This window comes from Symphalangus syndactylus, chromosome 9 (genome assembly GCF_028878055.3).
Source record: "Symphalangus syndactylus isolate Jambi chromosome 9, NHGRI_mSymSyn1-v2.1_pri, whole genome shotgun sequence".
Classification (NCBI taxonomy): domain Eukaryota; kingdom Metazoa; phylum Chordata; class Mammalia; order Primates; family Hylobatidae; genus Symphalangus; species Symphalangus syndactylus.
The window spans coordinates 112,390,013-112,678,370 of NC_072431.2; the positions used below are offsets into that span (position 1 = coordinate 112,390,013).

At 39.6% G+C, this 288,358-nt stretch overlaps 3 protein-coding genes and 1 long non-coding RNA gene across 11 annotated transcripts; 2 read left to right on the forward strand and 2 right to left on the reverse strand.

Moving 5' to 3' along the window:
- Positions 1-1,281: 1,281 nt before the first annotated feature.
- On the reverse strand, positions 1,282-127,368 carry TEK (TEK receptor tyrosine kinase). Of its 5 annotated transcripts, none has more exons than XM_055294009.2 (23): positions 126,888-127,368; positions 76,867-77,178; positions 66,527-66,637; positions 65,550-65,702; positions 62,426-62,557; positions 58,777-58,917; positions 52,828-52,956; positions 49,586-49,737; positions 47,556-47,700; positions 42,502-42,663; positions 40,565-40,699; positions 35,623-35,907; positions 30,132-30,431; positions 28,175-28,326; positions 26,453-26,663; positions 24,046-24,156; positions 18,509-18,699; positions 17,810-17,923; positions 13,685-13,755; positions 12,626-12,666; positions 11,316-11,412; positions 3,139-3,238; positions 1,282-2,298 (listed from the first exon to the last, which is right to left on the reverse strand). In XM_055294009.2, exons 1-23 carry the CDS (start codon positions 126,937-126,939, stop codon positions 2,224-2,226), a joined length of 3,372 nt encoding a protein of 1,123 aa, XP_055149984.1. In that variant the 5' UTR covers positions 126,940-127,368; the 3' UTR covers positions 1,282-2,223. The 5 variants fall into 5 exon arrangements, with proteins under 5 accessions (XP_055149984.1, XP_055149983.1, XP_055149986.1 ...); XM_055294008.2 differs by having other exon boundaries at positions 28,172-28,326; XM_055294011.2 differs by lacking the exon at positions 52,828-52,956.
- On the forward strand, positions 69,235-82,497 carry LOC129490300 (uncharacterized). Of its 2 annotated transcripts, none has more exons than XR_008660212.2 (4): positions 69,235-74,258; positions 76,984-77,102; positions 78,044-78,293; positions 82,391-82,497. It is a non-coding gene; the product is annotated as an uncharacterized lncRNA (long non-coding RNA). The 2 variants fall into 2 exon arrangements; XR_008660213.2 differs by having other exon boundaries at positions 69,235-73,774.
- A 53,967-nt stretch (positions 127,369-181,335) lies between the features above and the next one.
- IFT74 (intraflagellar transport 74) lies at positions 181,336-284,908 on the reverse strand. 3 transcript variants are annotated; one of them, XM_055294037.2, is made up of 20 exons: positions 284,639-284,908; positions 278,717-278,854; positions 268,405-268,540; positions 265,820-265,868; positions 262,142-262,240; positions 261,949-262,009; positions 257,806-257,865; positions 256,339-256,400; positions 235,826-235,964; positions 232,817-232,879; positions 227,722-227,865; positions 226,088-226,128; positions 215,647-215,726; positions 199,771-199,824; positions 196,922-197,019; positions 196,023-196,149; positions 188,515-188,678; positions 187,832-187,957; positions 183,632-183,692; positions 181,336-181,650 (listed from the first exon to the last, which is right to left on the reverse strand). In XM_055294037.2, the coding sequence occupies exons 2-20, from the start codon at positions 278,834-278,836 to the stop codon at positions 181,532-181,534; spliced, it is 1,803 nt and encodes a 600-aa protein (XP_055150012.1). In that variant the 5' UTR covers positions 278,837-278,854; positions 284,639-284,908; the 3' UTR covers positions 181,336-181,531. The 3 variants fall into 3 exon arrangements, with proteins under 3 accessions (XP_055150012.1, XP_055150013.1, XP_063465894.1); XM_055294038.2 differs by having other exon boundaries at positions 278,717-278,841; positions 284,625-284,767; XM_063609824.1 differs by lacking the exons at positions 235,826-235,964; positions 256,339-256,400 and having other exon boundaries at positions 284,639-284,796.
- Positions 246,005-250,686, forward strand: LOC129490499 (leucine-rich repeat-containing protein 19-like). The gene is made up of 4 exons (XM_055294416.1): positions 246,005-246,061; positions 247,969-248,482; positions 249,705-249,893; positions 250,358-250,686. The coding sequence occupies exons 1-4, from the start codon at positions 246,005-246,007 to the stop codon at positions 250,684-250,686; spliced, it is 1,089 nt and encodes a 362-aa protein (XP_055150391.1).
- Positions 284,909-288,358: the final 3,450 nt, after the last annotated feature.

Sequence of the window (288,358 nt, forward strand, 5' to 3'; positions counted from 1 at the left end):
TCCAGCATCTGTTGTTTCCTGACCTTTTAATGATCACCATTCTAACTGGCATGAGATGGTATCTCATTGTGGTTTTGATTTGCATTTCTCTCATGACCAGTGATGATGTGCTTTTTTTTTCATGTTTGTTGGCTGTATAAATGTCTTCTTTTGAGAAGTGTCTGTTCATATCCTTTGCCCACTTTTTGATGGGGTTGTTTTTTTCTTGTAAATTTGTTTGAGTTCTTTGTAGATTCTGGATGTTAGCCCTTCGTCAGATGGATGGATTGCAGAAATTTTCTCCCATTCTGTAGGTTGCCTGTTCACTCTGATGATAGTTTATTTTGCTGTGCAGAAGCTCTTTAGTTTGTTTGATTAGATGCCATTTGTCAATTTTGGCTTTTGTTGCCATTGCTTTTGGTGTTTGTTTTAGTCATGAAGTCTTTGCCCATGCCTATGTCCTGAATGGTATTGCCCAGGTTTTCTTCTAGGGTTTTTATGGTTTTAGATCTTATGTTTAAGTCTTTAATCCATCTTGAGTTAATTTTTGTATAAGGTGTAAGGAAGGGATCCAGTTTTCTGCATACGGCTAGCCAGTTTTCCTAACAAACACCATTTGTTAAATAGGGAATCCTTTCCCCATTGCTTTTGTCAGGTTTGTCAAAGATCAGATGGTTGTAGATGTGTAGTGTTATTCCTGAGGCCTCTGTTCTGTTCCACTGGTCTATAAATCTGTTTTGGTACCAGTACCATGCTGTTTTGTCACTGTAGCCTTGTAGTATAGTTTGAAGTCAGGTAGCATGATACATCCAATTTTGTTCTTTTTGCTTAGGATTGTCTTGGCTATGCAGGCTCTTTTTTGGTTCCATATGAAATTTAAAGCAGTTTTTTCCAATTCTATGAAAATAGTCAATAGTAGCTTGATGGGGATAGCATCTTGTTTCTATCAGTTACCCTATGGTGAAATTGGTTTCATTATATAGTACTGCAGTTTCCACGAACCTGTCAGTGACATTAAGTGAGGACTTACTCTATTTAACATTGTAACACAATTAAAAGGAATTCCAATTCTAAGCCCTTGGTTCACACTGGAACACTCCCAAAGGTATACTGCCTGTTGCAAGAAAAAGAAATAGGCAGTAGAACACTTCTAGGAGACCTTTTCAATCTGATGAGCTTCAGATTCTGTATCTGGTGGAGTATACTCTCATTATTCTATGTGCTAGGGATGGATAATTTAAAGCATTTCTCTTTAAAGTATAATAAGGACATGTGGCAATAGCTATGAGACACACTCCTGGATGAGACGTGAGTAGGCAAGACATTTATTCACTCATGATATATCAGTGCAAAGTGTGCCTACAGTATACAAGGTAAGCTCACAACTCATCAAAACTAAAACTTTTTACAATGTGCAATACATGTAGGGATATTAATGCAATATATAAATGTCACATGTCTCCTGAATGTCACCCAGGCTTTCTGTTATTTCTTAAAATATACAAGTCAATGTTACCAGAGAAAAGAAAAGAAAATCCCATTATTTTATCTTAAACTTATGTATACTTCTCTAAAGATTCTTAGGCTTGTAAGCAATGAGATTTAAGTCTATTTTTAGATGTTAGCATTCTGGACTGACTTGCAGGCTGTGGAAACACAAGACAGAGTTGTCACATGACTAAATGAAATGGGACTGGCTGCTACAGGTGAGGGATAAAATTGAGAGAGAAGACTCTGATTTATATCACTTAGATTTTTCAGCTTCTTAAATATTAACCTATGTCTTGTTAGAATTCATATATTTCTCTCACTTAACCTGTACTATCAGGGTCATTGTTAGGTTTATTAACAATATTTTACTTTGACACAGCAAAACATTTAATAGCATTCAATATAAAGGTAAATATCAAAATATCTAGGAGAATAATGAGTTATGCATTATACTAATTGTACTCACGCCTTCCTATGAAGTCAACATTTTTAAAAAAATATATTATTGCATATGAAACCACAAACAGGCATTCTGATTTCAGCCCATTCTTGAAACAGTATATACAGTCCTATTAGAGTCAGAGCATACTATATAGACCCACGCACGGGATCTATAGTGGTGAAGGTCCCAGGTGTACAGCACATATGTACACTTCTGTATCACATCTCTTGGCAGAGGCATGTTTTCTCAGCAGGTGTCAAGGGTCTCCCATGCCAGTGAAAGGGAAACAGAGGATATACAGATGTTCTGTCCTAGGCCGCTTCTTCAGCAGAACAGTCAATTCCTGCATAAGTAAACTTCTCATAAAGCGTGGTATTCACGTAGGTCTGGAAGAATGAGAATGGTTCAGAGACATAGGCTGCTTTGATTCCACCTCTGCCTGTGGCAGTTACAGCAATACCTTGGTTTTCTTAGTTTGTTTCAACTCAAATACTAAGCACTTGGGGGATACTTTTCTGTCCTCAGTCCCTCTGTTGTATTTGATGACTTTCTTCCTAAAATGCATCCCCTTGCCTTTTGCAAGTAAGATTTCCTACTGTATCCCCAGTTTCTGAGCTTGCCTTTCTCGCAGTGTCTTATTGGTTCCTCCTAATGTGCTCAGCTTCTCTAGGGTTCCTTCCTCTGTCTGAATCTCATTTTCACATCTCTGTGTGATCTCACCTGCATCTCAAGTTGAATTACCACTTGGGTTTTGATGACTATTTCTTTAAACTATATTTACTTTTCTTTTGACTCCCAGATGGGTACAGCCAACTTACTTCTAGAAATTTTTATGGAGTTCCTGACCCTCCTCATAGTAACCTGCAGGTCAGGCTCTGTTGTCTACTTGCTGTGTGTCCTTGGTCAAGTCACCCACTTCTGAGTCTGTTTCTTCATCTATAAAATTAAAGGGTCAGGCTATATGACTAAAATTCCTTCAAGCTCTAATAGGCTAATTATGTATGTTATTCTAGTGTGTACGTGACTATATCTTGTATAGAAATCTTATTTCCCCCCAAAATTGTAACTTCTTCAAAGTTGCGGGGGTGGGGGGACATCCTTTATTTCTATAATACTTAGGGCCATGCCAAGAAGAACTTCTTCGATTGTTTCAATGTTTTTTATGATCCACCCTGGGCACATCAGGAATTCCAATTAAAGATCTCCTGCCTGATTTTAATACTCACCTTTCGTTCCTCTAACATTCTGTTTAAGGACACCAATATCTGGGCAAATGATGGCCTCTCGTAAGGCTTCTCCCGCCAGCACTGTCTCATTAGATCATACCTTTGAAAGCAAAGAATTAAAGGGTTAATTCTATAACTGCTTCAGTCCTGGGCACGGCAGGAAAAGAGAGGAGAGAATGAAGCCGCCCAATGCATGGTTATGAAGCTTAACCAAAGTACAGCAGCTAGGCAGTTTCTACTAGGCCTCCCACCTCCCTAGGGCAGTCCCATTTCAACTCCCCATAGATTCAGTTCCTGCCCTCAGTACTGTTTCCACAGGATCTTGGTCTCAGCTATTACAATCATCTAGAAAGAACTGGGTATGTGTCTACAGCATCATTTGCCTTGGAGTGCTACATATTTCAAAATGTTAGTGTCTCTTAAAGGGCCCATGCTCAAACTTGTAAAATGCCACCCGTCGTATCCCCCTTTAAGAGGCAGGACTTTTAGAAGCACGGTCATTAAAAACAAAACAAAAAAACGCCTGTTTAACCAGGTGCTATGGACTGAATGTTCATGCCACCCAAAAATCATGTGTTGAAACCATGTGATGGTGTTTGAAGGTAGGTCCTTTGGGAGGTGATTAGGTCATGACGGTAGAACCCTCATGAATGGGATTCGTGCCCTTACAGAAAAGGCCTCAAAGAGCTCTTTTGCCCCTAGTGCCACGTGAGGACACAGCAGAAAGATGGCCATCTATGAGCCAGGAAAGGGCTCATGGCCACCAGATCTGCCAGCACTTTGATCTTGGATTTCCCAGCCTTCAGAACTGTGAGAAATACATCTCTCTTGCTTATAAGCCACCAAGTTTATGGTATGTTGTTACAGCGGCCGGAAATGACTAAGACAACAGGTTTAACACAAAGTTTCCAACTTAAGTGACCACAGAACTCCTTTCCCCTCATATCATGTATTTATATCTTGCACAACACGTGAACATAGTTTGGGAAACACTGACCTAAGACAGTGCTTTCTCAGTTGTGCTCAGAACTACTCGTGTTATTAAAATGCGGAATTCTGGAACCTGCCCTAAATTTATAGAATCAATGACTGACAGTGGGGACCAAGAGCCCACATGCTGAGCAAATGACTCTGGGGAACCTATGTGCATGGAAGGCTATCGACCATTGGTTTAGGGTGTCACAGATCCCAGAACAGCTTATACTTTAACATACGTTTCTTAAAGACTAAAAAATCTTCTCACCCCTTATGAAGTGATCTCAAAAGGTGGAATTTTAGGGACTATGTCTAGTGATGGTCCAACTATGTCCAGGTTTTTCCAGGATGGTATGTATGCTTCTTGCTCCAGTGAGATGAACACCCTCCTTCACTCTTAGAAGTAGCCCCATTTAGACAATAAATTATTTGCTCAACCTAGAGCCTTGCAGTCTTCAAACATGCCAGTTAGCTTCTACCGTGGATAGTTCTGGGAATGCTGGTATCACTACAGTTCATTATTCTTGCCCTTGGAATAAATCTTACTTTTGAAAGTAATCTTAGCAGAAGCAAGGTTCTAGGCAAGAAAATGTATCTTTATTTTTTTATTATTATACTTTAAGTTCTGGGATACATGTGGAGAATGTGCAGGTTTGTTACATATGTATACAAGTGCCATGGTGGTTTGCTGCACCCATCAACCTGTTATCTACATTAGGTATTTCTCCTAATGCTATCCCTCCCCTAGCTCCCACCCCCCAACAGGTGTGTGATGTTCCCCTCCCTGTGTCCATGTGTTCTCATCCTTAAACTCCAACGTATGAGTGAGAACATGCAATGTTTGGTCTTCTGTTCTTGTGCTAGTTTCCTGAGAATGATGGTTTCCAGCTTCATCCATGTCCGTCCAAAGGACAAGAACTTATCCTTTCTTATGGCTGCATAGTATTCCATGGTGTATATGTGCCACATTTTCTTTATCCAGTCTATCATTGATGGGCATTCGGGTTGGTTCCAAGTCTTTGCTATTGTGAACAGTGCTGCAGTAAACATACGTGTGCATGTGTCTTTATAGTAGAATGATTTATAATCCTTTGGGTATATTCCCAGTAATGGGATTGCTGGGTCAAATGGTATTTCTAATTCTAGATCCCTGAGGAATCGCCACACTGTCTTCCACAATGGTTGAACTAATTTACACTCCCACCAACAGTGTAAAAGTGTTCCTATTTCTCCATATTCTCTCCAGCAGCTGTTGTTTCCTGACTTTTTAATGATTGCTATTCTAACTGGTGTGAAATGGCATCTCATTGTGGTTTTGATTTGCATTTCTCTAATGTCCTGTGATGATGAGCTTTTTTCATGTTTGTTGGCTGCATAAATGTCTTCTTTTGAGAAGTGTCTGTCCATATCCTTTGCCCACTTTTTGATGGGGTTGTTTTATTATTGTAAATTTGTTGAAGTGCTTTGTAGATTCTGGATATTAGCCCCTTGTCAGATGGATAGATTGCAAAAATTTTCTCCCATTCTATAGGTTGCCTGGTCACTCTGATGATAGTTTATTCTGCTGTGCAGAAACTCTTTAGTTTGATTAGATCCCATTTGTCAATTTGTTGCCATTGCTTTTGGTGTTTTAGTCATGAAGTCTTTGCCCATGCCTGTGTCCTGAATGGTATTGCCCAGGTTTTCTTCTAGGGTTTTTATGGTTTTAGATCTTATGTTTAAGTCTTTAATCCATCTCGAGTTAATTTTTGTATAAGGTGTAAGGAAGGAGTCCAATTTCAGTTTTCTGCGTATGGCTAGCCAGTTTTCCCAACACCATTTATTAAATAGGGAATCCTTTCCCCATTGCTTCTGTCAGGTTTGTCAAAGATCAGATGGTCGTAAATGTGTGGTGTTATTCCTGAGGCATCTGTCCTGTTCCTTTGGTCTATATATCTGTTTTGGTACCAGTACCATCCTGTTTTGGTTATTGTAGCCTTGTAGTATAGTTTGAAGTCAGGTAGCTTGATGCCTCCAGTTTTGTTCTTTTTGCTTAGGGTTGTCTTGGCTATGCAGGCTCTTTTTTGGTTCCATATGAAATTTAAAGCAGTTTTATCTAATTCTGTGAAGAAAGTCAATGGTAGCTTGATGGAGATAACATTGAATCTATAAATGACTTTGGGCAGCCATTTTCACAATGTTGATTCTTCCTATCCATGAGCAGGGAATGTTTTTCCATTTATTTGTGTCCTCTCTTATTTCCTTGAGCAGTAGTTTGTAGTTCTCCTTGAAGAGGTCCTTCACGTCCCTTGTAAGTTGGATTCCTAGATATGTTATTGTCTTTGTAGCAGTTGTGAATGAGCATTCACTCATGGTTTGGATCTCTGTCTGCTATTGGTGTATAGGAATGCTTGTGATTTTTGCACATTGATTTTGTATCCTGAGACTTTGCTGAAGTTGCTTATCAGCTTAAAGAGATTTTGGGCTGAGACGATGAGGTTTTCTAGATATACAATCATGTCATCTGCAAACAGAGACAGTTTGACTTCCTGTCTTCCTATTTGAATGCCCTTTCTTTCTTTCTCTTGCCTGATTGCCCTGGCCAGAACTTTCAATCCTATGTTGAATAGGAGGGGCGAGAGAGGGCATCCTTGTCTTATGCCGGTTTTCAAAGGGAATGCTTCCAGCTTTTGTCCATTCAGTGTGATACTGGCTGTGGGTTTGTCATAAATAGCTCTTAATATTTTGAGATACATTCCATCAATACCTAGTTTACTGAGAATGTTTAGCCTGAGGGGGTGTTGAATTTCCTTGAAGGCTTTTCTGCATCTATTGAGATAATCATGTGGCTTTTTTCATTGGTTCTGTTTAGATGATGGATTACGTTTATTGATTTGCGTACGTTGAACCAGCCTTGCATCCCAAGGATGAAGCCCACTCGATCATGGTGGATAAGCTTTTTGATGTGCTGCTGGATTCTGTTTCCCAGTATTTTATTGAGAATTTTCACATCAATGTTCATCAGGGATATTGGCCTGAAGTTTTCTTTTTTGTTGTGTCTTTGCCAGGTTTGGGTATCAGGATGATGCTGACCTCATAAAATAAGTTAGGAAAGATCCCTCTTTTTCTACTGTTTGAAATAGTTGCAGAAGGAATGGGACCAGCTCTTCTTTGTATCTCTGGTAGAATTCGGCTGTGGATCCGTCTGGTCCTGGACTTTTTTTGCTTGGTAAGCTATTAATTACTGCCTCAATTTCAGAACTTGTTATTGGTCTATTCAGGGATTCGACTTTTTCCTGGTTTAGACATAGGAGGATGTATGTGTCCAGGAATTTATCCCTTTCTTCTAGATTTTCTAGTTTATTTTCATAGGGGTGTTTATAGTATTCTCTGATGGTAGTTTGTATTTCTGTGGGATCGGTGGTGATATCCCCTTTATCATTTTTTGTTGCATCTATTTGATTCTTCTCTCTTTTCTTCATTAGTCTGGCTAGCGGTCTATTTTGTTGATCTTTTCAAAAAACCAGCTCCTGGATTCATTGATTTTTTGAAGGGTTTTTCGTGTCTCTGTCTCCTTCAGTGCTGCTCTGATCTTAGTTATTTCTTGCCTTCTGCTAGTTTTTGAATTTGTTTGCTGTTGCTTCTGTAGTTCTTTTAATTGTGATGTTTGAGTGTCAATTTTAGATCTTTCCTGCTTTCTCTTGTGGGCATTTAGAGCTATAAATTTCCCTCTGCACACTGCTTTAAATGTGTCCCAGAGATTCTGGTATGTTGTGTCTTTGTTCTCACTGGTTTCAGGGAACATCTTTATTTCTGCCTTCATTTCGTTATTTACCCAGTAGTCATTCAGGAGCAGGTTGTTCAGCTTCCATGTAGTTGTGTGGTTTTGAGTGAGTTTCTTAATCCTGAGTTCTAATTTGGTTGCACTGTGGTCTAAGAAACTGTTTGTTATGATTTCCATTCTTTAGCATTTGCTTCGGAATGTTTTACTTCCAGTTATGTGGTCAACTTTTTAAGTGTGATGAGGTGCTGAGAAGAATGTATATTCTATTGATTGATTTGGGGTGGAGAGTTCTGTAGATGTCTATTAGGTCTACTTGGTCCAGAGCTGAATTCAAGTCCTGAATATCTTTGTTAATCTTCTGTCTAACATTGACAGTGGGGTGTTAGACTCCCACACAATAATAGTGGGAGACTTAAAGTCTCTTTGTAGGTCTCTAAGAACTTGCTTTAAGAATCTGGGTGCTCCTGTATTGGGTGCATATATATTTAAGATAGTTAGTTAACTGTTCTTGGTGCATTGATCCCTTTACCATTATGTAATGCCCTTCTTTGTCTCTTTTGATCTTTGTTGGTTTAAAGTCTGTTTTATCAGAGACTAGGATTGCAACCCCTGCTTTTTTTTATTGCTTTCCATTTGCTTGGTAAATATGCCTCTGTCCCTTTATTTTGAGCCTATGTGTCTTTGCACGTTAGATGGGTCTCCTGAATACAGCACACCAATGCGTCTTAATATTATAATGTATGAATTTGATCCTGTCATTATGATGCACTAGCTGGTTATTTTTCCCATTAGTTGATGGAGTTTTCTTTGTAGTGTCTATGGTCTTTAGATTTTGGTATGTTCTTGCTGTGGCTGGTTCCGGGTTTTCCTTTCCATGTTTAGTGCTTCCTTCAGGAGCTCTTGTAAGGTACACCTGGTGGTGACAAAATATGTCAGCATTTGCTTGTCTGTAAAGGATTTATTTCTCCTTCACTTACGTAGCTTACTTTGGTTGGATATGAAATTCTCGGTCGAAAATTCTTCTCTTAAGAATGTTGAACACTGGCTCCCACTCTCTTCTGGCTCGTAGGGTTTCTACAGAGAGGTCCACTGTTAGTCTGTTTGACTTCTCTTTATGGGTAACCTGACCTTTCTCTCTGGCTGCCCTTAACATTTTTTCTTTCATTTCAACCTTGGTGAATCTGATGATTGTGTGTCTTGGGGTTGCTCTTCTCAAGGAGTATCTTTGTGGTGGTCTCTATTTCCTGAATTTGAATGTTGGCCTGTCTTGCTAGGTTGGGGAAGTTCTCTTGGGTAATATCCTGAAGAGTGTTTTCCAGCTTGGTTCCATTCTCCCCGTCACTTTCAGGTTTGGTCTTTTCACATAGTCTCATATTTCTTGGAGGCTTTGTTCATTCCTTTTCACTCTTTTTTCTCTAATCTTGTCTTCATGCTTTAAGTTTATCTTCAATATCTGATATCCTTTCTTCCACTTGATCCATTCAGCTATTGATACTTGTGTATGCTTCATGAAGTATTTGTGCTGTGATTTTTAGCTCCATCAGGTCATTTATGTTCTTCTCTAAACTGGTTATTCTAGTTGCAATTCGTCTAACCTTTTTTCAAGGTCCTTAGCTTCCTTGCATTGGGTTAGAACATGCTCCTTTAGCTTGAAGGAGTTTGTTATTACCTACCTTCTGAAGACTACTTCTGTCAGTTTGTCAAACTCATTCGTCCAGTTTTGTTCCCTTGCTGGCAAGGAGTTGTGATCCTTTGGAGGAGGAGAGGCATTCTGGTTTTTGGAATTTTCAGCGTTTTTGCACTGGTTTCTCTCCATCTTCGTGGATTTATCTACCTTCAGATGGGGTTTTGGTGTGGAGGTCCTTTTTGTTGATGTTGATACTATTCCTTTCTGTTTGTTACTTTTCCTTCTAATAGTCAGGCCCCTGTGCTGAAGGTCTGCTGGAGTTGGCTGGAGGTCCACTCCAGACCCTGTCTGCCTGGATATCACTAGCAGAGGCTGCAGAACAGCAAAGATTGCTGCCTGGGTTCGTCCCAGAGGGGCACCTGCCAGATGCCAGCCAGAGCTGTCCTGTATGAAGTGTCTTGTCGACCCCTACTGGGAGATGTCTCCCAGCCAGGGAGCACAGGGGTCGGGTCCGGGACCCACTTGAGGAGGCAATCTGTCCCTTAGCAGAGCTCAAGTGCTGTGCTGGGAGATCCACTGCTCTCTTCAGAGCTGGCAGGCAGGAACGTTTAAGTCTGCTGAAGCTACACCAACAGCCACAGCCACCCCTACCACTAGGTGCTTTGTCCCACGGAGATGGGAGCTTTATCTATAAGCCCCTGACTGGGGCTGCTGCCTTTCTTTCAGAGATGCCCTGCCCAGATAGGAAGAATCTAGAGAGGCAGTCTGGCTACAGTGGCTTTGAGGAGCGGTGGTGGGCTCCATCCAGTTCGAACTTCCCTGTGGCTTTGTTTACATTGTGAGGGGAAAACCGCCTACTCAAGCCTCAGTAATGGCAGATGCCTCTCCCCTCACCAAGCTGGAGCATCCCAGGTCAACTTCATACTGCTGTGCTTGCAGCGAGAATTTCAAGCCAGTGGATCTTAGCTTGATGGGCTCCACTGAGCTAGACCACTTGGCTCCCTGGCTTCAGCCCCTTTTCAGGGGAGTGTTCCAGGTGCCACTGGGGTATGAAAAGAAACTCCTGCAGCTAGCTTGGTGTCTGCCCAAATGGCCACCCAGTTTGGTGCTTGCAACCCACGGCCCTGTTGGCATAGGCACCAGAGGGAATCTCCTGGTCTGCGGGTTGCAAACACTGTGGGGAAAGCTTAGTATCTGGGCTGGAATGCACCATTCCTCACGGCACAGTCCCTCCTTCGCTAGGAAGGGAGTTCCTCGACCCCGTGCGCTTCCCAGGTGAGGCTTCAGCTAACCCTCCATGGGCTGCACCCACTGTCTAACCAGTCCCTATGAGATAAGCCAGGTACCTCAGTTGGAAATGCAGAAATCACTTGCCTTCTGCGTTGATCTCGCTGAGAGTTGCACACTGGAGCTGTTCCTATTCAGCCATCTTGCCAGCCCGAAAATGTATCTTTCTTAATGAATAGCTTTGAAATCTTTATCCCCAAGAATAGTGTTGTATGTTTAATGAAAAACTTCACGAATTTGTTTCAGAGCTTTTCTGCGTTTGTTGCCCTTCCTCATTTCAACCTTCCCAAGAGTCATTAAATTCCTCCTAAATTTCTATGCCTGTAAAGCTAATACTCCTTGTGGATTACATAACAGTATTAGTATGAGGAACCCCTCCCCTTTTATTCACCTATTTGGGATCTCTGTGTGTAGGTGTTTGTGTATATATGTATACCACCAGCTGACTTTGCTAGAGTCAGCTGGCCCCAGAAACACACAGGGGGAAGGTAAGACAAAATAGCCCCAGGATGAGGCCTGACTTACACCTCATCATCACAGTTCAGGGGCTTCTCCAGTCTGTAGCCCTGGGGCAGCTTCTCGTAGAGTTCTGCACAAGTCATCCCGCAGTAGGGTGTGCCTCCTGGAAGACAAACAGTGCCACTCTAAGTCCTCTCTGGCATGAAAAGCAATGCTTCCTGTCCAGGGGTTCTAAATCTAAGGGGCCAGGAGGAAGACATGGTATGTCAAGGGAGGGTGAGCATCCTGCATGCCTCCCTTGGCAAACTCACCGCACATCACAGCTGGGCTTACACCATAGACTACGCGAAAGTATGATCATTGCTTCAGGGGAAGGAACCACCACAGGCTTCCTTAGTGCCTGTTCTCTTCCCTAAGTCTCCCCACACAGAGCACATCTATTATACCAATAAGATTAACCTTTTTTTCTGATTGGCAGTCCATAGTTTTATAACTCATATTTTATCAGTTATAGTTATGGCCAGTTTTAATTATAAAAGCAATGCATGTTTATTGTAGAACAGATTTTTTAATTTTAAGTTCTGAGATACATGCGCCATGGTGGTTTGCTGCACCTATCGACCCATCATCTAGGTTTTAAGCCCCACATACATTAGGTATTTGTCCTAATGCTCTCCCTCCCCTTGTCCCCTACCGTCTGACAGGCCCCAGTGTGTGATGTTATCCTCCCTGTGCCCATGTGTTCCCATTGTTCAACCCCCACTTATGAGTGACAGCATGTGGTGTTTGTTTTTCTATTCCTGTGTTAGTTTGCTGAGGATGATGGTTTCTAGCTTCATCCATGGTCCTGCAAAGGACATGAAGTCATTCTTTTTTATGGCTGCATAGTATTCCATGGTGTATATGTGCCATATTAAAAAGCATGAAGAATAAATGTTATTACCTTTCTGTGTAGTACCTTCCAGTTTTTTAAAATATGCAATATTGATAAAACTAGGATCAGCGTATACATGAAATTGTTACATATTTTCTGGCATGTATATTTTCACATGCTATTAAATGGCTTTCAAAAATGTGACTTTTAATAGCTGCATAATCGAAGAGTTTTAGAGAAGTTAACTTGGCAACTTGTACAAGCAGAGCCAATATATAATGAAGTTCATGGCCTCCAGGTCATTAGTGTTAAATATGACATTAGGTATAGGGCTTTTAAAAAGAAAAATGTGGGAATAAATACACTATGTTTCCATTTCCAAGTCACATCTGGTAGAACCACATACAAATGGTGTCCTGTGGAATTATGCAGCAAGGGAGTGCTAGAGGGGTCCACTCCCTTTGCCTAGAGTCTCACCTGGTAGGTACACATAGATACTTACCTAAGCTAACAATCTCCCATAGTAACACACCATAGGACCATCTGCAGGAGGGACAAGTGTGAAACCAACAATCAGCAGAGTCACCACTCATTTTCCTGCCCCAAAAGCCAGGGAGACCCACCCTTTCTGAGAAAAGGAGATGTTAAATGTCTACATCCTAGGATAGGCCCTTGCACACAGTGTAGGTTTCTCTCCTCGTAGCTCAATGGAAGGGTTACAACAAAGAAACAGTGTTCACTTTGCCAAAGCCCCCAAATCACTTTAACTAGAGACTACAAGGTGGTACTGTCCAAAACAGATGAAATTTGTTTTGGAGCTTGACAGATCTGAGTTAAATCCAACTGAGTTAAATCCAATCTGCCACCCAATACTTATGTGACCTGGAAAAAGTTGCAGAACCTCTTGGGACCTCTTAGTGTATTGTTCCAAAAGTGGGGACAATAATCCTTGCCTCAAAATTATGCAGAGAAACATAAAAAGCACCTTGCACACAGTGAGGACACAGCAATTGCCCGCCCCTTCCTCAGCCCCAGACATCAGCAAAACCCCTTGGACAAGTCACCACCAGCCTCGAGGCCTTGGTTTTTCCTCCTGGAAATGGGGTACAAGGCAAGATGACCTAAATCTCAAGCCAATCCTTCCTTCCACCGCCAGCCTCTGATGCATCACTGCAGGCTGCAAGCAGAGACGACCCCCACTGGCTGGCCTTATTTTGTCCCCAGCAGCTATTCTGGGTTGCTTCCTATGATCTAGGTCTGGGAGAGGAGCCACAGGAAGGCCGGTATGTCCCTTCTTCCCGTTGAGTCCGAGAATTCGCAACTTGAAGCACATGCAGAATACACAGCTTCAGCATGCAGAGGGAAACCCAAAACCTGCCACCAGTGATTCTGCACTCTGGAAACTGTCTACTCTGCGGCTTTATTCTGTCATTTCCTGAGCTTTTTGGTTACCTTTGTTCCCGAGAGGTACAGGACATTTCTGTTTCTTTTTAAAACCTCTGTCAAACGTATATGTTTCTGGGAGGGAAAAAAATCCCTTGGCAATAAGAAGCTTACTCACACATCACTGTTGGTTGTATACACACTGTAATTCAGTGACTCGATGGCCATCCAGCGCACTGGGAGCCTTCCCTGGAGAGAACAAAGTGAGATGTCACTTAAGTGGGACAGGGTCTGTATGCGGCTCTCAGCCTGCCTGAGCTGTGGCTCCACAAAGCCCACGGGGAACCTCATAGGCAGGGCAGTCTCAGAAATCATTGCTTTGTGTATGTCCCAGCTACATGTGTGTTTTCAAATTTCAAAACATGCAAATAGCGTAAGTCCTATTTATCTTTGGGGTCCAGCAGTTTTATATGAATTGAAGTGTGAGTATGCACGCATGATAGTCGGTCATTCCTTATTCACCTTATAGCCCTCAGAGGCACTCTGAGGTTTGAAAAGGGAGACAGGCATAGACACTGAGTGAGAATTTAACTGTATTAATAATGTGGAAAAGGGAAATGGAGGCACTGGGGTAGGGTGAAGAGAATAGCTGTGCCTGGAGATGATGGAGGGAGATTCTCCAGAGGACAGGACATCCCAGCATGGTTCTGTACGATGTTTAGGTGTCATTAGGTGGATGGGAGAGGAAAGAGCATCTCTGGACAAGGGGAACAGTGTGCATGTATAACAGTAGAGATTGAGATGATTTGTAACTAGTGTAGTTTATGTTGGGTTTGGAGACATACTGATCCTTTGGATGCCCGGTCCTGACTGCCTCCAGGCTGTCCCCGTATCTTGGTTTATTGATCCCAGGCTAGGCAAAATGAGATGTGCCTGGACATTGTAAAGCTTGACTTTAAAGTTTATTCCTAGTTTCCTCGAAGTCTCTACGATTTGGGGCTCCCTTCCTATCTACTCATTCAAGAATCATAGGGTTGGTCATCGAGAGGTTGATCCCTCCCTCCCAGAGATTTGTCCAAACTTTCGCAGTGGCATTTCCACCTACATTAGCCAGTGGGAGGAACAAAACCAGGAGTACTTGAGGGACCTTTCTCAGCTCTCCAGAGCAGGTGTTCTCCTAGGTCATGCATTTATGAGACCAGCCCTGCCCTAGATCCCAAGGACGATTCCTGAATGTGCAATTGTCTCCCAGTTCTTTGTGGAGTGGCAATATTCTGATGCATACATTTCTAAGCATAAATTCCTAATGGTAATTTTATACTTTTAGGTTCAAGTATGGAAGTATTTTTTCTCACATCTACGTATTTATTGTTCTCCTCCACATCCACACCTCCTCCCTTCACTCTGTCCACACCACCCCATCTCCCAGCTGTTATTCTAACTTTCTCTACAGTGTTATCTGCTTTCTTTTTGCCCTCATTCACTCCCAGCCTGCTGGCTTCCACCCTCACACCTCCTAATTGCTAAGTTCCTTGTGCACTTTTTCATTTATTTTTTTATTTGACTTCTTTTGGATCTTCTAACTTCTGTCTACTATATCACCTCGGTTCAGTCCGCCATCATACCACACCTGATGACAACAATCTCTCCTGGTCTCTCTGCCTAACTGATCTCCCTCCCTAATTATCTGTTCTCCACACTGTAGTCAGGATGATCATGCTAAATGGCAAATTTGACCATGTAGTTCTATTCCTTAAAATTCTTTAATGTCCCTATGGTTCCAAGATCCCAAATCCTTAGCTGGAATTCAAGGCCCTTCAGGACTTTATCCTTGCTTCCTCTTCCAACCCTGAATTTTAACTCTCCCTTCCTCTCTGCAGTACACCCCAGCCATAGTGAATTACTTAAAGATCTCCTAAAGGTTTCATGCTTTCCTTTTCCTCTAGGGGTTCTGTATGTACTATGTCCTCCAGCTCATCCAACTTATTCTCACACCGCCACTGCCTATCTAACATTTACTGTGAAACTCAGGATTTGACCTCCTCCAGGAAGCCCTCCTTAACTTCCTTTCAGCTTGGTTCAGTGCACCTTCTTTGTGTTCCCGTAGCACCATCAACTGTTACAATCCTGAGTCATATGTCTACGAGCTCTTTGAAGGTGGAGACTGTGTCTGACTTATGTTACCCCAAGCTCTAGCACAAGCATGAAACATTGTACTAACAAATCCATGATGAGGGGATGGATATATTAATCTATGATAGTAAAACCCCAAATTGCTTAGTATAGTAGTTTGCAGTAATACTTCCAGTATTAAAATCACCCCGGGTAACTTAAAAAAAACAAAAAAAAAAACAAAACCTAATGCAGGGTTCTCACCCTAGACCAGTTGAATCAGAATATCCACAGGATAGGACTCAATCATCTGGGGATCTTTTAAAAATGCAGATGCTTTGAGGTACAATGAGAATTGAAAATCTGATTTAAAAATTGGCTGCCAGAGAAGGTAGCCACTGTGCTCTTTAGGAGTGTCTTGCTACACTGCACCTTTCTTGCAGGGAACTTGCTCCTCTCCAATCCTTCTTTCTTCCCCCTTCCCTCAACCTGGCCCTTTCCTCCCCAGCCCCAAGGTGCTAAAGAAAACCTTTACCCTTTTTAGTCTATTGTAAGATAGAGTTGAGCCCTGATGGGTGCTCTCCCCCTGTAAATAACCCCAATATTGCAGAAATCACTGCCCTTTATGAAGTACCAAGCAAACCAGTGCTAGTCCTGGGGAGCTGAGGAGAGCATCCAAATAGAATGGGTAGACTGTGGGGTTATCGTGTGTTATCCCTCCACCTTCTCACCCAGGGTACCCACATCCCCCCCCCCCCCGCCCAAGTGCTGGAGTAAAGCAGGGAAAAGGATTTCAGGAAGGAGATTTGAGGACACCAGGTGGTCAGGGAGGAGTTGGGAGAGCTGGAGTAGGTAGGTGAGTGATGGATTCTGCTTCTTTAGGAAAACAAGCCCACCCCTGCTCCAGAGAAGCATCTGCTTTGAGTGTGTCTGAAAAGCTTAGGGAGAAAAGCATCTCCTGGAAGCCAGCCCTCAGGGAGGCACACATGGCTTCTGAAAGTGTTGATGTTAATAAGCATGCAGGGCCTTCAAGAGCCAAAGGGACCCCACTTCACACCCTCATCAGAAAGGAGCGTGGAAAGATCCAAAATGCTTATGTTCACTGTGGTTGTAGCTATGTGAAAGGATGTATGCTGTGGAAGGCAATAAGCCAAAATGAAAAAAATATATATGCCAAGATGGTGAATTATGGGTGATTTCCTTTCAAAATGTTCTTGAGTATTGTTTTATCTTCTCAGTAACTAAAATAAGTATGATGGGAAAAAAAGGAAGCCTGGAATTGAGAATAAATGCAGGAACCTGAGCCTTGCTAAGAGACAATTTGGTGTGCCAACGAAAACAAAAAGATTGTCTATATCTCACGACAACTGGAGCCATCCCAGGAAAGCTGGGACCAAGTAATGTTCATCAGACCTAAAAAAGGGAGAGCCATCCACCAGACACATGGAAAGGCTGCAGGGCTTGTCATCCCTAAGGCCCTGCATTCTGCCCACCCAAGGAAAAGAGAGGATGGTGACATTTCATCCACACAGCTGTAACAGGCAGGGATGTGGTACTTCTAGGACTATGTGATTCTAGACTGGACACCAAAAGCAGAATGAGTATCTCTCCTCTTCCTCTAACACTGTATGGTTAGGTTCTCCTGCAATCTTGTACTTAAAATATTACTGTTTGGGAGAGCGGATTTTATTTGGGTTTGAATAGTGACCATTGAGGTTTCAGTGAAGAGAGAAATCTTAGATGAGTCTGTAGAAGTTATGAATTTCTCTATAGAGCCTCCTGGTGATTTAGAAACCATTTAGTTTGTTTTCTTGACTTTTGGAAACTATGTTAATTGTTTTCCTTGTTGTGTCAGCTGTGCATGAAAGAGGATTGTGCAAGCTCCTCAGAGGTTTCTGAGTGAGATGCCTTGGGGTCTGGACCGGATAGAACCAAGACCCCAAACCGCTAGGTTTGAATGTTCAATCACTTGGTCACACATGACAGTGCCTTCTTCATTATTAATGCAGATGCTGCAATCATGTTAGGAACCAACATTTAGAAAGAATGTTTCCCAGGGCACACAGTATCTACTGGGACACACAGTCAGATGCTTCAGTCACCACAGAGCACTGACAGTCTCAGAAGCAACATCAGGAGATGGGGGAGTACCTCGGAAAGGATGCGATCAGTGTCCGTGTCCTGCACTTACCATTGTCTTTTTCACATACACCTCTTGACCTCGGGACAATCCAAAATCTGCTATTTTTGCCACATAGTTTTCACCAACTAAAATGTTTCTGGCAGCCAGATCCCTGTGGATAAACTGAAATTTTTGAAAACATTATGTATTTTCAGCCTAATGAAAGCCCCAGGGCTGAAAACTTTGGGGAATAGGAAAGAAAACAATAGTATAAAAAAGGATTTTAAAAAGTCACAATCCAGTTCCCTTAAAGTTCCCCTCCAAAATTCCCTGGTAATGGATTCTGCCAAATGACACACCACACCTTGGCAGAAGAATTTCAGAAAACGAACAAGTGAAAAACACAGGTTGTTAAATCCTCCAGCTGTAATGTAGTGTGTCTCTGTTATCACAAGTTATTTAGAGGCAAACCAGGCTAAGAGAGCTTAAGGTACCTCGCTACATATTATGAAAATTATAAAATTTTCGTAATATGAAATCAGATAGAAGAAAATTATAAAATTTTCATAATTATGAAAATTGCTAGATAAACATATTGTCAGTATTAATTTTTATTTAAATAGATGGACTATTCACAGAGATTAAAATGAGGGAGATTTTAAGAAGGAGTTAAAGAAGAGAGGTTGACAGACCCTACAAACATATTGAAACTGACTTTAGCGGGAACTCCACAGGAAAGATATCTAAAGCAAAGTCCTCCAAACAAACCTGTTTTTGGCTCAAGTAGTCCATGCCCCGGGCCACGTCAGCAGCGAAGTGGAGGAGCTGCTGGGAGGACAGTGTGGACGCAGTGCTATTGGCAATAGCGAATGCTGGGTCCGTCTCCAGCACACGGCTCTTGCGCAGGAAGTCCAGAAGGTTTCCATGGGGCGCGTACTCAATGGCCAGGTACAAGTAGCCTGTGGGGAAGGAAGAGAGCATCGACTCATCAGTGGCCCTGAACAGCTGTGACACCTAAGAGATGTGCTGTGGGAATTGCCTATAAACTCCATTTTGTCTAAAAATCACATCTAGTAACACTACCCAGGGAGCACTGGGGGACAGGAGGAAGACAGGTGACACCCTCCTGCAATACTCAAAGGAGGCCAGGCTGGAACGCTTGGTTTTGCTCCTTCCCACCCCCTCTCCATTCCTACCAAACATGCACTCACACAGAGGGCTTCCTGAAATGCTTTTACCCACTCAGTAACAACAGTAGAGTGAATCAAAGCACACTCTGGCAGATCTCAGACACGTTCTTCACATCACCTTTTCATTTGCATTCCATTTTGATCAAGGAGCTTAGTAATATGAGCCAGGCATGTTATTCTAGTCTGCCTCTAGCTATTCCTGAGGTTGTTATTATTTTTCAACAATTAAATATCCATGTGGAAGGCGCCACAACGGGTAACTTTCTCTCCTGCCTTCTACTCCTCCTCAAAACCCATATTAAGTCACCATATTACTGATTGGGTCTCTCCGGCCACCAGCGGTTAGTTTCAAAGATTGCATTTTGCTTCAAGATACCAGAAAACTCAAGCTTTTAGGAAAAAATAAAACAATAGTTCCTAGAAAAACTTATGGTTCGTTGTCACTTTTTTGTTCCAAATCATTTCTCTCTCTTTTTAAATAAAACGTTATTTGCCCAGTTTTGTTACTTTTGTTTTCTTGGAATTTTTAAAAAATAAATTATCCCCTTGCAAAAATTTTTTTAAAGGGAATCTACTTGCTAAAAGCATTGACATTTATACCTAGTAAAATGTAAAGTTATTTTACTGTTTTTTTTTTAAAGAAGAATTTTTTGGGCAAACCATGTTTTTAAAATGATGTATGAATTAGAACTTGAAGCCCAGTGCAGTGGCTCACACTTGTAATCCCGGCACTCCGGGAGGCCAAGGGAGACGGATTGCTTGAGCCCAGGAGTTTGAGACCAGCTTGAGTAGTATACTGAGACCTAATCTCTACAAAAAATAAAAATAAAATAAAAATTAGCCAAGCATGGCGGTGCATCCCTGTAGTCCCAGCTACTTGGGAGTACTTAGGCTGAAGTGGGAAGACTGCTTGAGCCCAGGGAAGGGGAGGTTGCAGTGGGCTGACATCGTGCTACTGTACTCCAGACTGGGCAACAGTGTGAGACCCTGTCTCAAAAAAAAAAAAAAGAAGAAAAAAAAAAAGGAAGCTTGAAAGATCTTCTAAGAAATTGAAATTCTAGCAAAAAAAGAAATCTAATATTGAAACCTGTTACACTATAATGAAAGTTAGACCTAAATTATGGTATACATGTGCTTCCTCACATCTTTACTGAATTATTTTAAAATAATTTAAATATGTATTTATTAATAAAAATTAAGGTAAATAATTTACCTTAGATATATATACACATATATTCATATATACACATATAGTCATATGTATACACATATATATTCATATATATACACATACATATATTCATATATATATATATATATATATTTTTAAACCGAGCCTCTGTCGCCCAGGCTGAAGTGCAGTGGCGCGATCTCGGCTCACTGCAACCTCCGCCTCCCAGGTTCAAGCGATTCTCCTGCCTCAGCCTCCCAAGTAGCTGGGACTACAGGCGTGCGCCACTATGCCCAGTTAATTTTTGTATTTTTAGTAGAGACAGGGTTTCACCGTGTTGGTTTGGCCAGGATGGTCTCAACATCTTGACCTTGTGATCTGCCTGCCTCGGCCTCCCAAAGTGCTGGGATTATAGGCGTGAGCCACCACGCCCGGCCTATCTTAAAATTTTAAGAGCCAACTATGTGCTAATGTGATGACAAAGCAAAATTTTAAGGGATATATTTTTGTTGTTGTGGTTTTTTTTCCCACCAAGGAAGCTGCATTAATATCGTGGTTTATTCTCTCCCGAAAGACCAACCGCAACCAAATGAAGTAAACGTAACCTCAAGATTTTATTGTCCTCAGAATAAAACAAAAGATGAAACTTAGAACTGGATCAATTGGCCATTTCTCTTCTTATCTCCTCCTAGTGCAAAGTGTCTGGATACTTTAAGAGCCAGCATTCTCTTAGATCTGCAGTGGGGTCAACACTAAAGCCTCAGCACAGTCGTCTTTGTTTCCAGAAAACTGGTTTAGTCTGTCCATCACGGCCACTTGGCTTCCTGTCACAACACCACTTTCCCTGGGCATCCAGGGAATCCTTGCCCTTTTGTACTGTGTCATTTGTAGGGTTCGTACAGAAAGTCAGGCGGGTTTAAGAACACTCACCATGTTTGTGGGAGTGCTATCAGCAAGGACAGCAGGGTGCGTGTGTGTGTGGGGTGCGTGTGTGTGTGTGGTGCGTGTGTGTGTGTGGGGTGCGTGTGTGTGTGTGTGGGGTGCGTGTGTGTGTGTGGGGTGCGTGTGTGTGTGTGTGGGGTGCGTGTGTGTGTGTGTGTGGTGCGTGTGTGTGTGTGGGGTGCGTGTGTGTGTGTGGGGGGTGCGTGTGTGTGTGTGGGGTGCGTGTGTGTGTGTGTGGTGCGTGTGTGTGTGTGGGGTGCGTGTGTGTGTGTGGGGGGTGCGTGTGTGTGTGTGGGGTGCGTGTGTGTGTGTGTGGGGTGCGTGTGTGTGTGTGGGGTGCGTGTGTGTGTGGGGTGTGTGTGTGGTGTGTGTGTGTGGGGTGCGTGTGTGTGTGTGGTGTGTGTGTGTGGGGTGTGTGTGTGTGTGGTGTGTGTGTGGGGTGTGTGTGTGTGGGGTGTGTGTGTGTGTGTGGTGCGTGTGTGTGTGTGGGGTGCGTGTGTGTGTGTGGGGGGTGCGTGTGTGTGTGTGGGGTGCGTGTGTGTGTGTGTGGGGTGCGTGTGTGTGTGTGGGGTGTGTGTGTGTGGGGTGTGTGTGTGTGGTGTGTGTGTGGGGTGCGTGTGTGTGTGGGGTGCGTGTGTGTGGTGTGTGTGTGGTGTGTGTGTGAGTGTGGTGTGTGTGTGGTGTGTGTGTGTGTGTGGTGTGTGTGAGTGTGGTGTGTGTGTGGTGTGCGTGTGTGTGGGGTGTGTGTGTGGGGTGTGTGTGTGGGGTGTGTGTGTGTGTGTGGGGTGCGTGTGTGTGTGGGGGGTGCGTGTGTGTGGGGTGTGTGTGTGGGGGGTGTGTGTGTGGGGGGGGTGTGTGTGTGGTGTGTGTGTGTGTGTGGGGTGTGTGTGTGTGTGGGGTGCGTGTGTGTGTGGTGTGTGTGGGGGGTGCGTGTGTGTGTGGTGCGTGTGTGTGTGGTGTGTGTGGTGTGTGTGTGTGTGGTGTGTGTGTGTGGTGTGCGTGTGAGTGGTGTGCGTGTGTGTGGTGTGTGGGGTGTGTGTGTGGTGTGTGGTGTGTGTGTGGTGTGTGTGTGTGGTGTGTGTGTGTGGTGCGTGTGTGTGTGGTGTGTGTGTGTGTGTGTGGTGTGTGTGTGGTGTGTGTGTGTGGTGTGTGTGTGGTGTGTGTGTGTGGTGTGTGTGTGTGGTGTGTGTGTGTGTGTGTGGTGTGTGTGTGGTGTGTGTGTGTGGTGTGTGTGTGGTGTGTGTGTGTGGTGTGTGTGTGGGGTGTGTGTGTGGTGTGTGTGTGTGGGGTGTGCGTGTGTGTGGTGCGTGTGTGTGGTGCGTGTGTGTGTGTGGTGTGTGTGTGTGTGGTGCGTGTGTGTGTGTGGTGTGTGTGTGTGTGGTGCGTGTGTGTGTGTGGTGTGTGTGTGTGTGGGGTGTGTGTGTGGGGTGTGTGTGTGGTGCGTGTGTGTGGGGTGTGTGTGTGTGTGGTGTGTGTGTGGTGTGTGTGGTGTGTGTGTGTGGTGTGTGGTGTGTGTGTGATGTGTGTGTGTGTGGTGTGTGTGTGGTGTGTGTGGTGTGGGGTGTGTGTGTGTGGGGTGTGTGTGTGTGGTGTGTGGTGTGGGTGTGTGTGTGGTGTGTGTGGTGTGTGTGTGGTGTGTGTGTGTGGTGTGTGTGTGGTGTGTGTGGTGTGTGTGGGGTGCGTGTGTGTGTGTGGGGTGTGTGTGTGGGGGGGGTGTGTGTGGGGTGTGTGTGTGTGTGGTGTGTGTGTGGTGTGTGTGGTGTGTGTGTGGTGTGTGTGTGTGTGTGTGGTGTGTGTGGTGTGTGTGTGGTGTGTGTGTGGTGTGTGTGGGGTGCGTGTGTGTGTGTGGGGTGCGTGTGTGTGTGTGGGGTGTGTGTGTGGGGTGTGTGTGTGTGGTGTGTGGTGTGTGTGTGGTGTGTGTGTGGTGTGTGTGTGTGTGTGTGGTGTGTGTGTGTGGTGTGTGTGTGTGTGGTGTGTGTGTGTGTGTAACTTTCATTTATACTCCTGTGCCATGCTGATTACTGTTTTCAGGAAGTAGCTCAAAAAATAAATGTCATTACTTCATTATTCAACCTAAGGGACATGATCTGACTTTCAGAATCACACCCTTATTGGATCATAGAATGATAAATTGTTTGAAGCACCAGTATTTTTAGTTTAATAAATTGAGGAAATGGAAGTAGTCTCTTTTCTGTTGTTGGTGTTTGTGCTGCAAAGTCAACAAGAGGCTGTCAAGTTTGTAAATAATTACTGCATGGAGCTTTTTGTGGGAGCAAACTTTTCCATGAGAAATGAAGTTTAAGCAGAGATTCAGAACTACAAGGCCATGCAGCATGCAGAGGTAAACCCATAGAAGATTTTTGTTGTTACCTACTCACTCACCAGTAATTACATGCATTACAATAGAAAGTACTCAATAAACATTTGAATTAATAACATAAATTTAACTTTAAATGCATGTGCAACACAGGATAGTTGTATTATACATTAAAGCATTCTGGATGAAAACAAAGCACTATCGCATGAAAGCTTCTTATAATTATTTTTAAAATCCAACCATCCTTAGTTTTCATATTACAGTAGATTGCTGGCATTCATGGCTTTTAACATTCAGAATACCAATTTCCTGGGTTTCCAGGAAAAATGTAAAGGTAGGCAATTAAGAAGCTGATGGTGGGGGCACCCCTACTATAATAGTAGTGGTAGTGGAGAAAACCTCTGCATGGCCAAGGATGAGGCAGGTAGGAGCCATGAATACCTTTGGGCAGTAATGGCTGAACCACATCAGAGGCTAAATAGTCCAGCCTCGGCACCTCCCTCCAAAAACGAGGCAAACCACAGCACAATCTGTAAATGGGACTAGACAGACATTCAGATAGAAGATGCAACTTTTAAAAAAAAATAGGCAACATTCTTAAGATCATTATCTTTCCTTATATCAATATGGAATTTGTCTGTTTTATAAAAACTCTGGCAGTAAAGACAGGAAAAGAGCATCTTACCTCGATGTTCACATGCTCCTAAGAGATTGATGATGTTTGGATGGTGTCCAAGTTTACAAAGAACTTCCAGTTCTCCTGCAAAGTCCCTGTGATCATCTTTGGAGGCATATTCTGGGAAGAAAGTCAAGGGTTGTGATTCTTCTTTGTTACACCTTTTCAGAATCAGCTGTACCGTCCTGCCCCCTAAGAACCTTCAGGTACCCTCAGTCCTCAGGTACCATCAACTGTATACAACCAAAGAGATTAAAGTATAGTTTCTCGGCCTTGGCACTGTTGACACTGGGCTGATAATTCCTTTGCAGGAGCCTGTCCTGTGCCTGGTAAGATGTTTTGCAGCCATCCTGGCCTCTACCAACTAGATGCCAATAGCCAATCAAAAATGTATCCAGATATTGCCAAATGCCCCCAGGGGCAAAATCACCCCTGGATAAGAACCACTACTCTAAAGTTTTCTTGTTTAAGCTCCCAGATCCTCAGGTAAATGACTTGGTAGAGGCGGAGCTGTATCATCTTTTAGATTTTAGCTCTTCCAGCTAAATCTACCAACCAGAGACAACTGAGGCATAGAACCAAAGTTTCCATGAGACATCACCAATAATGCATGCATCTTTATTCATTAATTGTAACTTACTTTTTACAAACCAGTCTCAATCTGGTTAATTGAGCTAAACAAATCAAATCCAAATGGTATCTTATGGAAGTTGCATGGGAATCAGGAAACTGAGCCTCATCTGCTTCTATTCTTTTTGCCTTGTCTCTCCACTAGCACTTTAACCAGATGGAGAACCCACCAGGCACCAGAATGAAGAGAAGGCTATTGGTTAGTGCATAAACTGGTCAGTCTTGAGTCCAGGACAATGAGCTATTACTGTTTTTTTTTTTTAAAAAAAAAAAAAACACATTGGGTGGCAAGGGTAGGAGTGATAATCGTCTCATGAGGGGCTAATGGTACTCATAAGTCAAGTGCTCTGTTCATACTACAGAAGCCTCATTGAGAGTCAATATGTTGGGAATATTTTTTTTAAAGAAGTTCTTTCTAGTGAGGTTGTCTGCTTACTTCAGTAACTGCCCTTCTTTGGATGTACTGCTTTGCCTGCAGGATGTATCTGCCCTGGTGCCTTATTAAGCTATTTTCCCTTTTCACATGGGCACAAGACAGAAAATCAGGCTCACAATAGATCCCAATAAAAACTGACTTCGTAAGATTCTACACCCCTCTCCTCTCTCACTATCCTCACTGCTCCCCAAAACTCCCTGTGACTAAAGTAGCAAAACAGAAAAGGGATTTCTGGCTGTTTTGCAAGTAGTTTGTATTGTTTTTAAAGAAACATATTGCTGTTTCTAAGCATAGATAATATTTTGTTTTGTTAGTCTTAACAATGCAGAAAGCAGAGATGATTTAATAAGATTTAGAGGTAATTCATAGATTCAATATTGTGGTCCAAAAAAAAAATCTGCCAGCATCCTTAGAGAGCTCTTAAGATGGAGCTCCACAATGATAATAGTTCGTCACATTCTCTGCCTTAATGCACCACATTCCAAGCCTGTATTTTGTAAAATCAATAGTGCAGCCTCACAGTCAAGTCTTAACACAAACTGCTCTTTCACACAGAAGAGAAGACAGCTAGCTAATTTGCCAGTGAACTAGTCATTCTGCTTTCTCTGAAGATATTTATTATCAAGTATTATTAGATGGGTAGGTACCAAACAGTCTTGAAGCTGGAAAAGATTTAGTTCTTATGACCTTAAATCAGTGGTTTTCTCTGAAACTTGAGTGTACAGAGGAACCATTGAGAAAGCCACTTAAGAACACAGATTTTCATATGCTACCCAAGAAACTCAGATGCAGTCAAACAAGGGGTAGAAGAAACCCACGTAAATGCATTTCTAACAGTGTCCCCAGGAACTTATATACAGTTAACCTATGAAGCCTGTGGTTTGCAAAATGTGGTCCCCAAACCCGCAAGATAGCATCACTGGAAAACTAATGAAAAATGCAGATTCTCTGGCCCTGCCCTAGACTTACTGAGTCAGAAATTGTGGGGTAGGGCCCAACAGCCTGTTTTTAAACAAGCCTTCCAGGTGATTCTGATGCACACTCAATTTTGAGAAGCACTGCTTTAAGAGAAACAATGATGCTCCCCAAAAGTTAGCCGTATATGACCAAGAATCTATAGTATCACATCCCAATGAATCAAGACAGTGGTGTTTAAATGGCTCCTGCCTTTGTATTGATATCCTGATTATCACAGGCTCAACTTCAAAGGAAGCATAATCTTCAGTTGCAAATAACAGCCATGTCTGATACCATGCCAATTTTTTGTAAGACCATAGAGGAAAGAATCAGCAGGAAATCAGGTTTTCTCCACACCCTCATGCAATGCTGACTATCTGGTCAACGACTGACCTTTCATTCTTTTGATGGCAGCATCCATCCGTAACCCATCCTTCTTGATGCGCGCCTTAAGAACTTGGCCAAAATTGCCCTCCCCAATCACATCTTGAAATTTGATGTCATTCCAGTCAAGCACTGGATAAATTGTAGGATCTGGGTTGTTTTTGACCTTCCTGTTTAGGGCCAGAGTTCCTGAGTTGAACTGCACAGCTGGTTCTTCCCTCTGGAAAAAATAATTATTTCATCGTTTTGTGTCAGGATTTTTCATAATTCTAAGGGGCATAATGTCTTCTGGTTGGCATCCACACCAGATGAAAAAATAGTATATTTAATTATAGACTGGAAAGGGAAATAGGTTTTCATCACACAGGCCTGCCCTGATAAACCAGCTGCCCACAGGGCTGCACGGGCACAATTCTGGGCCTCCCCAGAAAAGCTTGTTGATTAGCAATATCTGTAAAGGGTGACGGAGGAAGGAGTAACAGTACGTATGCCATGTGTTTGCCATCCTTGTGTTAGTTGTACATGAGTTCCCTAAAGTGCTGTGAAATGAGCAAGTGTTCAGTTCTGGTTTGGAAACTAACTTGGAGAGCCTATATGGGGCAGCCACAGGATGTGCCTCAGTGAGAGCTTTCTTAGCATTATCTTGATCCTACTCTATTTTTAGTGCACACTCTTTCTCTCTCGTAGTAAGGCTTAGAATCCCTAAGTCCACTCTGGCCACAGGATGACTGAAGCTTAGAGCCAAACCCAACACAGTATCTCTTTCTCCTGAATTCAAATAGCTGCTGGTGCTACCATGAAAAAGCACTGGTATTTTGACAGGCTCCAGCACTTCCAACCCCCTTGCTGGCCCTTCTTCTCCAGCGACAGCCTGAGTTGAGCCAGCTCTGGCATGGAGTCAGATAGTGAAGTTCCTCTTGTCCTCCACAGAAGGAAAGCTTGGGGACTCATGCACATGGGGTACACCTCATTTGAATCATTGCACTCAATGCATTATATACAGAATTGATAAAGTCTGGTTCAAATTAATTTTACAGGGCCTGAACCCACAAACTAGATACATTTTCAGGCTTTAGTATACCAAAAGAACTCAAATAAGATGCCTCTTGGTAAAGTGTGATTTTAAAGGCCTTTGCTACTGGTTAGAATTGCTAGATGAAAAAAAAAAAAATGAGGCAGTACCGAGTGCCAGGAACTCTGACTTCAGACGAGGGTACACAGGAATGGAAGACACACACAGGTATATATAATTCTTATACATATGAGGGGTGATAAGATTGAGGGACTTATTAGAAAGAAATGGGAACTGGAAATAGGCAAATGTGAGGAAAACCTGTCTAACATAATACATCATTACCTATCTCACTGAGGTCTGGTTATCCTCTGTCCTTCCTTACCAAAAATGTTCAATTTATGCTATTGCAAGATATCATCTCTGGGGACTTATTACTAGGATGACCATACATCTCATTTCAGCAGGCAGGGGCAGACCTAGTTTCCTGCATAATTTACTAAGAGCACCCTTTTCACTCTTAAAATTGTTCTGGTTTGGATAAGAAATTAAAAAGTCATACTTTTTTTCTCCCATTTCATCATGAAAGCCAAAGAGAAGATGAGGCTTGCCTAAGGCAAATATATAAGTAAATTTCCTGGTCCATATCTTTAAAGTGAAGGTTCTGCCTGTACTTGGACTTGCCCTTATTAGCTAGTAGGAAGATGAGACACTACCACGTTTTGGAAGGCTTGGGCCATTCTCCTTTGCACATTTGCCCTCTTCAATTGCAATATGATCAGAAAGGCCAACAGCACAGTCAGGCAGGTCATTCCAGCAGAGCCAAGGATGGCTATAAGCAGCATCTTCCCCCCTCCGAGGTCCGCTGGTGCTGTGCAGGAAGACAGAGGTGAAGCGAGTAGTTTAGTTTACATAGAGAAACAGACCCACACCGCAAGTGGGAGAAGACGCAGTGTAATGGGAACTTAACAGCAGCCCTAACCCTGCCACCTAACCACTACACGACCTCAGGCTACTCATTTATATTCCAAACTCAGTGGAGATGAGTCTGACTCACAGGGTTGTAATAAGATTTAAAAAAAAAAAAAAACAAAACATGCAAAAGTGCTGTTACAATTAGCAATATGCTAATCATTAGTTGTCCTTTGTTCAACTTTTATTTCCAAGTAGAATCCCAAGCAGATGAACAATGTTGAATAACAGGGAGAATTACTAGAGGTATAACTTTGAGAGAGTGACTAAACCTCCCTAAACCTCAATTTCCCCACCTAGAAATGCTTTAAAGTTCAATGATGCGAAAAGCTTAGAGTCTATCAGATATTTTGTTTTGTTTTTCTTGTTTTAAAGGGTTAATGAAGAAAACCTAATGATACCCAATAGAAGAAGAGAGAGAGGGAGGGAGGAAGACAGGAAAAGACAGAGGAAAAATTAAATTTAGGGCTCAGGTCAAAATAAACTATTAAAGGCTATGGTCAAATCTATTTCTTTTCCTTATTTAAATTTAAATAAAATTAAACTCAATATATTTTTATTAGCAATAGCACACAGAACATGATCCCGTCTTCTTAAAAGAATCCCTCTCTTCTCATTTATCTTTTCTTCTATCTCTATATATGTACAGATACAGAGATGTCTAAAATAGTGAGAAACTTTTGGTTTTGTCTTGTTTTAAAATTTTTCTCTGGTATTTTATGTATAGCTTGAATTTAGGAAGTTACATTTCGCCAAAACACAAGTAATTACAAAAATGGGGCATTCACTAAGAGTGTGACCTGAAAACCATGATTTTCTATATTTGTCAGACTCTTCATTCCTTGAACATTTCAAAAATGTTCCAAAGAATCAGCACTGTTAAAGCAACTTGTTTGATTTTGTTTCTTAAGGCCTAGGTAATCCTCCAAGAGAACCAAGAAGTTTTCGGATTTAGTTATAGTATTTTCTTTAAAAACAGACTGTAATCCAAATCATAAATTTTCAAAACTTGCCTCTAACGTGCCTCCATCTACATTCTCTGGCACACATTGTACACAACACAGAGAGCCGGGAGGTGCCTCTGCACAGACTTGAAGTCAGTCCTCTCGCTGCAGCTCCACCCACATGGGACCCTTGTTCACTTAATTACACTCAACAGACTTTATCAGTCACAAATGGTGGGCACCAGTATGGCATCCTGAGAGGATCTCTATCTAGCTCAAAGCACGTACTCTTTCTGGGGTTGGGGTTAGTGGTGGACATGGAGACCTAATAACCTGCATCAGTAAAGTAGAAGAAGACTCAGAATTGCACAGTGTCATCCAAGCTAAAAAAGGAGTGTTTGAGGAAGAATGGAGCATGGTTCTTGGAGCCTCCTACTGGAGCTCTTGCATAGCCTGCCTTCTATAAGCAGCTCCCACATTCTTCTTTCTCCTAGGAGTTAAAATTCATATTTCTCAGAGCTTTCTTCTTAGATTGCTGGATGGGGTATGCCGATAGACTGATCTATTCTAAGGTTTAACAATAGAAAACGGACCAACAGGGATCCTTCTCAGAGGCATTTTGATATTAAGGACCTCTCTGTATATGTCCATTCAACCACCGACCTTTCATAGGCTTTCATCTCACAGGCCTGTCCTGATAAACCAGCTGCCTACAGGGCTACACAGTAATCCTATGTAAATACCTGTCCATTCAACCAACCTTGAGATTCTGGGAGGGTCACCAGTTCATGAGAAAAGGCTGGGTTGCTTGACCCTATGTTGTTCTCTGCAAAAATGTCCACCTGGTATGCTGTTTCAGGCTCTAGGCCCTTGAGCTGATACTGAGTGATGGTGGCATTCTTTATCTTCACATCAATGTGCTGGTCTTCATTCTTGCCTTGAACCTTGTAACGGATAGTAATAGAAGAAATAGAATAGCCATCCAATATTGTCCAAGAAATCACAGCCGAGGAGTGTGTGATGTTGGAAATCTTGATGTTTTCTGGTTGAGGAGGAAGAACTAGAAATTAAAAAGAAAAAAGACTCACTTAAGATATACTACCATGTCTTACATCATTATGCTTTTGAGATAGAGTTCACGTCAGCTCATAAACCATGAAAGGCAAACAGATGTTTTCTCAGATGGTATCCCAATCAATTGGTAGTGGCTACAGGACTCCATGCAGACTTGAAAGGGTGGCACAGACAGAGAAATGGCAACACATCATCTATTTGTCATCTTGACAGTAAATGAAGGCCTTAGAAATTCTGTTATTCCACAAACCTGTACTTACTATTCTTGATGCTGGGAAGAATGGAAAGCTTCTGAGGGCTGGCATTTATATAGTGCTTACAATATGGCGGGCATTGACCTAGGCTCTTGTATATATTAACTCACTTCCTCTTCATAGCAATCTTTCTGTAAGTGCTGAGCTCTGGAGAGATTAAGTGACTTAGCCATGGTGACACTACTGTTAAGTAGAAGAAACAAGATTCAACTCCTGGCAGTCTGGCTGTGTAGTCCATATAGTCTTAGTGTCACGTGGTCTGTCCTTGCCTTAAATTTATGGAGCAGCAGGCAGGTCAGTGTATACATGAGAAAATGTGCTAATAACTTTTAGTAGACAAAGTACTATAGGGATTTGGGGAAAAGTGGAATCACATTCCATTCAGGGACACAGGCAGGATGAGAAAGAGATGCCTTGAGGTTTTCCACATGTGAAGATGACAGGCACCGCATCATCACTACATTCTCACTCAAACTCTAAAGGGCACTGGCTAGAAGGGAAGTTCGCGACCCGATAAAAGCTAAGCCTATTTGATCCAGGAAAAGAATGGATTTGAGCTCTTGTCCTTAATAGTAACTGTACCTTACATCTATGAGGCTATTTACAATGTGCTTCCATATGCAGACGCTCTCTTGACTTGTATAACCACACAGTACTGAGATTTTTATGATCCACATTTTAGAGATGAGAAAACTGAGACTTCAAAAGTTTAAGGGGTTTGTACTCGTCCCAGTAGGCGAATAGTAGACATAGGCTGTTTCATTCCATACACCATTGTTTTTCCACATGAAAGTTACTGCTTATAAACAAATTAGAACCTTTGAGAAGTATCTCAAGGTACATCCTTTCTATTTTAAATTTCTTCTTTTCATTATGTTGACTCGCCCTTGTTACTCTTTAGGGGACTATGGCAATTTATGAGAATTAGGTATTGGATTTAAAACCTTCCAAATCTGATTGTTATGTTCTATGTCTAGCAGATGGTACAGTATCCAAAAATCACAATTAATCAACAGTATGTCTTAACTTTCTTTACATCCAGTACCAAGTCTTTTGTATATTTTTATAAAAATATCCAATAGCCTTTCTTCCCACAGGAGATTGAAGGGGTAATAGAAATACCAACATTTTCAGATTACTATGATCGCATAGTTAATATTTGTATAGCTGTGGCTCAAAAAATTCACCTTCATAAACCAGTGGTCTTCTAAGCCTGTCACAAAAAGCAGCAGTGTCTTTTAGATGCTTGTTAGAAACATAATGAATATAATTTTTGTGCCAACTAAAAATCATAAATTTGCATCTACCAACTTATCCATTTTATGCCTGAAAGGAGTCACTCTTAGGGATAGCTCAACAAACCTTTGATTTAAATTCAGTGGGTCTGGACCCAGCAATCTACATTTTAGCAGGTTCTCTGGGTGACTCTAAAATAGATTCTAAAATGCTTTAGGAAACACTAATCAGACCTTAAACAATTTAGAAATGGGATATCACTACTTAAAGAACCTCTAGAAGCATAGTTGCTTTGAAGCAGTGGGTTGCCCATCCAAAGAGACAAGTGGAAGACATTTGTAGCATGGTTGGGGGAAGAATAGAACTAAAATGTGGATTAGAATCCTAATCCCCATGCCATACTAGTTCCATAATTTTGGGCAAGTCACTTACCCTCCTCTGTGCCTCAGGTTCCTCATCTGTTAACTGTGATAATCATTCTTACTCTGCCTTCCTCAAAAAGTCATTGTAAGGGTCAGATACTCCCCATGTAAATGTTTTCCAACAGGAAAACATAACACACATATATCATTTTTAACATATGATTGGGGTGATACACCAAATCTAATTCAGTCCACTTCTTACCCCTGGACCAGATGGAATTGCTAGGCTGGAAACCAACACAAACTTTATAACTGGCAGTATTAATTTTACTTATGAACATACATGATCAGTCAATGACAACACAGCATATTAACAAATAGTTTCAGGTAAAAATGAGATGTTCTCATTCACATCCTCCTTCCTCGGATTTCCTGACCCTATAGGGATCAACTCCTACCCTGCCAATCTCACGTCCCTACTACCACCACCAGCATTGACCTTCCATCAAACTTCATACAATCATCCAAGGCAAGTCGACTCCCAGTGACTATTAACTAGTTTTTGTTTAATCCTATAAATATGATACTGATAGTGTGATTTTGAGAGTGTATCATTCTAATGAGGATGAAACTTACGTAGAATAGTGAGTGAGCACCTAAGATAATTTTGAAATAGGAAATAATGATTCATCCCACAGTTACTGACATTTCACAAGTCTATAGTTAATATACTGGAAATGGTACAGGAACAAACAGATCAATGGAAGAGAACAGAACATCCAGAAATAGATGCAAAATGAATATGAGAACCTGGCATATGATACAGAAAGCATCACAACTCACCATGGGGACTACTCAATACGTGGCACTGGGACCACTGACATGCCATATGTGAATAAAAATACTAAAATATACTGTACCCCAAAATAACATTCTTATATCTTAAAGACCTAAATACACAAAACAACACTAGGACTACTAGGAAAAACACAGAGAGAATATGTTTATGACCTTGCGATAGGGAATAATTCCAAAATGCAAAAAGTATAAATCACACAGGCAAATACTGACAGGTCCAACTGCATCAAAATGTCAAGTGTCTGTGGGTTAAAAGCCACCACAAACAAGGTTACAATAAAGGGATTAGGAGAATATATTTGCAATACACATAACAAAGTATTTAGATTACACAAATAATTTTTACAAATCAGTAAGAAAGACAACCTATTCCAAATGAGCAAAGGGTATCAATAAGTATATCAAAAAAGAGGACATCCAGATGAACAATTAACATAAAAAGATGCTCACCTTTGCTAGCTATCAAGGAAATCAAAATTGAAATGAACAATGAGGCACCATATTTTGCTTTTGAGATATGCAAAGTAAAAAGGTGTGACACTATCGAGTGATATAGGGAAAGGATATAGACATAGAGATGGGTATAAGGAAAATGGCACTGTCATACACGCCTGAACATAGTACACACTGACTGACCACTTCAGAGGGAAACAACCCATGTGTTCCACCACCGGACTTGTTCCTAGAAAAACTCTCACACCTGTCTATGCACATGGAGACATGCGTAAGAATGGGCATTGCATTTTGTTCATGATAGTAAAAAATGAAAAAAACCTACATCTCCCTCTAAAAGGGAGTGGATGAATGACAAGATTCATAAGATAGAATATTATACAGAAGTTAAAATTACATGCATCAAAGCTAAGTAAACATGGATAAAATTCATAAATGTTCATTCAAAAAATGAAGAATGATATGTATGCATGTGTATACTTTCAGAGATATTAAAATTATAGAACACTGGGCTTGGCACAGTGGCTCATGCCTGTAATTCCAGCACTTTGGGAGGCGAAGGCGGGAGGATTGCTTGAGCCCGGGAGTTCCAGACCAGCCTAGGCAACATAGGGAGATCCCATCTCTACAAAAAATTTTAAAAAAAAATAGTCAGATGTGGTGGCGTGTGCCTGTGGTCCCAGCTACTCAGGAGGCTGAGGTGGGAGGATTGCTTGGGCCCAGGAAGCCAAGGCTGCAGAAGCCATAATGGCACCACTGCTCACCAGCCTGGGCAACAGAGCAAGACCTTGTCTCAAAAATATATATATACAACATTAAATGAAAATATACCTAACAAACTCATAATTTTGGTTGTCTCTTGGGAGAGGGGAATAGAAATGGAATAGGGATAACAGTTGCAGAAGATATTGATACACCTGTAGTGGTTTATTACGTAAGTCAACAACAAATGCTGAAAGCAAATATGACAAAAGACAAAATGTTAACAGTTGTTAATTCTGGATGATCGGAATGTGATTGTTCGTTGTGTTACGCTTAGCATGATTTTGCACCTTGGAAATTTCACAGAATTAAACATTATACATGAAGAATCCCTAAACACTGACAAACAATTCAGACTTTCATAAGTCACTGATGCAATAAAAGAGTGGCCAAAGAAGCACTGAGCCAGCTTCCACACCTGTTCCTGAGGAAGTGGAGAACCAGCTGCAAAGATAGCCTCAGACTTTGGGAGCTGGCAAGGGACCACATAATCTCCCATCCAGGCCTGACCCTGCTTAGCTTCCAGGATCAATGAGATCCAGAGTGTTCAGGTTGGTAAGGCCATAGACCACATGATCCTGACTTCAGTGGTAGTTGTGTGTGGCCAAGAAATAGTTTACCTTTCCAAGGGTTCCAAATGCACACAGTGCTAATTTCAGTGAATCAAAATAAAACTCTCTGCTTAGTAATGAATAGACTTTCAATACTACAAAGAAACCCAAGAAATTCCCATTAATTTTAAATGACCAATCTGAAATAGAGAAAAGCCTGAAATGCAAAATACTTTGGGAAAAAAAGTGATTTTATTACTCCTAGATAAATCTTTTAACTTTTAAAATTACCTGTTTTCAAGGGGTTTCAAGCAAAGTTATTTGGTTTTTATGATTAGGAAAGACCCATCTGGAATTAACTGACATCTGTGTACATGTAGATATATGATAATTCTTCAAAACTACCCCATAAATGGTTCAACAAGCCCTAGAAAACCTTCTTCTTGTTACTAATTTACTAAATAAACAAATGCACACCAAGGGAAGGTAAATTTTAGCACAGACCTGCCTGAATTATTGCAAATCCAAATATATGTTATATATTGCAAGTTATTAAAATGATTAGGTGGGGGGGCACTAATTAGCCTTCTCTCACAACTTTCTTCCATAATTTCCAATAGTCTTGAAGCGATGTTAGCTAAGTCTGCATGGCGGTAGCCCCTAATTGCTCAGATGAGGCTGGAGCAGCATGAATTACTTACTGTCACTAAGGGTCCAAGCAGTGAGATCTTCACTCCATTCCCCCTGGGCCTTGGTGTTGACTCTAGCTCGGACCACGTACTGCTCCCTGGGATGTAAGTTGTTAAGTAGCACCGAAGTCAAGTTGCCTGGAACTTTAATATTCTGCTGATCACTTTTTTGCACAGACCTTCTCTCCACTTCAACATAAAAGTCATCTTCCGAGCTTGGAAATATTGGTTGCCAGGTCAAATTTAGAGTGGTCTGACTTTTAGGCAGGAGATTTAGACCTCTTGGAGGAGGGAGTCCTAGGAGAATCCAGAAAAATCATTCTTTTTATACATGGCTCACATAGTTTGGATTCGTGTCCCCACCCAAATCTCATATTGAAATGTAATCCCCAGTGTTGGAGGTGGGGCCTGGTGGGAGGTGATTGGTTGATGACCGTTGACTTCCCATGAATGGTTTAGCACCATCCCCCTTGGTGCTGTCCTCCTAACACCGAGTGAGTTCTGATGAAATCTGGTCATTTGAAAGTATATAACAGGCCCCAGTGTGTGATGTTCCCCTTCCTGTTTCTATGTGTTCTCATTGTTCAATTGTCGGGGGTAGGGGGAGGGATAGCATTAGGAGATATACCTAAAGTTGAATGATGAGTTAATGGGTGCAGCACACCAACATGGCACATGTATACATATGTAACTAACCTGCACGTTGTGCACATGTACCCTAAAACTTAAAGTATAATAAAAATAAAAAACAGCTTTGTCAGAAAATGTTAAATAATTTCCATGGAAAAATAATAAATTATGAAACAGTAAAAAAAAAAAAAAAGTGTATAGCACTGCCCCCCTCACTCTTCTGCTCCTGCTTTCACCATGCAAAGTGCCTGCTCCCACTTTGCCTTCTGCCATGAGTAAAAGCTCCCTCAGGCCTCCCCAAAAGCAGATGCTTCCTATACAGCATGCAGAACCATGAGCCAATGGTTACTGTTTTTACTGTTTGGTTTGGTAAAAAGCCAAACCTCTTTTCTTCTAAATTACCCAGTCTCAGGTATTTCTTTATAGCAATGCAAGTACAGACTAATACAAGGGTGGAGGCAATGACAGCGCTAAAGGGCACCTTTTAAGAGTAACCTTGGCTTCTAGAATAAGATACAACTTCATAAGCTATCAAAGAAACACAAGCAAGTGGCCATATGATACTTTCTTTCTACCAAAATGACTCATTACATTATTTATAATAGCAAACAATTGGAAGAAACCTAAACACTCAAAATAGGAAACTGCTTTAATAAATTATGATATAGCCATTCAGTGGAAAAATAGATCACTAGGAAAAGTATGAAAGCCCAATAAAAAGACTTCCAGTACATGTAGGCATGGTAAAAGTTATGTCTACAATGGTGAAGGATAGGAAGGAAACTGATAAAAATCAAAACAGTAGATTTGCCAAGGTTATGGGATTATGGGCGAGTATTTACCGTTTGTTACCATTTTGAGCAATACGTTGTAAAGCAATTTAGGGGTTCCTTCCCCTTAGCAAGAATTTCACAAATCATACAGCTGTAGTGGCAGGGCCAGGCCTATTCCTGCTCTGATCGCATCAAGGTATCCGCTATGACTACGTGATGCCTGGCCATAATCACCCACAGGAGCCTGGGCTACCAAGACATCACTGAATAGAAGCACTATGGGTTTTAAAATCAGAGAGACAGGAACATGCCACTTTACTTTTGCAACCCTGGGCAAAGTCATAATCTCTCCAAGTTCACCTGTAAAATAAAATTCAAATATCCATATTCCAGACTCAGGAGTAATAAGGGAGACAATGGATGTGAAAATGCTTGGAAGGTGTTAGGGGCTCTATTAACACTGGTTTCCTCCCTCCCTTCCTTCTTTCAAGATGTCTTACGTCACTGGACAAAGGAGGAAATAGTGCGTTTTCAGTTTATAACAGTAAATTGATTTTTAAATTCCAGATATGAAGTCCTTCCAAAATGTAGGCTAGAGATTCTCTAATTCATGCATTCTCAGTAGGGACACAATCACTCCTACGGGGCAAAAAAATTTGTTCTTCGTGTATGAGAAAATTTCAGATTACCACAATTGTTTCCAAAGGACCGTAATACAGAAACAGATATGGAGCATATCTGTGGTATTAAAATTTCATGGGAGGCAGGATCTACTAGGACAAACGTATCTGAAACAGCTCACTGGGGATGAGCAATACATTTTTTTTTAAAGGTTGAGAAACACTGCTCTTACTCTTGGTTCGAGGTGAGAGGAAGGGTCTGTTTCCATCTACTGGGAATCAAGTCCCACCAGCCTGGTTCTGACTACCCTCAGACTAGTGAGAACCAGCAGCTAGGCATGCATTTTCTTGGCATTATGCAAAAGGTCTGATGGCCCTTTCTCTGTAACCTTTGCAAATGGAGAAAGGTGATGCCATCTCCTCTTGTTAACCTCTGAAGTTTAACCTCCAAAATAGCCACCCAGAGTGGTTTAGGCAGGTTTGCAATGACAAAGGAGAATGGGGAGTTGATATTTTGGAGAATACATTTACACCTCCTAATCCTGTGCCTGGTACAGAAGAGTAACTCAATAAATAGTCATTTCCCCTTTTCCTTCCTTTTGGGAACATGATGACCCCACACGCCTCCCCGTCTGCCCCTTTCTGCAATATGTTCAGAAAGTGTTCTCTTCCTTCCCCTCCCGGACTCCCTGGCCTTCACCATCTCAATCAACACACATAAACAGTGCAATTGCCAGATGAAATGAAAAGCAAACATCAGCAAAATTCAAATGATGGGAAAAGAAGAATCTTCAATAATTCCCTTCCCGCCTACCCCTGAGAACTACTTTGAAATATTCTGAGAGACCTCCTGGCTGGAACATCTTCTGAGGGCTGAAGACAGTACAGTGTAGGGCTGTGAAGTGTTTTATGTCCTGTTCCATAAATACTTTCCATCTGAGTCAGTTTATGACCTTCCCCTTTTGACTCACCAACAGTGACTTGAGAGAGAATTAACTACCATTTGCCTTTTAGCAGTAACATGATGACATATCAGGGATCCCTTGGGTCACGGTTGTAGAGGTCTCTTTTTCCTCTCTATATAGTTTCTGGGTTTATTTTTTATATTCACAACCAGGAGGGTCCCCAAGAAGCCATTTCTTACTTGTGTGTAATGCTTCTATAAGCCTCAGAGTAGCTTTTGAGTCTCATTTGGTTCTTTAAGGATGCTGCTAGTAACATAAAAACTAGGTGGGTGGTGTGAAGGAAGGATATTTCTGTGAAGGGTGCACAATCTCTGCAGAAGAGAAGTGGATGTTCTTCCTAGTTTTTTCACTCAATCATAACATATCCTTCTACTTTTAGTAAATAGAGTAAAACACAGGCAAATTTGTGAACTGGGATAATAAGCTGGTGCCTTTGGGATTCTAGGTAGAAATAATAATTGGAGAAACAAAAGGATATGGAGCCTGGACTGGGAGTGGTGGCTCATCCCTGTAATCCTAACACTTTGAGAGGCCGAGGCTGGGGGACTGCTTGAGGCAGGAGTTTAAGACCAGCCTGGGCAACAAAGCAAGACCCCATCTCTACAGAAAAATTTTTAAAAGTAGCCAGATGTGGTGGTGTGCCTGCAGTCCCAGCGACTCAGGAAGCTGAGGTGGGAGGATGACTTGAGCCCACGAGATAGAGGCTGTAATGAGTGTTGATCAAACCACTGCACTCCAGCCTGAGTGACAGAGCAAGATCCTGACTCTAAAAGACAAAGATACGAAGCCTGAAGATTTAGTATGGTGATGCATCTTACTGTTATTAAGTACTCTGAGTCTCTATTTTTCAATCTATAAAATAGGGAAGATGATAATTCTTACTTTCCTAGGTGATATAAATCAAATATATATGAAGTTGAAAGTATAAAGCACTGACCAAGAGATAGTAACAGAATGGTTATACACAGTGAACAATTCAAAGAACCAGGAATGGAACCTTACAAAAGATCACTCCAGTATTTCAATGGAGGGTACCTGGGTAACAGAAAGCTGGAGGTCAGGTTAGCATCAAGGAGGTTTCACAAAGTTAATTAATGCAATAGAAGGCCAGTCAATACCAAACACCACTGATAAATCAAGAAATAATTTTACACATGTTATCTAGAACATGTGGACCCAGGACCAGCAGCATCACTTGGGAACCTACTAGAAATGCAAATTATTGAACCCCGGCCCCATCCTCACCTCAAAACCATTGAATCAGAAACTCTGGGGATGAGGCCCAGAAATATCTTTTAACAAACTCTCTGAGTGATTCTGATGGACACTTAGGTTTGAGAACCACTGATTTAGAAAAGGGAGGTAAATATAAGAAATAGCTTAAGGAGATGAAAGTGGCTACCTATAGGAAGCAGGACTGGGAGGTGGAGGGTGGAGCAGGGGAATGCTGTTCTTTAGATAAAAGCTTCTTATTCTATTTGATGTCATGACTCTGCACATGAATTACTTTGAAAAATTGGAAATTATTTTTGAAAATAAATAAACTGGGACTTCTGAAATATGCCTGTGGCAAGAGCCTGGTCTGGGCCCTTAAGATGGAAACAGGAAGCCAGTGGTAAAATGCAGGAGCCGAAGCTCAGCAGAGTTGCTGCTGTGTAAATCCCAGCTCCTAGGGGAGGCCCTGCCTTCCTGAAGGCTCATCTGCTTCCTTCTCTGTCCCTGCAGAATGCTGCAGACCTCCTCTCCCAGGGAGACAGACCAGGAGTCCAACCCAAATAAAGGAACAGTTTGGCTTGAAGTTGCTAGCCTTCCTGTCACTTTCCCACCCATTCAAAAGCAAACTCCTGCCACCTCCATCCCCACCCACCCACTCACCCACCACCACCCTTCCTGGTCTTCCTTCCTCTTTCCCCTTCCTCCCCCTCCCACCCAGCTCATGAATAAATGCCTGTTGGCTTCCACTGACCGATAGAAGCTGTTGTGAAGCGTCTCACAGGTCCAGGATGCCCTTCCCCACCCTCTCCACGACGGACCAGTTGCACACAGAGTTCATATTCTGTTCGAGGTTCCAAATAGTTGAGTGTAACAATCTCATTTGTCACTGAGAAGAGAAAACGTCCAGGAAACTTAAGTTGGCATTCTCTTACATTCCTTAAGCCGGGGTTGTTGTTATTGTGATGTGAACTAATTTTCGGTTTTCAAAACTATGTCTTAGTGAAACAGAGAGGCAATTCCATCTTCAAGGCCTCATCCTTCCTAATATGAGGAAAATTAGGCTTTTGAAATGTTTCCAGGTTACACTGTACACATTAAAGTGTGTATTTCTGTGCCACTTACACATTTCTGCTCTGGTGCTTTTGTCTTTTCATTTTTAGACTAAAACCTCACAAATCTTCTATATGGAATACCAGATTGGGGAATACTCGATTAGAATAAAATAATTTAATTGCTACTGTTTTCAAGTATGTACACTGATTGCAATCAAGCTATCAAGAGAAAAAGATGCTTAGGGGGTTTGCTCAAAATGACCAGAAAACTGATTTGTAATGGTCAGACTATTACAATGAAGCATTCTGAAGTCCTTGAAAATAGTACCCATAAACAAATGGCATCTGTCTCTTTTCTCCTTACCGACTTGCTTTAGTCAGCCTCTGTTTCTCCGTGGATATTGCCAAGATAAATTTCTGCCTTATCATATGATAAACTCCTACTTGGTACGAAAAAAACTGGGATGTGTTTAACAGTTCTTAGAAGACCACTTTGTGGATGTCCACTTGTAGAAAAAGGTGATGGATTATTACCACCATATGACAGCAAAAGACCTTCCATTGATGTTGGAAACAGCAATTCAGCAAATCAGCCTGACATCCCTGGAATTCTGAATTTTGATAGAATCTACAATAGTATGTGAAGGACTCGGTAATAATACCATTTTATCCGGTCTACCCAGGTCAGCCAGTGTTATTCAGCCCAAAACCCTCCTCCTCTTCTCTTTTTTTCCATAGTTTTCTTAATTATCTCCATATAGTAAATAGAGGGTCATTTTAAGGAAATCATAGGCATAGTAAGACAAAAGTATGGGCGGAGGAGGACATGCTGTCTAGAAGCATGTTAGTGGCAGGTCTTTTTACAGCATGGTCCAATTGAAGAAGCATGGTCACTGATAATGCTGTCTTTGCTTTTTAAAATTGTGATTTTACATTGTCATACAACAAATATTAATTGTAATTTGTGTTTCAAAATAAATTCAACTGTTTTCATGAACTTTTGGCATTTTGTCACATTTTGTTCAATTATTCTTTTCTTTCAGGAAGTTAGGGGAGGGACCCGTGGCTGTCTTTGCTGGTCCTTGTCCTCCCCCGAGCCCATTCCAGTCTGCCACAGCCCAAACTTGGCAGGTTCAAATTCCTTTAAAAATCTCTCTGTGTTAACAGTCTGCAGGACAGGGCAAGACATGAAATGAGAAAAAGAATAAACAACTCAATACAGCAGCAACAATCACCCCCAGGATTTAGGGAGATTAAGCCTTTCTGCCCTTCCAGCAGGCTCTGGACTTTCCTGCTACCATATTCATGGCGTAAACAAGTGTCTTTCCCCATGACCAGCCAAGATAGAATAATTAAAAACAGGACTGGAGATCCGGAAAGAAATATTGATATAGATAGTAACTCATGGTGTGAGCTGGTTCTGTGTTCCAGAGCACACAGTGACTTCAGAAAGTTAGCCCCAGAGCTCAGAGGCCCCCTGCACTCTCTCTTGAATACTCTGAAATGGAAACCTCTACAACAGCCACCACCTTGGTGTAGAGGATTGAGGCAGAGAGAAGGGAATTTCTAGATTTGGAGAAAAATAATTCTCCTGGTGCCACATCCCCAGCTGGCATCTATCCTGTCCAAAGCTTACCTTGAATATGTTGCCAAGCCTCATAGTGATTAACGGGTTTGTATAGAAGCTTCTTGGATTTGATTGGTCCATCCCCAAAGTAAGGCTCAGAGGTGATGTTGATGACAGCAAAGTTATGTCCAGTGTCAATCACGTTTGGGGCATTCAGGGGCTTTGGAAGAACTAAATACAATTTCAGAAGGCAGATTAGTCCTTCGGCTTTGAGGTTTTATGATTGTTCTTAGGTAGAGGTAGAAGATGTGTTTTACATGTCCAACAAAGTCCTCTTAAAGTTTTCTGCTCAGACTCAGTGAGATCACCCGCTCTCTAAGCTCTCTGCTTTGCTTTTGCTTCCCCAATCCATTATCCTCAAAGTGCTTCCTTAAAATAAATGTGCCCCTTTGCTCAAGACGCTTCAGTGGATTCTCATCACATGTAGGATAAAATCAAAAATTCATGCCATGACCAGCCAGGCCTTGAGTGATTAAGCCCCTGCCCACTCTCCAGCTTCCTCTTCCCCTCACCTAGTACCCTCCAGTCCCACTGACCTTTCACTTCATGCAACTAACAAAGCACGAACCTCCTTTCTTTAGATTGATTGGGGATGTCTCTCTTCTGCAAGGAATGCTCCACCTCCCATTATTCTCCCAGTTAATTCTTAGCTCTGATGTGAATATTTCACAGGCGGCTATCGTAGAAACTGAATTAAGGTATTGTATACTTTCACAGAACCTCTACTTTTCCTTCATGGTGATTTTTAGAGTTTATTACTCTTTGTAGTATGATTATTTGATATTGGTCTTTCTGCTAGATCATAATTCATTTTCTCTCTATATATATATCTATCTCTCTCTTTCAGCCAAACAACACAAATTCATTATAGTTCTAGAAGTCAGAAGTCAGACACAGGTCTCACTGTGCTAAAATTAAGGCATTAGCGAGGCTGTATTCCTTTCTGGAGGCTTAGGAGATAATCTGTTTCCTTGCTCTTTCTAGCTTCTAGAGACCGCCTGCATTCCTTGGCTCGAGGCTCCTTCCTATCCCTTCAAAGTCCACAACATCAGGCCTCTCTGATCCTTCTTTGACCACCACATCTCTGACTATTGTCAGGAAAGTTTCTCTACTTTTAATGACTCAAGGGATTGGAGTGGGTCCACTCAGATAATCTAAAACAATCTCCCCATCTCAAAGACCACGTATTCTCAATGGGGATGACAATGCCCCAAAAACAATGAAAACTGGTTCTTGGAGGATGCAAAAATTTTAGATATTACAATGGGTTGCAGCCCGCCGAAGAGCCATAGTACATAAAGAGATATGAAGTCCATCTGTGATAATAAAATTTTATGGTGATGAGGGAGAGTTCTGGAATAAAATTTCTAAAAGAAAGAGCTCCTTAGTGGGATGATAATAAAAAGGTTGTGAAACACCACACTACACTCTAAATTCCATTAGGGCAAAGACCGTGTAGTTTGTTCACCAGCACCGACTAGGTGCTGAATTATTGTTTGTGAAGTGAATTTCCAATGAACTCTATAGTTCCCTTGGCCCAGCCTTCTTAGAAATGCATAACTCGTTTTGTTTTTCCTCCCCAAGAGTGTGTATTATACAATGCAGAACCTTTCCGGTTTCAGAGGACATTGCAATGTTCAGTAATTTTTCTTTTTCTTTCTGTCTCAATGCTTTGGCTCACCTTCCTTAGAAATGACCTTCAAGTCTTCGCTCAAATATCTTCTCAAAAAGGCTTGACTACCCTATTTAAAATTACAGTCATCACTCCAGCCCTGCCCCAGCATTCTCTACCCCCATTTCTGCTTTAATTTTCTCCAAGACACTCAGCATTTTAGTGAACTGTACATTTTACTTATTTATTTGCTCACTGTTTATCTCCCTGTGGGAATGTAAGCTCCACGATGAGTTTTTTTCCTCCTGTATTATTCACTGCTCTATTCCCAGTGCCTAGAACAGGGGCTGAAACATAATAGGCCTAAAGTAAATTGTATTGACTAAGTGACGACTTAGGAAGTTGTCCAAGGTCAGGATAATAAAGCCAGTAAGAAGCAGTATCCCCTAACTGGAGGCAGATCGTGCCAATATTAAGTTAGATAAGTCTGAGTACACATTTCACTTATGCTAGAAAGGAGGGCAGTGCTGTAAGTAAATTTGTTCAAGTAATGCTTTCCTTGTATGATAAAATAAGGCCACCCCTTTAAACCAGCAGATGCACATTTTATTACAGCCATTAATGTCAGTCTGTGATACTTTTATGAGGGCTTAAAAATTGCTACAAAGGCTTCCTCTTAGTAATCTACCATTTTATTTTTTGCCTTTTAATCATTTTTACTGAGATGGAACATACATAGTGTAAAGTGCAAATATCTTAAGTGTATTTAGCTCAAGGGACTTTACCTATGTGTACACCCATGTAACCACCACCCAGATTAAGATAGAGAATATTCCCAGCCCTCCAGAAGGCACCTGTGTGCCCTTTTCCAGTCAATATCCTCTACCCAGAGGTAGCTACTATTCTGACTTCTGTGACTAAAGATTAGTATTGCCTGTTCTTTAGCTTTATATAAATGGAATCATAAAGCATGTACTTTCTTTCACTGGTTATCGTGTTTGCAAGATTCATCCATACTGTTGCAGAAATTAATTCTTTTTTATTACTGTTTAATATTCCTCTGCATGATTTTATGGGCTAAATTGTATTCCCCCCAAATCACACATTAAAGTCTTAACCCCTAGTACCTCAGGATGTAACCGTATCTTGACATAAGGCCTTTAAAGAAGTAATTAATTTAGAATAAGTTTATTAGGGTGTGCCATAATCCAATATGACTGCTGTCCTTATAAGAAGATTAAATTAGGACACAGGTACAAAGGGAAGACCCTGTACCTGTGTCCTAATTTAATCTCCCTGTGAAGATACAGGGAGACAATGGCCATCTACAAGCCAAGGAGAGAAGCTGCAGAAGAAATAAACTCTGTTGATGCCTTGATCTTGGACTTGTAGCCTCCAGAATTATAAGAAAATAAATTCCTGTTGCTTAAGCCACTCAGCCTGCAGTATTTTCTTATGGCAGCCCTAGCAAACTAATACATATGAATATACTATAATTTGTGATTTGTGTATCCTTTCTAATGTTGATGGACATTTGAGTTAATTTCGGTTTGGAGCTACTATGAATACAACTGCTCTGAACATTCTTGAAGATGTCTTTTTTGAACATAATACAGCCATTCTTTTGAGCATATACCTAGGGATGGAATTGCTGGTTCACAGGATAAGTAAATGTTTAGGTTTAGTACATGTTGCCAGTTTTCCAAAGTGACTGTACCAATATGTACACTGGTGTTAAAGCCTAGTATCTGTTTTTGTAAATACTATAATAAAAGATGCTGATTAAATTGATTAAATTCCCTAATGGCTATTTACATTTTATGGCTGCCAGTCAATGTGACAGCAAAGAGACGGCAGTGACTTAGGACTGGAGACGCTTCTACACATTGATGTTGTGTGCTGTGTCTTTCACTACACACTAAAAACTAGACCCAGTGACTTCTGTGTATTCACCACATGGTTTGTTTTGGACGTATGTCCATGGGTAGCCAACATTCCCAGAAGCTTAAAAGTAGGGTGATTTTTCTTGTCTGCATATCATTTCCTTTCTTCCAAGAACATGCAAGATGCAAGAAATTATCTTGAACATGTGAATGTTCTACCAAATAAAACAGATTTGGGCTGTTTCCTATAACCAAAAGTAATAAGAAGAAGGAGGATTCTGAGGTGGTTCATATGGATTCTCAGGGCACAGAATCCAAATCTGTGGGGTTGCATTTATGCTACTGTTGTTATTGGCCTTTAAAAAATAGATTGTGTTCTGAGTATTTACAGCATTTCATTTATAGAAGTTACCTCTGGGATCTCTCAAGAGATTACTAATGAAGTAACGCAAGGGGGCCAAATACAAATCAACTTCGGTCACTTCACAGTCTCCTCCTCTGTAACACATGAGACTCAGAAAGCAAAATGGTCCAGAAGAGACAGTGCTGGGTTTGGAGTCAGGAGATCCAGGTTTAATACTAAGATTTGTGCTTACAATCTGCACTACTGTATAAAGTTGACCCTTTGTATCTGTGGGTTCACATCTGTGGATCAGCCAACTGTGGATCAAAAATATTCAGAAAACAAATTGTGTCTGAACATGTACAGACTTTCTTTCTTGTCATTATTCTCTAAACAATACAGGATAGCAACTATTTACAGAGCATTTACAATGTATCAGAAATTACAAGTAATCTAGGCCGAGTGCCTTTCCTAGAATATATGCCAGAGAGCTGTTAGGTATTCTTGTCTAAACAGGTGCATAAGTAACTTGCGGGTTTAAAATTCCTTGCTGTAGCTATGCACACCAGCCAAGTTAACGTGGACTTACCTCCATTTTAGTTCTTCAACTCAAGCCACAAATCTACACACAAACACTCAGATTAATTTGAATTTTGAAATACTAATTTATAGCAGGAAAAATGCCCACAGCCCTGAATGTGAAAAGACATTCATGTTAATTATATAGCATAGCCTGGGCTTCTTATTAAGTGAGTAATCCTCAAAATAGTGATTCTCCAAATAATTCTCTACAATAATGAATAGGAAGTCACAACGGCAATGCTAACCTTCTTTTGAAATATAATCACTACCAGATATGTTGTGCCAGACACAACTCCAAGTATTTTATGTGTTTAACAAGGCTTCACAATAACCCTAAGAGGTACCTAAATTATGCTTTATTTACAAATAGAGAGAGACTCAAAAAGGTAACTTCATTTGGTCAAGGCCACCCAGAAGATTATGAGCTGTTAGGGACAAAATCAAACCTGGGACTGTGTGACTCCACAGTTCATACTCTTAATTTCTTCACTCTAGTTTCATGCATATAATTTTTTAAAGGCTTAGTACCCTGGAAGTTACCCCAAAGGTATTTTAGTGGTCACATACATTTCTGTCTAGAAGCAGCAATACAAAAACATAGTGCATCAAGGACACAATCCCTTTTTCTGGAAAGTGAACTTACCTTTAACAGAAATGTTGAAGGGCTTTTCCACCATCCCAGCCACTGTGTTCACACTGCAGACCCAGACTCCTGAGTCAGGGGGGAGGATCCGGTGGATGGTGAATATGGCTACTGAGAAATGATCCGTATGGTTAAAGTCTTTTGGCTGAAAAGGTCAAATACAAAAAAATAAAAACTTCTAGGGAGGCATAAACACAAAGGTCCATAACACTGACCCCATCTCATCGTTTAATAAGAAGTTTCCTAGGAGAGATCAAGAAGCTAAATGTAATGCTAATATAATTATTGGCTTATTTCCAAAGCTATTGTAGTAGCCCTGAAAGTTTATTTTGGATTGATGCCCTGTCAGATCCTGCTGTTGTATTTGTGTGTTTGGGAGTACGGGGTAAACACTTACAAGCAAGACACCTGAAGCATGATTTCTTTTAAACTACTCCTCGTAAGATTTGTTCGTTTCCTATCTAACACAGAGATGGCTGCGTGGGAGGACAAAGTGACTTCCTAAGTGTCTGAGAGGCTGTCAAGTGTGGAGTACTGGAAAAATCCAGGGTTCCGAATATAGACGGACCTCTGCCATTTTTTTTTTGAGAGACAACAAAGTCTTGTTCCGTGGCTCAGGCTGGAGTGCAGTTGAGTGATCATAGTTCACTGCAGCCTCAAACTCCTGGCCTTAAGTGATCCCCCCACCTCACCCAAATGCTGGGACTACAGATATATGCCACCATGTCTAGCTAATTCTTTTTTTTATTTTGTAAGAGATGGGGTCTTGCTGTGTTGCCCAGGTTGGTCTCGAATTTCTGGCCTAAAGTGATCCTCCCACCTCAGGCTTCCAAAGCACTGGGATTGCAGGCATGAGTCACCATATCTGGCCTCTTTGCCATTTTTGACCAATTCCTTAGTTACTTAACTTCATCCAGCCAGTTCCCACTTCCGCAAAAAAAAAAAAAAAAAAAAAGAGAGAGAGACTAGGCAATGTTAAGTAAGAAGTTACATATAGTTATGGTCAACCTTACTACATAGTAGCCATTACTTTCATTAACTCATGAAAAAGCCAACAAGATTTTGGAAGCCATCAATTGGCTTCTTCTACCTGATGGGTTGTTTGAGTGGAATCAGGGACACTGAAACGTGGACCCTAGTAATGGTACATTCTACATATTCTTCCCTCAGAAGGTCACTCATACCTGCCTCTGGTCAAGCTAATTTTGGTCATCTTTGATAGAAAAATAGGATAATAAGTATTTCTAAATTTTTAGATTAAAAAATACATCAATACCCTAAGGATCACTTTCAACACAAGAGAAATTTGGGGTGGCTCCTGTCTCTGCTGCATTTGGTATAGTTGGGAGAGAGAAGGAAAGCATGTTCGAAAAGTAGCTTGATCCTTTTAAACTAAAAAGAACTGCTGTGATATTACCTAACCATGGGTGAGCATCAGCAATGAGGGCAAAGGGAAGAGGCGGGGAGAAACCCGAGGAATGCATGCAGACCTAAGGGATCCCGTGGATTGTAGTTTCAGAACTGGGGAATTCTCCTCTTCTATGCTCCCCTAACTGCTGCTCCAAAGAGCATAATAGGAGTGGACGGGTCATCAAAACTCCATGTCCTGGTTGCATCTGGTAGCACGTAAATCTGCTGATTCATGGGTTGCAATACCACCTTACTCTCCTGATATGAGTGGTTAGAGATATGGGGACACTGTGAGAGCAAAGCTTTGCACAGATTGACACATACTTTCCCCATACCAGCTGGACAGTCCTGCAGGATGTGTGCCATCCTTGGCACTCAGCTCTGTCACTTCCACGGGGGGCACATTCCCAACCTTGCACTGCAGTACTGGCCAACAGAGGAAATCAGTGAGGCTGCAGTGAGTCAGTTCTGCCTCTCCGGGAACAGGGCATTTTATCAAAGCCAACAACACACTAGCCTAGGAGGATAAAAGCACTGAATGGTATCTATCATTTAGTGGGGTGATTACTACACTGAAGCATCTCATGGTTTAAGAAGGGCAGATTAAGAATGGCTCTTACATGGAGCACTGTCCCATCCGGCTTCACCAGGGTCATTTCTTCATTAGTAGGTAGCGGCCAGCCAGAAGCTTTGCAAATGGGATTGAATTTACCACTGTTTACTTCTATATGATCTGGCAAATCCACTATCTTTGGGGTCATCCTTGGTATGCCTGAAGGAAGAAAACAGCACTGTGAAATCTAATATTTAACAGAGCCAGCAGCAGTAGTAATAATAAAAATAGTTACTTTAGTAAGTCATGCATTGGGAAAGAACTTTGCAAATATTTTATTATTTTGTCATCACGTAAGACACCTGTGATGTGGATGATATTGTGGTCTCCCATTTTATGGATGAGGAGACAGAGGCTCACAGCCCAGATTCAGACTCAGATCTTTATAAACCCAGAGTCCACGCTCTTCGCCATGAGGCTGTGCTCCTTTCATGGACCAGGGAGGAACAGTCTCAATATTAAAATGATTATCATGGCCATATCTCCCCTAGACTTTGCTGTTCAATCCCCCTCTTTTTACATGAATGATTACAAAAATACAACAACAAAAAAAAACTAGTTCTTCCTCCACTCATCAAATAACCCCATGGTATTGCTGTTCAACAGCATTGTCCTCAGTTGAGATATGTGAGAGATGTCTCATTCATTGGGAAGTCTGCAAATAGCAAATAACTAAGAGGAAAAGGTGAAGAAAGTTGCTCACCAAAGAAGTACATCAAAGAAGTGGAATATAACTTCCCTAAATCAATATCTACTCAACAGCCAAATCAAAAATGTTGCTGCCAATATTGAAAGAAGGAAAAATGTCTGTGGTGTCAATAAAGGTAATGGTGTCAGGTTTTCTTGCCTAATATCTACATAGTAGAGAATGAATAACCCTGAAATATACCAATTTTATTCTGAACCACAGGGACTCAGGGAACTGTGGACTATTTGTAATTGAATGTGAGACATGTTTGAAAATTGTCCAACACTCAGTAAACAATGTAGGCGATAGAGGTGCCCTCAGAGCAGCAGTAACTACAGACTGTTTCTTATTGGTGGTGGGAAGAGGCGGGGTCAATAATGATATTTTGTACTGATATCCTACTTCTCAAACCTAGAATGAAATGGATAAAGGTGTGGAGGAGAAGGGAAAGAGGTCGAATACTTACAAGGTTATTCCTTGATATATCTGTAAACTTGGAAAGATTATGGAAAACGTGCCAAATTTTTCAGCCTAAGTAGCTATTTGAATAGGAATTGGAAAACATGTTTTGACACTTTTAAAGCATTTCTTTCCTTCATCATCCCCTTGTATTTTCTGAAGTTGGGTGGGGGTGAAGGTGGATGTGCTGGGCTAAAGTGGAATCTGGGAAGGGAGCTACTCTCTGAAAGCCCTAGTTGCACCCTGGTTAACCTGTCTTAGATTCTCCCATCAGAATGCGCTCCTTTTGCAGCATCAGCAGTAGGGAACAGACAGGAAGGAACAAAGCACAAAATTCAAATCCTTAAACTTGTTAGCTGCCCACGTTCAATACAATCCCCTAGTAGCCCCGTGGCATTTCCTTCCCTTTCTAACCACTCCCTGATTCCTGCCCCGCAGTAAAGTCCAGGCTTGGCAAAAGAATAAAAAATATAAAGTTTAAGGACTTTGAGAAAACACTTACTGGCATCCCACCCCCACTCCCAATATTTGTTCTGATTTCCAAAAGTAACAGAAAAAAAGGCCATAGCTGTATTATTATGAGTGTAGATTTCACTGGATATGTATTTATTTCAATGGCATTTATATTTATATGATTGAAAAAGCAACACATATTTATTATTTAAGTTTGAAAATACGTATGTCTGCTTCTTTTAATTTTAAAAAGTATATTCTAGGGCAGTGGATAGCAAACATTTTCTGCAAAGAGAGCAAATATAGTCAGCTTTGCAAGCCATGTTTTCTGCCCTTGTAGTACAAAAGCAGCCACAGATGACATACTATAAGTGAATGGAGGTGGCTGTGATCCAAACTTTTTTTCTTTATAATAACAGATGGTGAGAAATAAAAAAGAATGAAGTACTGATACGTGCCACAACATAGATAAACCTCAAAAAAGGTGTGGCAAATGAAGCTAGTCACAAATGACGACACATTATACGATCTTGTTTACAGCATATAAAATGTCAAGAACAGGCAATCTACAGAGACAGAAGATATGGTTGACCCTTGAACAATAAAGGCTTGAACTGCATGGGTCCACTGACGTGGATTTTTTTCAATAAATATATTGGAAAATTTTTTCGAGATTTAGGATAATTTGAAAAAACTCACAGACAAACTGTGTAGCCTAGAAATACCAAAAAATTAAGAAAAAGATATGTCATGAAGGCATAAAATATATATAGATACTAGTCTATGTGTTAATTGACTATGTTATTGGTAAGGCTTCTTGTCAACAGAAGGCTATTAGTAGTTAAGTCTTTGGGGAGTCAAAAGTTATATGTAGATTTTCTACTGTGAGGAGGGTCAGTACCCCCAGCCCCCATGTTATTTAAGGTCAACTGCAAATTAATGGTTGTCAGAAACTAGGATGATTGGAGAATGGAAGTTTCTGCTAATGGGTACAAGGTTTCTTTTGGTATAATGAATATGTTGTAAAATTAGATTATGGCAATGATTGCACAGCTCTGTAAATATACTAAAAATCATTGAATTTACATTTTAAAAAGTTGAACATTATAATATAAAAAATGTATCTCTATAAAGCTGTTTGAAAAAAGATAGTGGGCTGGATGTAGTCTGTGGGTTAAAGTTTGCTGACTCCTGCTGGAGAGTAATTTCCAAACTAGAATTACATAAAATTTCATTTTGAGCATAATCTTTTCTATTTGTTTTATTCTTTCTATTGCTTTAAAAATATCCCCTGTCTAAATCCATCCCAAATTGCTCTTTCTCTGTTACGCATATCCAGGGAAAAGGCTGGTCCTAGAGAAGGGAGCAGAAAAGGTAGGAGAGCTCTCAGCTGGCCAGTCATCACTTAAGCTGCTACAAAGAGCACATGGTTTATGCCTAGTGCAAAGAAAAATAAAGCCTACTATTAGGGTTAGTAGAGCAGAATTAAAATGCTGTGCTTTAGGATTTAGGATAAATTATTCCCAACTTCTGGATGGAAACAAAAGAGGCTTGAGGATCTTAGGATGCCGGCACAAGAATTACACACTACCAAAGCTCAGTTCAGACATACTGAACATGGCCCTGACTACAGTGTTACCTTGCTTTACCTTCTCTCTCACACTGGAGCCCCTGCCATCCTGGAGAGCAGAGACATCCTTGGAAGCGATCACACATCTCCCCATTGTTGCAGCTGCACCTAAGCTTACAATCTGGCCCATAAAAACCAGGGTGGCATGCTGTAAACAAAGACATCAAAAAACCAGTATTAATCCAGGGGAAGAGAGGAAACTAAGGCTGCAGGTGCTTAGTTTTATTTTTCTCTCTAAGCCATCAACTTTGCTGATTTGTGTACGGTAAGGGGTACTTTATCTGAATTACCAGGAACTTAAAAAGCTGGGGAGTTATGCCTCCAAAAAAAGTTGAATGAGCTCCTATCTTGCCAACTTTCTTGTAGATACAACTACATTTAGAAAATAACTTCCTGAAAGCACTTAAGAGTGGGATAGGAAGAAAAAAGACCTGGAAGATTCTGGAGGGGAACTGAAATTTGGAAGATGGGACTGATGTGTTTCCCAATTTTCAGCTTTCAGCCCAACTGTTAGGTACAGTGGACACCACGTATGGAAGCTAAAACTCCAAAGAAATCCTGCAGTCTACTGGCCTGATGAATCAGAGACAGAGTCAGGAAAACCACAGCCACTGTAAAGAGAGGGAAAACCCATAAAGAGTCAGAGAAAATCCCAGATCTTTGGCTGATCCTTGATCCATGCATGCTCAGTACAGACTCAAAGCAGCCCAGCTAAAGATAAAAGAACTAAACTGAGTTTGACCTGATTCCTAACAGTGAGAGTTTGAGGTTTGAATCCTACCAAGTTAATTGCCTGCTAAAACAAAACAAAATCAACATTCCTGAAAGGAATATATCATATTCCAGAGTCTCCACAATGTAACATTTTCAATGTTCAAGATACAATCCCAAGAAGAAATGGAGAATTAAGGCCCGTTTTTTAAGGGAAAAGAAAATAAACAGAGACCAACTGTGAGGACTCAGATGTTGGAATAGACAAGAATTTTAAAACAACTATAATAACTATGCTCAGTGAGGTAAAAGAAGATATGTTCATAACAAATGAAACAATGAGAAACTTCAGCAGGGAAATAGAAGCTATTTTTGAAAAGCAAAAGGAATTCTAAAACTGAAAAACACAATATTTGAAATCAAATAATCACTGTATGGACTTAGCAACAGAATGGAGATGACAAAAGAAAGAGTCAATAAACTTGAAGCAACATCAATAGATAGCCCATCTGAAGAAGAAAAGTAGGGAAAAGTTTGGAAAAAAAATGATTATTAATCCTTAGGGACTCATGAGACAAAACATCTAACACACATGTAATTGAAGGTCCAAGAAAGATCAGAGAGAAAGGGTTAGACAAAATGTTTGAAGAAATAATGGTTTAAATTATCCCAATTTGTTGAATTTTACACATTCAAAAATTTGTTAAGCCCTCAGCAGAATAAATATAAAGTAAATTATGCATAGGCACATCATGGTTAAACTGCTAAAAACTAAAAATCAAGATAATTTAAAATGTTAGCTTTTTAAGACTGTTTCTTTGTAGTAGAATATTTAAGCCATTCAAATTATGTTTTGGTACTTGTAATAAGCTCCTGGGAGGACAGGGTAGAAGCATTATTTTCCCTTGGAGCTCACTAAACCTTCCAGGACAATTCTTAGAATTTGGTACATGGCAAATGGATTCTGTTAACTGGGTGTCCTTATTTTGATCAACTGTAACATTACTAGAAGGCTTCTAACCAAAAATTAATGCAAAAGCTTGTCTTTTGGGGCTCTGATGATTTGTTTTGATCTTGTATTTTATTCACCCAGCTAAAATGCACTCTTTATTTTTAGTATCAATCACAACTAAGTTACCTACAAATTCAATACAAGCACTATCAAAATTGCCATGGTATTTTTCACAGAAATAGAAAAAATAATTCTAAAATTTATATTGAACCACAGAAGGCCTAGAATAGCCAAAGCAATATTGAGCAAGAAGAACAAAGCTAGAGATATCACATTACCTGATTTCAAAATATATTACAAAGCTATAGTAATAAAAACAGTACAGTACTGGCATAAAAACAGACATATAGACCAACAGAACAGAATTGACAGCCCAGAAATAAATTTACACATTTACAGTTAACAGATTCAACAAAAGTATGAAGAACACACAACAGAGAAAGGATAATCTCTTCAATAAATGGTCCTGGGAAAACTAGATTACCACAAGCAGAAGAATAAAATTAGAACCTCATCTCATTATATTCAAAACTCAAAATTGACTAAAGACACAACATAAGACCTGAAATTGTAAAACTACTAGAAGAAAACAGAGAGGAAAAGCTTCTTGATATTGATCTGGGCAATGATTTTTTTGGATATGACCTCAAAAGCACAGACAACAAAAGCACAAATAGACAAAAATGTGATTGCATCAAACTAACAAGCTTCTGCACAGCAAAGGAAACAATCAACAGAGTGAAGAAACAATGTATGGAACAAGAGAATGTATTTCCAAAGTATACACCTGATAAGAGGTTAATATCCAGAATATATAAGGAACTCAAACAACTTAATAGCAAGAAAACAACCTGATTTAAAAATGGACAAAGGACCTGAATAGACATCTCCTTTTTTTTTTTTCCTTTTTTGAGATGGAGTTCCACTCTTGTTGCCCAGGCTGGAATGCAATGGCATGACCTCAGCTCACTGCAACCTCCACCTCCCAGGTTCAAACGGTTCTCCTGCCTCAGCCTCCCGAGTAGCTGGGATTAAAGGCATGCACCACCACGCCCGGCTAATTTTGTATTTTTAGTAGAGACGGGGTTTCTCACTGTTGGTCAGGCTGGTCTCAAACTCCCAACCTCAGGTGATCCACCCACCTTGGCCTCCCAAAGTGCTGGGATTACAGGCGTGAGCCACCGTGCCCAGCCAACATCTCTTAAAAGACAACATACAAATGGACAAAAGGTCTATGAAAAATCCTCAATCTCACTGATCATCAGGGAAATGAAAATCAAAACCACAGTGAGATATCACATCACACCTGCTAGAATGGCAAGGATGTAGATAATAGGGAACCCTTGTATGCTGTTGGTGGGAATGTAAATTGGTACAGTCATTATGGAAAACAATACGGAAGTTCTTCAAAACACTCAAAATGTAACTGCCATATAATCCAGCAATCCCATTTCTGGTATATATCCAAGAGAAATAAAATCACTATCTCAAAGAGACATCTGTATTCTCATGTTCATTGCAGCATTGCTTACAGTAGCCAAAATATGGACTTGACCAAGCGTCTATCCATGGATGAATGGATAAATAAAATGTGGTGTGTACACATATATAATGGCATATTATTCAGCCTTTGAAAAGAAGGAAATCCTGTCATTTGCAACGACATGGATGAACCTGGAGGGCACCATGCTAAGTGAAATAAGCCAGGCATATAAAGACCAATACTGTAAGATCTCTTCTATAAGTGGAATCTAAAAAAAGTCAAACTTATAGAAGCAGAGTAGCATAGTGGTTCCCAGGGAATACAGGGTGGAGGAAATGGGGAGATGTTGGTCAAAGGGCAAAAACTTTTAATTACACAGTAGGATAAGTAAGTTCTGGAGTTCTAATACACAGTGTGGTGGCTAAACTTAGTATTACTATATTGTATACTTGAAATTTGCTGAGCGATTTTAAATGCTCTCACCACACCCACAGATAACTGTGTGAGGTGATGGATATGTTAATTAGCTTAACAGCAGTAATCACTTCACAATGTATACATATATCAAAATATCACATTTTGCACCTTAACTACATACAATTTTTATTTAGCAATTAGACCTTGATAAAGCTGGAAAAAAACTTAATCACAACTTCTTACTCAAAGCAGATGGTAGAAAGGTTGAGAATTAATTAATAAGCATAAAGGAAATCTGACTACTGAAATCAAGTTTCTGTTGGGATGGCAGAAGACCTCAAAATATCATGAAGCCTTGATTTTTTTAGTTTCTAAAATACACTGGAACTTTCTTCCTGGCAAAGGGTTCTGAATGACTTTGAATGATCACGTATTTGCACAGTGGAATTCCCCTGTTCTCTTTATTGTCCCCACTATTTGCTTCAAAAATTTCTATTATTGCTTATTTCCTCAGACAGAAACCAGCCCTGAGACATAAAACTTGCCAATGTACAATCTGTTATTGACTATTCTAAATCCTGGACTATTAAAGGAGACCATGTCCTTAAGTAGTTACTGTTAGAAATGTCTCCTTGCTTTCCTACTGCTTTTTGGATGGATTGAACAGGATAGTAATTGTTGAAAGGAGCCTGGAAGAATATTAGAACAGTTCTATTCATAAAATCTTGGTGATTTCTTGAGCCAGGAATGGGCTGAGTTCATGAAATGTACTCTTATAAACCTGGGCCCAGAGACACATTCACTATGAAGCTGATGAAGTTTATGTTCTAGAGACCGCCTGCATGCACCCCTCCTGGGTCCTAGCAAAGTGCTTATAGTTTGCGTAATATTTTAATTTTTTTTTTAACAAGAGGGATCTGCCCCCTTCCTGGAGTCACCTTTTACCTTAAGATGCACACTTCAGAGGCCAGATGGGATTCCTCCACTGCTGTGGCTCACTGCATGTTCCAGGGGGGCAGACATAGCATTTAGAGGGAACCGAATGAGGTATTGCAGGTTGCTGAAGGTAACTTTTGTGTAACTCTCCCCTTTGTCCTCCTCCTCCAAGCCCCTGGAGCTATGCTGTCCAGTACAGTTAGCCACGTGTGGCTATGGAACCCTTAAAATATAGCTAGTCCAAATTGAAATTTCAAAGACTATGAACAAGGGAGTGTAAAATATCTCATTAATACTTTTTGCTATTGATTACATGTTGAACTGATAATATTTTTAAAATATTGGATTAATAGATCAAAATTATTTCACCTATTTCTCCTCACTTTTTTAATGTGGACACTAGAACATTTTAAATTCTATATGTGGATGGCTTCTATTTCTACTCAACTACTCTGCTCTGGAGCATTGTTATCAAGTTGCTGGGACCCCATCGTAGCCACCTTTTGTGCCAGATATGGGAAAAGCTGACTTTGTGAGATAAACACTGAAAAGCCTTTGAGCTCTGGCTAATTCACAGTATTAATATACATTAGGGAGGTTCTGTCACGTTTGTCTGCAGGTTCATGTTGAGCTACTGTGCGATAGTAGATGTGAAACGCATACTGAAAAGTGGATGTCAGATGCACTCCACAGAACCTGGTCAAACGGGAAAGCTTATTTTAGAAAGGGCAGAGGGACTCTGAGTAGGTGATGTTAGTACTGCTTGCATAAGGTCCACGGCAGGTAAGATTTTAACTTCTTCAATTTTTGAGCCCCAAATCCTGTCTGGATCTAACAAAAAAGCTCTGATTTTTTTTTTTTTTAAACGAAGTTTCACTCTGTTGCCCAGGCTGGAGTGCAGTGGTGCAATCATAGCTCACTGCAGCTTCAAACTCCTGGGCTCAAGGGATCCTCCTGCCTCAGCCTCCTGAATAACTGGGACAACAGGCATGTGCTACCATGCCCGGCTAAAGCTGTGATTTTATGATTCACTGAAAAAAAAAAAAAAACAAGTCTTCTATGGTCTTCCTACTCAAAGCGTGGTCGAAAACCAGTAACATCGGAACTACTTGGGAGCCTGTTAGAAATGCAGAACCTCGGGCCCCAGTCCATGCCTACCAAATCAGAATCCGTGCTTTAGTAAAGATCCCCAGATGATAGTTATGAGAAGTACTTTCTATGCGGTCTAGATTCTTATTGTGAAAGTATAATTAACATTGGATGTAATCATCCATGATTCAAAATCCTGTCGTCCAGTAGTGGGTAGCTAAGCAGTCCAGGTATATCCTATGTTGTGATTTCCAGCAAACTGGATCTCCTTTATATACCTGCTAGAACATTTTCTGTCCAAGGGTGTAATTGGTGCATACCTTCATTGCACTGCAGACCCTTCCAGCCTGTGGCACAGGAACACCCATAGGGGTCAGGGAGACAGAACACATAAGACTTGCATCCCTCTTGTCCACTGCACCTTTCTTTACAAGTTCTGCCAAATGTGTGCAGTTCACAAGCTTTGGGGGGAAAAGAAAAGATGATTCAGAGTCAAATATGCAACCCTTTGAAATACATAATTCTTTGGATTCATTTCTCCTAGTCTAGTGAATATGGGAAACAGTCAAATCTCAGCCGTGGCATGGTAGGATGAACACACCCTTATGGCCCATTTTACTGATAATGAAACTGCCCCACAGAGCAGACATCAGGGACATCACTCACAATCATGCAGGTTTGTGCAGTGCACAAACCTAGAGGACAACATTCACACCATAAACATCACAGATCTGTATATTTATTATAACTTTCCAGTGGCTGGCATTAAAGAACCTTTAGGAAAAGGCACGTTTTTCTCATTCACACACAGTTACCATCTGACCTAACGGAGGCCATTTAGCTTCCATTCCCATCTGTGTCCAGATCTAAAATTCTAGATCCAGCAACGATGGCTTTTTTTTTTTTTTCAAGTTTTACAGACATTTATTTAAATTAATGCTGGTAAACTGGAAAGACTGTTGACCAGGTATTTACATTTAGATGACTTTAGATGATAATCTTCCCCTTGTTATGAAATAAGTAGAGAAAAATGCATGATGACTTAATTTCCAAATATTTTCCATCCAAGATGTCGAGTGAGAATGATACATTGGAAAATTTATCACATGAGTTAACAATTTGCATCACGTTAGACAGCATTTAAGAAGCAGAACAATTGGCTTTAAGACAAAAAATTTCAAATTATTTTCATATATCCTCAAAGATTAGGGGAGAATTACTAAGGGTTTACAGACGGGGCATTTCCAGCCAACATTTTCTCACTCAGCCATGCTTCTAACCTGCTCTCTCTGTTCTAGAGTCTTCTCTGACTCCAGGCATTAAGTCAGTTCTTTCAATGTGATGTCCCAAGCCATTTCCCCAGAGTTTTGTCACCATCCTCACCACCTCTTCAATTGTGACTTCCACCCAGCCACCTGTCACTCTGAGTTTTGAACTTGACTTTGTCATTGGTTCTGTTTATGTGATGGATTACGTTTTTTTTTTTGTTTTTTTTTTTATACTTTAGGGTTTTAGGGTACATGTGCACAATGTGCAGGTTTGTTACATATGTATCCATGTGCCATGTTGATTTCCTGCACCCATTAACTCGTCATTTAGCATTAGGTGTATCTCCTAATGCTGTCCCTCCCCCCTCCCCCCACCCCACAACAGTCCCCGGAGCGTGATGTTCCCCTTCCTGTGTCCATGAGTTCTCATTGTTGAACTTGACTTTGAATGCTAAATTTGGAATAAGAGGTCGTCCCAAAATACTTTTGAAGGATCACAATTTTAGGTGGCTACTCTTCAAAAATTAAACTCTGTTAATTTCAAGTACAGTTCAAGTAACACCAATTACTGAGAAACAGATCAATTCTAATAAATTTTAAGTTGCTATTTTGTACAGCTAAATTGATAGCTACATAAATTCTTGCAAGGCTTATAATTAGTCGTCAGAATCAAAGTTTGCCCTAAAGCAATTCAAAATGAGTTCCGATTCTAATACATTATTGGCGTTTCTGTGATCTTGCCTGAGCAAGGTGAATTATACCACCTTCAGGAGTATCTCTCTCTTCTTTAAAGCACAGTGACATGGTAATTCATGTAATCTGTCTAGGTATCTTCCTTAGGTCCTGGCTTTGGATGTGTCATTAAACCTAATGGTTTGGATGCATGGGAAAACTAGAATGGATCTTCAGACTCTAAGGTGTGAAGATAAAAGTTGTTACAAGCTTATTGAAAAAGCTAGTGAGTCAAGTTTAACTTGTTTTGGTTTAATATCTCTTAAAGGAAAGTAAAACGTTCACCTCTATTCAATCTTTTGGCTATACAGTAATCTAAATAATTTAGCTTTCATTATCTTGGAATTTAAAGTAAACCATTTTCTGACTTGAATTTTCTGTGTTTTGGGATACATAGGCTAAGTCAGCCCTTGTCAAAAATGGACTGCAGAGAGAGAAGACTGAAAGTAAAGGTAACAGGAGACAATGGTGGGGATTTAGAGTAGAAGGAGGAGGGCTCGAATTCAGTGAAGGGTACTGGAAACATAATTTTTGGATAACAATTTGGGCTAATGCAACATTGTACACCTTTTTTAAGATCTTCATTGCTGAGGTTAAAAATTAATGTTAGTCTCAAATAACTCAGAAAGAATGAGAAAGTTACAAGATGTGAGTTTGATTCAAAGAAAATATGCAACTCATCTTTCAGTCTATTTCAGAAATGTTTGCCTTTCAAAATTATTTTTTATCTTCTTGTACCTTTTGGATATCCTCTGGACATAGTGTGCTTTCTAGCAATTACCCAGAAAATATCTTCCAACTCATATCCTTTTCTTACAACGTGACTTTTTCATTTCCTAGCAGGAGGTAGTGCCTGTGTCGTTTCTTCTTAAAAACCTATTGAATCCATGTGCCTATCACTATCCCGTGTAGATGCGTTGCTATGTGAGTTCTAAGACTAGACAATAAAAGGAGAAATAGCTTCCTTCTAGCTCTTTTTCTTGGGGCACTTGCTCTTGGAACCCAAACCTCATGCTGTGAGGAAGTCCAGGCTACATGTGGAGGCCTTGTATACATGGCTCTGGCTGATAGGCCCTGCTGAGATCCTAACTGGGAGACAGGTTAACCACTGAGGTGATGTGAGGAAGGAAGGTCTTGCAATGACAACAGTTCGGGACATCATCTGGTTGTAACTTCAGGGACATCTATGGAGTAAGAATTACTTAGCTCTGCCCAGTCAACTCCTAGAACTGGAAGAGATGGGAAATGATTGCTGCTGTTTTATGTTTCTAGGTTTGCAGTGGTTTGTTATGCAGGATGTCAGAATCAGACTCACCCAGATGAAAGCCTTTCAAATAAAGGCAAATGCACTAGTTGTAATAAACAGAATGCATTATTGAAATTAAAATTTAAGAATACTACATTTCATGTTTAAATAGAGGGAGGTTAGAGGGCATAAGAAAAATAGTGGATGCATTTGTTCTGTCTTCCCACTTAGTTTTTTCCTTTTCAGTAAATGACTAGGACTGATAAACATCGTCAACATCATGGCTCCATCAGCAGCCATTCTTGTCTGCTATTGCAGCAGGGCTTGGGCTCAAAATAGGGCAGCCAGTTTTTCTGGGATAGTCTTGGTCTATATCTGCATGGTCTCAAGGTTATTACTGAAGACATTCCCCAGTCCCTCCCTTTTATTCTCAAAAGGGTCCTTGCTTGGACAGTAGATTAGATAGTTATTGTGGTCTAAGGGGACTGGCCAAATATACAGCCACATAGCTCATTATTCTCTGCATTTTTCTCACCCAAATTGAAGTGATGATAAGTGTGTGAAAACTACTTTGTGTTGATTAACCTAGTAAGACCATATCCACGGATCATGTCTCTATGGAGGGCACAATAGCTAGGCTTTCCCACATCCTGGTCAGGGAACCCATGAACATTTGGGTTTTTTAAATCCACAGCTTACTTTTTATCAAGTCTCTTGACTTACCCTTCTCACATGTCCTTCCCATAAACCCAGGAGGGCAAATGCATTCTCCAGTATCTTCATGGCAGACACCATTGTTCATACAAGCAGTACAGAGATGGTTGCATTCAGGTCCCCACTTCTGAGCTTCACATCCTTTTGTTAAGGAAAACAAGGCTGTGGTGAGTAGAGCACATTCGCTCAACAAATCTTTGTTGAGCACCTACTGTGTGTGTTGGTCATTCAGTGCACAATGGTGAATGAAGATAAAATACAGGCTCTGCTCTCTAAAAGCTAATTGTCTAACATGGGAGACAGACATGTAAACAGGAAACCGTGACAGAAACAAAGACAAGGGGTACCTAACTCTGTCTGGTGGATAGAAGAGGGCAAAAAGGAAGGCTTCCCAGAGGATATGGTAAGCAAGCTGAATCTGCAGGACCAACTAAGTAGCAAAGAAGATAAGGCTGGAGAGTGTCTTCCAGGCAAAGACAAGGAATGGGAAGACAGCACGGCATGTCCAGGGAGCTGCAGGTATGGTTATAGGCTGGAGCTGTGGTTTTCAAAGTGTGGTTTCTGACCAGTAGCATCCCCATCATCTGGGAATCTGTTAGAAATGCAAACCCGAGACCCCACCCAACCACCCAACCATGACCTACTGAATGAGAAGTTCTAGAAGTGGCCTAGTAATCTGTGCACATTGGTGTCAGAATTGTTGTGTTCATTGAGAGCAGAGATTAGGAAAAACACTTTGGTTTTCCTATCTCAAACAACTATATATCAACATGTATAGGTATGTCTGACCTTCCTAGAAGATGTACCCCATTTACCCTCTGGGTACACCTAGTACATGGTGTTATATCAGACTCCAGAGAAACTAGCTAAATGAAATAAAGGCAAATTGCTTCCTTGACATTCAGACTCTCCTGAGTAGTGGAATAAAAGGGGATGTCACTTGCTTCTTCCAAGTCCACAGAAACTTCACGTAAAGGTAGCTGCGAGGCAAGCTACTAGAAGCTGAATATTGCAGTTTTGCTATCATCATAATTATATTTTTTAAGATTCATATTACAAAAAGGCTGCTCTGACATTTAATAGAAGTCAAGCACAGTAGTCATCCAGGAGGAAACAGGTCCTGGGTACGTGGAAAGATTCCTCTCGACTCAAGCCCAAATAGTCCTGCCAGTAAAACACCTTGCTATATTTTATGTCCATAGAGGTGGCTAAGCATGGAGCATGAACTAGATGAACCACACTTCTCATACTTCTATTGTCATTTTCAATATTTATTTAGCTAATTATACATGTCCCTACTCTGACTGGGAATGACCCAAAGGACAGGGATTTATCTTATGATCCTGTATTCTCAACACCAACACAATTCTTGGCACAGAGTTATGACCAACACATTTTGGTAAATGAATGAGGGAACATAATGCAAAGCAAATGAATTGGAGATGGCAATCATTAGAGGAATGACAGAGAAGACCAGGCATTTAGACCTGAAGACTTCAATATTTAATATTACGAAAACCTGACATAGCAGGGGAAAATTCAGGTCAAATCATTTTTTTTCTATTTATGAAGTTCCTGTAAAAATTATAGGAAAATGTAATGGTGATATTCATGCCCCACTTCAATAGTTATAATGGAGAGAAAAAGTTTTTACTAGTTCTAACTCTTAGATGTTTCAAAACTGAAAATAAAAATCACACATGAGTTAAATGACCTGGGAAGTGTGGGATTTACAGGAGGCAATGTTTAAGTAGATGTTAGTCTAACCCAAGAGGTCCAACTCATCCCCCTAGAGCAGACACCTTTCAGTGACACTGCTTTACTCATTGTGATCCCCCTTTTTATATGGATGATTATGCTGTACAAATGTGAGCTTCTAGTGCCTATAACTTGTAGTATGTGGCTCCACCGTTGTCTATAGCTCACTGATCTAGGCTGATGGACATCTAATGTATGTTAGGCCAATCTGATTATTTATCCTGGAAATTCGCAATTTGGAAGTGAAAGAAACATTGCTGAAGCTGAGACATGGTAAAAGCAGCATCTTAGAGAGAAAGCCCACTCCCCTACCTCCCCAGACCCACCACAACTGAACCTCAGCTCTTCCTTGAAGCTTATCTTTTCTGGAACTTGCTTTATAGTTTTTTGTTTTTTTTTTTGAGACAAGGTCTTGCTCTTTCAACCAGCCTGGCCCACTGCAGCCTCGACCTCCTGAGCTTGAACTATCCTCCCACCTCAACCTGTCAAATAGCTAGAACTACAGGCATGCATCACCATGCCTGGCTAATTTTTGTATTTTTTGTAGAGACGGGGTTTTGCCATGTTGCCCAGGCTGGTCTCAAACTCTTGAGCTCAAAGGGCCTCTCAAAGTGCTGAGATTACAGGCACGAGCCACCGTACCTGGCCACTTTTCAGCTTTCCCATCAATTTATTAAGAGTCCTTAGTGTCCCCCTGTGGTATGGTTTGGCTGTGTCCCTACCCAAATCTCATCTTGAATTGTAGTTCCCATAATCCCCACCTGTTGTGGGAGGAATGCAGTAGGAGGTAAGAGGTAATTTAATCATGGAGGCAGTTGCCCTCATGCTGTTCACATGATAGTGAGTGAGTTCTCTTGAGATTTGATGGTTTTATATGATGCTTCCCCCTCTCCTTCACTCTCATTCTTCTCTCTCCTGCCGCCACGTGAAGAAGGATGTGTCTGCTTCCTCTTTTGCCATGATTGTAAGTTTCCTGATGTCTCCCTAGCCATATTGAACTGTGAGTCAATTAAACCTCTTCCCTTAATAAATTACCCAGTCTCAGGTATGTCTTAATAAAGAGCATGTGAAATTAGAGATGATTTGCCCTGAGAAAATAAAATGATTTGCCCTGAATTTTCCCCAGCTGTATAAAGTATTTGTAATATTAAATATTTAAGTCTTCAGGTCTAAATACCTAGGTTTCTCTGTCATTCCTCTAATGATTGCTATCTCTTATTCATTTGCTTTGCAGCATAAGAACAGACTAATACAACCTCCAACCAATCCCTGGTTTTTGCTTAAGAAGCCATGGTTAGTTTCTGTTATTTTCAACTAAAAATCCTAACAACCTAACAACTACACCATCACAAGTGGTGGCCTCTCCATCACTTACTCCGGACTATCAGCCTGGTGAAGGCCGAGGTGAAGAGGTTTCCTCCTATATACCTGGCCGAGTACACTCCAGCATCCTGGGGCTGAGCATGAGGCAGGTGTACTTCTAGAATATCAGGTACTTCATGCCGGGGCACTGAATGGATGAAGGAACCTAGTAAGAGGGAAGAGTGAAGAACCATAGGTCACACTGAAACATACCTGCTTCCTTGCCTGGTTTCTCCTCTTAATCAGCTTTCCCTGACATGGTCAAGAAAATGTACGTACTCTCTCAATAGTCAAGAAAGTCATAGTGATAGAACAGATAGGTTAGTCTGTGGGATCTACCACCAAACACATGAAGATGGGGGTAGTCTAAGTTCTTACATTCTACAGGGAGAGGTGAACATAGTTGGCAGGCAAAGTTAGGTGAAAAATGATAGGTAACCCTATCAACTAACCAATTAACCAGGAGATATCTATGATCGCTACTCCAATCTGGAAGTCCTATCCACTCACAGACTTCAGAATGATCCCCATCAATATTCCAGCTGGATCAGGCAACTGACACTGGGTGGTACCAAACCATAGCTAGGACCTAGACACATTTGGATTACACCGTTGGACTGCCAGAACTGCTAACAATTGGCTTCCCATGTTTACTGTGGTAATTTCCTAAACCTTGCAATCAAAAATGTCACAATCAAAGAAACTCACATTTTATATGGCTGAAGTTGGGATCTCACATTATGATGGGGTTTTATTGTATGTACATATACCATGTACATTCGTATATATGAATTCCACTTTAATATCCTTAAGTAACCAAATATGTCACCTAAGAGGGCTTCTATCATACACAGAATTTGAAAGCTTGCATCATAGCAGCTTTACTTCAAACATCTGCCCACAAGACCACAATAGGAAAATGATCCAATATGTTGTATGTTATCTGATATCTCACATCATACTGAGGAAAGCAATGAAACACATACTCACCATTTTTGTAAATCACTGCATCTTCTTCTTTAATCAATACCTTTTTGAAAGATATGTTCACATTATCTCCCTTGTCCACAGTCATAGTTAAAGTAGCTGGTAGGAAGGAAGCTTTTAAAAAGAGAAAACAAATACCAAAAATGGGGTCACACATTTTCTCCAGGAGCAATTGAGCTTTGAGACTCAGAAAATGAGGGCTGGCACTTGCTAGGTGTCAGATGGTTTTTGTAACGTGAAAAACAGTGGTGGCTAATGCGTTTTAACCTTTCTTAACATTATGTACCTTTTTAAGAATCTGATGAAAGGGATGGTCACTTCCTTTATAAGAGTGTAAATATATACAAACAATATGCCTATACACAATTTTTCTATTCAGTGGTTGGGGAGATGAGGACTTTGTGTTGATTAGTTCAGAATGAATATCCCTTATCGGAAATACTTAGGGCCAGAAGTGTTTCAGATTTTATTTTTCCATTTTGAAATATTTGCATTATGCCAGCTAAGGATCCCAAATCAGAAAATCTGAAATCCAAAATGCTCCAATGAACATTTCCTTTGAGCATCAAATTGGCGCTCAAATATTTTTGGATCTTGGAGCATTTCAGATTTCAGATTTTTGGATTTGGAATACTCAACCTGTACCTATTATCAAACTAAGTCCTGATACTAACAATAAACTATATTAACTACGAATCTGCCATCCTTCTCCAATCCCAACCAAGTTTTCTTAAAGTGGAAAAAAAATATGAATGAAATCTGAGTTTCCCCAGAGTGAAAGAGAAAAAAACATTTACCAAATGGCTTTTCCCATGGTCCTTTTGTGTTGCTGTTGTTCCAAATAATTCTAATTGCTTTAGAAAGCCCCACGCATTTCTCAAATAAAATCAGCAAAATGCTGGACTTACTACTTATGGTGTAAATATTGGAAGATTGAAGAATAAAGACAAGGATGGAATCTAATATCTTGCCTTCTACCTTTTAATTATATATGTATGAACTGACATAGTTATGGAACTGGACAGTATTGAGATGTAACTGGGAAAATTATTTTATATTTGACTTATAAAATCATAAGCCAAGGCTGGGCACGGTGGCTCATGCCTGTAATCCCAGCCCTTTGGGATGCCAACGTAGACAGATCACCTGAGGTCAGGAGTTCGAGACCAGCCTGGCTAACATGGTGAAACCCCATCTCTACTAAAAATACAAAAATTAGCCGGGCATGGTGGGACGTGCCTGTAATTCCAGCTACTTGGGAGGCTGAGGCAGGAGAATTGCTTGAATCCGGGAGGCGGAGGTTGCAGTGAGCCTAGATCATGCCACTGCACTCCAGCGTGGGTGACAGAGCAAGACTCAGTCTCAAAAAAAAAAAAAAAGGTAAGCCAATTGACTGAAAATTTCTGTTACTGTGTCAAGCTTGCCATGCAACTGATTCCCTTGGCTTATTGGACAAGATATGTGAATAAAATCTTCTAACTTTCTTCCAGCAACAAGAGTTTCTGAATTCCCTTAAGTTATATCATAATCTGCAGAAAGCCAAACTCTGTGAGATAAGGAGGCATTAGCTTTAGGCTTTAAGTTAAGCCAATGTTAACAATATAAGGATCACCACTAAAGGAAGAGAAACAGTCTATCTAACTTCCTCAACAGGAGGGCAAGAGAGAAGAGAAGGAAACAAAAGACATAAAATGAGAAAAAAAGGACCAGAGAAAATCATGGTGTGGAAAAGAGAGAATAAGGTGGCAGACGTTATGCCAAATGTATGTTAAAAGACGGGAGCTCACATCAAATTCAGATCAGAAAATCTTAGATTCTAGAATCTTAATTCTAAAACACACACACACATAAAACTGTGTGCTCTTTTCATGAAATATACATTCAACATAATGGCACATAAGATTGTGAATAAAGGGATATGAAAATATATTGCAGACTAATACTAAATAAAGCTAGTATTACAACATTTATACAGAAAAAATTATTATAAAGCTAAAAAATTAGGGATAAAGATGGTCATTATGTAATGATAAAACAGAACCATCTACTAACTGATAAAACCTTGTTAGATTTTATTCACATGTCATGTTCAGAAAGATATTGTAATCCTGAAATTATATATGCATCTAACAAGAGAATTTCAAAGCTCATGAAACAAAAAGTGTCAGAATTAAAGAAACTGACAAATCCGTGAACACGGTGGAAACTTTCAGAAATTAATCAAAAAGACTGAAAATTACTAAGGAAATATTTAGAAGATTTTAATAACGCTATTAGAGATCTGTTGAATATTCATTAACCCCTTGCTCAGTTATTGAAATACACATTATTTATCGGAACACTGCCTATTTATCCACAAAGCACATCTCTGTTAATAACAAAATTCTCTGACCAGAATGCACCTAAATTAGAAATTAATAGCAAAACATCCTGTCCCCCGAAAGTAAGAATTCCTATAAAGATTCAGACCAGGACCAAGCCTTGGGATCGTAGGGATCCTGCTGAGGACCTTGTGATGAACCAGCTGGTCGCTGTGCCCTCATTCTCATCTCATCCGTGGCTTTCAGATGGTGGTTTGAGAAAGACGAATCAAGTGCTGTACGCGCCACTGGCTGAGACAACTACCTTGTGAGGGCAAAAGATGCCTCCGAACCATGCTCAGAAGGACTTGGGCTTTAGGTTTGTCTGCTTGCTTTCGTCGGCTATGGGCTGTGCCTGCTGACCCTAGCATGGGTGCCTTGCACAAACTCCCCTGGTGGTCAGGTATGTGAATGCCTTTGGTGCAGATGATGACCTGGGGGCAAACCCAGAGACAGCACAGGGTAGATCATTCCAGCAGTGTGAGTGCTGGAATCAGACACATTCCTGGGCTTGGATCCACCCTCTGCCACCCTTTTTGAAAGTTGCTTCACCTCTGCAAATCTCAATTTTCTCATGTGTAATTGAAAAGTAATAATACCCACCTTCAAAGGTTGTTAGTAATATTAAGTGATGCAGGCTAAGCCCTGAGGTGCTTAGAAGAGGTCAGTGTCGTTCTAATATAAACAGCAACACTGCTGTGCTCACATTTGTGATATGAACATGAGGGACACTTTTCTCCAGAGCACTAAAATCAGCCAGCCATAAAGGAGGAGCAGACAGGGGACTGGCTGGGGACGGAGGCTGGCTTTGTGGGGCTTCTGCTCACATTGCCAAGTGCTTCATTTAGGCCTCCAAACACATGCAGCTCTTGCTCTCTGTGGCATGCTCCTGGACTCCTATGAGAATTTTTTTCTGACCATTTCATGCTGTTGTTCCTGTCTATGTGGTTTGTTTATATTTTCTGCGCCTTTGTGTGAGAATTGTTTAGCTGACCGTGGGACTTCTCACTCAGTATTGTGTTCTGAAAGGAACCAAGGTTCCCCAGTAGGCTCAACTCCAAGTAACTTTGCCCCCACCACTCTGTGGCTCTTTATTATTTAGGACTGTGCTTTTTAAGCTCCTGTTTTCTTAGGGGCATTATCACACCAGAGTTTCACTGCTGTCCAGAGTTTACCTCTGCATGAATGTCTCCAGGCTGATTGTTCTCTGCTGAGTACTAACGAAGGAAATCCAACATTCATGTTCTACTTTGGGCTTTCTGATGACACAGAAGCCTGGCTTGTATTCAGTACACATATATTGATGTCATGTGACTTGACTAGACCATAAAAACAATAAATACCTTTTAATAGCGCCTACTGTGGACCAAGCGCTGTTATAAGCACTTTACACAAATTTAATTGTCAACCTGGGGGCGGTGGCTCATGCTTCTAATCCCAAAACTTTGGGAGGCCAAGGTGGGAGGATCTCTTAAGGCCAGGAGTTTGAGACCAGCCTAGGCAACACAGTGAGACTCCCCTCCCTACAAAAAAATATTTAAAAATTAGCCAGGTATGATAGCACATGCCTGTAGTCCCAGCTGTTCAGGAGGATCACTTGAGCTTAAGAAATCAAGACTGTAGGCCAGGCCTGGTGGCTCACGCCTGTAATCTCAGCACTTTGTGAGGCAGAGGTGGGCAGATCACGAGGTCAGGAGATTAAGACCATCCTGGCTAACACGGTGAAACCCCATCTCTACTAAAAATACAAAACATTAGCCGGGTGCGGTAGCGGGCACCTGTAGTCCCAGCTACTCAGGAGGCTTAGGCAGGAGAATGGCGTGAACCTGGGAGGCGGAGCTTGCAGTGAGCTGAGATTGTGCCATTGCACTCCAGCCTGGGCAACAGAGTGAGACTCCAACTAAATAAAAATTACTTTTTATAATAGCCCTATGAGATAGGTACTACAATTATCCTAATTTTACAGATGAGGAAATTAAGGTGCAGAGAAGTTACCTAACCTGTCCAAGATCACGCAGCATATACATGGGAGAGCCAGGATTTGAACCAAGGAATCTCACTCTGGATGCTTTCATAGATCAGGTAATGTTAGCACTCAAAAGGCTTTAAGGTCCAACCACCTCATTTTAAAATTGATATTGCTGAGGCCTAAGTTGGAAGATAACTTGCTTAAGATCATTTGGATGGGCTAATTCATGGGCAGAACTTAACTAAAAATACAATTCCTTATTCCATAAGGGCTGGAGAAGAAAGCAGGTGGTAGTAAAAGCTATATACAAGTGAAAACACAGATGAAAAACAAGTGAGCTCAATTTCAGTCATCTCCTTTCAATTTAATTGTTGTGTAAGTATTGCAGGAAATAATGTAGTTTTATATCTTTGATTATTTTGTGCAATTTCACCACAGTCCTGTGAAGACAGTATAGCTACAGTTTATCCATATGGGAGATGGAGTTAAGGAATACTAAGTCCCTTACCCAAGGCCTGTCCACAGTGAATAAACCTGGAAGTTGAGACACAAACTCAAGACCTCCACCCCTAGTTCTCCAGACTTATCCTTCTCCAGGTCCACATCCTTAGCTCTCAATTCCAGCCACTTTGAACTGTATTCAGTTCCTCAGCCCGATCTCATCACTCATGTCCAAATCATGAGTTTCTCTTCTTTTCTCCTAAGCCTCACCAGCTCCTACTCATTCATCAGTTTCCATTTCGGTGTCTCCAGAGACCTCACACAACACCTGGAACACAGGTTAGACGCCCTCATAGCTACTCCCTAAATACCCTGCATGTTTTCATCATAGCCCCACTCATGGTATATATCCCCTACTAGACTGGGTGTTCCAGGAGGGCAAGATCACATCTGTTTTGAAAGGTAGCACAGGGTGATGGCTAGATCCAGGCTTCTAGAATCAGGCCTGACTTCACCTTCCCAGATCCAACACTCACTAGCTAGTAAATGCACGTAAGTTACAATAGCTAAGCCTCATCTATTAGTGGGATCTTAAAAGTCCTCATCTGATATATATTTGATAAAGACTAAGTTAGTAATACATATAAAGTTGCTAGGGGAATGTGAGGCATACAAGTATTCAGGAAAACGTGTGGTACAAATCGAGGCTCCAGAATAATTGTGGTGGCTGGGCGCACTGGCTCACGCCTGTAATCCCAGCACTTTAGGAGGCCGAGGCGGGTGGCTCACAAGGTCAGGAGATGGAGACCACCCTGGCCAACATGGTAAAACCCCGTCTCTACTAAAAATACAAAAACAAGCTGGGCATGGTGGTGCGCACCTGTAGTCCCAGCTACTCGGGAGGCTGAGGCAGGAGAATCGCTTGAACCCATGGGGCAGAGGTTGCAGTGAGTCAAGATCGCGCCACTGCACTCCAGCCTGGGTGACAGAGCAAGACTCCATCTAAAAAAAAAAAAAAAAAAAAAGAAGAATTGTGGAATGAAAGTATAAATGAACTAAACTGTTTCAGATTTTCCCATTTTCTTTTCTTGATGCTTTTAACATATTCCTTTGTGTTATTTAGGTGCAAATGGCTCTTCTCTATCAACTTCGCAAATTATGTTTGGGAAGTTTGATATTTTTAATATAAAGCTATTTCTCAAATGAAAGTAGGAATAAAATAACCCTCTGTTTCTTCTAATGGATCAGTTTGAAACAGGTCTTTGGATCTGAAAATGTATCAAACTTTATATATAATTTCCTACTCCCAAATGAAATCACCAATGAGATTTGAGTCAAACTGCTGTTGACTATTTTGGATGATGCCATTGATAAAATCCAGTTTGGCTGTTTGGGGGGTGTGAGCCAATTTAAGCTGTGTTTTGGCACATCTCAAATGGATTTTCCACTTCCTCCACAGATGTACGAGTCAGCAGCAAGCAGGAATATATTGATGTTTATTTTATCCTGCTGTGTCCCTAGGCAGGCATTTCTGAGTTTCCATGATGTTTTAATAATGAATTAATAGTGACATGAAAACATAGTTTTGGAGGTTTTTCCTGATTCACCATAAAGGATTTCACTTTCCTCAAACCAGATTTCCCCCACTGGATGGTCAGCAAGAAAAACAGAACCTGTTCATCAGCCCAAGATGCTGTTACTGTTAAAATACAGGAGAGAACATACTACCTATTTTTCCATTTTGTGTAAAACTCCATAATATGTTAATGCATAGTAAACATTTCTACAATTGAGTAGGATAATTGTCTCACCAATTTATTACTCAAAGAAATTACAATAATCAGTTGTTAAACACTGTGAAGCAGATAATGTAATTGGTAATAAAGTGCCTCATTTAATTTTCAAATATGTGTGATAAAATCTCTATCCTTATTTTTTTTCACATGAGGAAAAAATATGACTTCAATTGCGTAACTTGTCCTGAGCCACACCACTCAGTTGCAGAGGTAGACTCGAACCCATATCTGTCTGACTTCCACTCTCATACCTCTACTCTGTGCCCTGGGTTGCTTTTTAGGGCTTCAGGTAGGATCATTGTACTTTATAAAACAGAGCTCAGAATCCGGGAGAGTTGTTAACATTAAGTGAGAATGATATCCAAAGGGTAGTGTAGTGGTAATGAATACTGGCTCTGAAGTCAGATCACTTGGCATCAAATGCCATTCCCACCATTTACAAGCTGCTATTATTCTTATTACTGTGTACCTTATTTTGCAATATATTGCTTTACCTAAGCTTTTAGGGACACATTCACTGTGTAAATCAATGCTTCTCGTATATACCAACTTACTTAAGACAAAACAATTTTGTAGGTATTATTATACCCATTTCACAGATGATGAAAAATGAGACCAATAGAAGTTAAATAACTTGCCAAAGGCCACACAGCTGGTGAGTGATGGAGAAAGAATTAAAACTCAGGTGAGTATACTCTAAAAGCCATCTTCTCGTTAGTGTTTCTCACTATCCAGGTCTGCCTTTGCCTCTTTTAACTGAAGTTAAGCCATCCTTTACAGTTTGGGGGGATCATTACAGTGGGTTTTTAACTCCCAATGTTCTGGTCCAGTTTGCTTTACATGTTCTCATTTATACATTGTCAAGGATGACCTCAGAACAGCGCAGCAAGGACACAGTGGCACTTCACATTTTGTTCCCACGAAATGACTGGGACATAATCTCAGATCATCTTCCTTTAGAATGTGGAAACATCAGCAGAAGAACATTAGTCTTTATACAAGTCAAATCCAAAATGACACATGTGAAAAATAATAGAGCTGACTTTCAGCCATGATAGCTTTGGCACACCTCACATCCCTTTGTTCAACCTCTCTTCCCTCAACGGAGAGCTGCATTCCTGGGAATTTCTGTTGTGCGCTTTTCCCACTTGCCCTGCTGTCATTTAAAGGTGAACATTCTAGTTTTGCTAAGAAAACCCTTTCCTTCATTTGTAATGAATAGCAATTTTATTACTTTTGACCTTAAAATGAGTTTGCTGCCTTCAAATCTTTTCATTACTACCATTAATAAATTCAAAGAAATATTTTCAGGATGACCCCAGTTAGAGGCTAACTCTAAACTCCTGCTACTCAAAGCGTGGTCCATGGTTGAGCAGATTCTTACCACCTGGGACCTGGGTAGAACTGCAGAATCCCAAGACTGTCCCAAACAACCTATTAAATCAGAGTCTGCATGTTTACAAGACCTACAGGTGATCTGTAAGCACGTTCAACTTTAAAAAGCATTGATCTAAAAAAAATGCAGACTACAGGTGGTTGGATTATAAAAGAAACAGCCAATCAGCAATGTGTAGAAGTGTGTTACTTAACTGGATCAGCTTTCTAAAAGTCAGGCCTAGTGGGCTCACACCTGTAATCCGAGCACTTTCAGAGGCCAACGTGGGAGGATGGCTTGAAGCTACTAGTTCAAGACCAGCCTGGGCAGCAAAGCAGGACCCTGTATCTATGAAACATTTTTTTAATTAGCCAGGCATGGTGGTGCATGCCTGTAGTCCCAGCTACTTGGGAGGCTGAGGTGGGAGTATGGCATGAGCCCAGGAGGTCAAGGCTGCAGTGAACTATGATTGTGCCACTGCCCTCCAGCGTGGGCAACAGCACGACCCTTGTCTTTAAAAAAAAAAAAAAAAAATCAAACCCCTAAACAGCTGACAATGCCATTATTTTATGTAATGACAAGTCCTCAGTCCACAGCTCCTGTGGTGTGATTATATTAATTTGGAAAAGATTCCTTCATTTTAGGAATCAGCAGCTCAGAGAAAGTGGCTGATAGGGGAGAGGCCAGATCATTCCAGGCAGAACAAAGAGAGGTCACCTTAGCTGGAATTCTGTACCTTCCTCCCAGCAGACAGCATCAAGAGCACCAGAAGTCTGCCTACCTGTCCAGGCCTAGAACCTTAGAATATAATTATTAAATACTGTTTGCAACACCATCTCCTTCAACTGCCATCACATAGGTGGACTGGTCTAAAGATTTAGTTTAAGGCCCACTTTTATTTTGGGAGGACGACTTCATCACATCATCGCCTTGTGGGGTGGCAGCAAGTCTTAATAATCCTCCCTTAGAGGAGGCCTTCAAAATCCTGGCAAAATTCTGGTGTTTTCTGAGCTGGACCTGGGTACTTGAGTGCTAAAATTAAATCATGGTCCTTTTCCAAGAATGGTAGCCTGCAAAGAGGGCCCTAATTCTTCATCCCTCCCTGTATCCCTGACTCTTTGTCATTTCAGTTTGTAGTGCCCTCTCACTCTGACACTAGGCTCAGCTACTTAACTGGCTTAGGTTGATAAAATGAAGCAGAAGTGATAGTGTACAGTTCTGAGTCTAGGTTGAAAACAGCCTCATGTCTACATCTCATGTATATGAGATGTAGATGGTAGTGGTACAAAAAAATAGAAACACATGAGGCTCCTGGCAACCTAAGCTGAGAATTGTACACTATGACCTTACACTACCTCAGCCTGCTATAGTATGAGGAACTAAGCAAAGTTGCCCCAGCCAAGGCCAGCCTACTAAGCCTACAGCCAGGCAACACTATATATGTAAGGAATCCCAGCCAAGGTCAATACAGCCATCTGATCAACACAGCTGACTTAGACTCACAAGCTGTAAATGCTCATTATTGTATGCCACAGTGATTTGTGGTTCTGTTACATAGTATTATTGTGGCAATAGAAAATTGATACACTGGCCAGGCATGGTGGCTCACGCCTGTAATCCCAACACTTTGGGAGGCCATGGCGGGCAGATCATGAGGTCAACAGATGGAGATCATCCTGGCCAATATGGTGACACCCTGTCTCTACTAAAAATACAAAAAATTAGCTGGGTGTGGTGGTGCTTGCCTGTAATCCCAGCTACTTGGGAGGCTGAGGCAGGAGAATTGCTTACACCCAGGAGGCGGAGGTTGCAGTGAGCCAAGATCCCACCACTGCACTCTAGCCCAGTGACAGAGTGAGACTCCATCTCAAAAAAAAAAAAAAGGGAAAAGAAAATTGATATACCAAATAACCAATTAAATTAAGTTACTGATGGATATTCCCCTTCTAAAATTCTTATTTATATTTAATTTTCTCCTGAAAATATTAACTTCCATTAAGGGTATTTAGGGACAAGCAAAGCAATGTATCACATGAAAAATCAAATAAGAAAGCTCAAAATAGTGGTTTGGCAATGAACACTTGTTTTCATTGCTATGATTTTCATATTACATACATGTAACAGTCATCTATCCATAGGTACCATGATGCCCTTAGAACATATGAAATATTTCATCTCACAAAGTAGGCACAGTATCTAGTTAAGGGGTTGGACTGGGTAGTCGACTTTATCTCTAACATTCCATGTACCAGACACGGTGACGCATGGAAAGAGACAGACAAGATCGTCAAGCTCTACACTCAGGTAGTTCATGCCCTGCCCCCGAGGGAGCAGCTGCCAAGACAAAAGGTGTGCGTGTGCCTCAGTGGGCCTCACCTGCCCAAAACTTAGGGACATGTTACCTTGTTGACGCATCTTCATGGTTCGTATCCTGATTGCCTCTCCTCGAACTCGCCCTTCACAGAAATAAGCACCATTGATCTTACTAGCCTTTTCTCTCTTCCAAACAACTTTTTTAGCCCATTCTCTGGTCACATCTTGAGTAACTTCCAGCGGATCCTGGTGCTGGTTCATTAAGGCTTCAAAGTCCCTTCCTATGGTGATGGGCTCATGGGGGCGCCACCCAGAGGCAATGCAGGTGAGAGATGTTTCGGCATCAGATACAAGAGGTAGGGAATTGATCAAGATCAAGTCCATGGCACCTTCCACAGTTCCTGAAAGGAAAGAGAGAGAATAATGTATGACTAAGGTTATTAACATGACCCCATTGGGTAAACTGGTGCTCACAAAGCCTTGTCTTAAAGTTGTGTGAGGATTCTTTCTAAAATGCTGTTCTGACCATGTGCCTATCTTCCACTGGACGAAATCCAGAACTCTTTACCAAGGCATCAAGACCCTTCATCAGCTAGACCCTGCTAACCTCTCCTGCCCCACTGCATACCCTAGTTGCAATGGACTACCCATTATTCCCCCAACAAGCCATGTACTAGACATAGCTGGGTATTCAGGAAATGTATGTTGTATTAAGATGAATTAATAATAATGACATAATCATTATTCATTATATTTAATTATTAGTTATCAATTGATGCTAATGTGATACTGTCGCAATAATAAAGTATTCTAAAGAAATATATCAACTACATAAACTTATGCCTTATAGATTCTCATTTTTAAAGAATTGCGCAATTCCACATTAAATACCTCAAGATAAGTGACAGACAGTGACTACGTGAAGTCTGCATTTCCCTCAGGGCCTCATTTACTCCATCCGGATTCTCGTAAAGATTAAATAAAATACATAACTTGCCAACCACTTTGTCTGTTATATATTGCATACTCAGTGATTATTATTTCATTTCTCCTTATTCTGTTTCCTGAACACTTAGCCCCAAATCTTACCCTCTCCCCAAATGTAAAAACAAAACCTTACCCAAACTTTAAATTTTATTTTATGAATTTGTTCTGTAAATGAGGAAGTACACTTTTCAAAAGAAAATCCTCTCACGTTATTTTCTCACTATTTCTCTTTCTTTCTCTCTCTCCCCTCACCATCCCTCCCTTTTTTGATTCCTAAAGGTTCTAACATGAGCAGATAGAGTCTGTGCCTATTCTCTCCTCTTTAAATGTGGAAATATCAGGGATAGAAAATGTTCTCTAGCTCCAGTGATGGTTGGCTCTCAAATCTGCATAAAACAATCGGGAGACTGGAAAGATCAATTGAGTGATGAGGGCCCAACTAGAGTATCGGCCACCTTTGTGTAGAAGTGATTCAAATAAGCTACATGTTATCTTATTGAATACCCATTAAATTCGGCAACTCTGTGAGGTATGCACCACTATCTCAATTTTAAATATGAAGAAATGAAGGCTCAAAAGATTGAGCAGCTAGTTTCATTTTCACAGCTATTGAAGGCAGAGCTGGGATTCAAATGCTCACTGGTCTTTCATTCCTTGAATACAAGATGCTCTTTCCTACCTCAAAGCCTTTGCTGTTCCTTCTGCCTGGAATGCTTTTCTCCACTCTTGGCATGGCCACCTTCTGCTTGTCCTTTGGGTCTCAGCTTAAGTGCCACTTTCTCATAAAAGGCTTCTCTACCTGCCTTATCTGTAATACGTATACACTCTCATCCCATTGACCTCTAATTTGGCCTATTTTATTCATAAAGATTACCATAATTTGTGATTATTTTATTTACTCCCTCTCTAAATGGTAAACTCCAAATGTTCTGTATAGGAACAGGAATTTAGGAATTGGTTTACAATGGAATATTCTCCCTAATCTCAACATATAGACGACTTAAGTATTTGTTGGATGAGTGGATGGATGGATGGATGGGCAAATTTTATTTCAGATCTGCCTGATTCAAGTCCATCCATTTGCTTGGCTTCCAACTCTAGAAGAATAAGGTTAAAAATGAAAGTGCAGGCTGGGCACAGTGGCTCATGCCTGTAATCCCAGCACTTCGGGAGGCCGAGGCAGGGGGATCACCTGAGGTCAGGAGTTTGAGACCAGCCTGGTCAACGTGGTGAAACCTTGTCTGTATTAAAAATACAAAAATTAGCCGGGTGTGGTGGTGGGTGCCTGTAATCCCAGCTGCTCAGGAGGCTGAGACAGGAGAATCGCTTGAGCCTGGGAGGCAGAGGTTCCAGTGCTGCACTCCAGCCTGGGCAATAAAGAGCAAAATTCTGTCTCAAAAAAAAAAAAAGTGCTCCCCCGAGTCTGAACTGACCTCCTTGTCCACATTTAACTGTTTTGGGGGAAAAAAACATTATCCCCAATGTTCTGGGGAAAAAAAATTACAATTTTTACAAAATGCCAAAGAAAAGTGATCAATGACTGCTAAGCATTTAAGGCTTACCCATTCATTTACCAGAATTTTTGAGCACATACTTATGTCAAGCATTGTACCTGATATAAAGTCCTCATACAATTTGTTTTTAATGGCAATTGCCAGTGTTTACTGTATTCAGTGATGTTTTGAGGATAATCTGGGTACAAATTAAACCTTTATCTGAATGATTAGGAAGAAAAATTTCCAAGTCAAGTCTTCATGTAAGCAGGAGTTACAGCTGCATTTTATTGTAATATTAACTCATTACATGAGATTGAGGGAGAAAATCTCCACTAGAGTGAGTTCCCAAACCTGGCCTTGAAGCATCATTTTACTTCTACCCTCACTGGTAACTTTTAAGATCTCAGGACAGAGAATACAAGTTAGGATAATAAAAACATTGAAAGAGACGATGAGCTACAAAGCCTAGCAGTGGAATTACAGCCTCCAAAAATAACACCAGCACACACCTCCCCTTCCACGTACATAGCCAGGCCTGACTCTGAGTGAACACCACCTCATCTCTTACACTCACACATTCCAGGCATGTTCCAGAAAGAGTCATCAAGAGGAAGGAAACACTGTAATTCTTTCAACTCCAGTTCAATCCAGCCCCATTTCTAGGGCCAGTCAAGAGTCTTGCCAAAACCACAGGATCTGCTCTGAACTCACAGCAGTGGCAGTGGCAGTGGCAGTGGTTTATTTAATAGCTTTAGGAAATAATAGAAAATGCAGTTGATTTGAAAAGACAACCACGCTATGTGTAAATTATTTCTAGGTATGGATCTAGTTTTTCCTCTTGCTCCCTTCAGAGATCTCCCTTAACTTTCAGTGACGGAAAATGAAATTGGGGTCTCTGGGAGTCTGGGCTTGACTATACTTCGCTGCCCTTGTTCAGCATGCCGGTTAAGGAAGCCCTCTTCCACCCGCCAGCGCTCTGTCCTTTGTAACCCCATTTACAGTATCAGAAGGATCTTCTATGTGAGCTTTGGGTATAAGAAGACATACCTACCAGCTTCCAAGGATGGGTCTTGAAAATCTCCTTTTTAGTTTTCTTAAAATGAGAATCTATAGTTGTATTTGCTAGTATCTGCCTAGAGAATTTCTAGAAGGTGACACATAAGAACAATGATGACCTATTCGGGGGAACTGGGTAGTTGGGGCACAATGGTAAAAGGAAGACTTTTCACTATACACTTGTGTGTACTGGCTTTTGAACAGTTTGACTATTATTCACACATAAAAATTAAATGTCAAAAAAAAATGTTATGGCCCATTCCTTAAAAAGGGGCAGCTGGAGGCTGGGCATGGTGGCTCATGCCTGTAATCCCAGCATTTGGGAGGTCGAGTCAGGCAGATCACCTGAGGTCAGGGAGGGATAGCATTAGGAGAAATACCTAATGTAGATGACAGGTTGATGGGTGCAGCAAGTCACCATGGCATGTGTATACCTATGTAACAAACCTGCACGTTCTGCACATGTATCCCAGAACTTAAAGTATAATATAAATAAATAAATAAATAAATAAATAAATAAATAAATAAATAAAAGAGAGAGAAAGAGAGAGAGAGAAAATGGCAGCTGGAAAAGAATCAAGAGCCATGGACATATATGTCCCTTTATGTCTCATCCTTCATCCCTGTATCCACTCCAAATCTCAAATTACATCCAAATAATGCATTTTTCTCTTTCTCTCTTCTTTGGACTAATAATAGGAAATGTCATTTATGTCACAATGCTGAAAAATAAAGGAGTTAAAACTTAACGCTGAAAAAAAAAGTAGCCAAACTTAGCCTTTCAGAAAGAACAGAGCAGAGGCTCCACGACAATGAGTACAACTGTGGTCCGTGGCTTCTTGAAAGAGTTCTGCTGCTGACACCATGAAAGGCATGGCTGCAACTGCATATCTGGTGCTACTCAAGACATTTTCTATTAGAGACATTTCCTGAGAATCATTGCCAGAAGACAGATCCTATCGGGGCTCATACCAATATCAATCTCTCTGCTTAATACCCTGTCTTACATTATAGCACTATCCTCTCCAAATCATGTTGGGGACGGATAATGAGTTGTTTCATCACAACCATATCTAAAGGGCTCTGATCAAATTCATTAATAGTTTAATTCATGCTTCTATCATGAAGGCTAATAATTTGCTAAAATGAGATGCATATTTAATATCACACATCCTATAAGTTTTAGAGATTAATGCTATTTTTCCTTAACAAAGATCTCTCAAACACTTTTCTTTTGAGATGGAGTCTAGCCCTGTCACCCAGGCTGGAGTACAATGGTGCGATCTCAGCTCACTGCAACTTCTGCCTCCTGAGTTCAAACGAATCTCCTGCCTCAGCCTCTCGAGTAGCTGGGATTACAAGTGCCCGCCACCACGCCCAGCTAATTTTTTTTGTATTTTTAGTAGAGGCGGGGTTTCACCGTGTTGGCCAGGCTGGTCTTGAACTCCTGACCTCGTGATCCACCCGCCTCGGCCTCCCAAAGTGCTGGGATTACAGGTGTGAGCCATGCGCCCAGCCTCAACGCTTTTTCAATGTTTGCATAAAAGTGTGTCCTTGTTTATAAGGAAATACTTGGAATTGTGGCATGACGTCTGCCAAGTTAATAACCAAGCATCACAATTGAAGCAGAACAATGCTCTAAAATGTTTTGCTCACTGTATTTTCTGTGTGCTATATTGAACAGTATCTAATCTTTCTTAGTAGTGCCTTCTCACTAAATCTTATTATGGTGAACTCAAAATGTTGTTTAACTCTAGTTTTCATATTTACATTTTCTTGTATTCAATATTGCTATGAATAATGAGCCATTAACTAAGACATGGGAATATTTTTATTTAAAAATAGTTGGCACATGTATACATATGTAACAAACCTGCACATTGTGCACATGTACCCTAAAACTTAAAGTATAATAAAATTAAAAATAAATCAATAAAAGTATAAAAAAATAGTTATAGAAATTATTGTGGGCCTGAATCAACACCCATAATAGAATTTAATTACATTAGAAATTAGAAACAGAGCCATGTTAAACTGTGTTTAAAGAAACTGTAATTTCTCATTTTCTTAAAAGGTGCTCCAGGAGTTTCTGAGAGTGGAAGAGGTGAAATCAACAGAATGGACTCTAGACCCATACCCTCACCCGCTCCCAGTGAGCTGCTCAACTTTATTTTATTTTTTTGCGGGATGGGGGGGTGGGGGGGGCTTCATACAAGATTTTATTTGAAAGAAAAAAATTTTGCTTAATTAAAAACATAAAACCTCAAAGGTCATCAATTTTCACTTTTTCACAGATGAAGGGGATGAAAGGTTAAACATATCAATGAAAATACACTCCACTGCAGCACAACATGCTTGCTCCAATTAGCTTTTTTTTTTTTCCACATTCCAGTTCAGATACAGCTGCAGATGAAATCAAGTTCTGATTTACCCAGTTCCCTGATCTTCGAAGTGTTGGCAAGCTAGGAGAAAATTTTAGGCAGGTTAAATTATGGCATCGCAGGCTTATTCCCTTGTGCTTCTTACTACCTCAGAATTGTAGTATTGGGTGGAATTCTGCTAATGTGTGTTTGGAATAATGTATCATGTCTTCAGAACAACTAACTGTATGGTCACTGTATGGTTTTATGGTTTTATGGTTAAATTTTTCAAAAGGTGTTCATGGTCATTTCATCTTTGTAACAGAAGTAGATATCTTAAAGTTCTAAATATTTGAAATACCAATTAGCACTTCCTTGGCCAAAGGCATTTCAGAAATCAGGGAATTGGGAATGAACTGAAAAGGTCTGAGTCAAAAGCATTTCTGGAATTAAGACTGTGGCAATGAGCCGAAGAAGCAAAGACAACTCCCAAACTATCCAGGATATTTTGCAAAATTGTTTGGATCTTAGTTTAGGTTTTTTGTTTTTGCTGTCCTGAAAAAGAAAAATTATCTTCAGTTCAAAAAACACTCATTAAATTGTTTATATGTCCATTCATTCATTTACGAAGCAGACTTATTGCATGCTGCCCCTGTGCCAAGTACTGCACTTGGCCCTGGAGACACAGCAGTGAATATACAACCCTCTCGTAGCTTATAGACAAATGTAGGAGACAGACATGGAAAACTAATCACATAAACACATAAATACAGATAGGTACTAAGAGAGAGAATTACAAGATGCTTATGAGACACCATAATGGTAAACTTTATCAGACTTGACTGTTTTGGAGGAGGGTTTGTGGACTTTTGGCCTAAAGGAAAGCTGGGGTTAGCCAGGCAAAAGAAGAGAGAGATGAGAAGATAATCAGAAAAATCTTGCCCAGAATGGTAACTACTGAGCAGTACTCATTTTTCAAAAATGAGTTTTTAGTAGGACTCACTTCTAGAATATTCTTTCTCTATCTTAAAGTTGCTATTAATTTCTTTTTGTTGGGCCCTAAGAACTACCAGCACTATTCCTCTGTGTCAACCCTATGTTAAAGTATTTTCAGTATCTTTTCTGCCTTCTTGTCTCCCCTGAAGAAATCCAGTTCCCAGGCATGTTTCCAACACTTTAATCCTTTTTTATTCTCTGTCATCCTTTTGTGTATGTAGTAAGTCTCTGAGCAATAACTTCTTCCTCAAGATTCCTTCCAAGATGATATTGGGCAGCTAACAAGAAGATACCAAAATATACAAGACTGGAAATAACTAAAGGAAGCTGCTAACATTTTTATTGTATAGCTGGGGGTTCAGAGTTATCCGGGGGCATCCTGGATGTGACTGGGCTGTGACTCTCTAAAAACAAACTCCTGTTCTCACCCAGGAGTTGTACCAAGCCAGTTTCCCCAAAGGCCATGCCCGTTTCCCATCCCTGCTTTCCAGCCAAATGGGACCCTTGTCTGTCTGCTGGAGGGAATGACATCCTCTCCCCACCTTCAAACACCGGAAATTTTCCATCTAGGCCAAATAACACATGTGTTAGTTAGAATAAGGATCAGTCAGCTGGCAGGAAACTTTTTAGTTCCAGGGAATAGACAGAGCATCCACACAACGAGACTTTACTGAACATTCATTTATACGCAAATTCCATTCTGTGAGGCAGTGGGGGTGCAGCAAGCATGGTTCCATCAAATGAAGGCTTGTTTACACCGGAAGAGGTTTTACAGACTGCTTGGTGCAAGCCTCACACCTTATTTTTTTGAGACAGTGTCTCACTCTGTCACCCAGGCTGCAGTGCAGTGGCGCAGTCACTGCTCACTGCAGCCTCGAACTCATGGGCTCAAGTTATCCTCCCACCTCAGCCTCCTGAATAGCCAAGACTACAGGCATGCAGCACCCCTCCCCCCAGCTAATCTTTACATTTTTTGTAGAGATGGGGTATCACTGTGTTGCCTAGGCTGGTCTCGAACCTCTGGGCTCAAGTGAAGCTCCTGCCTTGGCCTCCCAAAATGCTGGGATTACAGGCATAAGCCAACATGCCTGGCCAAGCTTTACACTTCGCAACAGGCAATCTGAGGCATATAGAAAAGAGACCAGTTGGTGATCGCACAAAACGTAGTGGTAGAGCCAGCCCTCAAGTGCTGATTTCTCTCCAGGGCCCTTTCTGTCACCCCAGAGTAGCAGTGTTAACAGCCAAGTCCTTAGTGTGAGGGAATATGGAATGTATACACATCTGGCAGGAGGGCACCTGGAGAATCCTGGAGTTTGGTAGAAATTGGGGGAAGAGAAAAAAGATTTTGAGGAGAGGTGGCCAAAAAGCTAGAACGGGTACAGAACAGAGAAATTGAGAATATCTAGAGAGGAGTTTTGGCCACCTTACAGATTCCCTTAAGCCTGGCAGTGCTGCCTCATAATCTTCCCTATTCACTTTGTCTCAAGAGTGGGACGCTCTCGAAATGCGCCGTGTTGATCAGCACCAGGATACCTGGTATGGGAAAAATGCATCTTTGGAACCAGACCACCTTTTTCTGGGCTCTTCTCCTGATTCAATTACTTGCCAAGTTCCCATCTACCCTTATGCTGCTCAAAGACGTGCATACCCACACCCACAACCAAGCATATCTATCTTCCAAGACAGCACTGAACAAAACTCAGTGTCTGCTCAATGCCCTGACCTTCTGCTCCCAACAGAGAAGGCAATTTGACTGATTTGCCTGCACAAAGAGAACAAGCAAGAATCGCTCAAAGTGACAATTCACTGAGAACGATCGGAGGAGCAAACCAAATAAATGAGTCTATAATGGAAGAAATTCAGGATTATATTTGCTAAGAGGAAATTGACAAAAGAAGTCACCTAGCCTTCCTAGCAGGCCTGAGATTATACCATGTAGAAAAGGAAGCTGACAATTTGTATTATATAATACATAATAAACATAATGCTAAGTGCTTTACAAACATTGCCCACTTGAATTCTCACACTATTGAAGGAAAGCATTTACGCTCAATTTTATAAGTTAAAAAACCCTGAAATTCAGGAATGTTTAGGGATATGCCCAAGGTCACATAAGTAGAAAGATAGAATTTGAACCTATGTCTCACTGATAATAAGTTCCATTACTACCTACCATGCTTTAGTCTAAACACCATCTAAAAGTCAATTTTGCCCATCGCTGTATCTCTAACAATGAGCATAATGCCTGGTTCATAATAGGTATTCCATAAATATTGATGAATGAATAAATAAATGAGTGAGTGAGATTGGCCTTCAGTGAATGAATTCACTCAATAAACCTTTACTTTATTACTATGGGCTGGGCTCTGTGCTGCTTTCTGTGGGTCAAGAAAATAATAAAAAATAAAATATGGTTTCTGCCTTCAAAAAGCTTACATTCTGGCCATCCAACGTCATGAAGAAAAAACACTGATAGATTTGATCACAGAAAAAGCCAAAACCTTCTATACAGCAAAAGATTATATAAATGAAGTTAAATGACCAAGCAGAAAAATACTGTTACATGTAAAACTTATGTTACATGTAAAACTTAAGGAGTTAATATGTATAACATATAAAGAAATTCCATAAGTCAATGAACCAATAGCAATTCACAGAGAAGGAAACACAAACAGCCAATCACAGTAGATTCAAGAAGAAGTGGTCACAATATTTTGCATTTCATTCCATCAAGAAGTGGAGTTTCTTTCTCCATCTCTTGAATCTAGGCTTGGCCATGGGACTTCTTTTGATCAATGGAGCATTAGCCAATGTGGCATAAGCAGAGGCTTGAAAAGTGCTTGCCCACTGGGCTCTCCCACTGGGCTTGCACTCTCTTGCTGCTCTGTGGAACCCTGAGGCCATCATGAGGAGACGCCAAGACCAACCTGCTAGAGGATGAGAGACCAATCCAGCTTAAGCCAAAGAGTTTCCCAGATGACCTACAGAAGCATAAGTCATAATAAATGTTTGCTGTTTTGCCATTATGTTTTGGATGCCTTGTTACTCATCAAAAGCTCCTAACATGTGAAAAGTTGAAAAGATGTTTAACCTGACCACAGATCTCAAAATACAAACTAATAAGACATCTCATTATTTGCCTATCAAATTGTCAAAGAATGGAGGGGGTCATAATATCTGGTGCTGGCTGTTAAATAGAAACATCTATATTGTTGATAGGCAGTGTAATTAGTAAAACATGTTTACAGGACGTGCTTGCAATATCTACAATAATTGAAAAGTTATATAAAAGCTAACCCTAATTCATCACTTATTATATGTCAGGTACTACTCTAAGTGTGTCAACACATAATAACTCAATCCTCATAGCAATCTAGGGAGTAGGTACTATGACTGTTTCCATTTAACAGAAAAGGAGACTATGACAAACAGAGATTGAACACTTGGTGATTGTTACACAGCTAATTTGTAGCAGAGCTGAGATTGAAATTTAGGCGGACTGGTTTCACTCCATTCTTTCAACAATTAAACTATATTACACCATCTCACATCAAAAATGTCTAACAATTCAATGAAGTTGTTTTCAACAAATAATACTGGAAGAGTTGGACATCAGTACGCAAAAACAGACCCCTAACCTAAAACCACCCATGTATATAAAATTTCACTAAAAATAGACCATGTAAAACATTAAAATACAAAACTTTTGGTATACAGAAGAAAATCTTCATGACACTGGAGTTAGAAAGTGATTGTTAGCTACGACACCAAAATTTAGCTGTCACAGACACCATGAATAAAAAAGAAATTGATACACTGAATTTTATTAATATTTAAAACTTTAGTCTATGGAAGACATTGTTAAGAAAATAAAAAGATAAACCATGAACTGGGAGAAAATATTTGCAAATCACATATCTGGCAAATGACTTGCATCCAGAATGCATAAAAAGCTCTCAAAACTCAACAGTAAGAAAACAAAATTTTTTTAAATGAGCAAAAGATTTGAGACACTTCACCAGAGAAAATGTATAGATGGCAAATAGGCACACAAGATGTTTAATATCACTAACCATTATGGAAATGCTAAGTGAAACCACAAGGAGATAGTGCTACAAACCTATTAGAACAGATCAAAAAAAAAAAGAAAAAAGAAAACCTGATAATACTCAGTGCTAGACAGAATGTGTGGCAACTGCGATTCTCATCCATTGATGGAAGTAATGTAAAATGGGTGGTGCAGCCACTGTGGAAATTGGTTTAACAATTTCTTATAAAGTTAAACATACACTTACATATCACCCAACAATCCCACTTGTAGGCATTTACCCTTCAGAAATGAAAATTTATATTCATACAAAGAATGTTGGCCGGGCGCAGTGTCTCACGCCTGTAATCCCAGCACTTTGGGAGGCTGAGGCGGGTGGATCACGAGGTCAGGAGATGGAGACCATCCTGGCTAACACGGTGAAACCCCGTCTCTACTAAAAATACAAAAAATTAGCTGGGCATGGTGGTGAGCACCTGTAGTCCCAGCTACTCGGGAGGCTGAGGCAGGAGAATGGCGAGAACCCGGGAGGCGGAGCTTGCAGTGAGCCGGAGCTTGCAGTGAGCCGAGATCACGCCACTGCACTCCAGCCTGGGTGACAGAGCGAGACTCCGTCCCCCCGCCAAAAAAAAAAAAAAAAAAAAAAAGAATGTTTATAGCAGCTCTATTTATTCATAATCACCCCAAACTGGAAGCACCCAAATATCCTTCAGTGGATAAATGCATAAACAAGCTATAGTATATCCATGCTACTCAACAATGAAAAGAAAAAAACTATTGCTACTTGCAACAACAAGGCATTATGCTGAGTGAAGAAGCTAAAATCATCTTCTACCTACTGTCCGACTGCATTTATATGACGTTCTAAGAAAGGCAGGCCTGTAGGGATAAGACCAGATGCGTGGCTGCCAAGGATTAGGGCTGGGAGAAATGTGACTACAAAGGAGCAGCACGACAAAGATTTTTTGGGTGATGGTACTATTCTGTATCCTGATCGTTGTTCTTAGTGGCAGATACATGAGTGTATGTGTTAAAACTCAGAGTTGTATACACACAAAAGCCAATTATACTGTATATTAATTTTAACAATTATAATAAAAATGTATCTTGCATGTTTACCAGGAAAAATATGCAAAGATATGGCAAGGATATTCATTGCAGCACATAGCCACAAACTGTAAACAATATAAAGCTCATCAACAGAAGCATCTTTAAATAAATAATGGTACATACATATAATAGAGTATTATAAGTTTGCATGAGCCTTGAAATATAAAGCGAAGAAAACAAGATGTAGAACAGTACGATGACATCTAAGCTTAGAATTCATACACCAACCTGATAACAGTGTTACTGTTGCTGATAAAATTGGCAGGCACATGGGGGCTGAGAGAAGCAGCAGCATAGAAGATATTCACTTATTGCTTTGCATGCTTAGTTTTGTATTTCATTTCCTCTATAATTTTAAAATAAAGATTTTTATTTATAGGAAGGCACACACAACTAATCAATCTAATGACATTGTTCTAATTAAATATTGACATGTTTGTCTTCTTCCTTAGACAATGAGCTTTCTGTCTTCAACGCCCCAGCACCAAGCACTGTGTTTGACAGACTACACATTTTAAATATGTATGAGGTGAATTGGAACAATTCTAGCAGTAATTCCAAGTAACACATCTTAAACCCAGGCGACTATGTTGTGAATTACTAATTGCCTGACATGATTAACAGGACAGTGGAGTCATTAAGAACTTTGGTCTTGAAGTTCTGTCTTAGTTTCCTCATGTGTAAAGCAGGGCGATAACTTCTAAATCATTGATTTCTGTGTAAAGGACTATTTGTATTATCACGGCACAAAGCTAGTTTGATCAAGTAAATCTGTGTGAAATTATGGTCTGTGTCAGCCCCAGAGGAAGACTGTTTTTAAAGTCATCTTGGAGCTAAGACACGCTTAGAAGGAAGGACGGCTCATGGCTTTGTGTCCTGCTGTGTGCTTACCCTCCCTCACACTTCAAACCCACATGGGCAGGAAACAGGCTGATCAAGGGCTAAGGAAGAGTTCCTGTGTTTCCTTCGAGAGTCCTTTGATTCTTGCCCCTTTTTTACAGGGCTGACCTTAACAGGAGACCAGTTCTCTGCACGTGCAAGCAATTCTGGAAAAGCAGTTTCACAACCAGCCTGGCAGTGTGGTGGCAGCCTCAGGGAGATCAGGGGGCTATTTGGAGATGAGCTTAAGAAGTTGCTTCTTGGGCCTTTGCCAGCTGAGCCTCAGGGAGACCACTCACCTAACCTAACCCAAAGAGCCCACATATGTGTCTCTAAGCCCAAGAACCCCCACTTACATTTTCTTCATCTTTAGAAGTGTGTGCACAGTCGATATTCTATTCCTGGCACCACTGTCCTGTGGAATTCTCTTTGTTCAACCTGACAATGAAATATACTCTCCCAATATTTTGCTCAAAGAATTCTCTTTTCCCTCCCTATATGTTGCTTCTCTTCCTTCTTGAACAGGACAGGAGCGCTATGTTCTGAAGCATAATTCTCAGGCTCACTAGAGGGGACATATTCTTAGCTCAGTACTGGAAGAGGGCTCAGAGGCCCTCCAGCTTTGTACCATTTAGTTCAGGAATTGCTTTACTACAATTTTGGAATCTATTGTCTTCCAGGCCATATGTGAAGTATTTCTGTGATTGTGTGCCACCTATTTGGGAAGTAGCTTGTCTGATCACATTCCCTCACCTCAATTAAAAAAAAAAAATCCTGTGTGCTTCCAAACGACAGATACATTTGCCAGGTGGAATTCCAACTGGATTTTATGTCTGTTTTTCCTCTCTCAAACTGCAGGCCTAAATATCTCAAGAGTCAGAGGCCTATGTGCATTCGTTAAGAGAGAGTTCCTGAGAAACTTTAGGTATAAATGTATTAAGTGTAATCCCCCTGGGCCCCTTCCAGTCCCCATATTCATTCCAATGGCAGTAACATCATCGTAGCATGTTCGCATGAGCTACGCTCTTTACATATTGTCCTTTTCCTTTTTTTTTTTTTGAGACGGAGTCTTGCTCTGTCTCCAGGCTGGAATGCAGTGGCGTGATCTTGGCTCACTGCAAGCTCTGCCTCCTGGGTTCAAGCGATTCTCATGCCTCAGCCTCCCGAGCAGCTGGGACTACAGGCATGCACCACCACACGCAGGTAATTTTTGTATTTCTAGTAGAGACAGGGTCTCACCATGTTGGCCAGGATGGTCTCGATCCCTTGACCTCATGATGTGCCCGCCTCAGCCTCCCAAAGTGCTGGGATTACAGGCATGAGCCACTGCGCCCGAACTCTTTTCCATTTTTTCATGAGCTATACTCCCTGTCTGCATTGCCTTCCTCCAACACTTCTCTTCTCTCCACATTCAACTGGCTAACTCCTGCTCAGCCTTCAAGACTTGGCTCATGCTTTCCTCTACCCTGGGAAACCTGCCAGATGCCAGAGTAGAGGAAAAATACATAAATGGAAGGGGTTATGTCTTACTGACTATGTAAATTTGGTAGCCAGGATACAAAAAATACAAAATGGAAAATACATAAATATTTTTTATGTATTTTATAATGTATTTTATGTATTTTTTTATGTATTTATGATACAAAAAATACATAAACGGAAGGGGTTATGTCTTACTGACTATGTAAATTTGGTAGCCAGTAGGTATGGCAGTATGACAGGCCATGATCCTATATACAGCAGCTGCCATGCATTTCATCACACTAATGGCTTAGGAAAACAACTCCTTTATCTTCCTATGTAGACAATGTAGATAGATGATAGATAGATAGATAGATAGATAGATAGATAGATAGATAGATAGATAGATAGATAGATAGATAGATGATAGATAGATATAGAGATTAGATAGATGGATATAGAGATAGATAGATAGATGATAGATAGATAGATGATAGATAGATAGATGATAGATAGATAATAGATATCCGTTGTTCTGGAAGTAAGGAGACAGAGTCTATCTGTGCAGTCACTTGAGGAAAAGCCATCTAAAACATGAAACCAGAGAGGCAATTTCATTAAATGTTCAAGTCAGATATTCTGGTCATGGGCTGGGTCTATTCTTAAGTCACATTTAGTACACAAATTTAAACATCACAGTGTATGAGTCTCACTTGCTAAAACCAGGCTGTTTCTCGGTTCTTCTCTTCATTCTGACAAGGTGTGCCCCCTCTCTGGCTGCTCTCCTCCCTTCTCCACTCAACCCTGGATCCATGATGGCTACCTATGTCCCACTGGGTTCAGGTAATGGAAAGTGCCAGCAGGACATACAAGGGTGGAAGGACAGTGTGGTCAGGCTATTTATTTTCCCAGCTCCGTCTCTGTTGAGCCATCTACAGAAGCCACAGTTCTTACATACAGCCCTCTCTCGCCAGTGTTCTCTCTAGGTTCAATCACTGCTCCCTCCCCTGGTGCTTTTAGGTCTACCTCCACTCATTTCAAGCAACGCTCACAAACAGATAACACCATGCTTCCTGTGAGTTGATAAAGAAATAGAAGCCCAGCTTTGTACATGCTCCCTCAATCTTGAAGCACTCCCTTTGGGTACCTCCCTAGAGTGGCTCTTTAAAGAGTAGTGTGCAAATCACTACTATCAAGTGTTTGCTAGTTATGTTTTACAATAGCAGTGTTTCAATGACACATGAATAGTTGCAAAAATCATTAATAATAGCTTTAACTTATTAAGTACCTACCACAGTCTATTTACTTCAACATGCATTGTTTTTAATGAGTTCTCACAACCACCATATGAATTAGACATTATACCTCCATGCCACGGATGAGGAAACTGGCTTAGACAAAATAAGCAACAGCGATGACTAAAGGAGATCTCAAATGTAAAACATCCGGAACAGTGTTAGAATTCATAACTCTTCCTTTTTCCTAACAAAGTTGGGCACAGTAGCTTCTCCATATGCATTGTTTGACTGGGAACCCCTTTGCCTTGGTACTTTGATCATCCCAGTGGAAACACGAGTACTCTCTGGACCACATGTAAGACTATGAATCTAAAATAGCAGATTTCTCTTGGATCTCATTTCCCATTCACCCTCCTTGCCAAAACTCAGCAAGTGGCTATGGCCTTAACCCAGAAATTATGGCCTGACCAGTGCTACGGAAGTCCCATTTCCGTTTTCACAGTGATCTCACCAACTTTCAGGACTTTGCTTAGCACCTGTTCCAAATCTAGGTCTCTAATTCTGTCTTGCCAACAATAAATGCATGTTATGAAAGTGCCTGCTGGACACCTAGATAGGTATCTCAAATGCAACATGTCCAGTAAGAACTCAGTATCTTCTCTCCTCTCAACCTTCACTCTTTCTCTCATCGTATCTTAAAGATTCACCTTCACAAGTACAGATGCTTAAAAACTCCAAGTTATTGTCAACGACTCTTTCACTGCTAATATTTAGTCCATTGTCTGTCCATTCTAGCTCTGTATTGTCCCTCACATTCCTTTTCATATCCTCATTCTCTCACTTAAACTACTGCAAATTTCTACCTTTGGTCTTTTTAGCCCCAAACTCCCTGCAAGCTTTCCCTTCCTGGACATTGTTGACATTATTTCTCCTGCCAAGGATGCCCTTCTCTACATACATTTATCTGCTGAAGTCCAATCTCTTCCAAGATGCAGCTGAAATCTCAATGGTAGTAGAGATTTATGTTCTGTTACTTTGCACAATTCAAAAAATAAAGTTTAAATGTGCAGACTGTTATAACTGAAAGTCCAAACCCATTACACCTGTTTCTTTTTTAATTACAGAAAACAAAGGATTTTAAAACACACCAGTGTTAGGTCACATTTAATTAACAGCATCATGTAATGGAAGTATATCCATTTAATTCTGAAGTCTGGACCTCAGATTTAAAATGTCATTTGACTAGCATCCTTGTCAGTCTCTTCCAACTTCCCACCACAGACGAGAAAATATTTTTAAAAAATTGTAACTACAGGCCGGGCGCGGTGGCTCACGCCTGTAATCCCAGCACTTTGGGAGGCTGAGGCGGGCGGATCATGAGGTCAGGAGATCGAGACCATCCTGGCTAACACGATGAAACCCCATCTCTACTAAAAATACAGAAAATTAGCCGTGTGCGGTGGTGGGTGCCTGTAGTCCCAGCTACTCGGGAGGCTGAGGCAGGAGAATGGCACGAACCCGGGAGGCGGAGCTTGCAATGAGCCGAGATCGCACCACTGCACTCCAGCCTGGGCAACACAGCAAGACTCCGTCTCAAAAAAAAAAAAAATTGTAACTACAGTGCTAACCAAGTAGTTAATAGACATATTGTCACATCTAGTAACCATAAAGGCCAATGGAATTAGCCTGAAAAATGTATTTTCATCATTAAAGTATATTTTAAGTCAAAGTTCCTCTTGAAAATATCTACTGCAAAAAGTAACATAGATCTCAAATTTCATGGTAAATTAGCAAAGACTTAGAAGGGAAAAGGAAGGATGAGAGAAAGTTACAGTATGCAGAGTTCCTCATTGACACATGAGTGTTCAAAATATGCTTTCACTATTTAATATTAGAAATAGAGAAGTATAGGTTAAACAGCAGTTTTGAAAAACTTGAAGGTGGCCATTAATAAAATTAAAAACAGGATGTATACATCAAAATAACCAGGGGAGATAAATGTAAACAAAATATAAGTCAAATAAGCAAAAGAAAGAAAACAAAAACCAAAAAGGAAAAACAGGAAAGTATAAAAAAAAACAAAGTATACAACAATATGTCAGAAGTTAAGATTGACTATCATTTATGATTTAAAGGTAAATGTTTTAAATGACCTATAGAACGACAAATACTTTCAGAGGGCAGAAGAAAATTAAATCTTCCAAGATGATGCTTGTGGAACATTCACTTAGAACAAAAATCATAAAATCTTAAAAACAGAGATAGGCAAAGAACTTAATGAATAAATTAAAAGAAAAAAGGACCAATAAAAGAATGAAGAAAGGAAAGAAAGCAAAAATGCTAGTTTCCGACAAGGTAGAACTGAAGATTGAAGGCATAAAATAGAACATAGTCTATCATATTATGTTGCTAGAAAGTAAAATCCACAATGGAGGCATAATAGCTATGTATCTTTGGGCTCCAAATCATATAGGATCAAACATATAAAGGAAAAACTGTTAAAAGCAAAAAAAAGTAAGGAAAGCATAATAGTTTTGGAAGATAGCACCACACCACTCCCATTTTGACAGATAAAGTAGACTAAAAATCAAACATAACATTTAAATAATTATAAAGACATGTATATCTTTATATAAGACATACATAAGATATGTACATCTTTATATGAGACACATATAAGATATATATGTCTTTATAATTATGTATATAGCCAGTGCAGCAACACATTCTATAGGAGTTAAGGTTACAAAGATCAGTGCAATTGTATATAGACAAAAGGGCTCTTGGCAATCTTTTAAATAACCCATAAATGAAAATGTGGACATATGTCATTTATCCATCAATGAAACAGCTAGGTTTTCCGCCAGCACTGGAAGAGATTAATGTTTCTTTTTTTTCTTTTCTGCTAATGTAAGTTTCACATACAGATCCCTGTTTCTTTGGGTGAGAACCAGATAAAGTGGTGTTCAGGAACCAGACAGCATAAAAAGTACATATGCCTTCAAACATGGTGAGCGTATGAGAGACCACAAGAATTGGGACTAAGCTCAGTGTGGGGCATATGAAGTGAAAGGGCAAGTGAAATCACCCACATTGTTTATATTTGTTTTCTACATGTTTTAGATGAAGAATTATATAGTTGAATTTGCCTAACTTAAGTTTGGTGTTGCTCAAAGGTACAATTCAACCTGGACCAACCGATTAAAATGGACACTGATCTGAGCACCAGGAAATGGATCTGAAAAACCCTGAGGGGCTAGCATTAACCCTTTCATTGCTGAATTATTGGGAAGTCTAGAGAGTCTAAGTTAGGGGGACTGGGGAAGCCAAGGTGGCTGAACAGGGTGAACACAGGAGGCCCAAGCAGCAGTTATTTACCAAATCATACACAATTATTTCACTCTTTTAACAACTAATACAGACAAACTAGTATACAACAGTGGAATATCAACCCTGTTGTTACTCCTGCTATGCTACACATACACACACTCTCACTCTCTCTCCCTCTCCCTCGCAACTCACTGAAGCCCAACAAAGGAAATTTTCCATACAATATTCTCAAACAACAACAAAACAATCCCACACCACAACACAGTAAATCAAGTTTAACAATATATTGTTGAACAAAAAAAAAAGAAAACCAACTTCTTAAAAAATCATCAAGCTGTCAGCCAGGCATGGTGGCTCACCCCTGTAATCCCAGCACTTTGAGAGGCCGAGGTGGGCGGATCACCTAAGGTCAGGAGTTCAAGACTAGCCTGGCCAACATGGTGAAACCCCGTCTCAACTAAAAATACAAAAATTAGCCGGGCGTGGTGATGCACGCCTGTACTCCCAGCTACTCAGGAGGCTGAGGCAGGATCGCTTGAACCCAGGAGGCAGAGGTTGCAGTGAGCCGAGATTGTGCCACTGCACTCCAGCCTTGGCGACAGAGTGAGACTCAGTCTCAAAAAAAAAAAAAAAAAATCGTAAAACTGTCTTCCAAATAATTATTAATTCTCAGAAAAAAATCAAAAGTAAAAAGACAGGATTTCTAGAAAATAAAAAATAAGAATTCTATTTTTTTTTTTCTTTTCTTTTCTTTTTTTTTTGAGACAGAGTCTTGCTCTGTCGCCCAGGCTGGAGTGCAGTGGCATGATCTCGGCTCACTGCAAGCTCCGCCTCCCAGGTTCACGCCATTCTCCTGCCTCAGCCTCCGTCCGGAGTAGCTGGGGCTACAGGCACCCGCCACCACGCCTGACTAATTTTTTTGTATTTTTAGTAGACAGAGGTTTCACCATTTTAGCCTGGATGTTCTTGATCTCCTGACCTCGTGATCCGACCGCCTCGGCCTCCCAAAGTGCTGGGATTACAGGCTTGAGCCACCGTGCCCATCCAAGAATCCTACTTTCAAAACTGCTACAATGAATCTATAACATTATATAGCCATCCCTTGCTACACGTAGGAGATTGGTTCCAGGACAGCTTGTGTACAACCAAATTCACACATACTCAATTCCTGTAGTCCACTCTAGTAACCTGCATATATGAAAAGTTGGACCCATCTGCTTATATGAGTTTCAGATCCTGTGAATACTGTATTCTCCATCTGTGGTTGAAAAAAAGCTGGGTGTAAGTGGGCCCATGAAGCTTAAACTTGTGTTATTCAAGTGTCAGCTGTAGTTTTAAATACTTTGCTTATTACCGAAGATAAATAAATCAACAACTCTGCTCAAGAAACAGTTTTGAAAGTGAGAGGTAAAGCCAGCTGGACTTCTGGGTCGAGTGGGGACTTGGAGAACTTTTCTGTCTAGCTAGAGGATTGTAAATGCACCAATCAGCCCTCTATAAAAATGCACCAATCAGCACTCTGTGTCTAGCTAAAGGATTGTAAATGGACCAATCAGCACTCTGTAAAATGGACCAATCAGCAGGATGTGGGCAGGGCCAAATAAGGGAATAAAAGCTGGCCACCTGAGCCAGCAGCGGCAACCCGCTCAGGTCCCCTTCCACGCTGTGGAATCTTTGTTCTTTTGCTCTTCACAATAAATCTTGCTGCTGCTCACTCTTTGTGTCCGCACTACCTTTATGAGCTGAAACACTCACCGAGAGGGTCTGCAGCTTCACTCCTGAGGTCAGTAAGACCACGAACCCACTGGGAGGAACAAACAACTCTGGATGTGCCACCTTTAAGAGCTGTAACACTCACTGTGAAGGTCTGCAGCTTCACTCCTAACGTCAGCAAGACCACAAACCCACTGGAAAGAAGAAACTCCAGACACATCTGAACATCTGAAGGAACAAACTCCGGACACACCATCTTTAAGACCTGTAACGCTCACCGCAAGCGTACATGGCGAGACCAAGAACCCACCGGAATGAATAAATTCCAGACACAAAAGAACTAATACAACCAGGAAAGGCAGAGAGAAAAAATAAACCTAACTAAAGAGAAAAATGAGAATTCTAAAAGATGTTCCTAGGTGTGGGTAGCATTTACATTAGTGAGCCTCTGAGATCTCTTTGTAACTAAAACTGAGAGTAAAACAAGAGGTAAAATAGCTCTTGTTAAGAAGATGCTTTAATCATAGGAAAACTCTATGTACAATTCTCAGCTAAGTTTAAAAATATATATAAAATGATTTTTATTAGGAAATATAAATTCCTAAAGTTGAACTCAAAAAGTAAAAAGCCTGACTTATCTCACCAAAAATCCATAGGGCCAGCTGGTTTTGCTAATGAGTTTATGTAATATAAGAACTTTTTTTTCAATGTAGATATCTATTCTTTTAAGCTAGAATAATTCTGTTACTTAACCTAAAATAGCTGAAAAAAGAAAACTACTCCTTACATTACATGTGAAAAACCAAAAATCCCAAATAAAATATTAGCAAATTATTTCAGCGACTTATTAAATGATTTATCTTCCATAGATACCAGGGTATCTGATTAGTAAATCACAATTGTAATAGCACAGTGTGAAATGCATAGGGTCCATATGAAAACATCCATGAAGTTTTATCAAAAGATGAAGATTTAAGCCGGGCACAGTGGCTCACCCCTGTAATCCCAGCACTTTGGGAGGCCGAGGCGGGTGGATCACCTGAGGTCAAGAGATCAACACCATCTTGGCGAACATGGTGAAACCCCGTCTCTACTAAAAATACAAAATAATTAGCCAGGCGTGGCAGCAGGCGCCTATAGTCCCAGCTACTCGGGAGGCTGAGGCAGGAGAATCGCTTGAACCCGGGAGGCGGAGGTTGCAAGTGAGCCGAGACTGCGCCACTGCACTCCAGCCTGGTGACAGAGCGAGACTCCATTTCAAAAATAAATAAATAAATAAAGATTTAAAAGCATGGAGAGATGTTTTTTGCTCTTTAGTAGAAAGGTAGAACATTGGAAAGATGATAATTCTTCCTAAATTAATTCATAAATTTAATATCCCAATCAAAATTCCAATGGATGGCACAAAAGGAAAGAGAAGAAAAGAGAACGGCCAAGCAATACAGTACGCGCTGAAGGACTTGAACAGATGGGGAGACTGACACTTGTGAAGTTGTTTGCATTGCCTCTGTAGAAACTGCTTCTTTGTCTCCAATTGTCAGTTCAGTGTGTTGTACTCACAATACTCACAACTGTATGTCAGTCCCTGTGTCTCTGTATTTATGATTGTGTCTGTATGTCCATCTGTACCTGTGTGTCTGTCTGGGGGTGGAGAAATTGTTCCTATTCTTAGTTTTAATTGAGGTAGAAGGCTGAGCTGCACATCTGGGTTGACACAAATTTGAACAGAGAGGCATAAGAGTGAGTGAATTAAAGTAAATTAAATTGAAGCCGCAGCTCAGTGTCAGAGGTGACTACAAGAATGTAAGTAGGAACCGGCACAGTGGCTCATGCCTGTAATCCCAGCACTTTGGGAGACCGAGGTGGGTGGATCACGAGGTCAGGTGTTTAAGACCAGCCTGGGCAACATGGTGAAACCCCGTCTCTATTAAAAATACAAAAATTAGCTGGGCGTGGTGGCATGCGCCTATAGTCCCAGCTACTCAGGAGGCTGAGGCAGAAGAATTGCTTGAACCAGGGATGGGGAGGTTGCAGTGAGCCAAGATCGTGCCACTGCACTCCAACCTGAGTGACAGAGTGAGACTCTGTCTCAAAAAAAAAAAAAAAAAAAAAAAGTAACTGCCCTGGGAATTCACAGAGGAAACCTTGTAGAGGGCATTTGAATTCTGCAGGGAAGGATATAAAATTCAATCTTATCTAGAAAATATTAACAGTGGCTATCTCAGAATGACGGTATTGTACACACAGAACAAAAAGATAAACATTTTTAAAATTGAATCTTTTGGCAGGAATGCAAGTGACTTGTGCTCTGCACATTTAGTCTTGGAATGTATATTAGCACCTTCATCATGGTGATATTTTAAAGGCGTCCTCTCTGCTTCTAAGGGCCTGCGCAGTGCTATGCCTATCTCAGATCAGATTAAGGTGGAAGGCCAGGAAGCTTCATGGTCAGAGTCCAGGGATTCAAGCCATCCTGAGTTTGAATTCTAGATCTGCCACTTACAAGTTAAGTTACTTAGCCTCTGTGCCTCAGATTGGTCATCTGTAAAATGAAGCTGGTGGTACTTACTTCTAAGCATTTCTCTGAGGATGTATCAATGTATACATACATATGAAAAACAATTTTGTAAATTTTATGGAGGCTGTATTAACAGTATGTGGCAAATGGTGGAATATTCAATAAATGATTACAAAGACATGATGATAAAGGTGATGATGATTTGTGATTCCCTAAAATTTTGAGACTAATGAAGAGAAATAGGATTTTTTCCCCTGCAAAATAGTCACAACTAGACCCTCCTAAGGTGGCATCCTACCCTACAGAGCCCATCACAAGGAAAAGCTAATGTTTGTGGTGGTATTTTTTATCTTACATGGAGAGAAAATGAGGTCTAAGGGTGGGCTAATGAATACCAACCAGCTCAAAAATAGTACACTAAGACAAGAATCCTTTGTCTGAAAAAAAAAAAAAAAAAAGTCTCACTCTGTCACCAAGGCTGGAGTGCAGTGGCACGATCTTGGTTCACTGCAACCTCCACCTCCTGGGTTCAAGCGATTCTCCTGCCTCGGCCTCCCAAGTAGCTGGGATTATAGGCAAGCACCACCACGCCCAGCTAATTTTTGTATTTTTAGTAGAGAAAGGATTTCTCCATGTTGGGCAGGCTGGTCTTCAACGCTTGACTTCAGGTGATCCACCTGCCTTGGCCTCTGAAAGTGCTGGGATTATAAAAATTTATTACACACCCTTTTTGTTTCTTTTAAATCTAGTAACAGCCCAGAGAAGCAATACAAACATGGGCAAGAAATGAGCCGCAGCAGCATACATATTTCTGGAAACTCAGACCTATATTCCTCCTATGTCCTGGTATTCTGAGCACATTGCTAAGGTTTCTCTTCTCTTTATTAGATCTTTAAATGGACTTGACTTCTAGTAGGGGATCATGAAAACAAGTTTTAGTTTATGGATTATTTAATGATAACTGACTCCTTCTAAGGATGGCATACATATATCATCCAGGGTTACACTGGAAAATGAAGTTTGCCAGGTACTCTAGGAACTGAAGTCTAAAATCTCTAGATTCAGAACTTTAAAATATGACTAGTCAGCAAGACCCCTAGGCTTCAAATCATATTTTTGATACTCCTAATTTTGGCTCATAAAAGAGACAGAAACTAGGTTAAACTGATTTTAGTTCTTAGACTGTGTAACATAGAATGTGTTCAAAGAAAACCGAAATTTTGCTCTGTTGTGTGATTGAAACTAAAACTTGGTTGCTGAGATTTGAGTGGTGAATTTTAAATTTTTAATGTCAACTTAGAAGGAAATAACTGTGTACACCCAATAGAGTCCCTAAACTCCTACAAATCCTTGAGTTTGTGGGCAGTGCATCTCACAGAGTAAATGAGCTGATGTTAACTCTCTAATCCAAGTACATATAGCGTTAATATGAATACAGTAACAGTTCATCTACCAAAAACTTTTGCTGTCTAGCAAACATGCTTAACCATACCACTGACAAAAATCAATGTCATAAAGCTTATGACTTAAAATCCATCCCCTCTACTAGAACAGCCTGTCACTCAAACCTTCAATCTAAGCATTACCAGCCTCTACATACGAGCATGATTATCTGGTTTCCAATCTACAGCCAGTGGAAAATACAAATCAACTTTCCATGCCTCATAGTTCAGTTTCAAACCTGTACCTCTAACTACTATTGGCTTGGCCAGTAACTCCTCACACAGGACACCTATCCATCACTTCCAGCTCTGGGCTGTCTTTGTCTGAGCAAATCCTGCAACTTATGTTAGGGGTTCCCCAATGTGTTTTTGTGTTTTTATTTAAGCAGAGGCATCGTTTTACCAAATTAAATATTACATAGAAGACAATATGTTACACCTAAAGAAAAGTATAATTACTCTGGTTGAAATTGGGGTAAAATAGGGGTAAAGATCCCCAAAACATCCAGGCATGGGCCTCACCCTCCCCATCCATGGCAGCCCCACAGGCATCTCCTTTGGAACCCCTCAAGCTCCATAAAGCAAGTATGAAAGCCACTAGCCTGCAATCTAATAGGAGATTTACAGAAAGATGAGGCATGCACTAGCAACTGATTTGGATACAGATACTAAAAAGTAGCAATAAGTGGAGGACACTGGCTTTCAGGTTGGATGTATCATATGGTCACTGACATGACAAAGGAGGCTATGTTGGAAGATTGTAGAGGGCATCAAAAGGCTGTAGGCTTCACCTGACTCAAACTCAGCCGACTGTGGCTCTTAAGGCTCATAAGGAAAATGGTAAAGTGAAGAGCAAAAGACAGACTCAGAAGTACATGACATTTTGAAAGATGCCCTTTTGATGCCAGAAATTCTTAGACCTTTCCAACTATTTCATCATCCTAAAAATAAGCCATGACTTGTCCAGATATTTTTCATTAACAAATATCGTATATATGACATTCCAATCCCATTTCTGTTATTTACCCTCACACTTCTGCCATTCCTTACTCCATCCTTCAGGGTTAAGTCTTAGTGATGAGAAGAGGTCCAGAGATAAGAAGGAAGTATTTGTTTCAGGCATCACTCAGTAACAATATGGCAGCTTCGGAAGACCTGGATTAGTTCTGTGACTTGACTTTCCACGGGGTCTCTCTGGTTTATAGTCAATGATCCTGTGGTTGAAACTGTTTTCCTCTTTTTTAGCTACCCTTACCATCATACGACAGAACATGTACAATTGTGTTTATGTTTAAAGATAATAATTACCAGATGTTTAAACCAAACAGCCAAACCTGTCTCTCTCGCTGTGATCTATTTCTCTGTCTCTCTCTTTCTCCCTCCCTCTTGATAGCTATAGATATAGATTTCTTGTATCATTAAAGAAGCACATTTGTTAACTCTGGTGACCATACTTTTAAAAACATTTTTCTGTATGTCTACATTTTCCCACCTGAACATAAACTATTTTTGTAATCAGAAAAAAGGATATTTTAAGGAAGCTAAAGCACACAAATGCCATAGTTTGAAATAACTGAGTTCTCATTTTATAGTTTTTATTCCCAAACTTTAAAAATCAACTGAATACTATGAAAGAAACATTTCTCACTGTCTCTCCTTGTGTCATTTCAATAGGCCACCTGAATGCCCCAGTGTCCCAATAAAAATATCCAAGGAAGACATTGTCTCTGGAATCTTTTTCCATAATAACACTGAATTAATATATGATAGTCTTAGATATTTTATGTACTCAAAATAGCAGTCCTGATAAATATGGGTTCTTCTATAATTATTTTTATCCTGTTAAGTGGTACTGATTTAAGAATAAAAATCACACTTTGGGAAGCCGAGGCAGGCGAATCACGCGGTCAGGAGTTCGAGACCAGCCTGACCAACATGGCGAAACCCCGTCTCTACTAAAAATACAAACATTAGTCAGGCGTGGTGGCACATGCCTATGATCCCAGCTACTCAGGAGGCTGAGGCAGGAGAATCACTTGAACCCGGGAGGTGGAGGTTGCAGTGAGCCAAGATCACGCCACTGCACTGCAGCCTGGATGACAGAGCAAGACTCCATCTTGAGAAAACAATAAAATAAAAATAAAAATCATCAAAACCACAAAAATAATACAGAGGTCTTAGAACATTCCAAATACAAATTATTTAGAAATGTATACCCTTATTGTGAAATCCTTCTTTAAACACTAGATCCGTTCTATCTAAACACAGTACGAAATGGTTAGAAAGGAACATTTTAACCCTTGCTAACATTTTGATGTATAACTTTCATTTCTTTCCTAGACTATTTAGAAGGGAAACTACAGAAACAAACATATACAGCTTTATCAAATTTCTTTTTTTTTTTTTTAAATAAAATCTCACTCTGTCACCCAGTCTGGAGTGCAGTGGTGCAATCATGGCTCACTGAAGCCTCTACATCCAGGGTTCAGGAGACCTCCTGCCTCAGCCTCCTGAGTAGCTGGGACTACAGGCATACACCACCAGGCCTGGCTAATTTTTTTTTTTTTAAGAGACGGGGTCTCCTTATGTTACCCAGGCTGGTCTCAAACTCCTAGGCTCAAATAATCCTCCCAATATGCAGGGATTACAGGCATGAGCCACCATGCCTGGCCAAATACTGTTTCATATTCTGAATTTTTACTTAATTTTATCATAACTTTTTTTTTTTTTTGAGAGAGAGTCTTGTCCTGTTGCCCAGGCTGGAGTACAGTGGCAAGATCTCAGCTCACTGCAACCTCCACCTCCTGGGCTCAGCTGATCCAACCTCCTCAGCCTCCCGAGCAACTGGAACTACAGCACCACGCCCACCTAATTTTTGTAATTTTAGTACAGACAGGGTTTTACCATGTTGGCCAGGCCAGGCTGGTCTGGAACTCCTGACCTCAAGTGATCTGCCAGCCTTGGCCTCTCAAAGTGTTAGCATTACAGGCATGAGCCACCATGCCTGGCCTATCATAACTTTTTAAAAGCTCTTGGTCTATATTGCCAACTTTATTTCTAAAAAGGTGCAGTATGTAAGAGAGTGAACATTTCACCAACCTCAGCCATGTATTACTGAGTCTTTTCACTTGTTTTTAATCTTTGCTAGTTTGACATGGAAAATCGGTACCTTGTTTTGATTTGATTTAAATTTGTTTTAGAAGGTAAACTTATCACACGCTTATAAGCCATCTGTATTTCCTCCTTTTGTGAATTATTTGTTCCTCTTTTTCTATTGATATTTTTATTTTTTTCTATCAATTTCAATGAGGTTTTGTTTTGTTTTGTTTTGTTTTGTTTTTTAAAGTACTTTGGCCGGGCGCGGTGGCTCACGCCTGTAATCCCAACACTTTGAGAGGCCAAGGCATGTGAATCACGAGGTCATGAGTTCAAGACCAGCCTGACCAACATGTTGAACTCTTGTCTCTACTAAAAATACAAAAATTAGCCGGGCATGGTGGTGCACACCTGTAATCCCAGCCACTCAGGAGGCTGAGGCAGGAGAATCGCTTGAACCCAGGAAGCAGAGGTTGCAGTGAGCAAAAAAAAAAAAAAAAAAAAGTACTTTAATCTTTTATTTACCATATTTGTTGCAAGTATTTTTCTCATTTTGTTCTTTGCCTTTTATTATTCTTGAATTGACACTTTAAATATTTACATAGCCAAGTGTACTGATTTTTAGTTTTGTGGTTTCTTCTATTGTGTTTTAAACTTAAAAGGTCCTTCTCCATATGAAAATTCAATATACATTCATTTCCATCTTCTCCCTTTGATGGCTTCAGTTTTTTTACATTTAACATTTTAATCCATTTTGAATTTATTTTGGTGTGTGGTAAGAGATGGTTTTTTTAAACAACTCTTTTTTCCAAACAGAAAATTAGTTTTCCTGTTATTTCTTTCTCCACTGATTTGTACGCTTTATAAGATTATTTAAATTTTATATAAACTCAAGTCTGGTTCTGGCCTTTCATCTGTTGATCTGTGCATCCAAATTCCTGGAACTGCAACAGTTATTACAGTAGCATATTCCACCCTAAGATCCAGTAAAACTATTCTTAAGACATTACTTTTCTTTTTCAGAATTTTTTCAGCTATTCTTCCTGCTTATTCTTCAAGATAAAGTGTACAATTATTTTGTTAAATTTCAAAACCAATATCTTTAGGTGATTGGATAAGAGTTATTAGAAGGCAATGCTTAGAACTTATGTGATACGAATTATGAAACTTTGCTGTGAAATATATAAGAAAACAGTAATTAAACTTACCTATGAGTTTTATGGAAGAAAATATTATACAATGTCTCTTTCCCCAAAGTCATCAGTTTAGTGGAAATCTATTCATTTATTGAATATCCAGTGTGGCCAGAGCCTGGTCTAGGGTCTTTAGGAATTGCAGAAACCATGGATCATGCATTTAAGATGAGAAAAATGCTTATTCTGTCAGGAATAACAGGCAGAGGCAATGATAGGGAGGGGCAACTCATCTGGGACCTTGTACTTCTTTATTGCTTGTGCCAAAATATGAAGGAAATATTTTATTAGGTGAATATTTGCATAAGCCCCTTGGAAGGCGCTCAATGAAGGATGGAGTAAAAACTGAAAGCCATCCTTGAGTAACAATACAGAGCTCCTGCTAAGATTTCCAGAGGAGATGGGCTTAGATAACTACCTGGCTTTTGTTTTGCCAAGTGGTATATATGCAAGGGGGAAGTGGCATGGGGATGTGTGTGCAAAACTGGAATTTCCAGGAATCGTAGGGGCTGTGGAAGAGAAGAGAAAGAGTAGGCTGGGAACTGGAAAGGAAATTAGTCATAAGAACAGAGAGATATCTACTTGTGCATGTATTAAGTTTTATTTTACACACCGTACAGCACAAATCATCCTTTCCTTTGACCTGCTAAAAATTTTATGTTACAAACGTAATCTATCACATAAACAGAATGACAAAAACCACATGATTATCTCAATACACGCAGAAAGTCCTTCGACAAAATTCAACACCCTTTCATGCTAAAAATTCTCAATAAACTAGGTATTGATGGAATGTATCTCAAAATATTAAGAGCTATTTATGACAAACCCACAGCCAATGTCATAATGAAGGGGCAAAAACTGGAAGTATTCCCTTTGAAAATCGGCACAAGACAAGGATGCCCTCTCTCACCACTCCTATTCAACATAGGATTGGAAGTTCTGGCCAGGGCAATCAGGCAAGAGAAAGAAATAAAGGGTATTCACATAGGAAAAGAGGAAGTCAAATTGTCCCTGTTTGCAGATGACATGACTGTATATTTAGAAAACCCCATCATCTCAGCCCAAAATCTCCTTAAGCTGATAAGCAAATTCGGCAAAGTCTCAGGATACAAAATCAATGTGCAAAAATCACAAGCATTCCTATACACCAATAGCAGACAAACAGAGAGCCAAATCATGAGCGAGCTCCCATTCACAATTGCTATAAAGAGAATAAAATACCTAGGAATACAACTTACAAGGGACGTGAAGGACCTCTTCAAGGAGAACTACAAACCACTGCTCAATGAAATAAAAAAGGACACAAACAAATGGAAAAACATTCCATGCTCATGGATAGGAAGAATCGGTATCGTGAAAATGGCCATACTGCCCAAAGTAATTTTAGATTCAATGCTATCCCCATCAAGCTACCATTGACTTTCTTCATAGAATTGGGAAAAACTACTTTAAATTTCATATGGAACCAAAAAAGAGCCCGCACAGCCAAAACAATCCTAAGCAAAAAGAACAAAACTGAAGGCATCAAGCTACCTGACTTCAAACTATACTACAAGTCCACAGTAACCAAAACAGCATGGTACTGCTACCAAAACAGATACATAGACCAATGGAACAGAAAAGAGGCCTCAGAAATAACACCACACATCTACAACCATCTGATCTTTGACAAACCTGACAAAAACAAGAAATGGGGAAAGGATTCCCTATTTAATAAATGGTGTTGGGAAAACTGGCTAGCCATATGCAGAAAGCTGAAACTGGATCCCTTCCTTATGCCTTATACAAAAATTCACTCAAGATGGATTAAAGACTTAAAGGTAAGACCTAAAACCATAAAAACCCTAGAATAAAACCTAGGCAATACCATTCAGGACATAGGCATGGGCAAAGACTTCATGACTAAAACACCAAAAGCAATGGCAACAAAAGCGAAAATTGACAAATGGGATCTAATTAAACTAAAGAGCTTCTGCACAGCAAAAGAAACTACCATCAGAGTGAACAGGCAACCTATAGAATGGGAGTAAAATTTTGCAATCTATCCTTCTGACAAGGGGCTAATATCCAGAATCTACAAAGCACTTCAACAAATTTACAAGAAAAAATCAAACAACCCCATCAAAATGTGGGCAAAGGATATAAACAGACGCTTCTCAAAAGAAGACATTTATGCAGCCAACAAACATGAAAAAAAGCTCATCATCACTGGTCATTACAGAAATGCAAATCAAAACCACAATGAGATACCATCTCTCACCAGTTAGAATGGCCATCATTAAAAAGTCAGGAAACAACAGATGCTGGAGAGGATATGGAGAAACAGGAACGTTTTTACACTGTTGGTGGGAGTGTAAATTAGTTCAACCATTGTGGAAGACAATATGGCAATCCCTCAAGGATCTAGAACTAGAAATACCATTTGACCCAGCAATCCCATTACTGGGTATACACTAAAGGATTATAAAACATTCTACTATAAAGACACATGCACACACGTTTATTGCGGCACTATTCACAATAGCAAAGACTTGGAACCAACCCAAATGCCCATCAATGATAGACTGGATAAAGAATATGTGGCACATATATACCATGGAATACTATGCATTCATAAAAAAGGATGAGTTTATGTCCTTTGCAAGGACGTGGATGAAGCTGGAAACTATCATTCTCAGCAAACTAACACAAGAACAGAAAACCAAACACTGCATGTTCTCATAAATGGGAGTTGAACAATTGAGAACACATGGACACGGGTGGGGGTGGGGGTTGGGAGGGGGCCATCACACACCAGGGCCTGTCGGGGGGTTGGGTGTTGAGGGAGGGATAGCATTAGGAGAACTACTTAATGTAGATGATGGGTTGATGGGTGCAGCAAACCACCATGGTACGTGTATACCTATGTAACAAACCTGCACATTCTGCTCATGTACCCCAGATCTTAAAGTATAATAATAAAAAACGTTGTGTTACTAGCTAACATCATGGAGTTGCATCTGTTTTATGTTGTTTTGGCATCTCTAAGTGTTGGCTCTTGCTTGTAATGGGTGTGGGTGAGGAGAGGCCTGCTTTGGGGAATCCAGTCAAATCTGGGTTGCACTGTACAGTGATGGAAGCCAAAATCCTTCCATCCTCTGGCCCCAATCTGGGTAATCTGGCTGCATTTAGCCACATATTTTAATTCCTCCATGCTTCCATCACTACTGTCTCCTCTGTCTCAGAAATGTCCTTAAAAGTCTAATTTCAGGCCGGGTGCGGTGGCTCACGCTTGTAATCCCAGCACTTTGGGAGGCCGAGGCGGGCGGATCACGGGGTCGGGAGATCGAGACCACGGTGAAACCCCGTCTCTACTAAAAATACAAAAAATTAGCCGGGCGTGGTGGCGGGCGCCTGTAGTCCCAGCTACTCGGAGAGGCTGAGGCAGGAGAATGGCGTGAACCCGGGAGGCAGAGCTTGCAGTGAGCCGAGACTGCGCCACTGCACTCCAGCCTGGGCGACAGAGCAAGACTCCGTCTCAAAAAAAAAAAAAAAAAAAAGTCTAATTTCAGTTAGTGGAGCCTGATTGATTACCCTAGACTGGAGCAATTTATCTCTGGTCTGTACTGTATTGCCCTGTATTTCTATGGAAACTTTATTGCAGTCTGAGTTGCATAGTCATTTTTATATACAGTCTATCCTCATCATTTACAGATTCTATATGTGTGAATTTGTCTACTGGCTAGAATTTATTTGTAACCTCAAAAGCACATTCCCAGCCATTTGAATACATGCACAGAGTCCCTGAATAAACACATTCCCAGCTGAAGCAGAAGTTCTGCTCAGCCCTTATACTATAAACAAGTGTCCTTTTTGTGATATATTCAGCGTATTAGTTTTTAATACTTTTGTGCTCTTTATTGTCATTTTCACCATTTACGATGGTCGCAAGTCTAGTGCTGAAGTGCCGTCTACTTCTTAAATATCGCAAAGCTGTGATGTGCCTTAGGAGAAAACATACGTGTTAGATAAGCTTTGTTCAGGCAGGAGTGCCTCTGGCTATGAGTTCAATGTTAATGAATCAGCCATGGAGACCAAATGGTTTGTCTTTACACCAAGACACACATAAAGCAGGGTTATGTATTAATGTGTTGACGAAAATGTCATGACCAGAAGCTTGCAGTGACCCTAACCTTGTGTTCGTGGTTTATAGAACATAAGCACCATGAATAACAAGAATCCACTGCATGTCTAGCTGTGACCCCAACAAAAGCCTCCTTAGCTGCAAGTTTCTGTATTTTTTTCTGTTTATATCTGCTGAGTACCTGACTCTGTGTTGGGCACAGAGTAGAAGCTCAAAAAATATGTATAGAATAGAAAGGGTTGGAAAGAAATGAGATGTGTTGAGAGAGGTGGGATGGAATGGAACAACATTTACACAGATTCTTGGAGGCAGCGTACTGTTAGAAGCAATTATCCTAGTAGCACAGGGAGATACAAAAAAAAATGATAGTTAATATTATATTGAACATTTGTTATAAACCTATGTTTTGCTAAGCATTTGACATGCTTCAAATCATGTAACCCTCATTAAAGGGTAATATTGTTGTCCTCATGCTACAGAAAGGTGAAACAACTCACCCAAGGTCACATAGATGTCACATTTTTTAATGGGGCTCGAACCCAGATTTATCTGGCACCAGAGTCTGTGTTCTCAATTGCCTGGGCATAAGGTGAAAAGATGGGCTTGGTAGGGGTTATAAGTCATGAGTTTCATTAGAAAGATCTCTAGGAGAGAAAAAAGGGGCCTCTAATAGAAGCTAGTCTGAGTCACTGGCTCTCCTAGCCTGAAAAAGAAGACACTGATGCAGTTAAAGGTGATTTTTTCCTGGCTGGCAACAGCACTGTCTTTTGTTTGATTCCAGAAGCAGCTGGCAGAACTCATGTATTACTCATGCTGCAATCATAATTTACTGATGGGCTTCCATACTCTAGAGTTACTCAGTAGTCAGAGCTGTATCCAAGCCTGTTAGGCGATTACTACAGGCTTCTGAATGTGGCTGAGCTTCTGCAGCTGTTGTGTGTTTCTGGCTCCAGCTCCCCATCTCTTGGCAGATGGTTTGTGTGAAAAGCACTGCTGACTCTGGGTGTGAGATACACAGGGCCGAGGGGGGTGGGGAGACCAGGCAACACAATGCAAGCCCACGCTGGTTGGGTCTTGAGTTTGTGGCTATGATGCACTTATGAGAGGAAAAAGAGGATTTATAAATGAGCGACTGGGGACTGTTCTGAAGGTCACTCCTTCAAGCCCTTCTGCTGGAAGAGAATCAGCTGACACTAGGCCAATCTGCGAAGTCAACCCTAACCCTCCTATAGCCACTCTGGTGGTATAGACCTCACATGCACAGGTGTTGATTGTTAGATGGATTAAATATTAGTACTGTCACTAATTTTCTTTGTGTTTTCTAAATTTAAGCATTGTTCTAAATGGTTTATAAGAACTACCTGAATTAGTTGTTCCCCCCTCCAAAAAAACCCATGAGGTAGGTACTATCATGCTGCATATTTTATAGATGAAGCCAAGTGAGTTGCACCACAGTACAAAGCTAGTAGTTGTTATAATAGGTTGAATTATTGGCCCCAACTCTCCAACCTTCCTTGCTTCCACATTCCTGCTTTGGCCTCGTTGTGGGCAGAGTGTATTTCCTGTCCCTTGACTTTGGGCACATCACTTTCGGAGTGACAACATGCTAGTTCTGAGCCAAGGCCTTAAGAAGCTCCACTTGTTTACTTGTTTCTACTTAGCTCTCTTGTGTTTCTAACATCGCCAGTAAAACATGCCCTGAGTGATCCGCTGATCCAAGAAAGATGATATGTGCACAGAGTCATCCACGCAACCCACATACCTGCAGCAAGGAGCAGAGCGGCCCCAGCTGCTGCAACCCGAAGCCGAGCTACTCAGCTGTGTCAAGCATAGATCAGCTGAACCTTGAATGAGAGAAACATGGGAGTAATCATAAACGTTGGTTCAGCCACTGAGTTTTGGGAGTAGTTTGTTACATGGCAACAACTAACCGATACAGTAGTAAGGCTAGGATGCAAGCTGATTGTCTGACTACACTGTACATGCATTAAGCTGTAATTTACGTTGCCTTCCATGCTCTTTTAAAGTGAAGAAATTTGCCAGGTGCGGTGGCTCACACCACCCACCCGGCACTTTGGGAGGCCAAGGAGGGTGGGTCACTTGAGGTCAGGAGTTCGAGACCAGCCTGACCAACGTGGCGAAACCCCGTCTCTACTAAAAATACAAAAATTAGCCAGGCATGGTGGTGGGCACCTACAATTCCAATTACTCAGGAGGGTGAGGCAGGAGAATTGCTTGAACCTGAGAGGTGGAGGTTGCAGTGAGCCGAAATCATGCCATTGCACTTCTGCCTGGGCGACAGAGCAAGACTATCTCAAAAGAATAAATAAAGTGAAGAAATTTAACCTCTAGTGAGTTGACTGAATCTGAACAAAATGCTGACCTCTCTGGGCTTCAGTGTTGTCATCTGTAAAATGAGCAGGTTAAACTGAACCAGAATTTTTCAAAATATAGAACATTAGCTCCACATGATACTCAAAAACAACAAAAAAGATTATGCAAGTCTCCATGAATTGGTAGTCTCTTAAGAGATTTCAGAAACACTGGGCTAGATAATCTTTTATGTCTCTGACAGTTCCAGTTTTCTGTTACTCTAGGTAACAGTGCGTGGCCTCTCCATGAAAACACCTACCCTCATTACAGTGTATTTATGAAACTAAAATATTCCCTAATTCGGGTGATTTAGGGACCACATGCAGGTGAAGGAGAGTACCTGTGATGGGAGAGCTCCTTCCCTACTCCCTTTACACCCCTGCATATCCTTTTAGTACCTTCAGCCTATGATGGCAGAGAGAAGGACCTAACCCCTTTTAGCAGCTTACCCTATAATTAAGCTTACAGAAAAGTACATGGAAATAGGAACCTACCAGGATGTGAAACATCTCTCAGAAAGGAATCTATGCTTACCCACCCCATCTCCCTCCTCACTTCCCACTTTCTCCTAAGCCCAAGCCCTGTCCATTCACTAAAAATGCTTTGCAACAGCACCTAGCTGCCAATTCTCTAGTCTCTCTTCCTAGCCTGCTCCTTCCTCCAATTTTTTTTTTTTTTTTTTGAGACGGAGTCTCGCTCTGTCACCCAGGCTGGGGTGCAGTGGCGCCATCTCAGCTCACTGCAACCTCCGCCTCCCAGGTTCAAGCGAGTCTCCTGCCTCAGCCTCCCAGGTAGCTGGGACTACAGGCGTATGCCACCACGCCCGGCTAATTTTTTGTATTGTTTGTAGAGGCAGGGTTTCACTGTATTAGCCAGGATGGTCTCGATCTCCTGACCTCGTGATCTGCCTGCCTTGGCCTCCCGAAGTGCTGAGATTACAGGCGTGAGCCACTGTGCCCGGCCTCTTTCCTCCAATTTTTGATATATTTGAAACTCCTCCTTCCTTGGCACATCCTTTCAGGATCGTCAGTCTCCTCTTTCTCTACCCGTATTACCTCTCGATGTAGGTTCCCAGACCTACCCCGCTGTCCTCCTCTTATCTCCAGACACGTCTCACTACCTCACACGGCTTCATCCTATACCCTAAAGGCTCCTATAAGTGTCTCTGTCCCTGCCCACTTGGCCAATCTCAAACCAAATTACCTTTTCTCCAACCCATCTTCCCACTTTTAATCCCTGCCACCTTCTTCAATGAACCTATAGTGTAGCCGCAAAAACCACTGCATAAAAGTCTCTTAAACTTTTTATCCCAAATTTTCATGCTTTCCCCTCTGCCTAGAATGCCCCTCCTCCTCACTTCCACTCCTGATCTTCCATAATCCTGTTCTCCCTTCTCAAATGTCACCCTCCTGGTGAGATCCCTGTTTTCTCTGAGAAGTGCTCACTCCAGCTTCCATGCTTCCATCTGCCTTTATTAGGGCAGGGTTTCTCACCCACCAGACTGCAACTGCTTAAGTCCCTCTCTTAACTGTCTTTGGAACTCTAATGCCTAGCACATTCCTAGTACATAAAAAGGGTTCAGTAGATGCTAGCTTGAATGAATGAGTAGAACTGACCAACCATTTCTCTACTGATGGGCATTTCCTGCTGGTTAGCTGCTTGCTGGTTAGCTGGGTCTTTTGTGAGGAAGCCCACTGTGCCCAAGGTCTTGTCTATAATTTTATTAACAAATATCCACTTTCCAGGTTTCCTGGGAGAAACAAAATTAGAATCCGTGATGGTCCTTTGAGACAGGTCGATCACTGTGAAACTCTGTTTCACTTTGTTTATGTCACTAGGATAGTATTAATTACATGCCCAAATTACTTTAGTTATTTATATGGACACACATGCACATACACAGTTCTAAAAAGGACAGGATTCGAGTGGCCAACTCATCTGGTTATAGCAGTGTCTCTCAAACTGCATTCATTCATGGATCACTTTTGTGATTCTTACTGAGTCTCCATACCACCTGTGCAATTTTTCTATCAATCATTATATTTAAATTAACTTTTTTCTTATCCTCATATTAACGAGCACTAATCATGAAATCACATGACTGATATGATACATATGCACACATATATACATATATCTATAAACAAATGCAGGCCAGGCCCGATGGCTCACGCCTGTAATCCCAGCACCTTGGGAGGCCGAGGCGGGCGGATCACGAGGTCAGGAGATCGAGACCATCCTGGCTAACACGGTGAAACCCCGTCTCTACTGAAAATACAAAAAATTAGCCAGACGTGGTGGCGGGCGCCTGTAGTCCCAGCTACTCGGGAGGCTGAGGCAGGAGAATGGCATGAACCCGGGAGGCAGAGCTTGCAGTGAGCCGAGAAAGCACCACTGCACTCCAGCCTGGGCAACAGAGCGAGACTCCATCTCAAAAAAAAAAAGCAAATAAATATGTTTATATATGCAAATAATTTTGCATATTGCATATAATATGCAAAATATATATTTATACATACAAAAATAGATATGCATATAAATAAAATAGATATGTATATAAATATATAAATAAAATATATTTATAAATAAAATATATCTATAAAATAAAATAAATTTTTATTTACGTAAAATATAAAAAAATCATCTTGCAGGCCAGCAGTAGTATATATACAATACACTTAAGGTAACCGTGACTCAGCACATTTAATACAAAGCAAACCTATTTTTTTTATTTATTTATTTTGAGACAGAGTTTCACTCTTGTCACCCAGGCTGGAGTGCAATGGCATGGTCTCGGCTCACTGCAACCTCTGCCTCACGGGTTCAAGTGATTCTGCTGCCTCAGCCTCCCAAGTAGCTGGGACTATAAATATGCACCACCACACCCTGGCTAATTTTTTTTGTATTTTTAGTAGAGACAGGGTTTTGCCATGTTGGTCAGGCTGGTCTTTAACTCCTAACCTCAGGTGATCCGCTGGCCTCAGCCTCCCAAAGTGCTGGGATTACAGGCGTGAGCCACAGCACCCAGCCAGCAAAGCTATTTATTAAAGCATTTCTTTGTCAGCTAGTATATCATATCAGGTACTGGAAATACTGAAATGCCAAACACAGCTCATAGCCCAGTGGGCAAAACCAACCAGTAAACTGTAAATTGTAATTAAATTTTCTAAGTATTATGACAAAGGCAAGTACCAAGGTGCCTGTATCTGAAACCTCTTAGGCACCAATGCAAACCCTACTCATCCCAGCTTTTGCCCTGGCTGCTCCTGCAAGCGCCAATTCTGATCTTTGAGCAGGTGCAATCTCAAAGTAGCTCACCTAGAGCCCAGTCAAGTATATCTTACTTCCACACCTGTGGTAACCTGCTAGGTTCTTAGATCTACATAACCCTTGAACAAAGAAAGGGAATAGCAATAGATGAATGCCTCCCCTTTCCATTTGCAGATGAAGTTCTAAGTGTCATTTCATAAGGCTCCTCAGAAAGTCTGGAGCACCAGGCTTCTGTCGCTGCAGCCAGCTTGATAATGCATCCTTGTAGAGTTTCACCCCCCAGTCCCTCACTCTTGCTTCCTGGGATCATTATCCCACATAATCCACCTGCACATACGCCTTGGCCTTCAGGCCATGTTTTTGCCTCAGGCTAAGGCAGGGCCCTAATCCATGCAAGGAGGTTAAAGAAGACTTCTTAGAAGATATAACACCTGAGCTAAACCTCTAATCATGAATAAGTAAAGCAGGTGAAGAAGACGTGACAAGGGCATGCAAGAAAGAGGAAACAGCATACACGAAGGCACAAATGCTTGAACATGAATGTTTGGAAACTGCAAAGAGCCTGGTATGACTTGAGTACACTTTCATCGTAGTATGTGGGACTGAGAGGCTGGTGAGGCAGACAAAGACTGTCTCCTGAAAAGCTGCTGACCACAAGCAGTCACTACCACCACCACCGTCTTCTTTGATTCTGAAGTGGTAGCAATGATTAATAAAATAGATGGATGTTTAAATCAACCCCAGAAGATTAGAACATACTTTCTAATGCAAGGGGTATTGGACACAAAGTAGAATTGAGACTAAAGGAAGGTGGAATTAGAGGAAAGATGTGCTGAAATGGGGGCAGAGCTATTTCTCTCTTTCTCTCACACGTGTGCATCCACACCCACATGCACACACACACACATATGCATGTGCACACAGACACAAGGATGGGTCCAAAAATCCAACAAGCTTAGTCACAAGTGAGGCAGATTCCACTAGAAGTAAAAAAATTGTCAAGAAATAGGAATCAATAGGTTTGGGATAAATGAGGTGGGAACCTTCAAATGACAGATCATCCTACAGCCTGTGATCAATCAAGACCCAGAAATGAGAGGAAACTGGGGGCTGGCAGGAAAAAAGTTGGGAGCCCAATCTTGCCAGCTGGCTGGGCAATAGAGAGGAATCTCCCCACCCAACTCTCCATGTTTTTAGCAGAAGCCCAAGAACCCACAGGTCTAAGCCTCTCTCGCCTTGTCCCCACTATAAGGCCAGACTTAGGACACCAAGGGAAGCCAGGGAGCCTCATCTGCATGGAATGTGGGTTGCCTGCCCTCGTGGATAAAAATGTGCTTTGAAAGGACTAGCATAAGGTAACATATGAGACACCAGTTTCGTTTATAAGCAAACCTTAATAACATCTTATTTTTATCGAGTGCTAACTATGAGCCGGCACTGTTCTAAGTATTTTTAAGTTATTTTTTTAAAAAGTCTTCCCCAAAACCACATGAAGAAATGCTGTTAGCTTCATTTTCTAGGAACTAACCTGAGGTGACCATGAAACACTAGTTCGAAGGCAGCACAGTGAAGTGTTTCAAAGAGCCCAGGATTCGGGTTCAGGTCATTTTTCAGTGTAACTCTTGTCTCCATCATTTCCTACTGAGACATGTGGTCAGTCAGGATGATTCACTTCCAAGGGATAGAAGCTAACTCAAAATAGCTCAAAGAAATAAAAGAAACTAGCTCACAGAACTGGAAGAGGCAGGGCTGGGTGTGTGAAAATCCTCGGACCCAGGGCTCAAATGCTATCAGAGTGCCTGTCTTGGTCCATGTTTTGTTATTGTCCTCATTCTCTCATACTAAAGACTAGTGTCGGCCGGGCGCGGTGGCTCACGCTTGTAATCCCAGCACTTTGGGAGGCCGAGGCAGGCGGATCACGAGGTCAGGAAATCGAGACCACGGTGAAACCCCGTCTCTACTAAAAGTATAAAAAAAATTAGCCGGACGTGGTGGCGGGCGCCTGTAGTCCCAGCTACTCGGAGAGGCTGAGGCAGGAGAATGGCGTGAACCCGGGAGGCGGAGCTTGCAGTGAGCGCGAGACTCCGTCTCAAAAAAAAAAAAAGACTAGTGTCCTTCAAGTGGTCGGCAAAGTTGGTAGCTCCAGGGATACACTGTCCTCTATGAAAAAAAAGAGAGGCTTTTGCTTTCCAAGTGTTCATAAATTCCCAGGGAAAGAGTCTAACTGGCCCTGTTGGGTTGTGCATCTTCTGTTTGAACCAACTGCTGTTGTTAGTTGGCTGGGACATTCTGTGACATTCTGTGACCAGTGATTGGCAGACCCATCAGAATAACCCAGCAGGAAAGCATGGCAGTTCTTGAAAGTTTGAAATGTTAGGCATCGAAAATAATGGATGGCCGCCATTGTTGTTGTTTTCTGGTTTTTTGTTGCTGTTGTTGTTGTTGTTGTTGTTAAGATGGGGTCTCACTATGTTGCCCAGGCTGGAATGCAGCGGCATGATCACAACATTCATGCAGCCTCAAACCCCCAGGCTAAAGCGATCCATCTATCTCAGCCTCCCTGGTTGCTGGGACCACAGGTGTGTGCCACCATACCCAGCCAATATTTGTATTATTTGTAGAGATGGGTCTCCCTATATTGCCCAGGCTGGTCTCAAACTCCTTGGCTCATGCAATCTGCTTGCCTCGGCCTCCCAAAGTGCTGGGATTATAAGCATGAGCCACCACACTTGGCCAGTCACGTTTTAACCTTGGACATGTCACTTAACCTTTGTGAGCCTTGGTTTCCCTTTCTATTAAAAATAATAATAATAATACCTATAGTGTAAAGTTGTTGTGAAATATTAAAAATCATATTTAACACTTGGCACATAGAGGCATTCAACCTAGGGTAGTCATTTTTGTTATTACTGGTACTCTTATTGTTTTGTGGTTGTTTCTGACACAGGGATCAGAATTTGAAGCCCATCCCAGATTCCCAGATGTCTAAAGCACTCCTGTCCCCAGGGTGGAGTCCCCTTTGGCTCTGCAGCCAGACGCCTTGCACAACCCAGGCCCTGTGTGCCAAGGTTAAGCTGGTTCACCATCTGACGACCGCAGAGCAGTGAGTGCCTCCCCAGCCCCAGCAATGTCAATACTGCCTTCCTGACTCCGCCTATTGTATCTGGAGGAAAGTGGCCGAGCATTGTCTTCCAGTGCTCCCCCCAGGAAGCATGATATCACCCTGTAACAAAAGCGGGAAAGCTGACAGATCTGCTGAGATGGGTGTGACCAGCACATACACCTCACTGGTCAAGCCCTGGGCAAGGGGCTGTGACAAGCAGAGAGCAAATGGCAGCCGCCCACGATGCCCCTCAACCCCATGCCTGACTGGCTCCTTTGGCTAGTCCAAATTTTCTCCCTCTCTTTGTCACACCCATACCACATTAGACATGACACCACCAAGCAATGGGTATGCACTCCCTCTAATATGCAGATGTGTTTAAAAGTGTCAGGACTCTGCCCATCTGGCACACCCACGTCTTCATACCTGCTCCTGCAGCCTTTGGGAAGGAGCATGAGAGAAGAATGATCAGATTCCTGAAGGCACAAAAGGGGGCAATGGGGGTGGGGCTGGGGGAAGCGGTCACAGCTAGATCTAAAACTCATTCTGCACGTGTAACGCGAGTTAAGGAATCGTCTGGCCAGATGGGTAAGAATAGGGTTATCAGTTCAAAATTCCAAAAATAAGGGAGGCAACTTTAGACATTCCCTTTCCTGAAAGCCAGGACTGAAGCCAGCTGCTCCCTTCCAGCTCTGGTTTGGTGATGCTGCCGGTGCAGCTGGCTCTCTGTAAAATAACACACCTGCAGGCTGGTGCTCCAGTGTCAGGCCTGGAGGCTGTTACTCTGCTGCCCTCATCTTACTGTCTTCTTAAAATTCTCTTTCCAGCCGGGCACACTGGCTCACTCAATCCCAGCACTTTGGGAGGCCAAGGCGGGCAGATCACTTGAGGTCAGGAGATCGAGACCATCCTGGCTAACACAGTGAAACCACGTCTCTACTAAAAATAAAAAAAAAAAATTAGCTGGGCATGGTGGTGGGCGCCTGTAGTCCCAGCTACTCGGGAGGCTGAGGCAGGAGAATGGCATCAACCAGGGAGGCGGAGCTTGCAGTGAGCTGAGATGGCACCACTGCACTCCAGCCTGGGCAACCAAGCGAGATTCCGACTCAAAAAAAAAAAAAAAAAAAAAAAGAATTTCCTTCCATGGCTGCTACAGCAGCAATTCTCTGAAGTCCCAGGATAGGAATGTCAACTTCTCCTGTCAGCTCCTTACCTGTTTCTTCTTCATCAAATTTTTGGGTATCTGCTCTTTCTCGTTCCTTCATTTCAATCTTGAAATATAGCCATGCCTGTGGCTTCACTTACCATATACCAAAGATTTCTACATCTCAATATCTTGCCCATTCCCCTCCTCTGAGCTTCAGATCTGGAGAGCCAAATTTTGATAAGTATCTTCCTTTACGGCCGGGTGTGGTGGCTCACGCCTGTAATCCCAGCACTTTGGGAGGCCAAGGCAGGTGGATCATGAGGTCAGGAGTTTGAGACATGGCCAACATGGTGAAACCCCATCTCTACTAAAAGTACAAAAATTAGCCGGGTGTGGTGGCAGGTGCCTATAATCCCAGCTACTCAGGAGGCTGAGGCAGGAGAATCACTTGAACCCAGGAGGCGGAGCTTGCGGCGAGCCAAGATCGTGCCACTGCACTCCAGCCTGGGCAACAGAGCAAGACTCAGTGTCAAAAAAAAAAAAACAAAAAACAAAAAAACAAACAAAAAAAAACTTCCTTTACATGTAGCCTCAAAATCAACATGAACAAAATAATTATTTGCCTTATCCCAGCCCATCTCCATTCAGCACACTGAATGGCACCACCATTATCCAAATCAGAATGCTGGAGCAACGGCTTATTCTCCTCCCTCCCTCTCAACCTTCCATAGGCAACCAATCACTCACTCCTGCAGTTTCACCTCCTACATCTCTCTCAAGCCCCCTGTTATCCTCACAGTCCTCTTGCCTGGAATGTTAGGAAGCCAAGTTGGTCCCAGCCTATGGTCTCTACCATGTTAATCCATCCTGAAAACTATTATTAGAGTGAATTTTTCAAGATGTAAATCTGATATATGACATGATAGAACAAACACTCTGCTAAATTTCAACATGTACAGAATGAGATACAAGCTACTTAAAATGTGAGGCCCTTCTTGATCTGACCCCAACTTTAATTCTCCACCTTCATCCTACATTACAGCTTCACTCAGCTTCCTCAAGCCTGCCCTGCTATTTTATACACACCCCCTTTGTATAGATAGGTTGCTCCCTCTACGTCCTTTCTTCCCTTTTCCTTTTCATCTTGGTTTCAAAATCATTTGGCTATGAGCATCTTATAACTATAACTGGACATGACTTTTGGCAATATTCACAACTATTTTGGAGTTCTTGCAAAGAGAGAAAAATCAACCTACAAGTTGTTTTCAAAATACTTCTCATTTTCTTTAGTTGACATTCCATGTTTTTAGACATTTAATTAAATATTTATGTTCAATTTGGTTTTGTTTATTGGTTTGTTGTTTTTTGAGACAGGGTCTCGCTCTGTTGCCTAAGCTGGAGGGCAGTGGTATGATCATGGCTTATTGCAGCCTTGACCTCCCTGGCTCCAGCAATCCTCCCACTTCAGCCTCCCAAGTAGCTGGGACTACATGCACATGCCACCATGCCAGGCTAATTTTTGTATTTTCTTGTAGAGACGGGGTTTTGCCATGTTGCCCAGGCTGATCTGAAACTCCTGGGCTCAAGCGATTCATCTGCCCAGTCTCCCAAAATGCTAGGATTACAGGTGTGAGCCACTGCACCAGACCTTTATGCTCAATTCAGATATTGCTATTTCATTTCTTATCATTGGACGCACTACTTTTACAGCCCTTGAAAAGCTCAGATTTTGTAAATACCTTTATTTGCTGTAATATCTCTATTAAATCATTTATCACAACATTTTACAATTCATCTGCCTATATTCATTTTTCCCACTAAAATGTGAGCTTAGCAAGGGGAAAAAATTATTTATCCTTATTTGTATTCCTAGTTTCCAGGACAGTACATGGCTCAAAGGAAACCCTCAATAAGTCTTTGTTTATTGAAAGGATAGATGAGTGAATGAATGAATGAATGACTGGCACGCAATAACTCAATAAATATCTATTGAATAGAAAATATGCCTATGTTATAGGTAATATTCAACAATCGTACAATACCTCATCTTAAGTAAGGCTCTGGTTAGACCCACTTTTATGAGTATATCTTTTATGTTTCACACCTAACAGAAGAAACTTTCTTTCAACTTTATTTACATCAAACATTTAATATAAGCTAAACTTTTAAGATGAGAGTGAATATCATTTACAAGATATATAAAATTGATTATTAGGTTGGTACAAAAGTAACTGCAGTTTTTGCTACTTTTCACCAACCTAGTATTATTTTTTATTTATTTTAGTTTTTTTTTTTGAGATGGAGTCTCACTCTGTCGCCCAGGGCTGGAGTGCAATGGCACAATCTCGGCTCACTGCAACCTCTGCCTCCCAGGCTTAAGCGATTTTCCTGCCTCAACCTTCTGAGTAGTTGGGATTACAGGCACGCGCCACCACACTCAGCTAACTTTTGTATTTTTAGTAGACAAGGTTTCACCATGTTGGTCAGGCTGGTCTCAAACTCCTGACCTCGTGATCCGCCCACCTCGGCCTCCCAAAGTGCTGGGACTACAGGCATGAGCCAACCTGCCTGGCCCAATGTAATATTATTATTTCGATGTTACTGAGATCCTTTCTACAATGTTCTCTTTTCCTTTCAGGTCTGCTGTGAAGTACCAACATTTTCCTACTGTGACCATAAAACTCCATTCAACAAAAATTACTAAATATTAAATACATGTACTAATGAGAATAGAAAAGAAATAATATCTGTTGCGAGAGATTTAAAGGCTAATTGGGCTAAATCTGGCTGCCCAAAGCTCAAAGACACAATCTGCATGGTAAAGGAGCCTAAACTTAGGGGAAGAACATCAGGAGGAAGAGTTGGCCTGGGCAAATTGAGTTGAATTGTGTTTGCAGAGTAGAGATGAAAGATGCCATTTCTAAATGGATGAAACAGGATGAACAAGAGCCAAGAGGAAAGAATGTGTAGATTGTTGAGATAGGCCTGGTTGAAGCAGACAAGATACAAACAGGGATAAATGGATAAGTGAGGGGAGGGTAGATGGGTAGTTGGCAAAGTTTTTGGGTTTATTAAGTTGGAATTGGCCAGCACAAAATTTGAGAGATTGGATTATACTGAGGTTTTGTAGAAGGAGACAGCATCTATGAATATTAAGTGGTTCTCCTACATCTTGGGGCAGATTAGATCAGTCTTGACTAGCACAGTGGTTCTCATAGCAATGCTTCTCTTTTGATTGTACTAGCTTCATTATTTATTTTATTTTATTTTATTTTATTTTATTTTATTTTATTTTATTGAGATGGAGTCTCGCTCTGTCACCAGGCTGGAGTGCAGTGGAGTGATCTTGGCTCACTGCAACTTCCGCCTCCTGGGTTCAGGCGATTCTCCTGCCTCAGCCTCCCGAGTAGCTGGGACTACAGGTGCATACCACCCCACCTAGCTAATTTTTGTATTTTAGTAGAGAAATGGATTCACCATGTTGGCCAGGATGGTCTTGATCTCTTGACCTCATGATCCACCTGCCTCGGCCTCCCAAAGTGCTGGATTACAGGTGTGAGCCACCGCACCCGGCCCCAAGCATCATTTATTAAGAGAGTTCTCACTGGCTAAGCATTTCACAGGCATTATCACATTTGATTCTCACCAAAACCCTGGAAAATGGGTATTTCATCCGTAAAAGATGAGAAAAATGTGGGTTAGAGAAATAACTTGCTTATGGTTATCCAATTTGGGCTTTGACTTTGTAATCCATGTTTCCTCCTTCAGTTTGCCTGCTATGTTTGCTGTTAAATTTCTCAGGTCTTCAGTGTTTCATGGATGTGCTCTTAGCAGTAGATTTAAGTGGACTTCATATTTGGACTCCATATTTCTGCTAATGCAACATATTACAGCTTATGCATTACCTTTTTAGCAAGCAGAGCATATGTTGTCTTCCATGAGTTTTGCATATCCCCAAAACCTAGGTGTCATTCACAAGAACTTTCAACAAACCAGGTCTCTCCCACATTAAATATACATAATTTATTTCTTGAACCCAAACACAGAACCAGACATTTATCTATTTTGAAATGGTATCTTTTTGTTTTGGTTTTCCACCCTTCCACCCTAGAACAATCTATTTAAATCCTGATTCTGTGAGCTCACCAGTAAGCCAGCTACAGAGAATAAGCAGGTGATACAATCATGCAGATATCCTTTGGGGAAATAGAGGCTCAGGAGGCAAACTGATAATTTCAGAAGAATTTAGAGCCCACCCACCTAAATTCCCCAGAGAACATCACATAGTCTTTTGAGATGAACTTAGAAGGCTCCTTCCCTCCTGGAGAGACGCCTTAGAAGAACTAGACTCTTCCAGGAAGCTCCCCCAGGGCAGGGCTGAAAGGGAAATGCTGAGACCTAACAATGAAGACAATGCTTGGAAGGGAGCATCTGTGAAAAAAGCAAGCTCCTCCCTCTGAGAATAATTCCAAAGGGTGTCTCTGATCCCAGCTTCCAGACCTCCACCCTTGATTACTCAGACCTGACACTAGCCTTCCAAGACCAGCCCTAACAAGGAGGTTTCATGTGCAAGCACTTCCCTGACCTTAACAACTGTTTCCTCTGCCACCCCAGACAAGATGTCTGCTATCTCTGAATCCAGTTGTTATTTAAAATGTCAAGTGACAAGGCCGGGCGTGGTGGCTCACGCCTGTAATCCCAGCAGTTTGGGAGGCCGAGGCGGATGTATCACTTGGGGTCAGGAGTTCGAGACCAGCCTGGCCAATATGGTGAAACCCCGTTTCTACTAAAAATACAACAAATTAGTCGGGCATGGTGGTGCAAGCCTGTAGTCCCAGCTACTCAAGAGGCTGAGGCACAGAATCGCTTGAGCCTAGGAGGCGGAGGTTGCAGTCAGCTGAGATTGCTCTACTACACTCCAGCCTGGGTGACAGAGCGAGACTCTGTCTCAAAAAAAAAAAAAAAAAAAGTCAAGTGACACAGTTAAGAGGTATGAAGGCATGAGACTAGAGACTTCCTATTAGATCAGTGTTGATCATGTAGAAGATACTATGATAAATCACAGTGATTTTTTTGTTAGTTTTCTACATACACAACTTTTTAAAGAGAGCAGCCTGGTTTTACGAGGATGGGAGAGCAGGGAAGAGCGAATATAATAGAACCTGTTTGAAAGCTGAAGTCAGCAATGATTCTCAATTGAGAAAAGGAAAGCAACACACTCTAGGAGTATTTGTGAGGAGCTTCTGAGAGCTACACACCCCCTCCAGCCCTCTTATGGGTCAGCAACTCTGTCATCCAGAGCCACCTTCACTGAAAAAAAGTGGCTTTTTTTTTTTTTTTTTTTCAGTCTGTGGGTTCAGAAAAAAGACATGAGAAGCAGCCCACTGGACTAGAGAGATAAACCTTTAAGCCGTAAGGCCCTTGCTCCACTGCTATAGTCTCCCAGGAGTTTGACTAGAGGAACGGGCTCCTGTGGCTGTGGACATGGTCTAGCTGGATTCTTGTTGTTGCAGTTATCAAGCCTTGAGCAGTCATGAGCATGGAGGCTTACACTAGGAATGCAAGTGACGATCAAGACAACAGACCTACCTCAGAAACTAACCTTGCTAGTGTCACCCTTCCTAACAAGAACATGACCTACTTCCTCTCCTTGGTCCCCTCCCTTTTAAAGGCAGTGCTGTTTTTTTCAGGGATCTAAGGTCTAGACATGGAGCAACTATTTTGGCCACGTAACTTTTTGTTTGATTTTTATGACAATTCTTCTAAGCCTGTATTGCAAAGTGCTATAACATAGTTGCTTTAGGGGTTAAAAAGTGAATGAAAACAGTTGTGTGTGTATTAACCTACGAAGCACCTCAGAGAAACTATAGACACCTGGGCTTCACATCACTATAATCCCTGGTATAGAATCAGTTCCAGATTTCATGCACATATTATTGGAGAAGTCAACATTATTTAAACAATTTCCATATAAATACTGAAGCCACCGAAAATCTTTAATTTTTAGCAACTTGTATTATACATTCTTACTTTTAAGAATATTATTAAATTCTCAATATATTGGTTGTTGAGAGCTATAAAACAAATGGTATTCAACTCTGTTATTTAATTGGATTAGTTTTTTGAATATTTAATAACATTTCAAACATCTAGGAAATATTGCAGATATGTATACTCGAATCAAATTATATTAATATAGCCTATATCCATGAAGTTTAGTGAATTTTCCCAAATTTATCTCCAATATCAATTCAATTTTCGTTATTATAATTAGAATGTTTTCAAACCGAAGGGGAGAGACTGATGGCAATGATAATGTATTTGTGATCTGTAGTTCAGGTTTGGATACTGCCTTCTGCCTACGTCACATAGGCTGAGTGAGCTACAGAGGCACACCACTATCTGGAGTATCTGAGCAATAAACACACTGAACCCAAACACGCTGGCCAACCATTCCTTCACTCTACAACAGGCTTCATATACTCTCCTGTGTTAACGATTTTGGTAACTGCCTAAATTTTTGTTTCATTGGGCCAGTAAACCCTTTATGAATTCCTACATGGCAAAATTTTTTTTAAATAAAACAAAAATTCTAATAGCCCCAATCTCCCTGACCCTAACTACAAGAAAAAAAAAAAAGCCTACAATTTCATTGCTTTGCTTAAAATAGGATGTAGATATAAAATCTTTTTACACAAAAGCATCTTTGTTCTCTTTTAACAGTGACAATCTATACACTGCCTTATTTGGGCCCCTGTATTTCTCAGCATGAATTTCATTTTTTACTGAAGATTTTCTTTAAAGCAGGTAAAACCGGTTTGTTCTTTAAAAAAATCAATAAGAAAAACACTCCAGAATGAGAAGCAGGAAAATAATGCATGATAGTAAGGAGATCTCTTCAAATAAGATGATTTAATCGGTCCTCAAAGAGTTTATAACACAGGGGCCAATCACCCAGAAGACAAACTCTAACAAAATCAGTTCATGCCACAGAGCCTTTGCATTTCAATCCTTCCACACATATTGACTGGAGACTCACAGAGAAATGGTGCCTTTGCTACAGCCACCCCTTGTTAATCAGCACTGATGAGATTTGGGGAGAGCACCCAGAAGTCACTAACTCTGTTTTTTAAAATACTAAATTAAAAAAAATAAAGCCAAACCTTACCAGAAAGGAGCAAGCTGACTCCACAGAGAACTAAGCTGGCTAAAGAGTCCATGCTTCCCCAAATCTCTCCATCCAGTTTCCACAGATGTGCATGAGGTCCCAAGGATCCTTTCAAAAACCCAGCGGTTTGTGACTTTCCATTAGCATCGTCCTACTACGTCTTGTTTACAAGTTAGAGGCAAGAAGGAACAGCACAGAAGCAGGCTGTAACAGTCTCATTTCTGTCTGAGCACAGGGAGTTTTAAGTTCCTTTTTCCTGTTTCCTTTGTAGATTAGGATGGGAAAGGCTGTATCTTAAAGGCATTTGGTATCAGCAGGGCTGGGGGCACTCAAGCCCTATCCATCTCGCAATTCATCAAAACACTTATCTGTTGCTGTTGCTTCTGCTGCTGCTTTTGCTGCTGCTGTAGGGGTAGAGGAATTTTTGTTGGAAGTGTGGGTCCCGGTCAGCATTTTCAGAAACAATAGGGGTATCCTCTCATAGGCGGGAAACTGAGAATAATAAGCCCTCCACCTATGTATGGTATGCGATGATGACCAATCCTTCTCAGACTTCCAACAGCTCTCCCGGGGCTACTGGGATCTCTGACAGAAGGAGCTTTTGGGTGTGGGGAGCCGTTTTGGCTTTTGTTTTCTCATTTTAACCCACATGGTTTGAATTGAGAAAAGAAGGTTTCCGTGATGAGAAAATACAACCTGAAAAGCAATTAATTTCAGTGAGCACCGGTGAGGTCAATGCTCAATGTAGCCCCAAGAGACCAGAGTCCAAAATTGTTAGCCTGTTTTCTTTCACACAGATGGCCTGTTGGTTGGCCATTAGCCCAAAGATACCCATGTTGCTGGCTATAGCTAATTTTAATTAACAATTTATCTAAAGGTGATCAAATTTCTTGAAGAAGCTGGCATAGAAGGATTTTGGTAATGAGAAGGATTTCATAGTCACTGAGCAATGGTGTTTCAGAAGCAAATTATATATAACATTTGAAAACTAATCTGTGTAAAAACACAAACTTACAGGATTAGATCGGGATAAAAATAGTGCTCATAAGAGCAAAGAGAGTACATGGGCCAAAATAAAAATAGCCATTGAATGTACAATATCTAAAATGAGGTCAGAGACCCTACACTTATCCAGATGATAATTACTCCACAATATGAATTATGACATTAGATTAGAAAGTATACACTTTGCTCATCATCGACCTTCATGCCTGAGGAAATCATTATACTCCTTTTCCTATCCACCAGAGGAAAAGGCAGATGCAGCTAGTCTTGACTAATTTCTGTCCCAGGTTTTATCACATCTATGATGATCTTAAGAACCAATTAATGTTTCCAGTTTGCAGGTGTGAAAAAGCCCAGGTTCTGCCTGCAAACAGAACCGGGTCCAAATACTGGCTCAGCCACATGTGTAGCTGAGAAAAGTTAATCTTTTTGAGCCTCAGTTTCAACAGCTGTAAAATGGCAAAAATACCTCCTTCCCAGGTGTTTTGAGAGGAATAAATGAGGTTTAAAAATATAAAACCATTTGGTACTATGCCTAGTTCATTGAAGGTTCTCATTAAATGTTATTAAGTTTATTTTCTTTCATCTTTCCATTTAGTCTCAATTTGAATTCCAAGAGCTTCTACTAAAAAGCTATTTTCTATTCCTATGAGATGACTTTAAGTTTGTCATCATAAAAAAAAAAAAAAAAAAAAAAAAAAAAAAAAACAGTGGGCCTGGCACAGTGGCTCACGCCTGTAATCCCAGCACTTTGGGAGGCCAAGGCGGGTGGATCACCTGAGGTCAGGAGTTTGAGACCAGCCTGGCCAACATGGCAAAACCCTGTCTCTACTAAAAATACAAAATTTAGCTGTGCTTGCTGGCGTGCACCTGTAGCCCCAGCTACTCTGGAGGCTGAGGCAGGAGAATCGTTTGAACCTGGGAGGCAGAGGTTGCCGTGAGCCGAGATCGCGCCACTGCACTCCAGCCTGGGTGACAGAGCAACACTCTGTCTAAAAAAAAAAAGAAAAAGAAAAAAAAGAAAGAAAAGTGAAGTTCCACACAGGCTAAGTTACTTGCTCTGCTGTGAGTAGCAGAGGTAATATCTGAATCCTGAGCTCTGGACCTCCAATTTTTCCTTTGTTTCATAGTTCAAAAGTTCAAGAGTAATGTAGGACGTCACAAACACCAGCAGGGTATACCTAGACCTTACAGAAGTATTTGAAATGAAACTTTGACAGATAAGAATAGTTTGGTGACACTGAGAAGTACGGTCAGTTCTTAGTGTGCTTCTGAAATAACTAATGTCAGGATCGGTGGGTGCTCCATTAATTCACTTGAGGAAAATGAAAGGGGCCTCCTCATGAGTCAAGCTCATTCCATTTAATTTGATTTTTCCAGACATATCTACAGTAAAACCATAAAGAAAACCAACCCAAACGAAACAAACAAAACAAGCAAACAAACAAGGCTCTTGGCTGATTCTTCATTTTCTATTTCCTGCTTTTTGCACTCAATACATGAAAAACACTACAGACAACATTAAAAGTCTTTGAGACTAATTAACAAAGATATCAATAGGTAACGAAACGGTTTTTCTGAAAGAGGTGGAAAATAACTAACATACTACTACTATACACTAGTATCACATGTCTAGAGGTCAACATCACAAACACGAAGCAAAAGCCTTGTATGCATACCCTTTGGCCCAGAAAATCAAGTTTTTTTGTTTTTTTTTTGAAATGGACTCTCACTCTGTCGCCCAGGCTGGAGTGTAGTGGCACTATCTCGGCTCACTGCAACCTCCACCTCCTGGGTTCAAGCGATTCTCCTGCCTCAGCCTCCTGAGTAGCTGGAATTACAGGTGTGCACCACCACACCCAGCTAATTTTTATACTTTTTAGTAGAGATGGGGTTTCACCACATTGGCCAGGATGGTCTCGAACTCCTAACCTCATGATCCACCCCCCCTTGGCCTCCCAAAGTGCTGGGATTACAGGCGTAAGCCACTGCGCCCCACCAGAAAATCCATTTTTATGATATATACCAAGCCAAAATCAAATATGTGCCCCAAAATTTGTGTATAAGGACATTATAGAAGCATAGTTGATAATAATCAAAGCCTAGAAATAATCAAAATAGTCAACAAAAATGGATTATTTATTAAAAATCATGGTATACAATGAAGTTCCAGACAAGTGTTCAAATACTGTGGTGAAATCAGATTGACATAAAAAGATGTGAAAATGTTTATGGTATACTGTTAATTGGGAAAAAAACACAATTTAAACAGAATGAAATTTATACACACTCAAATACACACCACAGATATACAACAAACATATATGAAAGCGTTGAAAGTGACCATTTCTGAGTTGTTGGAAAAGATAATTTTTATTTTCTTTTTTACACTTTTCTATAATTTTAACATTTTTAGAAATAATGAACATACATGTAAAAATGAAAGACTGAGGGGACGTCCTTGAGAAAGTTGACCCAGGGCAATAGGATGTATACTTTAAAACATCCACTGGCAAATAAGAAACAGAATCCAGGCTACCATATGACCCAGCAATCCCACTGCTGGGTATATACACCAAAGAAAGGAAATAAGTACATCAAAAATATATTTACACTCCCATATTTGCTGCACCACTGTTTACAATAGCTAAGATATGGAAGCAACCTAAGTGTCCATCAATAGATGAATGGATAAAGAAAATGTGGAACACCTACACAGCAGAGTACTATTTGGCCATAAAAAAGAATAACATCCTGTCATTTCCAACAACATGGATGGAACTGGAGGTCATTATGTTAAGTGAAATAAGCCAGACACAGAAAGACAATCACCACATGTTCTCATTTATTTGTGGGATCTAAAAATCAAAACAATTGAACTCAGGGAGATAGAGAGTAGAAGGATGGTTACCAGAGACTGAGAAGTGTTGTGGGAAGGTAGGGGAGGTGGTGAGGATGGTTAATGGGGACAAAAAAAGCTAGTTAGAAATAATGAATAATACCTACTATTTGATAGCACAATGAGGTGATTATAGGCAATAATGACTTCATTGTATATTTTAAAATAATGTAATTGGATTGTTCATAACACAAAGGATAAATGCTCGAAGGGATGGATACCCCATTCTCCATGATGTGGTTATTTCACATTGCATGCCTGTATCAAAACAGCTCATGTACCCCATAAATATATACACCTACTACATACCCCTAAAAATTTTAAATTAATAAATTAATAAAATAGGATAATTTTAAAAAGAAACAGAATCCAGATACATAAAGTGTGGCCTCCAGGAGATGACCAAGAAGATGGGGTGCCAGCCACCTACAGTACAGCCTGGACATTCTGTCTTTTGCTGGTCTGTGGGCACTGAGCCACCAGAGCCATCCCATCTGACTTCTTAAGGACATTAATGAACTTTTTTGTGAACCCGCTGTACATAACAGTGGCTAGCAGAAAAGGAAGGGTCAGGCCAGGCATGGTGGCTCACGCTTATAATCTAAACACTTTGGGAGGCCAAGGAGGGCGGATCACGAGGTCAGGAGTTCGAGACCAGCCTGATCAACATGGTGAAACCCCGTCTCTACTAAAAATACAAAAATTAGCCAGGCAGGGTGGTACATGCCTGTAGTCCCAGCTACTCAGGAGGCTCAGGAGAATTGCTTGAACTTGGGAGGTGGAGGTTTCAGTGAGCCGAGATCACACCATTGCACTCCAGCCTGTGGGACGGAGTGAGACTCCATCTCAAAAAAAAAAAAAAAAAAAAAAAAGGAAGGGTCATTAACAATTAAGTTTTGGCCTTCAGCCAGGACACCACAGTTAAAGTGACAACATCCACTCTGGTTTGGCTGTGGAAAATACCTGACCCTCTCCAAACCCCATTTACTCTAAACTCTCTCAGCTATTGCAGCATTTTTCTTTTACTTTTTCTTTTGTTAACGTTGAAATGGCAAGGACTGTATTATTCACTGTAGGAAGAGACACAGAAATAGAAGATGTTGTCTCTGCGTTTGAAGCTCATAATTACAAAACCCCAGAGTGGTGGCACTGCATCAAAACAGGAAAAGTTAAATCACAAAATCAGGCATTGTGCTGTTGAATACCAAAGGGTGGTACAAGCAGTAAAGTTCTAGTAGTTGTTCACTTTCGTACCCTTTAGACTAGAGAACACCAATTCTCATACTTTTTTTTTTCTTTTCCTGGTATTTCCTAGACACAGGTGGCATCTTTCCAGATAGACTGTAAGCTCCTAGGGCAGGAGCTCTGTACTTTATTTCGAATCATCCTATGCCTTCTCCCAATGGCTTAAGAGAAGGAGAAGGCCGGGCGCGGTGGCTCACACTTGTAATCCCAGCACTTTGGGAGGCCGAGGCGGGCGGATCACGAGGTCAGGAGATCGAGACCACGGTGAAACCCCATCTCTACTAAAAATACAAAAAAATTAGCCGGGCGTGGTGGCGGGTGCCTGTAGTCCCAGCTACTCGGGAGGCTGAGGCAGGTACTTGGTTGAACCCGGGAGGCGGAGCTTGCAGTGAGCCGAGATTGCGCCACTGCACTCCAGCCTGAGCGACAGAGCAAGACTCCGTCTCAAAAAAAAAAAAAAAAAGGGAGAAGGAGTAACCTGGATGTCTTTGCAACCATGTGAGATCATGTGGCCGCAGGCAACATAGACTAGGTATAGATAGAATAGATAGGACACAGATACAGGTATTCCCCTGCCTTGAAAAAAAAAAAAGCTTTAAAAATGATAAAATAACATTAAAAGAAAAAGTAAACTCCTATTCCTCCTTCAAAATACAATCCAGGCCGGGCGCCATGGTTCGTGCCTGTAATCCCAGCACTTTCGGAGGCCGAGGTGGGCAGATCACTTGAGGTCAGGAGTTCGAAACCAGCCTGGCCAACATGGTGAAACCCCCGTCTCTACAAAAATGCAAAAGTTAGCCAGGTGTGGTGGTGCACGCCTATAATCCCAGCTGCTCAGGAGGCCGAGACTGGAGAATCACTTGAACCCAGGAGGTGGAGGTTGCAGTGAGCTGAGATTGCACCCCTGCACTCCAGCTTGAGGAAAGAGTGAGACTCTGTCTCGAATTTAAAAAAAAAAAAAAAATTCAAATGTCATCTCATCTATGAAACCTTCCTCTTGGTAGCTACCGATACCTAACAAACCACCACGTAATGCAGCAGCTTAATACAACAATCATTCATGTAGCTCGTGATTCTGTGGGGCAGAAGTTCAGGCTGCCCTGTACAGTTCCCCTGATCTCAGAGGGCCTCCCTCATGTGTTCACAGTCAATTGTCAGCCATTAAGGTAGTTCAGCTTCAGGTGTGGGCTGACTGCCTGTGTGGCAACCAGGCTGGCAGAGCTTTAACTCTCTCACCTTCCAGCAAGCTAGCCTGACTTCTTAACGTGGCAGGCTCAGAAATCCAACAGAGTGGAAATAGACAAGTTCTCTTGAGGCCTAGGCTTAGGATTAGCATATCAATACTACTGTACATTCTGTTGGCCAAATCAATTCATATCACTAAGACTGCATCCAGGGGCGGAAACATAAACTCCACCTTTTGATTTGTACAATTATAAAGTCATGTGCAAAGTGTGAAACTGAAATAAAATTAAGAATTTTGGTCATTTTTTTCAAAAAGGTTTGTTGGGATATAATTCATATACAGTAAAATTCACCACCTTTTCAGAAAATTGTGGTGAAAACATACATACCATAAAACTTACTATCTTAACTGGTTTTAATTGTACAGGTCAGTAATGTTAACTATACTTAAATTCTTGTACAACAGATCTCTAGAACTTTTTTGTCTCGAAAAACTGAAACACTATATCCATTGAACACTCCCCATTTCCCCTCCCCTAACCCCTTCAACCACCATTCTACTTACCTCATACAAGTGGAATCCTGCAGTATTTGTCTTTTTGCGACTAGCTTATTTCACTTTGCATAATGTCCTCAAGGTTCATCTAAGTTGTAGCATGTGACAAGACTTCTTTCTTTCTTTTTTAAGGCTGAATAATAGTCCATCATATGTATATACCACATTTTCTGCATCCATTCGTCAGTCAGTGGACATTCAGGTTGCTTCCACCTCTTGGTTGTTATGGGTAATGCTGCAAAGAACATGAGTATGCAAATATGTCTTCAAGATCCTGCTTTTAGTTCTTTTGGATATCTACCCAGAAGTGGGGTTATGAGATTATATGGTAATTATATTTTTAATTTTTTAGGAATCTCCATACTGTTTTCCATAGCAGCTGCTCCATTCTGTGTTCCCACCAACAGTGCACCAGGGATCCAATTTCTCCATATTCACTTGCTGTTTTCAGGGTTTGTTGTGGTTGTTGTTGTTGATAATGGTGATGTTGTTTTTGGATAGTGGAAATCCTAACAGGTATGAGGTGGAAATTCACTCCTTTAAAGTACACAATTCCATAACTTTTGGCAAATGCATACCTTGGTATAATAAGTGCTCCAATCACCCCAATATCCATCACCCCAAAAGTTTTCTTAAATCCCATTGTAGTAAAAATCTCCTCCCGCAACGAACAGCCACAGGGAATCACTGATCTGTTTTCTATCCCTATAGTTCTGATTTTTTTCAGAATGTCATATAAAGGAATCATACAGAATACAGCTTTTTAAATCTGGTTTCTTTCATTTGGCATAATTCATTTGATAAATTCATGTACTTGCATGTATGAGTAGCTTGTTCCTTTTTTGTTCCTCAAAAGTATGCCATTGTATGGACATACCATAATTTGCTTATCTATTCACCAGTTTATTTATTCACTATTTGGAGTATTTTCAGTTTCGAGTGATTATGAATAAAGTCCCTATAACTTTATTCATCTTTATAATTTAATGTTCAGAAATCCACATACATATTTTTGTGTAAGCATGTTTTTCATTTCTCTTGGGTAAATACCTGGGACTGAAATTAAGGAACTCCTAAACTTTTCTGTTGTGGTTGTGCCATTTTTTTTTATTCCCATCATCAGCATATAAAGTTCTGTAAGTCACCATAGTGTTTGCATAAAAAAAATCTGAAAAAACAAAAATGTTTTAGTTATCCTGCATCCTTGCTAGCTCTTGTGATTGTCACTTTTTGTGTGTTTGTTTTTTAGCCATCCTAATAGGTGTGCAGAGAAATAAATCAGTGTGATTTTTAAATCTACATTTCCCTAATGACTAACAATGTTGAGTATTCTCATGTTCTTTTTGCCATCCATTTATCCTCTTTGGTAAAGTGTTCAAATTGCCCATTGTTCAATTCGGTTGTTTGTTTCTTATTGTTGAGTCTTAAGAGTCTTTTATGTACTTTTATCAAAATATGTGATTTGCAACCATTTTCTCTCAGTCTGTGGCTTGTCCATTTTTTTAACACTGTCTCTTGCAGAGCAAACATTTTAATTTGAAAGAAGTGCAATTTATCCATTTTTTTCTTGAATAAATAGTGCTTCTGTATTATATGTAAGGAATCTTTGCCTAACACAAGGTCATAAAGATTATTTCTTATGCTTTGTTCTAAAGGTTTCATAATTTTAATACTTAGGTAACATCCTTTTTGAGTTAATTTTTTGTGTAAGCTGTCAGGTATAAGTTGAGGTTTATTTTCCTGCATGTGGATGCCCAATCATTCCAGCACCATTTTTTGAAAAGACTATCCTTTCTCCATTGAATTTTCTTTGCACCTTTGTCAAAAATTACTTGGCCACAAAAGTGAGTACATTTCTAGACTCTCTGTTGTGTTCCATTTATTTACGTGTCTTTTTTTTTTTTTTTTTTTTTTCTAAGAGACAAAGTCTTACTCTGTCACCCAGGCTGGAGTATAGTGGTGTGATTGTGGCTCACTGCAGCTTCAAATTCCTGGGCTCAAGTGATCCTCCTACCTCAGCCTCCCAAGTAACTGGGCTGCAGGCATGCACCACTATGCCCAGTTAATTTTTGTAAAGACAAGATCTCTTTATATTGTCCACACTGGTCTCAAACTCCCGGCCTCAAGGTGATTCTGCTGCCTCGGCCTCCCAAAGTGCTTGGATTAAAGGCATGAGCCACTGCACCAGGCCTATGTGTCTATTCTTTTGTGAATACTATACTGTCTTGGTTACTGTAACGTTTCTGTTTTTGTTTTTTGAGATGGAGTCTCGCTCTGTCACCCAGGCTAGAGTGCAGTGTGATCTCGGCTCACTGCAACCTCCACCTCCCAGGCTTAAGCGATTCTCCTGCCTCAGCCTCCTAAGTAGCTGGGATTACAGGCATCACCACCATGCCTGGCTAATTTTTCTATTTTTAGTAGACACAGGGTTTCACCATGTTGGCCAGGCTGGTTTCGAACGCCTGACCTCAAGTGATCCGCCTGCCTTGGCCTCCCAAAGTGCTGGGATTACAGGTGTGAGCCACCATGCCCAGCCAGTTACAACATTTATAGTAGATATTGAAATCAGGTAATAAGAAGTCCTTCAACTTTGTTCAATTTCAAAATTATTTTTGGTTGTTCTCGTTCTCTTGCGCCTTCTTTTGCTTGCTTTGGACTTACTTTGCTCTTTATTTTCTAATTTTTTAAGATAGAAACTTATATCACTAATTTGAGACCTTTATTTTTTGTAAAATATATTTATGCAATGATATAAATTTTCCTCTAAGCACTGCTTTAGTTTCACCCCACAAATTTTGATATGTTGAACTTTCATTTTCGTTTAGTTCAAAATTTAATGTAATTTCCCTTTAACCCATGAATTATTTAGAAATGTGTTACTTAGTTTCCAAAATCTGGGTGGATTTTTCAGGTACCTTTCAGTAAATAATTTCTTTTTCTTTTACTTTTTTCTTTTTTTTTTTTTTTTTTTTTTGAGATGGAGTCTGGCTCTGTCACCAAGGCTGGAGTGCAGTGGTGCAACTTTGGCTCACTGCAACCTCCACCTCCCAGGTTAAGCAATTCTCTGCCTCAGCCTCCCAAGTAGCTGGGATTACAGGCGACCACCACCACACCAGGCTAATTTTTTGTATTTTTAGTAGAGACAGGGTTTCACCATCTTGGCCAGGCTGGTCTTGAACTCCTGACCTCGCGATCCACCCGCCTTGGCCTCCCAAAGGGCTGGGATTACAGGCGTGAGCCACTGCGCCTGGCCAATAATTTCTAGTCTAATTTTTTCATGATCAGAGAACACACTTTGTAAGACTTCAGTTCTTTTAAATTTGTTAAAGTTTGTTTTGTGGCCCAGAATGTGGTCTATCTTGGTATGTGTTCCATGTGCACTTGAAAATAATGTGTATTCTGCTCTTGTTGATGGACTGTTTTAAAATTTTCAATCAGGGCTGATGAGGCAGCTTGTCCCTGTAATCCCAGCAGTTTGAGAGGTGAAGGCAGGAGGATTGCTTAAAGCCAAGTGTTCAAGACCAACCTTGGCAACAAAGCGAGACCTTATCTCTACAGTTTTTAAAAATTAGTCCATCTTGGTGGCACACACCTATAGTCCCAGCTACTTGGGAGGCTGAGGCAGAAGGATTCCTTGAGCCCAGGAGTCTGAAGTTATAGTGAGCTATGATCACACCACTGCATTCCAGCCCGGGCAGCAGGTTGAGATCCTATCTCTAAAAAGGTAAAAAGTTTCAATTAGGTACAGTTGGTTCATAGTGGTTTTGTCTTTTGTTTATTTGTTTCTCTTTTTTTTATTTTACTTTAAGTTCTGGGATACATGTGTAGAACATGCAGGTTTGTTACATAGGGTATACATGTCAAGTCTTCTACATATCTCTACTGACTTCCTTTCTACTCTTTTTCTATCAGTTCTGAAAACAGAGTATTAAAAGTTCTGCCTATAATTATGAATTTATAGTTATCCTTTCAATTCTATCAAACTTCACGTATTTTGAAGGTCATTTGTTAGGTTTATTCATATCTAGGATTTCACATTTGTTATGTATCTTGGTCAACTGAACTATTTATCTTTATTTAATATCTATATTTATCTCTGATAATATTCCTTATTCTAAAGTCTACTTTGATATTAGTTGCGGTAATTTTTGAAATTTTTCATAGCAGACATTATTTATTCACAGTTACATTTTTATTCACCTTCGAAAAAGCCACATACAAGAAGGGACTCGAGCTAGATATTGAAAGCTGAAGTGCTTCCCAGGTGAATCATGGCAGTGGGCAAGAAGGAGGTGGGACGGGCATTTCTGATAAATGCACCAGTAATCTGAGCCAAACATGAAAGTATGATATAATAAGTTATAGCAACTGGCTGGACATGGTGGCTCACGCCTGTAATCCCAGCACTTTGGGAGGCTGAGGCGGGTGGATCACAAGGTCAGGAGATCAAGACCATCCTGGCAAACATGGTGAAACCCAATCTCTACTAAAAGTACAAAAATTAGCTAGGCATGGTGGCACATGCCTGTAATCCCAGCTACTCGGGAGGCTGAGGCAGGAGAATAGCTTGAACCAGGGAGTTGGAGGTTGCAGTGAGCCAAGTTCATGCCACTGCACTCCAGCCTGGTGACAGAGAGAGACTCCATCTCAAAAAAAAAAAAAAAAGAAAGTGAAATAACATACCACATGTTAGGCTGTGTTGCTAAAAGGAATATCTGAGACTGGGCAATCTATGAAGAAAAGAGGTTTAAATTTGGGCTCATGGTTCTGTCGGCTGTACAGGAAGCATGCTGGCATTTGCTTCTGGTTAGGGCCTCAGAAGCTTACAGTCATGGCAGAAGGCAAGGGGGAGCCAATGTGTCAAATGGTGAGCTACAGAGTAAAGAGACAGAGGTGGATGTGCCAGTCTCTTTTAAACAACCAGATCTTGCATGAACTCATTATTGCAGGGAGCGCACCAAGCCATTCATGAGGGATCCGCCCACGACCAAAACACCTCGCACCAGGGGATTACATTTCAACATGAGATCTGGAGAGGACAAATATCTAAACTTTATCATTCCACTGCTGGTCTCTCAAACCTCATGTCCTTCTCACATTGCAAAATACAATCATCCTTTCCCAACAGTCCTCAAAAGTCTTAACTCATTTCGGCATTGACTCACAAGTCCAAATCTCATCTGAGACTCAAGGCACTTTCCTTCCACCTATGAGCCTATAAAATCAAAACCAAGTTATTTACTTCCAAGAAACAATGGTGGTATAGGTATTGGGCAAATGTTTCCATTCCAAAGGGTAAAAATAGGCCAAAAGAAAGAGCAAGAGGCCCCACACATGTCTGAAACCTGGCAGGGCAAACATGAAACCTTAAAGCTCCAACATAATTTCCTGTGACTCCAAGTCCTGCATCCAGGGCACACTGGTGCAAGGAATGGGCTCCCAAGGCCTTGGGCATCTCTACCCCTGTGGCTTTGTAGGGTGTGGCCTCTGTGGCTGCTCTCACAGGTTGGAGTTGAAGGCCTGCAGCATTTCCAGGCTCAGGGTGCAAGCTACTGATGGCTCTACTCTTGTGGGGTCTGGAGGGTGGTGGTCCTATTCCCACAGCTCCACTGGGCAGTGTCCCAGTGGGGAGTCTGTGTGGGGGATTTAACCCTACATTTCCCCTTGGTGCTTCCCTAGTAAAAGCTCTCTGTGGAGGCTCTGCCCCTGCAGCAGGCTTCTTCCTGGGCATCCAGGCATTCCTATACATTCTTTGAAATCTAGGTGGGAGCTGCCAAGTGTCCTTCACTCTTGCATTCCACACATCTGCAGGTTTACCACCACATGGATGCCACCAAGGCTTACAGCTTGCACCCTCTGAAGCCACAGTCTGAGCTATACCTGTGACCCTGTGAGTTCTGGCTGGAGTCAGAGCATCCAGGATACAGGGAAGAGTGTCCCAAGCCATACAGGGCAGTAGCTTCCTGGGATTGACCTTTGAAATGATTCTTCCATTCTAGGCCTCCGGGTCTGTGATGGGAGGGGCTTCCCTGAAGACTTCTGAAATGCCTTTGAGGTCTTTTTCCCACTGTCTTAACTATTAGCACTTGGCTCCCTTTTAGTTACACAAATATCTCTGGCAAGTGGTTGCTCCAAAGCCCTCTTGAATTCCTCACCTGAAAATGCTCTTTTCTTCTCTACTACATGGCGAGGCTGCAAATTTTCCAAACTTTTATGCTCTGCTTCCTGTTTAAATGTAAGTTCCAACGTTAAGTCATTTCTTTGCTCCCATATCTGATCACAAGCTGTTAGAAGTAGCCGTACCACTTCTTGAACACTTAGTTGCTTAGAAATACTTTCTGCCAGATAACCTAGGTCATCACTCTTAAGTTCAACCTTCTGCAGATCCCTAGGACATGGACGCAATGCAGACAAGTTCTTTTCTAGGGCATTACATGGGTGATCTTTACTCTAATTCCCAACAAATTCCTCATTTCTATTTGAGACTTCATTAACCTGGTCTTCATTGTCCATATTTCTATTGGCATTTTAGTCACAACAACTTAAGTCTCTAAGAAGGTCCAAACTTTCCTTCATTTTCCTGTCTTCTTCTGAGATCTCTGAACTCTTCTAACATCTGCCTATTACCCAGTTCCAAAGCTGCTTCCACATTTTCAGTTATCTTTATAACAACACCTCACTCCTTAGTATCAATTTCCTGTGTTAGTCCATTTGCATTGCTATAAGGCAGTATCTGAGACTGCGTAATATGTAAAGAAAAGAGGTTTAAACTTTGGCTCATGGTTCTTTGGGCTGTGCAGGAAGTGTGGTGCCAGCATACACTTCTGGTGAGGGCCTCAGGAAACTCACAATCATGGCAGAAGGCAAAAGGGGAGTCAGTTGTGTCACATGGTGAGAGAGGGAGGAAGAGAGAGAGGTGGAGATGCTAGTCTCTTTTAAACAATAAGATCTTGTGCTCATTACCACAGGGAGGGCACCAAGCCATTCATGAGGGATCTGCCCCCATGATCCAAACACCTCCCACTAGGCTCACCCTCCAACACTGGGGATACATTTCTACACGAGCTTTGGAGGTGACAGACATTCAAACTATATCACCATGTAAGGCGAAATGTAAGCTATTGAGCAAGGACGAAATAAGAGTGAGAAAGGGTGTGGCCAGAGACAAGGTGCTTTATACAAACTGGGTCCAGACTTGGTATTCCCTATCAAGGTCTATAACAATGAGAAATAAAAGGTTTTAAATCAAGGAGTGTCATGATCAAATTTCTACTTTAGGAAGATTACTCTGAGAGCAATAACATGTTAAATCGGTAGAGATTAAAGCCAGGAAAACACATGATAGACGAGTATTGCAATGTGGCATTTAAAGATCATGAAAGTCTGAAATAAGGCTATGGCAGCATCAGAGATGGAGAGAGTTACAAATGTTAAAGCAATGAAAATATTAACTTTAATGACTGTTAGAGGTGGCACAGAGGGAGGACACTAAGACAAGTTCAAGGTTGCTGTTTTGTAGAACTTGAGAAAACATCTAGCATAATTCCTGATCATGATAGCTATTAGTATTATCATCATCGACTACAACTCACACATTTCACAGGTTAAAAAGCATCAGCAACAACCTGTGGCCCCCATAGAAAAAGTGGAATCACACTTCTACCGGCGAAGCTACCATGCTTTATTGCAGAGTAACTGTTTGCCCATCTCTCTCTCATTGTTAAACTGTGGACTCTCCAAGGGCAGGAATCCTGTCATATTTATCTCTGCATCTCCAGCAGCTACTTTTATAAATGTTTGTCGATTTGAAACATAAAATATGGAGCCTTTAAATGCTATTTAGTAGCCATTCCTGTTTGAAGAACTTTATTTTGATACCTTGGAAAACCAAATAAAGGCAGCTCAACTAGTTCCTACTTAAGCAGGACTTGTTCAATTCAGTGCTGTTAGCACTGATGGCTTATATGTCCAGGAAAAGCTCTCTGAATAGAGGCTGTGTTTTGCATATAAGATTTACAGTATCCCTGTGCACATGTTCATAAATGACATTCAAGATATCCTGCCAGACCAGTCAGGACTACAGGCATGTCACTGTAAAATAACAAAACAACACTCCTCTGACTTTCTAAACACCACTCACAAAACTGCTAGAAACTCAGGTCCAAATCATTCCCTTTTGATTCCCTGGGGATAAACTAATAGACGCTGAATTCCAGACCACATGGAAGTCCCCCACCCTTTGTGACTCAAGGCCTCCTCATCAGCTCTGTATTGTGACTCCTGGCATGGCTGCAGTCCCATACAGAAGCCATCCTGTCAGACTCTCCAGCTTTGTCTGAAGTTGCCCTCCCTGTGCCCTCTGCACTCTACACATCATAGCGTTCTCACTGTTCCTGGAACATTCCAAGCCCACAGCCCATGAACTCTTCCCCCTAAACCTCCAAGGGACTTTGTAATAGGTTCTCCTTTGACTTGAAAGCTCTTTCGGTTAATCACTTCAGTGAAGTGGGTAAGAGACGGAGAACAAAATTAACCTGGAAAGAATGTTAGATTGTGTATACCATCTTTTCACCCACACCCTCTCTCTTGAGATAGCAATCAGCCCTTCTCAGATATAGAAACAAACAAACAAAAAACAATTGTAATGAGGAATTTGACAAAGACAACTTAAAATAGAAACTTTCTTTTAAAGTAAGGAGCTATTTTTTTTTTTCTCTTGCATTTGGCAAAATACTCTAAGTTAGAGGCATGGAATCTGTGCTTTACTTTTTTTTACACTGGAAAGTCCATATTGGAGTTGACCTCTAAAACTGGCATCCCAGTTCTCATAAAGTTAATGGTGTTAATTACTGATAATCTTCTGTCCTTCAACCTGGCTTAATCTAGCTTACATAAGGACAGACAATCTGCAAGCAGGAAAAACTTATTTAATTACTTATATGTGTTTAAAATATAGACACATATTAATACCATCTACACGCCCATGCACAATATATAAACACATATACAAACAATTCATGCTATGGCAGGTTTAGCCAACCTGGCCTGTCTATAAATCAATCAAACTAGGGTCTTTCCAAGTATAGTACAGAATATTGTTAGGAGACCAAGCCTTGGAATCAGAAAAGCAAATACAAATGCCTAAGTTCACCATTTCATTCCTAGCATGTTACACCAGAGATTTAAGCCTCAGCTTCCTCACCTCTGATAGTATTTTGAAAGTACTTACCTCACATATTGTGTCCGGAATTGGTGGGTTCTTGGTCTCACTGACTTCAAGAACGAAGCCGCGGACCCTCGCGGTGAGTGTTAGTTCTTAAAGGCGGCGTGTCTGGAGTTTGTTCCGTCTGACGTTCGGATGTGTTCGGAGTTTCTTCCTTCTGGGGGGTTTGTGGTCTCGCTGGCTCAGGAGTGAAGCTGCAGACCTTCGCGGTGAGTGTTACAGCTCATAAAGGCAGTGTGGACCCAAAGAGTGAGCAGCAGCAAGATTTATTGCAAAGAGAGAAAGAACAAAGCTTCCACAGCGTGGAAAGGGACCCGAGCGGGTTGCCACTCGGGCAGCCTGCTTTTATTCTCTTATCTGGCCCCACCCACATCCTGCTGAGTGGTCTGTTTTGATAGGGCACTGATTGGTGCATTTACAATCCCTGAGCTAGACACAAAGGTTCTCCACCTCCCCACCAGATTAGCTAGATACAGAGTGTGGACACAAAGGTTCTCGAAGTCCCCGCCAGAGTTAGCTAGATACAGTGTGGATTGGTGCATTCACAAAACCTGTGCTAGGCACAGGGTGCTGATTGGTGTGTTTACAAACCTTGAGCTAGACACAGAGTGCCAATTGCTGTATTTACAATCCCTGAGCTAGACATAAAGGTTCTCCAAGGCCCCACCAGAGTTAGCTAGATACAGAGTGTGGATTGGTGCATTCACAAACCCTGAGCTAGACACAGGGTGCTGATTGGTGTGTTTACAAACCTTGAGCTAGATACAGAGTGCTGATTGGTGTATTTACAATCTCTTAGCTAGACATTAAGGTTCTCCAGTCCCCACCAGACTCAGGAGCCCAGCTGGCTTCACCCAGTGGATCCCACACTGGGGCTGCAGGTGGAGCTGCAGGTGGAGCTGCAGGTGGAGCTGCCTGCCAGTCCCGCGCCCTGCACCCACACTCCTCAACCCTTGGGTGGTCGATGGGACTGGGCGCTATGGAGCAGGGGGATGCGCTCCTCGGGGAGGCTGGGGCCACACAGGAGCCCACGGACGGTGGGGGAGGCGCAGGCATGGCTGGCTGTAGGTACCCAGCCCTGCCCTGCGGGAAGGCAGCTAAGGCCTGGCGAGAAATTGAACACAGCAGCTGCTGGCCCAGGTGCTAAACCCATCACTGCCCGGGCCAGTGGGGCCTGCCGGCCGCTCCAAGTGCAGGGTTCCCCGAGCCCACGCCCACCCGGACGGAACTTGGGCTGGCCCGCAAGCACCGCCCGCAGCCCCGGTTCCCGCCCGCGCCTTTCCCTCCACACCTCCCCACAAGCTGAAGGAGCGGGCTGCGGCCTTGGCCAGCCCAGAAAGGGGCTCCCACAGTGCAGCCGCGGGCTGAAGGGCTCCTCAAGTGCCGCCAAAGTGGGAGCCCAGGCAGAGAAGGCGCTGAGAGTGAGCGAGGGCTGTGAGGACTGCCAGCACACTGTCACCTCTCAATATGAGATAGTATATGTACAATGTTTAGTACAGTGCCCAGGACAGAGTATGTAAAAAATAAATATTACTATGTATTATTATTGTTAAAGCTTTAAAAATGAAGTTAATAGCCATCACTTGTATAAAGCTTATAATAATGTCCCAGTGATTAATTTAAAAGATGAAAACAATACAAGATATGTTCATATAAATTTAAGTGATCACAAGAGAGACAAACCATTATAAATAATGCAAGTATGCTTCTGTGTTCATTTCTCTCCAAAGTAACATTTCACTCAAGTGTGACTTATGCCTTGATTACCCCTTTCAGAAACAGGAAACATTTATTAAACCTTATTCTCCTTAAAAAAAATTCAAATAAGAAAAAACTCAACTTCACAGTGCAGATGGAAATGAAAATAAACTTCTAGTTTAGAGAGAATGAATTAATCATATGCACTAGCTACATCTCTCTCTCAAAATTCATTAAAATGAAGTCCATGAAATTTTTAAGGACATAAGACCAACAAGACAAAGAAAACGAAACAGAAGACAGAAACCACAATATTTTGGAAGCTAGAAATTGTTAGACCAGAGTTAACTAGACACAGAAATGGTACTAAGTGATCGGTGGGGGAAAAGCAATCTGCACTGCAGAACCTCTAAAAGAGCATGAATTAGTGCCTACTTGTACGTTTGGAATTGGGGATAAGGCAAAATTAAAATTAAGAGGAGTAGTTGAAAGTATGTTTAAGGCCGGGTGTGGTGGCTCACGCCTGTAATCCCAGCACTTTGGGAGGCCAAGGCAGGCGGATCACGAGTTAAGAGATCAAGACCATCCTGGCCAACATGGTGAAACTCCGTCTCTACTAAAAATACAAAAATTAGCTGGGCGTGGTGGCACGCGCCTGTAGTCTCAGCTATTCAGGAGGCTGAGGCAGGAGAATTGCTTGAACCCTGGAGGCAGAGGTTGCAGTGGGCCGAGATCACGCCAACACACTCCAGCCTGGCAACAGAACGAGACTTGGTCTCAAAAAATAAATAAATAAATAAAAAATAAATAAAGTATTTTTCTTCTTTTTTTTTGAAACGGAGTCTCACTCTGTCACCCAGGCTGGCGTGCAGCGGCACGATCTCGGCTCACTGCAAGCTCCCCCTCCCGGATTCATGCCATTCTCCAGCCTCAGCCTCGCGAGTAGCTGGGACTACAGGCGCCCGCCACCACGCCCCGCTAATTTTCTGTATATTTAGTAGAGACGGGGTTTCACCGTGTTAGCCAGGATGGTCTCAATCTCCTGACCTTGTGATCTGCCCGCCTCAGCCTCCCAAAGTGCTGGGATTACAGGTGTGAGCCACCGTGCCCGGCCAAAATAAAGTGTGTTTTTAAAAAAACAGGCAAAATGTGATACCAGTTCATTTATACCAGAGTGGCTATAATGAAAAAGATAGTAACAAATCTTATATAGGATGTGGAGCAATGGAGACCTCATATGCTGCTGGTGGGAATGGAAATGGTGCAGCCACTTTGGAGACCAATAGTTCCTCAAATGATTAAGCACAGTGTTAGCATATGATTGAGCAATTCTACTCCTAGGTATATACCCAAGAGAAATGAAAATATGTCCACACAAAAATTTATTCAGTATATGATTGTTCATAGCAGCATTATTCATAGTAGACAAAAAGTAGACATAACTTCAAGCCATCAAATGATGAATGAATATATAAAATATGGTATATACATACAATGGAATATTTTTTGGCAATAAAAAAATGAAGGACTGATTCATACTACTACACACAGAATCCAGTCAGAAAAGACTGCACAGTGTATGATTCCATTTCTATGAACTGTCCAGACTAGGAAAATCCATAGAAACAGAGAGGAGAGTAGTGGCTGCCTAGGTCTGGGGTGGGGTGGAGGTGGGGAGTCAGTGAAGGCTGGGGGCACTGGTTGCGAAGGATGACTTCTAAAGGGCATGTGGTTTCTTCTTGAGATGATGAAAATGTTCCAAAATTGATGTGATGGTTGCACAACTCTCACTAAATATACAAAAACCATTAAATTATATACACTTTTTTTAGAAGGGGTCTTGTATTGCTGACCAGGCTGTTTTTGAACTCTTGGGCTCAGGTGATCCTCTTGCCTCAGACTCCCAAGTAGCTGGGATTTCAGGTGTGCACCACCATGCCCAGCTGAATTTTATACTTTAAATGGGTAAATTGTGTGCTATGTGAATGAAATTTCAGTCAAGCTGTTCAAGAAGAGTGGGGGTCTTTTCTTTGGAGGGGGTAAAAGAGAGGTTCACTGGTCCACACAGCATGGGCAATAAGATTGGGCTGATTTAAACCTCGGGCCTTTGTCCCTCTGTTGGCTCCCAGAAAGCTGTCAAAAGTTTATCCTCTAGAGAGATCAGTGGATCTCTGGGGAACCTGACCAGCCCAAGTGAATAAATCTGAAGATGTTAACATGTGTCCAACAAAGTCATTCCTCTAGTTTTGCTACTGTGGTGCTCACAGTCAACAAACTGAACTCATGGTCAGTCAGCATTTTGGTGCTCCACAACCAGATCTTATTAGGGAAGCCTCTAAAGCAGAGGCTCACAAAAATAGCCAGAAGAAAAGCAACCTGGAGGAAGAAGACACTACTAAGGAGAAGGAAATGACAAAATGTTTAAGTGACTAATATTAATATCAGAAATATATGACATGTTGCATGCTTGAAATAAGAACAGGATGCTATTCTTAAAATATTCAAATACATTCACACAATAGGATACTATTCGGTGATAAAAAGGATGAGCTATCAAGCTATGCATAGATATGGATTAATTTTAACTGCATACTGCTAAATGCAAAAAGTCAGACTGAAAAGGTCACATCCTGTATCCTCCAATTACATGACATTCTGGAAAAGGCAAAACCATAGCAATAGTAAAAAAGACCAGCAGTTGCCAGGGGTCTGAGGAGAGTGCTAAGTAAGTAGACCACAGCAGATTTTTAGGGCAGTGATACTATTCTATATGATACTGTAATGACAGATACACGACATTAAGACACTGTGCATTTGTCAACTTAAAAAGAGTAAATCTTAATGCAAAATTTAAAAATTATTTAAAAGGCTAGAGGATCTCAGGATGGAATACAGAATGTGACAAAACAATCTAACTGTGTTACAAGTGCATGAAACAACCTCACTGAAGGGGGTGGGGAGAAAAAAGGAAATGCCTTACTTGTTTTAAATCCCAGCATTCCAAACATTTAACTGTGAAATTCTATTAATATTAGTGAAGTTAGCAAACTTTTTCATGTGACATCTCCAAGTAGATTCTGTAATACTCAAAAAATGACAATGCTAGTTACAAAATAGCACAAGAAAAACTTGCTTTCTAGATAGAGTACCCCTAATCTTGAGAACAAGTTCAGCAGTCCATTTCTTTTTTATGATTTTCAGAAATTACCTGTTTATAAAAGAGAAAGAAAAACAGACATTTATGCCACAACACAGGCCAGGCACTTGCACATATGTTATCTAATTCAATCTTCCTCAACTTTGAAAGATAGCAATTTCTATTCCCATTTTACCAAAAAAAATTACATAAATAATGTCCAAGATCACAGAATATGTGGTAGATTTTCAGTGAGTGTTTACTGGAAATGAATAAAACAATGAGTAATGTAAACACAAGTCATGCATGTGAAACAAAAAGTACATTATAAGGCCGGGCGCGGTGGCTCATGCCTGTAATCCCAGCACTTTGGGAGGCCAAGGTGGACAGATCACAAGGTCAGTAGATCGAGACCATCCTGGCTAACACGGTGAAACCCCCGTCTCTACTAAAAATACAAAAAATTAGCTGGATGTGATGGTGGGCGCCTGTAGTCCCAGCTACTCGGGAGGCTGAGGCGAGAGAATGGCATGAACCCAGGAGGCAGAGCTTGCAGCGAGCCGAGATTGCACCACTGCACTCCAGCCTGGGCGACAGAGCCAGACTCCATCTCAAAAAAAAAAAAAAGTATTTTATACATCTCTGAGCATGGAAATACATAATGAATTTAAATATTACTTATTTAGAAAGTTCAGTTATTGTTCAATGTTCACTGAAATTTTCATAAAAGGTTTCAGTGAGGGGAAAATATTTGAGTTGGGCTTTGAAGTATGAATAGACTATAAATAAATGGATGGGAGGGAGAAAGTTGAGGTGGAGGCAGCTACAGGCAAAGTCATGATGGGCAAGAACATGGCTGCATAGAGTGAAGTGGATTAAAACACTTTCCTAGCAGTCTTTCAACTCTAACTTTATTTCCCCACAATATGTAGAGGCTCTGCAATCAATGTCTACTAATGTTATGGCTCTTGTTAATATTTAACTTTCTTCATTATAATAACAAATATAGAAACATCATCAGATAAATCATTAAGTCAAAGAATGTAACAACTAGGAGACCCTTAACATTTCCCAGGGCAACACACATGGTAAATGGCAGACTTGGGTGTGAACAGATATTTCTGGTTTCCATGTTCTTTATTCTTTCTACTTACAAGGTTTGATTCCTCATTTACAAATGAGGAATGAAGTCTGGAGAACTTATATTACATAGGTTTGTTGTTGTTGTTGTTTTGGTTTTGAGACAGGGTCTAGCTCTGTTGCCCAGGCTGGAGTGCAGTGGCACGATCTCAGCTCACTGCAAACTCCACCTCCTGGGCTCAAGCAATCTTCCTACCTCAGCCTCCTGAGGAGCTGGGACTAGAGGGGCACGCCACCACGCTCTGGCTAATTTTGGTAATTTTTGTAGAGACAAGGTTTCACCACATTACCCAGACTGGTCTCAAACTCCTGGGCTCAAGCGATCCGCCCGCCTCTGCCTCCCAAAGTGCTGGGATTACAGACATGAGTCACTGCCCCCGGCCCATAGTTTTTATTAAAGAGCAAATTCAGTCAGGTTTTTGCATTCCAGTTTCTCTGGGAACACAGAATAACAGAACATATAATATAAATAGAATACAGATACCAGGCTCTGTCACGCAGAAACAGAAGTCAAAAGCAGAGGAGTACGTTGGGGAGGAAGATGAATCTATTTGGTTTGTGTTGAATTTGAGTTTCTGCTAGATAAGCTTTGCATTTCCAGAGCACCCTTCTCAGAAGATTCTCCAGATTATGGGGAAACCACTTAGAGTTCTGGCAGAAATAATAAACTATTTGTATATGCGTCTGTTCATTCTAATTCCAAAGATTCCTTTTCTCCTTCAGTTAAGTGACCAAGTTGTGAATCGGCCCTTTGACAGTTAGGTATTATGTGTGTGTGCATTTTCTTAGCTTGATAGTTTAAATTACCCTGTAATCATTTGCCTCTTTGAAGGTTTAGGCTGAAAAGAAGAGATATGGCACTTCTTAGTTACTCCCACGCTGGAAGATATGCCTGGTCTCTACCTTCATCCACTTGTCTTCATTTCAGTGGAAACCTGATAAAGACCAGGCCCACTGCTTGTCTAAACCTACAGCCGATGAGACAACACAGTCCTGATGTCACTGTAAAAGAATATTCTATGTCCTGCCCCTGACTTTCCCCAGGAATTGGGGCAGGATCTCTCTTCCTTTTCATGAACACATTGCCCACTTAATTTGAGTTAGTGTTTTTTTAAAAAAATAAAATAAAATTGAGTTTCTGCAGTCCTTTAAAAAGATGACAAATTTCTTAGAAAAATAAATAATTTCCAGGATGCTCTCGTCTTAAGCATAGTTGTGATTCAAGAAATAAGAAAATACAACTGATAAGAAACTCTGATAATATTCTCATTGCCTAAGCTTCTCAATGTGTTGAGAAAGAAAGCTAATAACACTAGATTTATGTTAAAAAAAAGCCTTTTCATGTTTAATGAAACATATGGGAGAGTTTTGTTCTTAAAATAATTTAAAATTTCATAGGTACTTTGTTTCAAATTTCATTTTCATGGTGTCTTTTAAATTGGTTCATTTGGCCATGGACTAATCAGATTTTTTCCTGTTGATCTGCAGGCTAGAGGTTTCACAGTTTTAAGTCTTTTGCATTTTGAATAGTTTCCTTTTAGCTAATTTTTTTTTTTTGCCTTTTTTTTGGGTTGTTGTTGTTGTTGTTTTGTTTGTTTGTTTGAGACGTAGTCTCGCGCTGTTACCCAAGCCGGAGTGCAATGGCATGATCTCGGCTCACTGCAACCTCTGCCTCCTGGGTTCAAGCGATTCTCCTCCCTCAGCCTCCTGAGTAGCTGGGATTACAGGTGCCCGCCACCATGCCTGGCTAATTTTTGCATTTTTAGTAGAGACGGGGTTTCACCATGTTGGTCAGGCTTGTCTCGAGCTCCTGACCTCATGATCCGCCTGCGTTGGCCTCCCAAAATGTTGGGATTACAGGCATGAGCCACTGCGCCCGGCCCAATTTTTACTTTTGTATCACATTTTTAAAGTAAATGTGCAGATTAAGTATGTTAATATTTTTACTTATTTTATATCTACTATGTACAGGATTAATATTTCTTTTTTTTTTATTATACCCTAGGTTTTAGGTAAATTACTAATGAAGAAATTTTAAAAAGCTAACTAGACTCTTATTAGTGTTATTAACAGGAATGGCCTAATAAATATGTTTTACGAAGTGTTTTTTTCATTCCAACTTGTCAATCACGGTATTTTATTCTGCTCCCTATAAAGATGTACTGTAATAGCAGTGAATTGAGCAATTAATTCTGCTAAGACTTCTTACGCGCTTGTTTAAGGACTTGATAGCCTCGTCGGTATATCACAAAAAGCCCTTGTTCTTGGAACTCTCTCCCCTTCCTCCACTCCCTACCACAGAAAAGTAGTGAAAAATGTTTAAGTGGTATTTATCAGCATGCTGCACACCACAAAACATTTTGTCAAAAACAAAAAGCAGCCAATGAGCTTGGAAGGAAAAGTGTGTAATAGCAAAACAATTGTGTATTACTAAGATGATCAGACATCCTGTTTTAGGACAGCACTATTATGGAGAGGAAAGTCATTACTGATGAAAGTGAACTTCGAAAGATTTGTATTTCCGTATTCTTTCTTCTTCGAGCCTCCTGCCCCTGCTCCAATCCCCTACAGAATTCCACTTTCTACTAACAGTAATTTTAAAGGAGGGCATATCCCAATGGAATGCTTCTTTGTTTAGAACTTCCTTACCAGAAATTTATTGTTTTCTCTTTTTTAAAAGATGTTACATTTATTGCTACATAACTGTTGTACACAAGTGACATTTTCTATAAAAGTTACCTAAAATGTTTTTATATTTCCTGCTGTTAATGGAAAAGATTCATCAATATCTATTAAAATGTAAAATGCACATGTCCTCCAATCTAGTAATCCTACTCCTGTGAATCTATCCCAAAGAAGTAAACACATCAGTAAAGACATACAAGGATATTTATTGTAGCTGTGTCTGCATTGCCAAAAAATGGAAACAAAATCAACAATTGAGAGATAATAGATAATGCTACCTCTAATCATGGAATATTGTGCTGCCATCAAAAATATGAATTGAAGGCTGGGCACGGTGGCTCACGCCTGTAATCCCAGCACTTTGGGAGGCCGAGGTGGGTGGATCACGAGGTCAGGAGATTGAGACCATCCTGGCTAACACAGTGAAACCCCGTCTCTAGTAAAAATACAAAAAATTAGCCAGGTGTGGTGGCGGGCACCTGTAGTCCCAGCTATTCAGGAGGCTGACGCAGGAGAACGGCGTGAACCCGGGAGGCAGCACTTGCAGTGAGCCGAGATCGTGCCACTGCACTCCAGCCTGGGTGACACAGCGAGACTCCATCTCAAAAATAAATAAATAAATAAAATTTTATATATATATATATATATATATATATATATGAATTCAACTTTATACCCAAATGATTTGGATGTATTTCCCCCAGGTAATGTTGGGTGAGAAAAGCAACCTGCTTTATAATATGGCCCCAGATTTAAAATTAATGATTTTTAAAACCCTGTATTTGCATTATATGTAAGTATATGTATGAATAGTTCTGCAAAGAATTACATAAATCAAGAGTAAAAATGTAAGGATACATACTAGGATGTTAACATGAATTACCATGGGAATGGGATGTAAGGAGGTTGAAGTGGGGAGAGAGGAGATGAGATTTTTAAAAATTCATTATGAAAGCAGGTATATAATCACATTTATGTATTATCTACAATTATATACAAAGTCTTAAAGATAGGAACATTTTTAAAAACAAAAGGCTTAGGCAACAATACCTGAAATTTGTCCAAGTCTATAATAATTATCAATGGAAACTGGAAATCAAAATAGGAAGTACATCATCTGAGGCTATTTGTTCTTATAGTGAAAAGGCACTCCTTAATACATTATAGCCATAATGCAATGTGTAAATGCCATTAAAATTTTAAATTGCTGCATTGCCATTACATAATATCTGAGAATGTATAATAACTTCCATTTAATAATACCAACTGCTACCATTTTTGAACACTTTGGTGTTGGGCACTGTGAAGATGCTTTAATACATTAGGTCATTTAATCCCTATGGTTTGCTATGAGAGAGACATAATTTTTCTTTTCTTTTTTTTTTTTTTTTTAAAACGGAGTCTCACTCTGTCGCCCAGGCTGGAGTGCAGTGGCGCGATCTCAGCTCACTGCAAGCTCCGCCTCCCGGGTTCACGCCATTCTCCTGCCTCAGCCTCTCCGAGTAGCTGGGACTACAGGCACCCGCCACCACGCCCGGCTAATTTTTTGTATTTTTAGTAGAGATGGGGTTTCACCGTGGTCTCGATCTCCTGACCTGGTGATCCACCCGCTTCGGCCTCCCAAAGTGCTGGGATTACAAGCGTGAGCCACCGCGCCCGGCCCATAATTTTTCTTATTTTGTAGTTGTTGAACTTGGGAATTAGACAAGGTAGGTGATCTAAGTTTATCCAGCTAACAAGTAGAAGACCCAGGGTTAAAGCCCAGTTGGTCTGACTCCACAATCCATGCTATTAGCCACTATTCTACATGCACTCCCATTGTTCTGAAACCCAGATTTCCTGTGTTTTGTAACTTTTTCTTCCCCTGCAAAGGTTGTTGTGTGATATCTCAATCCTCTTAGCTGAGGTAAGCCTGACTGAGACTCATAGGATGTGCAGTATATTTAGAAAGAAGGAAACCCTATTAAGAAAAACTCTATGATATGTGCTACTTCTCTGATTTGATCACTCTCAGAATCAGAATCTTGACTATCCAATACAGGGTATAAGTTTCTTAAGTTAGAATTTTATCACAGTAACAAAAATAATCATTCATTTATCCAACAAATATTTGTTGAATACCTCCCACATGCAAAGCATTATTCTAGGGACTGTTGGGAATGATAAGTTCATCCTCCATTATATTCCAAGATATACTACAAACTATACAGGATTTATAGTAAGGTTATTGTTTAATTTTTTTTTTTTTTTGAGACAGAGTAGTCTCACTCTGTCACCCAGGCTGGAGTGCAGTGGCATGATCTTGGCTCACTGCAAGCTCTGCCTCCCGGGTTCACGCCATTCTCCTGCTTCAGCCTCCCGAGTAGCTGGGACTACAGGCTCTCGCCACCTTGCCTGGCTAATTTTTTGTATTTTTAGTACAGACAGGGTTTCACCGTGTTAGGCAGGATGGTCTCAATCTCCTGACCTTGTGGTCCGCCCGCCTCGGCCTCCCAAAGTGCTGGGATTACAGGCATGAGCCACCGCACCTGGCTGGTTATTGTTTAATTTTAACAAAAACTTAGTACTATTATCTAATTTGTTTTTAAATGTCACTTTGATTAAAAATTTCAAATAACAGCCGGGCACGGTGGCTCACGCTTGTAATCCCAGCACTTTGGGAGGCCGAGGCGGGTGGATCACGAGGTCAGGAGATCGAGACCACGGTGAAACCCCATCTCTACTAAAAATACAAAAAATTAGCTGGGTGCGATGGTGGGCGCCTGTAGGCCCAGCTACTCGGAGAGGCTGAGGCAGGAGAATGGCGTGAACCTGGGAGGCGGAGCTTGCAGTGAGCCGAGATCGCGCCACTGCATTCCAGCCTGGGTGAGAGAGCAAGACTCTGTCTCAAAAAAAAAAAAAAAAATTTCAAATAACAAATAATATCCTGTTTTAGGTTGGTGCAAAAGTAATTGTCGTTTTTGCCATTAAAAGTAATTGCAAAAATCCCTTTAAATTTCTATAAAGTGAAAAGATAAGGCTTAGACTAAGAGAAGACATTTGCAACATAAAACTTCCAAAAGACAAATAATACAATAGAAAATGGGCAATAGATATGAAGAAGATAATTCATAAAAGAAAGTCCAATTGTCATACGATCTCATTAGTCATCACAGAAATCCCATTAAAGCAACAATTAGAAAAAATTTAAAGTTTGAAAATACTGATTCCAGGATTCATAACTGCTGAGAGTGTAAGTCAGCACAACCTCTTTGGGAAGATCTAATTGAAAACGTGCATTCCTTACGATCTTGCAATTCTATATCTAGGTGATGAAAGTTGTATACATGTGCACAAAAAGTCACCAGTGAGCTCACTGGGGCATTGTAGTAGAAAAAAACGTAAAGCAACTAAACATCAATCTGTAAGACAATTGAAATAATAATGATGTATTCACACAGTGGAATACAATACACAGCAATTAAAATGGAAAAACAGGATCTATAAGAATCAACAGGGAGGCCGGGCGCGGTGGCTCACGCTTGTAATCCCAGCACTTTGGGAGGCCGAGGCTGGCGGATCACGAGGTCAGGAGATCGAGACCACAGTGAAACCCCGTCTCCACTAAAAAAATACAAAAAAATTAGCCGGGCGTGGTGGCGGGCGCCTGTAGTCCCAGCTACTCGGAGAGGCTGAGGCAGGAGAATGGCGTGAACCCGGGAGGCGGAGCTTGCAGTGAGCCGAGATTGCGCCACTGCACTCCAGCCTGGGCGACAGAGCAAGACTCCGTCTCAAAAAAAAAAAAAAAAAAAAAAAAAAGAATCAACAGGGATAGCCTTCAATTAAGTAATGTTCAATGGAATAAAGAAGGTAGAGGTGGAGCCAAGATGGCCGAATAGGAACAGCTCCAGTCTACAGCTCCCAGCCTGAGCGACACAGAAGACTGGTGATTTCTGCATTTCTGTTTGAGGTACCGGTTTCATCTCACTAGGGAGGGCCAAACAGTGGGTGCAGGACAGTCGGTGAAGTGCACTGTTCGCGAGCCAAAGCAGGGCGAGGCATTGCCTCACTCGGGAAGCGCAAGGGGTCAGGAAGTTCCCTTTCCTAGTCAAAGAAACGGGTAAGAGACGGCACCTGGAAAGTCGGGTCAGTCCCACCCTAATACTACGCTTTTCCAACGGGCCTGGAAAACGGCACACTAGCAGATTGTGTCCCGCACCTGGCTCGGAGGGTCCTATGCCCATGGAGTCTTGCTGATTGCTAGCACAGCAGTCTGAGATCAAACTGCAAGGCTGCAGCGAGGCTGGGGGAGGGGCACCCGCCATTGCCCAGACTTGCTTAGGTAAACAAAGCAGCCAGGAAGATCGAACTGGATGGAGCCCACCACAGCTCAAGGAGGCCTGCCTGCCTCTGTAGGTTCCACCTCTGGGGGCAGGGCACAGACAAACAAAAATTCAGCAGGAATCTCTGCAGACTTAAATGTCCGTGTCTGACTGACAGCTTTGAAGACAGTAGTGGTTCTCCCAGCACGCAGCTGGAGATCTGAGAAAGGACAGACTGCCTCCTAAAGTGGGTCCCTCACCCCCGAGCAGCCTAACTGGGAGGCACCCCCCATTAGGGACAGACTGACACCTCACTCGGCCGGGTACTCCTCTGAGACAAAACTTTCAGAGGAACTATCAGACAGCTGAATTTGTGGTCTCACGAAAATCCGCTGTTCTGCAGCCACCGCTGCTGACACCCAGCCAAACAGGGTCTGGAGTGGACCTCTAGTAAACTCCAACAGACCTGCAGCTGAGGGTCCTGTCTGGTAGAAGGAAAACTAACAAACAAAAAGGACATCCACACCAAAACCCATCTGTATAACACCATCATCAAATACCAAAAGTAGATAAAACCACAAAGATGGGGAAAAAACACAGCAGAAAAACTGGAAACTCTAAAAATCAGAGCACCTCTCCTCCTCCAAAGGAACCCAGTTCCTCACCAGCAACAGAACAAAGCTGGATGGAGGATGACTTTGACGAGTTGAGAGAAGAAGGCTTCAGATGATCAAACTACTCCGAGCTACGGGAGGAAATTCAAAACAATAGCAAAGAAGTTAAAAACTTTGAAAAAAAATTAGACGAATGGATAACTAGAATAACCAATGGAGAGAAGGGCTTAAAGGAGCTGATGGAGCTGAAAGCCAAGTATCGAGAACTACGCGAAGATTGCAGAAGCCTCAGTAGCAGATGCGATCAACTGGAAGAAAGGGTATCAGTGATGGAAGATGAAACGAATGAAATGAAGCGAGAAGGGAAGTTTAGAGAAAAAAGAATAAAAAGAAATGAACAAAGCCTCCAAGAAATTTGGGACTATGTGAAAAGACCAAACCTACGTCTGATTGGTGTACCTGAAAATGACGGGGAGAATGGAACCAAGTTGGAAAACACTCTGCAAGATATTATCCAAGAGAAATTCCCCAATCTAGCAAGGCAGGCCAACATTCAGATTCAGGAAATACAGAGAACGCCACAAAGATACTCCTCGAGAAGAGCAACTCCAAGACACATAATTGTCAGATTCACCAAAGTTGAAATGAAGAAAAAATGTTAAGTGCGGCCAGACAGAAAGGTCGGGTTACCCACAAAGGGAGGCCCATCAGACTAACAGCTGATCTCTCAGCAGAAACCCTACAAGCCAGAAGAGAGTGGGGGCCGATATTCAACATTCTTAACAAAAAGAATTTTCAACCCAGAATTTCATATCCAGCCAAAATAAGCTTCATAATTGAAGGAGAAATAAAATACTTTACAGACAAGCAAATGCTGAGTGATTTTGTCACCACCAGGCCTGCCCTAAAAGAGCTCCTGAAGGAAGCACTAAACATGGAAAGGAAAAACCGGTACCAGCCACTGCAAAAACATGCCAAATTATAAAGACCATCGAAGCTAGGAAGAAACTGCATCAACTAATGAGCAAAATAACCAACTAACATCATAATGACAGGATCAGATTCACACATAACAATATTAACTTTAAATGTAAATGGGCTAAATGCTCCAATTAAAAGACACAGACTGGCAAACTGGATAAGGAGTCAGGACCCATCAGTGTGCTGTATTCAGGAAACCCATCTCACGTGCAGAGACACACATAGACTCAAAATAAAGGGATGGAGGAATATCTATCAAGCAAATGGAAAACAAAAAAAGGCAGGGGTTGCAATCCTAGTCTCTGATAAAACAGACTTTAAACCAACAAAGTCAAAAGAGACAAAGAAGGCCATTACATAATGGTAAAGGGATCAATTCAACAAGAAGAGCTAACTATCCTAAATATATATGCACCCAACACAGGAGCACCCAGATTCATAAAGCAAGTCCTCAGTGACCTACAAAGGGACTTAAACTCCCACACAATAATAATGGGAGATGTTAACACCCCACCGTCAGCATTAGACAGATCAACGAGACAGAAAGTTAACAAGGATATCCAGGATTTGAACTCAGCTCTGCACAAAGTGGACCTAATAGACATCTACAGAACTCTCCACCCCAAATCAACAGAATATACATTTTTTTCAGCACCACACCACACCTATTCCAAAATTGACCACATAGTTGGAAGTAAAGCTCTCCTCAGCAAATGTAAAAGAAAAGAAATTATAACAAACCGTCTCTCAGACCACGGTGCAATCAAACTAGAACTCAGGATTAAGAAACTCACTCAAAACCGCTCAACTACATGGAAACTGAACAACCTGCTCCTGAATGACTACTGGGTACATAATGAAATGAAGGCAGAAATAAACATGTTCTTTGAAACCAACGAGAACAAAGACACAACATACCAGAATCTCTGGGACACATTCAAAGCAGTGTGTAGAGGGAAATTTATAGCACTAAATGCCCACAAGAGAAAGCAGGAAAGATCCAAAATTGACACCCTAACATCACAATTAAAAGAACTAGAAAAGCAAGAGCAAACACATTCAAAAGCTAGCAGAAGGCAAGAAATAACTAAAATCAGAGCAGAACTGAAGGAAATAGAAACACAAAAAACTCTTCAAAAAATTAATGAATCCAGGAGCTGGTTTTTTGAAAAGATCAACAAAATTGATAGACCGCTAGCAAGACTAATAGAGAAGAAAAGAGAGAAGAATCAAATAGATGCAATAAAAAATGAAAAAGGGGATATCACCACTGATCCCACAGAAATACAATCTACCATCAGAGAATACTACAAACACCTCTACGCAAATAAACTAGAAAATCTAGAAGAAATGGATAAATTCCTCGACAAATACACCCTCCCAAGACTAAATCAGGAAGAAGTCGAATCTCTGAATAGACCAATAACAGGCTCTGAAATTGTGACAGTAATCAATAGCTTACCAACCAAAAAGAGTCCAGGACCTGATGGATTCACAGCTGAATTCTACCAGAGGTACAGGGAGGAACTGGTACCATTCCTTCTGAAACTATTCCAATCGACAGAAAAAGAGGGAATCCTCCCTAACACATTTTATGAAGCCAGCATCGTCCTGATACCAAAGCCTGGCAGAGACATAACCAAAAAAGAGAATTTCAGACCAATATCCTTGATGAACATTGATGCAAAAATCCTCAATAAAATACTGGCAAACCGAGTCCAGCAGCACATCAAAAAGCTTATCCACCATGATCTAGTGGGCTTCATCCCTGGGATGCAAGGCTGGTTCAACATACGCAAATCAATAAATGTAATCCAGCATATAAACAGAACTAAAGACAAAAACCACATGATTATCTCAATAGATGCAGAAAAGGCCTTTGACAAAATTCAACAACCCTTCATGCTAAAAACTCTCAATAAATTAGGTATTGATGGGACGTATCTCAAAATAATAAGAGCTATCTATGACAAACCCACAGCCAATATCATACTGAATGGGCAAAAACTGGAAGCATTCCCTCTGAAAACTGGCACAAGACAGGGATGCCCTCTCTCACCACTCCTGTTCAACATCGTGTTGGAAGTTCTGGCCAGAGCAATCAGGCAGGAGAAGGAAATAAAGGGTATTCAATTAGGAAAAGAGGAAGTCAAATTGTCCCTGTTTGCAGATGACATGATTGTATATCTAGAAAACCACATCGTCTCAACCCAAAATCTCCTTAAGCTGATTAGCAACTTCAGCAAAGTCTCAGGATACAAAATCAATGTACAAAAATCACAAGCATTCTTGTACACCAATCACAGACAAACAGAGAGCCAAATCATGAGTGAACTCCCATTCACAATTGCTTCAAAGAGAATAAAATACCTAGGAATCCAACTTACGAGGGATGTGAAGGACCTCTTCAAGGAGAACTACAAACTACTGCTCAATGAAATAAAAGAGGATACAAACAAATGGAAGAACATTCCATGCTCATGGGTTGGAAGAATCAATATGGTGAAAATGGCCATGCTGCCCCAGGTAATTTATAGATTCAATGCCATCCCCATCAAGCTACCAATGACTTTCTTCACAGAATTGGAAAAAACTATTTTAAAGTTCATATGGAACCAAAAAAGAGCCCGCATCACCAAGTCAATCCTAAGCCAAAAGAACAAAGCTGGAGGCATCACGCTACCTGACTTCAAACTATACTACAAGGCCACAGTAACCAAAACAGCATGGTACTGGTACCACAACAGAGACATAGATCAATGGAACAGAAAAGAGTCCTCAGAAATGATGTCGCATATCTACAACTATCCGATCTTTGACAAACCTGACAAAAACAAGAAATGGGGAAAGGATTCCCTATTTAATAAATGGTGCTGGGAAAACTGGCTAGCCATATGCAGAAAGCTGAAACTGGATTCCTTCCTTACACCTTATACAAAAATTAATTCAAGACGGATTAAAGACTTACATGTTAGACCTAAAACCATTAAAATCCTACAAGAAAACCTAGGCAATACCATTCAGGCCATAGGCGTGGGCAAGGACTTCATGTCTAAAACACCAAAAGCAATGGCAACAAAAGCCAAAATTGACAAATGGGATCTAATTAAACTAAAGAGCTTCTGCACAGCAAAAGAAACTACCATCAGAGTGAACAGGCAACCTACAGAATGGGAGAAAATTTTTGCAACCTACTCATCTGACAAAGGGCTAATATCCAGAATCTACAATGAACTCAAACAAATTTACAAGAAAAAAACAAACAACCCCATCAAAAAGTGGGCAGAGGACATGAACAGACACTTCTCAAAAGAAGACATTTATGCAGCCAAAAAACACATGAAAAAATGCTCATCATCACTGGCCATCAGAGAAATGCAAATCAAAACCACAGTGAGATACCATCTCACACCAGTTAGAATGGCCATCATTCAAAAATCAGGAAACAACAGGTGCTGGAGAGGATGTGGAGAAATAGGAACACTTTTACACTGTTGGTGGGACTGTAAACTAGTTCAACCATTGTGGAAGTCAGTGTGGCGATTCCTCAGGGATCTAGAACTAGAAATACCATTTGACCCAGCCATCCCATTACTGGGTATATACCCAAAGGACTATAAATCATGCTGCTATAAAGACACATGCACACGTGTGTTTATTGCGGCACTATTCACAATAGCAAAGAATTGGAACCAACCCAAATATCCAATGACGATAGACTGGATTAAGAAAATGTGGCACATATACACCATGGAATACTATGCAGCCATGAAAAATGATGAGTTCATATCCTTTGTAGGGACATGGATGAAACTGGAAAACATCATTCTTAGTAAACTATCGCAAGGACAAAAAACCAAACACCGCATGTTCTCACTCATAGGTGGGAATTGAACAATGAGAACTCATGGACACAGGAAGGGGAACATCATACTCCGGGGACTGTTGTGGGGTGGGGGGAGGGGGAGGGACAGCATTAGGAGATATACCTAATGCTAAATGACAAGTTAATAGGTGCAGCAAAACAACATGGCACATGGATACATATGTAACAAACCTGCACATTGTGCACATGTACCCTAAAACCTAAAGTATAATAAAAAAAAAAAGAAGGTAGAGAATGATACCATTTACATAATTTTTTAAGGATATAAAACCATTCCATATTTTGCTTGTAAACACATATATAGAATAAAAACAGCCTGGAAGGATAAACACCAAATTTAAAGTGGTGACTAATTCTAGACTATGGGAATGAGGAAGAGAACAAAAAGGACATCACCGTATTTGTAATGTCCATTTCTGTTATCATAGTTGTAATACCACTCATACGTAAACACAAATTATTAACAATTTGTAAACTCTAGGTAGTGAAAACACTGATGTTTGTTGTAAAATTATTTGTATTTACTGAACTTTTAATATTCTTTAATAAAATCAAAAGTATTACTGTGACTGCTCTTGAAGAATGGATTGCAGAGAGGCGAGAGATCAATTCAGGTCCAAGTATAATATGATGGTGGCTTGGATTAGCATTATAATAATGAAATGGAAAAAAATGGACTGATCAAGTGATTTTCTGTAGGTAAAATTTTAGAAGATGCTGATGAACGGAATGTAAGGGGTAAGGAGAGAAAGGAATGAAGGATATCTCTGAATTCTAAATCATTTTTTGTACACAGATTTATTTTCTGCATGGAGTCTGATCTTCTAAATAGTTTCTCAGTTCAGTAAAAACATGGATAGTATGAAACTATCTGTATAGTTCCATTAAATGTCATTCAAAAAAAGTCACTTGGAACAATTACTGGTTAATAACTTCAGGCATAAATGTAAGAAAATTATACTTCCACATCTTGTTGAAAAGTGCTTTATCCACAAATAACGCAAAGGGAACATACTAACAGGGCTTGGGTATTACTGGTCATATTTCTAGTTAACCATGCTTTTTTATTCCCTGGAGTTCACCCTTCTTTTCTGCTTGGCCAGAGCATGGCATGTAGGCTAGAGGTGGATAATAGGGACAGAGGCTGGAGAACGGCAGTAATGTTCATTTATGCCTTCTTTAGAAAGTGATTGTGAGAAACACATTCACTCATCCAAACTCAAAGAATGGACTTGGAGACACAAAGAACAGTGGAAGCAAGACTTTGCATGGCAGTCTTGCAAGATTAAGTGTCTGGTAGGCAGGCACACCCAGGGCAGTTACAGCACGTAATTTATCTCCTAGCATGCAAGTCCCTCCCCCAGTTCCTCATCAGCCGAGTACCATCAGGTTACAATCTTTCCAGACAAAGCCTAAGTTTTATTATCCCCCTTATAAGGTTATACCCTCCCATCCCCTTCCCAGCTTAAGTTTTGATTTCCCAGTAATGAAACTTTCTTCCCTTTTATGGGCTGACCCCTCCTTTACAGTCTGTTCGCTTATCGTGACTTTCCAGGTGCATGAGCTGTGTGGTTTTTTACATCCTTAGGCTGGCTGCCAGTACTTAGATTTATCATGCCTTGAAAATGGACCATTTAAAATGTTTTTTTCACAGTGGTTATCCCATAAAATTTGAGAAAACTGATGTGAAATGAAATGGCAGGCCTTGAGGAATCCCTGGAGATTTCACTTGAATACCTGAGGAAAAAACATTTTACAGTTAGTAAAGGGTTCATGAACCTGGAAGTTGGGTTTATGAAGGGACACTTGATTTAATTTTCCAGAATCAGCTAGTATTTGCACTTCCCACAGAAAATGTATCTTTATATAAAATTGCTTAATGTATTTATTGCCCATGTCTCCCATTAGAATGTAAATTCTAACTGGGTGGGAATTTTTATTGGTCTTGGTCATGTCTTTTTTTTTTTTGAGACGGAGTTTTGCTAAGTCACCCAGGCTGGAGTGCAATGGCACGATCTCAGCTCACTGCAATCTCCACCTCCCAGATTCAAGTGATTCTCCTGCCTCCGCCTTCCAAGTAGCTGGAATTACAGGCATCCGCCATCCTGCCTGACAAATTTTTGTAATTTTAGTAGAGACGGGGTTTCACCATGTTGGCCAGGCTGGTCTTGAACTCCTGACCGCAGTTGATCCACCTCCTCGGCCTCCCAAAGTGCTGGGATTACAGGCGTGAGCCACAGCACCCGGCCGTGGTCGCTTCTTTATTCAATAAGTTTTAGTTAAATGAATTTGATAAATGGAAAGTTTTACTTGCTGATAGGTTGTCTTTATAGTACAAACATATTTTGTTTTACCCATATGATGAACTTTACATCGTTAGTGCTTCCTGTTATTGGCAATGGGATTATGATAAGTATGAGGGTGAAAACTACAGCTGGTGAAAAAAAATAGCTGCAGAGGGTTGAGGCGTATGTTGCGTTCATGCTCCTCAATGCTTGCTGTATTAGTTTTGTATTGCTGCTGTGATAAAATACCACACATCCCATGACTTAAAAGAGCACAAATTTATTATTTTACAGCTCTGGAAGTCAGAAGTCTGAAATGTGTCTTAGGGTAAAATACATCTAGAGGCTCTAGGGGAAAATCTGTTTCCTGGCCTTTTTCAGCTTTTAGAGACTGCTGCAATTCTTGACTCACACCCCCTTTCTCCATCTTCAAGGAGCATCAGTCCAACCTCTGCTTCTGTTGGCATAGCTCCTCTCTCTGACTCTGGCCCCCTTGTCTCCCTCTTATAAGGATATTTGTAATTATATTTTGCCAATCTGGATAATCCAGAATAATCTCTCCATCTCAAGATCCTTAAGTTAATCACATTTGTAGTCTGTCTTGCCATGGAAGGTAACATATTTGCAGGTTCTAGGGATTTGGATGTGAACATTTTTTGAAGGGGGAAATGTTCACATCCAAATCCCTAGAACCTGCAAATATGTTGTCTTCCATGGCTATTCTGGTCTACCACCACCATTTAGAAATTTCTCTTGCATTGAAATTTTCACTCTTTGCTCATCCACTACTATTGCAAACGGCAAAAATACTGAAAAATTCTGAAAATTTAAAGGCACACAGCAGAGTTTCACCCTGAATCAAAAAATTTTATTCCTATCTCAGCTGAGAAGTTCCTCATTATCTTGACAATAAATGGGAGGAAGGGAGAGCATTATGTGTTTTATCAACTATTTTAAAAGATTGAAATATAAGTTATAAACAATCATTGTCAAGTTGTAAGGCAGGTTTGCACCTCACCTGGTATTTCTTACCTTCTAAACATGCTGAAATTTTCTTTTCAGTTACATTCAAATGTGCGTTGTGCTTCAAAGCAGCAAACTTGGTAGGGCAGGCTTTTAATCACGAGGATGTCGCTTTTATTCTCGACATTTTTATAGCTTCTTTTTTTGAATTGTCTTTAGAGACAGTTCAGTAGACACACAGGAAAACATGGCTCATTATTTTAAGGTCACAAGGTACTTTGCTTGCTCTGTCTTCTTCCCTTCCCCATTGTTTTAGTCTAGTTAGCCTCATCTCCACTCCTTCCTCTGCTGATATTAGTGCCAGAGATCTGTGAGGTTGAGAGGAAGGCCTGGGGAGCCCAGAGTGTAGCTGGGAAGGGAGCAGGAAGAGCCTCACAAAGGGCTTACAAGGTAACAAACTCTAATGCACATTTGTGTGATCCAGTTCATTTTACATACTATTAATAAGTTGCTTGAGCATCAAAGTCATGTCATTAAAATAAATATGTATTGAGAACTGTATGTAATTTAATCTAAACTTTTATTAGTTCCCAATGTAAATATTATCTTAGATAAAAAGGTATACTCAAACAGACTTTTTGATGTATTGCTTTTTAACAGGGGAGGTGGGATCAGTAAAGGAGAGACTGGAAAAATGTTGGAAATTTTCTGTACTGACTCTTCTCAAAGTATGTTTCAGTTTAGAGATTTTCTTAGAACAGCTCTATGATTTGAAGCTTTTCAACTTCAGTAATGAAAGTTTACTAGTTAGGTAGGTACACAGATAAATTTAAAACATTTTAATAATGGCATCATATGAAATATTTATACCATATAATACAGGCTACAAATATTTTTGAATACTGGAGTTATTAAATGTAAACACAATTTACAAACCTTCTGATATTTTCAGTTTTTGAATTTACAAAATATTTGGCCAGATTCTTTCAGAGGCCCCATTCAGAAGAAAGTTTCTAAAATATTTGCTATCTATATCGATATAGATATAGATATAGATATAGATACACAGATATGTAATATTTTCCTCATAAACCAATTAATATTACTAGTCAATAAAATATATTTGTTATATATATACAGACATATAATATTTTCCTCATAAACCAATTAAGATTACTATTTAATAAAATATGTCCAGCCAGGTGCAGTGGCTTACACCTGTAATCCCAGCACTTTGGGAGGCCAAGGCGGGCGGATCACGAGGTCAGGAGATTGAGACCATCCTGGCTAACACAGTGAAACCCATCTCTACTAAAAATACAAAAAATTAGCCAGGCGTGGCGGTGGGTGCCTGTAGTCCCAGCCATTTGGGAGGCTGAGGCAGGAGAATGGCGTGAACCCGAGAGGCGGAGCTTACAGTGAGCTGAGATCGTGCCACTGCACTCCAGCCTGGGCAACAGAGCGAGACTCCATCTCAAAACATAAATAAATAAATAAATAAATAAATAAATAAATAAATAAATAAAATATGTCCATAACTGAAGAGTAATCAAACGAAGTGCAATGATAAGTCCTATTTTAGGCTCTAATTTCACATAAGAAAATTGTTTTTTTCTTTTTCCTTACAGGACAGATATCCTCTATTTAACAAAACTGCCTACAGCCTAGTTAGTTGCTGCTCTCACCGTGTCTTTCAGAATAACCTATTTTGGTCTGAAAGCCATCAGAAAACTTGAAATAGGTGAACCATGTAACAAGAGCTTATAGAAAAATAAAGAAACTGTATTAGGTCATTCTTGCATTGCTATAAAGAAATACCTGGCCGGGTGCCACGGCTCGCGCCTGTATTCTCAGCACTTTGGGAGGCCAAGGTGGGCAGATTACAAGGTCAAGAGTTCAAGAACAGCCTGGCCAACATGGTGAAACCCCGTCCCTATTAAGAATACAAAAATTAGCTGGTCATGCTGGCGCATGCCTGTAATCCCTGCTACTCGGGAGGCTGAGGCAAGAGAATTGCTTGAACCTGGGAGGCAGTTGCAGTGAGCCAAGATCACGCCACTGCACTCCAGCCTGGGTGACAGAACAATACTCCGTCTCAAAAAAAAAAAAAATCTGAGATGGGGTAATTTATAAAGAAAAAAGGTAGAATTGGCTCACAGTTCTGCTGGCTTTACTGGAAGCATGGTGCTGCTCAGCATCCAGGAAAGCCTCAGGAAACTTACAATCATGGTGGAAGGCAAAGGTGGGGCAGGTGCTTTACAATGCAAAAGCTGGAGCAAGCAAGGGGGTAGGGAAGGGAGGTGCCAGATACTTTTAAATGACCAGGTCTTGTGAGATCTCAGAGGGAGAGCTCACTTATCACCAAGGGGATGGCCCAAGACATTTGCAAGGAATCTACCTCCATCACCCAACTATCTCCCACCAAGCTCTGCCTCCAACATTTGGGATTACAATTCAACACAAGATTTGGGCAGGGACGCAAAGCCAAACCATGTCAAAAACAAACAAACAAAAAAAAGTTGTTCTTCGGCTTCCTTTGATGGCTCATCCCCTTGCTATAATAAGAATAAAAAGCTTTAAATTCTAAATCCACACTGTCCCACATGCAGCCAATCTCTGTATGTGAACATCAAGCACTTAAGTGTGCGTAGTGTGAACTGAAATGTGCTGCAGGTGTAAAATACACATCAGATCTCAAAGACTTACAATGAAAGAAGAATGTAGGGGCAGTTGGCAAGATGGCTGACTAGAAGCAGCTAGTATACATGGCTCTCATGGAGAGAAACAGAAAGGGCTAGTAAATACAACACCTTCAACTGAAACATCCAGGTACTTGTATTGGCATGAATCAAGGGAAGAACTCAACCCACAAAGAATGAAGAAAAGCAAGACAGGATAATGGCCACCTGGGGGCAACATGAAGACAGGGTATCCTCCTCTGCCTAGGGAAGTGGTAAGTGAATGAGCAACCCTGGGAAACCATGCTTCTCCCACAGATCTTTGCAACCCTTGGGTCAGATCTCCTTCTGAACCCACTCCACCAGGGCCTTCTGTCTTCAGTCTGACAGAGAGAGTTACATGGAATCTTGGCAGAGCAGCCACTCAGGCATGTGTGGAGACCCTGGAGGCTTAGATAATTGAGCTTTCTGGCAAGAGTAGCTGCAGCTCTGGCCAAGAGGGAGGTTAGACTCTTGTACATACCCCTAGGAAAGAGGCTGAATCCAGGGGGCTGAGCAGCGGCAGGCCGCAGGCCCCATTTTCATGGCACCTCACAAGATAAGACCTATTGGCTTGGAATTCCAGCCAGCTACCACTAGCAGCATTGCACCTCCCTAAGAAGGAGTTTCTGGGGGAGGGGTGGGCCACCATCTTTGCTGTTCAGGCACCTTAGCTGTTCTAGCCTTCAGGCTTTGGAGTGTCTGAGCCAACCCAGGGCAGAAGGGGATCCCCCAGCACAGCACAGCTGCTCTGCCAAAACATGGACAGACTGCTGCTTTAACTGGGTGGCCAATCCCGTTCCTCCCCACTGGGCAGGACCTCCCAACAGGGGCCTCCAGCTACCCCCCACCCAAGCTCTCTAGCTGACAGAGATCTGAATCCCCCCCGCACAGCACTCCCAGAGGGTGGGGCAAGCGTATTAGTCCATTTTCACACTGCTGGTAAAGACATACCCAAGACTGAGCAATTTACAAAAGAAAGAGGTTAAATTGGACTTACAGTTCCATGTGGCTGGGGAAGCCTCACAGTCATGGTGGAAGGCAAGGAAGAGCAAGTCACATCTTACGTGGATGGCAGAAGGCAAAAAATCAGAGAGCTTGTGCAGAAGAAAACCTCTTTTTAAAACCATCAGATCTTGTGAGACTTATTCACTATCATGAGAAAAGCACGGGAAAGCCTTGTTCCCATGATTCAATTACCTCCCACCAGGTCCTTCCCACAACACATGGGAATTCAAGATGAGATGTGGGTGGGGACACAACCAAACCACATCAGCAAGCCACCATCTTTGCTGTTTGGGCAACTTAGCCATTCCAGCCTTTGGGCTTTGGAGTGTCTGAGGTGACTGGGGTCTGAAATGAACCCCCAGGACAGCATGACTGCTCTACCAAAATGTGGCCAGATTGCTTTTTTTAAGCAGGTCCTGATCCCGTTCCTCCTCACTGGACAAGACCTCCCAATCAGAGTCTCCAGCCACTTCCTACAGGTGCCTTTGGGCTGACGAAAGGTCTGTATCTATCTGGGACAAAGCTCCCAGAGAGGACAGGCTGCCATCTTTGCTGTTTTGCAGCCTTCGCTTGTGAGACCCACAGGTTCTGGAAAATCTGAGGTGACCAGGGACTGGAGTAGGCCCCAAGCATACTGCAGAAGCCCTACAGAAAGTGGCCAGACTGTTATGTAGGTGCCCATTCCCGTATGTCCTCATCAGGCAGGTCCTCCAGGCCTGGGCCTCCAGCCATACCCTGCCACAGCTGTCAAACCAGTACCAACTCAGCAACCCCATGGACAGAGCCTCCAGGGCAACTGAAAGCCTCTCTGCCACTGCCTCTGCAGTGGAACTGCCCTTGCCACCGTTGGACTAATGAAGGAGCAAAGGCCCTAAGTGCCTTATCCACACCTCCAACAAGCTGCAGTTGACCCAAGGAGAGGAGGCTAGTCTGTTCCCATGGGTCCCACACATGCCCCACAGCTCATCACCAGACAGGGAACACCTGGCTTTGGCCCTATACAAACTCTCCATGTTGGGCTGATTGCACTGAATGATTGCTGACCTATATCCCTCTGGGGTGGAGCCCCCATGAGTCAAGCAAATGACCCTTGGCACAACCACTACTAAGATCTCTTCTTCTTCTGCCTCTAAGCTGGGGAAGGAACATAAACACTGAGATCACCCCAGATTGGCAGTGGGCAGCCCAGGAGTGCCAAGTTGTGAACTACAGCCAGCATTCAAGGGGGAGTGGAACCCACACTTTCAGAGCACTGAGAGGGAACACAGCTGCAACTGTGAGGAAACACAGGGAAACCACACAGCTGAGCAAGAGTCAACCAACTGACCAATAAGCCTAAGTGTCACCTACTGGATCACACCCCAAAGTTTCAATACCAAAAATACCTTATTAACATATTTCCCTCTGAAACCAAAGATAAGAAGTCAGCTTCAAATAAAAAGCATAGCTACACAAAGCCTCAGCCCCGTGAAAACATCCAGAAAAGAAGTCTATTGGCTGTACTCTATCTACACTGCAGTTAAAGGAACACCGACACACAGAGGTGAGAAAGAACCAACCCAAGAACTCCGGTGACTCAAATGGCCAGGGTGTCACATATTCTCCAAATGACCAAACCAGTTCTCCAAGAGTTCTTAACCAGGCCGAAATGGCTGAAATGACAGAAATAGAATTCAGAATATGGATAGGAACAAAGAACTTTGAGATTCAGGAGAATGGCAAAACCCAATCCAAGGAAAACAAGCATCACAATAAAGTGATACAGGAACTGAAGGACAAAATAGTTGGTACAAAAAAGAAAATAATGGGTCTGACAGAGCTTAATAACACAACACAAGAATTTTGCAATGCAATCACAACTACAAACAGCAGAATACACCAAGCTAAGGAAAGGATCTCAGAACTTGAAGACTGGATCTCTGAAATAAGACAGTCAGACAAAAATAAGGATAAAAGGATAAAAAAGCAAGAACAAAACCCCTGAGAGGTATGGGATTATATAAATAGGCCAAATCTATGAATCACTGGCATCCCTGAAAGGCAGGGGGAGAAAGCAAACAACTTGGAAAATATATTTCAGGATATCATCCATGAAAACTTCCTCAACGTTGCTACAGAGGCCAACAGTCAAATTCAGGAAATATAGAGAACTCCTGCAAGATTCTACACAAGAAAATCATCCCCCAGGAAAATCTGACATAATCATCAGATTTTCCAAGGTCGAAATGAAAGAAAAAATATTAAAGGCAACTGGAGAGAAAGGGCAGGTCACCTACAAACTGATTCCCATCAGGCTAACAGCAGACCTCTCAGTTGAAACCCTACAAGCCAGAAGAGACTGGGAGACTATTTCCAACATTCTTAAAGAAAAAAAATTTCAACCAAGAATTTCATATCCAGCTGTACTAGTCCATTTTCATGCTGCTAATAAAGACATACCCGAGACTGGGCAATTTACAAAAAAAGAGGTTTAGGACGGGCGCGGTGGCTCACGCCTGTAATCCCAGCACTTTGGGAGGCCAAGGTGGGCAGATCACAAGGTCAGGAGATCGAGACCATCCTGGATAACATGGTGAAACCCTGTTTCTACTAAAAATACAAAAAATTAGCCAGGCACTGTGGTGGGCGCCTGAAGTCTCAGCTACTCAGGGGGCTGAGGCAGGAGAATGGCGTGAACTCGGGAGGCGGAGCTTGCAGTGAGCCGAGATAGCGCCACTCCAGTCCAGCCTGGGCGAAAGAGCAAGAGCGAGACTCCTTCTCAAAAAAAAAAAAAAAAAAAAAAAGAGGTTTAATGGACTCACAGTTCCACATGCCTGGGGAGGCCTCACAGTCATGGTGGAAGTTGAAAGGCATCTCACATGGTGGCAGACAAGAGAGAGGAAGAAGTGAAAGCAAAAACCCCTTAGAAAACCATCAAATCTGGTGAGACTTATTTACTACCATGAGAACAGTATGTGGAAAACTACCCCCATGATTCAATTATCTCCCACTGGGTCCCTCTCATAACTCATGGGAATTATGGGAGTATAATTCAAGATGAGATTTCGGTGGGGACACAGAGCCAAACCATATCATTCTGCCCCGGCCCCTCCCAAACCTCATGTCCTTATATTTCAGAACTAATCATGCCTTCCCAACAGTCCCCCAAAGTCTTAACTCATTTCAGCATTAACTGAAAAGGCCGCAGTCCAAAGTTTAAAGTTTAAAATTTACATATTTGGGCTGCACACGGTGGCTCACTCCTGTAATCCCAGCACTTTGTGAAGGCAAGGTGGGCAGATCACTTGAGGTCAGGAGCTCAAGTCTGGCCAACATGGCAAAACTCCATCTCTACTAAAAATGCAAAAAATTACCTGGGCGTGGTGGCACTCACCTGTAATCCCAGCTACACGAGAGGCTGAGGCAGGAGAATCACTTGAACCTAGGAGGTGGAGGTTGCAGTGAGCCAAGATCATGCCATTGCACTCCAGCCTGGGTGACAGAGTGAGACTCCATCTCAAAAAATAAAAATTACATATTTGGCTCACGTTTGTAGCTCATATTGCACAGCACTATTCTAAATCATAAGGGCAATATTTTTTCCTGTACAATCAGATAGCTTCACTACCAAGTAGATTTGTTTAAATGAGTTGCAGTAAACTTATGCATTAAAATATCTTTAATTCAAAATATTTTAAAAGCATTATCTATTTAATCAGCATCTCATTCTGTAAGAGTAGATCATTATGTCCCCCATGTTCCAAAGGCAGCACACAGAGATTTAAATGACTGACAACTATAGAAGTTGTACAGGTGCTCTAAGTCTATAGCTAGATTAAATTACAATGCCTTCAATTTTACTTTTCCTTTTTTTTGAGATGCAGTCTCGCTCTGTTGCCAGGCTGGAGTGTGGTGGCATGATCTCGGCTCAATGCAACCTCCACCTCCCGGATTCAAGTGAGTGTCCTGCCTCAGGCTCCAGAGTAGCTGGGACTACAGGTGTGCACCACGATGCCCAGCTAATTTTTTTAATGTTTAGTAGAGATGGCGTTTCACCATGTTGGCCAGGATGGTTTTGATCTCTTGACCTCGTGATCCACCTGCCTTGGCCTCCCAAAGTGCTGGGATTACAGGCGTGAGCCACCGCAACCAGCCTAATTTTATACTTTTCTTTGTATACTTCCTTTAGAGAAGCAATGGTCATTTTATCTAAAAAACAAAACAAAACAAAAGGTTTGTCTAGAAAAAAGCAAATCATTGATCCTAGGAAAAAGGCTTAACATATGGGAGCTTAAATGATGAATCTCAACAGATTTTCCCTCAACCACAGCAAAAGATGAGAAAAACCTGAATCTATTGCTGCAGTTGGCAAAAGCGTTATAACAGAAAAGCTATCGAAATTCTCACCAATTCCGGTACTCCACAAATAACTCTTTCTGAATTACGTTTACAGAAGGACAACTTGGTTGGTTTTCACCAATAAATGTGGTCATCTCCCTCTTTTTTTCTCTATCTCCATATATATACATGACATATATATATATCATATATAGCCATCCATATATTCATATATATGTGTCTATATTTTATATATATCCATCCATCCATCCATCGCCAGAGAACTGAAACCTGGACTGTTTTTTAATAAGCTTCAAAAAGTTCCCTTTTCCCACAGCTAACGTTATACTCAATGGTGAAAATCTTTTCCTCTAAGAGATCAGGAACAAAACAAGGATGCTCACTCGCATCACTTCTGTTCAACATAGTACTGGAAGTCCCAGCCAGCGTAATTAGGCAAAATAAAAATAAAAATAAAAGGCATCCATATAGAAAAAGAAGAAATTCAAGAAGTGTCTCTGCTTACTGATGACATGACTTATATATAGAAAACCCTAATTCTCTACAGCCAGCGACAAAATAGAAGCCTATGGAAAATAAGTAGTCTGATCAAATTTTCATTACATAGTTATCCCAATCACAAAGTCACTATCACAATTTGAGATTAGCCTGAGAAATAGGGATCTTTGAGATGATTCCAATAGCCATGGGGTCCCATCATAACCCTGGAAATAGACTCAGGGAAACTGCATGACTTGCTCAAAGTCCTCCAGCTAGCAGGCAAAAGAGGTGCTTCAGATTCAAACTCATGTGCCCTTTCATATGCTACATTTCCTTGATACAGTAGTCCCCCCTTAGCTTCGGTTTTGCTTTCCATGGTTTCAGTTACCCAAGGTCAAATGCAGTCCAAAAACATTACATGGAAAATCTCAGAAATAAACAATTCACAGGTTTTACTTTGTGCACCGTTCTGAGTAGCATAATGAAATCTTGCACCATCCCACTCCTTCCCACCCAGGACATGAATCATCCCTTTGTCCAGTGTACCCATGCTGTACACCTGACCCTCTTGTTAGACACTTAAGTAGCCTCCTCAATTATCCAGTTCACTGTCTTATGACAGTGCTTGTGTTCAAACTGCCTTTGTTTTACTTAATAATGGCCCCCAGACACAAGAGTAGTGATGCTGGCAATTCAGATATGTCAAAGAAAAGCCACAAATTGTTTCTTTTAAGTGAAAAGGTGAAAGTTCCCAAAAAAAAAATTGTATGCTCACATCTACTGTAAAAATGAGTCTTCTATGCATGAAATTGTGAAAAAGAAAAGAAATTCATGATCATTTTTCTGTCACACCTCATACTGCAAAAGTTATGGCCAGTGTGTAATAAGTGCTTAGTTAAGATGAAAGAGGCCGAAAATATCTAATAATCTGATTTTAAAATGGGCAAAAGATCTGAATAGACATTTCTCAAAAGAAGACATACAAATAGCCAACGAGTATATGAAAAAATGCTCAACATCAGAGAAATGCAAATCAAAGCTACAATAGATATCATCTCACCCCAGTTAAAATTTATCCAAAATACAGGCAATAACAAATGCTGGAGAGGATGTGGAGAAAAGTGAACCCTCATGCACTGTTGGTTCATACACACAAAAGAAAAGTATGTATTTACATACATTCAATGAATGTAAATTAGTACAGCCACTATGGAGAACAGTATGGAGGTCCCACAAAAAAACTAAAAATGGAAGTACCATATGATACAGCAATCCCATTGCTAGGTAATACCCCCCAAAAATGAAATCAGTGTTTCAAAGAGGTATCTGCATACCCATGTTTATTGCAGCACTATTAACAATAGCCAAGATTTGGAAGAAACCTAAGTGTCCATTAACGGATGAATGGATAAAGAAAACGTTGTACATATACACAATGGAGTACTATTCAGCCATAAAACAGAATGAAATCCTGTCATTTGCAACAACATGGATGGAATCAGTGGTCATTATATTAAGTGAAATAAGCAAGGCACAGAAAGATAAACTTTGCATGTTCTCACTCATTTGTGGTAGCTAACAATTAAAACAACTGAACTCATGAAAATAGAGTAGAATGATGGTTACCATAGGTTGGGAAGGGTAGTGAGGGGAGCAGGGGTGGGAAATGGGGAGGGTTGATGGATACAAAACATGGTTAGAAAGAATGAATAAGACCTACTATTTCATAGCACAACAGGGTGACTATAGTCAATAATAACTTAATTTTACATTTATTTTTATTTTTTGTTTTTATTTTCGAGACAGAGTCTTGCTCTGTTGCCTGGGCTGGAGGGCAGTGGCGTGATCTTGGCTCACTGCAACCTCCTCCTCCCAGTTTCAAGCAATTCTCCTGCTTCAGCTGGGATTACAGGCGCCTGCCACCACACCTGGTTAATTTTTTTGTATTTTTAGTAGAGACAGGGTTTCACCGTGTTGGCCAGGCTGGTCTCGATCTCCTGACCTCGTGATTCGCCCGCCTCGGCCTCCCAAAATGCTGGGATTACTGGCGTGAGCCACTGCACCCAGCCCTGATAAACTCTTTTTAACAATTCTTTTCATCAACAAGCTTAGCAGGTACTGATGCCTCCTCTCTTAATTCCTAAGACAATTAAGAGCTATGGCATCGCCGGGCGCGGTGGCTCACGCTTGTAATCCCAGCACTTTGGGAGGCCGAGGCGGGCGGATCACGAGGTCAGGAGATCGAGACCACGGTGAAACCCCGTCTCTACTAAAAATACAAAAAATTAGCCGGGCGTGGTGGCGGGCGCCTGTAGTCCCAGCTACTCAGAGAGGCTGAGGCAGGAGAATGGCGTGAACCCGGGAGGCAGAGCTTGCAGTGAGCCAAGATTGCGCCACTGCACTCCAGCCTGGGCGACAGAGCGAGACTCGGTCTCAAAACAAAAAAACAAAACAAAACAAAAAAGAGCTATGGCATCAATACCTGCTATGCTTGTGATTATTGGAGATGTGGATGGCAGTGCACAGTGAGGTCATGAAGTATTGTTGGAATTAAATATTTGACAAATCAAAGCGTGTGGTTAGGCAAACCCGTATTAGACATTCAACCTATGTTCAATGAAAAGGTTCCGGACAGAATTTTAAGGATTTTTTAGAGCCTTTTTTGGTTTGGTTTCTGCTGAAGTGGAGTGATTTTGTAAGAGGCTTGCTTACCTTGTTACCTGACACTCTTCAATTAACCGTTTCTTGAGGTCTTTTATGAACACCTCTTATCTACCTGGCTACCTCGACTGTGCCATAGGAAAAGGAAACAAGGCAGCTGGACTTTTACCGCTTTTATCCCCTTCTCTGACTTTGATATTTCTGGCAGGAGAAGGAAGTGAGCCAAGGAATGACTTGAAGGGGAGAGGCTCCCAGGAAGATAGGACGAGTTTATAGTAAATGTGCATTTGGCCTTCTGATAAAGGCCATTATAAGGGTAAGAGCTCCAGTACGCTGCAGGGATGCAGGCTTCATACATCTATCTATTGTTGGCACTTTTGTTATTTCCTCCCAAAGGGATTCTTGCTTTTCTCTATAGGCTACATAGGAAGTTGAAAGAGCTGGAAAAGCAATTTTCTTTTCCTCTCCTTCTTAACCATTTCCCCTGATCCTCAGACACAAGGTCCCTGCTTTGTCCTTGGCAGGGAGGGACAGGGTTGGGGCTGGCCAAACTCTGAGGCAGCCCTCTCCCCACCCAGTGAACTAAATTGAGCTCATTTTAACAAGAAGCTAATTAAAGACCTAGAAATGCTTTTAACAATGAAGGATATTTTCCTTTGGTTAAAAAAAAAAATCAGATTGAGCTTATGGATTTTAACAAATATTTTCACCTTCATGTCAATCTGGACTTCCTCTATTAGAGGGAGTTTATCTACTGAAAATGATAACACAGAGAATGAGATAATATTTCAGTTTGGTTAGTTAGCTGAGCTATTGTCTTCTAATCTTAAATGGCCAATTTAACAATAGTTCTTTCTTCACCCTCTGCCAAAAGTAATTTTAATTGATTAAGTCTGCCTTTCTTACACGGGATTACCATATTGTTATCATGTTAAGAATATTGTTTTACAAAATATTTTGAAAGAAAACAGAATTTTGAAAACCTCATTTTAGTTTTTTTTTTTTATTTCTCTTATAGAAAGCTTTCTGTAGCGTGCCTGAGCCTTTTTTTTAGGTAGTAGACAACTGAACTTCTGACTCATGCTTTCTCCAAACCCTCTTGTATACTGGACTCCCCAATAAATAAATGGGTATTTCTTTTCCATCCTGTGACATACTTTTTTTTTTTTTAGGTGGAGTCTTGTCACCCAGGCTGGAGTGCAGTGGCACGATCTCAGCTCACTGCAAGCTCCGCCTCCTGGGTTCTCACCATTCTCCTGCCTCAGCCTCCCAAGTAGCTGGGACTACAGGCGCCCACCACCACGCCTGGCTAATTTTTTGTATTTTTAGTAGACACGGGGTTTCACCGTGTTAGCCAGGGTGCTCTCGATCTCTTGACCTCGTGATCCGCCCGCCTCGGCCTCCCAAAGTGCTGGGATTACAGGTGTGAGTCACCACGCCCAGCTGACATACTTGTTCTTTATGTGCAACCACTTGCCTTGCAGGAGGCTACAGACAATGAACAAACAATACAGCCTTGGTTACTGAGTAGATTATTCCTACACAAGTTATTCCTATTTCTCTTAAAGTTAAGCAGTCAGGTTTTCAGAGCAGCAATTCATTATGATACATTATGAGGAAAAATATTGAGGCAGTAAAGTATGATCTAATATATTCTAAAAATTTGCTTTCGATGTATATTACAAAGCTATAATGAACATTTTTAAACATTTTTAAGAATCAGACTGTAATTTTTGATATGAAAATATATCTTGCAAATTAAAATATAGCTTCTAATTGCAGTAATGCGGCAGGTTTTTTTAAGTAAAACAAATGAGGTAGTGCACTGTCAGCCTGGGTAACACCAGTGTTGGTGAGAGTGCAGGGAAACAATCAGTTTTGCACACTGCTGATAATGACACCTTTCCCAGGACGATTTGTGTCAGACGTCTTGGGTTCTGCATACTCTTTGAACCAATCTTATGAGTTACGCATTATTATTCCATTTGTAGATGAAGAAACTGAAATTCTGACACTAACTTTCCAAGGTCATATAACAAATTAGTGGTGAAGCTGGGATTCACATTTCCAGCTATCTGATCTAAAGCTTACATGTAACCTCTATATCATAAATCTCACTCGACAATGTAGGATTTGTTTTTGAAAGTTTTGCACAATGAAATAATATGCAACAATTTAACATGTTGTACAACAGTATATAATGACATGGAAAAATGTGTGCTAAATTACAAATAGCAAATGTGAAATTAAAAACAATATAATTTTAATTAAAGGTGCATAAATATATAAATAAAACAGATGTAGATGCGTGACATAAATGTAGATGCATATCTAAAAAGACTGGTGAGATCACAAGTAACTTATTATCTTCATTTTATTTATCTGTCTTCCTAAATTATCTACCTTTGTATTAAAAATTGTCTTTTTAAAAATGTTTTTCAGTTATCAAACTGTAAACTTGCAATTTTAAGACATAATCTACTCTTATTTCAAAAGTTATACAAAAATGAGACACAATTATCAATTTAAAAATAGATTACTACAATTCTCTAGTGGTCCATCTTTATTTCTTCTTACTTTAAGTCTAAACATTTTAATTTCCCTAAGGTTGTTTACACTGCAATTGTATCGCAAAAGGAAAGAAGTCTAGAGAAACTGAGCAAGGGAACAGCAAAAACCCCTGGAACTACTAACTGGCCTTTCATCTCTGGTGTGAATATCATTACTCCATGCTGTGATCCTCTAAGCAGGCACTGAATTTTGTACCTTAAAATGAGACTATAGTATTGTCCAAATGAGGGACTCCACAGGAAAAAGAATATCAAGAACTCATGTTTATTTACTGATAAAAGATAAGGATGGGAAAAACAAAGATTTGCTAACTTTCCCATGTTGATCTTCACTAGTAAAACTGCTCAGCATGTTTGTTCAGTCTGCAGCTTCTTTCCTTGTGACTTACAAGGTGTTATTTTAGCATGAATGGAACCCCCTGAGTAATGTGACTGACTCAGGAAGAGCCAGTTCATGCAGCTATTAGCCTCCAGTTCTATCCCAGTAAAGAGAATATTCTTGTTAGATTTGTGGAAAGGCTCTGAGAGGAAGGAAGAGACATTAGTGAGAATTTCCCTCAGATAAAACATGTTTTAATTTAAAGAAATCCTGCTCAATTATTTCCCCCCCACCAATATTATATATGAGTAGTTTAGGATGGAAATTGAAAGCCTTGCTTTTCGTCAAGAAATTTTTTTCCTGCCAAATTTCCCATTGTTATAATGCAAACACATATATTTAATGGACAGGCCAATCTTCCTCCTACTTTCTTTCTGCGTAAAGATTGGTTCAGTTCTAGAGTCACGGACTGAAGAGTTTCTACTACATCCTTTCCATGAGTTAAAGTAGTAACTGCATATAGTACTTTATTTGAATTTTATTGCATTTCTAAGTATTAAATGTACATCAGACAATTTTGCAAATACCAAAAAGCCCAAGGAAGATTACAATCACCCATAATCCCACCACTCAGAAAAAAACCCTTATTACTAATAGTAAAAATTACTAAGTTGGTTATTAGTTTAAAAGGGTGCAGTAAAATGTCAAGAACACTTAAGTAGAAATTAAAAAAAAAAACTAAGGAAAAAGTAAAGGCATTTAAATTTGCTTTCAAAGGAGGAAAACAAAGATTACCTATCCACAAACATGTTTTCCAGATTCCCTTCCTCCTTGGAAGTATCCACGAAATAGAATCAATGTGATTAAGAGACCATAGTAGTCAGTTCTCTTGCCTAAACTCTATGCTCAATCACACCTCTGGTTGTTACTGTATAAAAGATGAACGTTTTTCAGCAGTCGGGTATATCTATAAAGGCTCCTAATTACCAAATTACAGTAATACTTTATGAATGAACGAAGGGCTGGGCAAACTGTCATCAAAATCTATTACCTGTTTTATCTACTGAATTTCAGATTTCACTCTCTTTAACTGCTAAAGAGTTTTTTTCCCTTGTGAAATTTAATAAGCACTTTCTGCTACCAATTTCCAATAGAAAACTCCATACAATCACAGCATAAAACAACTGAGGGTGGCTAAAAAGAGATATACTTAGGAGTCATCTGATAAAGGCCAAAGGCCACCCAAAGGACTTGAGTAGATGAAATTATTTTAGTGTATGAAGTCTATTTGGTGTACAAAGTCTATTTCTTGGAATGACACATCTCATGTGACCTAGGCTCTGTGAAAGTAAGGGTTTTGTGGACAACTATCTCTGGGAAATGCTTTACAGTATATATTCTTCTTGAGCTTATTATATATTAGCATATTAAGGGTTATGAGCAGTCAAGAAAAAATAAAGTAATTCACCTTTGTTTCAGACAATGTTTCTCAAACTTCTTTGACCATGAATCCTTTGGAGGCATAACACTATTAATAACTCAAGATGCTCAGGATTTGTGGAACACATTTTATGAATGCCACCTTAATGAATATATTGTCCAGGATCTTCAGCCATATTAGTAATCCAGAGTTAAGCAAACTCAACAATGCTCACTCCTTTATTTAAATGTATAAAACTGAATTTGAATAATTTACCATTATAAATATTTATTTTAAAAAATCAACATATACGAGTAAATTTTAAAGTATGTAAATAATATCTCAATAAAGCTATTTGGGTTTAAGAAATCAATGTGTTGTTTCAGAAATACTGAGAAGTAGAGTTACTTAGTGAATACGATATCAGAGCAAAAATAGGATAGTTTTAAGTAATATTTTATGCTGGCCAAGGTGACTCATTCCTGCACGATGAGAAGATACATCTACAGTTACTGTAATGTCTTCCAGACTCTATGCCTCTCTCCCAATCCTACCTCTTCTAGCTTTTTTCCCAAATATTCTGGCTAATGCTTATAAATTAATCTACTTAAGTCCTCCTAATAGTACAAGAGAGTAAACACATACTGCAGGGTGGCAATGAACAGCAGTAGCCATAGTCCAAAACAGCCCACTATAAATGTAGTCTTTTACCTAATGTTCTTCCAGGCATATATATGTGAAAAAATATCTTAAGAATTGCAAAGATTAAAAGTTTCTAATTCCAAATCTTTAGGTATAACTGCTATATAAAGAATATATGTTATATATTTACCTGTGATATTATATGGTCTAATACACATCAAATATAACCTATTTGAGAAGCAAGGTTCAAAGCTAAAAATCTCCCTTCTAATCTTACTAATTTCTTCTAGAAGTAAAAATTGACAAGGTTGATATAAGTGCTAAATCAGAATCATACTCCATGCATCTGTCCTAGAGTTGATACAAGAAAAGCTTATCTCATTTGTTGCCATAGATGGATTATACCAGCTAAATAAATTTCAATGGTCACTTTTAGTTTCTTTATCTCTTGGTTCAAATACAAGTGGCATAAAAAGAAAAGAAGATGGTACTTTTTAATATGCAAACCATTTATTGAACTATTTACTATTTTAAAATATCATTCTTAAAAGAGGCCACAAAAATTACAACATTCAGAAATTTTAGGTAAACTCCAAAGGTAAGCTTTTTTTTTTTCTTTTGTAGTCAACTTGTACCAAGTTTAGCAGCAAGAGGACACTTCCTTAGAGACTTTCAGTTGAATTAAACTCAGTTTCCGCTGGTGCTATGTAAAGCATCCACGATGGTTTTATTGTACTCTGCAATCTGCTTGGTCACATTTTTCTTAATTGGCTGGTAATCACTCTCTTGACTCTTGGTTGCTATGACTAATTACATGAGTTAAGGGTGAAAACAATGTCAGTAAAAATCTAATTGTGGCTGAGAAAGGAACTAAATACTGATAGTTTTCATACTGAAGATGGTACAAAAAAGCACAATTAGAATACTTTAAAATATAGTAATTATTTTAACAGATTAAGCATCGATTAAAACCTAAAATGCCAAGCTAAACTTATTGCAAAAAATTCATACACAATATAAACACTTTTTAATACTTAATATGTTACGCATTTTTAATCTAATTCTGGTCTTAGAACAATCTAACATTCAATGAACTAGTTCCCATATTCAAACACACATACATACATACACATACCACGTTCTCTAGAGTACCACAAATAATTTAAGGCAAATTTCTAGACTTCACTCTGCTCCAAAATCACCTACTTTATGTTGCACAAAACTCCAGTGCTAGACTTAGAGCATACTGTGAACAAGTCCTCTATTTTTAAACTAAGTTGCACTAACACTGGCAACAGAGCACCTAAAACACGTTATGTGGAGGTAAGCTGGGGTCCAGGCTGCTTCTGAGCTGAAGTTCAGCACCACCCTAGGGGAGAACCTATGCTGCCACTGAGTCAGGATCTAGTTCTCCAGGCAGAGACACCCTTGAATGGGTCAAAGAAGGGAATAGGAAACAACTTTTAAGGAAATATTTGTTACAACTTCACAACACATGTTCTCAACAGCTGCTTGCTGTCTCCTATAATCAAACTAAAAGTAAACAATAAGATGAGACATAAGTATCATCTTTGTAGACATATAATGGAGTTGAAATGGCTAAAACATGGATGAGCTTGGAAGTCAAACTTCTCAGGATCTTACTTAGTTTACCTCCCTTTGCTGCCCAGATATTCAAGGTAGAACCATATAAACAACAAACAACTATATTATATATTATGTACACACATATATATATATATATATATATATATATATATACACTTGTGGATATATAACTATATGGTTATATATAATTCTCCCAACACTATGAGAAGGAAATATTAACTGTATTTTAGAGATTTTAGAGATGATACAATTCTGGGGCTGAGAGCAGTGGCTCATGTCTCTAATCCCAGCACCTGAGCAGGCCGAGGTGGGATTGAGCCTAGGAGTTTGAGACCAGCCTGGCTAAGTTGGCGAGATCCCTGTCTCTAAACAAAAAAGAAATTCTTGCCATGTTTATCAGAAGATTTACTGACAATGTTTAACTTTACCCAAGCCCTGTGATCCTGGAAAACTGAATCTTAAGAGATGATACAGTTCTAGCTTGAATAGATTAAATTGTCCAAAGTTTGTAACTTATAAGCAGTAGAGTTAACATTTAAAATTGGATCGCCCGACTCCAAAATCTGGGCACTTAATCACTATGCCACATTAAGTCTTTGTACTCCTTTTTTGGCAATTCCCAAAATCTGCTTTCTATTAGTTACTTGAGGGCGCGTGCGCGCACGCGCGCGCACACACACACACACACACACCCCTCTTAACTATTGTGGAATTGAAACAGTCATATTCATTTAATTTAGCTCAGTGTTTTGTACATATTTGGTATTTAATAAATACGTGTTGAACTAAATTTGAGTCTTTAAAAAAATTCCTAGAAAAAAAAAACTCAAGTCAACTTCATTTTCAGCTTTTTTTTTTTTTTCTTTTTTTGAGACAGAGTCTTGCTCTGTCGCCCAGGCTGGAGTGCAGTGGTGCGATCTCGGCTCACTGCAAGCTCCACCTCCTGGGTTCACGCCATTCTCCTGCCTCAGCCTCCCAAGTAGGTGGGATTACAGGCGCCCACCACCATACCCGGCTATTTTTTTTTGTATTTTTTAGTAGAGATGGGGTTTCACCGTGTTAGCCAGGGTGGTCTCGATCTCCTGACCTTGTGGTCCACCTGCCTCAGCCTCCCAAAGTGTTGGGATTATAGGCATGAGCCACCACACCCGGTCCCATTTTCAGCTTTTTAAAGGATACATTCTTTCATCACAAAATTATTTTGCTCAAGGTGTTGCCACTTTCTCTCCAAATTTGTAAGCTAAAAACATAAAAGAAAAATATTAATTAGTACCCATATTTAAAACAATTAAATGTGTTTCTAAGAGGATAAGACAAAAAAACTCTCCAACTTTAAATCTTATCAACTTACATTTTATTGAGATAAAGCCATGGTAGAAAAAAAAGATTAAATAATAGTAAATACATTAATACAGTGATGAATCCTATAACATGTTTTACTCTATATATTTATTTTAATTATAAAATATTTTAAATGTTTACTATACCAATGAACATGCCAACTGAAAGACAATTTATGATTTTCCTTTCCCTAAAAAAATTTTTAAAAGAAAAATGGGACATGATGGGAATCTCTTCTTAAAATCTGGAAGTCTAATGCCACAAACATAATATATATTCAAACACTGTCAAAGGTTCAGCCATATAGGAGAAACTTCCTTATTTCCAGGGCTAAATTTCCTGTCTAATTCCACAGGCTGTGATAAGAGCAGAGCTGCAGTGTGAAGATTATAAGAGAGCTGGTAAAAAGCTGGCACTGTTACAATAATTTCTGCATCAACAGGAAGCTAATGTGGATATTATATTGATGGTTGCTTCCTCAGAAGACAATTTTACTGTTATAGAATTATATTGTTTTTCTGATTTAATTAACCTTGTAACTCTGGTTATGGTCTTTCTTTTTTAAGATGCACATAGTTTTTTCCAAAGCAAAGGACCATTTGAAAATTGAAATGCTAAAACAATGTTCCACCTGGACATTTCAAAGAAGTAATGATTATTTTAAAAAATACAATAATTGAAGCAACAGTGGAAATGTTTCTTTCTATCCTCACGTTAAAATAATTTTCAGGGCGTAAATTCAGGCTTGATGTAGATCCATCTCATTGTTTCCTCCAAAGAGATAAATCTAGATATTAGAATGAATCATAGCTAATTAATTATATGAACTGTATGTGCTGTGAGCTGGTATTACTAAATCACATCAATCTTCCCCAGACAGGACCTTGAAGTTAAGATGGACTTAAGGAAGCAGTCAGCAGTTTCTGGCAGTAAATCTCTAATAACCTTCAGCAAAGTCAAGTACCAGACTTTTTTGTCATTGTTTCATACAAACAGGTGGCCTTCTTATAATGCATCAGACCTGTTAAGTGCTATAGGAATGGTATAAAAGCAATGCTGTGTCAGATGGTCAAATTCCTTTTACATTATACCTCTACATTATTGACTCCTTTAAACCTCCAAGGACATCATGAAGCAAAAATTCATTTTGAAAATCTGTTTTTCCCTAACTTATTTAAATAATCTGTTACATAAAATTCTTTATAGATGCCAAAAGCCAGTAGGAAGACCAGGATTTGATTTAATCAGTTGGGATTCACAAAAGATGACAAATAACACAGAGAAGGATTCAAAATTGTGGCTTATGTTATGATTTCCAGTTATCAATACATGGAGTTAAGAATAAAATTAGCAATTAATGTGGGGATAAACAAGGTAACCACTCATTGGCTCTAAGAAATGGTGTTTTTCAAGTGCTTTCCACCTTAAATCATCTATTCAGTGAATGAGGAGGGCTAATATTCCATAAGAAGTATCAGTATTTTTTTCTAAGAATCACTGAAGACAATGACCTCACAAACTTTGTCTTGTTTCTTCCCCAGCACTCATCCTCACTCTAAACAACCTAAGAAAATTGTGTCACTTATAAGTCTATATCTAGGTTTGCATATGAAGTAGAATAGAGTAACTGGTAAATTTGAATTATGTAAATTAGTGATTTCTAAGCTTTTAGTAGCTGTAGCAAGCTTTCATGAGATTCTACCCTTTTCAAAAAGAATGTAAGGTGTATGTTGTTTTCAAATGGTACATCCATACAATGAAATAGCTAATGCTATAGAAATGTCACCAAAGGCCGAGTGTGGTGGCTCACACCTGCAATCCCAGCACTTTGGGAGGCCGAGGCGGGTGGATGACCTAAGGTCAGGAGTTTGAGACCAGCCTGGCCAACAAGGTGAAACCCTGTCTCTACTAAAAATACAAAAAAAATTAGCCAGGCGTGGTGGCTGGCGCCTGCAATCCCAGCTACTTGGGAGGTTGAGGCAGAAGAATTGCTTGAACCCAGGAGGTGGAGGTTGCAGTGAGCCAAGATCACACCACTGCACTCCAGCCTGGGTGACAAGAGCAAAACTCCATCTCAAAAAGAAAAAAAAGGCTGAGCACAGTGGCTCATGCCTACAATCCCAGCACTTTGGGAGGCTGAGGCAGGAGGACAGCTTGAGGCCAGGAGTTCAGGACTTGCCAGGGCAATATACAGCAAGACCCCGTCTCTACAAAAAATAATAAAAATTGACTGGGCATGGTGGTCTGTGCCTGTGGTCCTAGCTACTCGGGTGGCTGAGGTGGGAGGATCGGTTGAGTCCAGGAGCTCCAGGTTGCAGTGAGCTACAATTATGTCACTATACTCCACCCTGGGCAACAGAGTGAGACTCTGTTTAAAAAAAAAAAAGGCTGAAAAAAGTTAAGAAAATGTTGAAAGACTATATGAATAGCATGATTTCATTTTTTGTAAAAACAATATGGATGTATGATTGCAAAGGATGAAGACTACAAGGATATGGCACCAAAATGTTAACAACGGTTGTACCTAGGTAGTGGAAAATCAAATGACATTATTTTTATTTTGCTCTATCATGAGCACATAACTATATGAAGAAAAAGAGAGGGTTTTTTTTTTTTTTTTTTTTGAGACAGAGTCTCACTCTGTCACCCAGGCTGGAGTGCAGTGGCGCGATCTCAGCTGACTGCAAGCTCCACCTCTCAGGTTCAAGCCATTCTCCTGCCTCAGCCTCCCGAGTAGCTGGGACTACAGGCACCCGCCACCACTCCTGGCTAATTTTTTGTATTTTTAGTAGAGGTGGTGTTTCACCGTTGTTAGCCAGGATGGTCTTGATCTCATGACCTCGTGATCCGCCCACCTCAGCCTCCCAAAGTGCTGGGATTACAGGCGTGAACCACTGTGCCTGGCCAAAAGAGGGAATTTTTAATGCATTTAGGGTTTTAAACCATGTGTGCAAATTTCTCATATAGACTAATTAGATATAAGAATCATCAATCTTTTTCAGACCATAGTTATTGACTTTGTATATGACACATAATGCTTCATTCAATCATTCAACAAATAATTGCTGAGCACCTACTATGTGCCAACCAATAGCACAGTGCAAGGAATAAAGTAAACGAGACAGACATTATCTCTGTCCCGTCAGAGCTCTCAATCTAGACCTCACACACTGTTCAAGTAATTATCAGCAAGATGAGTGATATGAAAAGGGGGCTGCAGGTATATATATCTATGCGTCCTATGTAAATAATTGGAGATATGAATTAAGAAGTTCAAGGATATCTGGATTGCTCTTTATAGCATTATTTCAATGGTTTTAAAACTAGAAATTACCTAAATATCCAATGAAAGGGAATTGGTTCAATATATTATGCTACATCCATGGACTAGAATAACATTAAGCTATTGATATTTTTTAAAAGTCAATATATATATTGACAAGGGAAAGTACTTATGATGTATAGTTAATCATGAAAAACAAGCTCCTAAATGATATGTACAATATGGTACAATTTCTGTAAATGCATAGAAATAAATGTGTACCTAAGTATATGCATAAATATGTGCATACACATATCTATCTATCTATCTATCTATCTATCTATCTATCTATCTATCTATCCACCCATCCATCCATCCATTGACTAAAAGAACCCACACTAAAGCAACAATAAGCATTCTCTCTTCTGGGTGGTGGGGTACTAATCATTAGAATTTATTTTATTTGTGATTTTACGGATTTTTAGTTTCTGTATTAGTAATGTTTCACTTTGAAAATTTTTAAAAGATACTACCCCATATATCTTAATAGTTGTGCCCAAGACAGTACCTAACAGAGCTGGCTTTCAGTATAGGTTTATGGAAGGTAAGAAAGCAGGAGTCCATTCATTCTGAATGAAGACTGTACAGAATCTGGCTGTCTTAAAAGTCAGAAAATCTGGAAGGTATATAAAGCAAATTTTAAAATAAAAAAATGATTGTTTTGGGGTGAAAATATAGACTAAGAGAATTTCAAAGTCATTTAAAACATTTTTTACCTGAGAATGTGTCTCATTTTCTTGCAATTGTGTTTTTAGTGCCTCATATTCTATGTTTAGCTTCTCCATTATTTTCTTAAAGGCATTTCTGCGGGTTGATAATATCATTCTCTCCTGATGTAATTTCTAGAAAGATCCAAATAGAAGAGACAGGTTATAGAAAATATGTAGTAAGCCAATATAAATCACATTTAACTTAATTTCAGTAACTATATTCTGGTAAAATTATATCAAGGCTATAACTACTCTAAAACCTGTTGGTAAAAATATCCTTTGAACTATAAGCTATGTTAACATTATCTGTATTAAGAAGTCTATTAATGCTGCCATATCTCTCCCGACCCTACCAAATTTAGTCTAAATTAATGTAAATGGCAATGGAAAGCCACTGACAAGTTTCAGGTAGGATAGTCATAATCTAAACTGCATTTAACAAAGCTCACATCTGCTGAAATGCTCTGTATTAAGTAGCAGCTTATACCTTGCTTTTCAATTTTTGCTTTTCTTTAAAACTTTAAGTCACTCTAAATTCCAACTACATATGTAAACATTTTTATATTTCCTCACTTATATATATAAAATAATCAACTTAAAATAACAAATCCTATAAACCACAAATATATTACATTTGATCAAGAAAAAAAATCTGAATTGTAATTTTGTAAGACTTGGTTAACATTTACCTTTTCCTTTTCTTCACCTGATGATTTTAAAGCTGGCAAATCATTATATGTCTCCAGATCAGTTGTCATTTGCTTAATTTTGCTTTTTAGAGAATGCTGTTCTTCAGTCATCTTACTTTCTAGATGCTCCATTTTCTGCAGATCCAACTGCAGACGCTGACTCTCTGAAACATAAGCATTTAAGGTGATAATCAAAATTTTATTCCTTTCACATAAGGAAATGTAATGCAACTATTAAAAATCATGTTTTATAAGAATATCTGTAAAAGAAATACATGTTCACTGTAACCAGTGAGATAATATAAACTAAGAAAAAAAATACTCATCCCCTCAGTAACCAATTTCAGGTAACCAATATATTAGGGAATCAAGTTAACCTGATATCTATTAGCCACAACTGTCTCCATGCTAACAAACATGTAAGTTTTTTTCTTGCTTAGTAATATAATCTATATTATGAGATAAAGACACATCATTTTTAATAGAAGCATGACACAGTTAGGTAGGGAAAAAACCAAGTTATAAAACATTATATATATATTTGAGCACAATTTTATAATTGCACATATAATCAACTCTTACTATCTGTGGTAGTTATGTCCTATGAAGTTATTGTGAACAATGAGTTAGCAAATATTGAACTATTGCTCCCAAGGGAAATACAGGGTTAAGTTCCTGTGAGCCTTTAGTCACATTTTAGTCAATTAGCCAATACACAATCTTGCTTTATGTGTGTTTGTTTAAAGATATTTTATTCACTATAGGTTGTAGATTCACTAACATTGAACTCACAGCCAACAGCACTGTAACTTACGCCTGAATTAAGTTTACCTATCACACATTTTCTCCATAAGGCACATCATAGCCTTTGTGCTTAGGAATACTTAGCACATCAGCACTTTGCTTGGGGCCATTTTAAATGACATGATCACCAACAGAAAGCACAAAAATGCAAAAAACATGCCAATAAATATACTGCAAAAAGGAAACCTGTTTATAGTATGAGAACTGATATAAGAAGGCAGAGTGTTGCCTTTTTCAACTTCTGTTGGCAATGTGCACGTCAGGCTGTTGAAATTTTTCACGAGTCTGCGCATGTCCACAAATGATCATGAAAATGCTGCAAGGATTGATTTGGGGGGTACAAAGCAACTTTAGTGAGAAGGCAAATTCACAAATATGAAATCTATGAATAATGAGGAGACCTGTGTGTGTCTCATTCTTACATTCAAAAATATCAAGCATCTACTATGTGCCAGGTGCTGAGGATATAATAGCAATCGACAGAGACATGGTTTTCACTCAGGGAGCCATATTTTAGAGGTAGAAGCAGGCAATTAAATATTTACAATAAACTGGATAAATATGAAAAGAGTAGTACAGGGTTCCATAAAAGCATGTAGCAGAGATGAAGAGAGCTCTCTAAAGATATGCCTTTCAATTAAAGGCTTAAGGTTTATGAATATCACACAAAGAGGAAAGTAAAAGTGTTCCAACAAAAACAATCAGCATGTGCAAAGTCCAGAGGTAAGAAAGTCTAGTACCTTTGAGCCAGTAACGGAAGTTCAGCATACTGAATAGTAAATGATATGAATGAATTTGAAGAGTAAAAAACAATGCTTCGAAAGTCACTGATTTGAGAAAAGAGGCTGTTACCCAACCAAAATTTTTAAAGTTAGTATAATTAAGCCAGTATTTCTTGAATGTTTCCTTTTATCCCTTTAAGAGTTTTAAAAGTCAACCACAGCAACATACACTATTTAAAAATATATATGTATATGTACACATAAATACAAATATGTACATAGCAAGACTTAAATGTTGTTGCAAAGAGTTTTGTTTTGTTGGATTCTTATCTCTACCAGGGTTAGAAATAGTTATGAGAATCAAAGAGCTGAACAAGTGACTAAGGCTTATGCTATTTTAATGCTCTAAATAGGAACTGTTTTTAGCCTGTAGATATTTTGACTATTTGGAATAAACACTGATATAAATCTAATTGCAAGTTTAATTTGAATATATACTAGGGAAATACATTTAAGAACCATACAAATTGATTTTTCTTGATAAAAGGAGAAAATGGTTAGTACAGGGTAAAGTTTATCTTCCTTTAACAACAGGTCCCCAATGAAAAGCTAAATGCTACTCCAAGGGAAGAGACAGGAAGAGGATGCAGTCTAGTTCCTTCTGATATGCTGTGAAGTTGCAAAGTTTACCAAGCAGTGTGTACATAGTAGCAAAATCTCAGAAGGAACCACTTTGACTCTGGGAAGTGTTTCTAAGATAGTCTGTCATCAGCACATTTGTTTACTCTCTGGAGTTTCCTTTCCAAAAATATAAATAAAAACTATTGCTGATGAATCCCTTGCCTCTTTGCCCATGCAGCACACCAGTGTTTCTCAACCTTTTTCTTACATTATTGATTCCCTAAGAAGTCGATTACAGACTCTTTTTCTCCAATCACCTCCCTCCCTTGAAATTTTTACAACACCCATGTGGTGTGTAGCCATTTAGGTACGGTGACCTCTGGAGGGCCATTATAATATCTAAGTTTTATTCACCCTTCCCCCAAGAAGTGATTGCTCCATTAAAAAAAAAAAAAAAAAAAATGCCAGGCGTGGTGGCTCATGCCTGTAATCCCAGCACTTTGGGAGGCCGAGGCGGGCAGATCACGAGGTCAGGAGATCGAGACCACCCTGGCTAACACGGTGAAACCCCATCTCTACTAAAAATACAAAAAATTAGCCGGGTGAAGTGGCGGGCGCCTGTAGTCCAAGCTACTCGGGAGGCTGAGGCAGAATGGTGTGAACCGCGCAGGGGGCGGGGGGGGGGCGGAGCCTGCAGTGAGCCGAAATCGCACCACTGCACTCCAGCCTGGGTGACAGCGAGACTCCGTCTCAAAAAATAAAATAAAATAAAATAAAAAATAAATAAATAAACAAGCATGGAGTACACTAAATCCATTATATCTGAAAGGCGAACAAGAATATTATAAACCTCTCATGGTGCTTTCAAGATACAAAAAATTTCTTGAGGTGGGGGATGGTGTTAGGGAAAGAAAGAAAGAATAAATTATATGGTTGGTTGAAGTTAAAATGAAAACAATGTAGTAAATGAAATTAATTATAAGCATCAAAGAATTTAACCCTTACTAAGAAAAATTTCCAGCAAAATCCTTATCATAGTATTAAACTGGATTTTTATCTCCATTGAAGCCAGTTTTCAATTTTTTTTTTCAAACTGTACATCTCTGGAGAACACATAATGACTACTTTTTTTTTTTTTTGAGATAGATTTTCGCTGTGTTGCCCAGGCTGGAGTGCAATGGCGCGATCTTGGCTCACGGCAACCTCCACCTCCTGAGTCCAAGTGATTCTTCTGCCTCAGCCTCCTGAGTAGCTGGGATCACACAGGCTTGTGCTACCACACAGGCTAATTTTGTATTTTTAGTAGAGATGGGGTTTCACCATGTTGGTCAGGCAGGTCTTGCACTCGTGACCTCTGATGATCCGCCTGCCTTGGCCTCCCAAAGTGCTGGGATTACAGACGTGAGCCACCTTGCCTGGCCCATAATGACTAGTTGTTAAAAGGAACTATAAACACAAAGTATAAAGTATGGAATGAATACAAAGTCTTGATTATGGAATTTGCTTCCTGGTATTGATTTTTGCCTTTTAAAAAATGTACATTTCTTGACAGCCGTTGCAGAAAGACAGCTTAAAGGGGAGAACCTGTTGAATTTACATTCACTTTAGATAATGAAAAACTTAGGCATGACGGTCTAAAATACGAAACAGGTTTTCTAGATGAAATAAACTATAAAATTATTTAGTTTATAGAAAAGAGAAAATATTTTTAAATAATCATATATGTCCAAAAGAAATGAAAATAGGATCGTGAAGAAATACTTACACACCCATGTTCACTGCAGCATTATTCACAATAGCCAAAAGGTGGAAGCAATCTGTCTATAGATTGACTTTAAAATATGATATATACATGCAATAGAATGTTATTCAACCTTAAAAAAGAAAATCCTTCTTTGCTACAACATGGATGAACCTTGAAGACACTATGCTAAATGAACTAAGCCAGTCCCAAAAGGACAAATACTGTATGACTTCATTTATATGAGGTAATTTAAAGTAGTCAGACTCATAGAAACAGAAGTAGAACGGTGGTCTCCAGGGGTCAGGGGATAGGGAAATATGGAGTTGTTATTCAGGAGGTATAGTGTTTTAGTTCTGCAAGATGAAAAAGTTCTAGAGATTTGTTGCACAACAATGTGCATATAGTTAACACTACTGTACACCTCAAAATGGTTAAGATGATAAATTTTGTTATGTGTTTTTTTACCACAATAAAAATATACTCACAGTCAAACGAACAGTAGTTATATATCAAGAATGTAACTCCTCCAGTTACTTGGCATACAGACATAGAAATAAAACTATGGCAAACAAACTCTCAACAAATCTGGATATAAAATAGGCTTAAATATAGCAATTATATACCTATATCACCACTATTAACGTAATTAATAGCATTCAGTATGCATTTATAGGTCCATAATCCCTTATCTAAAACTCTTGGGCAGTTCTATTTCAGAATGCAGAATTCTTTGGATTTTAGAAAAGTAATATAGCACATATACGAATGATTACATAACTCCCACAGCAGGGTCTGAGGGGAATACCTTGTCATCAAGTACACGAATATTTCTAGAGCAAAAAGCATAAATAGTCACACTAGGTAGGATAATTAAAAACTATAAATAGCCTCATGTCAGGTCAGGTCAGGTTTTGCTGCCAATATCTTTTTAGATTTTGGGAATCCAGATAAAGGTATTATGGATCATTATTTCATTTCAAAAATCTTTATATATATATATATATATTTTTTATTATACTTTAAGTTCTAGGGTACAAGTACACAACGTACAGGTTTGTTACATATGTATACATGTGCCATGTTGGTGTGCTGCGCCCATTAACTCGTCATTTACATTAGGTGTACCTCCTAATGCTATCCCTCCCCTCTCCCCCCACCCCACAACAGGCCCCGGTGTGTGATGTCCCCCTTCCTGTGTCCAAGTGTTCTCATTGTTCAATTCCCACCCAAAAATCTTTCAACATTCTTAAGTTAGCAAATATTAATTAGGTCTTCATTTCTCACTGTCTCACTAATTGTAGTAATTCCAGGTAGACAAAAACATAGTGAATTCAAAGCTGCGACACACCAGCATAAAGAACACCCATAGAAGCCATTAGTTCATAAACCAAAGATCCCATACAAATTTTTACATGACTTTATCCTAGTCTCTTTAACCTCAACTTTGTTTATCTGTATCTAATCTCCACCTGCACCATCCCAATGGCAGCCATTATCCACATGTGATTTTTGAGCCCTTTTAAGTATGTCTAGTCCAGGCCAGGTGCAGTGGCTTAAGCCTATATTCTCAACACTTCGGGAGGCCGAGGTGGGCAGATGGCTTGAGCCCAGGAGTTTGAGACAAGCCTGGAAAACATGGTGAAACCCCATCTCTATTAAAAATACAAAGTATTAGCTAGGCGTGCTGGTGTGTGCCTGTAGTCCCAGCTAGCTGGGAGGCTGAGGTGAGAGAGTCACCTGAGCCCAGGAAGCAAATGCTGCAGTGAGCTGTGATCACGCCACTGCACTCCAGACTGGGCAACGAGAGTGAGACCCTGTCTCATAAATAAATACATACATACATAAATAAGGCTAGTCCTAATTGAAATGTCGTGAAGATAAAATATCTTTGATCATTTTTATATAGCTTACGTGTTGAAATAATATCTTGGCTATATCAGCTTAAATAAAATATATTATTAAAATTAACCTGTCTCTTTTTACTTTTTCAACATGGCTACTAGAAAACTTTATATAAATATAATATATATTGGCATTACATTTCTCTTGGACACTGCTGTTCTAGTCTCATGATATCAAGCATGACTGAAACTAATTAAAATTAAACATCATCTCTTCTTAACTATCCAAGACTGGGCTGGATATGTGCCCTATGTACTTCCTTTGCTCCTTATGCTTACTTCTATCATAGCATTATTTCATTGTATCATAACTGTCACTCCACCAAGTTGAAAGTTTCTTGAGGAAACAGATTAGATTTTTTTTAAGCCTCTTATACTGACAAAGATTCAATCCTTGACCAAACTAGCTAGGCTCCTCTGAGCTCTCTTCTCAACTAGGCCTCAACCTCTGCCTATAAAAATTCCACTCTCAGCACAAATGATTTCATGCACCACCTTCTACCCACATTAGAAGATTTAAACAAACAGTTTCTAACAGCTCAAGTCTGCATCCCTGGGATGACCCCATCCCCACTTGAAGTGCCTGCCAGACAAAGCCCAAGGCTGCCAAAAGAATGTACTATTTATTCTAGCCCATACTGGTCAACAGGCCCCTGACTACCCTATTTGCATTGACTACCCTATTTGCATTGGGTACCCTATTTGCAACAGGCCCCTGACTACCCTATTTGCATTGCTATAAAGGAATACCTGAGACTGAGTAATTTATTTTTAAAAAATAAGTTTATTTGGCTCATGGTTCTACAGGCTGTACATGAAACATGGTGCCAGCAACTGCTTCTGGTGAGGGCCTCAGTTAGCTTACAATCATGACAGAAGGCAAAGGGGAGCCTGCGTGTTACAAGGCAAGAGAGAGAGGGAGGAGGTACCAGGCTCTTTTAAACAACCACATCTTGCGTGAACTCACAGAAAACATACTAATTACTGCAAGGATGACACTGAGCCATTCATGAGAGATCTGCCCCCATGACCCAAACATTTCCCAGTAGGCCCACCTCCAACACTAGAGGTCACATTTCAACATAAAATTTGGAGGAGACAAAAAATCCAAACCATATCTATATGTACCTCCCACAACTCAGGAGTATTTTCCTCAAGGACCTAAAAGCCATTCCATTAAAATGTGATTATCAGGAAAGTTAGGGCCTCTGTCTGCTAGTCTGTGTACAAGCATAGACTCCTAACTTGATAATTGCCAGCTAACAGGCACAGCTAGCCTAATCAGCATGCACATTGATGAACCCTGTAATTTTCCATTTCCCTTACTACTCCCTCATTCTCCCTTTAAAACACTCTATCACCTCTGTACAAATCAAAGTTGATTTCAACTCATGCTGGACCCTCCTTCCTTACTGACACACTGTATTACTGACTAAAATCTGTCCTTAGCACTTTAACTTGCATCCAGCTTTGTTTATCTTTAACAATACCCAGAATTATATAGCACAGGCTTGAAATAAGTATTCAATAAATGTTGTTAAATCAGTGACAATATACAACATAATACTAGCCAGCTGATGAAAAAAGCCACACATAATTCTGGGGCTATAGGCAATCATAAATTATAGCCTCTGTCAATGAGGCTTTAAAAAAATCAAAGAGAATAACATTGATATATTAAAAAAAAGAATATTAAAATCTAGGTTGTTTTCTCACCTGAAGTCAAATTCTGAACTGTACTTTGTGACTTCTGCACTTCAGTAGATTTAAAATTGAGGTCATCCTGCATCATCTTTAGCTCTTGATTGCTGATAGAGGGTATCTGTTTCATAAGATTTATATTCTGCATTTGCAAAGAAATAAAAATAGAAAAAATCCACTGATTTAATTCTCAATAAAACTCTTGGAAAACACTGTCAAAGGATGAGATGTTTGGATTAGGTATTTGTTTTTGAAATACACCATTCAAGTTATATGTTGTATAGAAAATGAGATTCCAAATTGGGTTTTCTCAATAAAGACAGACTATAAATTCAAGATTGTGGGGTTTTTTTCATTTCCTTTATTTCACTGTAGAAAAAATTCAACTACACTATTTTAGAAACTGGTTGGAGTCTTAAAACACTAGAATATTGAAAGGGGACCATGCATTTCATAATAGATGCCCAATAAACATTTTTTGATAATTTGAGATACTCATTACATATACATACAAGAATCTTTTTATTTACAATAAATTTACAGTATAAAAATATATTAACATTTTCTAACACGTCTAGATTTTGAAATTATCTCTGCACATGTTACTTTCAAAAGTTCAGATAGATTAACAATGGAAGAAGATCATAATAATTACTCTGAATTAGTGCTTCATTTACTGCTGAATATTGATATTATACATGTCATCCTTTTTCTCTATCGCCTTAATTACCTGACATTTTGCTAGAGTGATAAAAAAGTTAACAGCTGAAATAAATAGTAAAAAGTAAGGGAACTGAATGGAAGCAGTTAAATGAGAAGATACAATAGTGAGCCATTCTATTTTTTGAGTTGTATTTGGAAAGTGAATCACGGCAAAAATAAAGAGGACACCAAGACAGGCACATGGTACTCACTCGACTACAGTGCTCCAAGAGTGCAACAATGTTGGCTTCTATCTGTGCCTTTTGTTCCAGTTCCTGATTCTTTGTTTCCTCAAAAGTCTCAAGAAAAGCTGACAATTGGAAAACATAAGAGAGGTTACTATTGATAGAGTTAACACTATATAAACTGTGATTTGCAGGTCTTAAGAGTGCTTTTTAGAATTTTTTTTTTTTTGAGACAGAGTCTCACTCTGACGCCAGGCTGGAGGGCAGTGGCACAATCTCGGCTCACTGCAACCTCCGCCTCTGGGTTCAAGGGATTCTCCTGCCTCAGCCTCCCGACTAGCTGGGACTACCAGCATGCACCATCACGTCCAGCTAATTTTTGTATTTTTACTAGAGACACGGTTTCACCATGTTGGCCAGGATGGTGTCGATCTCTTAACCACATGATCCACCCGCCTTGGCCTCCCAAAGTGCTGGGATTATAAGCTTGAGCCACGGCACCTGGCCCAATTTTTAGAAATTTTAAGCTGCCACTGTTTAATTTGTTATTAACCCAAAGGTAATTATTATTCAATAAGAACTTTATATACTTTCAAACTACCTAAATCCTGTGACCTTGATATAAGTAAATCAGAAAGTTATAAATATAGGCTCAAAAGAAATAGCTGATAAAATGACAATCAGAAGAAATTTGCTTTTATAAAGATCTCCTTTGATACATCAATAATTATTAACACCCTGGCTACTAACTTTATTTCTGTAATTTCCATTGCTGAATACCCATTTTATCTGAAAATAAGTATTTTATTTATAATGCTGGATTCATTTCAACTAAATGAATTTAATAATTTATTCAGATTGTAAATAAATATTCTAGGAAATTATCTTTTTACTTGTTTAATATGGAACCAGCTCTTATTTACATTTTCACGTATTTCTATGGAGCATCTAAAAAATAGAAACTTTCGGCCAGGCGCGGTGGCTCACGCTTGTAATCCCAGCACTTTGGGAGGCCGAGGCGGGTGGATCACGAGGTCAGAAGATCGAGACCACGGTGAAACCCCGTCTCTACTAAAAATACAAAAAATTAGCCGGGCGTGGTGGTGGGCGCCTGTAGTCCCACCTACTCAGAGAGGCTGAGGCAGGAGAATGGCGTGAACCCGGGAGGCGGAGCTTGCAGTGAGCCGAGATTGCACCACTGCACTCCAGCCTGGGTGACAGAGCGAGACTCCGTCTCAGAAAAAAAAAAAAATAGAAACTTTCAGTCAAAAATAATTTTACTGTTAGCATGAATAACATCAATAGCTTGCCTTCTGTAATGGATTCCCATTTCACTTTTTTCTTATATTTAGTATATGTTTTAAAGTGAAACAGTCTTCAACAAAACATTTTTTATTTGAATATGGTGGTAGAGGACCACAATCAACATTTTTTACAAAACTGAATTTTCTTTAATGTCCTGCTTCAGCATTCATACAGGTCTTATGTGTGAATATCCTGCTTTTATAATCTGTTGATCATACATTAAGTGGACATATGAGATTTTTATATATACAAAGGCATAAATGAACATTGTCTTTCAGGGATTATTTTTTAAGGAAAACAAACCATAATTAATATGTGGAAAGAAATCTGAGCTAGGTGACCTTCTATTTTAAGATTCTGTAGTATAGAAATTCTTTCCATTCATTCAGTAAACATTCATTAAATGAACACTTATTGACACCTAAGTGCCAGATACCACACTAGGTAGTATCTAGTAATTTCCAATACTGTGGTGTCATAACACATTGTTCCCTGATTTTATACCTTTCTCCTTTACCAAAAGACTTAAAAAAATGTTTTTGAGATAATTTTTGGTATTTACTGACATTTTAAAGAAAACTTGGTACATTGTAAAATAAGAGCTGACAATTACTCTTTTATAGCATGCCTCCATGAAGGTAACTATTGACATCAGACCTACATGAAATTCTAGCAAAATGATAACTTAAAAGGAAACCAGTAATAGATAATACATGCCAATTTTTAAAAAAAATTATAAATGCATAACATAAGTTTAAGTGAAAACCAATTTATAAAATCAGGCTGAGATTTTTCTAAGTGAATCAAAACTAACAAAAGGCAACTAAAATTACAGCTGGTGATAGAAAAAAGTGACAATATCTGGTGCGAGGGCTAATAAACAATGAGATAAGTATTATGGAAAGCTAAATATTAAAGTGAAAGATACTAAAGGTGAATATAGTGAAGCGTGTAAAAGAGAACATTCAATCAATAAATGATCTATAGCAGCAGTCCCCAACCATTTTGGCACCAGGGACCGTGGAAGACAATTTTTCTATGGACCAGGGCCGGGGGGCAGATGCGGGTGATGGTTTTGGGATGAAACTGTTCTACCTGAGATCATCAGGGGTTAGAGTCTCATAACAACAGTGCAACCTAGATCCCTCGCATGCGATAGGGTTCACACTTATATGAGAATCTAATGCTGCTGCTGATCTAACAGGAGGCAGAGCTCACACAGTAATGCTCACTTGCCAGTGGCTCACCTCCTGGTGTGTGGCCTGGTTCCTACCGGTCTGCAGCCTGGGGGTGGGGACCCCTGGTCTATAGGTTTCCTCTATACAGACTATGAATGTAAGTACTAGCTTTAGAATCTAGCCCCAACGTATAGACACTCATCACATATCTTTTTAGAATTTTCTACCCATCTCTAAATTATACTAGAAACTATTTTTCAAGGCAGAACGCTTTGAATGTCCACACTTCTGCATTTATTAGCCATTATATCTGCCCAAAATGAGGTCTCTAAGTTGGTATAAATGAACAGCAATCTGAAAATATATTTTTATATCTACAAGAATATCACTTACCATCCATACGTTCCTCCCTTTTCTTTAGCTCCTTGTATTTCTGGTTCATTTCACCTATGAGAGATATAAAATACAACATTAATTTCAAAAATTCCACATACAGTGCTCTAAATTAAAAATCTCTCTTTGGTTCTCTCTATGCCATTAGTCATTGACTATTCAACGTGTTCCATTAGGTGAAATTCTTTTACAATGACTTATAGAGACTTTTAAAGTAGACATATGCGTGTAACTTGAGTATGTGGAACAAACAATATGACTGGAAAGGACTTAAAGGCTTTCCATTCCCAACCTGGGGCTATTCAACCTATACATGAACACTATGGGTGCTGAGAAACATAAGTTCCCAAGAAAGTCCATTCCATCTTTGAAAGATCACCAGCAAGACAGCAGAGTAGCTTCACTCACAGAGTTTATACTCTAAAGATTTAACAATTAATTAAAATTAAAAGGTACTAAGTGCTATCATAGGAAAAATAAAAGATGCTATAGGAGCACACAGCAAGGGCAACTAATCTAGGTCAGGGTTACAGAGAAAGTTTCCCTAAACAAGTAATATTTAAGTTGTATTATAAAGAATAGTAGGAGTTACCTGGTCAAAATACAGAAACTGCAAATGTCAAAGCATTACCAGTAAAAAGTTTCAAAGTGAGGATGAATATGGTAGCATAAAGAACTGAGGGAGTGGTATGGCCGAGGCAGAGAATGAAGTGAAAAAGTAGCACAAAGATGAGGCAGCTTATGAAGCACCTTATAAGATCCATGTTAAAGAGTCTGGACTTTCTCCTAAGGACAATTACTAAAGAATTTTAACCAGGGAGATGAAATAATCCGTTTGCAATTTTGAAACATATTTCCAGTCTGGAGAATAAAAGAGAAGTAAGACTGGAGGCAATAAAACCAGTTAGAAAGTTGTCAGGATAATCTGGGTGAAAGATGAAAGCTGCCTTGAGTAGAGTGGTGGTAATTAGGATGGAAAGTAGTGAATTATTATTTGTGACATTTAAGAGCCAGAGTGATTGGTTTGGTGAGGGTTAAACAGGGAGGAATCAAGTATGATTCCCAGGCTTCTGGCTTGGGCATCTGAGAAGATGGTAGTATGACTAACCTAAATGGGGAAAAAGTTGAGAAAGAGTTGCTTACAGCAGTTTTGGATATGTTGAGTTTAACAAACATGAAAAGCATGTCTAAAGAGACAAAAATCCAAGGCCTAGAAAAATGAATGAATTCCGCCATTTTAGCCTCACAGAGGGACCCATTAGTAGGAGTGGATCATGATTATTTTATGACAATAGGATTTCACTGTAACAAAAACTGAGCTTTAAAGGAACATGGCAGCTGCCCTCTGTAGAGAAAGCAGACAGAGACATGAACTTCCATCTGTGCATATACTTGCTTGGCATTACGTGAATTATGAGAACGCAAGGGTGATGGCAAAGTCAGAGATGTGGATTAGCAAACAGCTTTTCTGCCTTCTGGTCTGAAGAGTTTTCTGAAATTCATTGATGACAACCTCAGCTGATACTGAGAAAATCTTATGTTAAGGCTTCCAAAATATTACTGGTAGTAAAAAGCTGCAAGTGAAAGCTAATGTTTAAGGACAGTAAATACCTAACGGTCACAAATTCCTAGCCAGGCTACACCCAGCACCAATAGGAAACCCTGGATCCACTCAGATAAGGCTCTAAGTGGATTAGCAACTTTACTCAACTACTACTCAGTTCAAATGATCAACCATGGTCTCAAAATACACTAATGCACCGTGATGAACTGTGAAGAGGAGGCCAGAGGTAATCTGTTATTAATTAAACAAACTTTGTCTGTGTACGTGTGTGTATGTATATATATACACACATTTGTAAAATATACTACAGACAGGTTTTTGAGTGGGAAACAGAAAGAGTTGGAGTTTGCAGCACACATGATCTGGGATACCCTTATAGGAGGAAGATGTGCATATAAATATCATTGCACATGTGAAGTGGCAGAAAAGCTACTATCTCCTGAACCTGCCATGGCCCATGTTTCCAAGAAAGTCCTAGTTTCTTGTTCTGGCTATTTAAGTTCCACTCTTGGGAGACTGGTCAGGCATTAAGGGATTAGGAGGGAGGCCTGGATCCTAGACTTTACAAGGATTTAACTATCATCTTATCTTTTTTCTTTTAATCTTAAGAGAATTCCCACACATGATGTTTCCAGTTTCTCATCTTGCTTTTAAACCCCAAGACACTGCAATGAGGCTTTTCCTCCTCCTATTCCAATGAAATTGTTCTCAGTGAGATTATACAACTGCTTAATGATCAAATTCAAAGGGCAGTCAGTTATCTTACTCTGTAATATTTGACACTATTGATACAACCTTTCAATTTTGTTTTCCTTTATGTTTTATTTTTGCTTTTTGGGGGGATGGGAGGGCTTCTCTGGCTATTCTTAGATCATTATTTTTCTGTCTTCTCTTCATGGGTCTGCTTCCTTCTTCATTTATATTCTAGAGTTCTGTTCTTAATCAACTTCTAACGCTATATCCACAGCAATTTCATACAATCTTGTGGTTTAAGAACTCTCAAATTTAATGTATTCTCTGAGTTTTATATTCTTTAATCTAAATGCTTACTATATATATTCATTTGGAAGCCCTTTCAGGACATCCTAACTCAGTATATTCATAATTAAACTCATAGTCTTCCCCCTCTTTATTCCCTATTACATTTGGCTGTCCTCACCATCCATTCATCATTCAAGTCGGAAACCTGAGAGGAGACTCCTCCCTCCTTCTCTCCTCAAAGTCATCCTTCTAGTTGCCAACAGATTGAGCTGGAAGATCTAACTGGTTAACATTTACAGCTGCACAGCTGGCCAGCTGGATTAGATGGGACAGCTCCCACACATCTCAGCAGGTTCTCAAGCTTCATAAAACTTCCTCCAATATCACTATTGCTAAGAAGGAGAGTGGTCAGAGCATTAGTGAACTTCTCTATTTTGTGATTTCTCAGTGGAGGATTAGTATCTGAGTTGCCCATAAAGGCACTGTAAATGTAGGCAGTCCTAAGGTGGGGTAAAACATAATGGTTTTTAGCAAATATATCCTTAGATTCAGTATCACAGGACAGGACAAGATTGTGGATAGATGGAAGCAAATCAGCGTATCACAATGGAGGTACAAGCAGGTAAGCAGAAGGGTCTAATGTAGTAGAATCAACAATGAGGAGACCAAGGGAGAGGGAAAGGGACACAACGGTAAGAGGAAGGTAATTTTGGAGATATCCTTTAATTCTGAGCATTTGATGTGAGCATAGTTCTATACTCATTTATTTACTTCAGATAAATTTACTGATTATCTACTATGTGCCAGATACTGTAATAGATGTTGGGATATCAAACTGAGTAAGACAGTTTCCACCCTATTCTCAAAGGGCTTACACTCCATTAGGTGTACAAAAACAAAAATTTATAATGCAACATAAGTGCTCTAACAGGTATGTATGAAGTGCTGTGGTAACCAGATGCCTGAAAAGACTTCAGGAGGATTTTACACAGGAATTATACCAGCAAGGTACTTTATCAGGTAACATGGGGATTAAAAAAAAAGTAAAATATTTTCCTTTGAAGAATTTATACTCTAATAAGACAAGTATACAAAAATGTATGCTATAAATTCAGGCTTTTTCATCCCTCAAGTAGGAAAGAAGAAATGCGTATGCGCTGTTAACAAAAGACTGGGGCTACTGTAGAAAGGACACCATTGCTTTTTTATAGTCTCTGCTGTAGCCAGCAGTGGAGTAAGGGGACGCTCTTCTTGCACTGCCGACAGTCTGAGCACCACCAAAACTACCTCTGTCCTCACTACAATGAAGTTCACCCCACACTTTTATTTCTCTGGCATCAAATGACGTTCTCCTGACTCAGGCTTTATAGGCTTTTATACTCTGAGAAGTAGTTCTGCCCCTAAGAAGGTCTGATTACCATTTTCCAAATAGGTGGCTATCCCAATCTTCTCTCCTGATCAATACACAACAAGGCATGTACTAGTAACTCTCCTGGCCTCAAGGCCCCCAACTCAGTAAAGCCTACTGATTTTGAAGTGGAAAGGTCAACAGAAAACAAAATCAGGGAGATGGGGCAAGAAAAAACTCCACAGGACTTTTGCACAGCCAGATTGTTTCTTAGCACTTGGAATACTTCTGAAGCACGCAAAATCTCCCAGTACCTTTCCTTCTTTTTTTTTTTTTTCTTTTGAGACAGAGTCTCGCTCTGTCGCCCAGGCTCGAGTGCAGTGGTGCAATCTCAGCTGCAACCTCCGCCTCCCAGGTTCAAGCGATTCTCCCACCTCAGCCTCCCAGCTAGCTGGGGCTACAGGCACGCACCACCACGCCCAGCTAATTTTTGTTTTTAGCAGAGACAGGGTTTCACCATGTTGGCTAGGATGGTCTCAAAATTCTGACCTCAAGTGATCCACCCACTTCAGTCTCCAAGAGTGTTGGGATTACAGGCGTGAGGCACTGCACCTGGCCTCAGCATCTTCTATATGGCATGGTTTCTATCCCTATTACCATTCTGGTCACTCTACTAGGAATGAGCTCTAGTTTTTCTCTAACCCTTTTAATATATTATGCCAAGAAACTTAAGATTCCAATAAGACTATTACTCTCCATAGTCTACATAACCATTTTTTGTTATGCAATCTAGGATTTCAGCTATTTTCAAGGCTGTATCACATTAATTCATATTGAGTTATCTAAACCCCTTCTAACATTTTCACGTATTTTAGTGAGCCAGAACACTTTCTCTTCCCTGACTCCTATTTCAATTTTAATTAGTTGTGGGGGCCTATAAAATTCCATCTTTTTGCATTCAGTCCATCTCTCCCATCTACTTTTCACATACCATTATTACAATAATTAGCAAATTAGTATATAAAATACAGTCATTCCTTGGTATCTGATGGGGACTGGTTTCAGTATCCCCATCCCCTCTGTAGATACAAAACCTGAGGATGTTCAAGTCTTTTACATAAAATGGCATAGTATTTGCATATAACCTACATATACCCTCCTGCTATATACTTTAAATCATCCCTAGATTACTTATGATACCTAGTATATTGTAAATGGTTGTTACACTGTGTTGTTTAGGGAATAATGACAAGGAAAAAGTCTGTACATGTTCAGTACAGGTGCAACCACTATAGGGCAAACTACACAGTATACATCAGCAACAGTGTAACATTTTTTGTTTTATTTTTATTTTAAAAATAGAAATGGGGTCTTACTATGTTGTCCACGCTGATTTCGAACTCCTGACCTCAAGCAATCCTCCTGCCTCAGCCTCCCACAGTGTTGGAATTACAGGCATGAGCCACCATGCCCAGCCACATTTTCTATCAACACTTGCAGATGACTTTCATTTAATGACCTGAAAGAGTATATTAACACGCATCAAAACTCTGGCTCTTCTGGCTAAGCAGAGGGGCTCACACCTATGATCCCAATACTTCGAGAGGCCAAGATAAGAGGACTGCTTGAGGCTGGGAGTTTGAGACGAGCCTGGGCAAAATAGTGAGGCCTGTCTTTACAAAAAATTTAAAAATTAAAAAAAAAAGCACAAACTCTAGCTTTTCTCTCTTGATAACCCTCATTTGATGATGATGACGATTATAATTTGTTTGACGGCCACAGTGCCCACATGGTGAGGTGGTGAGATGCGCAGCACTGTAGGTAACTGGTGAGACACGAGGCTAACTTGAACCTTCTAATAGGACATCGGAAAGATCATTTATGCTGGAAGAATCTTCAAGCGTTTAAGGTCGAGGCCTTATAATATAGACGGCTTTAGTTGGGAACATTGTTCTAGGAAGCTGTTTCTCCTTTTTCCTTGAATCATCAAACAACTCTTGCAGTGGTTGTAGGCATGTTGCTATCCTTCAGGTGACACGGAGGCTTTGTTCCACTGAAGGCTCACATCATTTAACACTTGCACCTGTTGAAAAACTGCTGCAAATTTTTCAAGTATCCAAATTGATGACTCTGTTTCCGCTAAATCTGTATCACTGTCATCATCTCCTGTAGAGAATTGCAGCAGAACCTTGAGTTCCTTGTTGGTAAGGGTTTCTCTATGCTCTTCTATGTGTTCCTTGAAGTCACCCTTGATCATGTCAGAGAAGCATTCCCCATCAACTTCCTTTGTAACATTCAAGATATTCCTGGGCCGGGCGCAGTGGGCTCACGCCTGTAATCCCAGCACTTTGGGAGGCTGAGACAGGCAGACCACAAGGTCAGGAGTTCGAGACCAGCCTGGCCAAGAGACCAGCCTGGGCAATATGGTGAAACCCGTCTCTACTAAAAATACAAAAATTAGCCAGGCGTGGTGGCATGTGCCTGTAATTCCAGCTACTCAGGAGGCTGAGGCAGGAGAATTGCTTGAACCCAGGAGGCGGAGGTTGCAGTGAGCTAAGATCACGCCATTGCACTCCAGCCTGGGTGACAGAGTGAGACTCCAATTCAAAAAAAACAAAAACAAAAACAAAACCATATTCCTGACTTCTGCATCAGTAATGGGGAAGCTCCTGAAATCACTGACTACCTCATTCCATAATGGCTTCCGACATGCACTGACTGTCTTGGGCTTTGGGGCATCTACAGCCTCTGTAAAAAGCACAACTACATTTGCAATTGTGAAGCCCTTCCATAAATCCATGACACTGTAGTCAAGGTTAGCATCAAGGACAGCACAAATCCTCCCAAAGGTGAGGTGGGTGTAAGTCATTTAATGCACTTGCTGATGCCTTGATCAAATGGCTAAAACAGTGAAGTAGCATTTGCCTTAGGCAAGAACATCACTGCAACATTGTCATTAGTGAAGTAGAGAGATCAGGGATGGCTGTGAGTAACGTCAATTATGAGGATGACCTTGAATGGCAACCTGTTCTCTTCCAGGTATTTCTTCATTTTAGGAATAAAAGTGAATTCCAGGAACAAGATGGCCATCACCCAAGCCTTCCTATTGTGTTGCCAGAACACAAGTAGGCAATTTTTCATTTTGTTCTTAAGGACCCAGGGACTGTTTGCTTGGTACACAAGACCTGGCTTGACCATGTGACTTGCTGTGTTGCCACATAGTGCCAGAGTAAAACAAACTTTCCAGGCTTTGAACCCCAGAGCCTGCTTGACACTCTTACAGATGTAGGTATTAGGCCTCTTCTTCCAGAACAAGTCTCTTTCAACACAACTGAAGACTTGCTATGAAAGGTATCCTTTATCTTCTGAGTTTCTTGAGCTCTTCTGGGAATGCTGATACTGCCTGGCCATCAGCTAATGCTGATTCTCCTGTGATCTTTAAGTTCGTGAGGCTGTAGTACTTTCCACAGCTAGCTAGTCATCCCTTACTATCCTTAAATTCCTTCCTCTCACTCTCTTCAACTTCCTCACAGGAATGCTCACAAAGGCTAAATGCTTTTTCATACATAATTTTGCCATCAACAGGGACATGCTTCTGTGATATTTTGTCTACTCATACATTTAATGTTTTCTTAATCTCTGCAAGCTTTTTTTTTTTTTTTGAGATGGGGTTTCACTCTTGTTGCCCAGGCTGGAGTGCAATGGTGTGATCTTGGCTCACTGCAACCTCTGCCTCCCAGGTTCAATCAATTCTCCTGTCTCAGCCTCCCTAGTAGCTGGGATTACAAGCACCCACCACCACTCCCGGCTAATTTTTGTATTTTTTAGTAGAGACGGGGTTTCACCATTTTGGCCAAGCTGGTCCTGAATCCTGACCTCAGGTAATCAACCCGCCTCAGCCTCCCAAAGTGCTGGGATTACAGGCGTGAGCCACCATGCCCAGCCAGTCTCTGCAAGCATTTTATCATGAATCACAGTAACAATTTTTTTTTTGCCATTGTAGGGGCAGCACTAACACTTCCACAAATGTCAGCTTCCTTCTGTTTTATTGTGCCACTTTGGTAAATCACATGCCACTTTTCGAAAGATGTAAGATTTTTATTTTCTTGTGGAGAGACAGCACTTTACACTCTCTCTTAGTGTGTAAGGGATTTCTTTCACCATATAATTGATTTTTAGGAGTCTTTTTTTTTCACAGAAGCAAAGAGTGAACACAAGTAGCCAGCGAATAAAACGCCAGATGAACACTTCTCAAACAGTGGGTGCTAGAGAGAGACTGAAGATCTGTGAAACAGTGGGAGGCTATAGCAGGGTATTCTTCAGTTCAAATGGATTCAGCATAGTGCTTAGCACATGGCAGGTTCAAACTTGCTTTTTGAAACTTCCTGTATTTTTTTTCAATTATTTTCCATCCATAGTCGGTAGGATCTGCAGATGAAGAACCCGTGGGTATAGAGAATTGACTATATTACAAAATTGCTATGGTAAAAAGAGTACACATAAGCTTAATGTTTTAAACTAACTTTGGCATGAGGTTTCACCCAATTTTCTAAATATACATTCTCTGGGAAATTCAGGTGATCCTTGAACAACAGAGGTTTGAACTGGGTGGGTCTACTTACATGCAGATTTTCTTCTGCCTCTGCTACCACTGAGATAGCAAGACCAAACTCTTCCTCCTCTTCCTCAGTCTACTCAGTGTGAAGACAATGAGGATGAAGACCTTTATAATGACCTACTTCCATTTCATGAGTAAGTGGAAAATAATAAAAAAAAATCTTTATAATTCTCTTAATAACATTTTCTCTTCTCTAGCTTACTTTAGTATATAATACATACAAAATATGTGTTAACTGTATATGTTATTGGTAAGGCTTCCAGCCAACAGTAGACGATTAATAATTAAGTTTTTATGGAGTCAAAAGTTATACACGGATTTCTGACTGCATGGCACACTCAGTGCCCCTAATCCCAATGCTGTCTTGAAGGGTCAACTATATTTCAAATTTTAAATTACAGGTATGCAAACAAGGTCAGATAATTCTATTTCTAAAGACAGGAGGCACTTTAAAAACTGTAATTATAATTTTTACATGTTGTATAAATTGTATAATTTTTATTATCTAATTATGTAAAACAAAAGGACTATGTAGAAGTTTGTTCCAACAGAGTACTGTATATAAAATCATACAGTATAATTGGTAGTTCACGGCATATACTAAACATATGGTCCTTAATCATTTTCTAAAGTAGTGGTTATCAAACTTCAACGTGAATCAGAATCACCAGGAGGACTTACTGAAACACAAATTGCTGAGCCCTCTCCTTAGGCTTTCAAATTGAATAGGTCTGGGGTAGAGCCCAAGAATTTGCATTTCTAACAAGTTTCAGATGGTGGCGATGATCCTGGTGTAGACATAATAACACCATTTTAATGAAAGATTCAAAGTATAGTTTAAACAATTTCTAGATTGAACAATAATAATTCATTCTTCTTCAGCAGATATATGTTGGAAAACCACAGAATAGCAACGGATAGATGCCATTTGAAATCTCAGATACCAGAAGATAAACCACTTTGAAATTAAATAGGTTATTTTGTACATCCTGAAGGAAATACTGATGGGAAAATACTTTCTAATGTATGCTTTGGGAAAATAACTGCAGTAAAGTTATTCAATTTTGCTTTTATAAAGTAACAGCATTAACAATAAGTCACTAATTAATATTTATGAGCATATTTTAAATTGACTGCTATTATGACTGTGTTTTGTGTTTATATATGTTTACCATTTATGTTATTGGTAAGGCTTCCAGCCAACATTAGATTATTAATAATTAAGTTTTTTAAATTATCTAATCTAATTCTCACAATAACCCTAACAGGTAGGTACTGTAATTACCTCCATTTTCAAGAAAAAAAACTAAGATAAAGTAAGATTAAATAGCATAAATAGCATGTCCAAGATCAAACAGCACAGCCTGGATTTGAATCCAGGCATTCTAGTAACATGTGCTTAAAATAAAATGATTCTGGCCAGGTGTGGTGGCTCACGCCTGTAATCCCAACACTGTGGGAGGCCAAGGCAGGCAGATCACCTGAGGTCAGGAGTTTGAGACCAGCCTGACCAACATGGAGAAACCCCGTCTCTACTAAAAATACAAAAAATTAGCTGAGTGTGGTGGCGCATGCCTGTAATCCCAGCTACTTGGGAGGCTGAAGTAGGAGAACTGTTTGAACCTGAGAGGCGGAGGTTGTGGTGAGTCAAGATCGCACCATTTTACTCCAGCCTGGGCCACAAGAGCAAAACTCCATCTCAAAATAAATAAATAAATAAATAAACAAATAAAAAATAAATAAAAGTATTCTGTCTTTAACATTTTTTATTTTACCCTCCATAATTAAAGAAACAATGGTCCTAACCTAGGCTTTAGAATTCTGGGTATGAAAAAGTATACTATAGACAAACCAAAGCATTATATTTTGTTATTTTACTACTTTGAATGACACATATCAATTATGCAGAAAGTTACAATGAATTCATTCAGAATTTAAGACAGTAATTCAATATTCCTATAGCACTTTGCATATATTTCTATTGTGACATATTTACCACATTGTAGCAACTAGTTATTTATATGTATTATGGTATATTAATAATCATATATTTGGTTTTACAATCAACTCCACATTTGGGAAAATACTTGAATCTGGAAAGTAATCATTTTTGGTGAGTAATAATGCCCAATAATCCCTCCTGGAGAGACATATGACAGTGACTGTACAACATTTGTTAACTCTATTTGTCAGTCCTACTGTGTATATATTAATAGATGCTCAGAAAATTAGCCCCATCTTGTGGATCACAGTAGTACTACAAATTCAGGCCTAACAGTCAAAACTTTGGAACTGTCAGTGATGTGTACATTATCTTGACTGACAAAAACTAAAAAACTTACGACTAGCATTGGTGAGGAACCACCTTCACATACTGCTTTTGGTTGTATAACATAATACAACCTTTTCTGGGAAGAAATTTGCAAACCAGTTGTAAATATAAATAATATTCCATTCAAAATTTCACTTCTAGAAATTTATTCTGTAGAAATAAACAGACAAGTTAATAAACATGAATGTACTAGTGCAGCACTGTTCTTGGGAGTAAAAAATTAGAAACAGCCTAAATATCAATGTGGATACAATGAATCCTATGTAACAACAATCATGGGGGTAGCTAATGGTTGTCAGAAGTGCTTAATATGTACCAGTCACCTTTTTTTTTTTTTTTTTTTGAGACAGGGTCTCACTTTGTTATCCAGGCTGGAGTGCAGTGGCATGATTTTGGTTGGAGTAATTTCGGCTCACTGCAGCCTCGACCTCCCAGGTTCAAGTAATCCTCCCACCTTAGCAAACAGCTGGGACTACAAGTAGCTGGGACTACAAGCCAAACACACATCACCATGCCTGGCTAATTTTTGTATTTTTTTGTAGAGACAGGTTTTTGCCCTGTTGCCCAGGCTGGTCTCGAACTTCTAAGCTCAAGCAATCCACCCGTCTCAGCCTCCCAAAGTGCTAGGATTACAGGCATGAGCCACCACACCTGGACCAGGCACCATTCTTTTTTTTTTTTTTTTTTTTTTTTTTTCTTTTTTTTTTTATCATTATACTTTAGGTTTTAGGGTACATGTGCACAATGTGCAGGTTTGTTACATATGTATCCATGTGCCATGTTGTTTTGCTGCACCCATTAACTCGTCATTTAGCATTAGGTATATCTCCTAATGCTGTCCCTCCCCCCTCCCCCCACCCCACAACAGTCCCCAGAGTGTGATGTTCCCCTTCCTGTGTCCATGAGTTCTCATTGTTCAATTCCCACCTAGGCACCATTCTTAAGTCTGACTTTAGAGCCCTAACATTGACCACTATGCTATACCATTTCTCAGAATGAAGTATACATCCTCATAGGGAAGAATGTATATTATACAGTTAAATGAAAAGACTCAAGCTCAGAAGAATTGTATATTAGTATTAGTCCATTTAAAAATATGTTCATAAATGTATTAAAAGTCTAAAAGCCTAAACATTAAACTGTAAACCATGATTATTACCTCTGAAGACTTGGATGAGGAGAAAGGAGATGACATTTTACTTTACACACTTTTCTACTGCTTGCATTTTTCATGTTAAATACATGTCAGATTCATATTTAAAATTACAATTTAAAAAAATTAGTTAATCTGAATCTTTAAAATAATTTTAAGTAGTTTCAAGACTTTTTTTTTCTTTTTTTTCTTGAGATGGAGTCTTGCTCTGTCACCCAGGGCTGGAGTGCAGTGGCACGATCTTGGCTCACTGCAACCTCTGCCTCCCGAGTTCAAGCGATTCTCCTGCTTCAGCATCCTGAGTAGCTGGGATTACAGGTACACACCACCATGCCTAGCTAATTTTTGTATTTTTAATAGAGATGGGGTTTCACCATGTTGGTCAGGCTGGTCTCGAACTCCTGACCTCGTGATCCGCCCACCTCGGCCTCCCAAAGTGCTGAGATTACAGGCGTGAACCACTGCGCCCAGCCAGGACATTTTTTAAGCTGAAAAGGATGATCTCCTATAAGCTGAGGCTAATTGCCCAGTTAATGAAAGCATGAGGATGGTCATTTAAGGCAAAACACACAAAAAAAATCTTTTTAAAAATCAGTAAAATGATGTACCTTCAAGGTGCTTAAAGTCTCAGAAATTCTAGGTAAGTAAGGCTTATAATTGTCATTTCTTGGTATGAATGGCACGTTGAACATGCACATCTAATTTTGATCCTCCCGCAAACCCCACTAAAACTATAGCAAAAAGAATTTTTAAAGGTATAAATCCCCAGCATATAGAAATAGGAGACAACAGCAATAAAATTTTGGAAGCTGAAAGGAGATGGACAACTGGTAACTGACCTAGCAGACTTGAGAAAGTTTAAATCTAAGCTGCACTGGGTAAAGCTGAGAACTATCCTGATTTCAAAAGGCTCAGTATTTTTGCATAGAAAGCTGATCACTTTTTTTGTGATTTGTGTAAGGTTTTGACATGTCTTATAATAGTAATGCTGTTCTTTATAGAATTTATTTAATGTAAGGGAATACACTAGTAAAGGGTAAAACACCAGGCACAGTGGCTCACACCTGTAATCCCAACACTTTGGGAGGCCAAGGCAGAAGGACTGCTAGAGCCAAGCACGTTGAGATCAGCCTGGGCAACAGAGCAAAACCCTGTCTCTACAAAAAAAGTTTTTAACAATTAGCTGGGCATGGTGGTCTGCACCTGTAGTCCTAGCTACTCAGGAGTTTATTTTACTTTTATTTTATTTTATTTTATTTATTTTATTTAGCTAAGACAAGAGGATCACTTGAGCCCAGGAGTTTGAGGCTGCAGTGAGCTATGATGTCACACCACTGTACTCCAGCCTGGGTGACAGAAAGACCCTATCTCATTTAAAAAAAAAAAAATGAGTAAAGTTAAGGGCCTGACTTCAGCTAAGTGGTCGAAGAAACTATTTACTCTGAAGGACTTCAATATAAGATATAAACCTTCAAGTATTAATTTGTAGTAAGAATAAAAGAATTTCTTTTTTTTTTTTTGAGACGGAGTCTCACTCTGTCGCCCAGGCTGGAGTGCAGTGGCGCAATCTCGGCTCACTGCAAGCTCCGCCTCCCGGGTTCACACCATTCTCCTGCCTCAGCCTCTCCCAGTAGCTGGGACTACAGGCGCCCGCCACCACGCCCAGCTTATTTTTTGTATTTTTAGTAGAGACGGGGTTTCACCGTGGTCTCGATCTCCTGACCTCGTGATCCGCCTGCCTCGGGCTCCCAAAGTGCTGGGATTACAAGCGTGAGCCACCGTGCCCGGCCTAAAAGAATTTCTTAACAGATTCCTTAACAAAAACAAGCTGGGCACAGTAACAGGGGCCTGTAGTCCTGGTTACTTGGAAGGCTGAGGCAGTAGGACTGCTTTAGCCCAGGAGTTGAAGGCCACAGTGAGCTATGATCATGCCTGTAAATAGTCACTGCACTCTAGCCTGGCCAACACAGCAAGATTCATCTCTATTTAAAAAAAAAAAAAAGTCACTTGGCTATATGTTAGAAGTAAGCCTTGAGGATAAAAACATCCTTATTAAAAATAGTATCCCAAGTTGAGTGAAAATATAAGTTGCTATTGTCCACTTGGTGTGTTCTGCTTTACTCAGAAGAACAATACTTTTTCTATTACTTTCCCTTGCTTATACAGAGCCAATATTTTAAAAAGCAATAATTAAGCAAATATGCAATTGTTGGCACTTCAACTAAGAAAGGAGAAATCAGGATGGGTTCAGGCTTTTTGGAAAGTAGCATGACATCTGCCAATAATACTCCGCTTTACTAATGATGTAGAGCTTGTAGCCAAATTCTGACCATATAACTTTAATTAGAGCTATTTCTCATTGTTTCTAGTTAGCACACACATACACAAATTCCTTCCCTGCTAAAATACAGAACAGTGTACCCTTTTTTTTTTTTTTCAAGATGTAGTCTTGCTCTGTCACCCAGGCTGGAGTGCAGTGGTGTGATCTCGGCTCACTGCAGCCTCTGCCTCCTGGGTTCAAGCGATTCTCCTGCCTCAGCCTCCCAAGTAGCTGAGATTACAGGCATGCGCCACTAATAAAAATTTAAAACTTAGCTGGATGTAGTGGCAGACGTTATATATTCCCAGCTACTCGGGAGGCTGAGACAGGAGGATCACTTGAACCCAAGAGTCTGAGGTTGCAGTGAGCTGTGATTGAGCCACTGCACTGCTATGAATGTCTCCTTAGCCATAACAAGAATACATGTACATGTGCACACTGTTTATACCATACCTAACTCATAAGAATATACAATCAATTCTTGATAATCCAAGAGCATAGTAACTGGTTTGCAGTTAAACTATGATTAAAATGCTATGGGGAATCTACTTTTATCTTTCTTATTAGGGAGAAGCTTGTTAGGAAACTGATGCTCAACCTCCTCCTTTAACCATACACAACCATGTAGCCCCCATACCCAAACCCCCACTACAGTATTTCTACATAGTCAAACCCCAAGCTCCCTCAGGTGTTCTGGTGCCTGCATTAGTTCTTCAAATTCCCCTCCTGGGGAAAGTTAGGGAGGATAAGGTTAATTAGTCTTTGCTACTTCATTACTAGGCCTGGGTGGGGAATTAATTCTGTCTGGATTATTGGTGTGGTATTTGTGATTTGATTTTCATCCCCTCTAATGCTACCAGTTACTGCCATTAATAGTTGACTATATTATTATTATTTAATTAACTTATTTATTTATTGAGACCGAGTTTCACTCTTGTTGCCCAGGATGGAGTGCAGTGGCACGATCTTGACTCACTGCAACCTCTGCCTCCAGGTTCAAGCGATTCTCCTGCCTCAGCCTTTCTGAGTAGCTGGGATTACAGGCCTGCGCCACCATGCCCGGCTAATTTTTGTATTTTTAGTAGAGATGTGGTTTCTCCATGTTGGTCAGGCTGGTCTCGAACTCCCGACCTCAGATGATCTGCCCACCTCAGCTTCCCAAAATGCTGGGATTACAGGCGTGAGCCACCGCACCTGGCCGACTATATTGTTTGTAGTAAACTATTGATTATTACTAGGAAGGAAGTATAATTTAGGAGGAAGTATAACTTAGGAATCTATAACAACTTAAAACATTTTACTTCTGTTTTTGTAAAAAAAAAAAAAACGCTTGGCAAAGCTAAATAAATTTTATGCAATCATTTTAACTCATAAGTGGTCAGTTTAAATCATTGCTTTAATATTACTCATATAGTATATACTTTAGTAAAGTTAGTAATATCATAGAGAATTAAATAATAAATCCCAGGTAGTTAAACAGTCTCTGAGACACCAGTTAACACTATATTAATACTGCTAAACATCTGTTAATCTGCATTATAAAAATACCAGAAGCATTACCTTGGTGTTCCTCTAAATCCATGTCAAGTTGTCTAATTTCTTCATTAAACTGATCTATCTTTTCTTTTATATCTGTTAACCTGTTGAAAATATTTTTAATGAATTTATGAAGGAAATGCAGACATTCAATAAAAACAATTGATGGGGAGGTTAGATATCTTTTCCAAGTTGCATAAACAATATCTAAAAATAGTATGTCTTATTCTAAGGACAATACTATAACTGATGATGACATTAGGATATCTTTTCCAAGTTGCATAAATATCGAAAAATAGCATATCCTATTATGAGGACAATACTATAAATTTAGAGAGGAAGAATCTTGTCCAGATCTTTTTTTTTTTTTTATTTGAGATGCGGTCTCGCTCTGCCACCAGGCTGGAGTGCAGTGGTGCGATCTCGGCTCACTGCAACCTCTGCCTCCCGGGATCAAGCGATTCTCCTGCCTCAGCCTCCCGAATAGCTGGGACTACAGGCACGCGCCTCCATGCCCAGCTAATTTTTGTATTTTTAGTAGAGACGGGGTTTCACCATGTTGGCCATGATGGTCTCGATCTCTTGACCTTGAGATCCACCTGCCTCAGCCTCCCAAAGTGCTGGGATTTCAGGCGTGAGCCACTGCGCCCAGCCTAGATCTTTTTTACTGATTCATATTTGGAGCCCAAGTATATTCTGAGAACACTAGGTTGCCTGACTTAAACAGCACACCCCTTCCCAACTTTCCTTTGAGTTTGATTTGCAGTATTAAGAAAATGAAAAATATTTAACAATACTTTTTGTAGGTTTCTATAAGCCAAATTAAGTTGGAAAATTAATCTTAAAAATGAGAAAATAAGGGAAAACCTACCACTGGCAGAAGATTATATGGGTTAATATTTTAACATAAAGCAGTTATACTTACTATAAAGCTACCATAACAAAAACAATGTGGTATAGGCATAGGGATAGACATATATATCAATGGACTAAAATTGTGAGTCCAGAAATAAGACCATATATCTATAGCTAACTGATTTTTGACAAGGGTGCTAAGGTAATTAAATGGGGAAAGAAGAGTATTTTCAATAAATGGTGCTGGGAAAAGTGCACATGCAGAAGCTAAGGGACTCCTACCTCACATCATACACAGAATTAACTTGAAATGGATCAAAGATCTAAATGTAAGAACTAAATTACCAAACTCTTAGAAGAAAACATAGACATAGTCTTTATGAACTTGGATTAGGCATTGGTTTCTTAGATATGACACTAAAAGCAAGAGAAACAAAAGAAAAATAGAAAAACTGGACATAATCAAAATTGGAAACTTTTATGCCTCCAAGGACACCAAGAAAATGAAAAGATAATTCATAGAACAAGGGAAAATTTTTACAAATCATGTATCTGATGAGACCTCTATCTAGCATATATAAGGAAATGTTACAACTCAGTAATCAAAAACAATCTAGTTTAAAAAATGAGCAAATGAACTAAGTAAACATTTCCCCCAAAGAATATGGCCAATAAGCATATGAAAGGAACCTCAACATCATTAGCCATCAAACAAATACAAATTAAAACCATAGTGAGACACCGCTTCATACCCATTAGCGATGGCTATAATAGAAAAAGAGATAATAACAAGTGAGGATGTGAAAAAACTGGAACCCTCACATGCTGCTCATATGCTGCTCTTATTGTATTACATAGAAATGTAAAACAGTACCAATTCTTTGAAAGTCTGACAGAATTCAGCTGTGGCTCCATCTGGTCCTGGACTTTTTGTTGGCAATTTTTTTTTTTTTTTTTTTTTTACCATTTCAATCTCACTGCTTGTTAATGGTCTGTTCAGAGTTTCTATTTCTTCCTACCTTTAATCTAGGATTGTATATTTCCAGGAATCTATCCGTCTCCTCTAAGTTTTCTAGTTTGTGCGTGTAAAGGTGCTCATTGTAAGCTTCTTTTGTATTTCTGTGGTATTGGTTGTAGTATCTCCCATTTTGTTTCTAATTGAGCTTATTTGGATCTTTTCTTTTCTTGATTAATCTTGCTATTGGTCTATCAATTTTATCTTTTCAAAGAACCAGCTTTTTGCTTCATTTATCTTTCTTTATTTCAATTTAATTTAGTTCTGCTCTGATGTTTGTTATTTCTTTTCTTTTGGTGGGTTTGGGTTTGGTTTGTGCTTGTTTCTCTAGTTCCTTGAGGTGTGACGTTAGATTGTCTATTTGTGTTCTTTCAGACTTTTTGATGTAGACACTTAATGCTCTGAATGTTCCTCTTAGCGCTGCTTTTGCTGTATCCCAGAGGTTTTAATAGGTTGTGTCATTAGTATTGTTCAGTTCAAAGAATTTTTAAATTTCCATCTTGATTTCATTGTTGACCTAAAGATCATTCAGCAGCAAATTATTTAATTTCCATGTATCTACATGGTTTTTACGGTTCCTTTTGGAGTTGATTTCCAATTTTATTCCACTGTGGTCTGAGAATACTTGATATAATTTTGATTTTCTTAAATTTATTGAGACTTGTTTTGTGGCCTATCGTATGGTCTGTCTTGCAGGATGTCCCATATGCTGATGAACAGAATGTATATTCTGCAGTTGTTGGATAGAATGTTCTATAAATATCTGTTGAGTCCATTTGTTCTAGGGTATAGTTTAAATCCATTGTTTCTTTGTTGACTTTCTGTCTTGATGACCCGTCTAGTGCTGTCAATGGAGTATTGAAGTCCCCCACTATTAATTGTATTGCTGTCTATCTCATTTGTTAGGTCTAGTGGTAATTGTTTTTTACATTTGGGAGCTCTAGTGTTAGATGCATGTAGATTTAGTACTGTGATACTTTCCTGTTTGATTAGTCCTTTTATCATTACATAATGTCCTTCTTTGTCTTTTTCAATTGTTGTTAAAGTCTGTTTTGTCTAATATAAGAATAGCTACTTCTACTTGCTTTTGGGACCATTTGCATGGAATATCTTTTTCCACCCTTTTACCTTAAGTTTACGTGAGACCTTATGCATTAGGTGAGTCACTTGAAAATGGGAGATACTTGGTTGGTGAATTCTTATCCATTCCGCTCTTCTGTATATTTAAGTGGAGCATTTGGGATGTTTATATTCAATGTTAGTATTGAGATATGTGGTATTGTTCTATTCATTGTCCTAGTTATTGCCTGAATACCTTGGTTTTTCATTTTCATTATGTCGTTTTATAGGCCCTGTGAGATTTATTATTTAAGCAGTTTCTACTTTGGTGTATTTTGAGGTTTTGTTTCAAGATTTAGAACTCCCTTTAATTGTTCTTGTAGTGCTGCCTTGGTAGTGGTGAATTCTCTCAGCATTTTTCTGAAAATGACTTTATCTTTGCTTCATTTATGAAGCTTAGCTTCATTGGATACAAAATTCTTGGCTAATAATTATTTTAAGGAGTCTAAAGGTAGGACTCCAATCCCTTCTAGCTTGTAAGGTTTCTGCTAAGAAATCTGCTATTGATCTGATAGGTTTTCCCTTATAGGTTACCTGATGCTTTTGCCTCATAGCTCTTAAGATTCTTTCCTCTGTTTTGACTTTAGATAATCTTACGACTATGCCTAAGTGATTATCTTTTTGTGATGCATTTCCCAGGCATAATCTTTGACATTCTTTCTTTTCTTTTTTTTTTTTTTTTTTTTTTGGAGATGGAGTCTCGCTGTGTCACCCAGAATGGAATGCAGTGGCATGATCTTAGCTCACTGCAACCTCCACCTCCCAGGTTCAAGTGATTTTTCTGCCTTAGCCTACCAAGTAGCTGGGACTACAGGTGTGTGCCGCCATGCCCAGTGGATTTTTGTATTTTTAGTAGAGACAGGGTTTTACCTTATTGGCCAGGCTGGTTTTGAACTCCTGACCTCATGTTCCGCCCACCTCGGCCTCCCAAAGTGCTGGGATTACAGGTGTGAGCCACCGTGCTCAGCCATGACATTCTTATATTTGGATGTCTACATCTCTAGCAAGGCCAGGGAAGTTTTCCTTGATTATTCCCTCAAATACATTTTCCAAACTTACAGATTTGTCTTCTTCCTCAGGAACACCCATTTTTCTTAGGTTTGGCCATTTAACAGAATCTCAAACTTTTTGGAGCCTTTGTGCTTTTTTGTTTTTTTAATTCTTTTTTGGTCTTTGTTGGATTGGGTTATTCTGACAGCCTTGTCTTAGAGCTCTGAAGTTCTTTCTTCTGCTTGTTTGATTCTATTATTGAAACTTTCCAGTGTATTTTGCATTTCTCAAAGTGTGTCTTTCATTTCCAGAAGTTGTGACTGTTTTTATTTATGCTACATATTTCTCTGGAGATTTTTTTCATTCATATCCTGTATTTTAAATTTCTTTAAGTTGGTTTTCACCTTTCTCTGCTGGCTCCTTGAGTAACTTAATAATTGATCTTCTGAATTCTTTTTCTGTCAATTCAGAGATTTCTTCTTGGTTTGGATCCATTGCTGGTACTAGTGTGATCTTCTGGAGATGTTACAGAACCTTGTTTTCTCATATTACCAGAATTGTTTTACTGGTTCCTTCTCATTTGGGTAGACTATGACAGAAGAAAGATCTGAGACTCAAGGACTGCTGTTCAGATTCGTTTGTCCCATGAGGTGATCCCTTGATGTGGTGCTCTCTCCCTTTCCCTAGAGATGGGGCTTCCTGAGAGCCAGACTGCGGTGATTGTTATTGCTGTTCTGGGTCTAGCCACCCACCAGAGCTACCGGGCTCCAGGCTTGTACTTGGGAGGGTCTGCAAAGAGTCCTGGGAAGTGATCTGTCTTTAGGGTCTCAGCTGTAGATACCAGCACCTGCTCTGGTGGAGGTAGCTGAAGAGTGAAGTGGATTCCGTGAGAGTTCTTGGTTGTAGTTTTGTTTAGTGCACTGGTTTTCTTGAATGCTGGTTGTGCTGGCAGTGAAGCTGTCATGTGAACAGACTCAGGGCCTCTGGTTAGTGTGGATGTTACAGGCAGTGGAATTAGCTGTTGTTTTCTTCTTCCCTTGGAGCAGGATTGTTCTGTTATGAATTGCTGTAATGGTTTGTGTTGGTTGGCCTCCAGCTAGGAGGTGGCACTTTCAAGAGGGCATCAGCTGCAGTAGTATGGGGGGATACAAGCTTGCCCTAAGGTCACCTGAATAAATATTTGGGTTTCTCAGGTGATTGGTGGGGCCAAAGGCCTGCCACAAGTTTATGTCTTTTGTCTTTGGCTACGAGGCGGATAGAGAAAGACCATCAGGTGGGGGCAGGGTTAGGCGTGTCTCAGCTCAGACTCCTCTTGGATAGGGCTGGCTGTGGCCAATGTGGGTGATGGAGGGGGTGGTTTCAGGCCAAAGAAGTTATGTTCCAAGGGGGATATGGCAGCCTCTGCTGCTGATCTTACTGAAACTATTCCAAAAGATAAAGAGGGAATCTTCCTTAAATCATTCTATGAAGCCAGTATCACCCTAATATCAAAACCAGGAATGAACATAACAAAAAAAAGAAAACTATGGACCAATATCCCTGATGAATTTAGAGGCAAAAATCCTCAAAAAAAAAAATTAGCCAACCAAATCCAGCAGCATATCAAAAAGATCCTCCATGAACAAGTGGGTTTTATAGCAGAGATGCAGGGATGCGTGAACATACACAAGTCAATAAACGTGATACACCACATAAACAGAATTAAAAACAAAACTCATATGATCATCTCAATAGATGCAGAAAAAGCATTTGACAAAATCCAGCATCCTTTTATGATTAAAACCCTCAGCAAAATCAGCATAGAAGAGACATATCTTAAGGTTATAAAAGCTATCTATGACAAACCCACAGCCAACATTACACTGAACAGAGAAAAGTTGAAAGCATTCCCCCTGAGAACTGGAACAAGACAAGGATGCCCACTCTCACCACTTCTATTCAACACAGCACTAGAAGTCCTAGATAGAGTAATCAGAAAAAAGAAATGAATAAACGGCATCTATATCAGTAAAGAGGAAGTCAAACTGTCGCTGTCTGCTGATGATATGATCATATTACTAGGAAACCCTGAAGACTCATCCAGAGAACTCCTAGATCTTATAATTAAATTCAGTAAAGTTTCAGGACACAAAATCAATGTACACAAATCAGTAGCACCGCTATATACCAACAGCAACCAAGCTGACAAAGAAATCAAGAACTCGGTCGGGCACGGTGGCTCATGCCTGTAATCCCAGCACTTTGGGAGGCTGAGGTAGGCAGATCACAAGGTCAGGAGGTCGAGACCATCCTGGCTAACACAGTGAAACCCCGTCTCTACTAAAAATACAAAAAAGTAGCCGGGCGTGGTGGCATGTGCCTTTAGTACCAGCTACTAGGGAGGCTGAGGCAGGAGAATTGCTTGAACCCGGGAGGCGGAGGTTGCAGTGAGCCAAGATTGTGCCACTACACACCAGCCTGGGCGACGGAGCAAGACTCTGTCTCGAAAAAAAAAAAAAAAAAGAAATCAAGAACTCAACTCCTTTCACAACAGCTGTGAAAATAAAATAAAATAAAACAAAATACAGTATAATACAATATTTAGGAATATGCCTAACCCAAAAGGTGAAAGACCTCTACAAGGAAAACTACAAAACACTTCTGAAAGAAATCACAGATGAAAAAAACAAATGGAAACATATTCCATGCTCGTGGATGGCTAGAATCAATATTATGAAAATGACCACACTGCCAAAAGCAATCTACAAGTTCAATGCAATTCCCATTTCACCATCATCATTCTTTACAGAACTAGAAAAAAACAATCCAAAATTCATATGGAACCGAAAGCGAGCCTGCATGGCCAAAGTAAGACTAAGCAAAAAGAACAAATCTGGAGACATCACATTACCCAACTTCAAACTATACTATAAGGACTATGAGGTCACCAAAACAGTATTGTATTGGCATAAAAACATGTACATGGACCAATGGCACAGAACAGAGAACCCAGAAATAAAACCAAATACTGACAGTCAGCTGATCTTCGAAAAAGCAAACAAAAACATAAGGTGGGGAAAAGACACCCTATTCAACAAATGGTGCTGAGATAACTGGCAAGCCACAAGTAGGAGAATGAAACTGGATCCTCATCTCTCATCATACAAAAATCAACTCAAGGTGAATCGGAGACTTAAATCTAAGACCTAAACCCATAAAAATTCTAGAAGATAACATCAGAAAAACTCTTCTAGACATCGGTATAGGCAAAGACTTCATGAACTGAAAGAATGTAAAAGCAAATGCAACAAAAACAAAGATAAATAGATGGGACTTAAAAACTTCTGCACCACAAAAGAATCAGCAGAGTTAATAGACAACCTACAGAGTTGGAGAAAACTTTCCTCAACTGTGCATCTGACAAAGGGCTAATATAATCTACAACAAGTTCAAACAAATCAGCAAGAAAAAAAATCCCATAAAAAAGTGAAAAGTGGGCTAAGGACATGAATAGACAACTCTCAAAAGAAGATATACAAATGGTCAACAATCATATGAAAAAATGCTCAACATCATTAATTATCAGGGAACTGCAAATCAACACCACAATGCAATACCACCTTACTCCTGCAAGAATGGCTATAATTTAAAAATTTTTAAAAATAGATGTTGGTGTGGATGTGGTGAAAAGGGAACACTTTTACACTGCTTGTGGAAGTATAAAGTAGTACAACCACTATGGAAAACAGTATGGAGATTCCTTAAAGAAATAAAAGTAGATCTACATTTGATCTAGCAATCCCACTACTAGGTATCTATCCAAAGGAAATAGAAGTCATTATATGAAAAGACACTTGCACACGCATGTTGACAGCAGCACAATTTGCAACTGGAAAAATATGGCAACAGCCAAAAGGCCAACAATCAAAAAGTGAATAAAGAAAATGTGGTATGTATATGTGTGTGTGCGTATATATTTATACATATACATACATATATATTTATACATATACATATATATATATATATATATATATGTTTATACTACTCAGCCATAAAAAGGAACAAAATAATGGCATTCACAGCAACCTAGACGGAGTTGGAGACAGTTATTCTAAGTGAAGAAACTCAGGAATGGAAAACCAAACATTGTATGTTCTCATCTATAAGCGGGAGCTAAGCTATGAGGACGCAAAAGCATAAGAATGATACGATGGACTTTGGGGACTTGGTGGGAAGAGTGAGAGGTAGGTGAGGGATAAAACACTATACAGTGGGTAGAGTGGACACTGCTTGGGTGATGGATGCATCAAAATCTCAGAAATCACCACAATAGAAATTATCCATGTAACCAAATACCACCTGTTCCCCAAAAACTATTGAAATAAAAAAGATAGGCCAGGCGCGGTGGGTCACGCCTGTAATCCCAGCACTTTGGGAGGCCAAGGCAGGCAGATCACGAGGTCAGGAGATCGAGACCATCCTGGCTAACACGGTGAAACCCCATCTCTACTAAAAATACAAAAAATTAGCTGGGCGCGGTGGCAGGTGCCTGCAGTCCCAGCTACTAGGGAGGCTGAGGCAGGAGAATGGCATGAACCTGGGAGGCGGAGCTTGCAGTGAGCCAAGATTGGGCCGCTGCACCCCAGCCTGGGCGACGAGGGAGACTCTGTCTCAAAAAAATAAGGAAAAAAAAAAAAAGAAAAAAGATAAAATAAAGCTGCTTAAAATGTTCCTAAAAGAAAAAAAATCTTCTCTTAGCCATAATAATATAGAAATTTGCTTACAGTTACAAATAACAGAAAAAAAAATTAGTTTCTTAGTACCTTAGCCAGTATTGCAAAAGACTTAGTAACACAGGCTGCAATTCAGCTCATATTGGAGACTGTGATTCCAAAATTTAATTTCATAAGCTGTAATCAGCGACAAAAACATTACAATAGAATATGAGAGACATTAAAAGGCAATTTCGTCATTGTTGACTACTTATTAATTTACAATTTAGTTGATTAAAATTAAAACAATCTTAGCCGGGTATGATGCCGTGTGCCTGTAGTCCCAGCTACTCAGGAGGGTGAGGCATGAGAATCCCTTGAACCCAGGATGTGGAGGTTGCAGTGAGCCAAGATTGCACCACTGCATTCCAGCCTGGGTGACAAACCGGGACTCTGTCTCAGAAAAAAAAAAAAAAAAAAAAAAAAAAAAAAAAAAAAAAAAAAATTTAAATTAAAACAATTGGTATGCTTTCTGGTGACTGGTGGTAAAATGATTGTTTTACAAATTTCAAATAAATGTATTCAAATACAAATAAATGAAATGTAAAATGGTAAAGCTGTTTTGGAAAACAGTCTGGCAGTTCTTCAAAAAGTTAAACATAGTCATGAGTCAGCAATTCCATATATATATTCTTTTGTATATATACAAAAGAAGTGAAAACATATGTCCACACAAAAACTTGTACATGGATGTTCATAGGAGCATGATTCATAATAATAAAAAAATGGTAACAGCCCATACATCCATTAATTGATAAATGAATAAAATATGGTATATCCATACAATGGAATACTATTTGGAAATAAAAATTAATAAAATACTAAGCATGTATTAATAAAAACTAATATATGCTTAGTATTTTATTAATTTTTATTTCCAAATAATATTCCATTTGTCTTAGTTTTCAAGGCTCACCTATGAGCCTTGGAACAGAACAGAGAACCCAGAAATAAAGCCAAATACCAAGTCAGCTGATCTCCGAGAAAGCAAGGCTCACTGTGAAAGCATCCTGCCACACAGAAGCACATATTGAATGATTCCATATATATGAAATGTCCAGAATAGGCATGGCTAGAGCTGGGAGAGGGATAAGGGAGGTGATGGTTAAAGGGTGGAGGGTTTTATTGGGCTGACTGAATAGTTCTAAAATTGACTGGGGGCATGGCATACTGGCTCACAGCTGTAATCCCAGCTCTTTGGGAAGCTAAGATGGGAGGATCACTTGAGGCCAGGAGCTGGAGACTAGCCTGGGCCACATAGCAAGATCTCAACTCTACTAAAAATAAAAATAAATTAGCCAGATATGGTGGTGTGTGCCTGTAGTCCTGGCTACTTGGGAGGTTTGAGCCCAGGAGTTTGAGGTTACAGTGAGCTATGATCATGCCACTTGCACTCCAGTCTGGGCAGCAGAGTGAGACCTGGTCTCAAAAAGATAAAAATAAATAAAAATTGAAAAATAAAGGTGATTTAGGTGATGGCTGCACACTTCTGTGAATATACTAAAAAGTTTTAAATTGTTTACATTAAATATGTCTATTATATGGTATAAAGTATATCTTAATAAAGATACTTATAAAAAACAATTATACTATGCAATGGCTCTTAAACACTCAAAGAAATATTTAAAGCTATAAGTAAAATTTAAAGAATGAAAGCCACTCCTGTACCTTTAGAATGTAATTTTTAAAGTGAGAAATGGATGTAAAATGTCCCTACTATAAAGATACTTACTGTCTTTCCATGCTGGCTATTTCCTGAGTATCGTCTTTAATCTACAAAGGCATAAAAAGAAAGTAGTATTTAAAAAAATAACTCATTGTAAGGCTCTCTTAAAGATAATTTCCTTCTAAAGTACACTGTACTAAAGTGTCAAATCTAGTCTCTTTCTTGAAATCTATTTTTTAGATTTCAACCTTTGAAGTTAAAGGGAACAGCACCAAGGAACCATTCACAGATTCCATCCTTTTTCCTCAAAGTAAGGGTAGTAACTGATATACTCACAGCTACCCTCCAGGCACCATGAGGTTAGCACATCTTCAGGCCTGGATAAGTTGATATAAACATCTAGGATTTCTGAGATTCCCCTCAGTTTCCCACAAGGTAGGGTTGCTAGATTGAGCAAGCCCAGTTAAATTTGAATTTCAGATAAATAGTGAATATCTTTGAGAGGATTTATGTACCATGTAATATCTGGAATATCTGTATCATTCACAAGCAATGAATAATTTTTCCATATACCTATATATCTGAAAGATTATTTATTGCTTATCTGAAATTCAAATTTAAGTAGCCATTCTATATTTTATGTGGTAAGCGTACCTCAAGATCACTCCTCCCCATCCTTCAATGATTTCTTTCCAAGGAACTACACAGGTTCTAGATTTAATACCTTTCTGGAACGATTCTAATATTTAAATAGTCCCTGAATTGATACCCACATTTCTTCTAAATGCACTGGGCTTGATCTAAGTCTAAGGGCAAAGGAGTCCCTGACTGGAGCTGTGCCCAAATGCATATGAAGTTCTCCTAAGGCCCTTATAGTTAGGATGTATCAGGATAAACAACATGCTAATTATAATTTGGAGCTAAACTAAATCCACCCTTGGGGTAGTAAGAAAGCTACTAAGTACATGTTACATGTGTCATGACTTTAGGACATACGATAATTTCACAGGACATTTTAATTCCATTCTCTTCATGGAGGCACTGATAATAACAACCACAAAAAGTCATTAGCCTTGGGATACTCCATTTTCTAAATACAAGGCCCAAAACAATAATGAAACATATCTTCAAAAAGATTACATAAATATTTAATGACCAATAAAGAAGAGTTTCAAGTACTCCTAATAAGGAAAAGTTAGCTTCACCTAAGTTAGTATGAAATACTTGATTAAGAAAATCTAGGCTGGATGCCTATAGTCCCAACACTTGGAGAGGCTGAAATGGGAGGATTGCTTGAGGCCAGGAGCTGGAGACCAGCCCAGGCAACACAGTAAAACCCTATCTCTACAAAAAATAAAAATAAAAAATTGGTGCGTTGGCACATGCCTGCAGTCCCAGCTACTCGGGAGGCTGAGGTGGAGGAACAGTTGAGCCCAGCAGCTCAGGGCTACAGTGAGCTATGATTGCACCACTGTGCTCCAGCTTGGGTTACACAGCAAGATCCTACATCAGTAATAATAATAATCATAATAATAATAATAGGAAGAAAACCTAGATTAAAAACTCATTTCTTCACATAAACTATTTTTAGACAATACACTTACTAGCTTTACTACTTGCATTAATATCCCTTAAATAAAACAAATCAATACATGTACCAAAACCGGACATCTTAAAATAAGTATGTTTGTTTTGCTCACCTGCTTAAGTAATTTCTCTCTCTCTTCCATTGGAGATCCTATGCTTTTGTCTTCTGCAATCATTTGATCTCGATGGGACTCCAACTCATAAAGTTTTTCATGCAGCAATACCGCCTCCTGTTTCACCTGGGAGTGAGCTATTTCCTAAAGGAAAATAAGAAGGGAAAGTTTTAATTAGTATTTTATCAATAATTATTCTAAAATAGGTTTCAGTTTATAAGAATGGGGGTAAATTTAAACTACCAGTGTCTTTAAATACAGACAGCAAATATCATTAGTACTCAATAATGCTACAAAGCACATTCCTAAATTGGAAGAATAAAATTAATCCTGTATATTTTAATAAGCTATTTTCAGTCTAAGATTCACAAGAAGTTGATAGCCTTAGTTTATTTTATTTTCTACATATAAGACCTGAATAAATATAGGACAACTCTACCAATGGGAGGATAAAGACAATGTCAAAACATATGTACAACTTTAAACACAATGTCTGATTCAAAGTTCATAGAAGTGATCTTTGGAGAGAAGATATTTTTCCCTAAATAGGTCATAACATATATTTTTCCACAGTTTTGTGGGTTGAATTGTGTCTGCTCAAAAAGGTAAGCTGGAGTCTTAACATCATAAACCTGTCAATTTGACCTTTATTTGGAAATAGGCTCTTTGCATATTTAGTCAAGTTAAGATAAGGTCATTAGGGGTGGGCCCTAATCCAATATGATGGTGCCCTTTATAAGAAGAGTACAGACACAACAGAGACACAGAGGGAGAATACCATGTTTTGACTCAGGCAAAGACTGGAGTGATGGCAGCTGCAAGTCAAGCAACATCAAGAGCTAATGGATACCACTAGAAGCTAGGAAGAAGCAGAGCAAGATTCTTTCTAGAGTCTCAGAGGAAGCATGGCTCTGCTGACACCTTGATTTCAGACTTCCAGGCTCTGGAACTGTGAGAAAATTTGTTTGTTTGTTTTAAGCCACCCAGTTTGTGATATTCTATTACAGCAGCACTAGGAAATTAACACATGAAATAACAGTTACTGTGTACTCACCACTATCCCACCTTTCACAAAGAAAAAAATAAAGATGTGACAAAAATGTTATTAGATAACAAAAAAAAAGTAGGAATGGTGGTGGTGATGATTAAAATGATATTTGAAACTCTTGTTTACTGAGCATCTGTTCTGTGCCAGGCACTATACTACATGTTATTTATATGCTATCTCTACTATCCAAAGTGATACTCTACAAGATAGTACTATCATCTCTATTTTACAGATGAGAAAACTAAGGATCTGACATGTAAATAACTTTTCAAAGTTAACAAAAACATAAGAGTCAACAGTGACATTTGAAACCAGACCTACAGCATGAACAAAACAAAATTCTTAAGAGGGAAGACCTCATTTTTTTTTCTTTTTCGAGACGGAATTTCGCTCTTTCACCCAGGCTGAAGTGCAGTGGTGCGATCTCGGCTCACTGCAAGCTCCGCCTCCCGGGTTCAAGCAATTCTCCTGCCTCAGCCTCCCAAGTAGCTGGGATTATAGGCGCCCGCCACCACGCCCAGCTAATTTTTGTATTTTTAGTAGAGATGGGGTTTCATCATGTTGGCCAGGCTGGTCTCAAAACTCCTGACCTCGTGATCCGCCCATCTCGGCCTCCCAAAGTGCTGGGATTACAGGTGTGAGCCACCATGCCTGGCCAACCTCTTCTCTTCTAAAAGTATGAAAGAAGGAACCTCCAAAAAAGGAACAAGTAGACAAGATAATTTTTCAAAGTCCATAAGCAATGGATTATATAAACAGTTCAAGTAACAGATTAGGCATCAGATAAGATAAAAAAAAAAAAGCCATGCTAAAAAGACATATAGAAGAAATGCAGATATTTTACGCTATCCTTTTTCATAGTATCTTCTCCTTTTTGCCTAACAATCCTATAGATTTGTTTGAATTTCATCTTGATAAAACTGTTCTGGAAGACTTAAGCTCCTGTTAATCCTTCGCCTGATTTTTTCCACTCTTGTGAACTGAATAAGCATGACCTAATACGTTGTACAGTAGTGAACATAAAGTATTCAATAAATACTAGTTGACTGACCACTATCTGACAGATATTTTCTTGAAGAACAAGTCCTAAATAAATAAATAAAAGAAATCTGGGCTGGGCGCAATAGCTCACGCCTGTAATCTCAGCACTTTGGGAGGCCAAGGCAGGCAGATGACGAGGTCAGGAGTTCAAGACCAGCCTGGCCAACATGGTGAAACCCTGTCTCTACTAAAAATACAAAAATTAGCCGGGCATGGTGATGCACGCTTGTAATCCCACTACTCGGGAGGCTGAGGCAGAAGAACTGCTTGAACTCAGAAGGCAGAGGTTGCAGTGAGCCAAGATTGTGCCACTGCACTCTAGCCTGGGCAACAGAGCAAGACTCTGTCTCAAAAAAAATTTTTTTTTTTTTTAAAAGAAAGAAATCTGGCAAAAGTTAAATAGAATTAGTGACTTATGTTATCTTAATTTGCACATATTGTGTGTTTTTAAAACTCTTATTTTAGGCATAAATGTACTGACATCAGAGAAGAATGGCATCAGTACAAAAAGTAAATCTAAGGTTATAGCTTATGCTTTTTCCTATGGAAACTAAATTCATCAAGTAAAGTAAGACTTGACTCTCTCAAACCCACTCCAAAAAAGAACCGTGAGGAATTCTGCAAGCTGGTTGTATTAATACTAAATGTGGTCCTTCTTTCTTTAAGTGTATTTCCATCACCAGAGATCCAAGGAAATAAAAATTAAGTGTATTTATAGATGGACAACCAGACACAGAAAACTACCTATTTTTTTTTTTTTAGACAGAATCCTGCTCTGTCGCTGAGGCTGGAGTGCAGTGGTGTGATCTTGGCTCACTGCAAGCTCTGCCTCCCGGGTTCATGCCATTCTCCTGCCTCAGCCTCCCCAGCAGCTGGGACTACAGGTGCTTGCCACCACACCCAGCTAATTTTTTGTATTTTTAGTAAATACGGGTTTTCACTGTGTTAGCAAGGATGGTCTCGATCTCCTGACCTTGTGATCTGCCTTCCTTGGCCTCCCAAAGTGCTGGGATTACAGGCGTGAGCCACCATGCCCGGCCAACTACCTCACTATTTTTAATTAAATAACTTTTTAAATAGCAAATTCTCAAAAGAATTAATTACAAAATACTCATTTCTTTTGCAAGCTAGGGTGTCAGCAATCTGTCAATCTACAACAGTTCCTAATACTGTCATCATGATATCTACCTGAATCCACAGGAAATCAGGAAAGGGAGGCAAGATTTAAGGTACAGACAGTATATTGAAATGCCAAAAATATGAAAAAGGAGTTCAAAGAAAAAGAAATTCATTGGCCAAAAATGATATAAACAGATACTCAACTTTATGCATAAATAAATGAAAATTCAAATAAGGTAGTAATTTTTACCTATCAAACTAGCTAAAATTGGAAAAGTCAGATAATATTTGCTGTCAGTGAATGCAGGAGAAATAAGCATTCACATACATTACATCTAGAAGTAAAAGTTGGAACAACCTTTTTGAAGGCAATTTGGCAATCTGACAACATTTTTAAACTGTATACCTTTTGACCCATTCTGAGAATTCAATCTTATGATATAACTTTGCATAAAATGTATGCTTTCACAGGAGTATTGTTTATAATCCCGGAAAACTATAAACAACCTGTTCATTTACAAGGCTGTGTTATAATTATACAACATAATACAATGTAGCAATTTAAAATAATGAGGAGGTTCTCTAAGAACTGATATAAATAGACACTGAAGATACAATGTTAGGGTGAAAAAAGAAAGCTGCAGATAGCATAGCAAGTAGGAACCCCACTTGAGGTTTTCCACAACTGTAAAACCAAGATGGATTAGGACTCTTGTGGGGATTACATGAAGATGATGCTGATATGTGTTTACATCTCAAAAAAGCATACAGTAAGCACTTGATAAATGTCTTTCCAGTAGTTCTACCTGGAAAGAAGGACACAAAACAGACATTTTGGCTGGGCGCAGTGGCTCACACCTGTAATCCCAGCACTTTGGGAGGCTGAGGCGGGCGGATCACGACGTCAGGAGATCGAGACCATCCTGGCTAATACGGTGAAATCCCGTCTCTACTAAAAATACAAAAAAATTAGCTGGGTGTGGTGGCGGGTGCCTGTAGTCCCAGCTACTCTGGAGGCTGAGGCAGGAGAATGGTGTGAACCCAGGAGGCAGAGCTTGCAGTGAGCTGAGATGGCACCACTGCACTCCAGCCTGGGAGACAGAGCTAGACTCTGTCTCAAAAACAAAAAAACAAACAAACAAAAAAACAGACATTTTTACTTTCATCTTGTTCAACTATTTTTAAACCATAAGCACATTTTGTTTTGTGAAATAAAATGTTTTAAATAAACGAATAAAAAAATGTAAGTTTTTACATTCTTAAAGAGATGAACTCATGTGTCTCCCCTTCCTTTGTTTTTACAATCTCTTGTGTATGTGTCTTTAAATTGCCATTAGAGGCTGAGCACAATGCCTCATGCCTGTAATCCCAGCATATTGGGAAGCCAAGGCAGGAGCACTGCTTGAGGCCAGGAGCTGTACACCAGCCATAACGAGACCCTGTCTTTACAAAAAGTAAAAAAATATTAGCCAGGTGTGGTGGTTCCTGCCCGAAGTCCTAGCTACTTGGGAACCTGAGGAGGGAGGATCGCTTGAGCCCAGGAGCTTGAATTTACAGTGAGCTACGATCATGTCACTGCACTCTAGCCTGAGTGACAGAGAAAGACTCTGTCTTTAAAAAAATAATTTTTTTCATTGCTATTCAATTTTGCATGTCCTAGGTAGGGCAGAATGATTTGTTTTATACATAGTAAGTACTCAATAACTGAATCTAATTTCTTACCACACTAGGATCTTTGTGGGTCCAGAATAGGAAGAAAAAGTATTAAACACGTATTAGTAAACAGCCAGATCAATATGTAGCTGAATTAGTTATATTAACATAGTTGGCTGAATTAACTTTTTTAGCTGAGTAGTATGAGAACCCTTATTTGATTTTATACTTAACTGCTTCCAGGCTCTCTTTTTTCATGTTCTGTGAATCCAATTGTTGTTGAAGTGTATCTAATTCCTAAGTGGAAAAATAAAAGCAAACATAAATCCAAATTACATTAAGAATAATTTGTTGTAGTGGGGGGAGGGAGCTGGGAAAAAAATTATTTTTGTTTCTCAACATTTCAAAGTGACTAAGTAAATTTTCTAAATATCTTCACTGGCATCTTACATTTTGACTAGAATTTATTAACACTTCATTATTTCTATTTTTCCCAACTTCTTTCATTATTCTTAAAAACTTGCTGTGTGCCTCCAAAAAAAAAAAAAACTTCATGAGTTTCTCAAAAGTAGCTAGACCTTAGACCTTTTCACACTGAATCATCACTATGTTCTGAGACATCAAATATCAGAAGCTTTCAAATTATGTCATTGTTTAAGGTTATTATTTAAAATTTTGATTTTTAACAGTTTTCATATCTTTTGCCTAATTTCTCTAGACTGTACACACACACGTAACCCATGCACACACACATATACGTATACGTAAATATAAATATGGTTCACTCCTAGGATAAGATCCTTAAACTGTTTACTCATTCATTATCCCATACAAGATTAACTATATTTTGGTACTATTTTGGCATTTCTATCATACTCTTTCTTTTTTCTTTTTGAGACAGAGTCTCGCTCTGTTGCCCAGGCTGGAGTGCAGTGGCATGATCTCGTCTCACTGCAAGCTCCACCTCCCGAGTTCAACCAAGTACCTGCCTCAGCCTCCCGAGTAGCTGGGATTACAGGGGCCTGCCACCATGCCTGGCTAATTTTTGTGTTTTTAGTAGAGACGGGGTTTCACCATCTTGGCCAGGCCATACTCTTTCTTCAATGCTTCACAGTATCTTAGAAATCTTGTCTAAAATAAAAAGGTTACTAAATTGTCAGCAAAGGAATGTCTAAGAAACTAAAACTATAATCATTATTGGCATTTATGGAGCCTAATTCTTTGCTTAACCTTTAGTTAAGGGCCATCTGGGCATGAAAGGGAACCATCATGACTGAGTACTGAGAGGATTTTCAATATCCCCTCAACAGGGACTTAAATTGCTTATTTAAAATTTCATGTTCTCACTTATCTGTAGGAGCCTAAAAAAGTGGATCTCGGCTGGGCGCAGTGGCTCACGCCTGTAATACCAGCACTTTGGGGAGCCGAGGGGGGCGGATCACCTGGCTAACAAGGTGAAACCCTGTCTCTACTAAAAACACATAAAAAATTGGCCAGGCATGGTGGCGGGCACCTGTGGTCCCAGCTACTCAGGAGGCTGAGGCAGGAGAATGGCATGAATCCGGGAGGCAGAGCTTCCAGTGAGCCGAGATCGCGCCACTGCACTCCAGCCCGGGCGACAGAGCGAAAACTCCGTCTCAAAAAAAAAAAGTGGGGCGTAGTAGAATGATGGTTACCAGAGGCTGAGAAGGTGGTGCCCAGTTGGGGGCATGGGGCGGTGAGGGGGAGAGAAGGAATAAATTCTCATGTTTGATAGAACAGTAGGGTGGCTATAGTTATCAATAATTAATTGTATGTTTCAAAATAGCCAGAAAAGGAGATTTACAATGTTTCCAGCATAAGGCCGGGCACGGTGGCTCATGCCTGTAATCCCAGCACTTAGGGAGTCCGAGGCAGGCAGATCACGAGGTCAGGAGATCGAGACCATCCTGGCTAACACGGTGAAACCCTGTCTCTACTAAAAAAATACAAAAAATCAGCCGGGCGTGGTGGTGGGCGCCTGTAGTCCCAACTACTTGGGAGGCTGAGACAGAAGAATGGCACGAACCTGGGAGGCGGAGCTTGCAGTGAGCCGAGATGGGCCACTGCACTCCAGCCTGGGCGACAGAGCGAGACTCCGTCTAAAAAAAAATGTTTCCAGCACAAAAAAAATGCTAAATGTTTGAGGTGATGAATACCCTAATTATCCTGATTTGATCATTATACATTGCATACATGCATGGAAATATCACATGTGCCCCATAAATATGTACAATTGTGTATCAATAAAAAAATTAATTTTTAAAAATGGATATTTAAGCCCGGAGCGGTGGATCACGCTTGTAATCCCAGCACTTTGGGTGGCCGAGGCGGGCGGATCACGAGGTCAGGAGATCGAGACCACAGTGAAACCCCGTCTCTACTAAAAATACAAAAAACAATTAGCCGGGCATGGTGGCAGGCGCCTGTAGTCCCAGCTACTCAGAGAGGCTGAGGCAGGAGAATGGCGTGAACCCGGGAGGCGGAGCTTGCAGTGAGCCGAGATCACACCACTGCACTCCAGCCTGGGTGACAGAGCGAGACTCCACCTCAGAAAAAAAAAAAAAAAAAAGGATATTTAGGCAATATAATTACAGGACAATAGCCATTCAAATCATAATGCTAACAGGTAAAAAGGTTAGCTGTTTATTAAGCAGGAAGGAAAAGGAAAGTAAATATATATATGGATCTGGTCTATGAGGCCTTTTTTTTTTGAGACAGAGTCTCGCTCTGTTGCCCAGGCTGGAGTGCAGTGGTGCAATCTCAGCTCACTACTGCAACCTCCACCTGAGAGGCCTTTTAATGTTTGCATTAAAAGTCTATAACTGCAAGTATTTATAGACTTTTTAATTTATAGACAAGTATTTTTATAAATGCAAACATAGAAAAGTATTTTTATAAATGCAAATATTTATAGACAAGTATTTTCATAAATGCAAGTATTTTCACGTGTCTTTATGAAATGCAAAATGAATAAATAGAAGTGAACCAAAAATAAAAAGAGTAAAAGCTAGGTCATCAAACAGCATATGAAAATGAAGTTTTCTAAACAAACGCTTCTGAAATGTGAATATCCGTATGAATCAGATGGTGACCTTGTTAAAATGAAAACTGATCTTAAAGTATAGTCAAGTTCTCAGGGGATGCTGATGCTGCTGATATTCAAACTATACGTTTAGTAGCAAGAATAATACATGCTTGGCACACAGCAGTAATTTGTATTACCTGTAACAGTTTCTCATTTGTGGTTTTCATCTCTACGTACTTGACTTGGTTTTCAAGAGACATATTTTTGATAATGTCATCTGCTGCTTGTTTTTCCTGTTCAATTTCTTCTTCTACACTTCTGATTTGTTTTTCTTTCCTAAAATCAGAAGTACGTAATATTCCTGACACTATATTGAGGAAAAAATATCCAATTATTTTATACAAGTCACGATCCTAATTTAATAGGATAAAGACATTCAACCATAGTGTGTGACTGAAAAGTCTTTATATTTGTACTAAAAAATGCTATTTGACCTATATAAAATTTGGCCCCATTAGCACAAACTTATTTTACATCTTTCTCTTCTCCATCCCTAAATTCCTCTATTTCCTTACTCTCCATTTTATTTTACTAAGAAATCACAAAGATTACCAAAAAATCCTTAATGACTTATATATATGAGGATGCATTTATACTTTTTTAAAGTTATACCTTCAAAAGACAAATAAGAGGCTGGGCTCGGTGGCTCACGTCTGTAATCCCAGCACTTTGGAAGGCTGAGGCAGGTGGATCACCTGAGGTCTGGAGGTCGAGACCAGCCTGGCCAACATGGCAAAACACCCATCTCTACTAAAAGTACAAAAATTAGCGGGGCGTGGTGGTGGGCACCTGTAATCCCAGCTACTTGGGAGGCTGAGGCAGGAGAATCACTTGAACCCAGTGGGGAAGAGGTTGCAGTGAGCTGAGATCATGCCACTTCACTCTAGCCTGGGCAAAAGAGGAAAACTCCATCTCAAAAAAAAAAAGACAAACAAGTTTTAGAATTGTGGTTTTAAAGCATCCTTTAGCCATAAATTTTTTTGACTAAATTAAATACTGTATAGAAGTTTCCTGTGTAAATCATCCAGTGTGGCTCTGACAGAACTAGCGAGTAGAGAGGCCTACAGTGCAATTTGATTTTTTAGTTATGGCTTTAGATTAATAATATGCTTTGCTTAAGTTCTCTTTTAGTTACTGCTTTAGTTAACACTGCTATTTCACAAATTATTGCTATTTTTTAGCATTGTAAAATATTAAGCTCATTTCTCTAAAAACAACAAACATTACAAATATAATCCTATAAAAGTAGTAATAGTGAAATTAATTAGATGCAATAACCATTTTTATCATGTAATCAAAAGAAATACCAATGACATGTCACTTGTTGCCTAGGCAAGGTCAATTATTGATAGGGTAGAGAAAAATTCCGAAAAAAGAATAGGTAAGATGCCACTAATCTAAATACTTTCAAGATTTACATTTTATAAAAAGCTGGATTGAACATACATTTTCAGTCCCAAGATCATTAATTTCTATTTTGAGTTTCAAAATCTGATTAACCTATCACTATTTACTCTCTTTCACTCATAGATACCAACTTCTATAGTTTTCACAATCACCAGCTAAGCCTGTGGATCCACATATCCCCTACACCTTCTACACATTCATATCCTACTACTAGAATAAACAACCTGAACTCAGAAATTTCCCTACCAAAAAAAATCTCAAAATAACCAAATAAAAGATGAACATAATAAAACAACCTGGAACTTCAATTTATTTCCGTTTCACTGTTGGAGAAGAAGTGGTATCTTCACTTGGAGCTTCAATTACAACAGTAAAACAAATGTGTTTCCTGCTGCTACAATTTGTATAGGTATATGAGGTCACAGAATTTGAAAGAGGAAAATATCTATTTTCATAGATTAAGGATACTGAAGCCCAGTGGAATTAATCTTTTGGAAGGAATTCATTCTAAATTTGATTACTGACTACCAACAGTGTTTCTTCTTACAATGTAGGAAGATGAGAACTAATGTTATAAAGTCTTCCATTTTACAGAGGAGAAATTACAGCATAAGAAAGGTAACTGACTTTCTAAAGGCCATATGATGTCCAGGTGTCAGGTCTTTTTGATGCTTTAAGTACTTTGCTCCTGTTATAACTTGGCAGTAAAAGCACTGATGATGGTGTCATAAAAGTAAGTAAACAGGCTGGGTGTGGTGGCTCACGCCTGTAATCCTAGCACTTTGGGAGGCCGAGGTGGGCAGATCACCAGGTCAGGAGATCGAGATCATCCTTGCCAACACGGTGAAACCCCGTCTCTACTAAAAATACAAAAAAATTAGCTGGGCATGATGGTGGGCGCCTGTAGTCCCAGCTACTTGGGAGGCTGAGGAAAGAGAATGGCGTCAACCCGGGAGGCAGAGCTTGCAGTGAGCCGAGATTGCGCCACTACACTCCAGCCTGGGTGACACGGCGAGACTCCATCTCAAAAAAACAAAAAACAAAAAACAATAATAAGTAAACAAAAACGTTGAAACTCAATAAAATACAAAACTTGGTGATATCTTTACAATTTGAATCCCTCCCTCACTCCTTTTCTCTCTCTCTCCCTTCTTTCTTTCCTTCCTTCCTTCCTTCCTTTTCCTCCCTCCCTGCCTCCTTCCCTTCCTCCTCCTCCTTCTTCCCCTCCCCCTCCTCTCTCTTCTCCTCTCTCTCTCTCTTTCCCTCTCCCTCTTTCTGTCTTTCTTTCTTGACAGGTACCACTTGTCACCCAGACTAGAGTGTGGTAGCACAATCATGGCTCACTGCATGCTCAAACTCAAGCCATCCCCTCACCTCAGCCACCCAAGTAACTGGGACTAAGGGCACACAACACCATGCCCTACTCATGTTTTTACTTTTTATTCTGAGTAGAGACAAGGTCTTGCTAAGTTGGCCAGGCTGGTCTCAAATTCCTGAGTTCAAATTATTCTCTCATCTTAGCTTCTCAAAGTGCTGGGATTACAGGCGTCAGACTCTGCATCTGACCTCAATTTGAATCCCTCTAAGCACAAAATACCATCAGGACAAACATAAATTAATTTAGCAACAGTATATCTTTCAAAAGCATGCATTTTCAATATTGTAAACTCTAAATCAATAAGTAAAATTGTTAATATTTTAATAAAATTTTCAAAGAGTAATTAAGGAACACAAAGGTAGGCTGGGTGTAGTGGCTCACACTTGTAATCCCAGCACTTTGGGAGGCTGAGGCAGGGGGATCACCTGAGGTCAGGAGTTTGAGACCAGCCTGGCCAACATGGCAAAACCGCATCTCTACTAAAAATACAAAAATTAGCTAGGTACAGTGCCAGGAGCCTGTAATCCCAGCTACTCAGGAGGCTGAGGCAGGGAGGAGAACTGCTTGAACCCAGGAGGTGGAGGTTGCATTGAGCCGAGATCATGCCACTGCACTTCAGCCTGGATGACAGAGCGAGACTTCGTCACAAAAAAAGAAAAAAAAAAGAAAGAAACACAAAGGTTAGGCAAACAGCCCTACTTGTTATTCTAAAAAAGGAAAAAACGACTTGAAGAAATTATTCTTCTAGTCAATCTTTTGCTAAGGAAGTCTAGCTTTTTTTTTTTTTCAAATCACCTGTTCACTGGGTACAAAGGTTAAAACACAGTGAAATGTAATCATACGATATACATTTTTTAATGCTGTTGAAGAAACAGAGTAATTTCCTTTAGCACACAAGTCTTAGAGACAAAAGAAAAAAAGGTAAGATCTATATATTTATAGCTTTGGTTATTGTTGTATTTTTTTTAAATCATATTTAAGTTTGTTAAGTCGGTACAACCATCTTTGCCTTTAAGAAGTGATGAAAAATAAGAAAATATGATTATATTTTCACATGGTCTACCTCAAAAATACTATATACCTGGGACACGGCCAAAGGGTCTTTCCTAAATAAAGTTAGAATATAATACTAAGTAATTGTTTTTGGGGGGGAAAAAAGGTTTCATCTAGCCAATCAAATTTATAAGATTTTTTATTTTAAAATATGTTAATCACAGAGCACTCTGAAGTGACACTAATCTAAAAGCCAATTTGCAAGATACAAAAAAGACTGGCCATGAGTTGATAATTATTGAAGCAGGGTGATAACTATTCTTCTTACTTAGGTTTTTTACCTTGAAATTTTCCATTCCAAAAAGGCTTTAAATTTGAAAAAAATCTACACAATAGTTAAATAAGGAAACGAAGTTAATGGTGTATTATTAACATTGTACTCTAAATACATTGAATTCTGGCATAAATATCTAAAATACTTAATGGAAAAACTACATTTAGATTTTATTTAACAAAAGCAAAATAATCACAGCATCTCTTTATTTCATAGCTTATAATAATCATATAAAGTAAATAACTTAAGAAACATTATTGAAACTTTATTAAGAACAATGCTTCTTTTTCAGTATCTACCATTTCCTTTAAGTAAAGCCCTTTTTTTTCAGTAACGTAGATCATATGCTAGGTAAAAATGCACGTAATTTTGTGAAATAACAAAAGAAACTGTTATTCCATCTTCTATTCCAGTTTTCTATTTTATATTAGCTCCTAAGTAATCACTATATGAAATTCAACTATCATTTCAAAAAAATCCAAATTAAAAAATATTCCAAGTGCTCGCTTCGGCAGCACATATACTAAAAAATATTCCAAAAGGAGAAAGAAAGCAACAATGACTGACTTCCTTTTAAATCAACTGTTGAAACAGGCTAAACTGACTCATGGATAATTTCTGCATAATCTACTTGGCTAGCTATTCTGCCTATCTGATTTTTTTTTTAAGACACCCAATAATGCTAGCAAATGCTTTGTCTGGGGACTTATTCAGTGTCATGATAATCAACATTCACCCCCTCTTTCAATCTTTCTCCTCTCAAAAGGCACATAAATATGTGAAAACTCTCACGCATAGTATGGATCAATCAAGGTATTTCACAGCTTCAGACCTAACGATGCTTTAGATTTGTTGAATGCTTTCCTGTACAGAATCTACCTTGAGCTAAGTATACACTGCTTCTAAGATCTATCAAATGGAAAGGAAAAAAAATCCTTTTCTAATCCTTATGATTTTTTTCTTTTAGCGCACTTTAGAAAACAATTATTAGCATTAAATAGCAGACACAGATAATAAATATAAAACCATACTCCGTCTCTATTTCCACATAAGCTCACAGTCCTGTCTTGCCTCCATTACTTTTTTCACCTGCTTCTATTTCATATCAACTTTTAACTTAAATCTAGTTAATTTTTTTTGTAGCCTATTTGCTTTCTTTCACTCTCCCCATCCTATTTGTTTCTGGAAAAAAATAGCACTTCCCTTACCCATCTCTCCTCAGTCCTCTGCATCCTACTAGAGACATCAGTAAGAATTTCACTGTATCACTGAGAAATACTGAAACAAGCCATTGAAGGAGCTGAACACCTATTCCTAGAAATCATTAAACATAAGTAAACTACCTTTTGTAAATGATTTCGGCATCCCTCTTCTATGGGCATCATCTTGAATAAGTGATAGCTTAAATGCACTTCTGGCTCTAAAAGGGATTCTATTATGATCTACATCCAAATTTTATAAAATATAGGAGGCAGAGTAGCTTTTTCTAACAAATTTGATTTAACTATGGAAAGAGAGAAGGTAGAAGGGGAATGTGCATAAATGGATCAACAAATCGAAGGCAATGAGGAAGCTGACTAGAACAGACTAGCACTAAAATAGCAGTAAAATCCTTATTGCTAACGAGGCGAGTGACTTTAGTATGCTGCATGGATTCTTGCCTGCTCTGATTAGCTTTTCTTTTTTTTTTCTGAGACACAGTCTCACTCTGTTACCCAGTCTGGCGCGCAGTGGCATGATCACGGCTCACTGCAACTTCTGCCTCCCAGGTTCAAACAATTCTGCTGCCTCAGCCTCCTGAATAGCTGGGATTACAGGTGCCTGCCACTGTACCCGGCTAATTTTTGTATTTGTAGTAGAGATGGGGTTTCGTCATGTTGGCCAGGCTGGTCTCAAAGTCCTGACCTCAGGTGATCTGCCCGCCTCGGCCTCCCAAAGTGCTGGGATTACAGGAGTGAGCCACTGAACCCGGCCTACTCTGATTAGTCTTTCTATTAACTCCTGTAATGAAATAAACTTTCCTTAAAAAAAATCATAAGTAACTAATTGTAACAAATGCTGTAAGAAGGCTCAAAAGACTAAATTTCTGAACACCTTTAAGGATGACGGAATATATTTATATATTTTCAAATGGATAATTTGCTTGCAAAAGGGTTTCTAAAGTTGACTTTAAGAAAACAGATAAAGAACAAGAAACATCAAGGTCATGAATAAAATAACTAAGTGAAAAAGTAACCATTTGGCAAGAAGAGTATAGTCCAATAAATGTCAATTTCTAGGCAAAGCTGACACCTTAAATGCACCCACTAACTTTAAATTGTGTTCAAAACCTGATTAACATGAAAATAAAAGGTAAAAAGGGATATAAACTCAAAAGGACAAACAGAATGGAAGAGGAGTCAATAGCAATGAAACCTAGAAACCAGAAACCTAATAGCTGAGTGGAAACTGACTAGGAAAACAAAAATTTCCCAAGTCAGCAATGAGAAAAGCTGAGAGCCACTTGAATTACACTACAGAAACTCTAAATAGCCCAGAAATTGGCAGCAGCAGGTATTCTGAAAGTAGAGGAGCGGCTAATTCCTCTCTGTCTCTGCCTAGCCAGATAATGTTCCTTCTCTACACAAGTAGATTAGAGGATCCCCCACGCCACAAGAATAAAACAAAGGGAATTTGGGCAATGGGCACAAGTGAGTGCAAAGGCATTGTTGAGATTAAGTTATAGCTTCCATACTAAATATTGATATAAATCCAGCTTTTTTATCACTTAGCACTCAGAATGCTGGCTACCAGGCCATTATCTCTTTGGGCAGTAAATCAGAAGAGTCATTTTGTAGATAATGACATTCCCTAAGAAAACAGTCCAGCAGTTACACTCTGTGGCCAAGCCTAGAAACAATGAGACCCACACAAATGCATTTTCCTATCAGCTTTTTAGTTTCCCATTCTCACACATAAACCCTAAATAAAATATTAACAGACTAAGCAGAAGGCCTCCAATATAAAGCACACTGCCCAAAGATAACTGGAAAAATACAATCCAAGGATATAAAAGCTATTCAAAGAAAAGGAACATAACAAAAGGCACAACAATAAACAAGAAAATATAATATATTCATGCAACAGGATACTAATAAAGAAAATATTTTGAAACAAAAAAGCTCTTAGAATTAAAAAAGATGGCAAAAAAAAATTAATAGAAGAGTGTGAAGATAAAGTTGAGGATGTCTCCCAGAAAGGAAAGCAAAAAACACCCCGAGATAAAATGTAGGACAGTAAAGGTTTTACAATCATTCCAGGAGGTCCAACATCTAATTGAAGAAATTCTAGAAAAAAAAAGTGCAAATTTATCTTAAAAAATAAAGAAAATTGTATCATCAATGAGATAATTCAGAAAATATCCCAAAACTGAGTGACATAGCTTCTAGATTGAAAAGACTGACCAAATACCCAGTTTAATAAATGAAAACAGGCCAGGTGTGGTGGCTCATGTCTGTAATCCCAGCACTTTGGGAGGCCGAGATGGGTGGATCACGAGGTCAGGAGATCAAGATCATCCTAACTAACATGGTGAAACTCCGTCTCTACTAAAAATACAAAAAAAAAATTAGCCGGGTGTGGTGGCATGCACCTGTAGTCCCAGCTACTTGGGGGGCTGAGGCAGGAGAATTGCTTGAACCCGGGAGGTGGAGGTTGCAGTGAAGTGAGATTGTGCCACTGCACTCCAGCCTGGGTGACAGAGTGAAACCCCGTCTCAAACAAACAAACAAAACCAAAAAAACCCAAAATAAATGAAAACAGACTCTCACAAAGACAGAGAATAATGAATACAGTATTGATTTTAAAAGCTTTGGGCCGGGCGCGGTGGCTCACGCTTGTAATCCTAGCACTTTGGGAGGCCGAGGTGGGTGGATCACGAGGCCAGGAGATCGAGACCACGGTGAAACCCTGTCTCTACTAAAAATACGAAAAAAAAAAATTAGCTGGGCGTGGTGGCGGGCGCCTGCAGTCCCAGCTACTCGGAGAGGCTGAGGCAGGAGAATGGTGTGAACCTGGGAGGCGGAGCTTGCAGTCAGCCGAGATTGTGCCACTGTACTCCAGCCTGGGCGACAGAGCAAGACTCCGTCTCAAAAAAAAAAAAATAAATAAATAAAAAAATAAAAATAATAATTAGAATGACATGGTATCATACTTCTTAACACTAATACTAGAAACTCAAAGACAGTAGGGTAATACCATCAACATTTTGAGGGAAAATTATTCCTACCTAGAATTCTATCTCCAGCCAAAATATCTTTCCAAGTCTAAAAAGTTTTCCCTCCTATCCACATTCTCTAGAAGCTACTGAGGAAGCTCCATTGAAAAAAGGCAATAAACCAAGACAGGGTGTTCTAGAAAATAAGTACCCAGTAACAAAGGCAAAATGCAGACTCTTTGATGAAGGTGGAAGTAAACAGTTGTGCAGAAGGCCTAGTAATCAGCTCCTCCAGATTAGAGCATGGTAGCAGGCTCTGGGAGGGACTTTTTAGGCTGATAAACAGATTAAATACTTAATATCCATAAATGAATGACAGATATGCTAGGGGAGAGTTTGGTCATAACAAGAAAAACTACAGAAAACCAAGCACATGAAAAAACAGCACAATTAGTTTGGAGGAAACAAAAAGGGTGCAGCAACAGAAAAGTGATCCTGTTACGTGGCTTAGTCAATAATAGCTTTTTATTGACTGAGTTCAATCATTCATGATAGTACAAACACTGAATACTCATCTAACCAAAATTACAAGTAACTATGTTGGGAGATAACGACATAGGAAGTATATATTTGATGTGTTGGAGATAAAGGGAGGGGGTATTTGAAAGAGAGCTGAAGGGGCTATCAATTCCAAAATGGTGGCCAAGAAGCAAGCTGGCTTCACTCCTCTCTACAGAAAACTAAAAATAAATATACAGACCTGAGATCATTACCAGCAATATACCAGAATTCAAACGTGAAGATGAGACAGTTCTAGGGCCACAGAGAAGTGAACAAACTTTGAGCAGACAGTAAGAATTGGACTTCCATATCCACAATGCCCCTCCCCCGATTCAACCTAGCACAAAGCATGTGGGAAAATTTCCCCCAAATCACAGTTTCTACCCACCATCTTATATTCCCTGGCAAGAGACTTGTCTCTGCTTTAACCCATGGGAAACATCTCAAGTGGCTGAAGAGAGAAATATTCCTGAGGACATGTAGAGACAAAGAGGAGAGACAGGATTACCATCCCCAGATCTGGAAACTCTGCTCTGTAACTCAGCCAAAGGAGACACCAAATCAGAGTAGCTGTTCAGCAGCACCACTCTGTAGGAGGTTTGCTCCACAGGTCTCTAGTGTGGGAAGGCTGGCTGGGCATGAACCTCTAGCCAGCCTTCCCACACTACCAGGATATCCCCTGGAACCTCCCCCACTCAGGAAGAGCAGCGCTCTGGTCCTTTACCAGAGCCAAGGTGAAGCTGGGCTTAAGGTGCCATCTAGAGCTGAAAAGGAGACAGCAACCTCGTGGTAAAAGACCCTCTAAGCAAATATATTCAATAAAAAACAAAATAAGCCATACAGAGAATATTGGAATAAACAACTAATCTGACAATGCAACGACACACATATACATCCACAAGAAACAACAGCAAACAGGCCAGGCGTGGTGGCTCATACCTGTAATCCAGCACTTCGGGAGGCCGAGACAGGCAGATCACCTGAGGTCAGGAGTTTGAGACCAGCCCGACCAACATGGAGAAAAAATACTAAAAATACAAAATACGTCTCTAGTAAAAATGCAAAATTAGCCGGGTGTGGTGGTGCATGCCTGTAATCCCAGCTACTTGGGAGGCTGAGGCAGGAGAATCGCTTGAACCCAGGAGGCAGAGGTTGCAAAGACTCGAGATTGCGCCATTGCACTCCATCCTGGGCAACAAGAGCGAAACTCTGCCTCAAAAAATAAAAAAGAAAAGAAACAACAGCAAACAGGGAACCATGATGTGTTAGTCCATTTTTCATGGCTATAAAGGAATACCTGACATTGGATAATTTATAAAGAAAAGAAGTTTATTTGGCTCACAGTTCCACAAGTTGCAAAAGCATGGCACCAATATCACTCAGTTTCTGGTGAGGCCTCAGGAAGCCCTTAGTCACAGTGGAAAGCGAAGGTGGAGCAGGTGTGTCACATGGCGGAGAGGGAGCAAGAACAAGAGGAGGAGGTACCAGCCGCCTTTAAACAGCCAGTCAGTAGCTTCCAGTCAGCACTATGCCTTTTAATTAGAGAATTAAGTCTATTTACATTGGCTTCACTGTTGGATTCTATAAAATATTTAACGAAGAACTAATACCAATTCTACTCAAACTCTTCAAACAAAATTAAAGAGGAGAGAATATTTCCAAACTCATTCTACAAGACCAGCATCACCCTGATACCAAAACTAGACAAGGACACAACAAAAATGAAAACTACAGGCCAATATCCCAGAAGAACATAAATGCAAAAACCCTCAACTAAATAATAGCAAACTAAATTCAACAATACATTAAAAAGATTATTCACCATACCAAGTGAGATTCATTCCAGAGATGCAAAGATAGTTCAACATATGCAAATCAATAAGCATGACAATATAGTTTGGATATTTGTCCCCATCCAAATCTCACGTTGAATTGTAATCCCCAGTGTGGGAGACGAAACCTGGTGGGAGGTGTTTGGATAATGGGGGCGGATCCCTCATGAACGGCTTTGGGCCATCCCCTTGGTGATAAGTGAGATCTTGCTCTGAGTTCACAAGAGATCTGGTTGTTTAAAAGTGTGTGGCACCTCCTTTCCCACTCTCTCTCTCTTGCTCTGATTTCATCATGTGATGTGCCGGCTCCCCTTTCACCTTCTGCCACAACTGTAAGCTTCCTGAGGCCTCCCCAAAAAATGAACTGCACCATGCTTCCTGTACAGCCTGCAGAACTGTGAGCCGATTAAATCTCTTTTCTTATAGATTACCCAGTCTCTAATATTTCACTACAGCAGTGCAAGAACAGCCTAATACACATGATAAGCTGGGCACAATGACATGTGCCTGTAATCCCAGCTTCTCAGGAGGCTGAGATGAAAGGATCACTTGAGTCCAGGAGTTTCCAACCACCCTGGACAGCAAAGCAAGACTCTGTCTTAAATAATTATTATCACAAAATAAAATAAACATGACACATCACATTAATAAAACCAAGAACAAAAACCATATAATTATTTTAATAAATGATAAAAACACAGTTGATAGAATTCAACATCCCTTTATGATAAAATTCTCATTAAACTGGGCACAGAAAGAACATACTTCAAGATAACAAATGCCATATATGACAAACCCACAGCTAACATCATTCTGAATGGGGATAAATTGAAGGCCTTTCTTCTAAGATCTGGAACAATACAAGGATGCCCACTTTCACCACTTTTACTCAACACAGTACTAGAAGTCCTGGCCAGAGCAATTAGGCAAGAGAGAGAAATAAAAGGCATCCAAATTGCAAACGAAGAAGTCAAATATTTCTTTTTAAAACACCAAACTTTGAGACAGGGTTTCACCGTGTTGGACAGGCTGGTCTTGAACTTCTGACCTCAGGTTAACCCACCTACCTCAACTTCCCAAAGTGCTGGGATTACAGGCGTGAGCCACCATGCCCAGCCTATTTATTAATTATTTAACAGCCCTAGGTATAATGTTGTTAGCTCTGCTGATTTTAAAAACACATATAGTTTTAAAATAATTTCCTCACTATAAAGCAATCATGCACACTGGAATATTAAATGTTAACAGAATTATTATTTACCATGTATTTCCACATATATAAATGGGAATATTCCAATGGCATTACTTTCTGTAATGATCATGTAATAACAGTTGGAAAATACCCGTATAACAAATTGGAATCTCTTTGTTCAATTGTATGTATCAGAATATCCTTAATTTTTAGTATTTCATCCCAATAAAGAAAAAAATTTGCTCTACTATAACACCAAAAGATTAGATAGTAGGTTTTTTTCCCAAAATAATGTCCTTCTAATGTCTAAGTGCTTAAATATGAAATTTGGGGAAATTCTATTAATATTTTTTTCTGATTAATGCATTTCTTTTTTTTATTTTTCTAGGAAGTCCAATGTAATTTCACTGAAAAAAAATATTCCTTGATCCCAGCAGACATCAAGAAAGATGTTACTATACTTGATCTCAGTTATAATCAAATTACTCTTAATGGTACAGACACAAGAGTTCTACAGACATACTTTTTACTCACAGAGCTCTATTTGATTGAGAACAATGTTACTATCTTACATAATAACAGTTTTGGTAACCTCTCCAGTCTAGAAATTTTAAATATCTGTAGAAACTCCATCTATGTAATTCAACAGGGTGCATTTTTAGGCTTAAACAAACTAAAACAGTTATATCTCTGCCAAAACAAAATAGAACAACTGAATGCTGATATATTTGCGCCTCTAAGAAACCTAAAACCTCTGAATCTGCAAGGCAATTTGATTAGCTATTTGGATGTACCACCACTATTTCATCTGGAATTAATAACTTTATATGGAAACCTATGGAACTGCTCTTGCAGTCTATTTAATTTGCAGAACTGGTTGAACACATCAAATGTGACATTGGGTAAGCCATCATAATTAAGCAAAACCAAAATGTGATTAACTCAATGTTCCACCACAGAAAAATCTCATATCACGTTTTAAAGAAAAGGAAGCAGCCAGGCGCAGTGGCTCACGCCTGTAATCCCATCACTTTGGGAGGCCAAGGCAGGCGGATCACCTGAGGTCAGGAGTTTGAGACCACCCTGGCCAACATGTGAAACCCCATCTCTACTAAAAATACAAAAATTAGCCGGGTATGGTGGCACATGCCTGTAGTACCAGGTACTCGGGAGGCTGAGGTGGGAGAATCGCTTGACCCTCGGAGGCAGACGTTACAGTGAGCTGAGATTGTGCCACTGCACTCCAGCCTGGGCAACAGAGTGAGACTGTCTCAAAAAAAAAAAAAAAAAAAAGGAAAGGAAACAATTTCTGTTTAAGCAAAACAGGAGCAAACACTAAAAAGTAACAGCTGCATAGATGCTCTCCTTCCCCATTACCAGGGGGAAAAATTAAGAAATTTTTTTTTTTTTTTGAGACAGAGTTTTGTTCTTATTACCCAGGCTGGAATGCATTGGCATGACCTCAGCTCACCACAACCTCTGCCTCCCAGGTTCAAGCGATTCTCCTGCTTCAACCTCCTGAGTAGCTGGGATTACAGTCATGAGCCACCACACCTGGCTAATTTTTGTATTTTTAGTAGAGATGGGGTTCCTCCATGTTTGTCAGGCTGGTCTCAAACTCCCGACTTCAGGTGACCCACTCGCCTCGGCCTCCCAAAGTGCTGGGATTACAGGCATGAGCCTCCACACCCGGCCAGAAATGTCAATGTTCTATGCATGTGAGATGGTAATATCATTTCATGTATTGTTAGCAAAGTCAATGTGTAAGACTAATTTTTTAAAAGTGCTTCCTAGACTAAGTGAAAACGAGTGACCTATTTTAACTGCAAACCATACTGTGCCTGAGATCCAGATTGTAACCATGTAACCACAATATTAATAATAAAATCAACACTAATACAGATAAACTAAATAATAAAGATACTGCATTTAAGCCATAGTTATAAAATAATAAACAGAAATGTGCATCATTCTTTCATTGTGTTGCTAGACAAATACAACAGGAATTTCTTATAATGCCTTTAAGAATGACAGATATGTCAAAAATTCTAGATAAAACAATTATAAAATGTTGTTAACTATTATTTTTCTCTATACTAAATCTTATTCTTTCTGATTTACTAGAAAATGAGAACATCACCATGTGTAGCTACTCCAACAGCCTGAAGAGCTACAATATCAAAATAGTACCTCATAAGGCTGAATGCCACTCAAAATTTCCTTCACCAGTAACTGAAGATCTTTATATTCATTTTCAGCCTATCAGCAATTCAACATTTAATAGCTCTTCGAACAACTTAACAAGAAATTCAGGTAATATACTGGTTCTGAATATTAACACTGCTGAATGTATCATACTAAATAAACTGAGGTAGTTATCTTTATTTTAAGTTTCTATTAAAAATGTAAAAGAAAGATTCTTCATCTCAACTAAAGATTTACAAAATATTGGTCTTCCAAACTAGGCTCTGCTAGTTACAAGCCAAATGCCATTGTGCAAATTATTTAACTTCTCTGTGCCTTTGTTTTAACTAGTCTAGTCACAAATCTTAACGAGTATAAATCAATAATGGTCTTAGGTAAAAGGGTAACAAAATTGCAAAGGCAGCTATTTTGAAAAAAGAGAATTCATCCACCACACAAAATCTGTCTAAAGAAAACTACAATGTATGTTTATTTTTAATACCAATATTGAGGAGAATTAGGATATATAATTATGATTATTTTGCCAACTTAACAAATTTTCTTTCTCTCTGCTCTCTCGTATTCCATTAAAGAACATGAACCTCTTGGAAAAAGTTGGGCTTTTCTTGTTGGTGTTGTTGTCACTGTACTGACGACTTCACTTCTCATTTTTATTGCTATCAAATGCCCAATATGGTACAATATTCTGCTTAGTTATAATCATCATTGCCTGGAAGAGCATGAAGCAGAAACCTATGAAGATGGTTTTACTGGAAATCCAAGCTCTCTTTCACAGATACCAGAAACAAACTCTGAAGAAACTACAGTAATATTTGAACAATTACATTCATTTGTGGTAGATGATGATGGATTTATTGAAGACAAATATATAGATATCCATGAATTATGTGAAGAAAATTAATTTCTTTCAAAGTTTGCTTTTTAAAACAAAGTTATCACTTACTCACAGTTTAGATATGGGGATTTTGCTATGTGACATACCAAAATACAGCTAGCAGACATTCACATTAACGACAACATACATGAATATCATAAAATTATGTTCTTTGCATTGTATTGAGCAAGCAGGTCCAAATACAATAACTGACATTCCTTGGTAGCTGACAGTTACATAATCTACAATACTAGCACTACTATTCTTAGCAGTGCTTGGGTGACCATACGGACTAGTAAAAAGGTCTAACTTATTCATGGATTCTCATATTAACACAGATATTTGACATAATATGTATTAAATTATACTAATGTTTCAATCAGTAAAGAAATAAAAGTTAGGATTTATTAATATATGGAAGTCAAAGTGAGGAACAGAGATAGCTTAAATAATACATTAAGATTGATTTTATGCTCACAGAATAAATTCATAGAGTTGGAAAATATTTTTTTGAAATGCTTCCTGAAATAGCACAATAAATTTCCTTAAAATTTCATAGCAATTTAAAGCACAAGCACAATGTTCAGGCATAATCCCTAATAAGTCACTATTGATTCTGGTTATAAAGAAAGGCTGTCACCATAATGCAGGATCACTACAGTTTAATGTCATAGTGGCTTCCGAAGTGGGCCTCACAATTATCTATAAATCTTGTTTTAAAAATACATATTTCTACCTCTGTCTGGGAGATTTTTATTCAAATTGGTCTGTGCTGACACTAAGGAATCTTCATGTGGTCCATGGACAGCTATTTCTATCTATTCAGTAGATAGAGCAATGTTTCCCAAATTGTTTTTCTAGAATACTAATTTCCAGAGAGACATTCACAAGTATTTACAGGAGAAGAGGTACATGGTCAAATTACTATAGGAAAAACTAGTAGTTTAAACTAGGTGAAACAAGATTCTTTCTCTTTTTTTTTTTTTTTTTTTTTTTTGAGACAAAGTCTCACACTGTCGCCCAGGCTGGACTGCAGTGGCGCAATCTCAGATCATTGCAACCTCCGCCTCCTGGGTTCAAGCAATTCTTCTGACTCAGCCTCCCGAGTAGCTGGGAGTACAGGTGCACACCACCATGCCCGGCTAATTTCTGTATTTTTAGTAGAGACAGGGTTTCACCATGTTGGCCAGGCTAGTCTCGAACGCCTGACCTCATGATCCACCCGCCTCAGCCTCCCAAAGTGCTGGGATTACAGGCGTGGACCACCGTGCCTGGCCAAGATTCTTTACAATAGGATTTATGCAAAACTTTACTAAGCTAAACTGCTCTCTGATTATTCAAGAGCAAAGTATTGAAAATTTCTCAAATTTACTTGACAACAAAACTCATTCTTTGAGTTACATCTACTAAGAGCTCGTAGTTCAGTAACATTCCAAAGAATGTACTTTGGAAAACACTGGCCTATAGGCTGTAATAGGAAGGGTCTAAAGAAAATTATTTGCCAAGTCCTTATAATCAATTGGCTACAATCACAATTTAATAATTTATCAATGCAAACAGTACATTAAAAACTGTAGCACAATCTATAATTTTTACCTTCATATGCAGAGAAATTAAGAATTTACATCTTTTACAAATAAGTATATCTCTGAAACACTGAAATATATTGATGGGTGAAATAATATTTCTGGTATTTTCTTCATTATAACACGTGGAATGGAACAGTGGCTAGAGGTATGGATGGAGCAAGGTCAAATATGAGCTGATGGAGCTGGGAGCTAAATAAGGGTATAATATGCTATTTCTGTGTATGTTGAGTATGGTGTAGTATGCTATTTCTGTGTATGTTCAAATTGTTTATGCATATAATAAAGTTTTAAAAATTTGTATGTACTTGGCAATTCCTTAGAAAAGAGACTAAAATAAAATAGATCTATGTCATAATCTATAGAATAGTCATTTTAAAAGTTACATAATTAGTAAATTCAATACAAATGTCTACTGAGAGAAAATAAAAACTAGGATGATATAACCTGTAAAATAGAAGAACTTACTAATTTATAATACGTATTTGCTTGTGTTTACAGACACATGTTTTCAACAAAGGATATAAGTATATTATGGCTAATGTTTCTTTATATATCAATTATACTTTGTTTTAAACCTTAATTATAAGAATGAGATGATTACAGGAACATAAAATATATTTTTCTAAACAATGTATCATTCTGCTAAATTATTTCCTAATTATAAGATGCAAATATTAATATTTCAGAAATGTAGCAAAATGAAATATAATTGCAAATGAGCAAAGACTACACTTAAGCTTTTATATTCAAGGGCCTCTATTGAATATGGGGTATTCAATAAATATCTGACTACACAAAGAAAAATAAATGGGTATAAAATTATAATTACATATATTTTTACAGGGCAACTGATCTTGACTAATACTAACTAGAAAGTACAGGATTAGAAGAGAATCATTAGTTCAAGCAAGACTGTGAAACTGAAAGCCAGGTGTCTTACATATTGTTGTAGTAATATATTGAGGCTGTTTATTATAACCAACTTTTTATAGATGAGTTTTCCATAATAAACCAGACGGTCAGACCACACTAAATGGTTGTATTGAAAGAGAAGAGAATGAAAACAGAAGCTTTTTTTTTTTGAGACGGAGTCTCGCTCTGTCACCCAGGCTGGAGTGCAGTGGCGCAATCTCGGCTCACTGCAAGCTCTGCCTCCTGGGTTCACGCCATTCTCCTGCCTCAGCCTCTCCGAGTAGCTGGGACTACAGGCACCCGCCACCATGCCCGGCTAATTTTTTTGTATTTTTAGTAGAGACGGGGTTTCACCGTGGTCTCGATCTCCTGACCTCGTGATCCGCCTGCCTCGGCCTCCCAAACTGCTGGGATTACAAGCGTGAGCCACCGCGCCCGGCAACAGAAGCTTTTTACACCTGCCTTCTCGAGGTATGGCATTTCTTGGTCACTCTGAATGTGTAGAGCCAAGATAGATCTTTGTGTTACTGAGATGCTGGCCATCTGGTTAACAGAAGAAATAAATCTATTCTACTGCTGTATAGAAAAGTAACCTTCATAACAATAATTTTTGTTATTATTTTTTTTTTGAGACGAAGTCTCGCTCTGTCACCCAGGCTGGAGTGTAGTGGCGCAATCTCAGCTCACTGAACCCTCTGCCTCCTGGGTTCAAGTGATTCGTGTGCCTCAGCCTCCTGAGTAGCTGGGATTACAGGCACCTGCCACCTCACCCAGCTAATTTTTATATTTTTAGTAGAGACAGGGTTTCGCCATGTTGGCCAGGCTGATCTTGAACTCCTGACCTCAGGTGATCCACCCCCTTCAGCCTCCAAAAGTACTGGGATTACAGGCATGAGCCACTGCACCTGGCCAATTTTTGTTCTTAATTTCAATTTCTGCCTGAAACAGACAAGAGAACCAATTTCACTCAGCCTCAATTACAAATTACAGTACAGTTTTTAAATGGTTTGGATGTATCTTCAGGACAAAGTACCATATTTGAAGATTTTCCTTAATCAAAAAAACCAAATAGATATAAAAATCTATGACATTCTTAAACTTCTGTTCTTGAAATTATGTTTTCAGACGAAATATCTGTAAAATATGTAAATATAATATTTAAAACCTGACCTAGGTATTATATAACTTTGAGATAAATGATGAAATAAATGAGAACTTAAATGTTCTAAACTCTTTAAGGCCTTCAGGGGATTATAGCACACACATACATATATATATATATATATATATATATATATATATATATATATATATAAAATTTTTTTTTTTTTTTTTGAGACGGAGTCTCGCTCTGTCGCCAGGCTGGAGTGCAGTGGCACGATGGCACGATCTCAGCTAACTGCAACCTCTGCCTCCCAGGTTCAAGTGATTCTCCTGCTTCAGTCTCCCGAGTAGCTGGGACTACAGGCCTGTGCCACCACGCCCAGCTAATTTTTGTATTTTTAGTAGAGATATGGTTTTACCGTGTTGGCCAGGATGGTCTTGATCTCCTGACCTCATGATCCACCCGCCTTGGCCTCCCAAAGTGCTGGGATTACAGGTGTGAACCACTACACTGGCCTATAGCTTATATATTTCTTATTCTTTGAAGTACCTAAGAGAGTATCTTATATATAGTAAATGATAAATATTTGCTAAATGGATTAAAACCAGGATAACAAAAAAAAAGGAACGTTTTCAAGTAAGAGCTTGGTTACCATGAACAAAATTTTCCTTGTAAAAGGAAAAAGACTGCTAGTATTTTGAGTTTATATCATTTTACAGCAGCATCAAATGATAGATGGTGGCCGGGTATAATGGTTCACGCCTGTAATCCCAACACTTGAGGAGGCCAAGGTAGGAGGACTGCTTGAGACCAGGAATTTGAGACTAGCCTGAGCAACGTAATAAGACCCCGTCTCCACAAGAAACAAAAAATTAGGTGGGCATAGTGGCATGCACCTGTAGTCTCAGCTACTTGGAGGGCTGAGGCAACATCACTTGAACCCAGGAGTTCAAGGCTGCAGTGAGCCATGAGCACGCCACTTCAATTCAGCAAGGGCAACAGAGCAAAACTCTACTTAAAAAAAAAAGACAGGGGAGAAGAGATTCTTGATTTTAATCAACAGAAGAATTACATTTATCTTTCAAATGTTTTATCAGTATATTTCAACATCTATCCATCATCAAATATTTACTGTTTTATGCAGAGGTAACAAGAGAGTGTATTTGGTGTTACTGAATTTTGGTAATTGAATATGGTAATTTGGGTTTATTATTGTCTTTGCTCTCAAAGAGACTATTAACAAACTTCTGGGAGAGAATGTGCTTGTATGTGTATTTACACAACACAGCTCATTGTCTGTGTTTGTGTTGCCTTATAATAAATAATTCAGGAATAAAATTTGTGTTGGTTCTAAATTAATTATTCTTCATCAACTTTTTGACCTTAGAAGCAACACAAGTTTTATTCTTGAATCATTCAAGATTTTATCTGAGTATCCCTAGTTAACTCAACCTGTGCATACCCAGCCTAGAATATGGACCCATCCCAAACAACTGACAAAACACAAATAAGTTAACTACATCACATCTATTATTATCTTTGTAGGCATTACTCCCACTGCCACAATTACTTTATTTCCAGCGTTAGTTGGTATTTAGTCTTTAGACAGGTTATATATAAAGATACACATATAATCTATATATGATGTAGATTGCTAATATAACTATTAAATATCAATGCTAATGAAATAATGTAAATAGCTTCCTAATGAATAATGTGTCTTTCACTGGATTGGGGATGAAACACCAAAATTCAAATTAGTTAAAAGCCCAGGTTAAAACTAAAAATAGTAGATATAAAGATGTTCTTATCCATCCTAAGTTTTCAGCTCCTAGAAGCATAAATCCTATTTATATAAGCTATGTAGTAATAGTCTTTATACAGAATTTAGCTATTTAATGGTAAATGAAGATAAAAGAAGTATAAGCAACAAAACTTGTGTTGTAAATATTTTTAAATGAAAAAGGCAACGGGGAAATTGTTAAGAAATTTACAAGGAAATAACTGGATCACAACTTAAACTACCTAATAAAGCTTATTTATGAATCTGATTTTTAAATTAGCTATACTTACGCTTGTCTTTCAGTAAATATGACATCTATACTTTGTGTTTCTCGATCATTTTGAGCTTTAAGCTGAATAAAGTTAACACATAAGTTAGTAAGAAATAAATATTAAACCAAATTTTTTCTTTGTAGGTTATTTTGGCTACAAACTAAATGAGAAATTATTATAATTATCCTAGTGCCACATACAAAGTTTAAGAAAAATAAAGTAATTGTCTCATTTAACAAACAACATCAGATTTTTAAAAAGTCTTTTTAAGAACCATTGTAATCTTATACCAAAAATATGCATTGTTCTTCAGTGATCTGTCAAATAATTCAATGTAAATTCAATTTATGTAAACAGCAAAGAATGTATTGAGTGTTCAATAAATATCTGATTAGTAATATGTTAAATTTAGAACCACCACAAGTTTTATTCCTGAACCATTCAGGGTATTATCTAAGTACACCTAATTAACTCTACCTGTGCACACCCAGCCTAGAAAATGGACCCCCCATCCCAAACAACTGACAAAACACATAAGGTTTTTACTTTTTATATCTGGCATTGAAATAAGATAATTAGTGAATTCTCTTGTGTTCTAAAGCTAAAAGTAACTAAATTATCATGGTTTTAAAACCCCAAATTTAGAAGAGTCATTTTATAAATCCTCTGTCTTCATAGAATAGTCTTTACTCATGTAAATAAATTATAAACTATATAAATTATAAATTGTATGTTATTTTCATCCAAATGCTTATAATCAAAATAAGCTAGCTATTAACATATTTTATTGTTTTCTACCAAATAATTAATCTAAGAACATTGAATACAAATTTGTTTTTGTTTTATTTTAGAATCAGAGGTACATGTGCAGGTTTGTTACCTGGATATATTGTATAATGGTAAGGTTTGGGCTTCTAGGGAACCCATCACCCAAATAATGAACACTGTACCCGCTAGGTAATTTTTCCACCCTTATTGCACTCCTATACCATCCCCCTTTTTGGAGTCCCCAGTGTTATGTCCATGTTAAACACAAATTCTCATTTACCAATCAAAAATTAGTATTTTATGTCTGGAGTCATATCTATTCATTTTTCTCCACTGGTGACAAAAACTATGTAAAGTTATCATTTGTCACATTGAGTATTTATCAATATTTGTGCTTAAACTAAGCCAGAAATATTGTAAACTAATATATATAAGGAAATGTAGAGGGCACTCCCTAACTAATGTTGCACATGACACCAGTTCAAACACAGTAGACAGTCACTAAACATCCACTTAGGAAAGCCAACCAACAGGAAGAAAATTTAAAAGAGCAACTAAGGGAGCTCAAGGAATACATAATAGTGGTATTTACAATCAGAGTAATATTCATCTCTATAGCACTTAAGGTTTTATCAAACTATTTCTAGATATAAATGCTTTGTTTTGTAGGATATGACTTACATAGATCAATTTGCTTATATTTATAAATTTTCTTACCATATTGTAATCCTTCATTACTTCTTCCATTTCAGTGTTGGTATTAAGTTTATCTACCACCTAAAAACAAAAATACAAACAAACAAACAAACACCATTTTGTTAGTCTTTACACATGTTCTCTATAATTAATAATATAGGTATTCAGTCTTACAAATAACAAGTAGTAACTTAAGTATTAATACTTTTGAATATTTTCTGTTTTAAGATAAAAACAAATATTGAGCTACCTAAGTAAGCATATATTATGCACCTGGCCAATAAACAAATTACATTTTTAACATGGATAAATGAGCAGTAATAAACTACTCTTCCTGCATATTATACCTTGTGGACCTTTGCCTGCTCTGAAAAGATGGCTGAGCTTATAAATAAGGGTCTGGAACACACAAGAATTTTGGAAAGATCTATCACGCTCTCTTCCCCTGCCAACATCCCCAAGGAGAGAGGAGTGTTGGTAGATTTACAAATTTACACTAGTAAGCTGGGCTTGGTGGCTCAGGTCTGTAATCCCAGCACTTTGGGAGGCTGACGCGGGTGGATCACCTGAGGTCAGGAGTTCAAGAACAGCCTGACCAACATGGAGAAACCCCGTCTCTACTAAAAATACAAAATTAGCCGGGCGTGGCGGCACATGCCTATAATCCCAGCTACTAGAGAGGCTGAGGCAGGAGAATTGCTTGAACCCGGGAGGCGGAGGTTGTGGTGAGCCGAGATTGGGCCACTGCACTCCAGCCTGGGCAACAAAAGCGAATTCCGTCTCAAAAAAAACCAAAAAACAAAAAACAACTTTACACTAGTAAAAACGTAAAAAGATGTTCTTTATCTTCTATAATTAAAAAAAAATCAACAGGGCTTGCACAGATGGAACAGTAAGTAGTAAGCCTACTTCAAAAAGTTAGGCAAGGATATCAGTTGTCAACATAGGATAGTTACCTAGTGTCGAACACTATTACATGTGTATTAACTCAATTTTTACAATTACTCTATGAAGTAGATATTATTGTACACATTTTGCAGAAAAAGAAATTTAGCAAGCGATAGAGCCAGAATGTGAACAGAAGGTCTACTAAAAGCAAACTATTTGGGTATAAGGTATATCACATTTTTCATTTATGATATAAATAATAAGTGCTAATAAGACCTAACATTTATTGAGTGCTAACTATATGTCAGATACCCAGCTAACTGCTCTGTATCAGATATTAGCTCATTAAATCTATAAATAGCATATTTTACATAGTAGTATTTTTACATGAATATGCCTAATTTGTTCCAGCATAACTAAAACTCTCTTTCATCTAATGTCATTTCATACCTTTAAAAACTACTTTTCTCGGCCGGGCGCGGTGGCTCATGCCTGTAATCCCCTCACTTTGGGAGGCTGAGGCAGGCGGATCACGAGGTCAGGAGTTCGAGACCAGCCTGGCCAACATGGTGAAACCCCTTCTCTACTAAAAATACAAAAATTAGCCAGGCATCTGTAATCCCAGCTACTCAGGAGCGCACCTGTAATCCCAGCTGGTGGCGCGCGCCTGTAATCCCAGCTACTCAGGAGGCTGAAGCAGGATAATCACTTGAACGCAGGAGGCAGAGGTTACAGTGAACCAAGATCAAGCCACTGCACTCTGGCCTGGATGACAGAGTGAGATTCCATCTCAAGAAAAACAAAAAAACAAAAAAAACCACCTATTTTTCTCATATTTAAAACAGAACATCATTTAATAAAGAAAATCCCAGTGAATAATGGGCTCTAGAAAATGTTTCTGATGAATTGTGTAGTCCAGCAAATTTAAGAATTATAAGAGGGCTGGGTGCAATGGCTCACGCTTATAATCCCAGCACTTTGGGAAGCTGAAGCAGGAGGATCACTTGAGCCCAGGAGTTCAAGACCATCGTGGGCAACACAGCAAGACCCTGTCTCTCCAAAAAATTTAAAAATTAGCCAGGCATGGTGGCATGCACCTGTAGTCCCAGCTACCTGGGAGGCTGATGCAGGAAGATCACTTGTGCCCAGGAGTTCGAGGTTGCAGTGAACTACAATCATGCTACTGCACTTCAGCCAGGGCAACAGAGCAAGACCCTATCTCTAAAAAAATTAAAAAATAAAAATAATCCAGGCACAATGACTCAAGCCTGTAATCCCAGCACTTTGGGAGACCAAGGTGGGCAGATCACTTGAGCCCATGAGTTTGAGACCAGTATGGGCAACATGGCCAAACCTCATCTCAACAAAAAAATACAAAAAATTAGCCTGGTGTGATGGCATGTGCCTGTAGTCCCACCTGCTTGGGAGGCTGAGGTGGGAGGATCAATTGAGCTCAGAAAGTCTAGGCTGCAGCGAGCCATGACTGAGCCACTGCATTCCAGCTCTGGCGACAGAGCAAGACTGTCTTGAAAAACAAACAAATAAACAAACAAAAAACAAACAAAACCCACCACCACCACCAATAACAACAACAAAAACAAAAATAAAAAGTTATACTACAATCAGCAAAATTTTTGATAAGCACAAGGTAACACTATCAAGTAGGTATATCATAACTTATCCTAACCATTATGATAGAATGTTTATTTCTTGTAACACTATTTCTTAATAAGGGTAGTGAGATAAAAATTTGTCTTTTCCATTAAATCCAGACATCACTGCTGCTAAAGCAACTAAAGAGTTAGAAAAAAGAAAATTCTGACACTAGAAATTTTCATGGGGCCAATATCACCCAAGGACTGAGCAGTTATCAATACTGCCAGGGGGATTGTTTCTTCTCAAAGTCCACAGGTAGAAGCATCTTTGGTAGAGCTGTATCATGTTATATACTCTATTTTGACAATGTACACAATATTTCAAGTAAAACATAGAGATGGTGGCAATCTGTATGTTAAATAATTAAATCTTAAAATTTTCAAGATGACAACACTCAACAAAAAATGTGTTTTTAAAGCAATGATCACTGATAGGACCAGTAAGTTTTAGCTACTTTTAAAATTATTTAGATTATTTTTTTAATATATTTTAGGGAGAAAAGCATGTGTGCATTTGTGTATGTGTCAGTAAACGTATTTTACAAAAAACAGTGGAAGAATATATATTAATCTGTTAAGCCAAGTTATTTCTGGGGAGGGAAATGAAGCAGAAAGTAAAGGGATACTTTGTTGTATTTTTTATGGTTTCATCTTTCAAATAAGTATGTATTCATGTATTATTTGATATTTTAAATAATAAATAATTTTTTCATCAAATGTTTTATTGTTTTTGAAATTTTTATTTTAGGTTCAGGGGTACATGTGCAGGTTTGTTTTACAGATAAACTGTCATGGGGGTTTGTTGTGCAGATTATTTCATAACCTAGGTAACTAAGCTAATACCCATTAGTTATTTTTTCTGATCCTTTCCCTCCTTCCAGCCTCCAACCTCAAGTAGATCCCAGTATCTGTTGTTCCCATCTATGTGTTATCATTTAGCTCCCACTGGTAAGAGAGAACATGCAGTATTTGGTTTTCTTTTCCTGCGTTAGTTTGCTAAGGATAATGACCTCCAGCTCCAACCATGTTCCTGCAAGGGACATGATCTTTTTCTTTTTTATGACTGTATAGTATTTCATGGTATATGTACCACATTTTCTTTACCCAATCTGCCACTGATGGGCATTTAGGTTGATTCCATGTCTTTGCTACTGTAAACAGTGCTCCAATGAACACACATGTGCATGTGTCTTTATGGTAAAATGATTTATATTCCTTTGGGTATACATCCAGTAATGGGATTGATGGGCTGAATGGTAGTTCTATTTTCAGCTTTTTGAGGAATTGCCACACTGCTTTCACAGTGGTTGAACTAATTTACACTCTCACCAACAGTGTATAAGCATTCCCTTTTCTCTGCAACTTCACCAGCAACTGTTATTTTTGACTTCTTAGTAACAGCCATTCTAACTGGTATGAGATGGTATCTCATTATTCTTTTGATTTGCATTTCCCTAATGATCAGTGATGATGAGCTTCTTTTCATATGCTTGTTGGCTGCATGTCTGTCTTCTTTTGAAAAGTATCTGTGCATGTCCTTTGCCTACTAATGTATTTTTAAAGTAGTAGTAAAAACTAATGAAAATATTAACAGTAAATTCTCTTAGAAAAGATAAAATACCATGTTGTAGTCTGCTAGTTGTCCTTGAAGCTCTTTTATTTCAACAGCTAAAGTCTCAGCCCTGCAAGCATAAAATAAATACATTCATAAATATGTACATAAAAATATACATAAGAAAATGAACATTATAAACAATATGGATAGCTACAAATTTAGTATTATATGTACAAAATACTGAATACTTATTACTCACCTCTTTTCATATGACAAATATACTGAATTCTCTTGATTGTACATTTCTATTTCCTTCTGAAGTTTATTAACTTCAGGTGTAAGTTCACTTATTTTACTTCTATTAGAGAAGAAATAAGAATGTCAGCAATACTTTTAATCAGAAAACTCTAGTAACACAAAATTTTAACTTTCCATTAATATGTAATAATAATATAAATAGTTTTGTGAAATTCACTAAAAGAATGCAAAAAGTTTAGGTGGCTTATTTCATTAAGAATGAGGTATATTCCGGCTGGGTGCGGTGGCTCAAGCCTGTAATCCCAACACTTTGGGAGGCCAAGGCAGGCGGATCACATGAGGTCAGGGGTTCAAGACAAGCCTGGCCAACATGGTGAAACCCCATCTCTACTCAAAATACAAAAATTAGCTGGGCATGGTGGCACATGCCTGTAGTCCCAGCTACTAGGGAGGCTAAGGCAGGAGAATAGCTTAAACCTGGGAAGTGGAGACTGCAGTGAGCCGAGATCGTGCCACCACACTCCAGCCTGGGAGACAGAGCGAGACTCCATCTCAGAAAAAAAAAAAAAGAATGAGGTATATCCCATCCTATTCTACTCAACTGATGAGAAACTGACATAGATTCATTAAGAAAGATGAAATAGAACCAGAATGAAAGCCTGGTCAAACTAGTACAAGCCACAGGCAGATGTAGGTGCTTAACTGTCATTATCACAGCTGCTACTACCCTCTAGAGCACAGTTTCTCAACAGTAGCACTAATGGCATTTTGGGTCAGTGATTAGTACTTCGTGTTGAGCACTATCTTGTACACTGCAGGATGTTTACCAGCATCCTGGATCTGAGTATCAGTAGCACTTCCTCCAACCTCATTTGTGACAACCGGAAACATGTACAGAAATTGCCAAATGTTCCCTGGGGGCAAAATCACCACCAGTTGAGAACCACTGCTCTAGAGCCAGACAATTACACAAATAGCTAGAACTATTCTTTCATGTGGAAGCACAAATCCTGGGGGAGAAAGGCAATGCAATCATTAGGAATAACTATATTTCCTTTCCTTCTTTTGATTAAAAAGTGGCTGAATGTCAGAGATACTAAACAACTGATGGCCTTACTATCTTTCTTACTACTCTTAGCTTTGAGAACAGATGGAGGGAAACCATACTTTTCTTTATTGCCTTCTAGGAGTTTGAGACTCAACAGGATCCAGGTAATTGAGAAATAAAAGAAAACAGGGCTTTCAGGGCATGATGGGAGGGTGGATTAAACAAAAGAGAAATAAAAGAGAAAGAAGATACAAATAATGTGCCAAAAAGAAAATAAGGTAAAATGGGAAGACGGAGATAGGACAGTAGAACAAGTAAGTGGAAGAATAGTAAGAATAAGAAAAAGTCATTGATTTAGAGATGCATCCCCAAAGACATATAACAGAAGTTTATGAGGCGTGCGGTGGCTCACGCCTGTAATCCTGGCACTTCGAAAGGCATAGGCAGGTGCATTACCTGAGGTCAGGAGTTCAAGACTAGCCTGGCCAAAATGGTGAAATCCCCATATGTACTAAAAATACAAAAATTTGGCCAGGCGCAGTGGCTCACACCTATAATCCCAGCACTCTAGGAGGCCAAGGTGGGCAGATCACCTGAGGTTGGGAGTTCGAGACCAGCCTGACCAACATAGAGAAACCCTGTCTGAACTAAAAATACAAAATTAGCTGGGCATGGTGGCACACACCTGTAATCCCAGCTACTCGGGAGGCTGAGGCAGGAGAATCACTTGAACCCGGGAGGTGGAGGTTGCGGTGCCAGAGATCAGGCCATTGCACTCCAGCCTGGGCAACAGGAGCAAAACTCTGTCTCAAAAAAAAAAAATACAAAAATTAGCCAAATGTGGTGGCAGGCAGCTGTAATCTCAGCTACTCGCAGATTACAGGCACGAGGCTGAGGCAAAAGAATCACTTGAATCCAGGGGGCAGAAGTTGCAGTGACATGAGATCCCATCATTGCACTCCAAAAAAAAAAAAAAGCTTATGAATTAATTAAAATTAGGCCACATTGGTAGCAACTGACCAAATACATATTTATGTAAAATTTACTGATTAATATAACATAAATAAGTATACATATTTTCCCTTTCTTATTAGATGTAGCTGGTAATATTTTAATGATATGAGTAACACATTTCAGATTAATTACTGAAAAAAAACATAAAAGATTATTCTAGGCCAGGTGCGGTGGCTCATGCCTATAATTTCAGCACTTTGGAAGGCCGAGGCAGGTGCATCACCTGAGGTCAGGAGTTTAAGACCAGCCTGGCCAATATGGTGAAAGCCCATCTCTACTAAAAAATACAAAAATTAGCCAGGCATGGTGGCGCATACCTGTAGTCCCAGCTACTCAGGAGGCTGAGGCAGGAGAATAGCTTAAACCCGGAAGGCAGGGGTTGCAGTGAGCTGAGATCACGCCACTGCACACCAGCCTGGGCGACAGAGTGAGACTCTGTCTCAAAAAAACAAAAAAATTATTCTTTTCATTAGATGAAAAAAGTGAACTTTTAAAATGCTACAAGGGGTTGGGCGCGGTGGCTCATGCCTGTAATCCCAGCACTTTGGAAGGCCGAGATGGGCGGATCATTTGAGGTCAGGAGTTCGAGACAAGCCTGGCTGACATGGTGAAATGCCACCTCTACTAAAAACACACACAAAAAATTAGGTGGGCGTGGTGGCACACGCCTGTAATCCCAGCTACTTGGGAAGCTGAGGCAGGAGAATTGCTTAAACCTGGGAGACAGAGGTTGCAGTCAACGGAAATCATGCTACTGCACTCCAGCCTGAGCTACAGAACAAGACTCTGTCTCAAAAAAAAAAAAAAAAAAAATGCTATGAGGCCAGGTGTGGTGGTAGCTTATGCCTATAATCCCAGCACTTTGGGAAGCTGAGGCAGGAGGATCACTTGAACCCAGGAGTTCAAGGTTGCAGTGAGCTGTGATCATGCCACTGCACTCCAGCCTGGGCAACAGAGTGAGACTCTCTCTCTAAAATATAAATAAAATAAAATAAGTATGCTATGGTTTGGATGTTTGTGTCCCTCTGAAATTCATATCAAAACTTAATCTCTAATGCAATAGTATTAAGAGGTAGGGACTTTAGGAAGTAATCAGGACATGATGACTCTGCTCTTGTGGATGGGATTAGTGCCTTATAAAAGGGGGGAAGGAAACTAGCTAGGCACCTTTTGCCCTTCCACTCTTCTGCCATGAGGACACCTTGATGGCACCATCTGTGAGAAACAGGTGTCCACCAGACACTGAAGCTGCTGGCACCTTGATCTTGGACTTCTGCGTCTCCGGAACAGTAAGAAATAAATTCCTATAAGTTACCCAATCTCAGGTATTTTATTATAGCAGCACAAACAAACTGAGAGAAAATATAGCTCATGTACATGCAAATTCATAAAATTATAAATCTCAGGCTAATTATACTATCACATTTATTTTACAGCATAGCCAAATTAACCAGAAATTGTTAGAATACAAAACAATTTTTAGAAATCAATGGACACCTAATTATCCTAATAAGTGCCATAGCTAAAACTTCATATTAAAGTTATATACTCTATTTTGACAGAAGGTACACAATATTTCAAGTAAAACATACGGATGAAAACACACGTTCGACATACCTAAGAAGCCCAAGATAGTAAGATTTGTCTAAAATTTGCCTCTGGGGACCTAAAAAAAAAAAATGTTTTAAGTGTTAGTGTTCAGTTTGAAATGCCACCAGAATAGCAAATCCAAAGCACAGTCAGAATTACACTCCACAATTCTCGACAGTCTTCATGAATGCCCCAATGAATCAAGAAGAATCACTGAAACTGAAAGGAGAACTAATATCTTAGAATCATGACATAAGGGAAGCTTCAATTAAAACTACAAAGATGGGACTAGAGGTGGGGCTGTTAAGACAGTAGACTCTACAGAACAGGACGATGGAATGAAAATTTAGTCTAAGGGAATCTGGAACAGAGCTGTCCAAAGTAACTTTCTGCAGTGACAGAAATATTCTAAATTAACACTGTCCAATAAAGTGGACAGAGGGACTACAGAGCACTTAAAATTTGGCTGGTGCTACTGGGGAACTAATTTAAATTTCTGACTACTGGCTGTCATACTGGACACTGCAGACATTCCTCAGTGTGAGAAAGTGACTATGATTTTTTATCATTTATCTCAGAGACTTTTTAAGAAATGGTCTTACATTTCAGTAGAACTAAGAAAGTATTCCTGGCCCGGCACAGTGGCTCACACCTGTAATCCCAGCACTTTGGGAGGCTGAGGTGGGAGGATCACTTGAGGTCAGAAGTTCAAGACCAGCCTGGCCAATATGGTGAAACCCCATCTCTACTAAAAATACAAAAAAATTAGCTGGGCATTGTGGCGTGTGCCTGTAATCCCAGCTACTCAGGAGGCTGAGGCAGGAGAATTGCTTGAACCTGGGAGGTGGAGGTTGCAGTGAGCCAAGATCACACCACTGCACTCCAGACTGGATGACAGAGAAAGACCCCATTTCAAAAAAAAAAAAGTGTTCCTAGGTTAAATGTCTCAAACCTTGTAAGAGATGAAGTGCCCTGCAAAGTATGAGTGTATTAACTATAAGGTCTATGCTGAGAAGTAGAGCTAATACCTTATTATACTGGGAAATGGGGCACTAGAGAAGGTAAGAATGAAAGTCACAGTAGACAGCTGTGTGTGGTGGTAATGTTCCGAATTCTCTCTTAAAAGGCTTTAAGGTATACTTGTAGAGACTAACAATCTTAAATTATATTGGTTCTGTTTTGAAGGATAAATTAATACAGAAATAAACATTTGATAAATTTACTATAGAATTTTAATGTCTTTACCTTTGATGTTTTAAAATAATATTAAACATATAAATATTTCTGTGCATCTACTTTCAAAAGGCTAGTTAAATGACTATGTGATTTTGAAATATTTTTTCATGGTACTGATAATCATTAAGCAAACATTTCTAAATAATCAATTCATTTTTAATATTTAGTGATTTAGATGTTATTAGAATGTAGATGAAAAAATTTAAGTCTCTTGAAAGGGATGATATACTATATTATAGAAAGTAGCATATATGTGGCTGGGCGCGGTGGCTCACGCCTGTAATCCCAGCACTTTGGGAGGCCGAGGCGGGCGGATTACGAGGTCAGGAGATCAAGACCATCCTGGCTAACACAGTGAAACCCCGTCTCTACTAAAAATACAAAAAATTAGCCGGGTGAGGTGGCGGGCGCCTGTAGTCCCAGCTACTCGGGAGGCTGAGGCAGGAGAATGGCGTGAACCCTGGGGGGGCGGAGCCTGCAGTGAGCCGAGATCATACCACTGCACTCCAGCCTGGGCGACAGCGAGACTGTCTCAAAAAAAAAAAAAAAAGAAAGTATCATATATGATATAATTAATTTTGTACTAGCAGTATATCTTCATTCCTGATAGATCATCTGTCAAAAATACAGAAAACAAAAATCTCTGAAACAGCTCACCACAGGCTACTGACCACTGCCTATGATAAAAAGAAAAAAAAAAAAGGAGTTTACCATACTTTGGTTTATATATACCACAGATCTAAATTTTAAACTCTAATATATAATGTATTCTTATGCTTCTCTAAATACATATGCAGAAGCATAATGAGAGATTTAATATAAATCTATGTGTTAGCCTCATTTCCTTACATAAGTATTAGAACAGATGCTAATTATCAGAAAAAAAGTAACATTTCTTGACTCACTTCTCATAAATACACAAGTATTTTAAGTGTTATTTTAATATAGAAACCATCCAAACTATTTCAGAGTATTTCGATATAGTACCAAAAATCTAATTTTCAATCTTGAACTTTTCTCCAAGATTATTTCAAAGTTCTTCAAGTTGTACTACAGCTCCATGTCAGAAAAATGAAGACTGAAATAGCTCACATCTGTATATAGCTTTCTAATTCAAACTGTATTTTCATATTCACTCTGTTGTTTAACCATCACAGTAATTTTGTGAATCAAAGAATAACGATATGCCATAATTCTGATTACATGCCAGAATTACATGTAATAATTCTTACATGCTATAATCCTGATTTAATAAAATGGTACTGTAATACTTATTGTTCAAAATATACTCAACTTTTACTTTTTTTAATTGTTCACAATTATTTATTTCTTACAAAACACAGGCCCAAGTGTGATACTTATCTTAAAATAGGTACCTTTCCTCCCAGTTTTCATTCCAGTCAAACCTTGTTGTGTTACAGGGCGATCGGCAACTTTGATTTGAGAAGACAGAACTCCACCAGTCCCTATGGGACAACCACGAGAACCTGGTCTTGCTGTCCCAGGTGGCATCTAAATGACAAACAAGATTTCATTTTTAGTAAACCAGAAAAAACACTGTACATCTACTATTGTAAAACTGCAAAGACAATTTTTTAAAAAAACAAAATTCTACTTGATTTGTAAAAATTTCCTTATTTTTTAAATGTCTGAATTATTAAATACTGTTGTTCAATTTATTAACATAGTTCTTTAACATTTAATGTTCTATGACTATTTAAAAATACATTTCAGGAAAATTTTAAATTGTATACGTAGACATTATTTATAATACCTCAAAACTGGAAAGGAGTTAAATGTCCACAGTAGAAAATGGTTAAATAAGCTGCAGTATATAAAAAGGGCAGTTTAAGTTGGGTGCGGTGGCTCACACCTGTAATTCTAGCACTTTGTGAGGCCAAGGCAGGTGGATCATGCGAGGTTAAGGAGTTCAAAACCAGCCTGAACAACATGGCAAAACCCCATCGCTACTAAAAATACAAAAGTTATCCAGGTGTGGTGGCACACGTCTGTAATCCCAGCTACTTGAGAGGCTAAGCCATGAGAATCGCTTGAATCTGGGAGGTCAAGGCTGCAGTGAGCCGAGATCATGCCACTGCACTCTAGCTTGGGTGACAGAGTGAGACTCAGTCTCAAAAATAAGTAAATAAAATAAAAATTAAAAGGCAGGTTACAAATAGTATTTATAATTCCGTTTTTGTTTGTTTTAGAGACAAGGGCTCACTATGTTACTCAGGCTGGTCTTGAACTACTGGCCTAAAGAGATCCTTCTGCCTCAGCTATCCAAGTAGCTGGGATTACAGGTGACAGTCACTGTGCCTGGTTCATAACTCTACTTTTTTAAAACAAAAAAAGGCTGGAAGTTTGGGCATGGTGGCATGCACCAACAGTCTCAGCTACTTGGCAGTCTGAGATGAGAGGATTGTTTAAAACCCAGGAGTTCGAGGCCAGCCTGAAGAACACAGAGAGTCCGTCTTTTAAAGAAACAAAAAATAAAGACAAAAATAAAAATTTTTAAAACTATATGAAAAAATAGTAATGATGATTGATAATGGTATTATAGTTTTTATTTTCTCCTTTATACAATTTGGTATTTTCAGCCTTATTGCAATGAGTATATATTAACTTTAAAAATCAGGAAAAAATAAGAAAACTTAAATCTTGTAAAAACAAATGGATATAAATCCATCCTAAGATGACCATGTAAGTACTAAAGGGCTTACATTGTTAAACAAGCATTCATATTATTACTCAACATGATTCTCTACTTCAGGTATGCAAAATCCAACATAACACTATATGACCTCAGGAAAGGCCAAAAGACTCCCTTTATGTCAGTTCATATAATACATACAGGCATGAGAAGATATAAAAGATGTGAGATATGGCAAGGTTTCTCTTCAAACAGCCTGCTCAGCTACTTATTCTCTAATTCCAGGTACCTCCTGCCTTTCTTCTCCTTTTTAATTCTTTCTGATTTTACTATATGCCTAGGCATGCCACAGCCCCAGCTCACATTCCTTTCCTTATTTAGGAAAAGACTGGCTCTCTAGTCCTCTGTAGATGACCCCTTCCTTCTCTCCCCTCTCTCCCATCATGCGCCCACCTTATCTAAGAAAGTTTAGGCCGGGCGCGGTGGCTCACGCTTGTAATCCCAGCACTTTGGGAGGCCGAGGCGGGCGGATCACGAGGTCAGGAGATCGAGACCACGGTGAAACCCCGTCTCTACTAAAAATACAAAAAATTAGCCGGGCGTGGTGGCGGGCGCCTGTAGTCCCAGCTACTCGGAGAGGCTGAGGCAGGAGAATGGCGTGAACCCGGGAGGCGGAGCTTGCAGTGAGCCGAGATTGCGCCACTGCACTCCAGCCTGGGCGACAGAGCGAGACTCTGTCTCAAAAAAAAAAAAAAAAAACAAAAGACAGGGCGACACTTATTTATAGATGGGTCCTCCCGGGTAATTGAAGAGAAAAGACATAATGGGTATTCAGTAACTGATGGAAAAACTCTTGAAGAAGTAGAGTCAGGAAGATTGCCCAATAATTGGTCTGCCCAAACTTGTAAACTGTTTGCACTCAGCCAAGCTTTGAAACATTTACAGAACCAAGAAGGAACTATCTATACTGATTCTAAGTACACCTTTGGAGTGGCTCATACATTTAAAAAAAACTGGACTGAGAATGGTCTTAATAGTAAAGGCCAAGACTTGGTCCAAAAAGAACTAATTGTCCATGTCTTAAACAATCTCCAGTTGCCAGAAGAGATAGCTATTGTACATGTCCCAGGGCATCAAAATGACTTTTCCTTCCCAAGTCAAGGAAATAACCTTGCAGATCAAATAGCCAAACAAGCTGCCATTTCTTCTGAAACACCTGTCTTTCACTTAACTCCTTGCCTTCCTTCCCCTACCACAGTCCCCATTTTCTCTTCCACTGAAAAAGAAAAATTAATAAAAACAGGAGCTAAAGAAAACACAGAAGGAAAATGGATATTACCAGATCAAAGACAGATGTTATCCAAACCTCTCATGAGGGAGGTCTTGTCTCAAGTACATCAAGGAGCCCATTGAAGACACCAAGCTATGAGCGATGTGGTTTTCAGAGTTTATGGGTGTTATCAGAATTTATACCCTAGCCAAACAGGTCACAGACAGTTGCTCAATATATAAAAAAAAAACCAATAAGCAAGCTCTAAGAAAATCACTCCTCAGGGGAAGAGATCCAGGGCTAAGACCACTCCAAAGTGTTCAAATTAACTACACTAAAATGCCCCCAATCGGTTGCCAGAAGTATTTATTGATAATAGTAAATCACTTTACTCACTGTATAGAGACTATCTCCTTCTCAAGCGCAACTGCTAGTAATGCAGTTATAAAGGCATTAATTGAAAACATCATACCCAGGTTTAGACTAATAGAAAACATTGATTCAGACAATGAAACCCATTTCATGGCACATGTCATTAGAGAGCAAGCACAGGTGCTAGACATAAAATGGGAATACCATATCCCTTGGCATCCATCCTCTTCAGGAAGAGTAGAAAGAATGAACCAAACCCTAAAAAGTCACCTGACCAAATTAGTCCTAGAAACCTGGTTACCCTGGATTAAATGTCTCCCCGTTGCCTTGTTAAGAATCACAACCGCCCCTTGAAAAGATGTCAGTTTATCCCCTTATGAATTACTTGGGAATTATTTTGAGCATAGGGGCCAGGAATAGTACTAATTCTAGAGAATGTGTTGGACACAGGAAGACTGTCAACTATAAATTCAAATGAAATGAGTCAAGGGTTGACCCGAGTGATCTTTACAAGACAATGTTAAATCTCTTCCTGGTAAATTCTCTGAATAATTTCTTCTTTGGCTTTATGCAAGCATAACTGTGAGACCTACTCAAATAATTATGCTACTTTTTGTTTTCCATTCATCAGGTGAAAGTATAGAGAAGAACATATAAATTAAAACTGTACACATTAAAAATAATGAAGTGGATGTATATGTATTCACTTGGCAACATATTCATAATATATTGCTGAAAGAAATAGATGAAAAAATAACAATGTATACAGTACTATCTTCATTTTGGAACAGACCAAAGTCACACAAACTGTGTATGTATGTGTGTGTGTTTATAAATACATTAAAAAGTTTAGAAGACACTGTTGATAGTGGTTATACCTACAATAGGAATGAACTCTGATACTTCTCCATTGTTTGTTTTACAACAAGCATTACTGTTTTCAAAAATGCAAACATTAAATAGGTGAAGTCACTGAAAAGAAAAAGTCATTTTTGCAATGCCCTCACCATGGCATATTATCAGAATGTCTGAAGTCAATGTGAAGGAAAGAACTTTAAAATTAATAAGAGAAAAGTATCTAGTCACCTATAAAGACAATCCTATCAGAATAAAAGCAGACCTTTCAGTGGAAATTAAAAAAAAAAACAAATAAAAAAGAGAATAGGATTTCATTTTCAAAGTGCTAAGGAAAAAACCAAAAAACAATAAAAAAAAAACTGTCAGCCACGAATTTTATAACCTGACAGAATAAGATTCATAAATGAAGGAGAAATAAAATATTTCCAGGACAAGCAAATGCTGAGGGAATGTGTCACCACTAGGCCATTCCTACAGTACATGTTCAAAGGGGTCTTCAACATAGAAATTAAAGGTGGATATACAGTATCACAAAAACACATAAAAATATTAAACTCACAGTTCTTATAAAACAACCACAAAGGAAGAGGACAAAATAATCAAATGCCAACAGGAAAGAATTTCATCAAAACATAAAGATAAAAAGACAGAGAAAAAGAAAGAAACAAATAATTTATACAACTTAAAAACAACTAACAAAATGACATGAACAAAGCCTCACATATCATTATTAACTGTGAATGTAATGTAAATGAATTGAATTATTCACTTAAAAGACACGTATTAGCAGAAGATTTTAAAACAACAACAACATAATCCAACTATATCCTGCCTATGAGAAACATATCTAGCCCTAAAAGACACACGTAGGCTAAAAATAAAAGACTGGGAAAAGGTATTCCACGCTACCAAAAGCAAGCAGGAGTAGGTATACATACATCTTCAAATAAAAAAGTTTAAAAAAAAAAAAGACAAGAAGATCCTTATATAATAATAAAGGAATCAATTAAGCAAAAGATACAACAATCCTAAATATATATGTATCTTCTCTGACCATAATGGAATAAAACCACAAATTGATAACAAGAGGAATTTTGGAAACTATACCAACAAATAGAAATATGTTCCTGAATGATCAGTGGGTCAAAGAAGAGATTAAAAAGGAAATTTTTTTAAACTCTTGAAACAAATTACAATGGAAACACAACATATCCAAAACCTATGCGATACAGCAAAAGCAGTACTAAGAGGAAAGTTTATACCTGTAAGTGCCTACATTAAAAAAGTAGAAAAACAAAATAAACAACCTAATAATGCACATTAAAGAATCAGATAAGCATGAGCAAACCAAACACAAAATTCATATTAGAAATTAATAAAGATCACAGTAGAAATAAATGAAACTGAAACAAAAAAATATAAAAGATCAACGAAACACAAAGTTGGTGTTTTGAAAAGATAAACAAAATCAACAAACTTTTAGCCAGACTAATGAAAAAAAGAGGGAAGACTCAAATAAATATAATCAGAAATGAAAAAAAAAAGATACTACAACTGATAACAGAAACTCAAAGGATCATTAGAGGCCACTATGAGCAACTCTGTGCCAATAAGTTGGAAAATCTGGAAGAAATGAACAAATGACTAAACACATACAACCAACGGAGACTGAACCATAAAGAAATCCAAAACCTGAACAGACCAATAACAAATAATGAGATCCAAGCCATAATAAAAAGTGTCCCGGCTGGGCGCAATGGCTCACGCCTATAATCCCAGCACTTTGGGAGGCCGAGGTGCGCAGATCACGAGGTCAGGAGTTCAAGACTAGCCTGACCAACATGGTGAAACCCAGTCTCTACTAAAAATATAAAAATTAGCCAGATGTGGTAGCACACGCCTGTAATCCCAGCTACTCGGGAGGCTGAGGCAGGAGAATCACTTGAACCCGGGAGGCGGAGGTTCCAGTAAGCAGAGATCGCATCACTGCACTCCAGCCTGGGCGACAGAGTGAGATTCCGTATCAAAAGAAAAAAAAAAAAATTTTTTTTTAATTTAAAAAAAGTCTCCCAGCAAAGAAAAGCTCAGGACCTGATGGCTTCACTGCTGAGTTCCACCAAACATTTAAAAAAGAACTAATACCAATCCTACCAAAACTATTCTGAGAAATAGAAGAGGAGAAAATACTTTCAGACTCATTCTACAAGACCAGTATTACCCTGATTAAAAAAAAAAAAAAACAAAAAACAAAAAACAGACAAGACATATGAAGAAAACAGAAAACTATAGGCCAATATCCCTGATGAACGTTGATGCAAAAATCCTCAACAAAGTACCAGCAAACTGAATTAAACAACACATTAAAAAGATCATTTGTCATGACTCACTGGTATTTACCCCAGGTATGTAAAGATAGTTCGACATGTGCAAATCAATCAATGTGATAGATCATACCATCAGACTGAAGGACAAAAGCCTTCCGTTGATACTGTAAAAGCATTTGACGACATGTAACATCTCCTGATGATAAAAATCCTTAAAAAACCAGGTATAGAAGGAACATATCTAAATACAATGAAAGCTATATATGACAGATCCACAGCTAGTATCCTATGGAATGAGGAAAAACTGAAAGCCTTTCCTCTAAGATCTAGAACACAACAAGGATGCCCACTTTCACCACTGTTATTCAACATAGTACTGAAATTCCTGGCTAGAGCAATCAGACAACAAAAAGAAACAAAGTGCATCCAAACTGGAAAGGAAGAAGTCAAACTAACTCTGTTTGCAGATGATATGATCTTATATTTGGAAAAACCTAAAGACTCCACCAAAAAAACTATTCGAACTGATAAATAGTAAATTCAGTAAAACTCAGAAAAATTGCAGGATACAAAAATCAATAGCATTTCTATATGCTAACAGTGAACAATATGAAAAAAATCAAGAAAGTTGTCCCATTTACAATAGCTACAAATAAAATAAAATACCTAGGAATTAACCCAAGAAGTGAAAGATCTCTACAATGAAAACTATAAAACATTGATGCAACGAACTGAAGAGAACACCAAAAAATAGAAAGATATTCCATGTTCACGGATTGGAAGAATCGACATTGTCAAAATATCCAGAATATCCAAATTAACCTACAAATTCAATGCAATCCTTGTCAAAATATCAATGACATTCTTCTCAAAAATAGAAAAAAAAATCCTAAAATTTATATAGAACCATAAAAGATCTAGGATAGCCAAACCCATCCTGAATAAAAAAAAGAAAAAGAAAAAGAAAAGCATACTGACATAAAAACAGAATAAAGAACCCAGAAATAAATCCATATATCTAGAGTGAACACATTTTTGACAAAGATGCAAGGAACATACACTGAGGAAATGCCAGTTTCTTCAATAAATGGTACTAGGAGAACTGGATATCCATAGACAAAAGAATGAAACTAGACCCATATCTCTCACCATATACAAGAATCAAATCAAAATGGATTAAAGACTTAAATTAAGACCTCAAACTATGAAACTACTAAAAGAAAACATGGGGGAAATTATCCAGAACATTGGTCTAAGCAAAGATTTCTTGAGTAACACCCCACAAGCAAAGGAAACCAAAGCAAAAATGAACAAATAGAATCACATCAAGTTAAAAAGCACCTGCACAGCAAACAATCAACAAAGTGAAGGGACAACCAACATTAATAGGAGAAAATATATGAAAACTATCCATCTGACAAGAAATTAATAAACAGAATATATAAGGAGCTCCAACAACTCACTAGCAAAAAAATCTAATACAATAAAAAACGGGCAAAAGGTCTGAATAGACAACTTCTCAAAAGAAGATATACAAACATCAAACAGGTATATGAAAAGGTGCTCAACATCACTGATCATCAGAGAAATGCAAATCAAAACTACAATGAGATATCATCTCACCCCAGTTAAAATGACTTTTATCCAAAAGAAAGGCAATAGCAAATGCTGACAAATATATAGAGAAAAGGGAACCTTTGTACAGTGTTGGTGGGAATGTAAGTTAGTATAACCACTATGGAGAACAGTATGGAAGTTCCTCAAAAAACTAAAATTAGAACTATCACATGATCCAGCAATCCCACTGCAAAAGGAAAGAAATCATTATTTCAAAAGGATACCTGCATTCCTATGTTTATCACACTACTTGCCACAATAGTGAATATATGAAAAAAACCCTAACTGTCCATCAATGGAGATGCAGGGCTACGTAAAGAAAATGTGGTATATATGTATATACATATATATACACATACACATACACATATATATATATACACACTATGAAACACTACTCTGCCATAATAAAGAATGAGCTCATGCCTTTTGCAGCAATATGGATGGAATCAGAGGCCATGATCCTAAGTGAAACAATTCAGAAAAAGTCAAATACCGCATGTTCTCACTTATAAGCGGGAGCTAAACAATGGGTACATATGAACATACAGAGTGAGATAATAGACACTAAAGATTACAAAAGATAGGTGGGAGGAAGGTGAGGGTTGCTAAATTACATATTTGGTACAGTGTTTACTATTCAGGTGATGGGTACACTAAAAGCCCACACTTCATCATTACATAATATATGTATGTAAGACAACTGATCTACCCCATAAATACATACAAATTTTAAAATTTTACAAATAAACAAATAGATAACGTGCCTGGCAAATAGTAGGTGGCCAATAAATGTCAGATTCTTTTTATAAATATTTAATTATCAATTTTTACTGGAATAAAAGAAAAAGATACAATTTCTCATACTATCCTATGCATGAAGACTTTAGAAAAATTATTTCAGTCTAAGTTGATGACGATGTACTAATATTATTACCTGAAACTCTAGAAAAACAATCTGAAAACTTTAGGAAAATCTGACTTTAACAAAATTATTCCCTCCAAAAAGTGCTGCTCTTCTTATGAGTTAACCATAGGACCCAACATTATCTGTAGTTTGCAGTTAGCCTACTGTAGGAGCTTGAGTATTGGCCCTCTGCACTTTCTCAGTTGAAATCACCTGTGTGAACATCAGATAAATTTATGGACATTTTTGTCTATTCATTTATTTCCATTTCAATTCTATGTATTTATAAATTTATGTTTTCTATGTTAAATTGATATCACTTTTAAATGTTTGTTAAAGTATATTATTTTCTGAAATATCTTGAAAGTAGTTTGTAATGACTATCTAACAGCCTATTATAGGGATATACATATCATTATTTAAGATTCACCTGTTGTAAGTCTTCTAGGTTGTTTCCCAATTTTTACATTATAATGATAATCAAAATGTAATAATTATCTTTACAGGATATCCTTCTGCTTAAGAATATCAACTTATAAACTTCATCTAACTTTTCCTCATATGATGTGTTTCTCTTATTCACTATTTATGACACACTCTCTTATATTAAGCTCTTTAACATTTACTAGAGTTTATCTCCAGGTGCCGTGGCAATCAGAATATTGTTTCACTCATTGTCTATAACATACTTTACATTAGAGTATTGTACTTTTTCTTATTTTTGTTGTATTGTTCTAGATGAGTTTTAGAATAGTTTTATAATAGCACCCCTAGCATCAAATGTCATGAAATTTTGATTGGACATAAGGCTTGTAGTCTTAATACTGAAAGAGCACTTAAAAATTAGTAAAGTTTACCTTTTAACTTTAAGATTCTGATCCTATATATGGTATATATATTATAAATGTTTTTACCAGTTGTCATTTCTCTTTTAATTTTTATGGTGTTTTTTTGTAAATTCAGATATATAATAAAAATACTTTCCTTTTCAGTATTTGTTATATCTGTCATTTTTAGAAAGCCTAGCCCATATCAAGTTTATACAGAATGCTTGCCAACATTTTTCTCTACTACATTTATGGTTTCATTTTTGAAATACCAAGTTTCTAAACTATGTAGAATTCTGATAAAAGGTATAAGAGAGGATTAAAAATACTTTTAAACAAATGGTTTAACAATTATTGGAATGTTCTATTGAATGCTCCATGTTTTGCCAACTAATTTGAAACACATATTAATCATTAACTAAATTCTTATATGCTTGATTCTATTTCTGGTCTATTCCATTTCATTTTATTCTGGCCCCAATACACTATTCAACTAAAATTATTGCAGCTTTAAATTGAGTATCTGCAGGAGCAGGCATCTTCTTCCCAGAGTGACTTTCAAACACTCTTCCACATTTACGTTCCCAGATGCTTTCCAACAAACAACACAAACATGTTTAATAATATGCTTACGAAATAAAGAAACAACAAAGTAGAATCTCTTATTACAGAGGGGATTTCCAACTTCTACCACAATATATGCACAAGCATTCAACAGATTTTTTTTTTGAGACAGTCTCAAAAACTCAAAAACTGGGGTGCAGTGGCATGATCATAGCTCACTGAAGCCCCAGTCTCCTGGACTCAAGTGGTCCTCCCAACTTGGCCTCCCAAAGTAAATAGATTTGTTTCAAACTTACTGCAGTTGCCACTCGAATATTTCCTGATAGGGGTCGTATCCCAGAAGGAGGCCTTCCTGTTAACCCAACTGCACCTCTTGAAACAGGGCGAGCTGCTGAAGATTTGTGATTGCTGGCCATTGTTTCTTCACTTAATCACTGTTTGGAAGCAATAAATAGTTCAATACTTTGATGTCTTCTCTAGCAAGACAATAATGACCCATCATACCCTTACATTTAATTCACAACAATTGTTCTTGCAAACTGCCATTCTGTGTACCACGAGGCTAATTTTGTTCAAATATGACATCGTGCTCCATTTACAACTATGAGATTGTTTCTTGCAATATTCCTTCCTCATCTTTCTATTATCTTACCAAAATGCAAGCCCCTCTATTATCTATTTCTTTAGTATTCTCATCCCATACTCTGGTAAATTTTCTCTCCTGTCATAGCCAACATCTTTCTTTGCTCCTAATCCTTTCTCTGCACTTTCTGGTCCATGATTAACTCTTATATTCTGAATCTTGTTAGAAATACTTTCCATTTTCGGCCGGGCGCGGTGGCTCAAGCCTGTAATCCCAGCACTTTGGGAGGTCGAGGCGGGCGGATCACGAGGTCAGGAGATCGAGACCACAGTGAAACCCTGTCTCTACTAAAAATACAAAAAATTAGCCAGGTGCGATAGTGGGCACCTGTAGTCCCAGCTACTCAGGAGGCATGGCATGAACCCAGGAGGCAGAGCTTGCAGTGAGCCGAGACTGCGCCACTGCACTCCAGCCTGGGTTACAGAGCGAGACTCCGACTCAAAAAAAAAAAAAAAAAAAAAAAAAGAAATACTTTCCATTTTCTTAACTTTAACAGAATCTTGGTTTCCCCTGAGAGTAACACTTTCGGTAGTGCTAGTGGTTTTAGCTTCCCGTCCCACAATTTTAAAGCAAAGGAGGTGGCACTTTTCTTGCTCCTCAGGGTCACTTTCAAAACATTCTTCCACACCTTTAAAAAAATTAACAAGAGGCCAGGTGCGGTGGCTCACGCATGTAACCCCAGCACTTTGGGAGGCCAAGGCAGGTGGATCACGAGGTCAGCAGATCGAGACCATCCTGGCTAACACAGGGAAACCCCGTCTCTACTAAAAATACAAAAAATTAGCTGGGCGTGGTGGCGGGTGCCTGTAGTCCCAGCTACTCCGTTGGCTGAGGCAGGAGAACGGCATGAACCCGGGAGGCAGAGTTTGTAGTGAGCCGAGATTGCGCCACTGCACTCCAGCCTGGGCGACACAGCAAGACTCCATCCCCCCAAAAAAATTAAATTAAATTAAATTAAAAAACAAAAAAAAAACAAGATTCACTTCCTCTGAGGATCTGGGAATGCAACAATATTGCCTTGATCTTTCCTGGTTGCTGGTAATTAGTGACTTCCTAATCTCTCCTCTATCTTTACTAAAGTCTTTTGGACATAGTTCACAGCTTCTCTATTCCAATCTCACCATCATCCTGGATGACTTCCATCTAGATACTAGATCCAATACCTAACATTCCAGCTTCACAGTTCCCTGACCTCAACTTTAGCAATGATCTTAACTCCATTTCAGTAATTTATAGCCATGGTGAGACATGGAGCTTGTCATCATCTGGAATTGCTTCATCTCAAACATCTCATTGAAATACTCTATTCTCCAGTCTTCTCCTCTCCTTCTACCCTTTTCTCATCTTCATTCTGCTACACCTGCCTTTAAACCATTTCCTTAATTCACTCATTCTCTCCTAGTTTATCAGCCCTCTCCTTTATTCATCAGAATATAATATTATTTAAAATTCTGTCTCATAATTTAGAGTAGTAGTTTTCAAATTGTTGGTCACATCCATTAGTAAGTTCTGAAAACAATTTTGCAGGTTATGACCAAGATACTTAAATGTGAAATAAAATTTAAACAAAAAGAGTTCACTGAAAATATGAAGGGTAAACATTGTTTCAGTAAATTTTTGTTTCAGCTACATTTACATAAATTTACACATACGTGTTTACTGGGCTACAATATAAAAATGTATGTCCTATTGTAGGTCATATAAAATAGCTTTGAAGATACTTATCTAGAGAGACAATATGGAGAAAAAAGAATAGTGCTCAAGATACTGTCCTGAGGAACATCAATACATACAGATTACACAGAAGAGGAAAATCTAGTATGAGAGACTGAAAATTAAGGCCCAGAAAGCAAAGAAAAAAACCAGGAGTGTGTGTCAGAGACGCCAAGAGAAGGCAGGAATCTGAGCCATGCCATTTACATTGGAAATTCAAGTAAGATGAAAACTGAAATGTCCAATGGAGTCCCCATCCAAGAAGTCACTAGTGATACCTTGACAAGGGTGTTTAAGAACTCTCCTCCTTCTCTCATGAAATTAGTGTCTCATGAGCACCATCAACTAATTTGTATCCTTGAACTATTCTCCAGCCCATCTGGCAAAATCAGAAACCCTTCTCTACATCCAATCTGAAGTGCTGAACATTGCTGGTGGAAATCATACAACTGTATCGACTGGGGTACTGCAAAGTGATAGTCACAAATCAGCTGGACCCTCATTTCAGAAATGATTTATCCTTGTTAAGATACTTCTCTACTTGATAATTCTCACCCTTAACTACTTTTCTATTTAACCTCTGTTCCTGCCAGTCTCAGCAGATGACTCATTTAAGAAAATTACAACTTGAACTCCATCACCTTTGGGACACATAAACTTCTCTACATCCATCCTGCCCTCCAATCTCAACAGCCATTCCTTCTCTCATTCAAGATCAATCTTACTCTGATTTACCCCTGATCCCATCTTCTTTGTGGCATTAACCTCACTGCTACCAATTATCTTTAAACTTTCTCCTTTCCTTCAGTCTGTTACCATGTTCAATTCCTTCCTACCTTCAAAAACTTACTTCTTGATCCTGCAACCACCTCTATCTAACTGTCCCATATATCCTTCCCTTATGCAGCCAAATTCCTAAGAATAGCTTATATCCGGCCGGGCGCGGTGGCTCATGCCTGTAATCCCAGCACTTTGGGAGGCCGAGGCAGGCGGATCACGAAGTCAGGAGATCGAGACCATCCTGGCTAACACAGTGAAACCCTGTCTCTACTAAAAAACACAAAAAATTAGCCGGGTGTGGTGGCAAGCGTCTGTAGTCCCAGCCAATCGGGAAGCTGAGGCAGGAGAATGGCGTGAACCCGGAAGGCGGAGCTTGCAGTGAGCTAAGATCGTGCCACTGCACTCCATCCTGGGTGACAGAGCGAAACTCCGTTTCAAAAAAAAAAAAAAAAAAAAAAGAATAGCTTATATCCACTATTTTCTACTGCTTCATTTCCCACTATCTCCTGGATTGCTGCTGTTTTGATTCAAATGACCCCTGCCAATATTGCCAGTGATGTAAATGTCATCCTACTTTACTGGTGTCCACATTTATATGAAACATCTCCATGACACTTCCCTCTCTTCTGGTTCTTTTTTCTGTCTCCTTGATCTGTCCTTATATAGAGCATTTTCTAAGATACCATCCACCATCTTTTTCTTTTCTCTCTCTAAACTCTCCTTGGGCCCCCTTATCCACACTCAGGGTTTTAACAATTAATAAACTGATTCCACACAACTTCCTTATTTTAGGACTTAGCTTGCGGTGTTTATATCCAAATAATAACATCTCCACTTAGATGTCTAAATATTTCAAAATAAACATATGTAATCCAAACTCATTATCATCTCCCCAAAATTTGTCCTTCCTCTTGGTGTCACCTCCTAGTCACACAAGTCAGAAATTTATTCCTTGACATCTTCCTCTCCCTCACTCCCATGGCTGATCACATAGTTCTACTGAGTTTGTTTTGTTTAGTTCTACTGATTTTGTTCCTAAGTGTTTAACAGGTACTTTACTCTCTATTTCTACAGCACTGGCCAATTCAGGGCATCACTGACTCAGGTGGACTATTACACCAGCCTCTTAAGTGGTCCCCTTGCCTCACACACATTTTGCCTGTTACTTTCTCTGGGAGTCCTTCCATGACGAGTCCATAACTGGTCTTGGAATCTTCATCTTCTTCAATTTCAGTGTATAGGCCTGTTCTATATGCTACCATGCATCCTGTGTATTACTTTATTCCAGAACCTATCACACCACTTGAAATGATCTGCTTAAGTATTTCTCGCCCTTTACGGCAAGAGCTGAATCTTAATCATCTTTATATCCTCAACATCTGTCTCAGTGATAAGCAAAAACTTTGTTCTCTCTTGTACCTTTTAAATTTCCTCCTACATAAAGGTATTGCCAATTACAAAAATTTACTAAATTGTTAAAAAGCAAACAAAGCGACCGGGCGCGGTGGCTCACGCCTGTAATGCCAGAACTTTGGGAGGCCGAGGCGGGTGGATCACGAGGTCAGGAGATTGAGACCATCCTGGTTAACGTAGTGAAACCCCATCTCTACTAAAAATACAAAAAAAAAAATTAGCCTGGCGTGGTGGCGGGCGTAGTCCCAGCTACTCCGGAGGTGAGGCAGGAGAATGGCGTGAACCCAGGAGGCAGAGCTTGCAGTGAGGCGAGATCGCGCCACTGCACTCCAGCCTGGGCGACTGAGCAAGACTCCGTCTCAAAAAAAAAAAAAAAAAAAAAGGCAAACAAAGCGTGTGTTGGACCAAAATGATTTCTCTGTTTCTACACTATGTCCAGTACTACTTTTCTGACTTTTCTTAAAATTACTCATAATCAGTCCTCGGACTGCTTCTGTCCTTTCTACAGTCATGCATCTTTATAACTCCAACTATGTGTACGGCTCACTAATCAATGCCTACAGTTCTGCCCTTTCAACTGTGCACCAATTTTGAGTTTTCAATTGTTTATCTGAAATTTCCATTCAGATATCTCATTTGAATATGTTCACACCAATCTTCCTGATCCCACTAGCTCCCTGATTCTAATTCCTTGCCATTTTAAACTCTATGTACAAAGCAAAAGAATTTCAAATGGAAAAAGGAATTTCATGAAATGACTCTTTGAGAAGGAAGACAGGGTGTATGATCAAAATGGTTTTTCCACAAGAAAACGAGTACAATAAACATCTCTTTCCAGTGGAAAAGATATTACTCTAGGCTTCCTGCTAACTTTGAGAAAATGTACAACATACAAAAATTTCACCCAATTTTCTTTGCCACCGTTTTACTGTGGTGAGAAAAAGCTTACCATTATATTATTACCAGTGGGATTAAGAGGCGGACATTAGCAACAAATACACCACTAACTTCGGGGTTATTCAATCAAAGATTCACACAATTTCCAGTTATTCACACAATCAGAGAGGCAGCCTGGCCTTCGGATCCAGAATGATTAGCGATACAAACTAGTGCTGACAAAGTTAGCAGCTGCATAATCTTGCCACCTTACTTAACCCCACAGGATTTCACCTTCTGTAAAACAGAAGGGTGACATCTACCTTGCAGAGCTGTTGTGAAGACGATAAGTATTAAATTTGAAACATCTGCTTCTAATTATTATTACTGTCGTTATCCTCCCTAAGCCAACCATTCTCACACAGGTGAATAAGTGGAAAGTTGCTAACTGCCCGCACTGTGATCAACAGACAGAAATAAGTCCCTTCCACTGTAACAGGCAGAAATCTATTGCTTTGACTAAATTTCAGCCCATCGTGGTCCTTCCCTCTGCTCTGTGCTTGGCGGGTCTCCTGCGGGGGATGGGGGAGGGGTTGGGCTGTTGGAGGAGGTCTGTTCGCACCCTTTGTTCAACTAGAATTGGTACATGCCTGGCCTGGCTACAGGCCCGACGGTAACAGTTAGCTAAGACCCAGAGTTTGAATTTGTTTTGTTTGGAGCGGATCAGCATCTCCAAGGCAAGAGAACAGACGTGGGAGGGAGGGAGGAAGAGATGGGACCCGGGGTTTCTCACCTCCGGACGGCGGTTGCCCGGCTCGCGGGTGCCCTAACGTCTTTCTGAGGCCCACGCGCAGTATTCCTCGGCTCTCAGGCCTACCCGCTAGCTGCCGTGCGCCCGCGGCGTATCCCGGCAACGGGGGCGGGATAGCAGAGGCTCCTCAGCCTGAGTGACCAATCCTCCGCCTCAGCCCTTGGTTACACGCGGAGCTCTCGCGAGAATTGAGCTGATGTTTGTTTCTTCACCATCAGTGCTTTTTGGAAAAAGTGAAAAACAGCGGGGCGGCTGGAAAACAAAGATTTTATGTGAACGTTTGGTTTTCTTGATAATTAGAGCAACCTCCGTGTGCCTCACTTGAAGTAACTAGCGAGTTTTGCTATGTCCATATGTAACCTCACGTCAGCTAACGTGTTAACAGGTTACATTTGAAGTTATTAAGTGGTAGGCAGCATTGTGCAATTTTCTAAACTCCTAATTTGTGGTGCTTTTATTTCCTATTAGGACGGCATAGCGTACCCAACGCATCATGAAGTATGGATGCGATTCTGGCACCAACTGTTCCGTTCCTCCTTTCACCAGAAGCTTTGCGTCTTTAAGCTTCCTTTCATTAGAATTTGGATCCAAGTTTGTGGGGAAGACTGTGAATTCAATGGAAAGTGTCCTTTTTTTTTTTTTTAATTTAAGAACTACTTCACCTCAAATCCCACTTCTCTAATAAAATAACTTTTACTGTATGTTTCCTTCCAATCTTCATTGATACAGCTTAAATGTGATTGCATATGTATTGGGATTTTAACATTATTTTACACATTATTTCCAACTTGCCTGCCCTCAAGGAGTTAAAAATCAATGCAATACAAAATGAGATAATGTCATGTGGCTGAATTCTCCCTTAGTTTGTGAAACATTTTCATTTAATTATCTCATATGAGCCCACCCTATTTGCAGTGGCCATTTGTCATCCTTTTGGCAGAATTTCTCCCTTACCCTGCCCCCCAACACCCTTACAGGAACTGAAAGTGACAGATACTGGCTTTCCGAGTCTTCCTTATTACTGGGACATGAGTATTATTGCTTGCTAGACTCTCCAATCTAATTTGGTGGACCCAACTCAAACTTGAATGACAACCAGAAGCAGGACTTCAGTGAGTCTGTTGAAGTAATAAGGGTGACAGCCACAGTAACTACATCGTTTCCGAGACTGCAGTGTTCTATCACCAGCAACCAGTGTCCAGCATCAGTGTGTTGGGGCAAGCTGCAGTGTTAGGTACTCAGAGGCTTTATTGGGAGAACCTCTAGCTTGTTTCTGCAGCTTCTGGGAGTCTGTGAGCTGCTTAATGTCCTTTAATAAATTCATTTTCAGCTTTTATATCATTTATAGATGATTTCTGTTTCTTGCACTTTAGGACCCTGACAGATATTAACAGTTGAAATTGGCAGGACAGATACTATTATCCAAGTTTTAAAGAGATTACATAATTTGCTTAAGCTTATTTAGGTAATAAGTATTGATCCCTGTCCCCATATCTTTTTCATGATGAAAAAGGAATAGAGAATAGGAATACATCTCACTTATTTGCCTCTGAGCTTCCTTAGAGTAGGCACCATATCTTATTTGACTTTGGATCATTATGTATTGGGTTCTGTTGCTTTTAAGGTTATATCAAATTGGAATTAGGTTATATCAAGTTGTAATTTGGTTAGTAATTAGATTATGTCAAATTTTAAGTTTATTGTAAGACTACTTGTGTTTCGAGTTCCTTTCTGTCTCTAGTCCTTTTCACTGCAATTCTCTCTTCCTGGAATCTTTGTCCCTCTGCTTTTCACTGTCCAAAGTCCTGTTCATCATTCAAGTCTTAACCCAAATGTCTTTTATTAGAGAGGTCTTCTCTGGCAGTCCATACTAGATTAGTGCTCCAACTCCTTCTGGACCCCCACCTCATTATATGTCCTCAGTGCACCCTGTACTATTCCTATCTGTTAAAAGGTAAACTTTGGCACATTAAAATTTTACAGAGCTTATTTGAACAGACAGCAATTCATGAATTAGGCAGCTCCAAATCATAAGTGGTTTGGGGCTCCCCCAGAGGTAGTTGAAAGCTTTCAGAGAGTGAATGCAGAGCACAGCAAAGAAATTATTTGATTGGTTAAAGTTTGAGCAGTTGCCTTATTTGGACTGTTCTTGTGGGAAGTTCAAAACGATATAACTGATGACTAGTTGGCCACTTGTGATTCCGTTTTAAGTTTCAGTTTCCTCATGTAGGAACTCAGTGCATTAGAGTGACTTCAGTCTAATGGCCTCCAATTTAATTATTTTAACACTACATATCACTCATTATAACTTGCAGTTATATATTCATTTTTGTTGTCAAAGATAACAAACCCTGACAGTAGGGATACATTTTTATCCATAATTTACTACTGCAATGGGGAAAATAGTCCAATGTGAAAGGAATTCAACCTTGATTTGTACAGCAGTTATCGGATGTTTTAAATGGAGAATGAGGGAGTAGGGAAGGGAGCAAGTGGGTACTCAGTAGAGTCAAGGGCAATAAGGCCCAATGAAGAGGATACCACTTGGTACTGAATATGGCCAGGTATGCTTACGTAGCCCAGGGTGCACAGAAGAAAAATGTTAACAAAATAACTCAAAAATGTCTTTGTAGGATGTTTGTAGGTTTTTTAAGAAAATAAACTTTTTGGCCAGGTGTGGTGGCTCATGCCTCTAATCCCAACACTTTGGGAGGCCAAGGCAGGAGGGTCACTGAGGCCAGGAGTTCAAGACCGGCCTGGGCAACATAGTGAGACCCCCTTACAAAAAATGAAAACAAAAATGAATTTTAAAAAAGAAAAGAAACTTTGAGGAGTGACATCATTACGTTATTCTACTGTAAAATAGAGAAAAGTTAGTGAACTTACTAGTGAATATGTACATCAACTGAAATAAGATTTTGGATACACTGGTAGGAGTGTCTATTGAAAGAAGATGGCTATAGAAATCCAAATGCACATGTCCTTTGACCCAGTAACTCCAGTTCTAGGAAGTGAGCATATATTCACACTGAATTCATACATATAAATGACATATGCTGATGTCCAAGGTAATTTATTTGAGCAGTGTTTGTTACAGAGAAAGATTAGGAAAAAAATCAAACAACACTGAATAAATAATGCTATAGTCCTAAAATGACATAAAATTTGGCCATCTATAAAAAAGAATGCTCCTTGTATACTGATATTGCAGAGGCTGACTAGGAACCCTAGAGCTAGTATAAAAATATCATTTTAACCTGAAGGCATTTGATGAAGGGAGAAAAAAGCCTTCTCAGAGAGTTCCTTATCTAACTAAAAGCAAAATTTCTGGGGAATGATGCTACCATAAACACCCTAACTTATGGCCCGGAAGAACACCACTCTTAACTGTATAGATGAACATGAACACAAACTTTCTTATTTGTTCTCCTAAAAGTCAATGTTTCCATTTTTCTCCCTGTAAAAGCTGTTTCTCCCCCACCATTTTCCCTACTAAGTTAGTTATATAAGCTTTTAACTAATCATTTGACTAGTCAGCTGCTGCGTTTGTTGGCTGTTTTATGCATAAGAAATTGATATTTTTCTCCTGTTAGTCTGTCTTTTGTCAGTTTAACTCATAGGCCCTTGAATAGTGAACATGACAGGGTAGAGGAAAAGCTTTCTTCTTCCCATACAATATGGAAAGTTTTCCAAGATACATAA

What these genes read in the sequence shown, in the direction of transcription:
- TEK (XM_055294008.2), bottom strand. Translation starts at nt 126,939, where the DNA reads ATGGACTCTTTAGCCAGCTTAGTTCTCTGTGGAGTCAGCTTGCTCCTT. An exon ending in TGTATGTGAAAAAGACAATG is followed by an intron (nt 13,756 to 17,809) that starts GTAAGTGCAGGA and finishes TGTTCTCTCCAG; the next exon opens with GGAAGGCTCCCAGTGCGCTG. An exon ending in TATACAACCAACAGTGATGT is followed by an intron (nt 12,667 to 13,684) that starts GTGAGTAAGCTT and finishes TCCCTCCTGCAG; the next exon opens with ATGGTCCTATGGTGTGTTAC.
- IFT74 (XM_055294037.2), bottom strand. Translation starts at nt 278,836, where the DNA reads ATGGCCAGCAATCACAAATCTTCAGCAGCTCGCCCTGTTTCAAGAGGT. An exon ending in TACTATCTTGGGCTTCTTAG is followed by an intron (nt 262,241 to 265,819) that starts GTATGTCGAACG and finishes CTTCTCTAATAG; the next exon opens with AAGTAAAATAAGTGAACTTA. An exon ending in AAAAAGAGAGCCTGGAAGCA is followed by an intron (nt 227,866 to 232,816) that starts GTTAAGTATAAA and finishes ATTTTCCTTTAG; the next exon opens with GAAATAGCTCACTCCCAGGT.
- LOC129490499 (XM_055294416.1), top strand. Translation starts at nt 246,005, where the DNA reads ATGGCGGAGAGGGAGCAAGAACAAGAGGAGGAGGTACCAGCCGCCTTT. An exon ending in CACATCAAATGTGACATTGG is followed by an intron (nt 248,483 to 249,704) that starts GTAAGCCATCAT and finishes CTGATTTACTAG; the next exon opens with AAAATGAGAACATCACCATG. An exon ending in CAACTTAACAAGAAATTCAG is followed by an intron (nt 249,894 to 250,357) that starts GTAATATACTGG and finishes ATTCCATTAAAG; the next exon opens with AACATGAACCTCTTGGAAAA.